The sequence below is a fragment of the Notolepis coatsorum genome (genome assembly GCF_963971535.1).
Source record: "Notolepis coatsorum genome assembly, chromosome: 1".
In the NCBI taxonomy this organism is placed as follows: domain Eukaryota; kingdom Metazoa; phylum Chordata; class Actinopteri; order Aulopiformes; family Paralepididae; genus Notolepis; species Notolepis coatsorum.
Window position 1 is genome coordinate 166502366 of NC_140165.1, and position 288358 is coordinate 166790723.

At 43.6% G+C, this 288358-nt stretch overlaps 3 protein-coding genes across 5 annotated transcripts; all 3 read right to left on the bottom strand.

Moving 5' to 3' along the window:
* Positions 1–31901: 31901 nt before the first annotated feature.
* Positions 31902–158908, bottom strand: supv3l1 (SUV3-like helicase). The gene is made up of 16 exons (XM_084332828.1): positions 158532–158908; positions 139115–139192; positions 133986–134093; positions 130631–130745; positions 130208–130376; positions 104196–104307; positions 103860–103937; positions 96955–97046; positions 92609–92789; positions 91794–91887; positions 76939–77058; positions 74722–74821; positions 74263–74343; positions 73714–73890; positions 33862–34010; positions 31902–33242 (listed from the first exon to the last, which is right to left on the bottom strand). Exons 1-16 carry the CDS (start codon positions 158785–158787, stop codon positions 32828–32830), a joined length of 2325 nt encoding a protein of 774 aa, XP_084188954.1. The 5' UTR covers positions 158788–158908; the 3' UTR covers positions 31902–32827.
* Positions 158909–159812: 904 nt separating this feature from the next.
* Positions 159813–206178, bottom strand: vps26a (VPS26, retromer complex component A). Of its 3 annotated transcripts, none has more exons than XM_084332734.1 (10): positions 206104–206178; positions 200182–200331; positions 192900–192975; positions 190105–190261; positions 188720–188884; positions 186990–187096; positions 182236–182337; positions 169545–169654; positions 168688–168800; positions 159813–160723 (listed from the first exon to the last, which is right to left on the bottom strand). In XM_084332734.1, the coding sequence occupies exons 1-10, from the start codon at positions 206104–206106 to the stop codon at positions 160624–160626; spliced, it is 1083 nt and encodes a 360-aa protein (XP_084188860.1). In that variant the 5' UTR covers positions 206107–206178; the 3' UTR covers positions 159813–160623. The 3 variants fall into 3 exon arrangements, with proteins under 3 accessions (XP_084188860.1, XP_084188861.1, XP_084188862.1); XM_084332735.1 differs by having other exon boundaries at positions 159813–160737; XM_084332736.1 differs by lacking the exon at positions 159813–160723 and having other exon boundaries at positions 162984–168800.
* A 35472-nt stretch (positions 206179–241650) lies between these two features.
* srgn (serglycin) lies at positions 241651–258162 on the bottom strand. The gene is made up of 4 exons (XM_084325132.1): positions 257949–258162; positions 249065–249206; positions 246148–246353; positions 241651–241802 (listed from the first exon to the last, which is right to left on the bottom strand). Exons 1-4 carry the CDS (start codon positions 258016–258018, stop codon positions 241732–241734), a joined length of 489 nt encoding a protein of 162 aa, XP_084181258.1. The 5' UTR covers positions 258019–258162; the 3' UTR covers positions 241651–241731.
* Between the last annotated feature and the right edge of the window lie 30196 nt (positions 258163–288358).

A 288358-nucleotide genomic window follows, 5' to 3' on the forward strand; every position in this document is an offset into this window, starting at 1 on the left:
CAAAGTAACATCTTCCTGTTCCAAAATCCTGTAATAATTTTTCAGACGGGGTATCGTTAGTGCAGATTTACCAGATTCCAACAAAAATTTTACTGCATGTCCTACCATAATATTAACTGGATACCCCATCATGATACTTGCAGCTTTCTCGTACATCAGGAAGACTCCGGCGCAATCTCGGTAGCACGGAGGCATTCCCATTTCCACCTCTGAATAGGCGATGGAGTAGTATCCTATTGGTTGTGGATGGATCCCCACCCCGGTGTTTTGTGCCAACACCGCGCATGCATACCTCTGATCTGAAGAGGAAGAGACATATAGTATGAACTGCTTTGTATAATCAGGCAAAGTCAGGGCAGGGGCAGCTAACATATGGGTCTTTATGGTCTCAAATGCCCGCAGGCCCTCCTCAGTCCATGTTACTTTAGCACTCAACTTATCATTTCCGCACACCTTTATCATGGCTCCTAAGGGCCCTACTAGTTCTGTATAATTCTCCACCCAAGTGGAACTATACCCCACAATTCCCAAGAACATCATTTGTCGTACAGTCACTGGCTTGGGAGCTTTCTTAATAGCCACCAAATATTCCTCTGTAATAGCTCGATGGCCCTGTGAAATCGTTTGGCCTAGATATTCTACCCTAGGTCGACAGTATACCAATTTTTTCAAAGACACCTTGTGTCCCTTCTCTGCTAGTAGTTGCAATAGTTCGATAGATTCCTTATGACATGTTGTCTGATCGTCGGCACACAAGATAATGTCGTCCATATACTGAATGACTCGGGATTTTAATCTCAGGTCTAATCCGTCCAGATCTTCTCTTAAGATCTTGTTAAAGATATGTGGAGAATGCTTTAATCCCTGGGGGAGCCTAGTGTACTCATAATGCTCATTCTTATAGGTAAAACCAAAAAAATGCTGGCACTCTTTGCTCAAGGGTACACTAAAATAAGCACTACACAAATCTATAACCGTAAAATACTCAGCTTGCGGCGGGATGAATGTCAGTAGTGTGTGGGGATCTGGGACATCGGCGGGATAGTCAATTAAAACCTCATTGACGGCCCTCAAGTCGTGTACCAGACGGTACGAGGTGTCAGGTTTCTCCACTGGAAGCAACGGCGTGTTGCTCTTGGGGCTCTTTGTCTTCCGTAGTACTCCGGCTTCTAGAAGTCCTCTGATCTGTGGCTCGATTCCAGCCACCGCTTTTTCCTTCAGTGGGTACTGACTTTTCCAGGGCAGGGTTGCTCCTGGTCTAAGCTCCACCCTCACTGGTTGAGCAGATTTGATCAGTCCAATGTCGGTGCTATGTTTTGACCACAGCACTTCTGGTATGGCCCCCATCATCTCCTCCTGGAGGCTCAATTTCTTGGGGGTTTCTTCCACTGTCTCCTGTGACAGCTGCACCGTCTGGGGACGTCCCATCCCTGTGCCTTGAATCATTATCTTGACGAACCGCTTGTCCGGGCTTATCCATATGAGTCGGTTCTCCTTCGTCTGTTCAAACTTCATTTCTTCTGCCTCTTTCATCATCATTCCGATGTGTTGTTGATCGCACGAGTCAGTTATCTTTAGCGTCACGTGGGGAACGCTGCCTGTGATCTCGTGTTCCTTTTGCAGATAGTTGCTCCGTGCAAGCCGTATTGCTGCTCCTTGGGGACCCATTATTATGCTGGTGGCGTTGAGCTGCACCTCCTCTGGTTGATTTCTCAGCCACTCCTTGGCTTGTCTTTGATCCGCATCTCTATAGTACTGTAGAGTGCAATGGTATGGTGTCTCTGGGTTCTTTGCATCTGGCATATTGGCGGTGATGAATGTCTCCCATTCCAACGCTGGTCCGAGCAATTCCTGGCTTAGGTTCCCCAACCAGTATACTTCCGGTGGTTGGGAGTCTGTCCTTTGCATCATTTCATAGTAATGGTCTTCTGGGACGTCGATCACACAACCATCAGGCGTGCATAGAATGTTCATCCCCAGCATACCAAGGCCGTCCCTGCCCAGTAAGCCGATGGGTGCGGTGTCGGAGACCAAGATGGAAACAGTCGCTTCTTTGCCTCTGTACTTCAGGGTGACAGGTTCTGTCACTGGAATCAGCTTTTTTATTCCCTCAAATCCAATGGTCCGTACATATCGACCGGACATGGGCAGGTGTGTCGCATCTTTAAGTTGGACTACAGTGTACGCCGCCCCGGTGTCTGCCATCATCCTGACAGATTTATCATTCACCGCTACGTGCACTATTGGCTCCTCCCTTAAGTGTGACAATGACAGCTGACACCCCCCCATTGAACTATCTGGGCCTCGTCAGAACGTCTGTTCCGGCCCCCTGGATGGATTTACTGGGCCCATGTTCTGTTGCTCATTCTGGTCTTGGGTCTGGCCTTGGTGTTGGGTCTGGTATTGGTTCGATCCGTACCACTGATCCTGGAATCGGCCATATCCTCCTCGGCCATCTCCTCTGTTATTTCCTCGACCCCTGCTGCTGGGTCCTTGGCTTCGCCACCCTTTGTCACATGTTCGGGCGAGATGTCCGATTTCTCCACAATGCCAGCACTCAGCCGATGCCGGCCATCCAGGTGGTCCACTTCTTTGCCGTCCATTCCCTCCTCGGGGCTGCCAGTTCGATCCCCTCTGATTCTGTTGTTGTAAGGGTGCCGGTGCTTCCTGTTTTGTGGGCTGTGCTGTTTCCTGGTTGTTCAGTTGTCCACTATTTCCCATCTCGGCTCTGGGCTGTGCGGCTTGTACCATGGCTTGGAGGTATTCTACCACCTTGATTGCCTCGACAGGCTGTTGGTACAAGAGTTTTCGCTGGCTTGCAGTTTCTTTGTCCTTGGCCTGTTGTTCCTTCTTCCTGTGCAGCTCCACTTGATGGCTCACGTTCTCCATGTATGCATCTAAGGGAAGGCTTCCCAGGCATACCACTTCATTCAGTTTTTGTCTCACTTCGCTGGAGAGGCCCTTCTGTATATTTTCTCTAAGCATCGCCTCCCCCATTGGATTAGCTGCGGGGTCTTGGCCAGTCATGTCTCTCCAGGTGGCGTAGGCCTTTGCCACATACTCCCTGGGGGGGGTATTAGGTTCCAAGGCACCAATGTGGATCTTGTCTGGATGCATCATGGTTTGATAGGTTTCCCGCAGGACTCGCCACAGTGCTCCTCTGTGGGCGGCGAAGAGGTCCTGGTCGTGGGCTCCTGAAACTACGTACCGCACCATAGCAGCCTTGTTTAGTAGTTCTTCCATGACTGCGACTCCTACTTTGTGAGAGAGCAATCGCTTGACATCGCCGATAGCCAGCTGTTGGCCTACCATCATTTCCTCCAGCTTGGCAATCCACGGAAAAGCCCCATTCTGGAGGGAGGGCAACTTCTCCGATATTTGGGACATGTCTGAAGCATTCCATGGCTGGTACTCCAATCCCTGATGTCTTATCATTAATGGTTGCATGCTGACCGTTTGCTCTCAGGTAGCGGATCTGGTCACTCTTTTGTCTTCTGCCTTTCTCAACGCTTTGATTTCATCCCTTGCTTTATCTATTTGGTCTTCCAACGCTTGTTGTGCGGTGTTGGCCCTTCTCCAGTTTTCGGAGCTTGCTTTGTATCCCTCGGAAACGGTGTCTTTGGCCTTGTGGTAGGACTGTATCTGTGCTTCCATCTCGCGGTTTTCCTTAGTCATTCCCTGGTGCCGTCGGTTTAATTCCTCCATGGTCTCCGTCAGTCTCAGCATCTTGCTGCTTTCTTCGACGGTGGGTGCGGAAGAGTAGAGTGGGGAAGAGTAGTGTGGAGCAGCTCTTCTTCTGCTTGGTGTCGCTCCTATGGGGCTCTCTCCCTTTTCTCCTCTTCCTCTCGTTCTCTGTCTTTTTCCTGGTACTGGTCCAGTGTTTCCCTCATCTCTAGGTCTTCCTCTGAATCTTCCAGGTGTCTGCGGCCTGAGGGGGGGGAGAGACGACGACGGATGGGAGCTTGCCTTGACTTTCCCTGGGGATAGTCTCTTCTGTTGCTGAGATCTCTGTCGTATAGACTTTCTATTTGGTCATCCCAAGCCCTGATGTCGTCGCTTCGGCGTCCCTCTCCTTCCGCCCAGAGAATGTCTTTCTGTGCGACTGTGAGCGGCACATGTATCCTTCGATGTATCTCTTCGTCTTGATATCTCTCCGCCGCCCTGGTATGAGGAAAATTGTGGGGCTGAATGCCTCGCTCCCTCCTTCTCACCTCCTCTGGCTCGTCTGTTCCAGGCGTTAGGGTGATTGTTGTCACTGCCCGTCCCGTCTCTGTCCTACGGCCGCTATTGTTGGTTATATCATAATGGCTATCCATTTCTATCACAGGCAGGATCGGGTATATTGGTTCCCTATTCCTGCTGGCATGTGGTGGGGGTGCTATAGCTACCTCAGTTCTTACCTGTTCTGCTCTCGGTAGGGGTCCTTGGGTGAGCGGGACTACCTCAGCTGCTCTTTGGGAGGTGACTATTGTCCTATTATGGGCCAGGGGAGTGGTCGGGATTGGGGCTATCTCCTCTGTCGGCAGGGCCTCCTCACTGACAGTCGAACTGCCCTTTTCCTCACTCTTCCTTCTCTCAGCTTCCTGAGCGAATTGTGCTAACGTGTTTATTTCTTGCATGCGTTTTTTTCCTCTTTTTGTCATTTTTCCCTCTTTTTCCTCCTCCGTTCTATATGTCCTAATTAGAGCATGCAGATCTGATATTATAGCTAAATCAAAAGAGCCCTCAATAGGCCAGGGTTTGGTGATGTGTGGCCATCTTTTATTCCATTTCAGTGATAACTCAGTAAGTTTTGCCAAATAATAAGGATTGTCCTGTGTGTAAGGATTACTTTTAGCAAGCACTTGTATCGGGTTATCCTCCCTCCAACCAATTAGGGTAGTCGCATCTTTATTTGCCTCAGTTTTCATTTTCCTATATGCGTTTCTTCTTCTTATGTACTAGAGTTTTTAATTCCTCTTTCTGTTTCCTATTTTAAGAAATCTTTTTCTCTGGTTCCCTTTTTCAAAAATGGCAGCAGGCAAGAAAGCGGTCTTTGTATTCCCTGTCTAAATGTAGGTGTCTATTCTTTTGTGACTATCTCCTGCTTGAACAACCGCTAACGGTACTTGTAGCCCTGTCTATTCTCTTCTTTCCCTTTTCACTGGTGATCTGTAGTCTTACCTGACTTGCGGTGCCCTTGTTGCCTGGCAGAACTGCTGAAAAACAGAGCACAAAATACAACAGTTCTCTTTAATTTTCAACTGGAATCTCACTTTACTCCGTCTTTTCAGTATGAATATATTTTCTATCTAAAATTCATACCACATCTAATTTTTGAGAGATTTTTTACCAACAGTATGAATAATCCTTTAACTTAATTCATACAATTTTTCAAACATTTTAGAGATATTGTGATTGACAGTGGTGTTTGCGTCTTCGGTGTCTACTCCCTTATTTCCGCTTTTTTGTTGATTCCTCTTTCGTCGAATCTCGGCTTTCTGATGTTTCCCCCGTGGTCCCACTCCAATATTCTGTTTCACCTTGAAAATCGCAAACATTTTAGATTAGTGTCTCAACCCTAATTACACATTTCATTCATTCTTCTCTTTCCATTTCTCAATACTACTTCCCCCCAGTGGACATTTGTCTTATTCAGACACGTGTCCACTAACACCGTCCTTCAGCACCTCCTGACACCACTCCCTGCATGCCGCGAGGCCCCACCCTCTGTTTTCTGAAGCGTCCATTACAGACTCCCCACAGAGGACAGGATAACCTCACCACAGGTACAAGGTAGTTAATGCCCAGGCACCCCGCCTCGTCTCCCAGTCTATTAACCCCAGGAAACCCAGTGCCCTGCTAAACGATCATGCATAACCGTACAGACTCAGCACCAGACCCCAGGGACCTAATAACTCTCATCACATTCTTTCCCTGTGTACCTACTATGGAAACAAAATTCATCCATACATCACAAACATTACTTTTACAATATCCCCAGGCACGTCCCCTATCACCATACCCCTCTGTACACCCCATCCACCACTCATCGACCCAGACTGTCCAGCAGTCCAGATCACAAAATGGTAGCCAGGGCGTACTCGTGGTATCTTGGCACCAACGGAACGCCCACCTCCGCTCGGCTCCCTGCCTCATCCTCCTCTACCGCCATCATCTTTGTCATAACAGGTGCAGCAGAGCGGAGTGACTCTTCCACCGCCGGGCCGGCTGCGCAGAGAGTCCTAATCAGACACCCAAAGCATGCTTGAATCACCGACACACACACAACCAATATTACAAATATCACCACTGCATAGAGAAGGTACTTAATTATCACCCAACCTATATACCCCATTTGCTCCTGACCCCAATCTTCCCACGAACTCTCTCGAGAGTCATGGAGATCCCTCGTAATGTTCCTCAAATGTGCTATCACGTCTGACATCCCTATCTCATCATTGGCGGGCACATAAGTGCAGCATTCCTGACCAATCAACGCACGCGTACCCCCCGAAGCCGCCAACAAAAAATCCATAGCCGCTTTTGTCTGCATCTCCATCAGCCTCAATGACCGCATCTCCTCATTCTCTAGGCTAAACCCCTTTGTCGTTGTGGCCGCCATATCCTCAAATATTGCAGCCAAACGATCAATCTCCTTCATATTCGCATATGTCCCATATGAGGGAATCGCCACCCTGAAAAAATGGTCCGCATCCCGTCTCCCCCTTGTCTTGGGAAACGCTGGCAACACATCAGATACCCTCATAGCCGGCACCAAATATCCCAACGCACATCTCCCTTTCCAACCCGCTGGCAACGCTGCATACGCATTTACACCACAAATCCAATACGTACCTGGGGGAGCCCGTGCAGCCACCTTTGCAGCCCCCAGGCTCACCCCACCTACACAATTCCCCAACGTGCCCACATACTTACCATTCTCGCCGTCCTCACATCTTGTAAACTCCTCCGGCCTAACTGCCACCGGAATAGGCCCAACATCCAACGTAGCCTGCCCCTTCTCACCCCCTAGCAACCGCCCCGTCCTACGATAAGCCTCCATCCTCACCTCACTCACTCCCTTACATAGGAAAGGCAAATTATACCCCTTCATCACAGAGTTATGACACTCAGTGACTGGGTGGGCCATAAGCGGTAAACCGGCTGCAGCATATTCCGGTGCTAGGCCGCACACATAACAATCAGTCCTATTCGCACTCTTCGCCACCTCCCTTGCTATTTTTATAAACATATTTGTGTGAGGTTCTTGCAATGCCCGCTTGTCCACGTCTATATTTACCAGTTCCGGTGCCTGGGGCCAAAAATACAGCAAAACTCCCGCCGTACATAACATGAAAGCTGTTACCAGAGTGCACATCACTAAAGCGCACTCCGCATGCCTAGACAAACCAAACATCCTTGGACCGGCCTGCCCTCCTCTGCGTTATCCCTGCTTCCCTCCTCCTGCCGCGCGTTTCCTACTTTCCCTGCAACGCCCCACAAACAACAATTAACAACACCCCTTACAACAACACGTTCACCATATAATATACAACCACGTCCCACCCCACCCCTAACCAACCCTCCAATATTATCTAATAGGAGAGCGGAAGAGAGGGGGTGGGAGGGTGTTGCCGGGCCGGGGAGGGGAACGCAAGGAGTGACAGTGAGAGAGGGAATACCTGGGAGGGGCTCGGGAGGGAGGGAGAAAATACGAGTCTCTAGGGGAGAGGAGTCCAGGGAAGACTAGAGTATGCCAGACTAGACAGGAAGGGAGGAATTTAAGGAGAAAAAGCCTAGGGAGGGAGTGAATGTCTAGAGAGGGAGTGAACAACTAGGGAGGGAGTGATGTTCCTAGGAAAGGAGCTAGGAAAAGAGGGGAGGGAGGGAGGGAGGAAAAGAGACTTAGACGAGGGGGGCCGAAACAACAATACTATACATACAATAACACGAAAACATAGCCCATCTCTAAAGGTAGGTAGGCGGCGTCCCCTAACCCTCCGATTTTGGTGGAGACCGCCAGCCAAATCTGTCATGGTTTTCCACCAGGGTCTCAAAGGCAGCCTCCGCTTCCTTTTGGCTAAAAGATACCCCATTTGCCTCTTCTACCCCTCTAACCATGCGACTCTGACCCATCACTAGGCTAGTGGCAAACTGCCTCACGACAGCCTCCATGGTATACACGCTAGACCAACCACGCGGCGTCAACAGCTCCATACATATGACCCCACCCTTACTCACGTAACCATGCTCTAATCGCGGGGCGAGTACCCGCATGAAAGGCGGAGAGAATGGGACATTTTCAGGGAAAGAGACACTCAGCAATATGAACTCCGTCTTCGTCTCTTTCATATCCTGCCACAACAGAGAGTCCACATCTATTTGAAATAACCGAACTTCCCAGTTGAAGAGATTATCCTCAACCAACTCCACCGCAATAAAACCGCCGCCCAGTCGTCTGATCTCCTGAAGCTCCCTCATAAGTCTCCTTGACCGGACCAGGTCACCACGAGTCACTGTTGATGATGCAGATGGCGCATTGGTTCCCCTCAATCTTGCGATTGCCCTCGCGAACCAGCCCTGTGGTACAGACCGCCGTTCCACCGTCTGGCCTTTCACCATCTTTCACTGGTCAGATTAGTCATGCATTAGTCAACCTTAACAGTTCAATTAATCCCAATGTCCAATATCATATTTGTTAGTATTCTAGCCCATGACCACAATGCCCCTGACCACAGTCTGGATCCCCCTAAGAGGGACAGAGTAATATGGAAAGAAAGCCAGGGCAGAGCGAGAGAGAGAGAGCACCTTCAGGAAAACAGCGCGTGGGGGGGGGGGGCTTCCAAGAAAAGAGGAAAGGTCCTCTATGAAACAGAGAGGGATGTGGAGGGCAGGTAATCCCCACTAAAGCAACTCACCTAGTCGGAGGGAGGGAAAGAGTACTATAATGGCGCGGGGGTTACACTATGGTAGAGAGGGAAAGAGTTGTACCATAATGGGGGGGTGGGCACACACCATGGAAGAGATGGAAGGATGCTACGGAATGGGGCACCCGCTATGATAGTGCAGGATGGATGGAAGGGGGGAGGGGAAGGGGGCACACACTATGACAGTGCAGGATGGCACACATTTATGATAGTGCAGGAGATGGAAGGGGGGAGGGGAAGGGGGCACACTATAGGGAAGGCTACAATGGGGGAGGGGGGGCACACACTATAGGGAAAGCTACAGTGGGGAGGGGGGTACACTCTATAGGGAAAGCTACAGTGGGGAGGGGGGGGGCCCTGATGAAACTTCCAGTATCCCCACATATACTGTACCACTTAATCATAAAGGGGAAGAAGGAGGGAGGGAGTGGAAACGGGAGGGAGGGATGGAGGAAGAAAAGGAGGTGAGGGAGGGGCGTGGGAGGGAGTGAGGTGAGGGAGGGGGTATGGGAGGGAGGGGGGGCGAGGGAGGGAGAGAGAGGGAGGTGAGGGAGGGGCAAGGAAGGGAGAGAGGGAGGTGAGGGAGGGGGGTATGGGAGGGAGGGGGTGAGGGAGAGAGGGAGGTGAGGGAGCGGGGGGCAACCGAGGGAGAGAGGGAGGTGAGGAAAAGCCAGCATAAACGAGGGGGACCATGGAACAAAAGAGGTGTATTAACTCCAAAGACAATACCGCCCCCTGCTGTATTTCTTCGCACATCACCTCCATTGCACTACAGTACTCCCAACGTCCTGCAGAAGGCGCCCTCACCCTCCTAATAACAAGTGCGTCATCACGCAGCCACTCCCCCCATGACATCAGCCGACGTGCTCACTCAACATGAACCCCAATTCCCAGAATTCCCTGTACCGAATCGTAGTCCGCCATTAAGGATGGCTTCCCGCGAGACGTCGCCACCGAAGTTACGCCATGTTTACAACCCCGAGGTCTCGTTGTCCACCAGAGTAGCTTCACGCGAGGCTTTGTTACGGGACTTTCATTTGTTTACAAAAAATATCTATCTACCATTCATTCCTAACCTCTTAATTCAATCCATATACACACATTATTTCACATCACCACAGTTACTCTCATACTTTCATCCAGCAACATAATCATCTTTAGCACTGGTTAGCCTTGTGTAGCATGTAGCATCGTTCGGTAGCCATTAGCCACCTGATATGATGCTACAAGCTCCGCCAGCTCCCAGCATTGCCCGTTAGCTTGCAGCCTAGCTTAGCATGTATTAGCTTTTCCCAGCATAGCATTAGCTCACAGGTTCAAACGGCAATCTATTTCGTTTCACCGCAGCATATATAGCAACCCGCGATGTTAACGTTATGATGACGCAACCCCTTTTATACCTGCGATTCAATGTATGTGTCCTCCTACATTTCTAACCAATATATATATATATATACATTCTTACACAGGTCTCCATTAGCCTCGCTACTAAACAGTGCTTTATATACATCTCCTAACCGCTTCTAAGTGCCTTCCTTAAACCGAACATAAGCGCAGTTTCTTTAACCAATTTCTCCCACAAGTGCTCTATATTCCAAGATCATGTGTTTTCACCCCGCTATACCCCACTTCTTCTCTTCATCTTCATATCGCCGCTCTGTGGAGAGTATTTGTCGGCCACTTGTCGGCATTACGTGAAGGTCTGTGCCGCCAATCCGTGCTCATCGTTCTGACCACAAACCCCACTTCAACGATTACATCTCTCCTCCAAGAGCCGATACCTTCCTAGATTCAATCAAAAGGTGAATCCTAAGCAGATGATGTCGGATCACGTCCTAGACAAATTCGCGTGGAACGTCTTCCATCGTTCGTCTGCCTTGCGCGCCGAGTCTAAGAGAGAAGCTTTGCTAAGCGGACTGGCATGAAAATACCCTCCTGGTTGGCGCGATCTGAACTAAACACAAACCCAGTCTAATCCTTCCTTTACCGGAGGCCACATTATCTTGACTGACAGGATGGTTCCGTAAACCCATAACGATTTCCACGCTTCATTCACCCAATCGCCGCAGAGCTTGGACGCAGTTTAAATGAACGAATCGTGGTACCATTATAACCATTCCCCCAATCAACCATGTAGCCCCTAGACTATTCAATTGTTTATAGCGTTTTGTTGCTTATAAACTCTTCGCCCTTCATTCCACATCCGTGTTTGTTCACTCTGACCGCCCCTCTTCCTTTCTACCCTCAAGCATCTAATAACATCGCCCAACCGAGACCAGTCCAATCTTGTGAGAATTGGAACCAAATCTCCACCGTTCCGACATTATTAGTACACTCCATTCCAACCCCGTTCCACCGCTGCCCAATCCCACACCATTCCAGACCCATCTTTCCCGTCACAACTCACCGTTAAAACTCCGCTGGTTTGTCGTTCGTTGTAGATGGTGAAGTCAGGCGTCGTTGCTCTGCTTTGAGAGATCTTGAAGTCCCGTAGGATGGTGGATAGGGTCGGATGTTCAGCCCAGTAGTCACGGCGCCAGAATAACGTGTATTTTCAATGATTCTATGTAGCTAAAGTCTCAAGTTCGTATAGTGGATCGGTACTGTACTCTGCTGGTTGTACTCACACATTTTTGTAATAAGTTTCATTCAAAGGATGGGAGGCGGAGTCAGCGCTACGGGTGAAAACAGTCTGACTGTTGCTTTATTGGAAAAACAACAGCATAAATTATCTGGTTCACAGCTTCAATTATTTCTATCTCTAAGCAGCTTGTCAGGAGAGTTTCCTCGTTGTAACTGAGGGGTTACAAAACCCTGACTGTATTAAAGATTGTGATAGATTAAACCACTGCTAGTTATGTACTTTAATTACTGGCCAGACAGTACATCAAATATAGATGGTGAACACCCACAAGAACACGGCATTGACAAAGAAATAGTATTTGAGGGTAATTTATTATTATTAGGCAACGTTAGGTTACAGAATGAGAATTAGGGTCGCGCTTGTATGGCGAAGAATATACGTAAAGTCAGTCAAGAGCATGAGTCACTAAGAATAGCAGGAATCCTACGATGGGTCTAAGTTGACACCACCTGTCGTATAGTAGCAACTATATAGGGCAACACTGGTACCGACTGGAGACAATGGGTTCCCTCCGGCGGGTGTAAGGCCTGGAGGGTAGAGGAATGTTCGGGTACTCCGTCTGATTCAATGAGGAATAAAGAGACTCCAGGTACAGGAGTCGGTCCTTGTAGACTCCCTTGATCAGCAGCAAAGTAATAATTGTAATCCAGATGCTCGACAGCATTGATGACAGCTAGCCAGCCCCGTCCACGAGGCCGGCCCGAGTTGTAATCCTCACGAGGTTGAATCCCAAACGATAGTGGAAATCAACGATGCTCTTCTCCGGGTACCACGTTCCAAATCAATATAATCCAACCAGTAATGGTTCTGCAATCGCCGACGCCGATTCTCCTGTGTACATGTCCAACGGTTCTCCGCCTAGGACTCCTCGGGTGTGGGCGACGTATTTAGGCCACACAGCCTGGTTAAGTACATTAGCTAAAGACACGACGAACCGCTGGGTAATGCTACACACGAAAGAACTATGGCCGCACGATATACAATAAATGAACGACTATTTACTTCACATTAGATTAAGTCGAACTCAACGTTACTTCATTAAACTCTGACACTTTACCATTCTATTCGCACGCGGTTCTCAATGCTCTGTTAGACGCAAGGTTGCTCACTTCACTGCACGTTGACTCGTGGTGAAGGTGGGTAAGGTACTGAACGTAACTGAATTGAACTAAGCACGGTGTGCGCACCTTGCGCTGTATTTATACTTAAGTGAATATCTAGTCCCAACCTCAGTCCTTGTCTGGTATCACTACGCTGACTCCGGGCATGTTCCGACATGCCTGCAGTTGTCTTTGAACTTGCCGTTGGGGGCTTGCGCGCTGGCGCCTGGGGGCGCTGTCCAATAGGAGAGCGAATATTATTCTGGTTTGAACGCAGGTAAAGGGATATTCCGTGTATATATATAAATAATATAAAAAGTATATCAAACAATAAAGGTAGATTCTCAGTTTAATCTGGCCCTTCACAACACTCGTTATAGCATCTCTTTTCTCGTTCAGTGTTGGAGCTTTCCAGGTTCGAGTCTCAAGCTGTTTCGTCTCCGTCTCCTCTGTTTCAGTTTCGTCTGAGCGCTCTCTCCTCCGTTTCTGCATCTCTGGTTATAAAGAGGAGAAAAGACCCTTCCCCCCTTTTTTTCGAGCCCTTGAAACGTGATGTCACGATCTCGAGGGCTCCGGCGTTTTCCTCATTGGCTAACGCCCTGTTCTGCTGTCTGTCCCTCCATGTAAGGAGGTGGTGGACTAGGTTTTTCTGGCCGTTCTCTTGATGATACGGATTAAATCGAATTGTTTGATTAAACACTTTTACCAGCACAGCTCAACACACACAACTTTCAAGAAGATGAAGCAATTCATACATAGAAATACAGTACTGTTATCTCTATACATTTATGACATACCAGTTTTGCAAATACAGTACTGCTGTTGATACAAAATGAGTCAAGAGAAGGGAATACTCATTTAATATACCAACTAATTAAGTAGTTTGTTGAGTTTACTTTGTTTAGATAATATGGTTTAATCTAACTTAGTTTACCAGTTGTTTTTAACACCCTTTTATGAATCCTTATATAAGTTCACAATGGTACATTTTAGTTTTCTCAGTGGCCAATTTGTCTCATTCATGGTATCAAAATGTTTGCTTCTACTTGCTGCTTCTCCTATATTATCTTTTAATTGATGACTATGTTTGGTTTTGGATTTAGCTTTTGCCCAGTTTGGTAATGCATAATCTATCTTGCCAGCTGCCTTTTTATTTCCTGAAGGGCCCAGTTGGTCTGGCTAAATCAACAGCACTCTGACCTCAACTGTATTCTAAGTTGTATGGTGTGAAGCTAGTTCCTGTTAGTTCCTGTTTCTTTAAAGACCCTATCTCTCCCTGACAGAAGGTTTTTGACAAAGGGGGCTTTCTCACAATGGTCAGTTGCTCTCTTACCCTAAAAATAAACAAAACCCTCCTTCCTGATTACCTCAATATAGTCTGGAGGGGTCAGTTTATGACCTTAATTCAATCTACTTTGTTGGGTGTGGAGAGATTGTCAGCTAACCATCAAAGGGTCCATTCTCTACCGGCTGACCCCTGCCCTTACTTGTAAACCTATTTTTGACGAGCGAGGGTATTTCTGCTTAACAGCTGTGACTTATTTTCTTTGAGAACCTGATCTTAAATTCATTATTTAGTACTGGATCATACATTTTTGATTCAATTATTTTACGACAATACAACCTGGAAATGGTTCATCAGGATCAACATCCCATAATCGAAAACTGTCTACTCCACGCTCATCCCCCAACAGCGTGAGGAACATACGGTAAGATCAAGTGTTATTTTCTAACGTATTCCATATAAACTGCTCTGATGACCCACACTAGACGAATGGTATAACGTTGCCCACGGAATTATAAACGCCCCCTCGCCCATCCGGTCAATATCAGATTACGTAGTAACTTCAAGAACCACGTCCAGTTGAAATTTTTCATCTGGCAACGATCGCTACCAAACTGTATTTGATCATCAATATAATGCATTTGGAGCTATAAATCAAGTTCTGGAGAAAGCTGCAGAAAACGATAAAAACATACTTATACTTTAGACCATATTTTAGTATGAATATGTGAATGAAAAAGTATATTGTTGCTACACCCTGAACAATCGATATAGGACATTGAATGGGCCATAATAATGGCAATTTAGCAATAGAATTTAAAAAGTTATAGCCCTGCAAAGAAGGGGAACTTCTCCATAGACTAATAGAGCTGGCTAGGGATGGTAAATTATGAATTTGAACCATGGCGATCAAAGTGTTAATACATTGTGTCCTATCTATCTATCTCACTATCTATCTGCTATGCTTTTATCTTTTACTCAGTTTATTTAACCAGGGCATATCAATCAACAGTTATACATTTATAAATGAATACAAATAAAAACTGTAAATATGCCAACATTAGCAGAGTTGCTAGTTTTCAGTTGTAGTCCCTGGGCTAGATGGTTTAGCCAGAAACAAACAGAAAAATAGACGGACATTAAAGCTAATATAAAAACAATTTAAAACATATTCTGTACTCACTAGGCATTCATGCATCTATATAAAAAAAAAAAAAAAAAAACAGTGTACAGCGACAAATCAAAGCCCATACATGTATAAGCACTGTATAGGCAGGCAGGCACACACATAATCAGGACAGTCAGGCTAGTGGGCAAGTGTACAGGGGTTGGGCAGCTGGACTGAGACGTGACTTGCTAATGGTCACAGACCTGATTTTGTATAACAGCCATGCTTTGAGTGTGTGTGAAGGACCTGAGTGTATTAGTACTGCGGATGTGTGATGGGATGGTGTTCCAGAACACTGCAGCTTGTCTGTGTAATATAAAGATATGTCATATAGTGTTTTGCTTTGTACAGGAAATAATGAAGAAGTTCAACTTCTTCCCTGGAAGGATGGATGTCTCTTTCAGGAAGGGTCCATCGGGCCATCTACAGCAGGACCCCTCTGAGGAGGCAAGGAGGATCAAAGACAATCCCTCCTTGCAAGAAAAGTCTGCAGGACTGACGGAGGAGATGGTGACAGCTAATCAAATACCCAGCGCTCCACCTCTCTGTCAGGGACACAGGGGAGAGGTTTGGACTCCAGTACCTTGAACCAGGCTGTGGTCCAGTTCCACCGGACTGGGACCAACACAAGTCCCTAATGTCAACCCTTCCTCCTCTTCCCCCTGTTGCTGTAAAAGCAGAGCAGCCCTCCGTCCAGCCACGGTCTATCCCTCCTGTGGTGTTTCACTTCCCCCATGCCCACCACACATCAGATGATAGAAAGGGAGACACCTCACAGGTAATCTTCATTCAACTTGATTTTTACACATTCCTGTTGTCTAACAGTGTTGTCCAGCTGTTTACCAGCTAATCACTAATAGCAATTTGGTGTGTTTTCCAGGAGAGCTGTGACATCAGTGAGCTCTTCCCTGCCTTGCAAAGTGATGTTGGCTCTTTTATGGACACAGGTCATTCTAATTATACTGAAGTCAGACATATGTCTACAAATAACTGTTAGTTAGTAGTTGACATCTCCCCCACACATCACTTGTTGTCTAACTCAGGGGTTCCCAAACTTTTCAGGCCGCGACCCCCAGGTACTGATGATGCGGCCTCAGCCTTGGTTAATTTTATATCTAAGCACTTAGAGGATCCTACCTCTTATGTCCGACTTTTATTTGTAGATTTTAGTTCAGCTTTTAATACGATACAGCCGCACCTTTTAATTGAGAAGCTGAATGGGCTTAATGTCCACCCTCTCATTATAAGATGGTATCATTCCTTTTTAACTAACCGTACACAGCGGGTCAGTGTTAACGGCACTCTTTCAGAATCTAGAACCCTGAGCACTGGAGCTCCCCAGGGTATAGTAAGTTCCCCTGTGCTTTTTACCTTGTATACAAACGAGTGCAGAAGCATCTATCCTAACAACCGCTTCATAACATTTTCTGATGACTCTGCCATTTTAGCTCTAATTAAGAATGACAGTGACCTAGCTGACTATTATTTGGAAATCCAGAGGTTTGTAAACTGGTGCGACAATAACTGTCTGGTTTTAAATGTTAAGAAGACTGAGGAGATGGTGTTTGACCCCAGAGGTGTTGGGGACCACAGGCAAACGTCTTTCTCTGGTCTGCATCCCCTTAACAATTGTGTGTATTGAGCCGTACTGTATTGTACCCATTCTGCAATCTGTTAATAAAGTTTTCATTCATTCATTCATTCATTCATTCATTCAAGGTCTTCCAGACCTATGCAGCAGAAGGACTCACCAATCCCAGGATGCCATTCCAGGACTTTGTTGAGACAGAGTTTTTTCAGAGGGAGCTGGAGGCCTTGAAGCGGCAGGGGATGTTTTATTCCCCATGTCTTTATTCTCCTTTATTTTATATATCAGAGGATTTTATAGTATGTCTGCACTTTATGTGCTCATTTCATCATTCATGTATTTTACATTCTACTAAAACTGAATCAAACCATAAACAAGGTGGCCTAAAGGATGTTGGATCCTAATGTGAAAAACTGTGATTTTATATGTCTGCTCATTTGACTTATTTCTACTTTTATCTTTACGCCCCACTATCTGCTGGGTGCATACTATAACCGTATCATGTTTTGTAACAGATTACAGAAGCATATTGGAACGTGAGGTTCTGATATGAATTGATTAATATATCTGCATTATTTTATCCCACTTTATGCTTTGCTCTTGCTGCTTGTTTTACACTGATTTTATGTTTTATTTTATTTACTGATGTAAAGCACTTTGAACTGCAATCCCCTGTATGAAAGGTGCTATACAAATAAAGTTATTATTATTATTATTATTATTATTATTATTATTATTATTATTATTATTATTATTATTATTATTATTATTATTATTATTACTGAGACACAGTTCTTTCAGATAGATAGTTTTTAAACCAGCTCAAAGCCGTTTTACCAAGACCTATATGCAGCCAAGCCTCTGCAGTAATGCGTGATCCACAGAGCTTTAGACAGATCAACAAACAATGCTGCACAGTGTTTTTTCTTGTCTAGTGCTTCAATTATGTCATTTGAGACTAGCATAGTCGCTGAAGTACTATGGATCTGAAGCCTGACTGAGACTTGTTAAGAATATTATGGTCAGCTAGAAACTATTTTAGTTTGTTTACAAGAGATTCAAAGACTTTGGCCATTACAGACAATCTGGAAATAGGGCGATAATTATTTAGGTCAGAGGGGTCTCCGCCCTTTAACAAGGGGAGAACCATGGCCGACTTCCATGAGCTAGGTAATTCACCAGATATGATATGAACATTTTCTGATGACTCTGCCATTTTAGCTCTAATTAAGAATGACAGTGACCTAGCTGACTATTATTTGGAAATCCAGAGGGTTGTAAACTGGTGCGACAATAACTGTCTGGTTTTAAATGTTAAGAAGACTGAGGAGATGGTGTTTGACCCCAGAGGTGTTGGGGACCACAGGCCTGTGGTCATCCACACACAGTCCTCCTGTGCATAAATTAAGAAACATGATTTAAGTTGACAAAAACCTCTGCCGCTACAATCTAATGATAATCTAAATATGTGCAACAAGGAGAGACAGGGACAGAATTAATGAATGAAAATAAACTTTATTTAACAGATTGCAGAATGGGTAGAATACAGTACGGCTCAATACACAAAATGTTTAAGGGGCTGCAGAGCAGAGAAAGACGTCCCCCATTTTCAATTCATAGTGACATTTATGACATACATGACATTTATGACAGGGACATACATGTATATAGCAGTGGAGGCTGCTGACCAAATTTTTAGGTGAAGCACAAATTATTATATTATATATTAAATTATATTTTTAAAACATCCCCCACTGTGTGTCAGTGGTCAGTGGACACAGATGAAAACATATTAACATTAGGTGACAGCGGACCTGACCAGATGAAAACATATTAGGTGACAGCGCACCTGACCAGATGAAATCATATTAGGTGACAGCGCACCTGACCAGATGAAATCATATTAGGTGACAGCGCACCTGACCAGATCAAAACATATTAGGTGACAGCGCACCTGATCAGATCAAAACATATTAGGTGACAGCGCACCTGACCAGATCAAAACATATTAGGTGAAGGTGACAAGGAAGCAACAGACTCATACCCCCCCGACACTCAACTAACCGCCTCGGACAGTCCTTCATACCAGTGGCCATCAGGCTCCACAACAGTGGGCAGGGACTGCTGCCAGACATCGACCTAGAACTAATAGGAACCCAAGTAGGACAATAACACTACCTTATGCATACTGCACTTTATGTGGATACTGTGATACTGTGAATAATGAATAATGTATATTTCAGTTAGTTAGATAGTAAATTATAACACTACCTTATGCATACTGCACCTTATGTGACACTGTAAAAATATATTTCAGTTAGTTAGATAGTAAATTATATTGACCTATTTGTTTACACTGCTTGTGTTGTTTTCACTACCTGTACCCCCCCCTTCCCCCATGCTGCTATGATGCCTGAATTTCCCCAAGGGGATCAATAAAGGAATATCTTATCTTAAAAGGAAAGATGAAATTACCTACCTGGGTTCCATCCTATAGAGGAAAATCTTTCCTGTGACAAAATGGGATCCAATGTAATAAAACTAAGTCAACCAACGAACTAGATTCCTGTACCGGATCTCCTCTCTGTTAAACAAGAATACCTTGAAGACTAACAGGAGCACTCATTCAAGGGTACTACGACTGCTTGCACCTCATGGTACCAAAGCACCTCAAATGCACTAAAAACAAGATTAGAAACATCACAAAACAAACTGGTCAGACTACTGCTTGACCTTACTCCTAAAACCCACCTCACCCCTGCCCACTTTGACAACCTAGGATGGCTTAGAGTAGACGACAGAGTACAGCAACTTGCAATGGGCCTGGTCTACAAGATACACTACACCACTAAGATACCCATGTGCATGTCGAAATACTTACCAAAGGTCAGTGAATACCACGACCACAACACCAGAGGGAGTTCCACAAATCATGTTCAACCCAGATAAAATAATTTAAAAAGTTAAAAAATATATATATATAACTTTCTTTTTTAATAAAAGAAAAATCGTCATAACTTAGAAATGAGATTGCATAGGTCTATGAATCGATATCGCGATTCTGTTTCGATTAATTGCCCAGCCCTACAGTGTGTACAGTAAGTTAGCTTGGGTGATCATCATTGTGATGTAGGCTAAGCTGGCTAGCTACTGTTAGCATACAAGCTTTTACAAACACTGTAGCCTACTTACTTTTTCATCCACAACTTTTTTTCTGATCCAGATGCATAAGTCCACTTCTTCATGTTGCTCAGTTGCTGTTTTTTTTTACATAAACAACATACACAAATCTAAACTATTTTAATGTTGCTGTGGGACAAAGTGAGACTAGCCTCCAATCAAATGCCATGTATGTAGATATTATAATTACTATGTTTATATAGTGGATCATACTAATACAAACAGAATAGATGTTTTGGAACTTTTGATATGTATTGCCCCTCAACAGGCCACAACTGGGCAACATTAAATTATGCTTGTTAAGCACTATACCAAAAATGTATAACAAATATATACTGATTGATTGAACATTTTAATTAACAGATTGCAGAATGGGTACAATACAGTACGGCTCAATACACACAATTGTTAAGGGGATGCAGACCAGAGAAAGAGTTTTGTCTTGTTTACATCAGGGTCCCCCATTTTCAATTCATGACATTTATGATGAAAGTCTTTCTCTGGTCTGCATCCCCTTAACAATTGTATGTATTGAGCTGTACAGTACTGTACCAATTCTGCAATCTGTTTAATAAACTTTTCAATCAATCAATCAATGACATACACAACATACAGATATAAGAATCTAATCGAATCATCTAAACTAATCTAATCATGACATTTAAGACATGCATGACATACAGATATATATATATATCTCTGAGGACCTGAAGCCTGTGCTATTAAACCAGGAAGTGCAGCACTGTTGATAAGGCTGTCAGCACTGCAGTAGAGCCACTCAGTGCCCTGCGCTGCAAAGAGTGAACACAAAACGCTCATGGACCAGCGGTCTCATGTTGACTGAGTCGCTTGTGTTGTTCGTTGGATTCGTTTTTGGGCTCAAAACGTACACTACACGGACCGCGGTCTCATGCTGACTGATCAGTGATCGCTTGTCTTGTCGCGCTGTGTGTCAGACTCACGCTGACTGATCGCTTGTCTTGTCGCGCTGTGTGTCAGACTCTGGATGCTTTAGACACCCGCCCACCTCCACCTCTGATTGGCTTACCATGACATTGTATTCAACCTCAGCCAATCGTCAGCATGTATGCTTGGCTTGCGCACTGTCCACTAAACAAGGAAGAACATATTATTGCCTCTCGGCGCAGAGATCTGTCTGATGAAAGAAACAGGTTCATTCATAGTAACGCGCCGCATTTTTTTGCAGTAACGGTAATGGCGTTATTAAGATTGGAAGAGTCCGTTAGATTACTCGTTACTGAAAAAACGAACGCCGTTAGTAACGAAGTTACTTATAGCGCCGTTATTCCCATCACTGATGACAACTAATAAAGAAACTTGAGATTGGCCCCAGCTAAACCTAACCTACGGAACTGCAGCTGGACCCGTTTTGACTGTGCGGTGCAGCAATCTCTGATTGGATTTTCAAGGCTGCCAATCATTCATCCTCTGTGTATTATTGGATTGTCAAGGCTGTCAATCATTCAATCCCCCATTCAATGGCAAGAGTTTAACTGCACAGACCGTGCTTAGATGAAGTTAATAGCCTATTTTGATTGGCTATTATTTATTATTTATTTAAATTGGGTCAACCTGTGGAGTTATTCTGCATGAATATTACTGCAGTCATTACTGCAGTGCAGGCCTGCTCAGAGCTGTCAATTCTGGCCATTTTTGAAGAAAAGAAAATTCACTGGCATTTTTTTTACAGCGGAAAACATTTCTAATCAAAAAAATTATAATAATAATAATTAAAAAAATAAATATATATATGTAAATTAATAATAATTATGAATTATGAGTGAATTTGTGTTTCACGTGTTGTCTGTATTTTATTTTTTTATAATTTTTTAAACAGACATATAAACAAACATGACAACACACGATAAGATATACAAGCATTAATTAACAGTGCATATCCAATGAAATTACCATTTAGTCAAATGTCTTATACAGGATATACCCCTAATACCTGTTATCTAAAAACCTACACACATATGCTCCAGCTCGAACCCCCCCCTCCCGGACCCCCCATTGGATAATCCAACCATTATAACTTGTTCCTAACCAGACACTACCATTATATGCTAGCTTTTATTCTCTCTATCACTTCTAACCACAATGTCATTTTGGATTCATTGAGACCCAAAATTCTTGCTGTATATATTTCTTGATAAATCACATCGAGATATGTAAGAGTCCAGACCTTCCGGCACATTTTTTCCGGTTGAAACCATCGTGATGCTATCAGCTTTTTAGCCACTGTGATACCGGATAAAACCAATCTCTTTAGCTGTGGAGGTACTGCATGCTCAAAGACATCATTCAGCAGTAATACAGAGGGGTGTACAGGTATATCCAGAGTTAAGAGATTTGCTAATTGCTGGGTCACTTCTTTCCAAAATATCTTTATTATGAGTGAATTTGTGTTTCACGTGTTGTCATAGAGAAACCTGGTATATAGTACTGTTACATTTGTGACATACGATATGCAAATATACAGTAAGGAACCTGACGCGAACTTTGCCATCACAACCATTGAACTATTATAATAGCTTTACTATTATAATCTAAATCTGTGCAATATTCATGTTTATTTAGTGATATTCATGTTTATTGATTCAACATAGCTGTTTATCGTTGATAATGTATGACAGGCTTTTGCCCCGACCGGGATTCGAACACGGCTGCACGAGAGCAGTTCAGCTCCTTGGACAGCGTGACAAATGCACCCATTTCATTGGCTGTCAGTCTGTTACACCTATACACGGCTGGCCCCCGCGGGTCGACATCACAAACCGCTGCGCCAAGAAAGGATATCCCCCCTAAGCGCTCAGTTTGGATGCCTCTGGGGAGTGAGTTTACTTGCAGTACCGCTTAACATCCACAGCCACCGAACTACTTGTACCACGTGACTGTGGATAGACTGCGGTACCTGTTACATTTGCATATAACTGCACTTTAACTGTTCCACTATAAGAGGGCGCTATAGGCGTAAGGAGACGCAGCTATTGTAGCTGACGTCAGGTAGCCGGTATAAGGGATTGTTCCCTTCTCTCTAGCTCTCATGGAGAGCAGGTCTAGTGGTGAAATGTACATATGTGAAATAAACCACGCCAGTTAAGGTTAAAGAAGACCTCGTCGTCATGACCAGTTATTGCTCCCCATGTGACTCTGTCAACACTCTGTCTCTGTCTCAATCGGTCTCATGGAACAGCTTCATACCGTCTTCTGTCTGGCCTGCAGTGCTGAACCTTCTGAGTGGCTTCTCCTTCCCCCCGGGACGCGTGTAGCTTAATCCCAGCGGAAGAGTCGCAGAACGCTTCCGCATTCTTCGCCGCACGCCAGTACGGTAATGCGCATTTCCTTTTCCTTCGCCCAGGCGAATGAGATCCCGCTTGGTCCGCCGCTTTGGTTCATATTAATCACATATTAACACGCTTTGGTTCATATTAATCACATATTAACACGCTTTGGTTCATACTAACGCGCCATATTAGCACACATATATACACGCGATGGACGCAGCAGGCGATCATATTAATCACATATTAACACGCTTTGGTTCATATTAATCACATATTAACGCTAACGCGCCATATTAGCACACATATATACACGCGATGGACGCAGGCGATCACTGCTACTGTTATTCAGCCGCGCCGAGGTACATGATTGATTGATATGTACTTTACATATTATCCAAACGAGGACAACGCAGCTGTCAACTGTACTTTACATATTATGGAATACATGTATATTATCGCGACGCGATTCACTCGCTGTCAACTGTACTTTACATATTATGGAATACATGTATATTATCGCAACGCGATTCACTCGCTGTCAACTGTACTTTACATATTATCCAAACGAGGACAACGCAGCTGTCAACTGTACTTTACATATTATGGAATACATGTATATTATCGCGACGCGATTCACTCGCAACGCCATAATGTTATTTCCCTGTACATTGTAACGATAACACAACGCAGCTGTCAACTTTACTTTGTAACATTGTTTTTTCGGTCATTCATAAAATTGATTGAATGAAATTGATTGAATGAAAATAACAGATTGCAGAATGGGTACAATACAGTACGGCTCAATACACACAATTGTTAAGGGGATGCAGACCAGAGAAGTGAATTTCCTGTGAAAAAACATTTATTTTTTACAGTACGTTACACACACAAATGCTACATTATGACAAATTTTACAAAGAAAGTATATTTAGATTCAAAGACTATTTTAATAGCTTTCTTTGAATACACGGTTTCTCTCCTGTGACGTACAAATGCATGTACCTCGGCGCGGCTGAATAACAGTAGCAGTGATCGCCTGCTGCGTCCATCGCGTGTATGTGATTAATATGATTAATATGAACCAAAGAATATGAACCAAAGCGTGATTAATATGAACCAAAGCGTGTTAATATGTGTCGAACCAAGCGGGGATCTCATGCGCATGCGCGCGCGAGCACCTCGCGGGCACCTCGCGAGCACCTGGGCGAAGGAAAAGGAAATGCGCATTACCGTACTGGCGTGCGGCGAAGAATGCGGAAGCGTTCTGCGACTCTTCCGCTGGGATTAAGCTACACGCCCCCGGTATATACGGCCCTGAGCTATTGTCTTGTATCTCATCCTGTATCCATACGCTTGCAGTAGCTCTATCTATTACTCAATTTCACAATTTTATATACTATGATTCTACTGTCACCATGTATGCATATGCTCACTTTGCTCCATCTCCGCCCACTACAAACATGGGAACTCTCTAACCCCTGTCCCAACCCCCCCATCTCTCTGAGTGCTTGTCTTGTAGTGCTGACCAAGGTGGTGGATGTGTCGGGGTCTTGGCCAAGATTGCAGTGACTGTTCTACGTGCACCACTCAGCTTCTTACCATCTTCTGTCCGTGGTCTGTCAACGTGGTTCATTACTTCTATTCTATTCACATAATATGCTTACTACATATATATATTTTTTTTTATCTACTTTTTCTCCCCATTTTCTATATTTCTCCCTTCCCCAATTTCGTATTGTCCAATTCTACCCCTCCCCTGTTTCGAACGTTGTTAGACCATGCCTCCCACTGGTCGGCTGCAATGTGGACCAAGCCTTGCATCACGTGTCCCCTCCGGTACTCGAGGAGGCAGCCGTCGCATCTTTTCACCTGCACAGCGGCAAGGGTCTGCGTGGGAGGGACACGCCGCCCCGTTGCTTCCTGATTCTGCTGCGCAGGCGCACCAACCGACCTGTAGGAGTCGCTGTCCACAACGTCCGATCCCCACCCACCAGCTTCCCACCCCCTAATACTGCCAATTGTATTAGTATGAACGACCAGCCAAGCTGGTAGCAACGCCGAGAGCTGGGCTCGAACCCAGCATCTCCTGCGTTAGTGGCGAGCGCCTTGCCCACTGCGCCACTTAGCCGCCCTATTACTACATATATCTATTCTATTCACATATATGCTTACCACTTGTATCTATTGCTATATCCACCCATCACAATCACGCAAGCTAACGCCTGTCCCGACTCCCTGTGAGTGGCTGTCTCGGAGTGATGACGTCCCGTGATGAAGTGTTGGACGTCCCGTGATGAAGACCTGGAGGATGCGACCCTGATGACCAGAGTGTTGGACGTCCCGTGATGAAGACCGGGAGGATGCGACACTCTCTGCGCCGCCCCTTTGCCTCAAATAGATCCGCTATCAGGTCTATCTTTAATCTTTCAAAATGTTCAGTTGCTATCGCATGCACTTATCTGTGTTTCACTACACATATGAGTGCATGCCTACCAACTGTTCGCCTGTTTTACTGCAACACTACTATCACCGACATCTAAGAAGGGAGATCCCCCCTTGAATGGCCCTTCTAAGGTTTCTCTCCTCCACATTGCCTGTGGTGCATTTTTTCCTATTGCTAGGTTTTAGTGAGTTTTTCCTTACCTTCGCATGTCTGGGAGTGTTGCATTTTATTTTGCATTTATTTTACATTTTTTGGACTTTATGGTGTTCTTGTTTTGTTCTTGACTTATTGTGATGTTTCTTCTTGACTTGTTTAAAGAAGACGTGTCCGGCCCATACATTTGATTTGATTTGAATGTCGACCCTGACCAGCTCTGCCTAGCTCGCCTGGGTTGCCTAGGCGACCCGCACCACTATCTTTTGTTGTGACTTCGCTATCTCTAAAAAGGTCCAGGCCCTGATATTATACAGAAAATTGTATAAGTGAAATGTCTGTCTAATAGATTTAGTCTAAGACTAAACACCACTTTGCCAGAATTAAAAGGTGTTTACCTATGTACTTTCTGTTATAACCATATGAAAACGAGTCATATCTTTCACACTTAACCCCATTGGTCCAGATGAGCAGGTTGGCACATTGCATGGTCACTTATTACAATATTACCAATTAGTGGCTGGACATCCTTGTACCTGAACTCAAGCAGCTATTCGCTACACAAGATATTCCTTTATTGATCTCCTTGGGGACATTCTGGTGTCATGTTTGCTCTATAATGTTCCCATGGCCTGTACAGAACAGTGAAAAACAACTCTCCTATTATGCACCGTGGGCATAGAATAATCTGCAGAAAGAGATTTAGTGAATCTCATACCTCTGGGTGATTTTAAAAGTCTTACACAAGATACTGTAACTGAGGAGTGTAAATGTTTTTTAGATGCTTTGTTTTCTGACAGACTGAACAGCTGTGTATTGTTTTATGTATTGTTGACTGTTGTCTTGTCTGTAATTATTGTGTAGGCCTACTGCTGCTACCTTGGCCAGGTCTCCCTAAAGAACTTTTTTTTAATCTCAATGAGACTTCCTGGATAAATAAAGGTTAAATAAAATAATGATAATAATAATAATAATAAATAATTAGGGAGGGCATATGGTTTATCTTTTTTGAGATGTCTCGCTTTCTATGTCGTATAGAGTAATTTGCTTTGATTCTAAGGGGAAACAACACAGCCTTCAAACTAACATTTATCAGAAATTAAAGAAAAAACAGAACTTCAGACTGTACTACAGATTCTGTGCTTGGGCCTTGGAGAGATCACACAGATTCAGCAAGTGCAACTCACAGTTGGCTAGTGCACTTGATAAATTGTACTGGTTGCATGGGGTGCCAGTTAGCTCGGGGCCTAACAATATTTTCGTTAGGTTTGTGAGTCAATATCTTTTAGATGAGTCAACCGCACACAGGACTCAAGCATAGCAGTGTCATAAACACAACGGTCATATATTGAACCCTCAAGAACACATACCCAAAAGACATATATTATAGGCCAACAAGCAATAAAACACAAACAAATCTCAATTCAATGGTGTGTATTCACAGTTAAGTGCAGGGAATAGAAAAATCACAGTTCCTCCCAGCAAACTCCAGTCCGTATTTTCTAGTTCAACAAATCCACAAAACGGTATCAGAACAAACAAAATAATATTCACTTCTAAATCCCACTGTGCAGAGAACTCCAATGGATGTACAGTTGCGGTCAGAACTCCAAGGACTTGATTGCCCGGATCATTATGAAGAGAGCACCATGGATCATTATGAAGAGAGCACCATGGATCATTATGAAGAGAGCACCATGGATCATTATGAAGAGAGCACCATGGATCATTATGAAGAGAGCACCATGGATCATTATGAAGAGAGCACCATGGATCATTATGAAGAGAGCACCATGGATCATTATGAAGAGAGCACCATGGATCATTATGAAGAGAGCACCATGGATCATTATGAAGAGAGCACCATGGATCATTATGAAGAGAGCACCATGGATCATTATGAAGAGAGCACCATGGATCATTATGAAGAGAGCACCATGGATCATTATGAAGAGAGCACCATGGATCATTATGAAGAGAGCACCATGGATCATTATGAAGAGAGCACCATGGATCATTATGAAGAGAGCACCATGGATCATTATGAAGAGAGCACCATGGATCATTCTGAAGAGAGCACCATGGATCATTCTGAAGAGAGCACCATGGATCATTCTGAAGAGAGCACCATGGATCATTATGAAGAGAGCACCATGGATCATTATGAAGAGAGCACCATGGATCATTATGAAGAGAGCACCATGGATCATTATGAAGAGAGCACCATGGATCATTATGAAGAGAGCACCATGGATCATTATGAAGAGAGCACCATGGATCATTATGAAGAGAGCACCATGGATCATTATGAAGAGAGCACCATGGATCATTATGAAGAGAGCACCATGGATCATTATGAAGAGAGCACCATGGATCATTATGAAGAGAGCACCATGGATCATTATGAAGAGAGCACCATGGATCATTATGAAGAGAGCACCATGGATCATTATGAAGAGAGCACCATGGATCATTATGAAGAGAGCACCATGGATCATTATGAAGAGAGCACCATGGATCATTATGAAGAGAGCACCATGGATCATTATGAAGAGAGCACCATGGATCATTATGAAGAGAGCACCATGGATCATTATGAAGAGAGCACCATGGATCATTATGAAGAGAGCACCATGGATCATTATGAAGAGAGCACCATGGATCATTATGAAGAGAGCACCATGGATCATTATGAAGAGAGCACCATGGATCATTATGAAGAGAGCACCATGGATCATTCTGAAGAGAGCACCATGGATCATTATGAAGAGAGCACCATGGATCATTATGAAGAGAGCACCATGGATCATTATGAAGAGAGCACCATGGATCATTATGAAGAGAGCACCATGGATCATTATGAAGAGAGCACCATGGATCATTATGAAGAGAGCACCATGGATCATTATGAAGAGAGCACCATGGATCATTATGAAGAGAGCACCATGGATCATTATGAAGAGAGCACCATGGATCATTCTGAAGAGAGCACCATGGATCATTATGAAGAGAGCACCATGGATCATTATGAAGAGAGCACCATGGATCATTATGAAGAGAGCACCATGGATCATTATGAAGAGAGCACCATGGATCATTATGAAGAGAGCACCATGGATCATTATGAAGAGAGCACCATGGATCATTATGAAGAGAGCACCATGGATCATTATGAAGAGAGCACCATGGATCATTATGAAGAGAGCACCATGGATCATTATGAAGAGAGCACCATGGATCATTATGAAGAGAGCACCATGGATCATTATGAAGAGAGCACCATGGATCATTATGAAGAGAGCACCATGGATCATTATGAAGAGAGCACCATGGATGAACGCAAAGCGGGCTACGAAGGAGAGACAGAAAGAAAGACGCTAAAACAGCCAAACGTTCTGCTCTGACAGGACGGTCTCACCCATAGGCATAGTTTTAGGGGGGGTTGAAAGGGATGTGTCCCCCTCAATATTGAGAAGAGATGAATTTGTCCCCCTATTTTAGGTAGTAAAGCCATGCTAGTGTTGGGTTTCATGATTATTCCGCAAAATATCTACTTTTTACAGAGACAGAGGGAGGGCTGAGAGAAGATATTAAATGTTGGGGAGGGCAGTTCATTAAAAGCCTCATGAAACTTTAAAACCACAAACTAGGTTTATTGACCATAAGGAGGGTTCTGAGCAATTTCGAGAGCAGAAGTGTTTGCCATCCAATTACTGAAAAATGCATTTCAGACAGAAACAACGGTCAAAATGTTTTGAGCCCAAATCACAGCATGCATTTCCCTTTTTTTTTTATCTACTTTTTCTCCCCATTTTTCTCCCATCCCAATTTTGTATTATCCAATTCTTCCCTCCCGTCTCGAACGTTGTTAGACCATGCCTCCCACTGGTCGGCTGCAATGTGGACGAAGCCTTGCATCACGTGTCCCCTCCGGTAAACGAGGAGGCAGCCGTCGCATCTTTTCACCTGTACAGCGCGATCTCTCAGTGGCGAGGAGTAACGCGTGGGAGGCTCACGCTGCCCCCGATACTTCCTGATTCTGCTGTACAGGCGCACCAACCGACCTGTAGGAGTCGCTGTCCACAACGTCCGATCCCCACCCACCGGCTTTCCCACCCCCTAATACTGCCAATTGTATTAGTATGAACGACCAGCCAAGCCGGAAGCAACGCCGAGAGCTGGGCTCGAACCCAGCATCTCCTGCGTTAGTGGCGACTGGCGAGCGCCTTGCCCACTGCGCCACTTAGCCGCCCCCACAGCATGCATATCCTATGGTGTTCCTCAAGATCTTGGTGTCTTAATGTGGTATTTGAGGAATTTTCTACCATGTTTATCAATTATTGAGGTGGTTACATTTTGTAACCAATGGTATAATTATCAACCCAGAAATTGCTGCTGCAACAACTTATGAGACATAATTGAGCATGAGAATGACCATCATACACTTCCATCATAATGTTCTAAGCGCTAAATGTTATTTTTTTTTTATTGGTGCCTAACCACGACACTGACTAGAAAACCTTGACAGTGCTGAGCTCCATCTCAAATGAATCAGTTCCCAACTTGCATGTATATCACTTCTATGTGGCATCTGTTGACCTGCTATCTCTCCCTCCCTCCCTCAAGGCATTGATGAGAACGGGACAGACTGATGTATGGAGGTACAGGCGGACAACCCGAAAACATAATGCCTCTGGACCGCACAGAAATATACAATGGAGAATATACCATTTGGATATATATATCCAAAGAAACCTAAAGTCACAGGCCTGAACGACTACAGACCTGTGGCACTCACCCCCATCGTCGCAAAATGCTTTGAGAGACTGGTCATGAAACACATAAAAGCCTCCATACCGCCATCATTAGACCACAACCAGTTTGCCTACCGGAAGAACAGGTCAACAGAGGATGCTATTGCCATTGTGCTGCACACTCTGCTGGAACATCTAGAGCACAGGCACACATATGGTAGACTCCTTTTTGTTTACTTTAGTTCAGCCTTCAACACTATTCTACCCAACAAGCTTCACAGTAAACTACACAAACTCGGACTGAACACCACATTATGCAACTGGATCTTGGACTTTCTCACAAATCGCACACAACATGTCAGGATTGGCAAGCACACATCCCCCACCCTGCCCATTAGCACCGGGGCCCCTCAGGGGTGTGTGCTCAGCCCACTTCTCTACACACTTTTCACCCACGACTGTTGCTCCTCCTCTCCATCTAACCTAGTTAAATTTGCAGACGACACAACAGTACTTGGCCTCATCAAAGGAAATGATGAGACCTCATACAGGAGGGAGGTCGAACGACTAGTGGAGTGGTGCAATGGTCATAACCTTGCTCTCAACCCCACGAAGACCAAGGAAATGATCATTGATTTCCGCAGGACTGGTGACCTCAGCCACTCTCCACTCCTCATTCGAAATGAGGAGGTGGAGAGGGTTTCAAAATGTAAGTTTCTGGGCGTGACGATGTCTGATCCTGGGGGATCAACATTACCTCTGCTGTGGGGAAAGCACAGCAGCGCCTCTTCTATCTGCGGAAACTTAAATGGGCTAAACTCCCACAGGGACTGATGGCCAACTTCTACCACTGCGCAGTAGAGTGTGCTCACGTATGGACTACTGGTGTGGTTTCCCAGTTGCACCAGGGCAGAGAAGGAGGCCCTCCACAGAGTGGTCAAGGCTGCGAGGAGGATCACTGGAGCTAGCCTCCCAGATATCTCCAGTCTTCACCTCCCGCTGCCTACGTCGTGTGAATAACATCCTACAGGACCAGTACCACCCAGCACACCATATTTTTCAACTGCTGCCCTCTGGTCGAAGGTACAGATCCATCCAGTCCGGTACTACCAGACTGACCAACAGCCTCTATCCACGGGCTGTCAGGCTGCTCAACGATCAACATCAACTTACCGCCCCCCCCCCCCCCCCCCGGTGACATAACTCCCACTTCTCCATTACAACAATAACTGTGAACCGGACTTGCATTGCTGCACTATATTTCTGCACAATATTTCATCCATTGCAAGTCAACGCCCCCCCCCCCCCCCCCCCCTCCATTAACTCACTGGACTGTCACTGTAATATTTATTTATTTGCACTAGCACTATTGCACTTGGGACATTGATGGTATATTATTATTATTATTGAGGACATTGGGACATGGATACTATATTATTATTATTATTGACATTATTATTTTGCACATGCTATATTTTATGTTTGTATGCCAGTGGTGATGTTCCAAACTAAATTTCGTTGTACCAACAATGACAATAAAGATTCTATTCTATTCTATACAAGAACAAGTGATTTTTGTAAATGTTATCTTATTGGTACCTAACTGTACTGAACTCTTGTTGTAAGACAGTTCTGACAGAGGAAAGACTCGCTAACAGAGGAAATCCTAGGTGGCTCAGAGACTACAGAAATAGTAATGAAAGTCTTGCTAGTTAACACAAACTAAATAAGTTATTTTTGCTTTGTTAAGTAAACTAAATGCAGATTGGTGGAGAGCCTGGGACAGAGTACTGTACCCAGGCCAGGCAGGGAGAGGAGAGATGGATGGAGAGACAGAGAGAGGACTGTACCCACCCCCTTCATATTGTGTACCTACCATAAACCCTACATCCTTGCCCAGTGCTCCGACTAAGATTACCTTGGGTAGAAACAGATTGTGTGCAGAGAGACGATTATAGCTGAATAACAACACAGGTATGTTCATGTTAAGGACTGAACTGAACAGAGTATAGTAAAGATGATTAACATGTTAAAGTACAGCAGCCATGTTGACTTTACGTCAGAGAGTTCATTCTACTTGTTATATCAACTTGAAGGGCCGCTCCACTGTCTATTCTCAGCAGGAAGTTGCAATTTCCAACTTTACAATGTGCCTGGAACACTGTCAGTTACAAATAAAGACAAAAAAATAAAAATAAAAATTGTATTTCCTCAACCAATCAGAATGTAGGGTAGCGTGAGCGTTTAGGAGAGGCTTATCTCGACAGGGTCTCCATAGAAACAGAACCAACATCATTATCTCTTCTTCTTCCCTTTGCTGTCATGCTGACTTCCTGTTCCTGGACTTTTCTGACTGGTCAGTTCCTGATTAGACCACTCCCTCTGGAGCTGTCGGAGGAGGTCAGGGGTCAACAGCCCCTCCTTCACCAGACGACTAGCCACAGATCTGTGAATCACATTCCCGGCCCCGGATCCTCTCTTTGGTCCAACTTGGCCCCGCCTGCTAGCTGAGGCAGCGCCGGCAGCGTGTTCGCTAGGTGTGCCAGTGTTGCGTGTGTGTGCGTGCATGCCGAGAGGGGCGGGGCCGCTGGCGTTGGTGGCTCTGATGAGGCGTGTGATGTTCCTGACACCCTGCTGGATGATGTCATCAAGTTCCTTCTGAATCTCCCGGACCGATGCTGTGTCTGGGAACATGTCCATGAAACGATAACTAGAGAGACAGAGATAAAGAGAGAGATTAAAGGGATAGTCCATGTTTCGTTTAGATCAGGTACAGATCAGTAGTAGTAAGTAGTAGTACCTTAACCAGAGGTATAGATCAGTAGTAGTAAGTAGTAGTACCTTAACCAGAGGTACAGATCAGTAGTAGTAAGTAGTAGTACCTTAACCAGAGGTATAGATCAGTAGTAGTATTAACAGTAGTAGTACCTTAACCAGAGGTATAGATCAATAGTATTAACAGTAGTAGTACCTTAACCAGAGGTATAGATCAGTAGTATTAATTTAACAGTAGTAGTACCTTAACCAGAGGTATAGATCAGTAGTATTAACAGTAGTAGTACCTTAACCAGAGGTATAGATCAGTAGTATTAACAGTAGTAGTACCTTAACCAGAGGTATAAATCAGTAGTAGTATTAAAAGTAGTAGTACCTTAACCAGAGGTATAGATCAGTAGTAGTATTAAAAGTAGTATTCCCTTAACCAGAGGTATAGATCAGTAGTAGTAACAGTAGCGTTACCTTAACCAGAGGTATAGATCAGTAGTAGTATTAAAAGTAGTATTCCCTTAACCAGAGGTATAGATCAGTAGTAGTAACAGTAGTATTACCTTAACCAGAGGTAAAGATCTAGTACATCATGGACGGCTTCTAGGTGAACTAGGTCTTTGATGTTGTTGGGCGGAGTCAGAGGCCAGCTGACATGACGACACACCCAATCAAAAGTCAGCGGCTCATCGCGGCTGAACTGACGTGCAAACTAAAAGATAAAACATCAGCAATATTATCATATAATACTACTACATCATTTTTTTTCTCTAAATTTTTCTTATAATTTTTTCTATTTTTCTCCCATCCCAATTTCGTATTATCCAATTCTTCCCTCCCATGTCTCGAACGTTGCTAGACCATGCCTCCCACTGGTCGGCTGCAATGTGGACGAAGCCTTGCATCACGTGTCCCCTCCGGTACACGAGGAGGCAGCCGTCGCATCTTTTCACCTGTACAGCGCGATCTCTCAGTGGCGAGGAGTAACGCGTGGGAGGCTCACGCTGCCCCCGATACTTCCTGATTCTGCTGTACAGGCGCACCAACCGACCTGTAGGAGTCGCTGTCCACAACGTCCGATCCCCACCCACCGGCTTTCCCACCCCCTAATACTGCCAATTGTATTAGTATGAACGACCAGCTAAGCCGGAAGCAACACCGAGAGCTGGGCCCAGCATTTCCTGCGTTAGTGGCGAGCGCCTTGCCCACTGCGCCACTTAGCCGCCTACTACTACATCATAAAGTACATCAGCAGTATTATCATATAATAATACTACTACTACATCATAAAGTACATCACCAACATTATCATATACTATTACTACACCATAAAACACTTACAATATTATTATATAATACATGTTAGAGCCATTTCTAGCAAGCTCTTGTAATTTTGCTATAGTTTAAATTATTTCAATGTAATGTTGATTGATTGATATTTTAAATGTTTGTGTCTTTACTGTCTTACATACAGATGTTTGCCCAGCCCATAATGGGCTTACAAGACACAAACAGTAAATGATTATATAGACCAAGATGGCCACAAAAAAAGAAAACAAAAGAAAACATAATAAGCTGTAAACAATGTACTTCAAAGAAACGAGAGGAATTCATATCAAATTATATAGGATATAATGTGTTTTGTCTCAAGTGCCATGCTTTCGCCAAAAATCCTGCAAAACTGAAAATCTCCTCCACAAAAAACCAACTCAACATACAACTCTCAGACTGCCAAAACAAATCCGGATTTACAAATTGAACTTTCTCAAATATAACCCTCAAGTCGGTGTACAAGGGGCAGTGAAAAACAAAATGAAATTCATCCTCCACCGCTCCCAGATCACAGAGAACACACAACCGCTCCTCCCCAGGTGTACCTTGGAATCTACCCACTTCCACAGCCAATGGCAGGATGCCAGACCTTAACTGGGCACACAGAGACCTCCTTCTTCTCTTTTTTTTTTTTCAAAACTTTGTTTATTGAAGTTTTTTTCGTTGCAATATGAGATGAGCACAAGGTCACATTGTACACATATTATGCCAGACGTATTGCACATATCTACATATAAGTAGTCAAAATATAGGTCTGTTGAATGTAGACAATATACATATTGCACAAAGCTACATATAGTTAGTCAAAATATAGGTCTGTTGGATAAACAATATACATATTGCACAAAGCTATGTATAAATAAACAGAATATAGGTCTGTTGAATGTACGTATTTGACTACGTATAAGTAGTCAAAGTATAGGTCTGTTGAATATATAGACTAAAGAGAATACACCACAAAATAAATATAGATGTTGTTTCGGACATACAGTCAATTAAACAGATATGTACACTCAGGACAAGCACTGTACAGCAGGAATAGAGGAATGGATTTATTTTTTATAAATAAGAAGGTAGACATCGGTTACATTTGCACATGTAGATAGGTCAATCGACTGGACTGTGCTAGGCTAGGAGTGAGCATTATTTATGGGGGTCGATTGAACCTTGTTCCCCAACATAGGTAAAGAAACGACCCCATGTTTTATAAAATCTAGCTGTAGAACCCCTTATGACACACCTTATTTTCTCCATCTTAAGGAAGTGCAAAATATCCCTGAGCCACATAGAGTGAGATGGAGGAGTGGGTGACTTCCAATGCAGTAAAATGAGACGTCTAGCCAGGAGAGTAACAAATGCTACCAGGTCAGCTTTATATCGTGGCAGAGACAGAGTAGTAGGGGAGATAGAGACACCAAAGCAAGCAGTTATGGCAGTCGGGCTGATTGGGATCTCAATACTATTTGAGATAGTTTCAAATATTTCAGACCAAAAGTTATGCAGGGAAGGGCAGGACCAAAACATGTGACTATGTGTAGCAGGGGCACGGTGGCATCTGTCACAGGTGGGATCAATGTTGCCATAGATCTTGGCTAACCTGACTTTAGTAAAGTGTGAACGGTGAACAATTTTACATTGGATCAGTCCGTGCCTGGCACAAATTGATGAGGAGTGGACCCGGTGTAGAATATCCTCCCACAGGTCTTCTGTGATGTCCTCACCCAGGTCCTCCTCCCATCTCCTCCTGATCTTTTCTAATGAGGTAGGACGCAGTGAGGAAATCAAGCCATACAGTGTTAAGTTCACTTCTACTGCAGCCTTTACGGTAATCTGTTAAAAGGTGAATGGGCTCTGTTGTTGGGCGTGTCTCGTTTGGGACTGGAGGAAGGCTGTGGCCACTATGCTGTGGAGAGCGTGTAATAAACATGAATGAAAGATAACTGTTGTCTTATTTGCAACTTAACATGGTAGCAGAGGATGGCGGCCTCTAACGTTACTAACTACAGGCAGCCGCCTGGACTGGACGAAAAGACGTCTTTTGAGAAGTGGAAGAATGAAGTGGAAATGTGGAGTCGGGTGACGGATTTAGCCAAGAAGAAACAAGCGTTGGCTGTTGCTCTATCGTTGACGGGTAGGGCGAGGGATACTGCGTTGGAAATACCTGTCGATGATCTAAATAAAGATAATGGAATGGTAACTTTGATTCGGGAACTTGACAGGGTGTTTTTGAGAGAAGAGAAGGACCGGGCTTACGAAGCCTATTCGGAGTTTGATCAGATTTCGCGAGGAGACGGCGTCTCTATGGTGGACTATATTGTTGATTTTGAACAGAAGTACAACCGGATCAAGAAATTCGATATGGTTCTACCTGACGCTGTTTTGGCATTCAAACTGCTGGATACAGCGGGCCTCGACATCAAAGACAAACAACTGGCATTGACTGCCTGTGGTAAGCACACCTTTGTTGATATGAAGTCAGGACTGAAACGTATTTTTGGAGAAAAACGGAGAAAAAGGCAGGGGGCATTACTGTGAAGCAAGATGCAGCTTTCTACACAGATCAGAGACGAGAGCAGCAGAGGCGGGAGCAGCCGCGATCTCAAAGTGGACAAGTTAGAGGGCCATTCGCAGGCACAAATCCGCTTGATAAATTTGGAAGACGAACGAAGTGTGGGATTTGTCAGAGCACATTCCACTGGGTGAAAGATTGCCCAAACAAAAAAGAATATGTAAAGGTGATGGAAGAAAATGAAGAACCAGATGAGTGTAATATAACACTTTTTTCTAAGGAATCAGATGCAGAAATATTCATGGTTGAGGCTCTGGGAACGGCTGTCATTGATACGGCATGCACAAGGACTGTATGTGGTGAAAAATGGCTGGATAACTATGTTGGGGGACTAAATGAGAAATAAGTCAAGAGTCAAGAGTAGCAAACCTTTTAAGTTTGGGGATGGGCGAGTTGTACATTCTACAAAAAAAGGTCAAGATACCAGCCAAGATAGGAGACACAAAATGTTGTATTGAAACAGAGGTAGAGGTATCTGACATTCCTTTACTGCTCAGTAAAACGTCGCTAAAGAGAGCAGGAGCTGTGTTGAACCTGGAAAACGATACAGCTATAATGTTTCAGAAACCAGTAGCTCTGGAGTTGACTTCATCTGGACACTACTGTCTGAACATACTGGATAAAGAGTCCCCGAGTGAAGCATATGAGAATGTGGTCCTGGCCATCACAGATAATATGACCAATGTGGAAAAACACAAAGCTTTACTTAAACTTCACAAGCAATTTGGACATGCATCAGTTGATAGACTAAAGAAGCTGCTGACAAATGCTGGAAACACGGATGATGAATGCATTGCTATTCTAGGGGAAATAGTAGGAAAATGTGAGATATGTCTCAAGTACAGCAAGGCTAAGCCCAAGCCTGCTGTTGGTCTGCCCATGGCCTCCAGGTACAACGAGACTGTGGCAGTTGATCTACATGAGCTAGAACCAAATGTGTGGTACCTACACATTATCAATCACTTCACTCGCTTTAGTGCAGGTAGCATCGTGACCTCAAAGAAGCCAAGTGTGATAGTGAACAACTTTGTACATTCCTGGATCAGTGTCCATGGTCCACCTGAGCGTCTCTTCAGTGACAACGGTGGAGAGTTCAATAATGAGGAAATAAGAGACATGGCGGAGAACTTCAACATCGAGATCAAGACGACTGCTGGCTACAGTCCATGGAGCAATGGTTTTCTGGAACGCCACAACCAATCCCTTACAGAGATACTACTGAAGGTAAAACTTGACAAAGGACTTGACTGGAAAACGGCTCTTGATTGGGCACTCATGGCAAAGAACACAATGCAGAACGTGCATGGCTACAGTCCACATCAGCTGGTGTTTGGACAGAACCCGAACCTTCCCTCTGTGTTTGTTGACCAGCCACCTGCTTTGGAGGGAACTACAATGAGCGCATGGGTGGGAAAGCACATAACAGCATTACATGCAGCAAGGAAAGCTTTCACGGAGGCAGAATGCTCAGAGAGAATCAGACGAGCTCTTCGAAAGCAGCTTCGTCCAACAGATGAGAAGTATGAAACGGGAGACAAAGTGTTCTACAAAAGGACAGACTGTGTTGAATGGAAAGGCCCTGGGGTTGTGATGGGGCAAGATGGGGTGGTGATTTTTGTACGTCATGGTGGGACATATGTCAGGGTTCATCAATCTAGGCTCCGAAAAGTGCACCCTGGGGAAAGTAATACTGTGGGCAATATCGATGTATCTGTTAGTGATAGTAATGTGCCTGTTACTGACAATGATATGAATAGTAACAGTGGGGACATGCCCGTTACTGATGGTGATATAAATGGTGACATGAATAATGACGTAGAGGCAGCGGGTGTAGCAAACCAGGATATAGATAACCCTCATGGGATCAATCAAGACGATTATCACCAGACCGGCATAAAGGTAAAAACCGGTATAAAGGTAAAAACCGGTCAGACAATCAGCTTTGTGGATAATGTAACGGGGGTTCCTCACACAGCTAAAGTGATGGGACGAGCAGGAAAGGCTACAGGAAAACACAGCAACTGGTACAACCTACAGTACTTAGAACCTTTTGACATGACCGGTACTATGGGGTCAGTTGATCTTACTAAAGTAGACAATCTTCAGGTTAAGCCACTAGATGGTGTAGAACTAGATGATGTAGAACTAGATGGTGTAGAACTATGCTCCGATATGCAGGAAAATGATGTATTAGTAACAGAGGGTGTATCATTTGATAAGGCTAAACAAGATGAAATCAGTAACTGGAGGAAAAATGAGGTGTTTGAGGAGGTGAAAAATGTGGGTCAAAGACAGGTGTCAACGAGATGGGTGTGTACGCTCATCATACCCAAAGCACGGCTAGTGGCTAGGGGTTTTGAAGAATTTAACACTCAAGATCTACAGAAGGACTCGCCTACATGCTCATCAGAGTCCCTTAGATTACTCATGTCAGTTCTGTGTCAGAAAAAATGGACATTGAACTCTATGGACATAAAGTCAGCTTTTCTTCAAGGAATGGAGCTGTCTCGGGATATACACATCCGCCCTCCTCCTGAGGCTAAAAGTGACGGGACACTGTGGAAGCTGAAGAAGTGTGTCTATGGACTCGCTGATGTCTCTCTCTACTGGTACAACAGAGTAAAAGCAACGATGATCAAAACAGGGGCCACTATGTCACAAGTTGATCCTGCTGTATTCTACTGGCTTGATGAAAACTGTATTGTGACTGGTGTTCTTGCCTGTCATGTGGATGATTTTATCTGGGGTGGCTCACACGCATTTGCCACGACGACCATCCCCCACCTCAAAACAGTTTTCCAGGTGGGACGTGAGGAACAAGACAACTTTCGCTACGTGGGGATGGAACTCTCTACAGTAGGTGGAGAAGTGCTTGTGCAACAGGAGATCTACATAAAGAACCTTCAGCCCATTCTCATAGACCCATCAAGAGCATTGCACCGTGATGCTCTTCTCACAGAGTGTGAGACTGACAACCTAAGGTCAAAAATAGGACAACTCTTGTGGGTGGCTAGACAGAGTAGGCCAGATATCATGTTCGATACATGTGTCCTTGCAACCAATCTAAAACATGCTACTGTGCAAACTATGCATGACGCAAATAAGGTAGTACGAAAACTGAAATCAGAACATGTCACCCTGAAGTTTCACAACTTAGGAAAGGAGGACTCTTTGAAGCTTGTTGTTTTCAGCGACGCATCCATGGGAAACCTCCCAGATGGGGGAACACAAGGAAGGCATCTCATCGTTCTGATGGGTGAGAAAGGACGATTCTCTCCAATCTGCTGGAAATCAAAAAGGATCAGAAGAGTGGTTCGGAGCACGCTGGCAGGAGAAGACACTAGCCCTGGCTGATGGTATTGATAATGCCATATTTTTGTCCTCCCTCTACTCTGAACTTACCACAGGTATGGTCAAACAGCGCACCCTACCTGTGATGTGTGTTACAGACAACTTTTCCCTTGTGGAGGCTATCAAATCCACCAAGTCAGTGACTGAGAAACGACTGAGACTGGAAATAAGTGGAATCAAAGAACTTATCCAGAACAAAAGGGTCCAACGGATTCTGTGGTCTACTACGAAGGACCAGCTGGCAAACTGTCTGACCAAAAAGGGAGCATCTTCCCTTGTGCTGCTTAAAGCACTGAAGGATGGACAGTGGAAGCTAGATGACTGAATAACTGGTTATGATGACTGAGTTTATTTATTTTTGTTTTCTTGAAATATCCTTGCAGTCTATTTTTTTTTAAGAGAGTGAGATTTGGGTTTTTGTTTTCTTGAAATATCCTTGCAGTGTATTATTTGTTTAAAAAAAGAGAGTGAGGTTGTTAAGTTCACTTTAACGGTAATCTGTTAAAAGGTGAATGGGCTCTGTTGTTGGGCGTGTCTTGTTTGGGACTGGAGGAAGGCTGTGGCCACTACGCTGTGGAGAGCGTGTAATAAACATGAATGAAAGATAACGGTTGTCTTATTTGCAACTTAACATACAGGACAGATATAATACCCTTTGTGACCAGTGTAGGCTTTAGTAAAGTGTCAATAGGAGTGGCTTCTGGGAGTTTGGGGAACTGTGGGTTGATATTACGTACAAAACTGCAGACTTGCAAGTATCTGAAGAAATGTGACCTCGAAAGAGAAAACTTGTCAGACAGTTGTTCAAATGATGCAAAAATATTTTCTATATATAAATCACTGAACGTTCTAATACCAAGAGGGGACCAGGAGAGAAAATCTCTATCCATCACAGAGGGGGGGAAGACAGGGTTAGCTGTAATTGGAGCTAGTAAAGAAAAAGATTGTAAACCAAAATGTCGTCTGAACTGATTCCATATCCTGAGTGTTGATTTGACAATGATATTTTTAGAGTAGGGAGAGGTGGGAAAAGGTAGAGGTGCATGAGCCAGAGCAGCCAGTGAGGCAGGGCTGGAAGACGAGGATTCCAAAAGCAACCATACAGGGGATGAAGGTGTGTCTTCAAACCTTGCCCAATGTTGTAGTGCTCTAAAGTTGGCTGCCCAATAATATAATTTAAAACTGGGCAGAGCCATCCCTCCCAGAGACTTTGGTCTTTGTAAGAGGGCTTTATCGAGCCTAGGGACTCTCCTATTCCAGATGAACTGCGACACCAAACTGTCAATTTTCTGGAAGAATGCTTGTGTGAGAAAGATGGGTAAACATTGAAAAAGGTATGAGAATTTTGGCAGGGAGTTCATTTTAACTGAGTTGACTCGTGCCGTTAAGGACAGGGGTAATAGCGACCATCGTTCAAAGTCTTTATGCAGTTTGCTTAACAAAGGGGAGAAGTTACATTTAAATAAATCCTTAAATTTGTCTGTGAAACGAATGCCAAGATATGTGAAGCCAAGTGGGGAAATTTTAAAGGGCAAAGTATGTAAGGGGTAATTTCAACCTTCAGCATTCAGAGGGAATAGCTCACTTTTATCTAAGGTTAGTTTATATCCTGATATTTCACAGAATGAACTGAAAACATCAAGGGCAGCTGGAATAGAGACAGAGAGATTCGATACATATAAAAGCAAGTCATCCGCATAAAGTGAAGTCTTCTGTTCGATGCCAAACCTATGAATACCAGTTATGTTAGGATTTGATCTGAGAGCAATGGCCAATGGTTCTATTGCGATATTAAATAATAAGGGACTCAAATTGCAGCCTTGCCGAGTAGAGCGAAAGAGAGGTAATTATTCAGAATGTGTGTTGTTGGTTCTGACTGAGGCTATAGGGGAGGTATAGAGCAGTTTCACCCAGGTGATACATGTTTTACCCAAGCCAAATCTCTCCATGGTGTAGAATAGGTAGCTCCACTCCACCCGGTCAATAGCCTTCTCGGCATCTAGTGAGATCACAGCTTCTGATATTGAGGAAGAGGAGGGATTATACATGATATTAAGAAGCCGTCTAGTGTTAAAAGAAGAGTACAGTTTTTTTATGAATCCAGTCTGATCTGGGGAAATAATAGAGGGTAGTACCGATTCTAAACGCATAGATAGTAGTTTGGAAAGAAGCTTTAAATCCACGGATAGCAAACGTATAGGACGGTAGCTCCCACATAGGAGAGGGTCTCTGTTCTTCTTCAAGATTAAGGAAATTGTGGCCTGAGTAAGTGTATGGGGCAATTTAAAACAGCAGAAGGATTCATTGTACATATCAATAAGAAGTGGCGCCAATTTGCCAAAAAACTTCCTATAGAATTCGATTGGGTAACCATCAGGGCCTGGGCATTTACCTGGCTGCATGTTGTGAGCAGCCTCTTCAATCTCCTCTATTGTGATAGGCTCATCCAGTTTCAACGCTGAGTCGGAGTCAACTTTAGGAATATCAAGAGAGTCAAAAAAGTTGCTAAAGGCAGACGGGTCAGTGGGTTGTTCTGCAGCATAGAGAGATGAGTAGAAGTTTTTAAATTGTTCATTAATTTCTTTGGGATCTGTAGTTCTGCCTGTTGGAGTTTGGATTTGTGGTATTTGATGCGAAGCTGATGCCTGTCTTAATTGATGAGCTAATAGTTTATTCGCCTTATCTCCGTGTTCATAGTAATTGTATCTGGATTTGAATAGTAATTTTTCGGTATGGGAGGTAGAGTATCGAATTCTGCTTGTAATAATAGGCGTTCCTTATATAAATCAGGTGATGGAGCGATAGAGTAAACGTTGTCAATCTGAGTGATCCGTTTGGTTAAATTATCTAATTTCTTCCTTCTGGCTCTAGTCTCATAAGTGCAGTAAGAAATAATTTCCCCCGTTAAGTATGCCTTCAGTGTCTCCCATAGTAAGGAAGCTGAGATCCCAGGCGTCTTATTGATATCCAAAAAAAAATCTATCTGCTTGGAAATAAAAGTAACAAAATCTTCGTTCGATAACAAACTAGTATTCAGTCGCCAGGGTGGTTGGGTGTTATCACATCCCCTAATTTGCAGTTCCATTAGAACTGGAGAGTGGTCCGATATGACAGTAGTATCATATGCAAGATAATACTGATGAGATGAGCCGATTGTCGATCAAGAAATAATCAATACGAGTGAAGGTGTGATGAACATGAGAAGAATGAGTATGCTCTGCTAGATGGGTTGTGAAAACGCCAAGGGTCTGAAAGTGAAAACTCTTCCATAAAAGATTGAATGGTTTTAGCAGAGCTTGAAAGTACTGCATTTCTGGTAGATGAGCGATCCAATGATGGATTAAGCCAACAATTGAAGTCCCCTCCTAATATTAGATAATGTGTGGAGAGGTCAGGTATCGAAGAGAACACAGATCTAAAAAATTAGCTATTGTCCCAGTTAGGGCGGTAGATATTAAGCATAATCACTGGGGTGCCACAGAGCTTTCCAGTTACCAGCACAAATCTACCATTTGGGTCAGAGAGAACATCTGAGCAAATAAAATTTATTGATTTGTGGATTAAAATTGCCACACCTCTAGCTCTGCTCTGAAATGATGAGTGGTACACTTGTCCAACCCATCGTTTACGTAGTCTGGTATAATCAGATAGCTTGAAATGAGTTTCCTGAAGGAAAGCTATATGAACCCCCACATTCTGAAGATGCCCCAGTACTTTACTACGTTTGATTGGCTGATTTAAGCCCTTACAATTCCAACTAGTAAATTTGACCACTCCTCCAATCTGCTGTGAGGTTTTAGGTTGAGTCATAGACTGGTGTTGAGTGTACAATGAGTAACATCGAAAAGTATGTCCTAATAGTATTTTTTATGTGAAGTGGCCAAGTCATAGAAAAAACAACAACAGTATAAACATCACACAAAACTAACTGTAAATGTAAACAAACCCTTCCCTCCCCCCTCCCCCTCCCTCCCATGCTGATGAGTCTCCTCAAATTGGACGCGCGCATAACCCACTATTACTAACCAACACCCCCTAAGAGAAACGAGAAAGGGAGATAAACACACCACCCCTTCCGTGGTTAAGTGACAAATGTTAATATTGTGAAATATCGTAGTCCCAAAATGAAATAGTCTGTATATGCTCAGTCATATGGACATGAATTATGAACTTGCCGTTCAGCTGATGGTTACAGTCTGGGGAACCGCTTTTCTGAGTTCAGTGTTTATGAAAGTCGAGGCGGCGGCCGGGTCTTCAAACGCGTGCGTTGAACCACTCGGCAGAGTGATGTTCAGAACCGCAGGAAACATCAGCCCAAACGTGATACCAGGACAGGCATGGAGTTCACGTTTCACTCCTCCAAACGCAGCCCTCTTCTTGGAAACAGCGACGGTGTAATCAGGGAAAATAGAGAGCCTTTTGCCTTGGAAGAGTAGAGGGGTGTCACGGGAGGTCGAAGTGGACCCTGATGATGAGCGGACGAGGCGTCTCTCCCTTTTCTTCTCTTTAAATTTAACATTACATAAGGTTCAGTAAAATACTAGTCTTTAATTTCAACATATTTTCTATGTTTAGGTTTCTTCCATATCTCCACCTTCCACTTATCCTGTTGATCATTTTGGTTTAATTATATTAACTTTACACTGCAGATTATTCATAAAAATCATACTTAAAATCAGCAGATGAAAAAAATCATGGATCTCTCTTGACCAGGGATGCCCGTGTGCCCAGTTAAAGATCTTTTTAGTCACCCTATCATCTGGCAGCTGGACCAGGCGGTGCCATTACCTAACCATTTCACATTTTTGTTTGACCAAACATGAGTCCCAACACATGTCCCCTTCTACTGAATATTTATAGACTCCCAAGAAGTATCTCATGGCATGGTTCTGGATAGCATTACATTCAGGTGCATCATCAAAACCCCATACTCCAGCAACATAAAATAAAACAGAAGTGTAAATGTTGAAAATCCAAGGTCAGTGCACATTTTACTCAACACGCCCCCTAGCGCCCTTCCTGCTGACTCAAGACAGTATTTTCCTTCCTTCTATGAAGCTCATGTACTGATTAACTCATTGGACGCCACTCATGAATAAAGTCGGGTTAACTCGATGACGCTTGAGCGCCAAACCCGAGAAAAGTCAGGTTTTCTATCGTTATTCCTTTTATTCGATATTCCCATTCATAATCCATCGAGGGAGCCTGTATTATCATTGGGAATGAGTCTGAGATCGCAAACGTCCAATACCGCCGCCTGCTGCCTTGCGGCCGGTATTGCACATCATTTGAAACTCTCTGTCTTGAGCTGTGCGTCGATCTAAAGTGTCCGGGCGGGGTCTTCCTTGTCGGGCAGACAAGCGTTTATAACGCATGGATTGAGAAGAATCAAGCACTCCCGGTTCATGTTCTTTGGTGGATTATGTTGGCAACACGATCGACATCAATACTTGGAATGGCGATCAGATAATTGGAATATTCTTTTTGGAGTACATCCTAGTCAAGGGAAGGGCTATATGGTATCAATCTTGCGTTGATCCAAGAATCGCTTCACTGCGATCCGAGCGTATGTGTGTAATGTGCGTCTGTAACGTATTGCGTTGGTGACGATCAAAGCATAGAAAAACGACCCCCCCCCCCCCCCCCACCCTTTCATGCATTCATGATGAAACATAATACCGATAATATAGCGTTGATTTCAGATTGATTGTTGATACAGGCGAGAAACGCCACGGTTTTAGTGAAATGCACGTATTGCTGCATAGCGTAGTTTTCTGGGATTAGACAAGATTACTCTAAAACTATACTCATATTCACCACGGTATAAAACGGGAATGTATGGGTGAAGAAATTATTTCTTTTTCACAAATTGAACGATAGATACTCTATGTCAAATGGGCAATAGTATTATATCCATAGCTATGATATATAATATAGTTTGAGCCCTGCAAACACAGCCATGTATTCCTATACTTTAAAGCGGTGGCCTTCTTACCACACGGTACACAGCGCCATCTGGTGCTGATTGAGTTAAAGATAAAACCAAGATATTTATAAGCGTATGCGTAAATCAGGGGCGTTGGTCCAAATTGAAACCTATGGTTACTCTGCTGTTCATGTTTTTTCCTCAAGTGCATAATCTGTGTTTTTTCACTGTTAAATCGCAAATCTCCATTTCCTGCACCAATAACTCATAATATTCAACATGCTTTGTAAATTTGCTTAATTTTCTGCAAACAGTAAATAGTTTGGCAGCACCTGGCTAGTAGTTGTTTTGATTGATAAACCAAGTGCACACCTTGCATCTCAGAAACCTCTAAATGAAGGCAGATGAGCCGAAATGAGTAGACAGTGGAAGTCTGCAGTCTTTAACCACTGCATGTTTTGGTCATTTAGTTTGGTTTAATCTAAATCCCACTGATTGATTTATTTGTAGCCTGTTAACCCTTTATCTGCCAGGGATATATCTTAATCCCCTCTCTGCCACCACTATAAATCTATGGAGATGTTCCCCTTCTTTGCAGGGCTATAACTTTTTAAATTGTATTGCTAAATTGACATTACTATGGCCCATTCAACATCAAGTATCTATCGTTTAGGATGTAGCAACGTTCTACTTTTTCATTCACATATTCATACTAAAATACGGTCTAAAGTATAAATATGTTTTTATCGTTTTCTGCAGCGTTCTGCAGAACGCGAGTTATAGCTATAAATACATATATTACATCATCAAATGTAGTTTGATACCGATTGACGTCATATTAAAACATTCAATTGTACAAGGTCCTAAACATCCTGCCTCATCATCTGCTGGTGACCGGAGGGGGGGGGGGGGGGGTTTATAAGTCCGTGGCCGAGGTTAAATCATTTATTTAGTATGGGCGATATATATATCAGAGCAGATTATACGTTTAATAATAATCAAACACGCTGAAACTTACCGCATCTTCCTCTGACCGTTGGGTGGTCAGCGTGGCGCAGAAAGTTCTCGATTATGGGATGTTGATATATGCGATCCATTTCCAGGTTGTATAATATGTTGTTTATCGAGTTATTGGCAACTGATCGCTGTCCAGTGTGTCGAGCTAGAGTCCCGCTAACGATAGCGAGTGCCCGGACCGAATATGGATGAGCACCACTTCCTGTTTGGGCGATCCGCAGATCGGCCACCAGATGGCGCTCTTGAACCGTTGGAGAGTTGAGAGGAGATCAACAGGAGATCCCAAGTCTCCGTGGGTAAAATATGATTGCCATCACAGATTTTTGAAATATTGATCTCAAAGACGCCTTACGGCGTCATTGGCAAATTACGCATGGCGGAGAATGACGTGGAAACTCGTCCTTGGCGAATAAAGGGTTAATTTTGGGGAATGTTTGTTTGGTGTTTTGATTTTCTTTCACAGTCACCCAGAGCAGCTTAGCCTAGTTCATCAACTCTCAATACACCATTCAAACATTCCTTGGAACACCCAACCCGCCGTGGATCATCAAACAGTGAGTAGCTAACAAACAAACCAAAAGACGACCGCTCTACATCCCAATACACTGCTAAAGCTAACCTTCAGATTACCAGACGATCACTCTACCTCCCGAGACACTGGTAACCCCAACCTTCAGATTACAAGGGCCCAGGAGTTCAAAATGTTTAATCCCTATCTGATTGGATCAGATTGGGATTTTGGGTAGTTGAAAACCGAAAAACAGGATTAGGACTTCCGGTATGGTGAGCAGGGAGTAGGACGCGTTTTTCCCTCTCTCCCTCATGTTTTTTTTTTATTTCTACGTTCTAAGACTCCAAAACCTCCCAATTCTTGTTTATATGCTAATATCGATATAGCTAACTAAGTATTTATCGTCGCAAAGATGACATCCAAGACTCCAAGACCAAACCGGGGCGATGTTCCGAATGAGGAAGAGGCTGACGATACTTTTAGTAGGAGCCATTCTTGAGTTATTTAATCTTTGAGTTTGTATCATGCAATTATTTGAATTATGAAAATGCTTTATGGATTACAAAATATGAAAACGAAAACTGATAATTTGATTGACAAGTCATGATATTATTTACACTGATTATCTTATTGTAACTATACTTATGATTTGAAACTATGTGCACTTTCCCTTTAAAGAGACCTACCTGAGCTATCCACCTGTGTAGTTTACCTTGATATGGGGTGGTGGCTTGCGTGGGAGACGTGGACCGGGAAAGCAAACAATTTTTGTACCGCACGCACAGACGCACTGCACGCAACGCACGCATGTATTAGATATACGAGTTTTGTTTGTTTTGCTTATTAGAAATAAATGATTGATTCATTGTGACAGCCAAACGGATGGATCAGAATCTTTATTATGTGCGCGTAGACTAAAGCTATCCCCGGAGTGGAAGTGGCAAATATGAAAGACAAAATTGTTTGTAAATAGCCACTATACCTATCTGATTGGATCAGATTGGGATTTTGGGTAGTTGAAAACCAAAAAACAGGATTAGGACTTCCGGTATGGTGAGCAGGGAGTAGGACGCGTTTTTCCCTCTCTCCCTCATGTTTTTTTTATTTCTACGTTCTAAGACTCCAAAACCTCACAATTCTTGTTTATATGCTAATATCGATATAGCTAACTAAGTATTTATCGTCGCAAAGATGACATCCAAGACTCCAAGACCAAAACGGGGCGATGTTCCGAATGAGGAAGAGGCTGACGATACTTTTAGCAAGGCCTGGCTGGCCACCCTGCTTGAAAGCCACAAAGAGGCTATGACCACAGAGTTCAGAAAAGCCATTACCGCTTTGGAAAATAAACTTGACCAAATGAAAACGGACGTGGCCGACAATGTACAGCGGGTCGATTCCCTGGAGGAGAATGCAGAATCTGTAAGCGAAAGAATTACGTCGCTGGAGGCTACATGTGCGGATCTGAGGGCTAGCCATGCGGTGCTAAAGGCTAAGGCGGAGGACCTCGAGGCTCGAGGGCGACGTAACAGCCTTCGGATCATTGGACTACCAGAACAGATTGAGGGCCCGAGACCAACATCCTTCTTCGCCACCCTCTTACCCCAAATTCTTGGGGCAGAGACCCTCCCTAACCCTCCAGAATTGGACCGCGCACACAGGTCTCTGGCAGCTAAACCGAAGCAGGGTGAAAAGCCTAGGCCCGTTATCATCAGGTTTCATAACTATCAAACTAAAGAACGGGTGATTCGGGAGGCCAGAAAGAGAAGAGCGGAGATGCAATACGACGGTCAACAAATTGCTTTCTACGAGGATTATACCCCGGCTGTGTTGGAACAGCGAGCACTGTACCGCGATGTGATGGCACTACTTTACAAGCGGGGGCTGAGGCCTAGTCTTCACTACCCTGCTAAACTGATGATTATGGAAGAGAGCGGGGACAGAATACGCTTCACGTCTGTTGGGGATGCCGAGGCGTACCTCAAGGCCAAGTTAGCCTAGCGTGGACGGCTACCCAACGTATACCCAATGGTAAACTAATCTGACGCCGGGAGCAATGAACAATGAATGTAGAATGCGAGACTGAATTTATAGACATTGGTTGGGCTACATTGGTTGACTGCGTTAGACCTGATAATTAGACCTCATGGGGGGATGCTATTGACATTAAGCGGACTGGCTTATGAAACTGAACTCTATGCTTCCCAAACAGCCGACGCGGATTATATTTTGCCCGTATTTCTAACGCCTTTTTGCTTTTTTTCATTTTTCTTTGATAGCCCTTATCTTACATATGTCTCTCTCTCATTCAAACTGTAGACGTTCCCTCTGTTTAGGGGCTGCTAAATAAACAGAATGGATCGGTTTGATAGGATAATGAAGGTTCTATATGTACGCGTTAGGAGTACTCAATGCGCAGAGACTGGGCCTGAATTTACTAGGCCATTTACCTAGGCCCAACGGACACTCGGGGACAGCTGAAACCAACGCCAACAGCATTAGACATGATTACGACGTACTGAGTGTTCGGCTGAACTTGTGGACCTTGGCTATATTGTTATAGTGCTCAGTCACTATAGATCAGGGGTAGGCAACCCTAGGCACGCGTGCCTGCATAGGCACGCGGGGGCATTTGCATAGGCACAGGGGGCAGCAGTAAATTTTTTTTTTTTTTAATAAATATTATAGTGAAATATTTTGCACTGTTGTCGCATTTATCTTGTTGAAATCCTCCCACAGGTTCTTTTTACTACCACATATTTAATTGAGACCCTTTATTTGTTTATTATTTCAATTTAGCTGGAAATACATTGCTACATCATTCAGTAACATTTGCAGATCCTTATAACAAAAACATTATTACGGTCACCGTTGTGACCAGTGGGATTAATCAACATTTTTCATTGAACATTGCACATGTTAAAAGCAATTTTTTTACTCAAAATGTGAGTATTACCAAGTCAACTTGTGTTCTTAAAACAATGACAATAAACATAGTTTTATTAGGTTGAAATAATGTGGTTGTGTACTTATTTTTCTGTTAACTTATTATGGATTGAAAACTGAAAACCTTAATGCACAGTAACTGAACTCAATATTTTGAAGTTCTGGTAACTTATTATTATTATTTTTTTACAGTGTAGTCTTGCGATCAATCAAAACTTATTTACACGATATACCTCACATTCACCCTCCATTCACATCCTGGTGTTCTCCTGGTGTTCTCCATTAGGCCTGTAGGTGGAGCTATGACAGCACACGTACAGTACACACACCGATGGTGTGTGATGTGTCCAAAAATGAATGGGCAAATGTGAGTGAAATGGTCGCACTGTATGCAGCTGTTTGTCTGCATTGCACCCCCCCCCCCCCCCCCCAACTCAGATTTAGGGTTGATACAACCATCATAATAATATTGTTAATAATAACAATAACAATAATTGTAACTGAGGGGTACAATTCCCTGACTGTATTAATAAGTATTGGTATCATTAAACCACTACCGTCTTATGTACATTATACTGGCCATACCGTACACGAGTATATGATGAGAACACTTCCCCACAATGAATCGGTTCTACACAAAGTTGTCTTTAAGTATTTATTAGCAGCAAGAATACATAATATACTTTACTTGAATGCGCTTATAAGGCAAAGGAATGTGCGTAGGCAAATCAATAATGAATGTCCATTCTCTGGTTACGCATGAAATAAGAATACAACCTGAATATTAGGAATTATATCTAGGGGATACTGGTAGGAGGCAGGGGGAGGCAATGCTCTAATGCAAAGTCTGGGTCAGCGGGGACTCAATAGGCTCCCGGAGGCGGTATATTACTCCCTGCTCAGCAGACGAAAGGCAGCGACTGTAATCCCAGTATGCGTGCAGCACAGGTGGAAGCCGGTCAGCCTCTCCAATAGAGACGGGCTCGAATGATGCTCCTCACGGGCAGGTCCCACAGCAGTGGGTGTAGACGATTATTCTCCGCTCTAACAGCCTGGTCCAAAGCAATAATAATAATCCAGTCGGAAAGGGGGTCTGCATTCACCGGTGTAGATCCTCCGGTGCGCGGTGGTTCACATTAACTAAGTTGAACTGGACGTTATTCAACCAAGCGCTGATACTTTACTATCCTATTCGCACGCGGCTATAAGTGCTCTATTTAGACACACAATTGCTCACTTCACTTGGTCTTTGACTCGTGATGAAGGCTTACTAGTAAGGAGCGAACGATACGTTGAACAAACGTATTAGGATAAAACAAGACTCTATTTTGGGGCAATACGGGCCCACTTCACCGCACGTTGCATAGTGGGTGAGGCTTCACTTGGGTAACTCGAACTCGAACTGAACTGCGGACTGAACTACTTCTGTATTCACCTGCGCCATATTTATATGTTGGGGGAACAAACTAGTACCAGCCTTATTCCTGTCTCGTAGTCCTGGGCAGAACCGGGCATGTTGAGACAAGCCTTGACGGTAGCTTTGAACTCGACTCTGGGGGTAAGACACTGGCGCTGGTGGCACGCCATCCAATAAGAGAACGAAATATTATGGTCTGTAGTAGGTTAAAGGGATATTCCGTGTATATGTACAAAGAATACACAAGGGATATCAAACGATATACAAATATTATGCAATATATATCAATCAATAAATACATATATTCGGTTTAATCTGACCCTTTGTAACAGCCGCCTCCTAATTAGTCCCACCTAATTAGCTAAGCAGAGACAGATTAACCGCACTGTCCACTACTCAATGTCCGTTGTGAGGGTAGGCAGTTCACAAAGTCAGGGGTCATGGTCGTCATTAAGCGAGTCGGGGAGCCTTGGCGACTCTATCAGCCTCGCCACGGGTCGGTTGTATGTCCGCCCTTGGCCGAGCACTTCTGCCACTCTGACCTTTCCGTCGGCACCAGTGGTCACTTTGCTTACGCGGCCGGCCGGCCACGCAGCTCTGGGTAGTGACTGGTCTATGGTCATGACGACTGGACGGGATGAAGGGGGGCTTAGGAGGAAGCGGGCCTGAGACTGCTTTGATCTGTGCTTGGCTGTGCCTCCTCCTCCTCCGTCTGTTTCTCTTGTTTGCTCTGTACCCCGTCTGAGGAGGGGCCGGTCCCGGCCGCCCCGTCAAGGAGTCGCTTGGGGTGCTGGGTTCGAGGTCAGCTACGTCTGAAGCGCAGCTGAGGGGGGTGGAGTTCCGAACTCCCTCTGGTGCCCACGGTTCTCTCACGGGCCTCTCGCTTAATGTCAATAGCCTCTGCTGTACGAGGGAGTGGCCGGTGTCGCTTGCCTTTGTGTGTAGGCAGCGTGTAGACGTGGGTTGACTGTCAAGTCCGTAGAGGGGGCCGTGGAGCGTCCATCCCAGTCGGGTCTGAACCGCGACTGGGCATCCTTTGGGTCCGATGTGGGCCGCCTCAATTGGGAGAATGAGGTCCGCGTGGTCGGAGCCGATGAGCAGGGTCGGTGTGGCGCCGTCGATAAGCGGTACAGGTAGTTGACGTAGGTGCACATATTTAGCCATCAGCTGTGGGATGGGGTAGGTGTACTGAGACAGGCCTATGTCGTGGCTGGTGAAGACGTTGGTTATACTATACTGCTTCTCGGGCTGGTCCACCGCTGCTATCTTGAAGGAGACCCTTTCACCTTTTATGGTCTTCTGGTCCCTTCTGATGGTGCGTATGGTCATGGTATCTTTGACACCCCGCAGGCCCAACTGGGCTGCTGCGGAAGCGAGGAGGAGAGTCTTTTCAGACCCATCGTCCAGGACGGCGTAAGTGTCCAGGACCTTGTCCTCGTAGCTCAGGAGCACTCTGACCATTTTGAGGAGCACTCGGGGGGTCCCGCTCTGCTTGGGGTCTATGTGGAGCACTCCTGTCTCGGGGGGGTTGTCACCTGTCTGTGGTGACACAGAATCTATATGGTGCGAGTCGCACCGTGACTCCCAGTGTCTGCTGTAGCAGTCGGGACACCAGGGAGCGGTCTGGTGGAACTTTGGTACTGGTGCCACCGCCTCGGCATGGTACATTACCGCGACGGGCCCACTCTGTTGTCCTGGCTGACGCCTGTTGATGTCATGCAGGACCTCCAAGTGGGTGCCACCGCACCTGCTGCACTTCTTCAAGCGGCACTCAGCTGCTAGGTGGCTGCGCGCGCAGCGGAAGCAGCGGCGTTGGTCCTTGATCCACTGACTCACCTCGTCCGTGGTCAGCTTCCCGAAAGTGTCGCATTGGTACAGCCGATGTTCTCCCTCACAGTACTGGCACTCAATCTTCCACTGGTCCTCTTTCGTCGAGGGGGTGTGGTGGTTCTTGTGCTGCGGTACTGATTCGGCTTGGTGCATAACGGTCACCAACCGGCGGTTATCCGTTGATCCCCGAGGTCCGAGTCTTGGGCTTGGTCCGATCCATACGAACGTGTCGAGTCGTAGGCTACTGACCTCCCTGGCGAGGAACTCAGATAGGTCTAGGAGGGATGCCTCTGGACCGTTGGGGTCGCGGTAGTCTCTCTGCCGCCGAAAACGCTCTTGTCGGGCGGGAGGGAGCTTCTCTAGTATCCTCTCTACATTAGAGTTAGCATACAGTTCATAGATCCCTTTTTCCTTTTGGGACCCCAGCATCCCTACCAGGGACTGTACCTTGATAGCGAGGTCATCTAATGCTCTGTTGTCTCTGGCTGGGGGGAGACGGTCAATGTCTCTTATCTCCTGTATCACGTAGTCCCATATGCGTCCATAACGTTGGTCGAGGGCTACTAGAGCCGCGGTGTATGGGGTAGTAGAGCTGGAATATGCCAGCGCTATATTGTGCGCTCTGGGCACCTTCAGGTGCTTGAGTAGGATAGCATACTTGTACGGTTCATCTGGTACGTCGGACAGCATAGTCTCTAAGCACATTCGTAGCTCTGTGTACTGTGCTCTGTTCTCGTGTGTGAAGTCCGGGAACGTCGGTGTGCCAAGGTACGATGCCATGGATGACTGGCACATCGGTGAGCGTTGGGGGAGAGGCCTCCTAGGCGAGTCTCCTCTTACGTGTTGTCTTGGGCTGGTACTTGGTGGGTACCAAGGGCCGGGTACCCAGGTGCTGTTCCTCGGGGCTGGCGGTGCGTCAAACTCACCCATGAGTTGAGTCGGGGGTTTGTAGCGCAGGGCCTCGGGGCTGACTTCTGGGCTGTACTGGGCCTCCTGGTCCAGAGTACGTTGCTGCTGGTCGGCTTGACATTCCTCCTCTTCCTCTTCCTCTGCTAGGACCTGGAGTCTTCTGTTCAGTCTCTCGGCGTGGTCCGGTTCTTCCCGGTTGCTGGGTCTCGTATGGACCGGCCGGGGAGGGGGTTCGGAGACGTGGACAGGATCCTCCTGTTGGCGGGGTCCCGGGTCGCTTGGTCGGGTAGGGGAATGCGTCCTAGACCCTTGTCGTGACGATCTCCGGGAGCTCCGTGCGGAGAGAGGGGGTGTCGCCATGGTGATCAATTTGTCCATCAGCTGCGCCTGCAGCCGGTCGCGCTCTGTCTCGCGCTGGGCATGGGCGGCGTCGCGCGCTGCTTCGCGCTGGGCATTGGCGGCGTCGCGCTGCGCATTGGCTGCGGCGTGCTGCGCATCGGCGCGGCTTCTCTCAATGTTCTCTTCCGTCTGGAGGCGTCTGGTCTCCAGTCTTATGCGGTCGTCTTCACTCCTTTGTTGCGCCTGGAAGCGCTCTCGCTCGGTTGCAGAATGTTCGCGTTCACGGAGGGCTTGCGCTTGGAGTTGCGCGTGAAGGCGCTCTCGTTCGTCTGCAGCTTGTTCGCGCTCGCTCGTCTGTTGCGCTTGGAGTCGATCGCGTTCACCCTGAAGTCGATCGCGTTCGATAGAGGCTGCCAGGGTGGCGATGAGTGCCTGTGCCAGCATCTTGTCCGCCTCGCTGGGGGAAGACGCCGGTCGAGGCGATCGGCTCCCGGCAGTACTCGTTGGAGATCCGTTCTCCTGTCGCGTACCGAGGAGATCCATCTCCTGGGTGCGCGTCTCTTCTTGTGGTGGGTCGGGTTCCATCCCTGGAGCGCTTTCTTTATCCTGGAGCTCTCCGGGGACTGTCCCGTTGGCGTTGTCTGGGGGTAAAGTCATGTCATGTCCCTCCTGGTCCCCCCCGTGAGCTTGGTCAATTACGTTAGAACCCACTAGGGTCTCTACTGGCGGGGTAGCCTGGTCGGTAGGGTTGGACATAATTTTACTATCCGCTTTAGTTACTTTATCCGTATTTAACTTCCCTTTAAAGCTAGGTATTGGACTGACAGTGTATGCCTCTAGATAGGGAGGTGGCTGCCGTCTGCGCTGCGGGCGTTCTAGCTCGGGAGAACCGTTTGTGGAGTGTTCATCATCGGCCATGTTAATATTAATATTATATAAATATTGCGCTAATTCTTATCTCCGGCTCGAAGGACCAATTGTAACTGAGGGGTACAATTCCCTGACTGTATTAATAAGTATTGGTATCATTAAACCACTACCGTCTTATGTACATTATACTGGCCATACCGTACACGAGTATATGATGAGAACACTTCCCCACAATGAATCGGTTCTACACAAAGTTGTCTTTAAGTATTTATTAGCAGCAAGAATACATAATATACTTTACTTGAATGCGCTTATAAGGCAAAGGAATGTGCGTAGGCAAATCAATAATGAATGTCCATTCTCTGGTTACGCATGAAATAAGAATACAACCTGAATATTAGGAATTATATCTAGGGGATACTGGTAGGGGGGTTCCACCGGTTGTAAGCCAGCAGGGGGAGGCAATGCTCTAATGCAAAGTCTGGGTCAGCGGGGACTCAATAGGCTCCCGGAGGCGGTATATTACTCCCTGCTCAGCAGACGAAAGGCAGCGACTGTAATCCCAGTATGCGTGCAGCACAGGTGGAAGCCGGTCAGCCTCTCCAATAGAGACGGGCTCGAATGATGCTCCTCACGGGCAGGTCCCACAGCAGTGGGTGTAGACGATTCTTCTCCGCTCTAACAGCCTGGTCCAAAGCAATAATAATAATCCAGTCGGAAAGGGGGTCTGCATTCACCGGTGTAGATCCTCCGGTGCGCGGTGGTTCACATTAACTAAGTTGAACTGGACGTTATTCAACCAAGCGCTGATACTTTACTATCCTATTCGCACGCGGCTATAAGTGCTCTATTTAGACACACAATTGCTCACTTCACTTGGTCTTTGACTCGTGATGAAGGCTTACTAGTAAGGAGTGAACGATACGTTGAACAAACGTATTAGGATAAAACAAGACTCTATTTTGGGGCAATACGGGCCCACTTCACCGCACGTTGCATAGTGGGTGAGGCTTCACTTGGGTAACTCGAACTCGAACTGAACTGCGGACTGAACTACTTCTGTATTCACCTGCGCCATATTTATATGTTGGGGGAACAAACTAGTACCAGCCTTATTCCTGTCTCGTAGTCCTGGGCAGAACCGGGCATGTTGAGACAAGCCTTGACGGTAGCTTTGAACTCGACTCTGGGGGTAAGACACTGGCGCTGGTGGCACGCCATCCAATAAGAGAACGAAATATTATGGTCTGTAGTAGGTTAAAGGGATATTCCGTGTATATGTACAAAGAATACACAAGGGATATCAAACGATATACAAATATTATGCAATATATATATATCAATAAATACATATATTCGGTTTAATCTGACCCTTTGTAACAATAATGATGTAATAATGTAAGAATTATCATTAAAAATACCTGATTATGAGAAAGAAAATTACGATGCATGGAATATTGTTGAGGCACACTAGTTACAACTATATTTCAAACAGGCACTCCATGTCAAAAAGGTTGCTGACCCCTGCTATAGATTGTCCGCCTATGCCTCAGAAGGGGAATATTGTTATTTCAATCGGAGGGACTCCTTCAAAAGGAACCCTATGCCAACCAGGTTGCTATAGCCATGACCTTGTGAATGATTGCATGCCGTTTTCTTCTGCTCCCTATTTAGTATTTTTTGTTTTTGCCCCCCCCCCCCCCTTCTTTTTTATTTCTATTTTTATATATGTATATAATCTTTTCCTTTTTTTCTTAACTCAATTTGTCTTTTCTTTTGTATGGGTTTATTTATATACATATGACTCTATGCAGGGTGAGCATATTCAGGGTGCACAAGCTCCTCTTAATATTTGAGTGTCTCAATACACATAAACCGGATAGTATCTATTGGGTAGTGGGGGTTGTGTATGCATGTTTCAAGAAGCACCCAAGGTACTGACTGAACCAATTCAATTTGCACACACTTCTTTTTACTGTTAAGGTATAGGTCTCCGACACTGCCGAATGTGACTAACCATATTACCTCCCTATACATATTTTAGGTACATTGTGAGGTCCCTGAATTGTGTAACCCCTGTAGCTGCATATACCTCATGTTTATTAATATTTTACTCTTTAAATGTATGTATATAATTTTTTGTTTTTTAAATAGGCAGAAGGAGAAAGGGGGGAAGAGAAAAGAGGAGTGGCACCTCTTTTTCAACTCTGTTTTGGTCTTGCAATCTTTATATCCCTAGTGGGCTTGGTAGCAGGGGCTAAAGACACTCTCCCCGAGCTGCTGTAGGTTGGAGGCGGGCTTTGCCCAGGTCCACTGAATTATAGGCTGACCTACACACACTGTAACGCCTCGGTTTACTTGTCCACTCTTAACTTTCTATGGGTCACACTCCTTATTGAGAGTCATTAGTAGCGCTTTTATGTCTAATCTCTAATGGATAAGCCCAGAGTTGTGTTGCAAATATCTTTCATTTTTATCCCAGTCTTAAATTTTTGAATTTAAGCATCCCTTTTGTTGTTTTGGCTTTTATTTCTTATTTCTCTGGCAGTTCGAATGTTCTTTTAACACAATTTAAAGGTTTATACGTAACCATATTGGAGGCTTTTCGAAATTGACGGGAGAGGGGGGAAAGGGGAGTGAGGATGAAGTCTCCACCGGAAGGAAAGTATCCTGAGAGATACAGAGGCTGTTGCTGTTCCCTTAGGGACCAAGGGATGTACCCCCGGGTGAGTATGGTTGTGTATGGTTGTGTGGGTGTATGTGTGTGCGTCAACCCCCCCCCCCCCGTTTTCTCTATCCCCCTCTACCTTTCTCCTCTCTTCTAATGTTTTATCTTCTCAACTCAGGTATGTATATACTTAACAGAACATGGCAGTGACGGGCAGGAACATCCGTTTCGTCTCATGGAATGTCAAAGGGATGAATAGCTCTATCAAGGCTGATAAGGTACTTAACCATCTACGACACCTCAAGGGTGACCTTTGTTTTTTACAGGAGACACACATCTGCACCTCAGATACCCCCCCCATTAAGAGAGCATGGATGGGACGCGTTTTTCATTCTAAATTCTCAGCAAAAGCCAGGAGAGCTGCAATCATTATACATAGGGATGTACCCTTCGAGCCTGCCACCATTCTAACTGATCTTGACGGACGATAAGTTATAATAAAAGTCTTCTTTGAGATAAACGACACACCTGAAGTTGGCAGTGACATGCTCTGGGAGGCCTTTAAGGCATATCTCCGCGGACAGGCCATCTCCTTTACCTCTCATTTTGGGAAGCAGGAACAATCCAAATTAACGGATATATCAGATGAGATTAAACGATTGGACATCCAGTATTCATCTAAACCACTCCTGCTCTATACAAGAAACGACTCCAGCTCCAATCACAATATGATTTGCTCTCAACTAGTAAGATCGAGAGACTACTCTTGCACACCAAGCAACGTTTTTTCGAACAGGGGGATAAGGCCGGAAAATTACTTGCGTACCAAGCACGAGTGGTGAGTGCCTCTAGACTGATTCCCAGGATAAAATCCCAATCAGGTGTCACTACAACAGACCCTACGGAAATTTCTGAAATGTTCTCTGACTATTATTCCAAACTTTACACGTCGGAATCTTCCCAGCAGGACTGGGATCGCCCAAACCCCCTCAAGTCTCTCAAGTACCCTCAAGCGAATAGAGCGGAGGCTGAAGAGTTAGGCACGCCTATAACCATCTCTGAAGTGACTGAGGCAATCAAATATTTACAAAGTGGTAAATCACCGGGGCCAGATGGCTATACTACAGAATTTTATAAAACTTACTCCGTGTTGGTTGCTCCTTTCCTACTGAGAGTATATAACAACTCCCTTCTAAAGGGCCAAATGCCACCCACGCTATCAGAGGCGTCATTATCCCTGCTGCTCAAAAAAGGTAAAGACCCTCTCCTTTGTAGCAGTTACAGACCAATCTCCCTCCTTAATGTGGATTGTAAAATATTGGCTAAGGTCCTTTCATGCCGTCTTCAGAAGGTGGTCCCGTTCCTGATAGACCTGGATCAGACGGGTTTCATCATGGATAGGCAATCCTTCTTTAACACCAGAAGGCTGCTAAATATCCTTTTCACAACCACGACTGGCGCGCCAGAAATGGTACTCTCCCTAGATGCTGAGAAAGCGTTTGACAGAGTGGAATGGAGGTACCTGTTCCATACACTTGGAAATTCGGTTTGGGACTGGGTTTTATTTCATGGATAAGACTCCTATACTCATCCCCGGTGGCCTCGGTCGATGTGAATGGTACCAAGTCGGGCCAGTTTGCGCTCTATCGCGGTACTCGTCAAGGATGCCCGCTTTCTCCCTTGCTCTACGCGCTCGCCGCAGAACCCTTAGCCATTTGGCTAGGTTAGATTTGAGGGGATTGAGAGGTTCAGCCTGGTTCATAAACTCTCATTGTATGCCGACGATCTCCTACTTTGTCTTCAATCCGTCATCATCCATCCCCGTTATCCTAGATATTCTAGAACAACATAGGCAGCTCTCTGGATACAAACTCAATCTCCAGAAAAGTGAATATTTACCGGTTAATGCGTCTGCGGAACGGCTTCCTCAATCGCTTTTCCCCTTTAAAAAGGGCCACGGAAGGATTCACATATCTAGGGATTTTTATGGCCAAATCACAGACGGAGCTCTTCGCAAAGAATTTCCATCCTCTGCTGGAACGCTTTAAGCTAGATCTGACGAGATGGTCCTCTCTCCCCCTCTCGCTTCTGGGAAGGGTTAACTTGATAAAGATGGTGGTCCTACCCCGATTTCTATACGCTTTTCAGTATATACCGATATTTATTAATAAAGCCTTTTTCACTTCGATTGATCAACTTATAGGTTCATTCCTGTGGGGTAACAAAAGAGCACGTATTAAGAGGACGGTTATGCAACTTCCCAAATCGGAAGGGGGGTTGGCTTTGCCTAATCTTCGCTATTACTACTGGGCATGTAATATAAACAAACTCCTTTACTGGAGGGCCAGGAGGGAGGAAGAAGACCAACCCCTATGGGCTCGGATGGAAGTATCCTCTTCAAAGTACTCACTCTGGTCTGTGGCAACATCCCAATTACCCATTTCGATCCCTATTAAACAGGTGGCTCAGAACCAAATTGTGACGGAAACTTTGAAAATCTGGAGTCAGTTTAGGAAACAATTTGGCCTACACGCTCCGTCAGGGCTAGCTCCAATCTCTCGTAATCACCTATTCTTACCATCCTGTTCTGATCCTGTATTCAGAAGCTGGGCAAACAAAGGTTTGCTAACCATTAATGACCTCTACTCCGGAGGTGTGTTCTCGTCATTTGCAGAATTGTCAAAGAAATTTGGTCTCCCAAATTCCCACCTTTTCCGTTTTTTTCAGATCAGACATTTTGTGCAGAACCAATTCCCACAATTCCCTGGCCGTCCTCCAGACTCTAGGACTGACCCTCTCCTATCGCTCGGTACCGGGCGGAAAGGGCTCGTCTCAATTTTATATGATAAAATATTTTGGATGAACCCAACTTGCTTAGACTCCCTGAAAGCCAATGGGATGAGGATCTGGGAATTATCATTACAGATGAACAATGGGATCATATACTAGACCTGGTACACACTTCGTCTATATGTGCAAGACACAGTTTACTGCAGTGTAGGATCCTGCATAGAGTTCACTACACCAATGCGAGGTTAGCAAAGATATACCCGGATAGAACGGATGCGTGTAATAGATGTAAACAATTTCCAGCCGATTATATGCACATGTTTTGGACGTGCCCCAAACTCAGAGTTTTGGACTGCAATATTCGATACACTGAGTAGGGTCCTGGGAGTGGCGTTAGACCCAGATCCACTCACTGCCTTTTTCGGAATCCCGAATACCCCTACGATAATATCTAGGGCTGCAAAACGAGTTGTGGCGTTCACTACCCTCCTCGCTAGGAGACTTATTCTCTTTAAGTGGATACACCCTTCCCCACCCACTCACAACAGATGGATACATGAGATACTACATTGCGTTAAGCTTGAGCGAATCAGATTCTCCCTAAAGGGCTCCCTTGAAACATTCCATGTGACCTGGCAACCATTTCCGCAACACATCGATACCCTGACTATCAATGAAGAGACTTAGAAAGGATAGAGCTTTACACCTCTAACTGCACTTCCTTATTTTTTATCGTTATTTTATTCCTATTTTCTAATCACCCCCCCCCCCCCCCCCCCTCCCTGTCCTGGTATGAATGGGTGTGAATGAGACCCCCGGGGGCTGGGTGGGTAACTGGGGGAGGGAGAGGGGAACGGGAGACGCAGCTGCGGAAGGTCAGACTACTCAAGAATTACCACAATACTATATACAGGGGTGGGGAAAGGAGTGAAATAACCTCATTGATGACGTTCTTCCACAGCCACAGCCGTGCTGGAGAAGTTTTCTTTCTGTGTTTTTAGTTCTTTCTTTACTTCTTTGTATCTAAATATTTGTGCATAATACAGATAGGTCTGATTGATACTATTATTGTTTTTTGTTTTTCTTTTCTTTTTGTTTTTCTTTCCCAGTAGCATCTATGCTGTATGTTTGGATGTTTTGCAGATGTGTCTTCAAAAACCTCGTTGTGGGGGGGATGGGGTGGGTATGAGGGAGGGGAAGGGGAAATGAAAGGGGAAGAAAAGAAGAAAAGATGGAAAATGTATAATATTGACGATTGTAAATGTATGTACTACTTTACCTGCAAAAAAGGATTAGGATCACTTTGATACCCGATAAGATCAGGAAATAAAATCCAAGCTTTAATCTGGATCAAATCTTCGAAACGGGTAGTTCAAACCGACAACACAGGATTGGGATCAGTTTGATCCCAAAAAACTGGATTATCTTGATCCCACCAGAGGGGTGGATTTCCAGTGGATTACCAGAGCAAAATGTACTATACAATTTATTAAAAAATATGTTTCAATATAAATAAGATGGCAAAGTTTGTTAAATGAAATAATAAAACAAATTTAGCCTTCATGGCAAATCTATTTTATTAGTCACATTTGTGGTGGCCTATTTTTTTTTCAACCAAATGTTTATGCTCTTAAATGTATCACAACAAAGATTGTCAATCACAAATGTAATTTAGATTAAAGAAAAAATATCTTCAACAAAATCATCCATCATCTGTCATCACCTTCAGCAAACTAAAACCTTATTTGGACCGTTGAAATAGGTGGTCTCGGGTGCGCGCCAGTGGGAGCGGGGGGCGTGGTGTGCGAGCTTGTACCAAAACACGGGAGAGGCTTCTGTATCAACTTGCTGACACACAGTGTCGTTACTGTAATGCTTCATGCTTGCTTGAATTTTGGGCAGATAAAAACACACAGCAAGAACTGGACAATACCCACAAAAACTATATTTATGGGCAATTTGAGAGTTCAGACCTCAACCAAAACAAGCATGTGGAGCCTCACAGCTCAGTGGATGAAAACATGAAGCCACGTTACAAAGCACAACACTTCCCTGGCTCGCATTAGGCCTGGCAATTTTGTTTGCCATTGCTATGTCTATATATTGGTTTCTTGTTCGAATGCATTTATTTCTATTAGACCAGTGGTGCCCAACCAGTCGGCCGTGGTCGACCAGTAGATCAATCACATGCAATATAATTGCCACGAGCGATGGGCTAATGTTAGCTGCTGAACAGCTGCTGAACAGGCTAATAGCGTTAACCCTGGGAAACGCTCAAAGCGGAATCCACGACACCAGTTCCATCAACTGACATGCAATATAATTGCCGCGAGTGAATGGCTAATGTTAGCTGCTAACTAGTAGATAGGTCTAGTAGACTAGATAGACTAGTAATAGGCTAAGCTAACTAGCGTTAGCGTAAACTTAGCGTTAACCCTGGAAAACGCTCAAGCGGACTGCACGACACCAGTTCCATTTGTGAGAAAAGGGTGTGGGTTATATTGACAAGGCTTGACAACAGAGGTTCAAATATAACTTCATATTTATTGGTTATTTGTTTCTTTTATATCAGCATCCAGTCTCCACCGCCGTGTTAACACTCTTCCTGTGTTTACATTTTCGAGCGTGACATCATCGCCTACGGCAAGCTTACACGCTCAAAACGCAAACCGTAAACAAAACCCAGAGCGCACCAAGACTGAGTGTGTACACAAACTAGAGGGGGGAGAGGGAGGGAGGAAGTTCGCACCCAAGGACGGAACGAGGACGTAACGGACCAGAACGGACCCGAATGGTGAGTGAGAAAGCACCATTAGAATCCAGCTCCTCAAAGCACGCCTGGATGATCAGCTGCCTTTGAATTAATGTTTTTTTTGTTGTTACGAGTATTTTCTTTAAAATTACAATTCCATTATGATTTATGTCCTTTATGTATTTAACAATATAATTAGACATTATAGATGTCTCTGCAATGTGGTCTCTTGTCTTCCTTGTATTCTTTTTCATATCCACTAGATGGAGATCGGTAGGATTAAAGCACCGATATTCAGGATCTAGTCATCTTGAAAAGTTTGAATCTGGATCAGGGTGATCCCATCCTGGATTGCTTTGAAATACCGCGACAAAATCTGGCCGAGTTGTCTGATCCTGGATTGATGGCGTTGTGGACAGCGACGCCTACAGGTCAGGTCTCGGCGCTTGCTCAACAGGGGCAGGACTTGCTGGAGATAGCGTGCCCTCCCACACGTTACACTTCACCAATGAGAGTCCTCGCTCCTGGGCCCAGACGATTCTTTTTTGCATCTTGGACAGAAGATAGTTACTGTCAAATGACCATAGTATTGTATCCATAGCTAGAATATAGAATATAGATATAGCTCTACAAACAAGGTGACGCACAGTGAAAACATGTCATAGAAACCAGGCCTCGGCCCTGAATGAGTTAACAATTGTGTGTATTGAGCCGTACTGTATTGTACCCATTCTGCAATCTGTTCATAAAATGTTCAATCAATCAATCAAGCACTTTCAAGATTCAAGATTCAAGATTCAAGAGTTTTAATTGTCACGGCATACAGGTATACAATGAAATGCGGCTGGTCTTGCCCGCGACGATGTGCAATACAGTGGTACAACATATAATAGAATCCAATAAAATACAGTGGTACAACATATTAATAGAATCCAATAAAACAGTGCAATAAACAGGTACATGGTGTGCCATCTCGGTATCTGTACATTAGTATTTACAGAGCATATAGGACATGCTAGTTAGCTTTAGTAGTGCAATACACTGTTCCTGATGTTATACTATTTTAAGTGGCCTTTCCTCTGGCCATAAGTGTGCGTGTGTGCGGCATGAGTGTTAAAGTGGCTGCTAGTGTGTGAGCGTGCTCAGCGTGCGTGTCGTGTATGTACTTGTGTGTGGATAGTTCAGTTTCTGTGTCTCTCGATGTTCATTGTTCAAGGCTCTGATGGCCTGGGGGAAGAAGCTTAGCCTAAGCCTCTCCGTCTTAGTCTCTAGAATTCGCAGGCGTCTGCCTGACCTCAGCAGCTGGAACAGGCTGTTGTTGGGGTGGTGGGGGTCTTTCATTATCCTGCAGGCTCTGGATTTGCACCTCTTGTTGTATAGAGCCTGCAGGGGAGGTAGCGCAATACCCGTGGTACGCTCGGCTGAGCGCACCACACTCTGTAGGGCCTTCTTGTCCTGTGCCGTGCTGTTCCCATACCAGGCAGTGATGTTTCCGGTCAAGATGCTCTCTACAGCTCCTGAGTAGAAGGACTGAAGTATCTTCCCCGATACTCTGAACTTCCTTAACTGTCTCAGGTGGTAGAGGCGCTGCTTCGCTTTCTTTACTACTGTGCCTATGTGTGTTGACCATGTCAGGTCCTCTGAGATGTGGACCCCCAGGTACTTGAAGCTGCTCACCCTGTCCACGGTAGCCCCGTTAATCCTCAGTGGTGTGTGTGTCTCCCGCTGTCCTCTCCTATAATCCACGATCAGCTCCTTGGTTTTACCAATGTTCAGGAGCAGGCTGTTGTCCTGGCACCAACGTTCCAGTACCTCAACCTCCTCCCGGTAGGCCTTCTCGTCGTTGTCCGAGATCAGCCCCACCACCACCGTGTCGTCGGCGAACTTCACAATGGAGTTGGAGCTGAACTTGGCCACACAGTCGTGTGTGTAGAGTGAGTACAGCAGGGGGCTTAGAACACAGCCCTGGGGGGACCCGATGCTCAGGGTGATGGTGTTGGAGGTCTGACCCCCCACCCTGACCGCCTGGGGTCTTTCACTCAGAAAGTCCAGTACCCAGGCGCTCAGGGCGGAGCTCAGGCCTAGCTCGATCAGCTTGTCCACCAGTCTGGTGGGGACTATGGTGTTGAACGCTGAGCTGTAGTCAATGAACAACAGTCTCACATAGCCCCCCTTCTGACGGTCAAGGTGGGAGAGAGTGCTGTGCAGTACCTGGGAGACCGCGTCATCAGTGGACCTGTTTGTCCTGTATGCAAATTGCATAGGGTCCATATCACTGGGGAGAGAGGCACAAATGTGGTCCTTGACCAGCCTCTCGAAACATTTCATGACCACAGAGGTGAGTGCCACCGGTCTGTAATCGTTTGGACATGTTGGGGAGGGTTTCTTCGGTACAGGGATGATGGTAGACATCTTGAAGCAGGCAGGGACTACTGACTCCGCCAGGGATTGATTAAATATGGCGGTGAACACCGGGGCAAGCTGGTTTGCACAGGACTTAAGTATGCGTCCTGTTATACCATCTGGGCCTGCAGCCTTCCTGGTGTTCACCTGCATAAATGCTCTTCTCACACTGTGTTCCGACAACGAGAGAGCGCCCCCGCCCCCCCGCGGTTGCCCCCCCCCCTCCACAACAGCCGGTGCGCCAGTGACGTCACTAGCCAGAGGGCTAGTGGCGACACTGTCTACACCGAACCGAGCGTAGAAGGAGTTGAGTTTGTCCGCTAGAGAGGCGTCGTCGCTCCCCATTGCGGGGGCGCTGACTTTGTAGTCAGTTATTGTCTTCAGTCCCCTCCACAAGCCTCTTGTGTCGTTTTGTGCCATTTGTGTCTCCAGTTTCTCAGCATATGTCCTCTTAGCAAGTTTAACAGCCTTGCGCAGAGTGTAGACTGAAGCCTTGTATTCTTCCATATTTCCTGACTCTCTGCCCAGGTTATAAGCCGTGGTGCGTGAGTTTAGGGCTGTTCTTATAGTGCTGTCCACCCAAGGTTTCTGGTTTGGGAAAACCCGCGCCGTCTTTGTGGGGACAATGCCGTCTGCCACTGTTGTTATGTAGCTTACAACGGTATCAGCATACTCGCTGACGTCACTGGCGCTTCCTTCAAACATGTCCCAGTCTGTATCCTTGAACGCATCACGGAGCTCGGCCTCTGATTCGTCAGCCCACTTTTTTGTCTCACGTGACACGACGGCTTCGCGTGATCGCTGTTTGTATGCTGGGATTAAAAAGATGGAGTCGTGATCGCTCGCGCTAACAGAGCCCATCAGTGGCGGAGCCGCCACAGCCTTGTAGGCAGCTCTGAACGGGGTGTAGCAGTGGTCGAGTGTGTTCCCCCCTCTTGTGGAGCAGGCGATGTGTTGAAAAAAAGTCGGCATCACTTTTTTCAGGTTTGCCTGGTTGAAATCACCAGTCACTATCGTCGCGGCTTCCGGGTGCTTGATCTGCTGTTTGTTGATGTGGTCGTGTAATTCCCCCAGCGCTTTGCCGGTATTTGCCTGTGGATGAATATACACGACGGATAAAATGACCGCGGTAAACTCACGGGGTAGGTGATACGGGCGACACAGGATCTGGAGATGTTCCATATCTGGGGAGCATGAACTTGAGAGGACATGTACTTCCTTGGGATTAACCCAGAGATTGTTCGTGAGGATGCAGACCCCACCTCCGACGCTCTTCCCAGAGGCTGCCGTGCGATCTGCTCTCAGGACGGTGAAATTGTCCGATGGAGAGACGCTGTTGTCCGGCGTTGCTGGCTTGAGCCATGTCTCAGTGAAACACATGATATTAACGTCTCTCATCTCCCGTTGGAATCGAACCCTCGCTCTCAAGTCGTCCATCCTTCCCTCCAACGAACGTGCATTCGCCAGAAAGATGGATGGAATTGCTGGACGGTAAGCAGATCTTTTTAATCTAAGTCTGATACCGCCTCGTCTACCTCTATGTTTCTTTCTGCCGTTTCCTTTGTTGCCGTTCTCCCGCTTGATTTCTGTTAGCCCTTCTGGGCATAAAGTGTCTCCCAACTCCAATTTGAGTCCGGAGTTTAGGTCCATAAGTGTCTGGCGGTCGTATGACATACCCGCCAGTGATGATTTAATAAAAAAAGTCGAAAAAACAAACATAATAGCTAAAAATGTGCACAATCGTCGCGGAGCTAAACCAAAGGCGACTGACCGGGGTCGCGCCACTTTCATACCAACCGTGCCCTTATTGGATTATTTATGTTGACGAAACTGACAAGTTATATTCATTACAGAAAGTTGATTTAAATGTTTTTAAAAGACTAATTTAACACTTTCAGCGCCATGCTTAATCCCCATCTCTGCCGCTAGAAGGCCAGTTTAAAATGGTAATTTCCCCTGTGTTTCACAATGTTTGCAGAGCTGTGTGTGTAGGGGTGGGGGGGAAATCGATACGTAGTAGTATTGCGATACTTTGCGTGGCGATACTGTATCGATACAGGGACGCCAAGTATCGATATTTAATTATTCATTAAAAAATTATTCTTTTTTTATAAGGAAGGTGCATTGTTCATTTCAATACCTGTAATAGTACAGTAGTCCACACACACATGTGCATTCAGTTAAGTTGGAATATGACTGTAATACAAACAGTTCAGTTTGTCAGGTACATGCAACACAGATTACAGTGTTTACATCTGTCTGCTTGAGAAAATACCATGTTCTGCAATAAAAATTATTGAAGTGAGATGAACAGACTGAACTTAATTTTATTAGATAAAACATGTTGACAATGTTTTACTGTGCAGTTGAAAAAGGTAATAAATTAAATTTAAAATAAATAAAATAAATAAAATAAATAAAATAAATAAAATAAATAAAATAAATAAAATAAATAAAATAAATAAAATAAATAAAATAAATAAAATAAATAAAATAAATAAAATAAAATAAAATAAAATAAATAAATAAATAGCGATATATTTAGAAACTATTGTATCGTGACGCAAGTATCGCGATCGTATGGTGAGGTCTCTGGCGATTCCCACCCCTATGTGTGTGTGTTCTGTATTATAACTGTGGAGACAATGGTGTGGCTCATTTGACACACTACTTGTAGTCCAACATGGAAAAAATTGTTTGTTTCTACACACTGTAGTTTGTCGTTTATTACACGCTAAACATCGCGCATTTCCAAGATAATCCAGTCTTTTTCCATAGATTGCGACATATTGCGTTATGTGCAATAAGCCCGAATCGTTCTGGTTGATTCCCTGAAACCCCAAATACTCTCAAATCAAAAGGTATATAACATGTACATTATGTACCTTCACAAATCATCAAGGGGGGGTCGTTTTAACTCAAAACTGTGATTGTGTTTGCCGACCATGTTTTACGTCCGGTAAAACACAAAACTGTGATCGTTAGAAAAACACGTTTCACGTTCGGTAAAATAGACATAGAATATACCTTACCTTAGCCAGAAGGTATTCCAAAAAGAATAATTCCAAGTGATCGCATCGCCATTGCGATTACCAGTGTATATGTCTATACACGTTTCGATGGTAAATACGCTTTGGCAACGGAATTTTGAGGCGATCAATGTGAATCTGTGTTTAAGCAGAAGGAGCCCTTAACAAAAAAAAAAAAAAAGGAAAACGTGTATCCACGCCAATGCAATTCCAGTTCTGACACAGATGATACTGCCACCTGGTGATATTCGATCAGCATTGCAATTCCAATGTATACAAACGAGCCAGGGACGACTAGAATGATCCGGATGATGATTTAGAACGTGGATCAGAGGAAAAATATCAAAGGATCAAAACCCGACTATACTCGTGATTGGCGCTGAATGTGTTAATCAGATCACTTTATTCAAATTGAGGATTTTGTTTGAGGATAAAAACACTGATCCCTGCTAACTGCTAACCTTCAGATTAGCAGACGACGCTCTACCTCCTGAGACACTGCTGCTAACCCTAACCTTCATATTACCAGACGATCGCTCTACATCCTGAATCCCAACCTTCAGATTCCAGACAATCGATCTACGTCCCGATACACTGCTAACCCTAACCTTCAGATTACCAGACGACTGATCTACCTCCTGAGACACTGCCCTTTAACCCTTCCCGTTTTATACCCAGGAGACAATGCCTCTTCCTCGTTTGAGATTCAGTAGTGGTTGGACCACTGAACTTTACACATTAACACTTTGAGTGCCAACGACGAGTTTCGCGTTAGTTCATGCCAACCGTTCAGTGCCAACGAGACGAGAGATCTCGTTTTTGATCGTTTTTTTTTATTTATTAGCGATTTCCATTCAATCAATCTAGCCTCACGTTACCACTGGGACTCTGTCTGAGCTCCATTGGGAAAATACTGCCCCCTATCGTCTCTGCGGATGGTACTGCACCCCTTTGGATTGGATTGAATGAATGAAAAGCATGGGGGGAAAAAATCCTGCTTCCACATTTTACTTGTCAGACAAGTAACCCGAGACGATCGAAGTCATTGCAGAGCCGCAGAACAGCAGAGAATGTGTGTTTACAGTACCCAGCGTTGGATCAATAAACGCGATCGATATTTGGAATGGCGATCAGGAATTGGAATAATCTTTTTGGAGATCATCTGATCTGAGGTAAGGAATCTATTTTACCAGTCTTGGGATAATCAGAGCTTTTTTCACCTATATATCAACGTGGGCCCTATGTGTGTGTGCTGATCAGGAAATGGATAATCAATTTTTCAGCCCGCTTCTATAGCGTGCATAAGTACACATACTATCGATAATCTAGCGTCTATTTGAAAACGATTCATAAATAGTTTTTTGTGTATTCCAGTATATTCCAGTAAAGGGCGATTATCATAGAATCTTCAGAAATTGTCTGGAACTTTCATAAAACGAGCGTTTTTCAAAATGGTATAAAACGGAAATTAACCGATTAAAAAACAATCCGTTTCGACAATGTTGACTGCAAACAAGTAATTGATAAGCAACGGCCATATTATACACATAGCCATAATTTAAGATATAGTTTATGCGTTCGCAAATATGAGAGCTCTATCATTGAAGTGGGTGGTGGCACGCAACAGGGTTCCGGGGCACCGGACCAGTGGCACGGAAAGTGTTAAGAGTGAATGGGATCAGTAACCTCATTACAAATCAGAGCCTGTAGTTGGATTTTTCAGAAGTGCTCACTCTATGTATCTTCCTATCTTAACACATTAATTGCCAATACCGAGTATACTCGTTATTGGCCACCATGCGTTGAGTGCCAACAACGAGTAAACTCGTTTTTATGATTGTTATTTCTTTTATTCGCTATTGGCATTCATAATTCATCCAGGAAGCCTCCGGGAGCCAGCTGGACCCTGTCTGATATTGCAATGCCTCAATTCCGCCACCTGGTGGATTTCGGGCGAGTTACACTCCACTCTAAACCGGAAGTGGCGCTAGGTGCATCGGGGAAAAAGCTCCGCAGGGGGTATCTTGTAACGTGGATCAATATACACACCTCGAGTGCATTGGATCGCTTCCGAGACGCAAGAATCAATATGCTTTTGGCGTTTATATATTTTTTTAAAACAATGTTTTTATTGCATTTTTTTCTTTTATACAACTGTCAGCGTTTATTGCGTCATATAAACGGAAAATGGATCTAGCAGATCGACGTCAAATAATTGGAATCTTTTTTCTCCAGACACATCGGCCAGAGGTAAGAGGAATCTAACGTGATTTCCAGCTAGATTGTCCATTTATTTCATTGCAATCTGTCCGATCAACGTATGGTGTCTTACTAAAGAAAGCCGTTAGTGACAATCAAGGAATCATAAACGACCCCCCCCCCCCACTTTCCTTCACGCATGATGGAGCATAATGTATAGCGATCAAATGCATTTGAATATAGCGTGTATATGGACGATACGGCAATCGATAATGTATGCGTCGGGGCCTATAGCGCGCGTTCTAGGAATTACTGCTATACAGTCTAAAAACACTTATATTCTCGACGGTACTAACACGACAATGTATGAATGGAAAAATATAACGTTCCCACATCCGGAACGATAGATACCCGATGTTGAATGGGCCATAGTAATGTCGATATAGCTATAATATTTAAAAAGTTATATCCCTGCAAAGAAGGTGAGCCACTCCATAGGCTTACAGCACTGGCAGAGAGTGGTAAAGATGGGCATACTGCATGGCACCCAATGTGTTAACACAATCTGCGCCGGAAACGAGTATACTCGTTATTGCCCGCCATGCGTTCAGCGCCAGAAACGAGTTCACTCGTTTTTGGGATCGTTATTTTGTTTATTCGCTATATCTATTAATAGCTGCAGCCTTTGGTATACCCTTCAGAGCCTGTCTAAGCTGGCAGACGGTCAACACCGCCCTCTACTGCCAGGCGGAGCTATTGCATCTCATTGAAAATGGGCTGTTGTGTTTTAGGAGCCGATCTGAGCCAGGCGGGCGGGGTTTAAATACTCAGGCGAGCTCTATACAACGATGGCATCGAACAGTAACTCCGCCCGCCCGTCATTGTGAAACGGTCGGTAGTGTGGTACAGACCTCCACAAGCATTATTTGGAATTGCGATCAGATATTTGGATTATCTCTTTTGCATTACATCAGATACAAGGTAAGAACATTATATATAAATTTGATCGTTGATCTGACATTTATTTCTACCCCGATCACAGCTATCTGTGTGGACCGTGTATGGCTGTTTACCGTTGGCTGCGGTGGGGGTGGGCGAGCGCCCGCTACGACGGTCATTTCATGTACGGACGAGGAGACATAATAATGATAATCTAGCGTTGATTTCAGGATGATTAGATTATCAGCCGAAAAATTACAACGTGATGACTGGATTACAGTCAAATGCCTTTTTCTCGTCTTTTTCCTGGAATTACTGAAAAACACCCAAACCATACTCTATTCAAAACGGTATAAAACGGAAATGTACGGATGAAAAAACAATCTGTCTCGGGCATGTTGACTAGAAGCAACTCACTGAGACTCGACGGCATTATTAGACCCATAGATATAATATAAGATATATTTTAACTAAGCACTCGCAAATGTCACAGTCTAAAACTATATCCATTGAATAAAGACCTGACAATGAATGGGGTATCAGCGCCCCCTGCTGCTGGCGGTCAATGGGTTAATGACACACAGGAAGTACTTCCATGACATCAGACCCCCTCCTCACCTTGAGAAAGGACGTGCAGACGAATGCTTGTTTCTTGTTGATAGGCGCATGACAGAAGACATAGCGAGCTCTCAGGTTCAGAGGGATGTGTTGGATCATATCAGCCAGGAACTTAAAGTCATCGATGTTACAAACAAAATACATCCCATCCACCCGAGACAGACTGACAAATATATCCTGGAGAGAGAGAGAGACACAGAGAGAGAGGGGGTAGGGAGAGAAAGGAGAAAACAGATAGAGACAAATTAATCAATACATGTAATAATGTTTTATTTTTTTAAGTTTATACTTTATTGAATCAATAAATCCATACTAGTTGATCATCTGGGCTAAAGGATAATCAGTACATTATGATACCTGCAGATTAATCAGTCCAGACTAATTTATAATACAGAGACAGACCGAGAGACAGACAATCATTCAGACAGATAAGACAGATAGATGGGTGGACAGATAAGACACACAGACAGTCAGACAGACAGGTAGGTAGACAGATACAGTCAGACACAGAAAGTAAGACACAGTCAGAGAGACAGACGGATATCTTACTATAAGGTTAGACAGCGTGGCATCAGGTAGATGGTAGGCGAACATTTCAATCTGGTCTGCTGTGGGATGAAGACCAGCAGTCTGAAACAACATCATCATCATCATTACTCATTTAATTATGGCCACCAGAGGGCGTCGTAGCCACCATGCCCCCACAGGAGGCAGAGACATAATATTGTCGGTTGGGTCAGTGTGTGTGTGTGTGTGCTCACTATATCTTGCATACTACTGTACGTCACACCGGGCAAGGATGAGCGTATGGGAATAATTATGTTTCCCCTCAGATACACCAACATGCCCACATGCAGCACTACTTTTGAAAGTATTCCGCTTCACACACCTGCCTACCTAGGGCATGTTGCCTAGTCCCTTGTGTGTGTGTGTGTGTGTGTGTGTGTGTGTGTGTGTGTGTGTGTGTGTGTGTGTGTGTGTGTGTGTGTGTGTGTGTGTGCGTGTTACCTCTATAGGTTCTACGCTGCGACTCATTATTTCCTTCAGAATAGGAAGATCATCTCTGTACATCGTGGTCACCTCCCCTTCTGTATACTGAGAGGAAAACCTAGAAGAGGAGAGAGAAGATACTTTTAAATTCCTATTGTCTTTCTCTTTTCAGGGGACAGACATGTCAGACATCTCATTACATACAGAGGTCTTCAAAAAGGAGACAGATCGTAACTCGTTCTTACATTATTCCAGTTACCACACTCCTGCCTTGAAGAATAGTCTACCTTTCAGCCAAATACTCCGTTATAGGAGAATTTGTGACACTGAAGATAGATTTAATGCACAAGCAGAAGTTCTGCGTGGCAGTTTTCATGAGAGAGGCTATAGTGTCGATTTGACACGTAAAGCCCTGAATAAAACCAATCTGATCGACAGGGCCACGTTGTTTATCCCCAAAAAGAAAAAAGAAAACACAGACAAAGTATCTTTTGTGTCCACTTTTAGCCCCATTACGAGATGCATACGGAGCTTCGTCAATAAATATTGGCATATTCTACAGTCGGATCCAATAATAGGGACAGCGTTTCAACATTCGCCTAATTACTTTTATAAAAGACAAGCGAATTTATCTAACCTATTAGTTAAAACCGACTTGCCCGTAAGGAAACCTACACATTTTTTGTCGAATATCCCTGATGGAAATTTTCCTTGTCAAGCCTGTGTACAGTGCCAAGGCATGATCAAAGAGAAATTTTACACGCACCCGAAAACGAACAAAAAAATACCTGTTAAAGGGCGTATCACGTGTAATTCATCCAATCTTGTGTATCTGCTAAAATGCCCGTGTAATCTTTGGGGAAGACAACCAGAGCCTTTAAAACAAGAATCTGTGAACACAAGTGTTCAGTGAGAAATTCAGATATAAAGTCGTCAGTAGCTAGAAATGTTTCCAGGTGTAAACATACCGTTAGCGATCTCAGATACATGGGACTTGAGTTAGTCCACAGGCCCGCGAGAGGGGGAGACAGACACAAGTTACTATTGCAACGGGAATGTTATTATATTCACCTGTTTAATTGCATAGAACCTAGAGGAATGAATGAAGAGAACGTGTTAACCTGTTTCCTTTAAGTACCTTTTACCTATAAGATTATGGTTTAATCCATGTGGTTGTTTCACGCATGAGGTATGTTTATCCTATGATGCTCAATAGAAAAATTTATGTAAATAAGTAAAGGGGCTCAATTAGCCCTATAAACTACGGGCATGTTACATATCAAGTTTCTGGTATTGTAATGTATTTTTGCTTCTGCTTTTGTTTGTTTTTTATATATGTTGTATATTTGTATAATTTGTATTTACTAACAGACTCTATTTTGATAGGTCTTTCCTTTTGGTCATTGAGGACCAATAGACTCAGGCACACCTGCGCCGTGATGCCATTTCCTGCCAAGTCATTAACCACCTGTGTATATAACCACCATCTTGACTGCATGTGCATTGCAAGCTATAACACAGAAGAAGGAATATGTAATTCCGAAACATGTTTGTTTCAGGCTGCCATTAAATGTTGAACCTGAGAGTGCTGGTCTAGCTTCACTGCTTCTTTTTTATATAATACTTAATGGGATTTCAGCACCCAGTGTAGAATCTTGAGAGCGCGGTCTAACTTGACATTTGTCCTGACTCTGAAATCTAGGTTATAAGGTTGAAGGTATTAAACTACCATATAGAAAGATAAGATCTAAGGTATTAAACTGCCATATAGAAAGATAAGGTATTAAACTGCCTAAGCCTCTAAGGCATTAAACTACTACAGAAAGACTAGGTCTAAGGTATTAAACTACCATATAGATAATAAAAAGATAATGTCTACGATACTATGCAAGCCATTCTGAAGAAGGTGTGTTCACACCAAAACGTCATATGATTACAGGCTGCCAATAAATTTGGAAAAACCTGGAGTGCGTGCCTGGACATTGTTTCCCTATTTTATGTACGATATTAAACTACCATAGAAAGATAAGGTCTAAGGTATTAAACTGCCATATAGAAAGATAAGGTCTAAGGTATTAAACTACCATATAGAAAGATAAGGTCTAAGCCTCTAAGGTATTAAACTGCCATATAGAAAGATAAGGTCTAAGGTATTAAACTACCATATAGATAATAGAAATATATGGTCTAAAGTATTGAATAGAAAGATACGGTATTGAGAATTGAATTACCAACCTCCCAGCTCGTCCAGCAATCTGAAGAGCCTGAGAAGTACTGATGGTGTCCATCTGCTTCTCCCCCTTCTCATTCAGACTGGGCTTCACCAGAGAGTTAAATATGATACGCCTTATACTCCTTATAGAGACAGAGACACAGAGAGAGAGAGACACAGAGAGAGAGAGAGAGAGAGAGAGAGAGAGAGAGAGAGAGAGAGAGAGAGAGAGAGGTCAAACCAAATGGCTAGACACAGTATCTAGTAGGGTGTATATATTGAGGCTGTCAATCGATTAAAATATTTAATTGCGATTAATTGCATGATTGTCCATAGTATTAAAACGATGGACCTCAATGTATCCCAACAACAGACCCATTGTGCAACAGGTACATTGGTAAGCTACATTTTCCATTACTCAAAGATCATTCCCTGGATTCCTCGCATTTTTTTTTTTTATCTACTTTTTCTCCCATTTTCGTATTGTCCAATTCTACCCTCCCCTGTCTTGAACGTTGCTAGACCATGCCTCCCACAGGCCGGCTGCACAGGCCGGCTCCCCTCCGGTACACGTGGAGGCTGCCGTCGCATCTTTTCACCTGCACAGCGCGATCTCTCAGCGGCGAGGGTCTGCGTGGGAGGGACACGCCGCCCCCGTTGCTTCCTGATTCTACTGTGCAGGCGCACCAACCGACCTGTAGGAGTCGCTGTCCACAACGTCCGATCCCCACCCACCAGCTTCCCACCCCTAACACTGCCAAATTGTGTTAGTATGAACGACCAGCCAAGCTGGTAGCAATGCCGAGAGCTGGGCTCGAACCCAGCATCTCCTGCATTAGTGGCGAGCGCCTTGCCCACTGCGCCACTTAGCCACCCTGGATTCCTCGCACTTCTAAAGCAAATCACACAATGTAATTCCTCACATGGGGAAAAATAAAGGGTCACAAAAACATCCCCTTCTACTATGTGGAATCAAAACAGTGTCACAAATCCAACTGAATGGAGTCAATGTTAACACATTGTGTGCTAGCCGAATATGACGATTTATCGCTTGGATGCCAGCACGTTAATCAATGGGAGGACGAGCACATTTGCGAGCGATTAAAGGATAACTCCACTATTTTGGGAAATTTGCTTATTTAACATCTTCCCTGGAGTTAGACAAGAAGATGCATACCTTTTTTGTCTCTGTGCGTGCATTTTAGCTTTGGGAATAGATGCTCCGTTAGCATAGCTTAGCTTCATCACTGGAAGTGAGGCAGGACAGTAGCCTTACAGTGCCTTACAGTGTATTGCAAGGTCTGACATTGACCAAACTTGATATGCATGACCTTGGTGGGCTCTAGGTCAACTCCTGAAAAGGGGGCCAATGTCAGACTTTGCAATCAAAAGTTAGGGGGCTAATAACCCTTGCCATAATTTCAGTGGGCCCCTAACTTTTGATTGCAAGGTCTGACATTGACCCCCTTTTCAGGAGTTGACCTAGAGCCCACCAAGGTCATGCATATCAAGTTTGGTCAATGTCAGACCTTGCAATACACTGTAAGGCACTGTAAGGCTACTGTCCTGCCTCACTTCCAGTGATGAAGCTAAGCTATGCTAACGGAGCATCTATTCCCAAAAGCTAAAATGCACGCACAGAGACAAAAAAGGTATGCATCTTCTTGTCTAACTCCAGGGAAGATGTTAAATAAGCTAATTTCCCAAAATAGTGGAGTTATCCTTTAAACTATATCTTAAATTATGGCATGCGTCTAATACACCCGTCGCTTATCAATGACTTGCTTGCAGTCAACATGTACGAAACATTGTTTTTTCATCAGTACATTTCCGTTTTATACCGTTTTGAATACGAGTATAGTTTTGGAGATTTCTAGAAAGAAAAAAAGATTCCGCGATAATAGCCATTTACTGAAATACACAAAACACGTTGTCATTTTCCGGCTGATTTATGAATCGTTTTCAAATAAACACTAGATTATCGAGAGTATTTGTGTTCTTATGCACGATACAAAAGCGGGCTGAAAAATTATTTATTCGTGCCTCGCTCAGCGCCTAACACCACACACACACACGTTGTGAACGCTGTGAAAAACAACTCTGATTAACCCAAAACTGGTAACATAGATTCCTTACCTCAGATCAGATGTTCTGCAAAAAGATGAATCCAATTCCTGATCGCCATTCCAAATATTGATCGCGTTTATTGATCCAACGTTATAGTCCGAAACGCATAATCGAAAGCTGTTCCGAGCCTCGCCAGTGAATCTGGTAACAGACACTGCTTGCCAGAGATGGGGAAACCCTGGACCGGAGTTTTTCTCTGATGTACTTTTTCACTCAATTCACTCCAATGATGTGCATTACCATCCGGGAGACGATAGGGGGCGGTATTTGCCCTTTTCGAGCTCCGAGCCATTCCCAGGCTGGACGGATGAAAAATTAATGGATATCGCTAATAAAAGAAATAACGATTAAATAACGAGAAATCTCGTTGTTGGCAACCAATGTGTTAATCTCTTGCCAACCTTTTACCAACTAGCATACTTTTGTACAGTAAAACTGAAGTTCTCTCTCTCCCCCTCTCACACAGTACCATGTGAGAGGTTATTTTCATTGTCTGGGCATATTGGGGGAAGAAATGCATGTTAGTAATTAACACTTTCACTGTGTGACGTACCTGGGTACGTGGGTTGGTCATTACCATTATTACTGTATTTATGACACCTTCTGAACATCAGGTTAGTATAATTAATGTGTTGTGTTTTGTATGTGATGTGTGTGTGTGTGAACATGAGAGCTAATGCTGTCTCTTTTCTCTCCCTGTCAGGTGCTGCCCGTCCCTACACTGAGTGCCGATTGCCTAATGAATGACAGCTGATGGCAATCACCTCGAGAGGGGCGGGTAGACAAATACCTGACAGCACACACACGTCTGGGCGCCTCATTCTGTCAATTGCCAGTGACCAGAGTAGAGTGAGGTTGCCATTGTTTGCCACTGTGGTGGAATTGATACTGTGCTTATCTACTGCTTCGGGTGGACTAAAGTACTGGTATATGTATATAGATATTGTTGGCCTCTGCGCCACTCCTCCATTGGAGTAAGTATTCTCTTGTTGGCTTTAGGCCTAATCGCACCGAGTTTGGAATTGTACCTTTGGTACCTTTGCTGGGGGTTTTCCCAGTACCAACCTCTGGCTGGTTGGTGAGTGTCTGTGGGCGCTTATCTAGTTTACTTTGTATTATACTTACCTTGTGTGTTCTCCCTTTATCCCTCTACATGTTTGTTAATTGTTTGTGGGTTGTTTTTTCCCTTTGTTGCCTATTTAAATATCAGTGGAGGTTTAAATCCCTACCCGGCATAATAAATATAATTTACTATTTTTGGAACAACGTCGTGTTTATTATTACCTACCTGCCCGGGACTGTTTTGAAAGCATTTACTGAGAGAGGCTGCTTTTGCTCATGTGTAGCCAGCTCCAGTTATTATTCTGTGTGGTCCTTAGACCTTTGTACATGACACACTGCCACTCACGAGATATCTCGGGTTTCTGATAGTTATGTTGAATGCCACTCACGAGATTTCTCAGATGTTTTTTTTTTTTTTCGATTTTCATGAACTAGACATCGGCGGCCATCTTGCTACCACATTTCTGAACGTCTAGACATGCAACTTCGCTCGAATCCGCTAGGTGGCAGTATAGCCCTATGTTGTAACACATGTATAATGTTATCAGTCAATCTACCTGCATTATTATAAGGATGATAGATCTCTGCTGTGATTGGTCGATAGTAAAGATCGTGACGATCATGACCTGCCCACCTGATATTTAACCTGAGCAGACACAGCATGAGCTCAGTGCGTCTTCGGATTTTGTGATACAGTTACTTATCATTGAGAGAGAGAGAGAGAGAGAGAGAGAGAGAGAGAGAGAGAGAGAGAGAGAGAGAGAGATAGCGAGAGAGATAGATAGATAGAGATTAGCGTTTTGATTTGATTTGGAGCATTTAGCATTGATAGTAGTATTGATTGATAATATATTTTCTTCATTTTGTAATACTTATTTTCTTTTGTAGTACCAGGTAATATTAGTTGCACAGTACTGTAGCAAGTACAGCGCTTTTAGATAAGTGCTTAGTCCGTGTTTTAGTAACAATAGTTAGTAGATTTTTATAGCCGTTTTTATAGTCAATAGTTGAGAGTAGGTATTCACAATGCGGAGAATGAGAAAGTCGTCTAGGAGGGGTAAACTCCCGGACCGATACGTGCAGACCACACTGCCGTTCGCCCAGGCCCCGGTAGCACCAGCTGCCGCTGGCCCAAGCCGTGCACCTCCGCCACAGGTGAGGCCTCCGGCACCGATTAGTCCTCCGGTCGTGGCGGCTGCCGCCGGCCCTCCGGTGTTGATCAGTTCTCCGGTCGTGGCCGCTGCCACCGGCTCTCCGGTACCGATCGATTCGCCGCCCCCGGTCAGAGCCACAAGGAAGCGGGTTGCCAAGACCCGGCATGTGTCGCCGCCGTCGTCACACAGCTCGGACGAGTCTGAGATCGACATTGCTGTAGATGATCTTGACGAGTGGACGCCAGGTCATTTCAATCCAATAAATGGTCAATTCAAGGCATGTGTAACTCGAATATATATATGCATGTGTTTATTGAATCCATGTGCGTGATGTATCTCGTATGATCGAATGTTTGTAGATACATTGCAAGCTAATATATTCATGTGTAGCGTATGTATTATCAGCGACTGTGGGTCTTTGAAAAGTGCTATACAAAATCAATAAATTATTATTATTGTGTCGCTATATTGCGTCTGTAACGCGGGGTATATACACAGTAACGCGAATATATGCATGTGTTTAGTCAATGTAATGTAAAGCAAAATGCACAGCCTAGATGTATGGCCTGGTTTATGATTGAATGTTTGACCATTGATGCTAACTGTGATTTATTATATATATCTTTATAGGCAGATTGGACATGGAGGACGACATAGATGATGAACCCATGCAAGAACGCGAAGGGGTATGGCCGTACAATCGCAGATTGGGTATGTAGTAGTACATATAATTCTAATTTGATTAGATTGTTAGGATATTTTGTGACTGCATGATATAGCCACGTTGTGTCTTTGATGTTCTGAGAGTCTTTGATCATGTGTGCATGGTTACTCAATGCATGGTGCATGGCCTTTGATGTGTGCATGTGGTTATGGTGTGTAGGGGCCTACATATATCAATTATACAATATATAATCGCCGATTGGGTATGTACATATCATTTGATTAGATTGTTAGGACATTTTGTGACTGCATATATCCACATTGTGTCTTTGATGTTCTGAGAGTCTTTGATCATGTGTGCATGGTTACTCAATGCATGGTGCATGGCCTTTGATGTGTGCATGTGGTTATGGTGTGTAGGGGCCTACATATATCAATTATACAATATATAATCGCCGATTGGGTATGTACATATCATTTGATTAGATTGTTAGGACATTTTGTGACTGCATATATCCACATTGTGTCTTTGATGTTCTGATGATTCTTTGATCATGGGTGCATGGTTACTCAATGCATGGTGCATGGCCTTTGATGTGTGCATGTTGTTGGCGTTGCATGTGGTGGTTATGGTGTGTAGGGGCCTACATATATCATCAATTATACAATATATAATCGCCGATTGGGTACATATAATTCAATTTGATTAGATTGTTAGGACATTTTGTTAGACATGACAGTGTGTGATCTGTGTTAGGCATATGTCCAGGTGTTAGTATCCCCCCCCCCCAGCAATGCTTTTGATGTGGGGCTTGTGTAGCCAGGTGTGAGTACCCCCCCCCCCCATCCCCCGTATAGCAATGCTTTTTGATGTGTCTCTCTCTCTCTCTCTCTCTCTCTCTCTCTGATGTTATGTGAGAGAGACAGAGAGAGAGAGAGAGATAGGATATGAGAGAAGAGACACACACGCGTGAGTGTCTCTCCTCTCCTTTCCACTCCTCCTCTCATATCATCTCCTCTCTCTGATCGTTTTAATTCATTGATCTGATGTCAATATCTTATATATCTTCAGGCTGTACACTGACGTCAGATGTCTCTATGTAGACACAGGGCCCCATGAAACAGTACTGGCAGAAACATTGTCTCTGTCTCTGTGTAGACACAGGGCCCCGTGAAACAGTACTGGACACAGGTGCAAGATCAGTATCAGAAGCATGCAAAAACCCACACACACACCAGCACACACACACACACACACACACAAGCATACACCACACAGACATCAATGCATACACACAGAGAGACATACACACACCCCCCCCTTTTTTGTTCGAAAGTGTCAGCTAGACATGCAAACTCATGTCTCTCACTTTAACACACACACAAGCATACACCACACAGACATCAATGCATACACACAGAGAGACATACACACACCCCCCCCTTTTTTGTTCGAGAGTGTCAGCTAGACATGCAAACTCATGTCTCTCACTTTAACACACACACAAGCATACACCACACAGACATCAATGCATACACACAGAGAGACATACACACACCATTCTGATAAGGAGAGCGGAGGAATACAGCCCCTCCTTTTTACTCTGCTCCCCATCTAAGATCCTTTGTCCTCAAACTGTGACATGACAGCTATCAATCATCAAGGCAGAAAAGAGGTTGGCCTATGTACTACTGTATAAAAATTTGTGGCTGTCGGTCGTCAAGGACCATTCTGCGGGTGTGCTCAAGCAGGTGGTCCGGATTGAAGAGCTATCCTTCCTGTGTTCTCTGTGTACTTCGAGATAAAAACCTTGCAGGCATCTGACTTCAGACTCAACTTGTGTCTCACCGCTTCATTCAATAAAATAACTCAGGTTACATTATTGAGGAGGCCAGTGACAGTATTTCCTTTAATCTCTCTCTCTCTAAATGGTGTGTGTCCTCTCCTCTCTCTCTCTCTGTCTCTATCTGTCTCTCTCTCTCTCTGTCTCTCTCTCTCTCTCTCTCTCTCTGATGATATGAGAGAGAGAGAGAGAGAGAGAGAGGATATGAGAGGAGAGAAGAGACACACACGCGTGAGTGTCTCTCCTCTCCTTTCCTCTCCTCTCCTCCTCTCATATCATCTCATATCATCAGAGAGAGAGAGAGAGAGAGAGAGGATATGAGAGAAGAGACACACACGCGTGAGTGTCTCTCCTCTCCTTTCCTCTCCTCCTCTCATATCATCTCATATCATCTCCCCTCTCTCTCCCTCTCTCTCTCTCTAAATGGTGCGTGTGTGTCCTCTCCTCTCTCTCTGTCTCTATCTGTCTCTCTCTCTCTCCGTCTCTCTCTCTCTCTGATGATATGAGAGAGAGAGAGACAGAGAGAGAGAGAGATAGGATATGAGAGGAGAGAAGACACACACGCGTGCGTGTCTCTCCTCTCCTTTCCTATCCTCTCCTCCTCTCATATCATCTCCTCTCTCTCTCTCTCTAAATGGTGTGTCATCTCCTCTCTCTGATGATATGAGAGAGAGACAGAGAGAGAGAGAGATAGGATATGAGAGGAGAGAAGAGAAGAGACACACACGCGTGCGTGTCTCTCCTCTCCTTTCCTCTCCTCTCCTCCTCTCATATCATCTCATATCATCTCCTCTCTCTCTATATCTCTATCTCTCTAAATGGTGTGTGTGTCCTCTCCTCTCTCTCTCTCAAAAATCTGACTTTACTGTTTTTTATTGCAGATTCTGACACCGACTCTGTGGAGGAAGGGGCGAAAGATGACATGGAGTCCGATGACTCCGATGTCGACGTTGCCATGCGGACTGCAAGGAGACCATGCACACCTCCGATAGGTATGTATAGTGTATATATCTCGCTCTCTCTATCTCTCTCTCTCTTTCTCTCTCATGCATTGTGACAAAGCTGACGTTCCTTGTTATTTCAGCGAGAGGCCCGAAAGGCCCAGCTGCTGAGGCAGAGATGGATGCTGAAGAAGACGATCTTCACGCTAAGCAGCGGGGTGAGTTGTGATCACTATCTCACACTGACTCATTCACTCACACAAGTTTCTAAATATGTATTATATGAATGTGTCTACAGTATGTGCATTGTAGTATACCAGTTAGTTATTGTAATCTCATAATTTACAGGCAAAGGTCGAGGCCGGGGCAGAGGCCGGGGAAGAGGCCGTAAAAGCACAGCTGGTGGGAGCCATGATGAGTGGATCAAAGGTACCGGTAATTTTGTGCCAATCGAATTTACCTTTGATGCAGAGCCAGGACCACTACACGATGCGGCCACCATCACATCCACCAAACCCCTTGCCTTTCTGCGGCTGTTCCTCACTGACAAACTCATGGGTGGCATTGTACAGCAAACAAACTTGTACGCCGAACAAACAATGGCCATCATTGATCCCAACAGGGTGAGTAACAGGCTACGCAAGTGGACGCCTGTCACCGTTGTGGAGTTGTGGAAGTTTCTAGGAATACTATTCCTAACTGGGATCGATCGGAAGCCGCAACTCTATATGTACTGGTCAACTCTAAAGTGTTTCCATTTCTCCAAAACAATGTCACGCAATAGATACCAGGTCATTTGGAGGTTCCTACATTTTAGCAACAATGAGACGCTAGACAAGGCTGATAAAATGTACAAAGTACGCCCGGTCCTTGACTACCTTGTCAACCGATTCCGGGAGCTATTTCAGCCAGACAAGAATATTAGCATAGACGAGGGGATGCTGGCCTGGCGTGGCAAACTACAATTCAGAGTGTTCAGCCCCCTGAAGCCCACCAAATATGGGATCAGGTCATATGTGCTCTGTGATTCTCACACTGGTTACTGCTTTTCACTGCGACCATTTTGTGGGGACTATGCACCCCTCAAGGACACGGTTGTTGGGCTCCTAGGACGTCTGTCGGGCAAAGGTTATTTTTTGTACATGGATAATTTCTACAATTCAGTGGCCTTGTCTGACATACTCCTACAGTTGAGGACCCACATCTGCGGTACCTTGAGGATGCACCGGGGAGAACCGGCGCAGATAAAACATGTAACCAATGTTGACCTGCCGGTGGGCGAGACCATGGCCCTGCACAACAATCGGGTCATGGTTCTCGCCTGGAGAGACAAGCGGATTGTCAAAATGATCAGCAGCTTTCACCATGGCACTCTAATGGAAACACTCGTCTGGAAGAAGGGTCATAAGAAGAAGGTAACGGTCATGAAGCCAGACTGCGTGCTCTCATATAATTTGTGCATGAACAGGGTCGACAAATTAGATCAACATATCAGTTACTATCCGTTCATTAGGAAGACTGCAAAGTGGACCAAGAAGTTCGTAGTCTATTTGATTCAAATAGCCATGGCCAATGCCTATGTTCTGTACAGAGCCAGACAGCCAACAGGACCGCACAAGACACTTATGCAGTTCCAAATACAAGTCATCGCTGACTTGTGTGAAGCAGATGCAGCCGATTTAGCTCGGACAGTGGCCAGTGCCGCAGGTGAGGCAGATGAGGCAGAGGCAGGTGCCGCAGGTGGGGGGGTGGGGGGTGTGAGGTGGGAGGGAGCTTCCAGGGCCCAAAAGACAGATCCGCACTGCAGGTTGGATGGCAAGCTAAGAATGCATATTATGGAGAAGTACCCACCCACCCCAAAGAAGACGCATCCCACGAGAGAGTGCCGGCTCTGTAAGAAAAAAGGCATTAGGCGGGAAACCAGATCATACTGCTCAAAGTGTGGAGTCCCCCTACATCAAGAGTGTTTCACACCCTACCACACAAAGAGATTATGCTAGCTGAGCATTATCGCTAGCATAAGCTCTCTTTGTGTGCTAAGAGTGGAAACACTCTCCATGAAATATATATATATATGGATGGGTGCGTACTTCCCCGTAGTATGTGTTATGATATATGAGTGTATACATTTAGTCATTTAGCTGACGCTTTTATCCAAAGTGACTTACAGGTTCTGTACGACAAGTCATCAGGACGGGCACAACTCTATCAGCTGAGTAACAATGTGTGTCTGAGGCTGCCAGACGATGCAGACGTATTGAGGGTGTGTAGTATATTGTATAGTGTCTTGTAAATAGTGTAAGTATTTCACAATATAGGTATTACTGGTTGTACAGAACAAAGGTGTTGGCACACAGTAAATTTTGCTGAGTATATTTTACTCAAACTGAGTACATTTTACTCAAACTGTACTGGTCAACTCTAAAATGTTTCCATTGCGCCCATTTCTCCAACACAATGTCACGCAATAGATACCAGATCATTTGGAGGTTCCTACATTTTAGCAACAACGAGACTGCAGACAAGGCTGATAAACTGTACAAAGTACGCCCGGTCCTAGATTACCTTGTCAACCGATTCCAGGAGCTATTTCAGCCAGACCGGAATATTAGCATAGACTGAGTCCATTTGGGCTCAAATGGACTCAGTTTGAGTAAAATTTACTCTGCAAAATTTACTGTGCACATGGATATATTTGAAACACTATTCTTGGTCCACTTTCAGAGTAGCAATGTTGGTCTATCTTGTCAATGCCGTTCATCAGTGTCCTGGTGTTAGCTGCTGATCATTTTCACAGAGTTTCACAGAGTACATATGGCTCACTTTACTAACTAACACACTATACATGTACATATGTGTTCTGATGCACAAACATAATCTGCCATTTTGTCAGGTCAACACTAAACATATTTTACATGCACATATGTGCATCGGCCATTTTGCCAGGTCGAAAATGAATGTACTTGAATATATACACATTGTATGTTGTTTTTGCTACTTTATAGATATGTCCAGGTCAAAACAATGCACTGTACATGTTGTACCAATAGTGCCTTACCTGAAGTGAACACATATTGTCCACTTCAAGTGTTATACACAGTTCATTATGCTTTTGTTATAGCATGTGAATGCACTTTACATGGTGTACCAAAATGGTGCTTTTATCTGAAGTGAATACATCTTTTACACTTCAAGTGTTTATAGTGTGCCGAGTATGGGTTGAACACATGGTCTTTACATGTACATGTGTGCTGATGCACAAACATAATGGTTATCTGCCATTGTGTCAGGTGAACACTAAACATATTTTACATGCACATATGTGCATCGGCCATTTTGCCAGGTCGAAAATGAATGTACTTGAATATATACACATTGTATGTTGTTTTTGCTACTTTATAGATAGGTCCAGGTCAAAACAATGCACTGTACATGTTTATAGCATGTGAATGCACTTTACATGTGTGCTGATGTACACACCCAATGGTGCTTCATCTGAAGTGAAGATATATATATATATATCCACTTCATACAGAAGACATTAGTATGCAATGATTTTTTATAGCATGTGTGAACACATGGTGCACACAAGCTAATGGTTATATATTTTATGTTGTTTTTGCTAATTTATATATTTTCGGGTCAAAATGAATGCACTTTACATGGTGTACCCAATGGTGAATAAATTTTGTACACTTCAAGTGTCAAGTGTGTATATACAGAACATTATTATGCAATGTTTCTTTTACAACACGTGTGCTGAGTATCTGTTGAACACATGGTGGACTTGCTAATGCAATTACTACTTATCTGAAGTAAAGACATTTCTTCCACTCCATCAAGTGTCAAGTGTTTATTATATACATAATACATTATAATGCAATGATTTTTATAACTTGTGTGTCTTAGATTATAATATACAGAATACAATGCAATAATAAGATAAGATATTCCTTTATTGATCCCCTTGGGTAAAATTCAGGCATCATAGCAGCATGGGAAGGGGGGGGGGTTACATGTGTCAGAATACCTGTGGACGACTACACCATGATATGCAGGTAAATTCATCACGAACAGCTGTGAAGACATATTAGTATGCTGAGATATGTATACAGTAATTATGTGAAATTGAAGCGATATATATAGGGATGCCCCGATCACGTTTTTTGCCACCAATACCGATCACCGATCGTCGTGAGCCATATCGGCCGATACCGATCCGATACCGATCGTTTTTGATTAAAAAGAAATTAAAAATTATTTTATATTTTTTTTTTTTTTTTTATAAAATATATATATTATATAATTATACTTGTACTTGTATTATCTGCGAGACATCGCCACCACGCAACAAGTCAAAATGCTCGCTATCTGCAAACAGCTCCACTGTCTGTGTGTACTCTAGTAGTAGCCTCCAGCTCCAAAAAGGATTCTCCGGCGCTGCAGCGGGACCCTATTGGTAACGTTATGCTTTGGTCATTTCACATTCAGCAAGCCCTCAGCTCGAATACGCATTCAATCAATGTTATAAGACATTGATATCAGGAGCTATCTGTAGCTACTGCTAGCCGGCTAGATGACGTTAAGACAACTATTTAGTTCAATCGGACATTTCGTTTTGAACGGTGAACTAACGTCAGCTAACGCAAGCTAACGAAAGCTAACGGAGATATCAACATGGACCACTAGACTTCTGGGGCATTTGTTGATATCCGGAGCTATCAGTAGCTAGCCGGCTAAATACCGTTAGACAATGCCTACTAAAAGTGAATAGTTGACTGGGTAATTTTGTTTAAACAGTAACGATAGCTAGGTAGCTAACGTTAGCTCAGGTCGAATGCACTATCTAGACTCAGCAGAGGAGGTCCGCCTCCTCTGTGTTTACAAACTCTACACGGGTACGGGCGGGGCTAGGGAGGAGGAGCAGTTTGCAGGTCCTGTGCGTCTGAGACAAGCGAGTGAGATATCCACTTGATCAGTTTCCGCGATCGGCGAATATGACTAATTATCGGAATTCCCCGATCGCATATTTATACTGATTATCGGCCGATAACGATCGGTGGCCGATCGATCGGGGCATCCCTAGATATATATATACATTATTATAAAAATGCATATAGGCATACAACGTAATCTATATAAAAATATCCCTATATACTATATGCATTGCATTTCATGAATGATAAACACCAAGTGGTGTAGTGTACAGTGTGTGACATTATGCACTTGGAATAATTTATATGCAATCATGATCCCCCCCCCCCCCCCCCCATTTATGGAATGTGAAGCGTATGCACAGTTTTGCTAAATTGCTGCGTTTTCTATAGATATTTTTGATTTACCTTGAAAATGTCTATATGTAATATTAGTATGCCGAGAGATGTATACAGTAATTGTGTGAAATTGAAGCGATATATATACACATTATTATAAAAATGCATATAGGCATACAACGTGATCGATACAAATATCTCTATATAATATATGCATTGCATTTCATGAATGATAAACACCACTAAGTGTTGTGTGTACAATGCATGATATTATTGCACTTGGACTAATGTGTTTCAGATGAGGAAATATGATTTTGCGCTCCTGCAGCAAAACGCTCATAACTCTGCTTTGAGGAAATGCGCCTCGATTTGGGCTTCCGTTTACCTTTTTTGGCGTGGAATTGTGAACGAACGACGGCATGGATCAACAAACGGCTTTTGGCGTATTGTACATCAACTAGCATGTTGTCAAATGAGCCCAACCATTTCCACATAGCTAAAATATATAATATAGAAATCTATCCGCGGAAATCATGAGTTTTCGCTAAATCAGCCTCTTAAGAGCGTGGCATACTGGGGAATTTAACGGCTCCCCCTGGTGGCGCTCAAAGTGTTAAAATGTACTCAGAAATGTTTGTCTGAAGAAGTCTGTCACCAGAATTACATTTATTTTTCTTGATATATGAACTGGTATGACTGAATGTTTATAAATATTTACAATTAATAAAAATGTATTATGCCTCAAAATAATTAGTGGCATTAATGTGCATTTGAGTTAAGGCGTTAACTTTGACAGCCCTGATATATGTAGCGTATTGTTTTTCATAGCTTATGCCTCAGAAATAAATAGTTATTTTTTTCAGTCATAGTTTTCTTATTCACTAGTACTTCTAATAATACTACTACTAATAATAATAATTTATTATAATCGATTATAATAAATGAATGCTACTACTACTCATTTTACTCATTTTACATTTGCATCCCAGGACTCACCTACTACAGTCTCATTTCGACAGCCTCGAGTGGCTCAGAGTAGATGAGAGAGTAACTCAAATCCAACTCGGCATGGTCGACGGGATAGTAAATAATGTTGTTCCAAACTACCTCAGAAATTACTTCACCAAGGTCAGTGACGTACATGGTCACAGCACTTGAGGGAGCCCAACAGATCTGGTCCCAGTAAAATGCAAAAGATGTATTGGTCAGAATTAATTCCTGTACTCGGCGGCATTAGATTGTAACAGGCTGAGGCTGCCAGCAGACCTTAAATTAATCAGCCCCTATTCCTCTTTTAAAGTCAAAGTCAAGAGCTGGATCAGGAGAGGCAGAAGCTGGGTTTAATTATATTTTATTTATCTTGGTTGATTTTATAAATTTTTAAGGTATTTTATTAGGTTTTGAAGAGTCTCTTTTTAATTGTATTAATTGTCTTTTATTTATTTAGTTTACTGTATTTTATCTCCCTTTGTTTTCCTCCCCCCTGCATGGTGGGCACTGGGCACACCCTCGCTTTACCCACTGGCTCTGACAAGTGCATGTTGTATCATGCACTCATACACCTACACACATCCACTCACCAGTGCATATTACTCACAGACATCTGAATGACCGCAATGGAAATAAGCTGTAAGCTTTCTTGTGTTTTTATCCTTTTGATAATGGTGGGCCTCTATATGTATACTGTATATGTTCATTATCAATAAAGATCTCGATCTCTATCCATCTATAATAATAATAATAGTACTTACAGGTTGAGTCCCATACTACTACTAATAATACTGATGATGATAATATTAATAATAATAACTTACAGGTTGAGTCCCATGCCGATGGCGTCTGTAGCCACCAGGATCTTACAGGGGTCATCAGGGTTGTTGAACTTCTTAGCCTGAGACAGTTTGGTACCTAACAAGAGAAGGTAAAGAAAGACAGACCAGTAGAGAGACAGATAGACAGACAGACAGGCAGACGGACAGACAGTCAGAAAGGTAGACAGACAGGTAGATAAACATAGACAGCCAGGCAGGTACAGACAGATAGACAGGGTAGTCAGATAGACAGACATCATAAAGAGTAAAGTAAGTTTGATCATCAAAACAAATAGCCCAAAAATAGAATACAAAAATTTAACTTTCTGTATTTGTCACCCATTCCAATTTTTGTCGTTATGCCAATTCCCTCCTTGGTCGTTGCGCGCATTGCCCCACTGTCGGCCCGGGGAGGGTGTAGAACTACCACATGCCTCCTCCGATACATGTGGAGTCGCCAGCCGCTTCTTTTTACCTGACGGCGAGGAACCTAACGCGTGTGGAGGTTCACACTATCTCCCCCAGATCCCCTCCCTGCTGAACAGGCGCCCCGACCGACCAGTAGGATTCGCAGTTTACAATGACTAGGACACATACCCCACCGGCTTCCCACTCGCCAACACTGCCAATTGTGTTAGTAGGGACAACTGACCAAACCGGAGGTACCGCTGACAGCTGGATTAGATCCCAGAGTCTCTGCAGTGGTAGGCGAGTGCTTAGTCCACTGCGCTACCCAGCCGCCCTGGTTTAATAATTTAATCATAGCTGTAAAGATCATAATGAAAAGGAATGGTTTAATGGCTCTCTCTCTCTCTCACCGGGCGGCAGACTCCCGTAGATAACAGCACACTCCAGTGCCTGGGCCTCTATCTGCCGGCTGAGAGAGTAGATGTCGTTTTTACTGAAACACACGATGCAGTCGCCTGGCCGGAGGTTGTCTAATGTCTCTACTGCCTGGTCCGATATAGAGAAGGGTGTCAGTCTCTCATATGTATGGACCTAGATAGAGGGGGGAGCATGGAAAAAAGAGAGAGAGGAGGATGAGGAGTTGTCAACACTCAACAACAGTATAGACCACTGCAACACTTCCGGTATTTTGAGCTCATGGGAGAGAGCGGGAGAGGGGGGAAGGGAGTGCGGGGGGAACAAATGAATGAATGTTGATTAGAGCCTTGACGTAAGTGGTTGAAGCTACGACTGTGGGGGTGCTGGAGCTCCATGTAACGCAGAAGTGCAGTGGTCTATTGTAAAGTGTCACAGCCAACTAGTGACACTGGTTATTATGACATCCTGTTCTTATATATGATTATGAGGAATGTCTGTAGATTCTTCCTCCCACTTGTGTAAAACTGTGGGAACTATGGACTATTTGTTTTAAATCTAGGCATATGTTACTATAGGTGTCTAGATGTGATATGTATTCTGGCTGGTAATGCCCAGTCAGAAAGGAATTGAGAAGAAACACGTTATGTGTAAACTAGAGCTGGGCCGTTAACGTGCTGCGTTATCGCAAGACTAGTGTCGCGCGATAATATAATTGACGCCGTTAATCTTTTTCTCAACGTTGGGTCTGTATTGTCCTTAAATACTTGCCGTAGTTCCCAGCTGTGGTACCAGGAAGTGATTGCACTACCGGAGCTGTAGTCAGAATAATGTGTTAAACTAAAGTAGTGGTCCGGTAATCATTGTTATACAGGTGAGGTTAAGAAGTCCTCAGGATATAACACAATTCGGCGATGAGGACGTCTGAATCTGCGCAATGCAAGAAAAAAGAAGTCCGTTGCAAGCCTTGTTTACATTATTAACGTTAGCGAGTTAGCATGTTAGCTCACGTTCATACGGGCGGCACTGGGAAACATCTACAAGAGGAGGAAATCCACTTTACACACTAAAGGAAGGATCGACTGGACTATCGTGAGTGTTTACAACAGAAATGGCTTGGGTTATTGAAAATATTGGACCGCTTGATTACCATGTAGCCCCTTTCGTGACTGTGATGCACGGAGTGAATCCACAGTCACTTGCTCCTCAATAGGAAACTAACCTAGATTTACCATGAAGGACTGGTTCTGGCTGAACCGTTCGTTATACAAGAATCACAGAGACGTTTCAAAGGTGCTCACAGTTGCACAAGGGTTTCGGACAGAGATACGGGATGGTTTGAAAGCTCTGCGTTGCTAATAAACATTTTAAATAATTTTAATAAACTGCTCAAAACGGCATTATTTCCGCCGTTGGGTGATCACAGCTAGCGCATGCGCACCATCCCTTATCTCTGTCCGAAATCCTCGTGCAACTGTGAGTACCTTTGTAATTTCTCTGTGATTCTTGTATAACGAACGGTTCGGCCAGAACCAGTCCTTCATGGTAAATCTAGGTTGGTTTCCTATTGAGGAGCAAGTGACTGTGGATTCACTCAGTGCATCACAGTCACGAAAGGGGCTAATGACAATGTGGAGCAAATAAATGAAAATGGGGGACCCTGATGTAAACAAGACAAACGTCTTTCTCTGGTCTGCATCCCCTTAACAATTGTATGTATTGAGCCGTACTGTATTGTACCCATTCTGCAATCTGTTAAATAACGTTTTCATTCATTCATTCATTCATGGAACTGTTACACTGAGCTTGCACTGAATTTGTTGAGAAACCTGCTTCTGCAGCAGTCTGTGTGTGAGCAACCAGTCAGCAGCATTGTGAATTTAGAGATTCACTAAAAGACACATTGAGAGACAGGTTTGTCTGTGGATTAAGAAATGAAGGTTCACAGAAGAAACTGACAGGGTGATTTGACACTGGAGAGAGCTGTCAATATCAGTGTAACAATGTTAATGGCATCAAAGGAAGGGCACAGAAAATTACGATAAATCTGGTTTTAAAAGAAACACTGGAAATTACAAAAAGAAGAGACATGTTCATGCTGTTGAACAAGGAGATAGAACAGCTAGTGACTCCTCAGATGAAGAGGAGAGGATACATCTCCTCCTCTGGTCATTATTTGGGTAGAACACACCTATTTTGAACACCTTCGGCAGACTTTTTTTTAAATTTTTTTAGCCATTTTAATCTAGATTAATCTAGATTAATTCCAGGATTGCAGGTAGATTAATCTAGATTAAAAAAAAATGATCTATGCCCAGCTCTAGTCTAAACACATGTTAAGTGCCACAAGTCAACGAGTGACACTTTGTATAATGTTCTTATTTTAATTATATATGATTGGAGCTATGTATATGACCTGTATATTCTTTATACACTTATAAAACTACACTACAGTTAATGGAATATGCAGTCAGACGGCAAACAGAAACCTTTTGATAATGCATGGGGCTGCACAGAGTCCATTTCTCTGTCCATTTCTATTCATGCAGTAAGGAGTTACCCTTAGGAATGTGAAAGTCTAGAGAAGACAGCCCAAGTCAGAGGGGGCATTGTACTCTTGTGTATTCTTGTGAATCACTATTCTGATACATAACTGAAAAAGTAACAAATAACTGAAGGAGTTGAGAAGAAACACGTTATGTGTGCCACAAGTCAACGAGCGCCACCTGTGTTATAAACTTATACACTCTTAAAACTATATAACAGTTAAATGTTAAATGTTATGCTACAGTCAGAAATGTTGGTATAGAGGTGTATACATATTCTGCTGAATTAATTATATGTTTCATAATTCTATGCTTAAAAAGAAAGTGTGTAATACTATATATTACTATACTGTGTAAATTCTGTGTTCACTGGCTGAGAGCAACTCTGAGGACTCTGCCACTCTGAGACAACTCTGAGGACTCTGCCACTCTGAGACAACTCTGAGGACTCTGCCACTCTGAGACAACTCTGAGGACTCTGCCACTCTGAGACAACTCTGAGGACTCTGCCACTCTGAGACAACTCTGAGGACTCTGCCACTCTGAGACAACTCCGAGGAGTCGAGATGGGAGGTTTCACAGATGGCCTCGCGGCACTGGCAGACACCCGGTTAACCCTTGCAAGCCTTGCCCTGTTAAAATAGTGTGTGGAGGGACTCTCCATACTTATCACTATGTAACTGTATGTAACGCAAGTAGAGGAAAGGGGTTGATACTTACTGTATATGTACAGTACAATGATTGGATAAAATGTACTGATGTTTTAAACGTTGAGTGGCTAGTGAAATTACATCACAGTATTTAAACCAATGGCAAAAAGATCTTCTTTCCTTTATAAGGGCTAACTCGCTCCATCTCGAGAGAGATTTTTGGATTCTGCATTCTGATCATTCCTAAGAGGAACCTTTTTTGTACTTATAAGCATGATTGTGCATTTATTGTAATCTTGTATTTTTAAAAAATAAAAACCTTTTTTGAACCCACTTCGTGTACATCCTTCTGACCATTCTGGTAAGCATTGAAATGTGTTGCACTTATGACTTTACCCATTTTTTGCAAAAAAGAGTCGGCAGAAACACTGCCCCGTGATGTTTATGATTTATGATGTAAAACACTAGTGGTAATGATCACATATGTAGATTCTATATAATAAGCTTATTAAGTAATCTTACAGTGGTAATACTTATTAAAAAAGTAGCAATACAACCAAGCTTTCAAATGAGCAGTATTACAAGCCCTTTCATAAAATGATGATAATGATGATGATGATGATGATATATCTTTATATCTTTATCCACACAGAGACCTAAAGAGAGAAATATATCATATGTACACCGGGTGTGTATATAACATATATATATGTTATATATATATATGTTATATATTATATGTATGTGTATATAATATATATATAACATATATCGTATTGTGACTTCATAAGAGTAACTCCTAGTTGCCGTGTGACGGATAAGGGAAATGGATATCATCTGATTAACGACCGTATCTTACTGGTCAGATGAATCCTTCCCGGTGCAAATAAAATAAGAGACTCCGCAACTTCAATCACTTGACTATGGTCTTTGACTGGGGGGGACGGAGCGGTGCATGTGTTATCTCTGTCGGTCGGGTTTGACCCCAGCAGTTTGTGGACGCATTGGGTTCTGGGTATCACAGACATCGCAGGACGCTGCTTGATGTTGAGATGAGCGGACCAATGAGTTATGGGGTTATCAATCTGACCGAAGACTAGCATGGGCATTTATCATCTATCCAGAATGCTGTGTTTCCAGTCTTACCTCCACTTCCTCTCCTGTAGTGAACATCAGCTCTCTGACAAAGTCGATGGCAGCAGATTCTCCACAGACATGAATCTCCTCCGCACACAGTCCTACACACACACAACAGAGAAATACACACACGCATGACACACAACTGAGACATGAATGCTCAGTTACAGCAAAGATCTTCAGATCTTCTAATAAATGAGAAAGACATGATAAACGCTGCTCGAATGGGATGAGAAGTGGGTAAGACTTTTACACAGATGCCATCATTAGAGCTTAGAGTAAAGGAAGAGGGTGCTATCATTACCAAAGAGCTTAGAGTAAAGGAAGAGGGTGCTATCATTACCAAAGAGCTTAGTGTAAAGGAAGAGGGTGCCATCATTACCAAAGAGCTTAGAGTAAAGGAAGAGGGTGCTATCATTACCAAAGAGCTTAAGAGTAAAGGAAGAGGGTGCTATCATTACCAAAGAGCTTAGAGTAAAGGAAGAGGGTGCTATCATTACCAAAGAGCTTAGAGTAAAGGAAGAGGGTGCTATCATTACCTTAGAGCAGCGGTTCTCAAACTAATGTTTGCGACCCAAAGTGGGGTCGCGGGTAGGTGACAGATCGACTCAGATCGAGTTTACCACCTGGTAGCTGTGTGTATTTGCCATAGAATAGAAATACTTTAATCATATCCCGAGGGAAATTTGGCACTACAAATCGCTCACAGTAAACATTTAGGTAGACAAAACAAAGTCACGAATAAGAATAAAATTTGTGCCTAAGAATAACGAAGAAAATAAGCCTAAGAATAGAATACGGTCCGGGATTCACATTTCCTATGTTATGTATATACATTCTAATATAAAATATACAGTAAAAAAAACAAAAAATATACAGAAATCCACAGTAAGTGTACAGTAAGTGTAATATTGAACAATGTTGTTTTAAAAGTAAAAGTCCAGGAAGATGGTAACTGTCACCCTGTGCTCAGTGATGCAGTGAGGCACAGTGATGCATTGTAAAGTCTGATGGCTGTCGGAATGAAGGACTTCCTGTGCCGTTCAGTGCTACATCTTGGGAGTGTTAGTCTAGCACTGAACGTGCTCCTCCTGTCAGCTATAGTGGGTGGGAGGGGTTTTCCCTGATGGCATGGAGCTTAGCAAGGCTCCTCCTCTCCACCACCACCGCTAGAGTCCAGCTCCACCCCTACCACGTTACTGGCCTTCCTGACCAGCTTATCCAGCCTGTTTGCGTCCCCCGCTCTCAGTCCGCTGCCCCAGCAGGTCACAGCGTACAAGAAGGCGCCCGCCACCACCGACTCGTAGAACATCCTAAACATCCTTGTACAGACGTTGAAGGATCTCAGCCTTCTGAGGAAGTAGAGTCGGCTCTGGCCCTTCTTGTAGAGTGCCTCTGCGTGTTTTGATCCATTCAGTTTGTTGTCGATGTGCACACTGAGGTATTTGTAATCCTCAACCATGTCCACATCGACTCCCCTGATGGAAAACGGGTATCACAGACTCCTCCTCCTCCCCAGATACACAACCTGTTCCCTGGACGTCGTCACATTTAGCTGCAGGTGGTTTTTAATCGCACCATGTGACGATTAAATGACTCCACTATCGCAGAGTCATCAGAAAACTTCTGAAGGTGGCAGGACTCTGACCGATACACAGTATTCCAATATACATCTCACTACATCCTGCGCATGTATAATCGCGGAGACCACGTCTGGTCTTTTGTGTATAACCTGGACACTCACAGTGGATAGGTTTGTTGTCAAAGCACGGAAAGAGAGAAGAAGCGCGGATTTTCCAGACAAAAACAACCCATTGGCAGAGAAATGTGCCGATAATGAATGGCTGGCACAGCTGGCATATCTAGCCGAAATCTTTAAATCTGGGACTACAAGGTCGGGACACAGACCTGTTTGGACTCGCAGCTAAAATGGAGAGCTGGATTAAGAAACTCTGTTTGTGGCACTCCAGGATAATCAGCAGAGATTTGGGGGTATTTACGCTGCTTGATGGCTTTTTGGAGGAACAGAATGTTGCAGAAATTATTTTATTATTATCTGTAGCCACATAGAAGGGCTCATTGAACTATTTTTCCGAAAAAGAGAGAGCACGGACAAATTGGACAACAGGCGCTCATAGATCTTTCGTGTGACGAGCTACTGAAAGTCAAGTTCACTGGACAGGCCCTCGCAAAGTTCTGAATATCAGTCCGGAACGAGTACCCAGTGTTGTGTAATGCTGCGCTAAGAAAGCTTGTCCCCTTCACATCAACATACCTCTGTGATGCCGGATTTTCGGCACACAATACAAAATAAATATAGATCTTGCCTCAGAGTAGAAGCAGATCTCCGCCTATTTCTCAGCACAACGCAGCCACCACGTATCATGGAACTGTTCAAATGTACAAGCACACCCTTCCCATGAAGTCTAGATTTTTTTTCTTTTCTTGAAAAGCGCATGTGAACGCATTTCCTTTTCTTTTTTTATGTTCTGGCAACATATTTTGGCTAAATATGCCTCATTTTATAAATATGTATACAGAAACAATTCCGTTGCTTTTGTTGATAATATTCATTAATTTCATTGATAACATAGTGCTGTAATTTCATTTTCTAATAAATATGCAAGATAAAGTTCAACAACGTGTGCTTTTATTTTGATATTCCTTATTTCCACGTTGAAATCACACAATACATTTAACACATTCCCTGCCACCACTTTGATCATCTTATACCATTCTCTGCCAGTACTGTAAGTCTATGGAGATGTTCACTGTAACTGAGGGGTACAATTCCCTGACTGTATTGATAAGTATGGTATCATTAAACCACTACTGAGTTATGTACTTTAATTACTGGCCATACAGTACACAGGTATATATGATGAACACCCACACAATAACACGGCTTAAAGGGGAACTCCAACATTTTGGGAAATTAGCTTATTTAACATCTTCCCTGCAGTTAGACAAGAAGATACATACCTTTTTTGTCTCTGTGTGTGCATTTTAGCTTTGGGAATAGACGCTCCGTTAGCATAGCTTAGCTTCATCACTGGAAGTGAGGCAGGACAGTAGCCTTACAGTGCCTTACAGTGTATTGCAAGGTCTGACATTGACCAAATTTGATATGCATGACCTTGGTGGGCTCTAGGTCAACTCCTGAAAAGGGGGTCAATGTCAGACCTTGCAATCAAAAGTTAGGGGGCGCACTGAAATTATGGCAGGGGTTATTAGCCCCCTAACTTTTGATTGCAAAGTCTGACATTGACCCCCTTTTCAGGAGTTGACCTAGAGCCCACCAAGGTCATGCATATCAAGTTTGGTCAATGTCAGACCTTGCAATACACTGTAAGGCACTGTAAGGCTACTGTCCTGCCTCACTTCCAGTGATGAAGCTAAGCTATGCTAACGGAGCGTCTATTCCCAAAGCTAAAATGCACGAACAGAGACAAAAAAGGTATGTATCTTCTTGTCTAACTCCAGGGAAGATGTTAAATAAGCTAATTTCCCAAAATGTTGGAGTTCCCCTTTAACAAAGAAAGTCCTGTTTGGAATATTTATTAGAAGAGCAGCAATATTAGATTACAGTATTGAGAATTAGGGTCGCGCTTGTATGGCGAAGAATATGCATAAATAGGTCAAGAGCGTAAGTCCATGAGCACATTCCGATGGAGATAATTAATACCACCTGTAGCATAAGAATTATATAAGGCACACTCGTAGGTAGGGATGGGAATTGATAGGATTTTATCGATACGATTCCATTATCGATTCTGCTTATCGATTCGATTCTTTATCGATTCCCTTATCGATACCTGATCAATTTATAATTTAAATAAATAAATTGGAAATGCAACAGAACTACATTTAGTCATTTAGCTGACGCTTTTATCCAAAGCGACTTACAAGTTCTGTACGACAAGCCATCAGGAAGGGCACAACTCTATCAGCTGAGCAACAATGTTCATCAAAGTGTTGAGTGCTACAGTGTAGGTTAGTTTATTAGGACAAGTGCATGACAGTACGGTTAGTTAGGGTTAGATATATTTTTTTTTATTCAGATAATGGTTGAAGAAGTGCGTCTTTAGTCGACGGCGAAAGATTGGACGTGATTCGGCTGTCCTAACTGGGGTGGGTAGTTCATTCCACCATTGTGGGGCAAGGACTGAGAATAGGCGACTTCTCTTTGATGACCCTCCCGGAGCTCGGATAGGAGTAGGTCTGAGGCGGCCAGAAGATGCAGAGCGTCGGGGTCTAAGCTGGTTAGAATAACAACATGCAACTTGACATTTCTGATTGTCATTTATTGTTGAGCCCCCATGTCAGAAAAATACAAAAACTGTAAAAAATAAAACATTAACTATAGCCTACACTTAAATAAAATAATGTATTTGAGATTCTCTTAAAATGTATTTATTTTTTTATTCTTAAACGAATTTAATCTATTGAATAACAGGTTGTTATTCCTCTGACTTCTGTCTCTCACTCACACTCTCTCTCTCTCACACACACACACACACACACACACACAGAGAGAGAGAGCTCCCTCCCCGGGCCCCTGTCCTTTAAAGTATTGGCTTGTGTTGCTACACGGACACATTTGTATGTTGCACCACTCTTCCTGGCTTACAGACTTGTAAACAAGCACTCACGTCTCTCATTATATGTGAACTAAAGAGTACAAGGTTTACACAACAGCCCCCACCTGCTGTTTTATTGTATTTGTACCTGTACTATCCGCTGTTTATCTCTCTTTGTGAGCTTGATTAAATAGCGTTAGCTCACGTTAGCTCCGCGGCTAATTTTAGCTCACCCTGATCTAAATCAATGACTAGGTTCTAAAGCATTCAAGTAGTTTTCACTGCACATAGAAGTAGCCAAACAGCGGGAGCATTTCGGGAGCATATTACCGAAACCCAGGCAATTTCGAGCCCTTAAGGAATCAAATAGAGTCTGCCATGGCTACATGCTAACGTAACGTTATTGCGCAACTGTAGGCAGCGATAAGGGAATCGAAAGTCACAGGAGCCACACGGTTCCAGGCATCGGCCAATTAGGAACTCGATTCGATTAGATTCCCATCCCTACTCGTAGGTCAGCTGGAGATACTAAGGGGGTTCCCTCCGGTTGTAAGCCAGCAGGGGAGAGGAATGTTCGGGAGCAAAAGTCTGGATCAACGAGGAATCAATAAGCTCCAGCTACGGGAGTCGGTACATATACTCCCCTCGATCTGCAGACAAAAGCAGCAGCTATAATCCAAGTATGCGTGACAGCATGGATGAAAGCCAGCCAGCCTCTTCCTAGAGACGGGCTCGAGTGATGCTCCTCACGGGTAGATCCCACACAGCAGCGGGTAGACGGTTCTCTGCTCTAGCAGCCACAGTACCAAAAGCAATATAATCCAGCCGGAAAAGGCTCTGCATTTGCCGGTGTAGATTCTCCTGTGCACGGTACTTCACATTAACTAGGTCGAACTTGACGTTATTTCACTAAGCTCTGACACTTTTACTATCCTATTCGCACGCGGTTCTAAGTGCTCTATTTAGACGCAAAGTTGCTCACTTCACTTGGTCGTTGACTCGTGGTGAAGGCTTCAACTTGTTGGGTTAACTAACTGCTGTATCCACCTGCGACGTATTTATACGTAAGGTGAATAATCTAGTGCCAACCTCAGTTCTGTCTCGTATTACTGCGCAAACCTGGGCATGTTGAGACATGTCTTAGCGGTGGCTTTGAACTAGACATTGGGGGTATGGCCGTTGGCGCCTAGGGGGTCGCTGTCCAATAGGAGAACGAATATTATGGTCTGGCCTGTACCTAGGTAAAGGGATATTCCGTGTATATGTACAAAGAATATACAAGGGATATCAGACGATATACAAATATTATACAATATATCTCAAGTAATAAATATATATATTCGGTTTAATCTGACCCTTTGTAACATTCACCTTTGCAGGGCTATAACTTTTTAAATTGTATTGCTAAATTGACATTACTATGGCCCATTCAACATCGATTATCTATCGTTCAGGATGTAGGAACGTTTTTCTTTTTCATTCACACATTCATACGAAAATACCGTCTAGAGTATAAATGTTTTTATCGTTTTCTGCAGTAATTCCTAGAACGTGAGATATAGGCATAAATGCATATATTAGATTATCAAATGCTGTTTGATACCGATCGACGCTATATTAAAAATGTCAACTGTACATGGTCCTAAACGTTATGACTGATCATGCGCGGGTGAACGGGGGGGGGGGGGTCGTTTATAATTCCGTGATCGTCGTTAAATGCTTCATGTAGTATGGGTGATATATAGATCAGAGCAGTTTGTATGGATAATAATAAACAAAAACGTTGAAACTCACGGCAGCCTCCTCTTAGCGTTGGGCGATGATACTGGAGCAAACAGATCCCAGTTATGTGATGGGGATCGAGGCGATTCATTTCCGGTTTGTATAATAATAATAACAGCCCAAATCATGTGGATTATTGAGTTATGGCAGCAATCCATATCCACGGTGTGTGGCTAGAGTCCTGGGATGATAAACGAGTGGCCGGACGGATTTAGGGGACGGACCGAGCTCCAACGGGCATATCCGGTTTGGAAACTCGCCGATCAGCCACCAGGTGGCAGTATTGAAGCGTTGCAGAGTTGTGCCGGCTCAGACAGCATCAGACAATGATCCGTGAGTGAAATATGAATACCACGTCATACGCCGTGATCTGGCAGAACTTGGTGAACTTGAAACCCGTTCCATGACGTTATTGGCGGAGAAAGTGTTAAGGGTGGGGTCGCCAAAAATATTCCTAAATAAAATGGGGTTGTGGCATAAATCCCTGCCTTAGAGCTTAGAGTAAAGGAAGAGGTGTGTGTGCGTGCGTGTGTGCGTGCGTGTAGTACTGACCTAGTAGTGCCCTGGTCCAGGCCCAGCCTCTGGAAGGATCTCTGATCATCTGGATCTCATCAATCACTGCTATCTCATCTAGAATACAATATTATATACATTATAATAAACATATTAGTATACATTATCTATAAATCATTGCTAACTAATCTAGAATATAATATATTGTATACATTATCACACATATTATAATATACATCATCTATAAATCACTGCTACATCTAGAAAATTATATATTATATACATTATCATACACATAATATACATTATCTATTTATTAATTTATCAGTGCTACCTTATTTTAAATAAAATATAATATTATTAATAACTACTAACATGGCGTTGTGACGCTGCACATCTCTATGGTACAGGCCACATGACCTGCCGCTCGGCCTTCTGGGTCCATAACCGTTCTGTCCTCCCCCGTCACCAGGTCACATGGTACGCCCTGACACACACACAAACACACACAATCTTACATTAGGCTCATTCTGTCTTCCTACTGAATTAAATCATCGTTCTGTCTGGCTGTCAATGGCTGTACAAAGACTGAATATTCACCAACTCACCCATGTGTGTGTGTGGGGGGATCAGTAAAATAACAGGCTTCAAGCAGCTAGGCATGGGTGTTTTGGTGCTGTTGTTATAATGAGTGGTACTGTTGTGATAATGAGTGTTCTGGTGCTGTTGTTATAATGAGTGGTACTGTTGTGATAATGAGTGTTCTGGTGCTGTTGTTATAATGAGTGTTCTAGTGCTGTTGTTATAATGAGTGTTCTGGTGCTGTTGTTATAATGAGTGGTACTGTTGTGATAATGAGTGTTCTGGTGCTGTTGTGATAATGAGTGGTACTGTTGTGATAATGAGTGTTCTGGTGCTGTTGTTATAATGAGTGTTCTAGTGCTGTTGTTATAATGAGTGTTCTGGTGCTGTTGTTATAATGAGTGGTACTGTTGTGATAATGAGTGTTCTGGTACTGTTGTGATAATGAGTGTTCTGGTGCTGTTGTGATGAGTGTTCTAGTGCTGTTGTGATGTGTTCTGGTGCTGTTGTGATGAGTGTTCTGGTGCTGTTGTTATAATGAGTGTTCTAGTGCTGTTGTTATAATGAGTGTTCTGGTGCTGTTGTTATGAGTGTTCTAGTGCTGTTGTGATGAGTGTTCTAGTGCTGTTGTTATAATGAGTGTTCTAGTGCTGTTGTTATAATGAGTGTCCTGGTGCTGTTGTTATAATGAGTGTTCTAGTGCTGTTGTTATAATGAGTGTTCTGGTACTGTTGTGATAATGAGTGTTCTGGTGCTGTTGTTATAATGAGTGTTCTAGTGCTGTTGTGATGAGTGTTCTGGTGCTGTTGTTATAATGAGTGTTCTGGTGCTGTTGTTATAATGAGTGTTCTGGTGCTGTTGTTATAATGAGTGTCCTGGTGCTGTTGTTATAATGAGTGTTCTAGTGCTGTTGTTATAATGAGTGTTCTGGTGCTGTTGTTATAATGAGTGTTCTGGTGCTGTTATAATGAGTGTTCTGGTGCTGTTGTTATAATGAGTGTTCTGGTGCTGTTGTTATAATGAGTGTTCTGGTGCTGTTGTTATGAGTGTTCTGGTGCTGTTGTTATAATGAGTGTTCTGGTGCTGTTGTTATAATGAGTGTGCTGGTGCTGTTGTTATAATGAGTGTTCTAGTGCTGTTGTTATAATGAGTGTTCTGGTGCTGTTGTTATAATGAGTGTTCTGGTGCTGTTGTTATAATGAGTGTTCTGGTGCTGTTGTTATAATGAGTGTTCTGGTGCTGTTGTTATAATGAGTGTTCTGGTGCTGTTGTTATAATGAGTGTTCTAGTGCTGTTGTTATAATGAGTGTTCTGGTGCTGTTGTTATAATGAGTGTTCTAGTGCTGTTGTTATAATGAGTGTTCTGGTGCTGTTGTTATGAGTGTTCTGGTGCTGTTGTTATAATGAGTGTTCTGGTGCTGTTGTTATAATGAGTGTTCTAGTGCTGTTGTTATAATGAGTGTTCTGGTGCTGTTGTTATAATGAGTGTTCTAGTGCTGTTGTTATAATGAGTGTTCTAGTGCTGTTGTTATAATGAGTGTTCTGGTGCTGTTGTTATAATGAGTGTTCTAGTGCTGTTGTTATAATGAGTGTTCTGGTGCTGTTGTTATAATGAGTGTTCTGGTGCTGTTGTTATAATGAGTGTTCTGGTGCTGTTATAATGAGTGTTCTGGTGCTGTTGTTATAATGAGTGTTCTAGTGCTGTTGTTATAATGAGTGTTCTGGTGCTGTTGTTATAATGAGTGTTCTAGTGCTGTTGTTATAATGAGTGTTCTGGTGCTGTTGTTATAATGAGTGTTCTGGTGCTGTTGTTATAATGAGTGTTCTAGTGCTGTTGTTATAATGAGTGTTCTAGTGCTGTTGTTATAATGAGTGTTCTGGTGCTGTTGTGATGAGTGTTCTGGTGCTGTTGTTATAATGAGTGTTCTGGTGCTGTTGTTATAATGAGTGTTCTAGTGCTGTTGTTATAATGAGTGTTCTGGTGCTGTTGTTATAATGAGTGTTCTAGTGCTGTTGTTATAATGAGTGTTCTAGTGCTGTTGTTATAATGAGTGTTCTGGTGCTGTTGTTATAATGAGTGTTCTAGTGCTGTTGTTATAATGAGTGTTCTAGTGCTGTTGTTATAATGCGTGTTCTAGTGATGTTATAATGAGTGTTCTGGTGCTGTTGTTATAATGAGTGTTCTGGTGCTGTTGTTATAATGAGTGTTCTGGTGCTGTTGTTATAATGAGTGTTCTAGTGCTGTTGTTATAATGAGTGTTCTGGTGCTGTTGTTATAATGAGTGTTCTGGTGCTGTTGTTATAATGAGTGTTCTGGTGCTGTTGTTATAATGAGTGTTCTGGTGCTGTTGTTATAATGAGTGTTCTAGTGCTGTTGTTATAATGAGTGTTCTGGTGCTGTTATAATGAGTGTTCTGGTGCTGTTGTTATAATGAGTGTTCTAGTGCTGTTGTTATAATGAGTGTTCTGGTGCTGTTGTTATAATGAGTGTTCTGGTGCTGTTGTTATAATGAGTGTTCTAGTGCTGTTGTTATAATGAGTGTTCTGGTGCTGTTGTTATAATGAGTGTTCTGGTGCTGTTGTTATAATGAGTGTTCTGGTGCTGTTGTTATAATGAGTGTTCTAGTGCTGTTGTTATAATGAGTGTTCTAGTGCTGTTGTTATAATGAGTGTTCTAGTGCTGTTGTTATAATGAGTGTTCTGGTGTTGTTGTTATAATGAGTGTTCTGGTGCTGTTGTTATAATGAGTGTTCTGGTGCTGTTGTTATAATGAGTGGTCTGGTGCTGTTGTTATAATGAGTGTTCTGGTGCTGTTGTTATAATGAGTGTTCTGGTGCTGTTGTTATAATGAGTGTTCTGGTGCTGTTGTTATAATGAGTGTTCTGGTGCTGTTGTTATAATGAGTGTTCTGGTGCTGTTGTTATAATGAGTGTTCTAGTGCTGTTGTTATAATGAGTGTTCTGGTGCTGTTGTTATAATGAGTGTTCTGGTGCTGTTGTTATAATGAGTGTTCTAGTGCTGTTGTTATAATGAGTGTTCTGGTGCTGTTGTTATAATGAGTGTTCTGGTGCTGTTGTTATAATGAGTGTTCTGGTGCTGTTATAATGAGTGTTCTGGTGCTGTTGTGATAATGAGTGTTCTGGTGCTGTTGTGATAATGAGTGTTCTGGTACTGTTGTGATAATGAGTGTTCTGGTGCTGTTGTTATAATGAGTGTTCTGGTGCTGTTGTTATAATGAGTGTTCTGGTGCTGTTGTTATAATGAGTGTTCTGGTACTGTTGTGATAATGAGTGTTCTGGTGCTGTTGTGATGAGTGTTCTGGTGCTGTTGTGATGAGTGTTCTGGTGCTGTTGTTATAATGAGTGTTCTGGTACTGTTGTGATAATGAGTGTTCTAGTGCTGTTGTGATAATGAGTGTTCTGGTGCTGTTGTGATGAGTGTTCTGGTGCTGTTGTTATAATGAGTGTTCTGGTGCTGTTGTTATAATGAGTGTTCTGGTGCTGTTGTTATAATGAGTGTTCTAGTGCTGTTGTTATAATGAGTGTTCTGGTACTGTTGTTATAATGAGTGTTCTGAACTTCTGTTGTTATAATGAGTGTTCTGGTGCTGTTGTTATGAGTGTTCTGGTGCTGTTGTTATAATGAGTGTTCTGGTGCTGTTGTTATAATGAGTGTTCTGGTGCTGTTGTTATAATGAGTGTTCTGGTGCTGTTGTTATAATGAGTGTTCTGGTGCTGTTGTTATAATGAGTGTTCTAGTGCTGTTGTTATAATGAGTGTTCTGGTGCTGTTGTTATAATGAGTGTTCTGGTGCTGTTGTTATAATGAGTGTTCTGGTGCTGTTGTTATAATGAGTTTTCTGGTGCTGTTGTTATAATGAGTGTTCTGGTACTGTTGTTATAATGAGTGTTCTAGTGCTGTTGTTATAATGAGTGTTCTGGTGCTGTTGTTATAATGAGTGTTCTGGTGCTGTTGTTATAATGAGTGTTCTGGTGCTGTTGTTATAATGAGTGTTCTGGTGCTGTTGTTATAATGAGTGTTCTGGTGCTGTTGTTATAATGAGTGTTCTGGTGCTGTTGTTATAATGAGTGTTCTAGTGCTGTTGTTATAATGAGTGTTCTGGTGCTGTTGTTATAATGAGTGTTCTGGTGCTGTTGTTATAATGAGTGTTCTGGTGCTGTTGTTATAATGAGTGTTCTGGTGCTGTTGTTATAATGAGTGTTCTGGTGCTGTTGTTATAATGAGTGTTCTAGTGCTGTTGTTATAATGAGTGTTCTGGTGCTGTTGTTATAATGAGTGTTCTGGTGCTGTTGTTATAATGAGTGTTCTAGTGCTGTTGTTATAATGAGTGTTCTGGTGCTGTTGTTATAATGAGTGTTCTAGTGCTGTTGTTATAATGAGTGTTCTAGTGCTGTTGTTATAATGAGTGTTCTGGTGCTGTTGTTATAATGAGTGTTCTAGTGCTGTTGTTATAATGAGTGTTCTGGTGCTGTTGTTATAATGAGTGTTCTGGTGCTGTTGTTATAATGAGTGTTCTGGTGCTGTTGTTATAATGAGTGTTCTAGTGCTGTTGTTATAATGAGTGTTCTGGTGCTGTTGTTATAATGAGTGTTCTGGTGCTGTTGTTATAATGAGTGTTCTAGTGCTGTTGTTATAATGAGTGTTCTGGTGCTGTTGTGATGAGTGTTCTGGTGCTGTTATAATGAGTGTTCTGGTGCTGTTGTTATAATGAGTGTTCTAGTGCTGTTGTTATAATGAGTGTTCTGGTGCTGTTGTTATAATGAGTGCTCTGGTGCTGTTGTTATAATGAGTGTTCTGGTGCTGTTCTTACAATGAGTGTTCTGGTGCTGTTGTTATAATGAGTGTTCTAGTGCTGTTGTTATAATGAGTGTTCTAGTGCTGTTGTTATAATGAGTGTTCTGGTGCTGTTGTTATAATGAGTGTTCTGGTGCTGTTGTTATAATGAGTGTTCTGGTGCTGTTGTTATAATGAGTGTTCTGGTGCTGTTGTTATAATGAGTGTTCTAGTGCTGTTGTTATAATGAGTGTTCTGGTGCTGTTGTTATAATGAGTGTTCTAGTGCTGTTGTTATAATGAGTGTTCTAGTGCTGTTGTTATAATGAGTGTTCTGGTGCTGTTGTTATAATGAGTGTTCTAGTGCTGTTGTTATAATGAGTGTTCTGGTGCTGTTGTTATAATGAGTGTTCTGGTGCTGTTGTTATAATGAGTGTTCTAGTGCTGTTGTTATAATGAGTGTTCTGGTGCTGTTGTTATAATGAGTGTTCTAGTGCTGTTGTTATAATGAGTGTTCTGGTGCTGTTGTTATGAGTGTTCTGGTGCTGTTGTTATAATGAGTGTTCTGGTGCTGTTGTTATAATGAGTGTTCTGGTGCTGTTGTTATATGAGTGTTCTAGTGCTGTTGTTATAATGAGTGTTCTGGTGCTGTTGTTATAATGAGTGTTCTGGTGCTGTTGTTATAATGAGTGTTCTGGTGCTGTTGTTATAATGAGTGTTCTGGTGCTGTTGTTATAATGAGTGTTCTGGTGCTGTTGTTATAATGAGTGTTCTGGTGCTGTTGTTATAATGAGTGTTCTGGTGCTGTTGTTATAATGAGTGTTCTGGTGCTGTTGTTATAATGAGTGTTCTAGTGCTGTTGTTATAATGAGTGTTCTAGTGCTGTTGTTATAATGAGTGTTCTGGTGCTGTTGTTATAATGAGTGTTCTAGTGCTGTTGTTATAATGAGTGTTCTGGTGCTGTTGTTATAATGAGTGTTCTGGTGCTGTTATAATGAGTGTTCTGGTGCTGTTGTTATAATGAGTGTTCTGGTGCTGTTGTTATAATGAGTGTTCTAGTGCTGTTGTTATAATGAGTGTTCTGGTGCTGTTGTTATAATGAGTGTTCTGGTGCTGTTGTTATAATGAGTGTTCTGGTGCTGTTATAATGAGTGTTCTGGTGCTGTTGTGATAATGAGTGTTCTGGTGCTGTTGTGATAATGAGTGTTCTGGTACTGTTGTGATAATGAGTGTTCTGGTGCTGTTGTTATAATGAGTGTTCTGGTGCTGTTGTTATAATGAGTGTTCTGGTGCTGTTGTTATGAGTGTTCTAGTGCTGTTGTTATAATGAGTGTTCTGGTGCTGTTGTTATAATGAGTGTTCTGGTACTGTTGTGATAATGAGTGTTCTGGTGCTGTTGTGATGAGTGTTCTGGTGCTGTTGTTATAATGAGTGTTCTGGTACTGTTGTGATAATGAGTGTTCTAGTGCTGTTGTGATAATGAGTGTTCTAGTGCTGTTGTGATAATGAGTGTTCTGGTGCTGTTGTGATGAGTGTTCTGGTGCTGTTGTTATAATGAGTGTTCTGGTGCTGTTGTTATAATGAGTGTTCTGGTGCTGTTGTTATAATGAGTGTTCTAGTGCTGTTGTTATAATGAGTGTTCTGGTACTGTTGTTATAATGAGTGTTCTGAACTTGTTGTTATAATGAGTGTTCTGGTGCTGTTGTTATGAGTGTTCTGGTGCTGTTGTTATAATGAGTGTTCTGGTGCTGTTGTTATAATGAGTGTTCTAGTGCTGTTGTTATAATGAGTGTTCTGGTGCTGTTGTTATAATGAGTGTTCTGGTGCTGTTGTTATAATGAGTGTTCTAGTGCTGTTGTTATAATGAGTGTTCTGGTGCTGTTGTTATAATGAGTGTTCTGGTGCTGTTGTTATAATGAGTGTTCTGGTGCTGTTGTTATAATGAGTTTTCTGGTGCTGTTGTTATAATGAGTGTTCTGGTACTGTTGTTATAATGAGTGTTCTAGTGCTGTTGTTATAATGAGTGTTCTGGTGCTGTTGTTATAATGAGTGTTCTGGTGCTGTTGTTATAATGAGTGTTCTAGTGCTGTTGTTATAATGAGTGTTCTGGTGCTGTTGTTATAATGAGTGTTCTGGTGCTGTTGTTATAATGAGTGTTCTGGTGCTGTTATAATGAGTGTTCTGGTGCTGTTGTTATAATGAGTGTTCTAGTGCTGTTGTTATAATGAGTGTTCTGGTGCTGTTGTTATAATGAGTGTTCTAGTGCTGTTGTTATAATGAGTGTTCTGGTGCTGTTGTTATAATGAGTGTTCTGGTGCTGTTGTTATAATGAGTGTTCTAGTGCTGTTGTTATAATGAGTGTTCTAGTGCTGTTGTTATAATGAGTGTTCTGGTGCTGTTGTGATGAGTGTTCTGGTGCTGTTGTTATAATGAGTGTTCTGGTGCTGTTGTTATAATGAGTGTTCTAGTGCTGTTGTTATAATGAGTGTTCTAGTGCTGTTGTTATAATGAGTGTTCTGGTGCTGTTGTTATAATGAGTGTTCTAGTGCTGTTGTTATAATGAGTGTTCTAGTGCTGTTGTTATAATGCGTGTTCTAGTGATGTTATAATGAGTGTTCTGGTGCTGTTGTTATAATGAGTGTTCTGGTGCTGTTGTTATAATGAGTGTTCTGGTGCTGTTGTTATAATGAGTGTTCTAGTGCTGTTGTTATAATGAGTGTTCTGGTGCTGTTGTTATAATGAGTGTTCTGGTGCTGTTGTTATAATGAGTGTTCTGGTGCTGTTGTTATAATGAGTGTTCTGGTGCTGTTGTTATAATGAGTGTTCTAGTGCTGTTGTTATAATGAGTGTTCTGGTGCTGTTATAATGAGTGTTCTGGTGCTGTTGTTATAATGAGTGTTCTAGTGCTGTTGTTATAATGAGTGTTCTGGTGCTGTTGTTATAATGAGTGTTCTGGTGCTGTTGTTATAATGAGTGTTCTAGTGCTGTTGTTATAATGAGTGTTCTGGTGCTGTTGTTATAATGAGTGTTCTGGTGCTGTTGTTATAATGAGTGTTCTGGTGCTGTTGTTATATTGAGTGTTCTAGTGCTGTTGTTATAATGAGTGTTCTAGTGCTGTTGTTATAATGAGTGTTCTAGTGCTGTTGTTATAATGAGTGTTCTGGTGTTGTTGTTATAATGAGTGTTCTGGTGCTGTTGTTATAATGAGTGTTCTGGTGCTGTTGTTATAATGAGTGGTCTGGTGCTGTTGTTATAATGAGTGTTCTGGTGCTGTTGTTATAATGAGTGTTCTGGTGCTGTTGTTATAATGAGTGTTCTGGTGCTGTTGTTATAATGAGTGTTCTGGTGCTGTTGTTATAATGAGTGTTCTGGTGCTGTTGTTATAATGAGTGTTCTGGTGCTGTTGTTATAATGAGTGTTCTGGTGCTGTTGTTATAATGAGTGTTCTGGTGCTGTTGTTATAATGAGTGTTCTGGTGCTGTTGTTATAATGAGTGTTCTGGTGCTGTTGTTATAATGAGTGTTCTGGTGCTGTTATAATGAGTGTTCTGGTGCTGTTGTGATAATGAGTGTTCTAGTGCTGTTGTGATAATGAGTGTTCTGGTACTGTTGTGATAATGAGTGTTCTGGTGCTGTTGTTATAATGAGTGTTCTGGTGCTGTTGTTATAATGAGTGTTCTGGTGCTGTTGTTATGAGTGTTCTAGTGCTGTTGTGATGAGTGTTCTGGTGCTGTTGTTATAATGAGTGTTCTGGTGCTGTTGTTATAATGAGTGTTCTGGTACTGTTGTGATAATGAGTGTTCTGGTGCTGTTGTGATAATGAGTGTTCTGGTGCTGTTGTTATAATGAGTGTTCTGGTACTGTTGTGATAATGAGTGTTCTAGTGCTGTTGTGATAATGAGTGTTCTGGTGCTGTTGTGATGAGTGTTCTGGTGCTGTTGTTATAATGAGTGTTCTGGTGCTGTTGTTATAATGAGTGTTCTGGTGCTGTTGTTATAATGAGTGTTCTAGTGCTGTTGTTATAATGAGTGTTCTGGTACTGTTGTTATAATGAGTGTTCTGAACTTCTGTTGTTATAATGAGTGTTCTGGTGCTGTTGTTATGAGTGTTCTGGTGCTGTTGTTATAATGAGTGTTCTGGTGCTGTTGTTATAATGAGTGTTCTGGTGCTGTTGTTATAATGAGTGTTCTGGTGCTGTTGTTATAATGAGTGTTCTAGTGCTGTTGTTATAATGAGTGTTCTGGTGCTGTTGTTATAATGAGTGTTCTGGTGCTGTTGTTATAATGAGTGTTCTGGTGCTGTTGTTATAATGAGTTTTCTGGTGCTGTTGTTATAATGAGTGTTCTGGTACTGTTGTTATAATGAGTGTTCTAGTGCTGTTGTTATAATGAGTGTTCTGGTGCTGTTGTTATAATGAGTGTTCTGGTGCTGTTGTTATAATGAGTGTTCTGGTGCTGTTGTTATAATGAGTGTTCTGGTGCTGTTGTTATAATGAGTGTTCTGGTGCTGTTGTTATAATGAGTGTTCTGGTGCTGTTGTTATAATGAGTGTTCTAGTGCTGTTGTTATAATGAGTGTTCTGGTGCTGTTGTTATAATGAGTGTTCTGGTGCTGTTGTTATAATGAGTGTTCTGGTGCTGTTGTTATAATGAGTGTTCTGGTGCTGTTGTTATAATGAGTGTTCTGGTGCTGTTGTTATAATGAGTGTTCTAGTGCTGTTGTTATAATGAGTGTTCTGGTGCTGTTGTTATAATGAGTGTTCTAGTGCTGTTGTTATAATGAGTGTTCTGGTGCTGTTGTTATAATGAGTGTTCTGGTGCTGTTGTTATAATGAGTGTTCTAGTGCTGTTGTTATAATGAGTGTTCTAGTGCTGTTGTTATAATGAGTGTTCTGGTGCTGTTGTGATGAGTGTTCTGGTGCTGTTGTTATAATGAGTGTTCTGGTGCTGTTGTTATAATGAGTGTTCTAGTGCTGTTGTTATAATGAGTGTTCTAGTGCTGTTGTTATAATGAGTGTTCTGGTGCTGTTGTTATAATGAGTGTTCTAGTGCTGTTGTTATAATGAGTGTTCTAGTGCTGTTGTTATAATGCGTGTTCTAGTGATGTTATAATGAGTGTTCTGGTGCTGTTGTTATAATGAGTGTTCTGGTGCTGTTGTTATAATGAGTGTTCTGGTGCTGTTGTTATAATGAGTGTTCTAGTGCTGTTGTTATAATGAGTGTTCTGGTGCTGTTGTTATAATGAGTGTTCTGGTGCTGTTGTTATAATGAGTGTTCTGGTGCTGTTGTTATAATGAGTGTTCTGGTGCTGTTGTTATAATGAGTGTTCTAGTGCTGTTGTTATAATGAGTGTTCTGGTGCTGTTATAATGAGTGTTCTGGTGCTGTTGTTATAATGAGTGTTCTAGTGCTGTTGTTATAATGAGTGTTCTGGTGCTGTTGTTATAATGAGTGTTCTGGTGCTGTTGTTATAATGAGTGTTCTAGTGCTGTTGTTATAATGAGTGTTCTGGTGCTGTTGTTATAATGAGTGTTCTGGTGCTGTTGTTATAATGAGTGTTCTGGTGCTGTTGTTATATTGAGTGTTCTAGTGCTGTTGTTATAATGAGTGTTCTAGTGCTGTTGTTATAATGAGTGTTCTAGTGCTGTTGTTATAATGAGTGTTCTGGTGTTGTTGTTATAATGAGTGTTCTGGTGCTGTTGTTATAATGAGTGTTCTGGTGCTGTTGTTATAATGAGTGGTCTGGTGCTGTTGTTATAATGAGTGTTCTGGTGCTGTTGTTATAATGAGTGTTCTGGTGCTGTTGTTATAATGAGTGTTCTGGTGCTGTTGTTATAATGAGTGTTCTGGTGCTGTTGTTATAATGAGTGTTCTGGTGCTGTTGTTATAATGAGTGTTCTGGTGCTGTTGTTATAATGAGTGTTCTGGTGCTGTTGTTATAATGAGTGTTCTGGTGCTGTTGTTATAATGAGTGTTCTGGTGCTGTTGTTATAATGAGTGTTCTGGTGCTGTTGTTATAATGAGTGTTCTGGTGCTGTTATAATGAGTGTTCTGGTGCTGTTGTGATAATGAGTGTTCTAGTGCTGTTGTGATAATGAGTGTTCTGGTACTGTTGTGATAATGAGTGTTCTGGTGCTGTTGTTATAATGAGTGTTCTGGTGCTGTTGTTATAATGAGTGTTCTGGTGCTGTTGTTATGAGTGTTCTAGTGCTGTTGTGATGAGTGTTCTGGTGCTGTTGTTATAATGAGTGTTCTGGTGCTGTTGTTATAATGAGTGTTCTGGTACTGTTGTGATAATGAGTGTTCTGGTGCTGTTGTGATAATGAGTGTTCTGGTGCTGTTGTTATAATGAGTGTTCTGGTACTGTTGTGATAATGAGTGTTCTAGTGCTGTTGTGATAATGAGTGTTCTGGTGCTGTTGTGATGAGTGTTCTGGTGCTGTTGTTATAATGAGTGTTCTGGTGCTGTTGTTATAATGAGTGTTCTGGTGCTGTTGTTATAATGAGTGTTCTAGTGCTGTTGTTATAATGAGTGTTCTGGTACTGTTGTTATAATGAGTGTTCTGAACTTCTGTTGTTATAATGAGTGTTCTGGTGCTGTTGTTATGAGTGTTCTGGTGCTGTTGTTATAATGAGTGTTCTGGTGCTGTTGTTATAATGAGTGTTCTGGTGCTGTTGTTATAATGAGTGTTCTGGTGCTGTTGTTATAATGAGTGTTCTAGTGCTGTTGTTATAATGAGTGTTCTGGTGCTGTTGTTATAATGAGTGTTCTGGTGCTGTTGTTATAATGAGTGTTCTGGTGCTGTTGTTATAATGAGTTTTCTGGTGCTGTTGTTATAATGAGTGTTCTGGTACTGTTGTTATAATGAGTGTTCTAGTGCTGTTGTTATAATGAGTGTTCTGGTGCTGTTGTTATAATGAGTGTTCTGGTGCTGTTGTTATAATGAGTGTTCTGGTGCTGTTGTTATAATGAGTGTTCTGGTGCTGTTGTTATAATGAGTGTTCTGGTGCTGTTGTTATAATGAGTGTTCTGGTGCTGTTGTTATAATGAGTGTTCTAGTGCTGTTGTTATAATGAGTGTTCTGGTGCTGTTGTTATAATGAGTGTTCTGGTGCTGTTGTTATAATGAGTGTTCTGGTGCTGTTGTTATAATGAGTGTTCTGGTGCTGTTGTTATAATGAGTGTTCTGGTGCTGTTGTTATAATGAGTGTTCTAGTGCTGTTGTTATAATGAGTGTTCTGGTGCTGTTGTTATAATGAGTGTTCTGGTGCTGTTGTTATAATGAGTGTTCTAGTGCTGTTGTTATAATGAGTGTTCTGGTGCTGTTGTTATAATGAGTGTTCTAGTGCTGTTGTTATAATGAGTGTTCTAGTGCTGTTGTTATAATGAGTGTTCTAGTGCTGTTGTTATAATGAGTGTTCTGGTGCTGTTGTTATAATGAGTGTTCTAGTGCTGTTGTTATAATGAGTGTTCTGGTGCTGTTGTTATAATGAGTGTTCTGGTGCTGTTGTTATAATGAGTGTTCTGGTGCTGTTGTTATAATGAGTGTTCTAGTGCTGTTGTTATAATGAGTGTTCTGGTGCTGTTGTTATAATGAGTGTTCTGGTGCTGTTGTTATAATGAGTGTTCTAGTGCTGTTGTTATAATGAGTGTTCTGGTGCTGTTGTGATGAGTGTTCTGGTGCTGTTATAATGAGTGTCCTGGTGCTGTTGTTATAATGAGTGTTCTAGTGCTGTTGTTATAATGAGTGTTCTGGTGCTGTTGTTATAATGAGTGCTCTGGTGCTGTTGTTATAATGAGTGTTCTGGTGCTGTTCTTACAATGAGTGTTCTGGTGCTGTTGTTATAATGAGTGTTCTAGTGCTGTTGTTATAATGAGTGTTCTAGTGCTGTTGTTATAATGAGTGTTCTGGTGCTGTTGTTATAATGAGTGTTCTGGTGCTGTTGTTATAATGAGTGTTCTGGTGCTGTTGTTATAATGAGTGATCTGGTGCTGTTGTTATAATGAGTGTTCTAGTGCTGTTGTTATAATGAGTGTTCTGGTGCTGTTGTTATAATGAGTGTTCTAGTGCTGTTGTTATAATGAGTGTTCTAGTGCTGTTGTTATAATGAGTGTTCTGGTGCTGTTGTTATAATGAGTGTTCTAGTGCTGTTGTTATAATGAGTGTTCTGGTGCTGTTGTTATAATGAGTGTTCTGGTGCTGTTGTTATAATGAGTGTTCTAGTGCTGTTGTTATAATGAGTGTTCTGGTGCTGTTGTTATAATGAGTGTTCTAGTGCTGTTGTTATAATGAGTGTTCTGGTGCTGTTGTTATGAGTGTTCTGGTGCTGTTGTTATAATGAGTGTTCTGGTGCTGTTGTTATAATGAGTGTTCTGGTGCTGTTGTTATAATGAGTGTTCTAGTGCTGTTGTTATAATGAGTGTTCTGGTGCTGTTGTTATAATGAGTGTTCTGGTGCTGTTGTTATAATGAGTGTTCTGGTGCTGTTGTTATAATGAGTGTTCTGGTGCTGTTGTTATAATGAGTGTTCTGGTGCTGTTGTTATAATGAGTGTTCTGGTGCTGTTGTTATAATGAGTGTTCTGGTGCTGTTGTTATAATGAGTGTTCTGGTGCTGTTGTTATAATGAGTGTTCTAGTGCTGTTGTTATAATGAGTGTTCTAGTGCTGTTGTTATAATGAGTGTTCTGGTGCTGTTGTTATAATGAGTGTTCTAGTGCTGTTGTTATAATGAGTGTTCTGGTGCTGTTGTTATAATGAGTGTTCTGGTGCTGTTGTTATAATGAGTGTTCTGGTGCTGTTATAATGAGTGTTCTGGTGCTGTTGTTATAATGAGTGTTCTGGTGCTGTTGTTATAATGAGTGTTCTAGTGCTGTTGTTATAATGAGTGTTCTGGTGCTGTTGTTATAATGAGTGTTCTGGTGCTGTTGTTATAATGAGTGTTCTGGTGCTGTTGTTATAATGAGTGTTCTGGTGCTGTTGTTATAATGAGTGTTCTGGTGCTGTTATAATGAGTGTTCTGGTGCTGTTGTGATAATAAGTGTTCTGGTGCTGTTGTGATAATGAGTGTTCTGGTACTGTTGTGATAATGAGTGTTCTGGTGCTGTTGTTATAATGAGTGTTCTGGTGCTGTTGTTATAATGAGTGTTCTGGTGCTGTTGTTATGAGTGTTCTAGTGCTGTTGTTATAATGAGTATTCTGGTGCTGTTGTTATAATGAGTGTTCTGGTACTGTTGTGATAATGAGTGTTCTGGTGCTGTTGTGATGAGTGTTATGGTGCTGTTGTTATAATGAGTGTTCTGGTACTGTTGTGATAATGAGTGTTCTAGTGCTGTTGTGATAATGAGTGTTCTAGTGCTGTTGTGATAATGAGTGTTCTGGTGCTGTTGTGATGAGTGTTCTGGTGCTGTTGTTATAATGAGTGTTCTGGTGCTGTTGTTATAATGAGTGTTCTGGTGCTGTTGTTATAATGAGTGTTCTAGTGCTGTTGTTATAATGAGTGTTCTGGTACTGTTGTTATAATGAGTGTTCTGAACTTCTGTTGTTATAATGAGTGTTCTGGTGCTGTTGTTATGAGTGTTCTGGTGCTGTTGTTATAATGAGTGTTCTGGTGCTGTTGTTATAATGAGTGTTCTAGTGCTGTTGTTATAATGAGTGTTCTGGTGCTGTTGTTATAATGAGTGTTCTGGTGCTGTTGTTATAATGAGTGTTCTAGTGCTGTTGTTATAATGAGTGTTCTGGTGCTGTTGTTATAATGAGTGTTCTGGTGCTGTTGTTATAATGAGTGTTCTGGTGCTGTTGTTATAATGAGTTTTCTGGTGCTGTTGTTATAATGAGTGTTCTGGTACTGTTGTTATAATGAGTGTTCTAGTGCTGTTGTTATAATGAGTGTTCTGGTGCTGTTGTTATAATGAGTGTTCTGGTGCTGTTGTTATAATGAGTGTTCTGGTGCTGTTGTTATAATGAGTGTTCTGGTGCTGTTGTTATAATGAGTGTTCTGGTGCTGTTGTTATAATGAGTGTTCTAGTGCTGTTGTTATAATGAGTGTTCTGGTGCTGTTGTTATAATGAGTGTTCTGGTGCTGTTGTTATAATGAGTGTTCTGGTGCTGTTGTTATAATGAGTGTTCTGGTGCTGTTGTTATAATGAGTGTTCTGGTGCTGTTGTTATAATGAGTGTTCTAGTGCTGTTGTTATAATGAGTGTTCTAGTGCTGTTATTATAATGAGTGTTCTGGTGCTGTTGTTATAATGAGTGTTCTGGTGCTGTTATAATGAGTGTTCTGGTGCTGTTGTTATAATGAGTGTTCTGGTGCTGTTGTTATAATGAGTGTTCTGGTGCTGTTGTTATAATGAGTGTTATAGTGCTGTTGTTATAATGAGTGTTCTGGTGCTGTTGTTATAATGAGTGTTCTGGTGCTGTTGTTATAATGAGTGTTCTGGTGCTGTTGTTATAATGAGTGTTCTAGTGCTGTTGTTATAATGAGTGTTCTGGTGCTGTTGTTATAATGAGTGTTCTGGTGCTGTTGTTATAATGAGTGTTCTGGTACTGTTGTTATAATGAGTGTTCTGGTGCTGTTATAATGAGTGTTCTGGTGCTGTTGTTATAATGAGTGTTCTAGTGCTGTTGTTATAATGAGTGTTCTGGTGCTGTTGTTATAATGAGTGTTCTAGTGCTGTTGTTATAATGAGTGTTCTGGTGCTGTTGTTATGAGTGTTCTGGTGCTGTTGTTATAATGAGTGTTCTGGTGCTGTTGTTATAATCAGTGTTCTGGTGCTGTTGTTATAATGAGTGTTCTAGTGCTGTTGTTATAATGAGTGTTCTGGTGCTGTTGTTATAATGAGTGTTCTGGTGCTGTTGTTATAATGAGTGTTCTGGTGCTGTTATAATGAGTGTTCTGGTGCTGTTGTTATAATGAGTGTTCTAGTGCTGTTGTTATAATGAGTGTTCTGGTGCTGTTGTTATAATGAGTGTTCTAGTGCTGTTGTTATAATGAGTGTTCTAGTGCTGTTGTTATAATGAGTGTTCTAGTGCTGTTGTTATGAGTGTTCTGGTGCTGTTGTTATAATGAGTGTTCTGGTGCTGTTGTGATAATGAGTGTTCTAGTGCTGTTGTTATAATGAGTGTTCTGGTGCTGTTGTTATAATGAGTGGTCTAGTGCTGTTGTTATAATGAGTGTTCTGGTGCTGTTGTTATAATGAGTGTTCTAGTGCTGTTGTTATAATGAGTGTTCTGGTGCTGTTGTTATAATGAGTGTTCTAGTGCTGTTGTTATAATGAGTGTTCTGGTGCTGTTATAATGAGTGTTCTGGTGCTGTTGTGATAATGAGTGTTCTAGTGCTGTTGTTATAATGAGTGTTCTGGTGCTGTTATAATGAGTGTTCTGGTGCTGTTGTGATAATGAGTGTTCTAGTGCTGTTGTTATAATGAGTGTTCTGGTGCTGTTGTTATAATGAGTGTTCTAGTGCTGTTGTTATAATGAGTGTTCTGGTGCTGTTATAATGAGTGTTCTGGTGCTGTTGTTATAATGAGTGTTCTAGTGCTGTTGTTATAATGAGTGTTCTGGTGCTGTTGTTATAATGAGTGTTCTAGTGCTGTTGTTATAATGAGTGTTCTGGTGCTGTTGTTATAATGAGTGTTCTAGTGCTGTTGTTATAATGAGTGTTCTAGTGCTGTTGTTATAATGAGTGTTCTGGTGCTGTTGTTATAATGAGTGTTCTAGTGCTGTTGTTATAATGAGTGTTCTGGTGCTGTTGTTATAATGAGTGTTCTGGTGCTGTTGTTATAAAGAGTGTTCTGGTGCTGTTGTTATAATGAGTGTTCTAGTGCTGTTGTTATAATGAGTGTTCTGGTGCTGTTGTTATAATGAGTGTTCTGGTGCTGTTGTTATAATGAGTGTTCTAGTGCTGTTGTTATAATGAGTGTTCTGGTGCTGTTGTGATGAGTGTTCTGGTGCTGTTGTTATAATGAGTGTTCTGGTGCTGTTGTTATAATGAGTGTTCTAGTGCTGTTGTTATAATGAGTGGTCTAGTGCTGTTGTTATAATGAGTGTTCTGGTGCTGTTGTTATAATGAGTGTTCTAGTGCTGTTGTTATAATGAGTGTTCTGGTGCTGTTGTTATAATGAGTGTTCTAGTGCTGTTGTTATAATGAGTGTTCTGGTGCTGTTATAATGAGTGTTCTGGTGCTGTTGTGATAATGAGTGTTCTAGTGCTGTTGTTATAATGAGTGTTCTGGTGCTGTTATAATGAGTGTTCTGGTGCTGTTGTGATAATGAGTGTTCTAGTGCTGTTGTTATAATGAGTGTTCTGGTGCTGTTGTTATAATGAGTGTTCTAGTGCTGTTGTTATAATGAGTGTTCTGGTGCTGTTATAATGAGTGTTCTGGTGCTGTTGTTATAATGAGTGTTCTAGTGCTGTTGTTATAATGAGTGTTCTGGTGCTGTTGTTATAATGAGTGTTCTAGTGCTGTTGTTATAATGAGTGTTCTGGTGCTGTTGTTATAATGAGTGTTCTAGTGCTGTTGTTATAATGAGTGTTCTAGTGCTGTTGTTATAATGAGTGTTCTGGTGCTGTTGTTATAATGAGTGTTCTAGTGCTGTTGTTATAATGAGTGTTCTGGTGCTGTTGTTATAATGAGTGTTCTGGTGCTGTTGTTATAAAGAGTGTTCTGGTGCTGTTGTTATAATGAGTGTTCTAGTGCTGTTGTTATAATGAGTGTTCTGGTGCTGTTGTTATAATGAGTGTTCTGGTGCTGTTGTTATAATGAGTGTTCTAGTGCTGTTGTTATAATGAGTGTTCTGGTGCTGTTGTGATGAGTGTTCTGGTGCTGTTGTTATAATGAGTGTTCTGGTGCTGTTGTTATAATGAGTGTTCTAGTGCTGTTGTTATAATGAGTGTTCTGGTGCTGTTGTTATAATGAGTGTTCTGGTGCTGTTGTTATAATGAGTGTTCTGGTGCTGTTCTTACAATGAGTGTTCTGGTGCTGTTGTTATAATGAGTGTTCTAGTGCTGTTGTTATAATGAGTGTTCTATTGCTGTTGTTATAATGAGTGTTCTGGTGCTGTTGTTATAATGAGTGTTCTGGTGCTGTTGTTATAATGAGTGTTCTGGTGCTGTTGTTATAATGAGTGTTCTGGTGCTGTTGTTATAATGAGTGTTCTGGTGCTGTTGTTATAATGAGTGTTCTGGTGCTGTTGTTATAATGAGTGTTCTGGTGCTGTTGTTATAATGAGTGTTCTAGTGCTGTTGTTATAATGGGTGTTCTGGTGCTGTTGTGATAATGAGTGTTCTGGTGCTGTTGTTATAATGAGTGTTCTAGTGCTGTTGTTATAATGAGTGTTCTAGTGCTGTTGTGATGAGTGTTCTAGTGCTGTTGTTATAATGAGTGTTCTGGTGCTGTTGTTATAATGAGTGTTCTGGTGCTGTTGTTATAATGAGTGTTCTGGTGCTGTTGTTATAATGAGTGTTCTGGTGCTGTTGTTATAATGAGTGTTCTGGTGCTGTTGTTATAATGAGTGTTCTAGTGCTGTTGTTATAATGAGTGTTCTGGTGCTGTTGTTATAATGAGTGTTCTAGTGCTGTTGTTATAATGAGTGTTCTGGTGCTGTTGTTATAATGAGTGTTCTGGTGCTGTTGTTATAATGAGTGTTCTGGTGCTGTTGTTATACTGAGTGTTCTGGTGCTGTTGTTATAATGAGTGTTCTGGTGCTGTTGTTATAATGAGTGTTCTAGTGCTGTTGTTATAATGAGTGTTCTGGTGCTGTTGTTATAATGAGTGTTCTGGTGCTGTTGTTATAATGAGTGTTCTGGTGCTGTTGTTATAATGAGTGTTCTGGTGCTGTTGTTATAATGAGTGTTCTGGTGCTGTTGTTATAATGAGTGTTCTAGTGCTGTTGTTATAATGAGTGTTCTGGTGCTGTTGTTATAATGAGTGTTCTGGTGCTGTTGTTATAATGAGTGTTCTGGTGCTGTTGTTATAATGAGTGTTCTGGTACTGTTGTTATAATGAGTGTTCTGGTGCTGTTGTTATAATGAGTGTTCTGGTGCTGTTGTTATGAGTGTTCTGGTGCTGTTGTTATAATGAGTGTTCTGGTGCTGTTGTGATGAGTGTTCTGGTGCTGTTGTTATAATGAGTGTTCTGGTGCTGTTGTTATAATGAGTGTTCTGGTGCTGTTGTGATAATGAGTGTTCTGGTGCTGTTGTGATAATGAGTGTTCTGGTACTGTTGTGATAATGAGTGTTCTGGTGCTGTTGTTATAATGAGTGTTCTGGTGCTGTTGTTATAATGAGTGTTCTGGTGCTGTTGTTATGAGTGTTCTAGTGCTGTTGTGATGAGTGTTCTGGTGCTGTTGTTATAATGAGTGTTCTGGTGCTGTTGTTATGATGAGTGTTCTAGTGCTGTTGTTATAATGAGTGTTCTGGTGCTGTTGTTATAATGAGTGTTCTGGTGCTGTTGTTATAATGAGTGTTCTGGTGCTGTTGTTATAATGAGTGTTCTGGTACTGTTGTTATAATGAGTGTTCTGGTGCTGTTGTTATAATGAGTGTTCTGGTGCTGTTGTTATGAGTGTTCTGGTGCTGTTGTTATAATGAGTGTTCTGGTGCTGTTGTGATGAGTGTTCTGGTGCTGTTGTTATAATGAGTGTTCTGGTGCTGTTGTTATAATGAGTGTTCTGGTGCTGTTGTGATAATGAGTGTTCTGGTGCTGTTGTGATAATGAGTGTTCTGGTACTGTTGTGATAATGAGTGTTCTGGTGCTGTTGTTATAATGAGTGTTCTGGTGCTGTTGTTATAATGAGTGTTCTGGTGCTGTTGTTATGAGTGTTCTAGTGCTGTTGTGATGAGTGTTCTGGTGCTGTTGTTATAATGAGTGTTCTGGTGCTGTTGTTATGATGAGTGTTCTAGTGCTGTTGTGATGAGTGTTCTGGTGCTGTTGTGATAATGAGTGTTCTAGTGCTGTTGTTATAATGAGTGGTCTGGTGCTGTTGTTATAATGAGTGTTCTGGTGCTGTTGTTATAATGAGTGTTCTGGTACTGTTGTGATAATGAGTGTTCTGGTGCTGTTGTGATGAGTGTTCTGGTGCTGTTGTTATAATGAGTGTTCTGGTACTGTTGTGATAATGAGTGTTCTGGTGCTGTTGTTATAATGAGTGTTCTGGTGCTGTTGTGATAATGAGTGTTCTGGTGCTGTTGTGATGAGTGTTCTGGTGCTGTTGTTATAATGAGTGTTCTGGTGCTGTTGTTATGAGTGTTCTAGTGCTGTTGTGATGAGTGTTCTGGTGCTGTTGTGATAATGAGTGTTCTAGTGCTGTTGTTATAATGAGTGTTCTGGTGCTGTTGTTATAATGAGTGTTCTGGTGCTGTTGTTATAATGAGTGTTCTGGTACTGTTGTGATAATGAGTGTTCTGGTGCTGTTGTGATGAGTGTTCTGGTGCTGTTGTTATAATGAGTGTTCTGGTACTGTTGTGATAATGAGTGTTCTGGTGCTGTTGTTATAATGAGTGTGCTGGTGCTGTTGTGATAATGAGTGTCCTGGTGCTGTTGTTATAATGAGTTTTCTGGTGCTGTTGTTATAATGAGTGTGCTGGTGCTGTTGTGATAATGAGTGTTCTGGTGCTGTTGTTATAATGAGTGTTCTAGTGCTGTTGTTATAATGAGTGTCCTGGTGCTGTTGTTATAATGAGTGTCCTGGTGCTGTTGTTATAATGAGTGTGCTGGTGCTGTTGTGATAATGAGTGTCCTGGTGCTGTTGTGATGAGTGTTCTGGTGCTGTTGTTATAATGAGTGTTCTGGTGCTGTTGTTATAATGAGTTTTCTGGTGCTGTTGTTATAATGAGTGTTCTAGTGCTGTTGTTATAATGAGTGTTCTGGTCAGGGCTCGAGACTAACGATGTCCCGTCGTCCCGGGGACGATCAAATATTGATTTGGGACGAACAGAAATCTTTGCTGGGACGCAACCGGGACGGAGAGGATTTTTTTTTTCACAGGAAATGTCAATTGGCCGACTGTCAGTGCGCGCATATATTGCTGTCAAATGGTGAATGTCTCGTGCTGACTAAGTTCACTGAAGTCTAAACGTAGCGTGATTTGCCAAATCCAATGACTATCTCCGCCTCCCAACGCAGCGATATACGCTAATCCAGCATCAAACTCCTACCCACCTCTCCTCAGCCAGTCGCGCTGCAGCAGCGTCACACCCCAAATGAATCTTGCATCAAAAAAAAAAAACGTGTTAACAGGTGAGGGAAATCTCTCTTACCTAGGCTTTCTCCACTGGTATTTAACCCTGGTTGACACAGTGAATGACAGCTGGTAATTGACATTCGCACGGCACGAGACCACTGTACAAGAACCGCGGATGTTATAAAAAAAAAAAACGCGCGCTATACTGTGGCATCCTCTCAGTAAAGAGAGCACCGCAAACATGCTGCGCTATTTGAAGAGGATAAACACAGACCCAAAATGACCAACAGGGAACTGCATCCAGCAATACTACCCCTGAGTCTAAGGTGAGGACACATTTAAATCACAGAAGTGTAATGTTAGTCTATTGGAACTGTATACAGTTATTGAAGCGTTCTAGTTATAGCTGCTTATTGCTAGCTAACGTTACTGACTAACGTATCAGACTGCCACTGATTAATCCATAGTTCACACTATTTTATTCTTATTTATAATATTATTATATTGTTATTCCTATTTTAGTCCTATTGACCTAAATGTTTATTGTTGTTCAATGTGAGCGATACATAGTCTGCTCTGTAGTGCCGAATTTCCCTCGGGATTATTAAAGGATTTCTATTCGATTCTATACTAACACGTAATGTTACTACCATTGCGAGTTAATTGGCATAACGTTACATTTATCTAAACGAACGCGGAGAAATAGATGACAGGCTATAGGCAAACTTCACTTCAGCTACACAATGAATCCATATTCAGTGAGGAGGGCCCGCTGGAATTTAGCAGCAATTATCAATATCGACCAGGAGGACAGCGCAATCTAAGGGACAAGTTTCATTACTAGTCAAGTGTCATTACTTTAGTTATCAAAGGTGGCATCTCTGGACGCAATGACATTATGTAGTTTAAAGCTAAACTACGTTTTTCTTTCTTGTTAGAAGAGGGATAACTTATTCAGTTAGATTTGATTTGATCTTTATTTATCTCTAACATTTTCAACCATAAACACACATTTGTAATAACAAAAAAAACTAAAACGAAATAAAATACATTTAAATATATTTTCCTATGGAATGAATAATCAACATGGCTCCAATTGGTTGACTAACAGCACCGTGACCAAATATCCCTATACTAGCACCTTGTTAAACACTTTTTTTTTATATTTATTTTTAATCATAATTATTCTTGTGAAATCTTTCCACCATGGGAGCCTTTTGACTAAATCAATTTATTCTCCCCTTCTCTGAATGGTGTTTCTTATGGCAATAACAACTATAGACGACAAAACCAAAGTAAAGAAACTACATTTGATTTTTGGGACGGTTACATTCACTTTGGGACGGTTAAAATTGTATTTCGGGACGGTTCTGGGACGGTGGTGAAAAAAGTTAGTCTGGAGCCCTGGTTCTGTTGTTATAATGAGTGTTCTGGTGCTGTTATGAGTGTTCTAGTGCTGTTGTTATAATGAGTGTTCTGGTGCTGTTGTTATAATGAGTGTTCTGGTGCTGTTGTTATAATGAGTGTTCTGGTGCTGTTGTTATAATGAGTGTTCTAGTGCTGTTGTGATGAGTGTTCTGGTGCTGTTGTTATAATGAGTGTTCTGGTGCTGTTGTTATAATGAGTGTTCTGGTGCTGTTGTTATAATGAGTGTTCTGGTGCTGTTGTTATAATGAGTGTTCTAGTGCTGTTGTTATAATGAGTGTTCTAGTGCTGTTGTTATAATGAGTGTTCTGGTGCTGTTGTTATAATGAGTGTGCTGGTGCTGTTGTTATAATGAGTGTTCTAGTGCTGTTGTTATAATGAGTGTTCTGGTTCTGTTGTTATAATGAGTGTTCTGGTGCTGTTGTTATGAGTGTTCTGGTGCTGTTGTTATAATGAGTGTTCTGGTGCTGTTGTTATAATGAGTGTTCTGGTGTTGTTGTTATAATGAGTGTTCTGGTGCTGTTGTTATGAGTGTTCTGGTGCTGTTGTTATAATGAGTGTTCTGGTGCTGTTGTTATAATGAGTGTTCTGGTGTTGTTGTTATAATGAGTGTTCTGGTGCTGTTGTTATAATGAGTGTTCTGGTGCTGTTGTTATAATGAGTGTTCTGGTGCTGTTGTTATAATGAGTGTTCTGGTGCTGTTGTTATAATGAGTGTTCTAGTGCTGTTGTTATAATGAGTGTTCTAGTGCTGTTGTTATAATGAGTGTTCTGGTGCTGTTGTTATAATGAGTGTTCTGGTGCTGTTGTTATAATGAGTGTTCTAGTGCTGTTGTTATAATGAGTGTTCTGGTGCTGTTGTTATAATGAGTGTTCTAGTGCTGTTGTTATAATGAGTGTTCTAGTGCTGTTGTTATAATGAGTGTTCTAGTGCTGTTGTTATAATGAGTGTTCTGGTGCTGTTGTTATAATGAGTGTTCTAGTGCTGTTGTTATAATGAGTGTTCTGGTGCTGTTGTTATAATGAGTGTTCTGGTGCTGTTGTTATAATGAGTGTGCTGGTGCTGTTGTTATAATGAGTGTTCTGGTGCTGTTGTTATAATGAGTGTTCTGGTGCTGTTGTTATAATGAGTGTTCTAGTGCTGTTGTTATAATGAGTGTTCTAGTGCTGTTGTTATAATGAGTGTTCTAGTGCTGTTGTTATAATGAGTGTGCTGGTGCTGTTGTTATAATGAGTGTTCTGGTGCTGTTGTTATAATGAGTGTTCTAGTGCTGTTGTTATAATGAGTGTTCTAGTGCTGTTGTTATAATGAGTGTTCTGGTGCTGTTGTTATAATGAGTGTTCTGGTGCTGTTGTTATAATGAGTGTTCTAGTGCTGTTGTTATAATGAGTGTTCTAGTGCTGTTGTTATAATGAGTGTTCTGGTGCTGTTGTGATAATGAGTGTTCTAGTGCTGTTGTTATAATGAGTGTTCTGGTGCTGTTGTTATAATGAGTGTTCTAGTGCTGTTGTTATAATGAGTGTTCTAGTGCTGTTGTTATAATGAGTGTTCTGGTGCTGTTGTTATAATGAGTGTTCTAGTGCTGTTGTTATAATGAGTGTTCTAGTGCTGTTGTTATAATGAGTGTTCTAGTGCTGTTGTTATAATGAGTGTTCTGGTGCTGTTGTTATAATGAGTGTTCTAGTGCTGTTGTTATAATGAGTGTTCTGGTGCTGTTGTTATAATGAGTGTTCTGGTGCTGTTGTTATAATGAGTGTTCTAGTGCTGTTGTTATAATGAGTGTTCTGGTGCTGTTGTTATAATGAGTGTTCTGGTGCTGTTGTTATAATGAGTGTTCTGGTGCTGTTGTTATAATGAGTGTTCTAGTGCTGTTGTTATAATGAGTGTTCTAGTGCTGTTGTTATAATGAGTGTTCTGGTGCTGTTGTTATAATGAGTGTTCTGGTGCTGTTGTTATAATGAGTGTTCTGGTGCTGTTGTTATAATGAGTGTTCTGGTGCTGTTGTTATAATGAGTGTTCTAGTGCTGTTGTTATAATGAGTGTTCTGGTGCTGTTGTTATAATGAGTGTTCTGGTGCTGTTGTTATAATGAGTGTTCTGGTGCTGTTGTTATAATGAGTGTTCTGGTGCTGTTGTGATTAGTGTTCTAGTGCTGTTGTTATAATGAGTGTTCTGGTGCTGTTGTTATAATGAGTGTTCTGGTGCTGTTGTTATAATGAGTGTTCTGGTGCTGTTGTTATAATGAGTGTTCTGGTACTGTTGTTATAATGAGTGTTCTGGTGCTGTTGTTATAATGAGTGTTCTAGTGCTGTTGTTATAATGAGTGTTCTGGTGCTGTTGTTATAATGAGTGTTCTGGTGCTGTTGTTATAATGAGTGTTCTAGTGCTGTTGTTATAATGAGTGTTCTGGTGCTGTTGTTATAATGAGTGTTCTGGTGCTGTTGTTATAATGAGTGTTCTAGTGCTGTTGTTATAATGAGTGTTCTGGTGCTGTTGTTATAATGAGTGTTCTGGTGCTGTTGTTATAATGAGTGTTCTGGTGCTGTTGTTATAATGAGTGTTCTGGTGCTGTTGTTATAATGAGTGTTCTAGTGCTGTTGTTATAATGAGTGTTCTGGTGCTGTTGTTATAATGAGTGTTCTAGTGCTGTTGTTATAATGAGTGTTCTGGTGCTGTTGTTATAATGAGTGTTCTAGTGCTGTTGTTATAATGAGTGTTCTGGTGCTGTTGTTATAATGAGTGTTCTGGTGCTGTTGTTATAATGAGTGTTCTGGTGCTGTTGTTATAATGAGTGTTCTGGTGCTGTTGTTATAATGAGTGTTCTGGTGCTGTTGTTATAATGAGTGTTCTGGTGCTGTTGTTATTATGAGTGTTCTAGTGCTGTTGTTATAATGAGTGTTCTGGTGCTGTTGTTATAATGAGTGTTCTGGTGCTGTTGTTATAATGAGTGTTCTGGTGCTGTTGTTATAATGAGTGTTCTGGTGCTGTTGTTATAATGAGTGTTCTAGTGCTGTTGTTATAATGAGTGTTCTGGTGCTGTTGTTATAATGAGTGTTCTGGTGCTGTTGTTATAATGAGTGTTCTAGTGCTGTTGTTATAATGAGTGTTCTAGTGCTGTTGTTATAATGAGTGTTCTAGTGCTGTTGTTATAATGAGTGTTCTGGTGCTGTTGTTATAATGAGTGTTCTAGTGCTGTTGTTATAATGAGTGTTCTGGTGCTGTTGTTATAATGAGTGTTCTGGTGCTGTTGTTATAATGAGTGTTCTGGTGATGTTGTTATAATGAGTGTTCTGGTGCTGTTGTTATAATGAGTGTTCTGGTGCTGTTGTTATAATGAGTGTTCTGGTGCTGTTGTGATAAGGACAGACAGACGGATGGATGGACGGACTGACAGACAGACAGACAGATGGACGTACAGCTTGGTTGGTCTTGTCAGAGATCTCATGAGCCAGTAACTTGAGTGGTCCACAGTAGACAGCAGAGCGAGCAGCCAGAAAGCTCTGGATAGCCTGGTAAGTTTTCCCACTGTTGGTAGGACCTGCATGGAACACTATCTTCCTCTGGAGGGCACGTGCCTCCGGGTACCTGCAAAAAAAAAAAAAAAACACACACACACACACACACACACACCACACACACACACACACACACACACACACACGACCCTTAATATTTTGGCAGTCTTTGGCAGAGGAATCTCCATGGCGATTTAGAGGCAGCTCTGTGTGACGTACAGACTTAGAGGCAGCTCTGAGTAGGATTGTGACACTTTGGAATATATCTCAGTATAATATTATGAACAATGTCTGAACTAACTGTAGTGTAGTGTGTTGTGGTACCAGTTAGCGGGGACTCGCAGGTCGGCGATCTTCCTCAGGTCGTCCATACAGTCCAGCATGGGGAAGATCTGCTTGGCGTGACGCATGAAGTATGGAAAGATGTCATCTATATGACCTACACACACACACACACACACACACCCACCCACATTACTGTATGATGTCATCTCTATGCAGGGATTAAAGCAAAAAAAAATCTCCTGACTGAACTTTTTTTCAGGCCAAGTCATATTCTTATTTTAATCTCCACTATTTTTTTTAATAGCGTTAGCGTTTTAAGGGAGCCTACTTGTAGAGCCTACTGTCCTGACTGTGACTATATACCCTACTGTTGTGGTTGTTGTGCCAGGCAGGGAGGCTGTGTGCTGGAGAGCGTGAATGCAAGTCTTGTGGCTAGCTTCTGATTGATGGCGAGCTAGCACCCCTTTCCCATTACTTTGAACCATGAACTAAACGGCTTGTTATCATACAAACAAGGGACTAAACACGTTTAGCAAATTATGCCACAACAACAATGGACAGTCTCCTCCCCACCGTTTGTATATATTTTTTACCACCCACCCACCCCCTCCTAATGTACAGGGGACCCTGATGTAAACAAGTCGAAAGTCTTTCTCTGGTCTGCATCCCCTTAACAATTGTATGTATTGAGCTGTACTGTACTGTACCCATTCTGCAATCTGTTAATAAACTTTTCAATCAATCAATCAATCAATCCTCCTCATCATATGTATATATTTACTGTTAGGATCTCTGGGTAACAGTACTGTATATTTGCTTATCATATATGTGACAAATGTAACAGTACTATACCTGTAAGTCAAGTATGTCCCCATGTCATAAATGTCATGATGTCATGTATGTTGTGTATGTCATAAATGTCACTATGAATTGAAAATGGGGGACCCTGATTATGTAAACAAGACAAACATCTTTCTCTGGTCTGCATCCCCTTAACAATTGTGTGTATTGCTACTGGATTTACCAGATCCAGAGTGAATGAATGAAAACTTTATTTAATACACAAGACCCTCTTCTTGGGACCAAGTAAGGTTTTGTCGATAATCCAATGTACAGTTACCCCACCCCGCCTACCCAACCACCTCCAATGTACCACCCCACCTACCCAACCTCCTCCAATGTATATACTCTCTTTTTTAGACTATTTTTGTATCACAAACAATACTGTATTTGTAAATCTGGTATGTCATAAATGTATAGATGTAGCAGTATTGTCTATCTGTATGTCATGTGTGTCATATATGTTATGATGAATTGAAAATGGGGGACCCTGATGTAAACAAGACAAAAGTATTTCTCTGGTCTGCATCCCCTTAACAATTGTGTGTATTGAGCCGTACTCTATTGTACCCATTCTGCAATTCTGTTAATAAAATGTTCAATCAATCAATCAATATTTAACAGATTGCAGAATGGGTACAATACAGTATGGCTCAATACACACAATTGTTAAGGGGATGCAGACCAGAGAAAGACGTTTGTCTTGTTTACATCATCAGGGTCCCCCATTTTCAATTCATAGTGACATTTATGGCATAGGGACATACTACAGTCTACAGGTATATAGTACTGTTACATTTGTGACATATACGATATGCAAATATACAGTAATGTTACCCATATATCCTGACAAGAGATTATACATATGATGGGGAGGAGACTGTACATTAGGAGGGGGTGGGTGGGTGGGAGAAAATATACAGTACTGTTACCCATAGATCCTAACAGAGATTATATACATGATATGATGGGGAGGAGACTGTACATTAGGAGGGGGTGGGAGAGAAATATACAGTAGTTACCCATAGATCCTAACAGATTATATACATATGATGGGGAGGAGACCGTACATTAGGAGGGGATGGTAGAAAAAAGATATACGGTGGGGAGAGAATATATGGTGGGGAGGAGACTGTTTACAGATACACCTGTGTGATGTTGCTACGGAGTTAAGCTAATAAACGTATACTCACAACCACAGCAGGGGACTCACGTATTGTACTGTGAAGTAACACGACAATGACAAAAGTGTTGTTTCTGTTTTTGACATAGTTGCGGCACACGGAACAAGTTAACAACTCACCACTACAGCCCCCAGTAGCGCTGCCTAGCCAGTCTCTTCAAACGTCCTCTCCTCTCTAAACTTTCTTTTGTTAGGTGGTCCCGCTCATCCTTTTCATCTGAGAACCCCGCGGTGGGTTCTCTTTTTAGTGGCCGGCTTACTCCTTCCATTTAACCGACGCTATTAAGCTAACGTTAGCTAATCGGTATAGCAGCGAGTGCAAGCAGCGTGGTATAAACAAACAAATAAACAAACAAACAAACAAACTAGGTCAACAAGCAGAGTTGACTTGACGCGCGAGGCTGCAAAAAAGGCGACTCGTTAAACCAAAACACGCAGTTTTTAATTATTTTACATGACTATCTTGTTACCCTGCCATGTGGTGGACAGACTTCTCAGACCTCGCAAATGTGTAACTCGCCCAATAGACTGCAGCTGCAACCGCGGAGCGAGCCTCCGGAGCGAGCAGCGTCCTGTCTCTCGATGACTCTGCTTGGCGCGGCGCGATTTTTTTTCTTCATATTTGGCGCCTCTGATTGGCTCAATTTTGTTTAAATGTGTATGCATCTACAAATCATATTATACCAGGTAGCCAATTCCGTCAGACCGCGAATCAAATGGACGGATCTCCCCAATCAAATTGACGGAAATCCGTCTGGAGACGGAATGCTTTAATGCATGTCTCTATGACCTGGAGAGCAAACAGCACCAAGCCAATTGGAGCTATGCAGTACCCCCTCTGGGCCAATCAGTGAGTGACAATTATAATTTCCACTCTGGGAGACAAAGGGTTAATTTGAGGTGATTCTAATGAAGCTGGTGAGCGGGCTGTATGATACCATGAGAACAGCTCAACCAAGGCAGGAGAGATGATGTCAGCACCCCCTATAGGTCAAGCAGTGTGACTGTAGGTTCAGTCTCTGGTCTCAGTCAGGCAGCTCCTACTGTACCCGATAGCAGGTCTCATGTATCAATATTACCATCAGAGTCAAACTGGTTCCATTATTTTATTTTACCTTTATTTTACCAGGTAGTCACTTGAGATCAAAGATCTCTTTTTCGAGCAAGACCTGGCTCATGACAATAATCTCATTCTAAGTCGAAAGGAGTTTGATAGTATATATTTACAAATCTGGACACGTTTTGCTTAATAAATTAGCCTCCTGTGTCAGACTAAAGAACAACACAGACTAGACAGACAGACAGACAGACAGACAGACAGACAGACAGACAGACAGACAGACAGACAGACAGACAGACAGACAGACAGACCTGCTCCACAGCAGATGTCGTTGAGGATGATGTGTAGATCAGCACCGACTGATGTAATCTCCAGAACAAACTTCCTGAAACTGACGAAGGCCTGATGGAAAAGACGAGCTAAGACACACACAAACATGTTTTTATAAAGATCTCAATAGATTCAGCCGATCTAATATTGCGAGGAAGATTATTCCTCATATTACTAATATGCACTCAACAACACTGCAGCACCCAAATGTCAACACTGTTTGATTAACATTGTTACTCAGCTGTAAGAGTTGTACCCTTCCTGCTGACTTGTCATACAGAACTTGTAAGTCGCTTTAGATAAAAGAGTCAGCTAAATTACTAAATGTAAATGTATTCCACATAAGCGGGGCAGCAACAGCAAAAGCACATCCCCCATAGACCATAAAGGGGAACAACACTCAAATAAAAAATGTGAATATGTTATTTCCATGGCCCAAAACAGTTCCATCAATATGGAGCTACTCTCACCCAAAGCCAGAAACCTTGTGATGTTATCAGGTATAAAGTATATCAGTGTTGGATTATGATGATGTAATTTATAGAATTGCTGCTCCTTCCACTATTAAACCTCTGGAGTCTGGACACGGTCTATCAGATTTAAACTAATTTCGAATCGTATTTAGATGCTTACAATTATGTACATAAGACCCTACATTACATAGTTAGAAGGCTATAGTGGATTTGGTTTTCCAGAGGCTTTAACTCAATCAGCGGGGCACCAGGGGGCGCTAGAACGCCATCGCTTTAATCAATGGGGAGACTGCGACATTTGCGAGTGCTTAAAATTAGGGATGCCCCGATCGATCGGCCACCGATCGTTATCGGCCGATAATCAGTATAAATATGCGATCGGGGAATTCCGATAATTAGTCATATTCGCCGATCGCGGAAACTGATCAAGTGGATATCTCACTCGCTTGTCTCAGACGCACAGGACCTGCAAACTGCTCCTCCTCCCTAGCCCCGCCCGTACCCGTGTAGAGTTTGTAAACACAGAGGAGGCGGACCTCCTCTGCTGAGTCTAGATAGTGCATTCGACCTGAGCTAACGTTAGCTACCTAGCTATCGTTACTGTTTAAACAAAATTACCCAGTCAACTATTCACTTTTAGTAGGCATTGTCTAACGGTATTTAGCCGGCTAGCTACTGATAGCTCCGGATATCAACAAATGCCCCAGGAAGTCCAGTAGCCCATGTTGATATCTCCGTTAGCTTGCGTTAGCTGACGTTAGTTCACGGTTCAAAACGAAATGTCCGATTGAACTAAATAGTTGTCTTAACGTCATCTAGCCGGCTAGCAGTAGCTACAGATAGCTCCTGATATCAATGTCTTATAACATTGATTGAATGCGTATTCGAGCTGAGGGCTTGCTGAATGTGAAATGACCAAAGCATAACGTTACTAAGCTAATTAGCGTTAGCTGCTAATCCTGGAAACGCTCAAAGCACCGTCAGCGAGTCCACAAAACCAGTTCCATTAGTGAGGAAAGGGGTTATATTAACGAGGCTTGACAACAGGGGTTCAAAGATAACTTCACATTTATTGGCTATTGGTTTATTTATATCGCTTCATGCATCCACCAGGCTCCGTGTGTTCTGTTGACATCTTAAGGTGCTCCCATAGTCGAGCAGACTGTACACAGAGCAGACTCCGCGGATGAGCTTTGATCTCAGCGGACAGCAGACCCACAGGTGCGACGCTCCTATTTTCTGAGGCGCGGACATCCGCGCCGCTGACTTGGTGTCACACAAAACGCTGCTCTGCGTTTTGGTTGACATCGAACTGCATTTAATGTGACGCCGCGCGAGCGATTGGTGGCGCGAGGAGAGAGATGAGCCCGTGAAGCGCGCGCTCTCTCTCTCTCTCTCTCTCTCTCTCTCTCTCTGTCTCTGTCTCCCTCTCCCTCTCTCTCTCTCCCGCTGATAAATGTTCCCTAGAACAGACAGAATTGTGGGAAATGTAGTAAAACTGGAGCGAGAAATGTAGGAAATAGACCGCGGACGTCCGCTGAGATCTGCTCGACTATGAAAGCTCAAAGAGCCGCGCGGACATCCGCGGAGTCTGCTCTGTGTACAGTCTGCTGGACTATGGGAGCGCCTTTAGTCTGTGTGTGACATCATCAACTACGCGACTCAGACGGAGATGCATCCAGCTGCAGCGCCGGAGAATCCTTTTTTGAGCTAGGGCTACTAGAGTACACACAGACAGTGGAGCTGTTTGCAGATAGCGAGCATTTTGACTTGTTGCGTGGTGGCGATGTCTCGCAGATAATACAAGTACAAGTCTAATTATATAATATATATATTTTATAAAAAAAAAAAAAATTATATAAAATAATTTTTAATTTCTTTTTAATCAAAAACGATCGGTATCGGATCGGTATCGGCCGATATGGCTCACGACGATCGGTGATCGGTATCGGTGGCAAAAAACGTGATTGGGGCATCCCTACTTAAAATATATCTTATATTATAGCTATGGGACTAATACACCAGTCGATTGTCAGTGAGTTGCTTCCAGTCAACATGCACAAAACAGATTGTTTTTTCATCCGTACATTTTTTAATATGAAGGGCTCCAGGGTGCGCCTGTTTTGGTCGCATTTTGCGACCAAAACTCAGAGCTGTGCGACTGGATGTTTTCCCTTGTCGCACTGGTGCTCCCAGCTCCCAGCTCCCAGCAGGTCTGTCTGTCTGTGTGTATGTGTGTGTGTTTAGCGTCTTTTTCCCTGTGGCCATGTGCGTTCTAAAAAAATATATATCTCTGCCTTTGATTGGCTATAACACGTGCATTATGCAAAGACCAGCCTAGATCTGCCTCTGATCATCACCCTGCCATTATTATTCGCTGAATGACGGGATAAACAAAAAAGCCATGTAAGCATAAATTTTTCGAATTGAAAGTTTAGTAAACCAGGAAACCGGTGTTTATTTCCGTTTGCAGCTCTCTATTCTTCATGTTAGTGACTAACGTTACACGCAGATTGGGTGCTGCCTCTCTGCTGTGGCCACGACGTTAGCCACTGTATAGGCGAGCTATCAGTAGCATTGCTGTGGCCACGACGTTAGCCACTGTATAGGCGAGCTATCAGTAGCATTGCTGTGGTCACGACGTTAGCCACTGTATAGGCGAGCTATCAGTAGCATTGCTGTGGCCACGACGTTAGCCACTGTATAGGCGAGCTATCAGTAGCATTGCTGTGGCCACGACGTTTTTGAGAAAATGGTGGTTTTTTCAATGTATATTTGGTTTATAAAACTGATATAAAGAGACGCTTTAAGAGGGTAATATCATTATCATCACGGGATGATATTGACGGTGGTGGAACCAGTGGTTTCACAGGCACAGGCCGCGTCAGCGAGGGTGTTTGTTATGAATTCCTTGTAAGAACAAACTGATAGCGAGTGTCTCCCAGAGCGAGGGAGAGCGGTGACATCTTTAATGAAACAGTAGAGAAACGTTTTGAAGTGTGTGTAAAGGTTAAACGCGGTTGTCATGACAGCGTGTCGCCCTGACAACCAGAAGAGGGGCGGGGCTATCGTTTCTACGACGACGATCTATAAGTCGAACGGTGTTTCCGGGTGTAAGGCAGACTAGAATCTGACCAAGAGCGAGTAGGACTGAGATCACACAGAAGACACTCTCTCCTCTCATCGAGAGGGGGGGGGGGGGGGGGGGGAGAATGCCACATCATCATTAGCTTCGGCTAACGCAAGGAGGGTTAGGCTAAAGACCAGGCCTGAACACTATTGGACTGAATAAAAAAAGGACGATAGACGAACACACCGAAAGATCATTAGAATAGACTCTTCAAGGACAATACAATCTGTTAACATCTGAGCTGAGGTTTCTGTTTATCAAATAAAACCACGCTTTTCCTTGTAAGGTGTTTCACGTTGTCGAAGTGTCGGATTCTTACAAAGGTGGAGAATTATTATGGTTTGCGGATTGTACTAACGGGGAGAGATAAGGATCTTATCTACCAGTATCGGAGACGTCAGGACCATTAAAATGACACAACGCAGAGGAATTGGATGGAGGGCCAAACAGACGAAGACGTGATACTGGCCAGTTTGACTGTTAGATCCTGATCAAACTGGCCAGTATTTACTGTCTACTAAATACTGTCTACTAAAAAGTTAGTCTGGAGCCCTGATATGAATATAGTTTGGGTGCTTCTGAGTAATTCCAGGAAAAGACGAGACAATAGCGTCTTAGTGGAATACACTTATCACGTTGTCATTTTTCGCCTGATTATCGAATCTTCCTGAAATCAACGCTAGATTATCATTATTATGTCTCCTCGTGCATACATGAAATGGCCCTCGTAGCAGGGCGCTCGCCCCCCCCACCGCAGCCAAGCATCGCAGATGTATCGTTTGTAAACGCTAGTCCTGCCGGAGTATTTAAACCCTGTCCGCACGGCTCAGACCCATTCCCAATGATAACATCAGGATGGATGGATGAAAAATGAATAGATATAGCCAAAAAAAAGAAATAACGATTAAAACCCGACTTTTCTCATGATTGGCGCTGAACGGTTGGCGAGTTAACCCGACTTTTCTCGTGACTGGCGCAGAATGAGTTAAGAGAGAAGCCCGCCCGTTGACTAAAAACAGTTTTTCAATCAATATCTGAAATGAAGAAGAAAAAGTACTAACCTTCTTACTGTCTTTTACTATCATGCACTTTGCTACTAAGTAATCTACCTTGCCTATACTACTACGCTATATGTCTACTAAAATTGCACTGGAGGTGGAAGGGGTTGATAACATATTGAAGACCCTGCGGTTATGGTGTATTTAAAGATAAAGCTTTTCTCTAGCATCCTTACCTGCCCTCTGATGTTGGGCCAGCAGGTCTTTCAGAAGGTCATAAGATACTTGAAGTGAAACCAGGTGCCATCAAACCCAACTGAATCCATATCAAATCAAATTGAATTGAGACCTTGTGAATTATATTATTGTAAACTATGGGTCTGTCGCAGTCAACCAGCACCTGCTAACGGGTCGGACCCTTTAGCTCAGCCGGTTAGTGCAGCTCCCTGTGGATCCTATGGTCACAGGTGAAAATCTCTCGGTTGCATTATATTATTATATGAACTCACCATCCAAACCCTGGTCACATGCCAGCTTCTGCATCTCCTTCCTCTTATAGAACCTGTTCAGAACCTTCAGAAGCTCAGCTGTCAGGACACAGACAGACAGACACACACAAACACAGAGACACACACGTCAGGGTTTATTCTGCAGTAATGAACGACTGATTGTACATTATGTTGTTGTCTGTCTTGCCCGTCTGGTCTGATCTACGCTGACATTGCAATATTTTGTTGATCGTTTGTAAAGTGCAATGTTTTTGTTCTAGTTGTTTTGTTTTGAATTTGTTTAAATTTACACTTTAGGGCGGCCGGGTAGGCGGGTAGCGCAGCGGACTAAGCATCTGTCTACCACCACAGTGACAGTGGGATCGAATCCAGCTGTGGTGCTTCCGGGTTGGCCGACCGTCCATACTAACACAATTGGCAGTGTTAACGGGTGGGAAACCCGGCGAGGGTGGGTCCTGGTCGTTGTAAACAGCTACTCCTACAGTTCGGTCGGGGCGCCTGCACAGCAAGGGAAGGATCTAGGAGAGGTAGTGTGACCTTCCACACGTTACACTCTCCCAGTGAGAGTCCGCGCTGCCAGGTGAAAAGAAGCGGTGGGCTGGGTACACATGTGTCGGAGGAAGCATGTGATAGTCTCCGCCCTCCCGGACCGACGGTAGGGGGTAGAGTGTGCAACGACCAGGAGGGGGATTGGGAATTGGCATAAGGACTAACATTGGGATTGGAGAAAATCGGAAAAAGATAATAATAAAAAAATAATTGCACTTTAGTGCAAGTAATGGTTGTATGTAGAGCTGCCGCGATAACCGCTTTACCGCGGTATCGCTGTTGCATCACGCTCACCGCAGAGTTAGGCTGAATACCGCGTCACCGCTGTTTTTTATCATAATAATAAAGTTGGCTTGCGGCTTGCGGCTCTGCAGATATACCCTACTCGGTTCCAAGCGACCCTATTGGGTAGAAGTGGTACAGAAAAGTTATGTGAAACATTGCAGACCACTGACTGGTCAGAAGAGAGACGCGTCACACTTTGTAGCCTCTGAACGAAAACAGAACGCCGCCATCTTTACTGCCTCGCTAAGGATGCATTTCATTCAGGATTTGTTTGCGACAGAACCAATTGCAATAAACAAAAAAGAATGGATTCACTGTGTATTCTGCCTTATTTATTGATGAAACAAAACCGACATCAACCCAATTTACCACCGAGCGGAGAGTTTAGTGTCACAACAAGATCGCTGATGTGTTAAGTTTGTTGTTGTTATTAGCTTAATACTACCGTCAGCCGATATACACGAGAGGTAACGTTAAACCCGGGTTTGCTTGGTAGAATACACAATGAGAGGTAACGTTAGCTTTGGCAGAATAGACGCAACGAGAGTCTGGTTAATGTTGTTATTGATTGATTGATTGATTGAAACTGTGTTAAACTCTGGCTTGCTGCAAGCCCTCGGACATCTATGCCCACGGAGCTTTCAGTGTACACAAGCTAGCGGCCCCGCCTGTATCCCCACACGGAGACAAACGGAGTAGTACCTGGCTGCAGTGGAAAAGGAACGAAGTACCAGGTGCCTAAAGCGGGTCGAGTCGAGTGGGTACTATGCAGTGGAAAAGCGCCATTAGACTAGAGGCAGGCTATAAGAGTAGACTACTAAAAAAAATAAAATGCATTCAAACTTTTTTTTTTTGTGCGCACTGTGCGGTAATTATCGCGGCGGTAGGAAATATTTCGCAAATTCGTGCTGTAAGGAAAATATCAATACCGCGGCAGCTCTAGTTGTATGCACCGACCATCAAATTTACTTTATCTAATTGGATAGGGGGCAGGTATTAATAAGAATTTATTCTTCTTCCGGCTCCTTTTCGCTTATGGGTGTATTTGATTATAATAACTAAATAAATTATAGGAATTTGTAATGTACTGTAATACACAACCATGTGCGAAACAAAATAAAATGAAATGTTTATAGGCCTAATATTTCCCCAAACTGAGCTATGCAATCTGACACGTGATTGTATTTCCAGGTGACCTGCCATGCCACAATTGGGCTTGAGACTTCCCTAATTGAAATGACCTGCCAGGTCACGTATTCTTTGCATGTCCAGTCACCTGCAAATGCAATCACGTGTCAGATTGCGTAGCTCAGTTTGAGGAAAAGCCATATGTAAACAGTGCTGGGATTTTAAACATTGCACTTTACAAAAACGATCGATCGACTGAATATCACAACGTCGACCAAGATAGTGTAGTAACAACAAAGCCAACAAAGCATTTAACGTATTTACATTTGTTTTCTGGCCTATGGTATTTTAACCCAACCTCATACTATGTGGTTGAGCACATCATACGGTTGTATACCAGCTCGTTTTGCTGCGAACTCTCCGGAACCTCTTCAATGATCCCTTGGGATCTGGACCAGCTATATTAGATTATAAGGACAGGTGAACAACTGAACAGAACAGGTGTTACACAGGTGTTACTCAGCTACCCCCCAACCCCCCCCCCCCCAACCACCTCCAATGTACAGTTCCCCCCCCACCCCACCTACCCAACCTCCTCCAATGTACAGTTTCTACGTCTACTCTCATTTTTTAACTATTTTTGTATCACAAACAGTACTGTATAATTTGTAAATCTGGTATGTCATAAATGTATAGATGTAGCAGTACTGTCTGCTGATTGATTGATTGAAAACTTTATTAACAGATTGCAGAATGGGTACAGTACAGTACAGCTCAATACATACAATTGTTAAGGGGATGCAGACCAGAGAAAGACTTTCGTCTCGTTTACAACTTTACATCAGGGTCCTGAAGGATTTGGGGTGCTTTTTCAATGTATGTGATGTATAGATTGGGGAGAGATGACCACAGCTAAAACGGTGGTAACGAAATGTGCATGGTTCGCTTTAGAAAACGGTGATAGAAGAAGAGGCAGTAGCCAGTAGGCTTGGGCGGTATGACGGTATTAAGGTATACCATGGTATTTAGAAATACCTACGGTATTGATTTTCAATACCGTCCGTCACCGTCAAAATCACAGATGCGCTTCAGTTTCTATAACAGTGAAACGGAGTTGAGTGTAGTGCACACACTGAGTGTAGTGCACACACGCGCCAGCAGGGGGCGAGACCGCTCTAGTGGAGCGAGTGGGTCACAACGGTGTTCACGTTTTACGGTAATGTTGCAACAGTGCTGTGAAAATACCGTAAAGCGTTGTGACGAGAGCAGTGTTGTTGTGGCGCAATCCGTCGCCTATTATATGTGAACTAAATTATTATATGTGAACTAAAGAGTACAAGGTTTACACAACAGCCCCCACCCGCCTTTTTATTGTATTTGTACCGTCCTGTACTATCCGCTGTCAGCTGTTTATCCCTCTCTGTGAGCTACTGAGCTTGAATAACTAGCGTTAGCTCACGTTAAGTAGCGTTAGCTCTGCGGCTAATCTTAGATTACCCTGAACTAAATCAATGACTAGGTTATAAAGCATTCGAGTAGTTTTCACTGCACATAGAAGTAGCCAAACAACGGGAGCATTTCGGGAGCATATGACCAAAACCCAGGCAATTTCTAGCCCTTAAGGAATCAAATAGTCTGCCATGGCTATAGGCTAGATGCTAACGGTGCGGGCTTCTACCGGTGCGGGACTACCGTTCTGAGAGCTGACGATGATTTGTTTACTTGGTAACACGTAACCCACCCCCCCCCCCCCCCCCCCCGCGGATGAAAATGAAAGTCATACCGTCAAATACCGTGCACCGGGGTATTATAACATAAAGGTTTGCCGGTTTGAAAATAAGGATACCGCCCAAGCCTAGTAGCCAGCACTGCAGAATGTTTAGCAGCCAGCCCAATGTTTTGCATTCCTTGCAGGAACAAACTGATAAGAGTGTACTGTAGGCCCAGAGCGAGGGAGAGGGGTTTATTTTAATGCAACAGTGAATGAAACGTTTAATGTGTGAAAGGTTAGCAGTTGTCATGACTAGGGCTGCAACGATTAGTCGACATAATCGACGACGTCGATTATAAAAAATCGTCGACGAGAAATTGTTGCGTCGATTAGTCATTAAAAAAAAAATATATATATATATTTTTTTTTTTTTTTTTTTTTTTTTTGTGCACTATTTATCTTTGTGAGAGTGGCTTCTCAGGGTTCCAGACAACATCATAACATGATGATCCCATAGCAAATTTTGGACATTGAAAACATTGTTCCCCTGCAGAGATGATGATCAGACTAGACACACAATACATTACACACGTACTCCTCTCACTCACACACAGCGATCAGAGTAAGACACACACATACACACTCCTCTCACTCACACACAGCGATCAGAGTAAGACACACACACATACACACTCCTCTCACTCACACACAGCGATCAGAGTAAGACACACACACATTCACACTCCTCTCTCTCACACACAGCGATCAGAGTAAGACACACACACATTCACACTCCTCTCACTCACACACAGCGATCAGAGTAAGACACACACACATACACAAATTACACAGTACACACCTCTCACTCACACAGCGATCAGAGTAAGACACACACACAAATTACACAGTACACACACTCCTCTCACTCACACAGCGATCAGAGTACGACACACACACATACACACACACGGACTCCTCTCACACACAGCAAACAAAAGTTATTTAAAGTACACTTCCACTTTAATTTGTATTATTTAATTTATTTATCTTGTTATGAGTGATTGCTGTATTGTTCTTCAAATACATTTTCATTTAAAGTGGCTTAAAGATCCAAATTCAAATGTTTCATGAGTCATTATTTTAATTTGCTATGGGATCATCATGTTATGATGTTGTTGTTTGGTCCTGACAAGAGTCTCAAAGTCTGGGGTGATGGTAGACAAGCAACTCTGAGGTCCTGCTCAATGTCCAATCTGTTCCTCTGCTCTGTCTTCAGCTGGACCAGAGCTGAGAAGCCACTTTCACAAAGATAGGCAATTTAAAAAAAAAAAAAAAAAAAAAAAATTGGTTTGTTGTTGTTTACATTGGTTTTCGATTAGTCGACTAATCGAAAAAATAATCGGCAGATTAGTCGACTACCAAATTAGTCATTAGTTGCAGCCCTAGTCATGACAACACGTCGCATGACAACCAGAAGGCGGGGCCGTCGTTGCGACGACGAACATCTATAAGTAGAGCGGTGTTTCCGGGTGGAGGGCAGACTAGAATCTGACCAAGAGCGAGTAGGACTGAGATCACACGAAGACACTCTCTCCTCTCATTGAGGGGGGGGGGGGGGGGGGGGAGGAAGAATGCCATATCATCATTAGCTTCGGCTAACACAAGGAGGGTTCAGGCTAACGACCAGGCCTGACCACTATTGGACTGAATAACAAAAGGACGATAGACGAACACACCGAAAGATCATTAGAATAGACTCTTCAAGGACGATACAATTTGATAACATCTGATAACATCTGATTATGAGGTTCTGTTTATAGCAATAAAACAACGCTTCTCCTCATAAGGTATTTCACTGTGTCGAAGTGTCGAATTCTTACGGAGGTGGAGAATTAGTATGGTTTATGGATTGCACTAACGGGGGAGATAAGGATCTTATCTGCCAGTATCGGAGACGTCAGGACCATTAAAATGACACAACGCAGAGGAATTGGATGGAGAGCCAAAACAGATGAAGACGTGATACTGGCCAGTTTGATCAGGATCTTACAGTTGGTGCCGATGACAGCCGGATTTGCAAGAGATTAAAACAACGGGAGCAGTTGGTTGCCGAGAGATAAGAACAACGGAAAAAGACTTTTTCAATAATGGGACGACAGTGGACAACAGTCGTCGTGTGTGGGAGAATCATGATCGAGCAAGGCTGGCCAGCCCTGGGAGAGAGCGGCGAGTCGAGCGGTCATGAGGCGGACCAGCGCTGTAGGAGAAACAGCGCTTAGAAGAAAGATGTGAGTTCACTGTGCGGTTGTTTTGATCTTTTAAGCCAAATAAAAACGAACAGATGTGCATCCGTAAACGTAAACATTTCTAGTTCGACACAGAGGAATTGGATGGAGAGCCAAAACAGATGAAGACGTGATACTGGCCAGTTTGATCAGGATCTTACAGTCCCCCATTTTCAATTCATCGTAACATATATGACATACATGACATACAGATAGACAGTACTGCTACATCTATACATTTATGACATACCAGATTTGCAATTACAGTACTCAGGGTATCTGCAGGTTTAGCCCAGTCAGATTTAAGGCTTTTTAAGACTTTTTAATGCCACTCAGAATTAAATTTAATACCAATTTCACAATAAGAAAATGGCAAAAATCATGCAACGACACCAATTAGTTTAAGTTTAGGGACACGTTGGTCCAAAGATGTTTATTAAAAAATAACTTGGAAACTTAAAAATCTTGAACTTAAAGGAGTAACTGGATTGGATGAATTTCAACAAAGGGGTGACCAAACATAAATAGCAAATATAGCTATACAAAATATACCAGGGGCCAAGCAGCAAGTGCAACAGCCACATTTCCGTCAGAACACATACTACCATAGGACTGATACCTGTAAGAACACATGATTATCACCATAGGACTGATACCTGTCAGAACACATAACTATTACCACCCTCCCCAGGGTATCAAAAAAGTCAACCAACAAACTAGATTCTTGTGCCGGATCTCCTCTCTGGTAAACAAGAATACCCTGAAGACTCTAACAGGAGCACTCATTCAAGGGTACTACGACTATGCTTGCACCTCATGGTACCAAAGCACCTCAAAGGCCCTAAAAACAAGATTACAAACATCACAAAACAAACTGGTCAGACTACTGCTTAACCTCACTCCTAAAACCCACTTTACCCCTGCCCACATTCAAAACCGCTCTTAAAGAGCACCTACGGGAGGCTGCAATTAGAAACTGGGCACCGTAAATGTCCAACGCACCCCCCCCCCCCCCCCCTCCTAATGTACAGTCTCCTCCCCATCATATGTATATATTTTCTGTTAGGATCTCTGGGTAACAGTACTGTATATTTGCATATGTCACAAATGTAACAGTACAGTTACTATGAATTGAAAATGGGGGACCCTGATGTAAACAAGACGAAAGTCTCTCTGGTCTGCATCCCCTTAACAATTGTGTGTATTGATCTGTTATCTGTTAATAAAGTTTTTCATTTATTCATCCAGTCGTTTTGTTTTTGTGGTTTGGTTGAATGAATGAAAACTTTGTTTAACAGATTGCAGAATGGGTACAATACAGTACGGCTCAATACACACAATTGTTAAGGGGATGCAGACCAGAGAAAGACGTTTGTCTTGTTTACATCAGGGTCCCCCATTTTCAATTCATAGTGACATTTATGACACTCAACATACATGACATTTATGGCATAGGGACATACAGGTATATAGTACTGTTACATTTGTGACATATAAGATATGCAAATATACAGTACTGTTACCCATAGATCCTAACATACATATGATGGGAGGATACTGTACATTAGGAGGGGTGGGTGGGAGGAAAAAATACATAGTGGGTGACTCTCATCGAACATAAACACAAACGTGTCCTTGTTTACATCCGTGAATAGATTATTTTCAAGTTAAGACCTCAGCTTCAAGTGTTGGCGTGGAGCCGCATGTTATCCAGACTTCTGTTGGTGCAGATGTTATAGTCCTACCTGAGATGGCGGGGCCAAAAAGAAATTCGAAATAGTAGTTTGCAGGCGCCGTTTTTGCAGAGGTACGCTTAGCGCTGCTCAGCATGTGCGACTCGACTGCTCTTTTTTTGTTGTTGCAGCGAGCCTCGTAATGGTCTTTGACTTTGACTGGGACCAACCATGGCGCAAACAGTGGATTGTCGAGCCAGTTCTCGTTAAATTGGCACTTTCCCATATTAACGAGTGCAAATGCTAAACTAAACGTAACGTTATCGCTTCCGCTTCGCCTTGCTAACGTTAGCTAGACTCCACTGAAATTGTTCCCGGTCAACATAAGGACCTGTGTTGGTTCCGCCCCATTCCGGTCTGCGTGATGCTACAACGCGGTCAATAAAAACTCCCGACTTTATCTCCCGTTAACCGTACTTCCCCAGATTTCATAATAAAACATGACATGGCATTTTATCTTTCCTTTCTATGGCATTTTTAAGACCTCTGAAAATGGATTTAAGACATTTTAAGACAAACTAAGGCCTTAATTATTGATAAACCAATTTAAGACTTTTTAAGGATCCGCGGACACCCTGAGTACTGTTTGTGATACAAAAAGAGTCCAGAAAAAAGAGTATATACATTTGACGTAGAAACTGTACATTGGATTGGGTAGGTGGGGGTGGGGGTGGACTGTACATTGGAGGTGGTTGGGTGGGTGGTTGGGTAGGAGGGGTGGGTGGGTGGGGGACACTGTACAACTGTACAAACAAAACTGTACATTGGATTATTGACAAGACCATACTTGGTAATTTACTGTACATTGGAGGGGGTTGTGTTCGGACATTTACAGGGGCCAGTTTCGAGTTGCAGTCTCCCTTAGGTGTTTTTTTAGTGTTTTTGAAAGTGGGTAGTGATTCACATTCCTTTACAGCTGTGGGTAGGGCGTTCCACATTGATGTGGCATAATTGCGAAAAGTGTTTAGTCCCTTGTTTGAGCCGAATCTGGGTTTAACATGATTTGTGGAGCTCCCTCTGGTGTTGTGATTGTGGTATTCACTGACCTTTGGGAAGTATTTTGACATGTACATGGGTACCTTGGTCGGTCGTGTAGTGTATCTTGTAGACCAGGCCCATTGCAAGTTGCTGTACTCTGTCGTCTACTCTAAGCCATCCTAGGTTGTCAAAGTGGGCAGGGGTGAGGTGGGTTCTAGGAGTAAGGTCAAGCAGTAGTCTGACTAGTTTGTTTTGAGATGTTTGTAATTTTGTTTTGAGGTGCTTCGGTACCATGAGGTGCACGCATAGTCGTTGTTGTGAAGGGCCAGATTAAACCGAATATATATATTTATTTATATATATATATTTAATTGTATTTGTATATTCTCTAATATTCCCTGATATCCCTTGTATATTCCTTGTACAATATGCATTGAATATCCATTCTAGCCTACTGAACATCCCATAATAGTCTCCATTCTACTATTGGTCGAGACCTTGGTGCCAGGCTGCCATACCCCTCAGACCCAGTTCAAGCGTACCGCTCCACATGTACGAACAAGTCCTAGTTCCGCGTAGGAATCTAGCTACCGCACCACTAATGGGACTATTTGTTCATAGTGCGTATATATACTGCGCTACTAAAGTAGGACTTCCTTTTCAGTCCAGTTTCTTACCCTCCAATAGAGTCACAGACGTAAAGCCTCCCCGCGACGCCACGTGTGGGAGTAAGGCCAAGTGCGCCTACCATCGGTATTGAGACATCGTGTATATTAATATTTGAATAGTCATATTTGGCACTATATCGTCGAGTTGGACGTAGTCTATTAAGCTAATAATAGTCTGTTAATATATAGTGCTTCGTGCGGTGAGAATACTACCGTAGTCAGTACCCCATCGTTTCGGGCAGAGAACTGGCTGCTTACCCAGGGTGGTTGACCCCACGTGAAGCTGCACCCGAGGAGCCCCAGAGCCGACGAGCGAGTGGACCTGTATACCGGATTATTCTACCGACGACAGCCCGCCTTCCCAGGCACGGATTATGCTTTGTATACTTTGATTATTCCATGGATAAAGACCCCCGACACTGCCGTGTGTTGGAACCCCCCCCCCTGGAGAGGACGCAAGGTGAGGAGACGCTCTGCAAGACGAGGTCGCTTCACGTCTCTCCCCCGTGGACCGGAGAGAGCCGGCCCACAAAGAGTCCACCTGCTTTCATCTGTGGTACAAGGATCGCCGGCGCATTGAACGGCACTACAGTGGGTTCACCTGGGATACCCTTGGCCGGATGAGGCAGCCGGATTCTACCCCCCCCCCCCCCTCCTACTCCTGTCGGCTTACAAGCGACCGGATTAACCCCCTCTAGTGTATCCAGTATATAATCATTAAAGTATCATTGCTGTTATTCCTTAAACTATTCCAGGTCGTATATGTACCACCTGCGCCTTCAGAGATTGGACATTCTCTATTGATATACCGACGAATACTCTTGCCATAAAAGTGCATACTAATTCCATTCATAAATGTGATTGATTTGATTAAGTGCTTGCTCTACACACCATCGCTGTGTAGAAATAAAGACCTATTTCTAATTCGTACATTTGTGTTGGATCCGTTTCATCTACGTGACAGTGTTCATCATAATATATTTATGCCGTGTACTGGGTGGCCGAATATTAAGTACAAAGGTAGTGGTAGTAAGTATCATATCTAGTAATACAGTCAGGGAATTGTACCCCTCAGTTACAATTGGTCCTTCGAGCCGGAGGGTAATTAGTGTAATATTAATATAGTGTTATTAATATTGAAATGGCCTATGATGAACACTCCACGAAACGATCCTCCTAACCAACGCCTGCAGCGCGAACGACGGCTCCCTCAGTACTTAGAGGCCTACGCTGTCAGTCAACAACCTAGTCTTCTACTAACAGTAAACGCGGTAAAACTAGAAAGTAAAAGTATGTCTAACCCCAACGCCCAGACTACCCCGACCATAGAGGCCCCTACGGGCTCTAATAGGGCTGGGCGATAAAACGATAACGATAACTATCGCGATAAATTATTTCCTCGAAATAAACATGAAACGTGGTCGCAAAGTTTCGATATATCGATTTTCCAAGCTTGGATATGAGCACGCACTAACAACCAATCGGTGAAGGAGATGGCCGAGAGCGAATGAGACCAGGAAGGAGACCCAGCGCTGCACCTCTGGGTAGAGAGGTAGGACTCACTCAACAACAAGGCTTGCTAGGCTAACTAGCTTGCACGTCGATGTTTTATATATTTACGTGCCGAGTATGTGTGTGGCATGAATTCTGAGGCCACGTTCATAGTAGTGTGGGTATACAGTGGACGTCGTTTCAATATATTGTGGCGGAAGAGAGTATTTTAGTGTCATATTTATTACATTGCCATGAGATATTCCGCTTGACGGCTAACTTCTAACGTGCGCGGACTGATGACGACATCAACTCGACTCGAGACATTCGCAGCAGCATAATAAGACAACAGGCTGGCTAGGCTAACTAGCTTGCACGTCGATGTTTTATATATTTACGTGCCGAGTATGTGTGCGGCATGAATTCTGAGGCCACGTTCATAGTAGTGTGGGTATACAGTGGACGTCGTTTCAATATATTGTGGCGGAAGAGAGTATTTTAGTGTCATATTTATTACATTGCCATGAGATATTCCGCTTGACGGCTAACTTCTAACGTGCGCGGACTGATGACGACATCAACTCGACTCGAGACATTCGCAGCAGCATAATAAGTTAATTAAACTTGACATACATTATATCGACGATAATTATCGATATCGAATTATATGAAAATAATTTTATAATTTTATCGCGATAACGTTTTTGGTCATATCGCCCAGCCCTAGGCTCTAATGTAACTGACCAAGTTCACGGTGGGGACCAGTGGGAACCAGACATGACTTCACACCCCGCCAGTACTGAAGAAGTAGTCCCCGATGAGTCCCGGGAGGAATACAACGCTACCGAGAGAGAACTCGGCACGGAAGAAGACGGGGAGAGCACCGTGGAGATAGAGCTCCAAGGCTCCGCCAGGAGTACCCCGAGGGAAGGCTCCCCTATACAACCGCCTTCTCCCAGCGAGGCAGAGAGGACCCTACAGCAGGCCTTCCTCATCAGCCTGAACGCCGCTGCTGAACGCGACCGACTGCAGATCCAGCAGCGAAGCGAACACGAGCAGATACGTCTAGAAATAAGACGCATTCAGATGGAAGAGAATGTGGCCCGAGAACGAGCCGGTGCTCAACGGGACGCAGCGCGCGACAGACAGCAGTCGCAACTAATAGAACAGCTGATCAGACGGACAACACCCTCTCCCTCCGCCAGAGGCTCCAGGAACTCGTCTAGACACACCTCCAGGGCGGCATCCCCTAGCCGAGTAAACAACCCTGAACTTGACCAACAGACGAGGTCTATACCCCCCACAGACCACCTCCCCCCACCGGTCCAAGCGAGACCTAGCAACCGGGAAGGAGCAGCATATCCTGTGGAGAGGCTAAACCAGAGACTACAAGCACTGGATGACCTAACTGAAGACGAAGAGGAAGAGGAGGAGAACCACGCCCGAAGACAGCACAGTACTCTACCGGACCAGGAGGTCCGGTACAGCCCAGGCTATACTCCCGCGGATCTGCGCTACAGACCCCCGACTCTATACACGGGTGAGCACGACGCACGACCCGCACCGAGGAACAGCACCTGGACAAGCGGGCCATGGTACACTGCCGGTACCAGCCCATACCAAGGAGCGGGAGGAGACTCGCCTAGGAGGCCTCTCCCCCAACGCTCGCCGATGTATCCACAGTCAGCGTCATACATTGGCACGCCTATGGTACCCGACTTCACCCAAGAGAACCGGGCCCAGTATACAGAACTCCGCATGTGTCTGGAGACCATGTTGGTGGATGTATTGGATGAACGCCACAAATACGCCATCCTACTGAAGCACTTAAAGGTGCCCCGCGCACATAATATAGCGCTCGCCTACGCGACTTCCACCACCCCATACACAGCAGCGCTGGTAGCATTGGACCAGAGGTATGGGCGCATATGGGATTACGTGATCCAGGAGATCCGACACATCGACCGCTTACCCCCAGCAATAGACAATCGAGCACTGGACGACCTGTCCATCAGAGTGCAGTCCCTGGTAGGGATGTTGGGAGCGCAAAGAGAGAAGGGGAGGCATGAACTTTACGCCAACTCAAATGTGGAAAGGATTCTGGAGAAGCTGCCGCCCGCTCGTCAGGAGCGCTTTAGGCGGCAGAGGGACCACAGAGACCCGAATGGCCCCGAACCGAACCTCCTCGATCTAGCAGACTTCCTGGCGAGAGAAGTCAGCAGCCTACGGCTAGATACATTCGGACGGAGCACCCCTGGCTCCAGAGAAGGAACCAGACGACTAAATGATGGAAGAAGATCGGTGACTGTGATGCACCAATCGGAGTCAGTACCGAGCAGCAGGAGCCACAGTACCCCCTCCAGAACGGAGAAGTGGAAGATAGTGTGCCCCTACTGTGAGAAAGAACACTGGCTAGCGCAATGTGACTCCTTCCCCAAGCTGAACGCGGAGGAAGCAAGTCAATGGATAAAATCCAACAAGCGCTGTTTTCGCTGTGCGCGCTCACACATGGCAGCCGAATGCCGCTTAAAGAAAAGGTGCACCAAGTGCGATGGAGCCCATCTGGACATACTTCACGACAGTAACAGACGGCGCCCTTCACCCGCACCATCCAGCCGCAAAGCGAGCGTCATGTACATCGATCCCGCCAGCAGCAGTGGAGCCCGAGTACTCCTAAAAGTAGTGCGTGTGACACTAAGCTACCAGAATAAAGTCCTGGACACTTACGCCGTCCTCGATGACGGGTCAGAGAAGACCCTGCTGCTCGCCTCCGCTGCGGCCCAGCTAGGGCTGCGGGGAAGCGAAACCCAAATGACAATTCGGACAATAAGACGAGATTTGAAGACGATAAAGGGCGAGAATGTCTCATTCTCTATCGCAGCAAGCGGCCAGCCTGAGCGACGGTACCAGATTACAGACGCTTTCACCAGCCAAGAAATAGGACTGTCGCGGTACACATACCCCGTCGCCAAGCTGATGGAGAAATATGTACATCTGCGCAAGTTACCGATCCCGCTCATAGACAATGCTATGCCGACCCTGTTGATAGGCTCCGACCATGCAGACCTCATTGTCCCGATAGACCGGGTTCATACCGGACCCCGAGGCTGTCCTGCAGCAGTCGAGACCCGTTTGGGATGGACTCTCCAAGGCCCGCTCGCCAAATCTCTCAACCGAAGTACAGCCACTAGATGTCTCCACTCCCGAGTCACAGAGGGAGAAACCGCACTCCTGCAACACGTAGAGCGGCTATGGACCTTGGAACAAATGCCCTTTAAGAACGGAAAGAAAGACATTCGCTCTAAAGATGACATTTACGCCATTCACATCCTCGAGACAGGGACCAAGAGAGTCCCGGTCAACGGCGTGTTGAGATACGCCACGCCACTCCTGCGGCGAGAAGGAATGCCTACTTTCCACGCCAAGACAGACGCCACAGAACGGTACCTGCTGAACACGGAGCGGCGCTTAGCCAAGAACCCCGCCCAAGAGAGTGTATACCGCGCTGAGATTGAGAAGCTCATCACAGCGGGACACGTCACAAAGATGGACATTAAAGAGGCTGACCAGACCACTGAATCGTGGTACGTGCCTCACCACAAGGTCCATCACAACGGTAAAGACCGCATAGTATTTAACTGCAGCTACCAGATCGGATCCCAAAATCTGAATAAAGAGTTACTGCCCGGTCCCACACTCGGCCCCTCCCTACTCGGCGTTCTACTCCGCTTCCGCCAGGAAAAGGTGGCCATCAGCGGGGACATTAAAGGAATGTTCCTGCAGGTGAGATTAGTAGAGGCGGACAAGCCCCTGTTACGGTTCCTATGGAGAGAGAAGCCAGGAGATGAGCACCCAGCCATCTACCAATGGGAAGTCCTCCCCTTCGGAACGACGTGCAGCCCCTGCTGTGCTACATTTGCACTACAGAAACATGTAGCAGAGGACCCAGCAGCGGACGAAGAGGTCCGACACAGCGTAAAGAACAGCTTCTACGTAGACAACTGTCTACAAAGCCTTTCAACCCAAGAAGAAGCCGAGGCTCTCCTGATTAAACTCCGCGCCTCATTGATCAAAGGCGGCTTTGATCTCAGGCAGTGGGCCAGCAGCGATCCGCAAGTACTGCGCAGCCTCTCCTCCGAGGACAAGGCAGCCAGCAGCGAGACCTGGATGGCTACAATCCCGGGAGAAACCCAGGAGATGACCCTGGGATTGGTGTGGCGATTCAAAAAAGATTCGCTTCACTACAGACACAAGCCCCTGACTACGGAGCAGGGAAGGCCGGCGGCGGCGCCGACCACCAGACGGAGTGTGTACACAACACTCGCCCGACAATATGACCCGCTAGGATGTATTCTACCGTACACCACCAGGGCAAAAATGATTGTACGAGCATTGTGGGACAAGGACCAGGGCTGGGACGACCCCATTCCCGCACACCTTGCATCCACCTGGAGAGAGTGGGAGATGGAGCTCCACTCACTCCCAGGCGTTAATATGCGCCGAAGCTACTTCCCACCCACGGTGAGGCCAGAGACATGTAAAATGGACTTACACGTCTTCAGTGACGCCTCAGAGGTCGCATACGGATCAGTAGCCTACTTGCGGGCCCAAGACCAGGGGGGAGAGGTCTACACAGCATTTGTCCTCGCCCGCTCGAGAATAGCCCCACGCAAGCAACAATCTATCCCACGTCTAGAGCTCTGCGCAGCCCTAGCCGGAGCGCACCTAGCCACGCTCATCCAACGTGAGCTCACCATACCGGTGTCTAGAACAATCCTGTGGTCAGATTCCACGACGGTACTCGCCTGGATCAAATCGGACTCATGCAAGTACAAAGTCTTCGTGGGAGTCAGAGTCACCGAGATTCAAGACTTAACCGAAGAGTTAACCGGAGAAACAGAGTGGCGCTACGTTGATACAAAACAGAACCCAGCTGACGTCATCACCCGGGGGATGCCCCTGGATGACCTCACCCGTCGCAATGTCTACAGTGACGGCCCCGCATTCCTAAGACTCCCGGAAGGACAGTGGCCCATGCCTATCCCGAGGGAAGCAAGTCCAGAGGAGGTGGAAAATAAGAAGTCTGTGTTCTGTGGATTGAGCACCGTAGCCTCCACCGACCCTAACATAGACGATTGCACGTCCATAGAGAGTGCACAACAAAGAACATTCCTGCGGTACCACCCGGAGTGCAAGTCCCCCGCTGATATGTCAGCAGCTAACTACGAGGAAGCAGAATTGCTTCTACTGCAGCGAGCCCAGAGAGACTCGTTCCCCGATGAATTGGCCTGTCTACAGGGAGGAAAGCCCGTCCCATCCGACAGCAGATTAATTCATCTGGCCCCCGAGAGCGACGCTCATACCCTCCTCAGAGTGGGTGGTCGCCTACGCAGAGCCCCCAATCTACCGGATGACATTAAATACCCGATCGTATTGAACAGCCGACACAAGGTCACAGAGCTGATTATAAAGAAATACGATGAGGATGTACATCACGCAGGAGCAGAAAGAGTCTTCGCGGAAATCAGACGTCGTTACTGGATCCTACAAGGAAGAGAGGCGGTACGACGCTTCCAGCGAACATGTCTAGACTGCCGCAAGTGGCGCGCGCAGCCCAGCATACCAAGGATGGCTGACCTTCCTCCATGTCGCCTCCGAATCGGTGACAAGCCATTCCACTCAACGGGTATGGACTGCTTTGGCCCGCTGCACATAAAGAAAGGAAGAGGAACCGAGAAGCGGTGGGGTATTGTATTCAAATGCATGACCACCAGAGCGATACACATCGAGCTTCTCCCGACCATGAGCACAGACTCATTCCTTATGGCCTTCCGTAGATTCACATCACGGAAAGGAAGACCGTCTACCCTATTGTCCGATCATGGGACAAACTTCAAAGGCGGCGAAAGAGAGCTGAGAGAGAGCTTCCAAGCTATGGGCCCAGAACTTAAGACCCACCTCGCTCCCGCACAGGTTGATTTCCAATTCAACCCCCCAAACGCACCCCACTTCGGTGGCACTTGGGAACGAGAAGTGCGCTCCATAAAGACAGCCCTGTACGCAGTACTTGGGGCCCAGACTGTGGCGGAAGAAGTCCTAATGACAGTCCTCACGGAGATTGAGGGAGTACTTAACTCGAAGCCCCTCGGATATGTCTCCAGTGATGTGGCGGATATCGACCCAGTTACCCCCAACACACTCCTGATGGGGCGGCTAGATCCTGCATTACCACAGACAATGTACCGGCCTGAAGAAGCGAACGGCCGACGAATGTGGAGGTACAGCCAAGTATTAGCCGACAAGTTTTGGAACAGTTTCCTACTGCACTACCTACCGTCTCTACAGACCCGCCAGAAGTGGGTAAAGGAGAGAGACAATTTGACAGAAGGAACAGTCGTCATGATTATTGATCAATCACTGCCCAGAGCTATGTGGCCGGCCGGCCGCGTAAGCAAAGTGATCACCGGTGCCGACGGCAAGGTCCGAGCAGCTGAAGTGCTCGTCCAGGGTCGCACTTACACCCGTCCCGTGGCGAGGCTCATAGAACTGCCTCGACTCCCAGACACAATCGATGATGACCATGACCCTACAACCCTATGACTTTGTGAAGTTGACTGACCCCTACAGCAAACCCTTATGTGTAAATAGACAACGCGATTAATCTGTCTCTGTTTAACTGATTAGGTCTGGGACCAATCAGGGGGTGGCTGTTGTGAAGGGCCAGATTAAACCGAATATATATATTTATTTATATATATATATTTAATTGTATTTGTATATTCTCTAATATTCCCTGATATCCCTTGTATATTCCTTGTACAATATGCATTGAATATCCATTCTAGCCTACTGAACATCCCATAATAGTCTCCATTCTACTATTGGTCGAGACCTTGGTGCCAGGCTGCCATACCCCTCAGACCCAGTTCAAGCGTACCGCTCCACATGTACGAACAAGTCCTAGTTCCGCGTAGGAATCTAGCTACCGCACCACTAATGGGACTATTTGTTCATAGTGCGTATATATACTGCGCTACTAAAGTAGGACTTCCTTTTCAGTCCAGTTTCTTACCCTCCAATAGAGTCACAGACGTAAAGCCTCCCCGCGACGCCACGTGTGGGAGTAAGGCCAAGTGCGCCTACCATCGGTATTGAGACATCGTGTATATTAATATTTGAAGTCATATTTGGCACTATATCGTCGAGTTGGACGTAGTCTATTAAGCTAATAATAGTCTGTTAATATATAGTGCTTCGTGCGGTGAGAATACTACCGTAGTCAGTACCCCATCGTTTCGGGCAGAGAACTGGCTGCTTACCCAGGGTGGTTGACCCCACGTGAAGCTGCACCCGAGGAGCCCCAGAGCCGACGAGCGAGTGGACCTGTATACCGGATTATTCTACCGACGACAGCCCGCCTTCCCAGGCACGGATTATGCTTTGTATACTTTGATTATTCCATGGATAAAGACCCCCGACACTGCCGTGTGTTGGAACCCCCCCCCCTGGAGAGGACGCAAGGTGAGGAGACGCTCTGCAAGACGAGGTCGCTTCACGTCTCTCCCCCGTGGACCGGAGAGAGCCGGCCCACAAAGAGTCCACCTGCTTTCATCTGTGGTCCAAGGATCGCCGGCGCATTGAACGGCACTACAGTGGGTTCACCTGGGATACCCTTGGCCGGATGAGGCAGCCGGATTCTACCCCCCCCCCCCCCTCCTACTCCTGTCGGCTTACAAGCGACCGGATTAACCCCCTCTAGTGTATCCAGTATATAATCATTAAAGTATCATTGCTGTTATTCCTTAAACTATTCCAGGTCGTATATGTACCACCTGCGCCTTCAGAGATTGGACATTCTCTATTGATATACCGACGAATACTCTTGCCATAAAAGTGCATACTAATTCCATTCATAAATGTGATTGATTTGATTAAGTGCTTGCTCTACACACCATCGCTGTGTAGAAATAAAGACCTATTTCTAATTCGTACATTTGTGTTGGATCCGTTTCATCTACGTGACAGTGTTCATCATAATATATTTATGCCGTGTACTGGGTGGCCGAATATTAAGTACAAAGGTAGTGGTAGTAAGTATCATATCTAGTAATACAGTCAGGGAATTGTACCCCTCAGTTACAGTCGTAGTACCCTTGAATGAGTGCTCCTGCTACGAGTCTTCAGGGTATTCTTGTTTACCAGAGAGGAGATCCGGTACAAGAATCTAGTTAGTTGGTTGACTTTTTTTTTATTACATTGGATGCCATTTTGTCACTGGAAAGATTAGCCTCTAGGATGGAACCCAGGTAGGTAATATCTTCTTTCCTTGTGACAATATTGTCACCCACTGTAACTGAGAAGCCGTCGGTCTTGCTGAGTTTGTTATTTGAACCGAAGAGATGTATCTGTATGTCATGTATGTCACATATGTTATGATGAATTGAAAATGGGGGACCCTGATGTAAACAAGACGAAAGTCTTTCTCTGGTCTGCATCCCCTTAACAATTGTGTGTATTGAGCTGTACTGTATTGTACCCATTCTGCAATCTGTTAATAAAGTTTTCAATCAACCAATCAATCAGACTTACTTTTCTCCAGCGGCTGAGTGAGTTCTGCTCCTACAAGCCAGTCAGTAGAGGACTCGTTCTTTAGGGCCAGCGGGACGAACAGCGAGGTGTCTGGCGGTCTGGCGGAAGAGTTATTAGACGAGACGGTTCGACTGGAACCTGGAGGAGAGAGAGCGATGTTCTGGTTAAACATCGCCGGGCATCCGAGCACCCTGCCCCGGGGAGCCAGGACCCTGTGTGCCCGAGAGAAGACCTGCAGAACCCGGTTTACAGACATCCTGTCCGAGTGTCCGGGTTTTAAATATAAACTATATATATACTAGTACTGGCTAATAGATGCCATGGTGTTCATTAAGTCGCGATTCAATAAATGTTTATATTTGCATGGCAGTGTTTCCGAAATGCTCACAGAGGAGGTCAACATATATTTCCTCCTGGCTAACAACGTGTGATAGGACCCGTCGGAGCATAGCTGCCTACACATTTGCCTAAACGTTATAGAGGGTTATACAGAAACATGTTATTTTAAGTGATGTTATAGCAAGTCCTTGTCTCAACAATACAATTATTTCATAAATAATGATTGGTGGTGCATAAAAAAATATGTTTGCATTTTCTGGTGAGACAATAATGTAATTTTGGAACAGGCACATCCAGAGAAGGCATGTGGAGGAGGAAACACTACAAGGACCCTCTAAATTAAAGGTCATGTGACTTTGATTCGTTTTTCAGGAAAACGAAACAAACATTGATTGATTGAAAACTGTATTAACAGATTGTAGAATGGGTACAAGAATACAGTACTGCTCAATACACACAATTTTAATTAATCGTAACATTTATGACATACACGATTGATTGAAAACTTTATTAACAGATTGCAGAATGGCTACAATACAGTTTGATTGATTGATTGAAAACTTTATTAACAGATTGTAGAATGGGTACAATACAGTACGGCTCAATACACACAATTGTTTTTTTTTTATCCACTTTTTCTCCCATTTTCTATATTTTCTCCCATCCCAATTTCGTATCATCCAATTCAACCCTCCCCTGTCACGAACGCTGTTTCTTGCCTCCTACAAGCCGGCTGCAATGTGGACTAAGTCATACATAGCACAAGTCCCCTCCGGTACTTGAGGTAACAGCAGTCGCATCTTTTCACCTGCGCAGCTCGATCTCTCAGTGGCGAGGAGTAACGCGTGGGAGGCTCACGCTGCCCCCGACACTTCCTGATTCTACTGCGCAGGCGCACCAACCGACCTGTAGGAGTCGCTGTCCACAACACCCGATCCCCACCCATCAGTTCCCCACCCCCTAATACGGCCAATGTGTATTAGTATGAACGACCAGCTAAACTGAAAGCAATGTGGAACGCTGGGCTCGAACAGGTAAGCCCAGCGTCTCCGTCATTCGTGGCGAGCGCCTTGCCCACTACGCCACGTAGCCGCCCCAATACACACAATTGTTAAGGGGATGCAGACCAGAGAGACTTTCGTCTTGTTGAAAATGGGGGACCCTGATGTAAACAAGACGAAAGTCTTTCTCTGGTCTGCATGACTGCATCCCCTTAACAATTGTGTGTATTGAGCTGTACTGTATTGTACCCATTCTGCAATCTGTTAATAAAATGTTCAATCAATCATGACATTTCTGACATACAGGTATACAGTACTGTTACATTTGTGACATACAAGATATGCAAATATACAGTACTGTTAAACAGAGATCCTAACAGAAACTATATACATACGAGGAGGAGGAAACTGTACATTGGGAGGGGGGGGGGTTGGACTTTTACGGGGGCCGTACAGATATATATCATGACATACAGATAAACAGTAGGCTACTGTTACATCCAGACATTTATGACATACAAGATACAAATATACAGTACTGTTTAAGAGAGTGTTTCTTGTCATGTTCTTTCTCAAACTTGAGAAAATAAAATACACTATCAGGGGTTCAAGTACAACATTTTACAACATATGGCAGCCATGTTAACGAGCTACAGCGTCTGCCTCCCGGTTGATCCCGATGTTCACCTGCTCTCTCAATAGTCTTGTTTGCTGGGTCGCTCCTTCTCATGTGAACTGCACTGCTATGTCTGTCAGGCCTCTCCTTTTTGGGTGAGCTGCCGACCTGGTGTCCAAGGGGTCTCTCCTTCCTGTGTGAATTGACCTGCTGGATCTACCGGAGCTCTCCTGTACCTGTCGAGCGGACACTGATTAGAAAGGGATAAAAACATGATAAAAATGCAAGCACTTATTTCCATCATGGTCCCTGGTATTAAAACAGGACATACAACATAAACACTCAATCAACATAAAACAACATCATAAAACATTAAGATACAATATGCATATACAGTTGAAATAAAAGAATAATAAATAAATATGCTACCCTCTCTTTCCTATGCCGATAACCATGATCGTACATGCTTTTTGAAGCCAGTTAACCCGGGGGCCTGTTTAATGCTGCTAGGCAGGCTGTTCCACAGTACTGCAGCCGAGTAAAGAAAGGTCTGCTGGCCGTACGTAATGAGTTTGAATCATAGTTAATGAATGTCTTGTTGTAATTCTTATATACATAAAAGCGGATTCAGCTTTTTTTGCTCCGATTTGACGTCAGTTTGCATTGTTAGTGTTCACATGTGTGGTTCCGTCAGTGATACTGTATATACAGTAAGTAAAGATAAAGTTTGAATGAGTTAGTGAACTGGTGTTTTAATTTCATACCACGCTGCCTGTTTGCTATTTCAGCACCAGGCACTGTCCACAGACTTTATTCATGTTGAGCAAGCGCTACATTGCACCTGGCTGCCTATAGCCTACCTGTTATTCACTCTCAACATGGATAAAACAAAGTATAATAAGCATTCTTTAGGTGGTGGTAGTTTCTGTTTGGACATTATAGCTTAAATATATAGCCTAGACTAAAATTATATTCTCAAAATAATCTGCCCTAGACCATCATTCCTCCCTCTGATTTATTACTGGTGATAGTTTATAATACTTTATTTTGTATGGTAAGGTTGCTTGGTCGAGATGTAAGAAACATTAGTATTTGTTCTATTTGCATCTATTATGCCCTTACTGGAAAACTACCATCTTACATCACAAAATGCAACTATGGAATGGAAATTTGGACTCTGTTAAATGACTGGCTCATGCTTCTGGTCGCCGAGCCTGTTCTGAATTTGGAAAGTCAGCCTTTTTTCTTTTGAGCATTTTACTGCTTTATTTCGGACAGGCCCGACAGAGAGGAAGGTTGGAAGAAGACATGGGGGAAAGACATGCGGCAAGGGTCGCCGGGTCCGGGAGTCAAACCCGGGATGTCCGCATTGCACTGCAGCGCAGCTACGTGGTGCGCCCCCCTGGCTCCCTCCGAAAGTCAGCCTTTTTGTTTAGTCTCCAAACACATGGAGCGATCTTCAACACACCCTACAGATCAATACTCATACACTAGATGAATACTATCATACCCTACAGCAGGGGTCAGCAATTAAGTTTGGCCTCGGGCCACATTTTTTCCAAGCCATTGTATGGCGGGCCAGAAACAAAAACAATGGCTAATTGAATATGTTGATAGTGAAAACATTTTAACTCTGTGACAGACCACCTTATAACTAAGACACACATTTGTGGCAGAGGCAGAGAATGGACAAAATAAACGAACTGCATAGGTGGCATAATAAACTGTAAACGACATACACATTTGCACTGAACATTATACCTTTACCTTTTTGCCATTTTATTATAAAACCAGAGACAAGCGTCTCGCTCTTATCGGTCTATCTTACATTACGCGCAACCAATGCGTCTATCAGACGGCCCTTTCTGTGGAGCGCACTGGACTGTTGAGAAACAATAGGAATTTTCCATTGGTTCTCCCAGTCCACGTGACCATTTCAATATTTTTTTCAAAATAATCTGACGGGGCAGATATAATTGCTGGCGGACCAATTTAGGCGCGCGAGCCGCCTATTGCCGACTACTGCCCTACAGATCAATACTCTCATACATTACAGATCAATACTCATAACCTCTGGGCAGTTGATCATGGTCACAAATTGTTTCAATATGTAACCATTTATCTTTAGTTTATTTTAACATTGTATAACTCAACGTCATTGTGAATGAGGGTAAGCTCAATGATCTATCAAGATTTAAATAAAGGTTTGAATGGATTGTATTGCTGCAATAATTGTTTATGTAAGCTACATGTATTTATGCACTCAAGTACCGATTATTGTATGTATGCATTTATTCCTGTGTTCATATTGTATTGTTTTCATATCGTGTTGTGATTATTGTTTATGTATTATTTTCCGACATTCATTGTACTGTATTATTGACTGTTGTCTACTGTTTTTTGTTGTCCTACCAACATACAGTAGTCAGCCTACATAGGAGGTTTTTAACCTCAAGGGTCTCCCCTGGTTAATATAAAAACAAACTAGTCAAACCATCAGTATAAAGTAGCTTTATTCATGGATTGCTCCAAGTTATAAGTCAGGGTAAGAGGGTATATATACAAGTATCAGTCATCCACACAAGCCAACAGTATGAGGGGAAGTTGTAGAAAACTTAACATGCAGGCTGGCAGATGGGGACAGGGGCAGTTTTTATTTAATTAATTTCTATTTTTTTTTGGGCATTTTAGTATTTCGTCATTACCTTTACAGGCACTGAAACCAAACCCAACACACACTGCCTGTATAGTGTTCAGAAAGCTTGGAAGACAATGGAACAGACAGAAAAGACAAACAAAGGAACATCAACTATTATGGTGTGCAGGAAGAAGACCATGAAGGAACAATGGTTTTCAGAAAGGAACCCAAGATACATCAGATACACTGGGTGAAACATGGTAAAAAAGCATGTTGGTGGACATGAAGCAAACAGTACTATTGTACTCTGATATAACAAGTAGCTAGCCATATACAGTATCGTAGTTAGTGAAATACAATATAAGTAGTTAGCCATATACAGTATTGTAGTTAGCGAAATACAGTATTGTAGTTAGCAAAATACAATATAGCTAGCCATATACAGTATTGTAGTTAGCCATATACAGTATAATAGTTAGCTAAATACAATATAAGTAGCTACTAGCTAGCCATAATATTATACAGTATTGTATTTGGCGATATACAATATAGGTAGCTAGCCATATACAGTATTGTAATTAGCCATATACAGTATCGTAGTTAGCGATATACAATATAAATAGCTAGCCACATACAGTAGTGTAGCTAGCCATATACAGTATCATAGCTAGCGATATACAGTATTGTAGCTAGCCATATACAATATAAGTAGCTAGCCATATACAGTATCGTAGCTAGCGATATACAGTAGGCTATAGCAGCTAGCAATATACAATATAAGTGCAGTACAGTCATGGTAGATGTGTTTATGTATGTGGACTTGGCATAAGATGACTAGGACTTTCCTGGCCTTCAAGCAGAACGAGGTGTCATCACCAGAGACTGAACTGGGCCACGAGCATGTACTCTATCACCCAGCTCAGCCTGTCGCAACATCACTGTCCACTCCTCAGCTCCTAAACTACACCCAGTTCAGCCTGTCGCAACATCACTGTCCACTCCTCAGCTCCTAAACTACACCCAGTTCAGCCTGTCGCAACATCACTGTCCTCTTCTCAGCTCCTAAACTACACCCAGTTCAGCCTGTCACAACATCACTGTCCTCTTCTCAGCTCCTAAACTACACCCAGTTCAGCCTGTCGCAACATCACTGTCCACTCCTCAGCTCCTAAACTACACCCAGTTCAGCCTGTCGCAACATCACTGTCCTCTTCTCAGCTCCTAAACTACACCCAGTTCAGCCTGTCGCAACATCACTGTCCTCTTCTCAGCTCCTAAACTACACCCAGTTCAGCCTGTCGCAACATCACTGTCCTCTTCTCAGCTCCTAAACTACACCCAGTTCAGCCTGTCGCAACATCACTGTCCACTCCTCAGCTCCTAAACTACACCCAGTTCAGCCTGTCGCAACATCACTGTCCACTCCTCAGCTCCTAAACTACACCCAGTTCAGCCTGTCGCAACATCACTGTCCACTCCTCAGCTCCTAAACTACACCCAGTTCAGCCTGTCGCAACATCACTGTCCACTCCTCAGCTCCTAAACTACACCCAGTTCAGCCTGTCGCAACATCACTGTCCACTCCTCAGCTCCTAAACTACACCCAGTTCAGCCTGTCGCAACATCACTGTCCTCTTCTCAGCTCCTAAACTACACCCAGTTCAGCCTGTCGCAACATCACTGTCCACTCCTCAGCTCCTAAACTACACCCAGTTCAGCCTGTCGCAACATCACTGTCCTCTTCTCAGCTCCTAAACTACACCCAGTTCAGCCTGTCGCAACATCACTGTCTGTGTGTGTTCAGAGCAGGACCCAGTCATACCAGCATCACAGTGATTTCTTTTAAACTTTTATGTAACAGTGTATTACAGTGCAGCGTAGTAGAAGTAGATCTTGTGTGGAGGAAACCGTCAAATAGAAAGAAAAAAAAGAGTGCACCCACAGGTAACACACATTAGATTAAATTAGTAGCACAGATCAAAGCTCGAGAGAACAGAACAGATCAAAGGTAGAGAGGGAACAGAACAGATCAAGAAAGAACAGATCAGGGGTCAATTCCAGATATTTACAGATGAGTCTTCCTCGCATCTCATCCTCGATTCCTCAGTGGAACATGAAAGGGAAATGAGTAGGAGATGTGAGAAGAGGAAGCAACCCGTTTAGAAAGAATGAAAGTCCTCGTTCACTCGCATGCCATTTTGAACCGTTTGTGGGAGGAGCTTTATAAGTTTACCAGCCTAAGTCACTTCTGCATGAGTACAGTATACACATTGTACACACTGCTGGAGGAGACACACAAGGAAACTTCATGCTACTTCTGTGCGTTTCCTGATGCTCTGGAACGGCCTTAAATTGGCGACAATCTTTCACCTCCTGGGTCATGGAGGAATCGAGAAGCGGGCAGAAAAGTGGCAATTTTTTTACTTGAACTTGAGGACTGCATACTTTTTTTGCAAAACAAAACAACATACTTTATCCTTATAGCACATGCATGAGCCTGGTCTCTTTTGAAAGATGACATTCTGAAGTTTCTGATTCCAGAAGGGAAATTCACTTTTAGTGCTAACGTAATAGAGTAACATAGGTCTGAACTTGAGTTGTAAAAAAACCTTGTTACTCAAGTTTTTCTGTAGTAGTTAGTAGTCTAGAGGTAGTATTTCCCCAGAAGGTGGTATGGCTTACAAATCCAGACGGAGCCATAGCCTGAAGCCTTATGTAGTACATATCCAAGTTTCATAAAGATCCATTCAGAAATTAGTGATTAGGAGTGATTTTGGTAAACTGTGTACAAAGAAAAACTCAGTTTTCTCATAGACTTCAATTCATTTGGCTGTTTTGCTCTTCCTGTTTTCGTGTTTCTTCGTGTTTTTTGTTTTTATTATTTAGCTCCCCATGTGGGGTATCATTGGAAAGCCACACTCATTGGTTACAACGATCCATAATCATTTTCGAGATCGGATCTAGATTGACGGAACTACTGCAGCCTGAGTCGGGAGTGGTATTTTGCACAATACCGTGTACTTTGCACAAGCCTCAAATACCGGCATGTAACTCAAGAACCGCTGAACAGATTTTGTCGGGTTTTGTCGCTATCGACAGGCAACAAATACGCCTTCAATTCGATAAATATATTGTATTACAAAATATGCACACTCGAGCCACTAGGGGTCGCCAAAGTGCCGGTTGCAAAAAATTCGGGGGGACGTTGCAGCTTAAGAGGTTTTAACTGTTGTAATGGACCCCAGATGAATGCTGGCTTCAGTTTCTTCAGTACACATGATCAGTGGCTCAATGATGGTACACATGCAGGTGGATGTTTAGGCTGTGGGCGGCCATCTTTCCTCCCACAGAAGTCCTGCTGTCCTGAATGCATCAGCGATTGTATCACTGTATCACCAATAACAAATCACAGCATCCTGCCCACAAATAACAAGACCAATTATAGCGCTGGATGCCTACCGACTGTCCAATCAGAGTGCTGGATGCCTACTAACTGCGCTATCAGAGCTCTGGATGCCTACTGACTGTCCAATCAAAGCACTGGATGCCTACTAACTGTCCAATCAGAGTGCTGGATGTCTACTAACTGTCCAATCAGAGCGCAGGATACATACTAACTGTCCAATCAGAGTGCTGGATGCCTACTAACTGCGCTATCGGAGTGCAGGATACCTACCGACTGTCCAATCAGAGCGCAGGATACATACTAACTGTCCAATCAGAGTGCTGGATGCCTACTAACTGCGCTATCGGAGTGCAGGATACCTACCGACTGTCCAATCAGAGCGCAGGATACATACTAACTGTCCAATCAGAGTGCTGGATGCCTACTAACTGCGCTATCGGAGTGCAGGATACCTACCGACTGTCCAATAAGAGTGCTGGATGTCTACCAACTGTTCCACCTTCTCAGAGCAAACCAATCAATCACTACATTCAAATGAAAATAAATGCAACAATTCATGAGTCTTTATCCAGGTGATAGAACATATCAACTGAACCAATATGACAGTACAATATGACAAATGTATGGAGAGAGACACTACACAGAATGTGGTCCGAGGTATGCATAGAACTAGAACAGATAGAGAGGACATGCCATAGAGTGATGTGGTCATGGTCTCATCTGGACGGAGCTGAAGAGACTACATTGAACCGACGAGGACGGGAGACGGTCGCAACTGTCCATTGATTCATCGAGCAATTGTTTTACCCATTAAATCTAAACAATTAATATTCATCCAAAAAATAAATAAGAAAAGAAACTGAAGATGTAACATTTTCATTTAAGTTTAGTTTTATTTCCCCAGCTAAAGCATGCACTTCAACAGGTTTTTGAAGAGCCTTTTTGAACAATCCTAGTGCTTTGGAATTAAATTAATATTATTCCTCTCTTGTATTGCCATCAGACGAGATGCTTTTGATCATTTAACAATCGACTTATTCAATTGAGTCGATTAATTGTGGCACTCCTAATGTCCAGCCAGAGCTTGTGGTTGCCATCTTAAGTGTACCAGTCTCACTGGTATGATCAAACCGGGTTACAATGGTAGCCATCTTAAGTGTACCAGCCACATTTCAACCCATACACGCTCCCATAGAGGCCTTACATACAATGTTTGTGTAATTCTCTTTCTTCGAACATGGCTGCCTGTAACAGTTGGTAACCACTTTAGAAAGAAAATGCCTAATTGTGTGGAAACAGTGGAAAAGCATTATATTACTGTTCCACTGTGACTTTGTTTACAAGATGCAGGAATACAGTAAGTCACCAGATTATTAGTTTTGTTGATCTGTCTCATATCAACACATAGCAACCCTTGTTTTGCACATAGCAACCCTTGTTTTGCACATAGCAACCCTTGTTTTGCACATAGCAACCCTTGTTTTGCACATAGCAACCCTTGTTTTGCACATAGCAACCCTTGTTTTGCACATAGCAACCCTTGTTTTGCACATAGCAACCCTTGTTTTGCACATAGTAACCCTTGTTTTGCACATAGTAACCCTTGTTTTGCACATAGCAACCCTTGTTTTGCACATAGTAACCCTTGTTTTGCACGTAGCAACTGTTGTTTCTTCCAACATGGAGGACCGTCTAAACATGGTGTGCAAGGTCTCAGCAGTACTGTTGACAGGTCAGAGGTCAAAGCCAGGCAGAGTGCTCCCTCCTCTCTTCTCTTCTCTCTATTCAGCAGGAACGAGTAGTGTGTTCATGTGTGGGTCCTTTTGTGTATCTGTGTGTATTTAAGTGTGTTGTGTCACGTTCAGCACACACCGATTGTAGGAAAGTGTGTGTGTTGGATTTGGCGTCACATCTCACAATGTTCATCACTCAGCCATTAGGATTTAGTTCAGAGAGAGAGAGAGAGAAATTAGTGTTTTTCAGTCAGATAGCCCTCACACTTACAGCTGTTTAGCAGTGAGGGAGGCGTGTGTGTGCGTGTGTGTGTGTGCGTGTGTGTGTGTGTGTGTGTGTGTGTGTGTGTGCGTGTGTGTGTGTGCGTGTGTGTGTGTGTGTGTGTGTGTGTGCGTGTGTCAGTCCATCAGCATGGTCCTCACATCTCGGGCTGCTCGGCGGTCAGCGGTTGTGGGCGGGGCTCCGGAGACTCATATCGCTGATGGAAATTCCTCTTCCTCATTTTCTCTGGAGCCTTCCTCCATAACACGATCTCCTAGAGAGCAAGACAGAAATGGAGAGAGGGACAGACACACAGAGAGAGAGACAGATACAGAGAGAGCAACAGACACCAACATACGGACATAGAGACAAACAGAAATAAAGAATTAAATAAGTTTCAAGTTTCAAGTTTCAAGTTTCTTTAATAGTTGTCATACAGAAGTACAGAATACTTTCATACAAAATGCTTCTTACTGTTACGCTCCAGAGACTGTGCTAGACAAGATAGTATCAAAATTATTAGTATTAATTAACCCACTAAATGAGAACAATGGAGACATTCTGGTGTGATGTGATGTCATTCACCTTTTTTAAAGCCTCCAATCCTTCCCACAATGCATCACACACGTGTCACTTGTTTGATAAGCAGCTAACATTGCCTAGCATGACAAGTCGAAAACTTGGGGGGTTGTTTCATGTCCCGATGTGTGTTTTATGTTGTATGTATGTTTAAATTAATAATTTAAAATTAAAAACAAGTTTTGCACGAAAAAAAGAAGATATTTAAGTTTAGATGTTGACATAGAAGTCTAGTCATGGATGTAAACAACTTTTGGAGACGCTCGTCATCGCTGAAGACAGCCGTCATCATTATATTGCTTGGCAACAAACTTTCTGATCTTTCCATAATTACCAAGAATCCTTGGATACAATCTAGCGTTCGCTACAACTGGACTGTCCCATTGGAAAATGTTGTTTCTTATTGAGGGCGTGTGTGTGCGTGCATGCGTATATTTACCTGTTGTTTGAAGTACCTCCTATCCTCTTCGTCGACCAGCACCAGGTTCAAGAAGTACCGGACAGAGAACTTCTTGTTGACGTCTCTCATGGTGGCTGTGAGGTCATATCCTGTCAGGAAACACATGACAAGAGCCTCATTTACTACGGTTTCTTTTTTATCCACTTTTTCTCCTCCATTTTTCAAAAAAATTTCCCATCCCAATTTAGCCGTGCCAATTCTCCCCTCCCCCGCCTTGATCGTTGCTCGCATGTGCCCCCCACTGGCCGGTCGTAGGGAGGATAGAAGCCCATCACATGTCCCCTCCGATACATGTGGAGGCAGCCAGTCACATATATATTTTTTTTTTTTTAACTCAATTTTTATTTGCATTTTTGTATTACAAGCATCAGTCACATCTTTTCACCTGACTCTCATTGGCGAGGTGTAACGTGTAGGAGGCTCACACTGCCCCCGCCATTTTCCTGTCTTTGCTGTGCAGGCGCCCTGACCGACCTGTAGGAGTCGCTGTTTACAGCGTCCAGATTACCACCCATCGACTTCCCTCCCGCTAACTCTGCCAATTGAGTCAGTATGACGTCCGGCCCAAGCCGGAGGCAACGCTGACAGCCGGATTCGACCGGTGTCTCTTGTGTTGGTGACGAGCGCAATGTCCGCTGCGCCACCCAGCCGCCATCCTCATTTACTACTGTTAAACCTAGGGACAAGCCTACAATCCGCTAACAAAGATACCCTCATCGCCGCCAAGTCTGCCTATTTTTCCACCATCATCAATGATTTCAAGCCCTCTCCACCGTGAACAACCTCCTAAAGCCCTGTACCGACACCATCTCCACCGTGAACAACCTCCTAAAGCCCTGTACCGACACCATCTCCACCGTGAACAACCTCCTCAAGCCCTGTACCGACACCATCTCCACCTGAACAACCTCCTAAAGCCCTGTACCGACACCATCTCCACCTGAACAACCTCCTCAAGCCCTGTACCGACGCCCTCTGCACCTGAACAACCTCCTAAAGCCCTGTACCGACACCATCTCCACCTGAACAACCTCCTAAAGCCCTGTACCGACACCCTCCACCTGAACAACCTCCTAAAGCCCTGTACCGACACCCTCCACCTGAACAACCTCCTAAAGCCCTGTACCGACACCATATCCACCTGGACAACCTCCTCAAGCCCTGTACCGACACAATCTCCACCGTGAACAACCTCCTCAAGCCCTGTACCGACACCATCTCCACCTGAACAACCTCCTAAAGCCCTGTACCGACACCATCTCCACCTGGACAACCTCCTAAAGCCCTGTACCGACACCATCTCCACCTGGACAACCTCCTAAAGCCCTGTACCGACACCATCTCCACCTGGACAACCTCCTAAAGCCCTGTACCGACACCATCTCCGCCCTGTACAGACGCCCTCCACCTGAACAACCTTCTAAAGCGCTGTACCGACACCATCTCCACCTGAACAACCTCCTCAAGCCCTGTACCGACACCATCTCCACCTGAACAACCTCCTAAAGCCCTGTACCGACACCATCTCCACCTGAACAACCTCCTCAAGCCCTGTACCGACACCCTCCACCTGGACAACCTCCTCAAGCCCTGTACCGACACCATCTCCACCTGGACAACCTCCTCAAGCCCTGTACCGACACTCTCCACCTGAACAACCTCCTAAAGCCCTGTACCGACACCATCTCCACCTGAACAACCTCCTAAAGCCCTGTACCGACACTCTCCACCTGAACAACCTCCTCAAGCCCTGTACCGACACCATCTCCACCTGGACAACCTCCTCAAGCCCTGTACCGACACCATCTCCACCTGGACAACCTCCTAAAGCCCTGTACCGACACCATCTCAACCTGAACAACCTCCTAAAGCCCTGTACCGACACCATCTCCACCTGAACAACCTCCTCAAGCCCTGTACCGACGCCCTCTGCACCTGAACAACCTCCTCAAGCCCTGTACCGACACCATCTCCACCTGAACAACCTCCTCAAGCCCTGTACCGACACCCTCCACCTGAACAACCTCCTAAAGCCCTGTACCGACACCATCTCCACCTGAACAACCTCCTCAAGCCCTGTACCGACACCATCTCCACCTGAACAACCTCCTCAAGCCCTGTACCGACACCATCTCCACCTGAACAACCTCCTCAAGCCCTGTACCGACACCATCTCCACCTGGACAACCTCCTCAAGCCCTGTACCGACACCATCTCCACCTGAACAACCTCCTCAAGCCCTGTACCGACACCATCTCCACCTGAACAACCTCCTAAAGCCCTGTACCGACACCATCTCCACCTGAACAACCTCCTCAAGCCCTGTACCGACGCCCTCTGCACCTGAACAACCTCCTAAAGCCCTGTACCGACGCCCTCTGCACCTGAACAACCTCCTCAAGCCCTGTACCGACACCCTCCACCTGGACAACCTCCTAAAGCCCTGTACCGACGCCATCTCCACCTGGACAACCTCCTCAAGCCCTGTACCGACACCATCTCCACCTGGACAACCTCCTAAAGCCCTGTACCGACACCATCTCCACCTGGACAACCTCCTCAAGCCCTGTACCGACACCATCTCCACCTGAACAACCTCCTCAAGCCCTGTACCGACACCATCTCCACCTGGACAACCTCCTCAAGCCCTGTACCGACACTCTCCACCTGAACAACCTCCTAAAGCCCTGTACCGACACCATCTCCACCTGAACAACCTGCTAAAGCCCTGTACCGACACCATCTCCACCTGAACAACCTCCTCAAGCCCTGTACCGACACCATCTCCACCTGAACAACCTCCTCAAGCCCTGTACCGACACCATCTCCACCTGAACAACCTCCTAAAGCCCTGTACCGACACCATCTCCACCTGAACAACCTCCTCAAGCCCTGTACCGACGCCCTCTCCACCTGAACAACCTCCTCAAGCCCTGTACCGACACCCTCTGCACCTGAACAACCTCCTCAAGCCCTGTACCGACACCCTCCACCTGAACAACCTCCTAAAGCCCTGTACCGACACCATCTCCACCTGGACAACCTCCTCAAGCCCTGTACCGACACCATCTCCACCTGAACAACCTCCTAAAGCCCTGTACCGACACCATCTCCACCTGAACAACCTCCTAAAGCCCTGTACCGACACTCTCTCCACCTGAACAACCTCCTAAAGCCCTGTACCGACACTCTCTCCACCTGAACAACCTCCTAAAGCCCTGTACCGACACCATCTCCACCTGAACAAGCCCCTAAAGCCCTGTACCGACACCATCTCCACCTGGACAACCTCCTAAAGCCCTGTACCGACACCATCTCCACCTGAACAACCTCCTCAAGTAGGGATGGGAATTGATAAGATTTTATCGATACGATTCCATTGTCGATTCTGCTTATCGATCCGATTCTTTATCGATTCCCTTATCGATTCCTGGTACATTTATAATTTAAATAAATAAATTGGAAATGCAACAGAACTAAGCTGGTTAGAATAACAACATGCAACTTGACATTTCTGATTGTCATTTATCATTTATTGTCAGAAAAATACAAAAACTGTAAACAAATTAATTAACTATAGGCCTACACTTAAATAAAATGTATTTGAGAACTAATTTAATCTATTGAACTGTAGTTGCATTCAACAGGTCGTTATTGCAAAAGACAATTTGTTAGCAATAACCTACCTGTATAAATAAAGGCCAGCTCAGTGTTCTCTCTCTGCAATGAGCATGGCTATTTAGCTAGATAGTGGCTAACGTTACTTTACCATGTAAATTAATGACTAGGATGCAAAGCACTTTCAGTTTTCACTGCACACACAAAACGGTCGCAATATCGAGCCCTTTAGGTTTTCCTAGTCAAGGAATCAAATAGTCTGCTATGGCTGCATGCGTGGCGCTAACGTTATTGTTTTTAAATGCGCAACTGTCGGAAAAACATGGCATCGATAAGAGGAATCGATAGTCATGGAGGCATGCGATTCCAGGAATCGGACAATTAGGAACCGGTTCCCAATCGATTCCGATTCTCGATTCCCATCCCTATCCTCAAGCCCTGTACCGACGCCCTCTCCACCTGAACAACCTCCTCAAGCCCTGTACCGACACTCTCCACCTGAACAACCTCCTAAAGCCCTGTACCGACGCCCTCTCCACCTGAACAACCTCCTAAAGCCCTGTACCGACACCATCTCCACCTGAACAACCTCCTAAAGCCCTGTACCGACACTCTCCACCTGAACAACCTCCTAAAGCCCTGTACCGACGCCCTCTCCACCTGAACAACCTCCTAAAGCCCTGTACCGACACCATCTCCACCTGAACAACCTCCTAAAGCCCTGTACCGACACCATCTCCACCTGAACAACCTCCTCAAGCCCTGTACCGACACCATCTCCACCTGAACAACCTCCTAAAGCCCTGTACCGACACCATCTCCACCTGAACAACCTCCTCAAGCCCTGTACCGACACCATCTCCACCTGAACAACCTCCTCAAGCCCTGTACCGACACCCTCCACCTGAACAACCTCCTCAAGCCCTGTACCGACACCATCTCCACCTGAACAACCTCCTCAAGCCCTGTACCGACACCATCTCCACCTGAACAACCTCCTCAAGCCCTGTACCGACGCCCTCTCCACCTGAACAACCTCCTCAAGCCCTGTACCGACACCATCTCCACCTGAACAACCTCCTCAAGCCCTGTACCGACGCCCTCCACCTGAACAACCTCCTAAAGCCCTGTACCGACGCCCTCTCCACCTGAACAACCTCCTCAAGCCCTGTACCGACACCATCTCCACCTGAACAACCTCCTCAAGCCCTGTACCGACACCATCTCCACCTGGACAACCTCCTAAAGCCCTGTACCGACGCCCTCTCCACCTGAACAACCTCCTCAAGCCCTGTACCGACGCCCTCCACCTGAACAACCTCCTAAAGCCCTGTACCGACACCATCTCCACCTGAACAACCTCCTCAAGCCCTGTACCGACACCATCTCCACCTGAACAACCTCCTCAAGCCCTGTACCGACACCATCTCCACCTGAACAACCTCCTCAAGCCCTGTACCGACGCCCTCTCCACCTGAACAACCTCCTCAAGCCCTGTACCGACACCATCTCCACCTGAACAACCTCCTCAAGCCCTGTACCGACGCCCTCTCCACCTGAACAACCTCCTCAAGCCCTGTACCGACGCCCTCTCCACCTGAACAACCTCCTAAAGCCCTGTACCGACGCCCTCCACCTGAACAACCTCCTAAAGCCCTGTACCGACACCATCTCCACCTGAACAACCTCCTAAAGCCCTGTACCGACACCATCTCCACCTGAACAACCTCCTAAAGCCCTGTACCGACACCATCTCCACCTGAACAACCTCCTAAAGCCCTGTACCGACGCCCTCCACCTGAACAACCTCCTCAAGCCCTGTACCGACACCATCTCCACCTGAACAACCTCCTAAAGCCCTGTACCGACACCATCTCCACCTGGACAACCTCCTCAAGCCCTGTACCGACGCCCTCCACCTGAACAACCTCCTAAAGCCCTGTACCGACGCCCTCTCCACCTGAACAACCTCCTCAAGCCCTGTACCGACACCATCTCCACCTGAACAACCTCCTAAAGCCCTGTACCGACGCCCTCTCCACCTGAACAACCTCCTCAAGCCCTGTACCGACACTCTCTCCACCTGAACAACCTCCTAAAGCCCTGTACCGACACCATCTCCACCTGAACAACCTCCTAAAGCCCTGTACCGACACCCTCCACCTGAACAACCTCCTAAAGCCCTGTACCGACACCCTCCACCTGAACAACCTCCTAAAGCCCTGTACCGACACCATATCCACCTGGACAACCTCCTCAAGCCCTGTACCGACACCATCTCCACCGTGAACAACCTCCTCAAGCCCTGTACCGACACCATCTCCACCTGAACAACCTCCTAAAGCCCTGTACCGACACCATCTCCACCTGGACAACCTCCTAAAGCCCTGTACCGACACCATCTCCACCTGGACAACCTCCTAAAGCCCTGTACCGACACCATCTCCACCTGGACAACCTCCTAAAGCCCTGTACCGACACCATCTCCGCCCTGTACAGACGCCCTCCACCTGAACAACCTTCTAAAGCGCTGTACCGACACCATCTCCACCTGAACAACCTCCTCAAGCCCTGTACCGACACCATCTCCACCTGAACAACCTCCTAAAGCCCTGTACCGACACCATCTCCACCTGAACAACCTCCTCAAGCCCTGTACCGACACCCTCCACCTGGACAACCTCCTCAAGCCCTGTACCGACACCATCTCCACCTGGACAACCTCCTCAAGCCCTGTACCGACACTCTCCACCTGAACAACCTCCTAAAGCCCTGTACCGACACCATCTCCACCTGAACAACCTCCTAAAGCCCTGTACCGACACTCTCCACCTGAACAAACTCCTCAAGCCCTGTACCGACACCATCTCCACCTGGACAACCTCCTCAAGCCCTGTACCGACACCATCTCCACCTGGACAACCTCCTAAAGCCCTGTACCGACACCATCTCAACCTGAACAACCTCCTAAAGCCCTGTACCGACACCATCTCCACCTGAACAACCTCCTCAAGCCCTGTACCGACGCCCTCTGCACCTGAACAACCTCCTCAAGCCCTGTACCGACACCATCTCCACCTGAACAACCTCCTCAAGCCCTGTACCGACACCCTCCACCTGAACAACCTCCTAAAGCCCTGTACCGACACCATCTCCACCTGAACAACCTCCTCAAGCCCTGTACCGACACCATCTCCACCTGAACAACCTCCTCAAGCCCTGTACCGACACCATCTCCACCTGAACAACCTCCTCAAGCCCTGTACCGACACCATCTCCACCTGGACAACCTCCTCAAGCCCTGTACCGACACCATCTCCACCTGAACAACCTCCTCAAGCCCTGTACCGACACCATCTCCACCTGAACAACCTCCTAAAGCCCTGTACCGACACCATCTCCACCTGAACAACCTCCTCAAGCCCTGTACCGACGCCCTCTGCACCTGAACAACCTCCTAAAGCCCTGTACCGACGCCCTCTGCACCTGAACAACCTCCTCAAGCCCTGTACCGACACCCTCCACCTGGACAACCTCCTAAAGCCCTGTACCGACGCCATCTCCACCTGGACAACCTCCTCAAGCCCTGTACCGACACCATCTCCACCTGGACAACCTCCTAAAGCCCTGTACCGACACCATCTCCACCTGGACAACCTCCTCAAGCCCTGTACCGACACCATCTCCACCTGAACAACCTCCTCAAGCCCTGTACCGACACCATCTCCACCTGGACAACCTCCTCAAGCCCTGTACCGACACTCTCCACCTGAACAACCTCCTAAAGCCCTGTACCGACACCATCTCCACCTGAACAACCTGCTAAAGCCCTGTACCGACACCATCTCCACCTGAACAACCTCCTCAAGCCCTGTACCGACACCATCTCCACCTGAACAACCTCCTCAAGCCCTGTACCGACACCATCTCCACCTGAACAACCTCCTAAAGCCCTGTACCGACACCATCTCCACCTGAACAACCTCCTCAAGCCCTGTACCGACGCCCTCTCCACCTGAACAACCTCCTCAAGCCCTGTACCGACACCCTCTGCACCTGAACAACCTCCTCAAGCCCTGTACCGACACCCTCCACCTGAACAACCTCCTAAAGCCCTGTACCGACACCATCTCCACCTGGACAACCTCCTCAAGCCCTGTACCGACACCATCTCCACCTGAACAACCTCCTAAAGCCCTGTACCGACACCATCTCCACCTGAACAACCTCCTAAAGCCCTGTACCGACACTCTCTCCACCTGAACAACCTCCTAAAGCCCTGTACCGACACTCTCTCCACCTGAACAACCTCCTAAAGCCCTGTACCGACACCATCTCCACCTGAACAAGCCCCTAAAGCCCTGTACCGACACCATCTCCACCTGGACAACCTCCTAAAGCCCTGTACCGACACCATCTCCACCTGAACAACCTCCTCAAGTAGGGATGGGAATTGATAAGATTTTATCGATACGATTCCATTGTCGATTCTGCTTATCGATCCGATTCTTTATCGATTCCCTTACCGATTCCTGGTACATTTATAATTTAAATAAATAAATTGGAAATGCAACAGAACTAAGCTGGTTAGAATAACAACATGCAACTTGACATTTCTGATTGTCATTTATCATTTATTGTCAGAAAAATACAAAAACTGTAAACAAATTAATTAACTATAGGCCTACACTTAAATAAAATGTATTTGAGAACTAATTTAATCTATTGAACTGTAGTTGCATTCAACAGGTCGTTATTGCAAAAGACAATTTGTTAGCAATAACCTACCTGTATAAATAAAGGCCAGCTCAGTGTTCTCTCTCTGCAATGAGCATGGCTATTTAGCTAGATAGTGGCTAACGTTACTTTACCATGTAAATTAATGACTAGGATGCAAAGCACTTTCAGTTTTCACTGCACACACAAAACGGTCGCAATATCGAGCCCTTTAGGTTTTCCTAGTCAAGGAATCAAATAGTCTGCTATGGCTGCATGCGTGGCGCTAACGTTATTGTTTTTAAATGCGCAACTGTCGGAAAAACATGGCATCGATAAGAGGAATCGATAGTCATGGAGGCATGCGATTCCAGGAATCGGACAATTAGGAACCGGTTCCCAATCGATTCCGATTCTCGATTCCCATCCCTATCCTCAAGCCCTGTACCGACGCCCTCTCCACCTGAACAACCTCCTCAAGCCCTGTACCGACACTCTCCACCTGAACAACCTCCTAAAGCCCTGTACCGACGCCCTCTCCACCTGAACAACCTCCTAAAGCCCTGTACCGACACCATCTCCACCTGAACAACCTCCTAAAGCCCTGTACCGACACTCTCCACCTGAACAACCTCCTAAAGCCCTGTACCGACGCCCTCTCCACCTGAACAACCTCCTAAAGCCCTGTACCGACACCATCTCCACCTGAACAACCTCCTAAAGCCCTGTACCGACACCATCTCCACCTGAACAACCTCCTCAAGCCCTGTACCGACACCATCTCCACCTGAACAACCTCCTCAAGCCCTGTACCGACACCCTCCACCTGAACAACCTCCTAAAGCCCTGTACCGACACCATCTCCACCTGAACAACCTCCTCAAGCCCTGTACCGACACCATCTCCACCTGAACAACCTCCTCAAGCCCTGTACCGACACCCTCCACCTGAACAACCTCCTCAAGCCCTGTACCGACACCATCTCCACCTGAACAACCTCCTCAAGCCCTGTACCGACACCATCTCCACCTGAACAACCTCCTCAAGCCCTGTACCGACGCCCTCTCCACCTGAACAACCTCCTCAAGCCCTGTACCGACACCATCTCCACCTGAACAACCTCCTCAAGCCCTGTACCGACGCCCTCCACCTGAACAACCTCCTAAAGCCCTGTACCGACGCCCTCTCCACCTGAACAACCTCCTCAAGCCCTGTACCGACACCATCTCCACCTGGACAACCTCCTAAAGCCCTGTACCGACGCCCTCTCCACCTGAACAACCTCCTCAAGCCCTGTACCGACGCCCTCCACCTGAACAACCTCCTAAAGCCCTGTACCGACACCATCTCCACCTGAACAACCTCCTCAAGCCCTGTACCGACACCATCTCCACCTGAACAACCTCCTCAAGCCCTGTACCGACACCATCTCCACCTGAACAACCTCCTCAAGCCCTGTACCGACGCCCTCTCCACCTGAACAACCTCCTCAAGCCCTGTACCGACACCATCTCCACCTGAACAACCTCCTCAAGCCCTGTACCGACGCCCTCTCCACCTGAACAACCTCCTCAAGCCCTGTACCGACGCCCTCTCCACCTGAACAACCTCCTAAAGCCCTGTACCGACGCCCTCCACCTGAACAACCTCCTAAAGCCCTGTACCGACACCATCTCCACCTGAACAACCTCCTAAAGCCCTGTACCGACACCATCTCCACCTGAACAACCTCCTAAAGCCCTGTACCGACACCATCTCCACCTGAACAACCTCCTAAAGCCCTGTACCGACGCCCTCCACCTGAACAACCTCCTCAAGCCCTGTACCGACACCATCTCCACCTGAACAACCTCCTAAAGCCCTGTACCGACACCATCTCCACCTGGACAACCTCCTCAAGCCCTGTACCGACGCCCTCCACCTGAACAACCTCCTAAAGCCCTGTACCGACGCCCTCTCCACCTGAACAACCTCCTCAAGCCCTGTACCGACACCATCTCCACCTGAACAACCTCCTAAAGCCCTGTACCGACGCCCTCTCCACCTGAACAACCTCCTCAAGCCCTGTACCGACACTCTCCACCTGAACAACCTCCTAAAGCCCTGTACCGACACTCTCTCCACCTGAACAACCTCCTAAAGCCCTGTACCGACACCATCTCCACCTGAACAACCTCCTAAAGCCCTGTACCGACACCATCTCCACCTGAACAACCTCCTAAAGCCCTGTACCGACACTCTCCACCTGAACAACCTCCTAAAGCCCTGTACCGACACCATCTCCACCTGAACAACCTCCTCAAGCCCTGTACCGACACCATCTCCACCTGGACAACCTCCTCAAGCCCTGTACCGACACCATCTCCACCTGGACAACCTCCTAAAGCCCTGTACCGACACCATCTCCACCTGAACAACCTCCTAAAGCCCTGTACCGACACCATCTCCACCTGGACAACCTCCTAAAGCCCTGTACCGACACCATCTCCACCTGAACAACCTCCTCAAGCCCTGTACCGACACTCTCCACCTGAACAACCTCCTAAAGCCCTGTACCGACACCATCTCCACCTGAACAACCTCCTCAAGCCCTGTACCGACACCATCTCCACCTGAACAACCTCCTCAAGCCCTGTACCGACACCATCTCCACCTGGACAACCTCCTCAAGCCCTGTACCGACACCATCTCCACCTGAACAACCTCCTAAAGCCCTGTACCGACGCCCTCCACCTGAACAATTTCCTAAAGCCCTGTACCGACACTCTCCACCTGAACAACCTCCTCGAGCCCTGTACCGACACCATCTCCACCTGAACAACCTCCTAAAGCCCTGTACCGACACCATCTCCACCTGAACAACCTCCTCAAGCCCTGTACCGACACCATCTCCACCTGAACAACCTCCTAAAGCCCTGTACCGACACTCTCCACCTGAACAACCTCCTCAAGCCCTGTACCGACGCCCTCCACCTGAATCACCACCATTAATAAATCCCTGTCCCCTGCGTCTGACCCAGCAGTCCCCATTCCCACCCCACTTCTCACTGTCCTCTGCTCCTACCTCACCAACCTCTTCAACTCCTCCCTGTCCTCTGCTCCTACCTCATCAACTCCTCCCTGTCCTCTGATCCTACCTCATCAACCTCTTCAACTCCTCCCTGTCCTCTGCTCCTACCTCATCAACTCCTCCCTGTCCTCTGCTCCTACCTCATCAACTCCTCCCTGTCCTCTGATCCTACCTCATCAACCTCTTCAACTCCTCCCTGTCCTCTGCTCCTACCTCATCAACTCCTCCCTGTCCTCTGATCCTACCTCATCAACCTCTTCAACTCCTCACTGTCCTCTGCTCCGCCTCCTACCTCACCAACATCTTCAACCCCTCACTGTCCTCTGCTCCCATCTCACCAACCCCTCACTGTCCTCTGCTCCCATCTCACCAACCCCTCACTGTCCTCTGCTCCCATCTCACCAACCCCTCACTGTCCTCTGCTCGCATCTCACCAACCCCTCACTGTCCTCTGCTCCCATCTCACCAACCCCTCACTGTCCTCTGCTCCCATCTCACCAACCCCTCACTGTCCTCACTGTCCTCTGCTCCCACCTCATCAACCCCTCACTGTCCTCACTGTCCTCTGCTCCCACCTCATCAACCCCTCACTGTCCTCACTGTCCTCTGCTCCCACCTCATCAACCCCTCACTGTCCTCACTGTCCTCTGCTCCCACCTCATCAACCCCTCACTGTCCTCACTGTCCTCTGCTCCCACCTCATCAACTCCTCACTGTCCTCTGCTCCCACCTCATCAACCCCTCACTGTCCTCTGCTCCCATATCATCAACCTCTTCAACTCCTCACTGTCCTCTGCTCCCACCTCATCAACCTCTTCAACCCCTCACTGTCCTCTGCTCCCACCTCATCAACCTCTTCAACCCCTCACTGTCCTCTGCTCCTACCTCACCACACACCATATAATACATGTTGACAAGAGACACACCATCATATATTACATGAACTGAACTATCACACTATAATACAGAGGAGACGTAAAAGAAAAGGAGAGAGTGAGGAGAAGAGAGACTAGAGGATAAAGGAGGACAAGAGGAGAGGATGCATAGAGTGTGAAGATGAAAGGAGAGACTAGAGGAGAAAGGAGGACAAGAGGAGAAAGGAGGACAAGAGGAGAGGAGTAGAGTGAGAAGATGAGAGGAGAGACTAGAGGAGAAAGGAGGACAAGAGGAGAGTAGAGTGAGAAGATGAGGAGAGAGGAGACTAGAGGAGATGAGGAGAGAGGAGAGGAGAGGAGATGAGGAGAGAGGAGAGGAGAGGATGTCTACCTGCTAAAAATAGCCGGATAGGGATAGATTCTCCTTTGACCGGCGCTCCATCCATGATCTCATACTTAGCCACCGTCTCCGTTTCTGTGGTGGTGCTGGGTCCTGGACAACAACAGGTTAATATTATCACTAAAACACTATCAATATTATCACTAAAACACTATCAATATTATCACTAAAACACTATCAATATTATCACTAAAACACTATCAATATTATCACTAAAACACTATCAATATTATCACTAAAACACTATCAATATTATCACTAAAACACTATCAATATTATCACTAAAACACTATCAATATTATCACTAAAACACTATCAATATTATCACTAAAACACTATCAATATTATCACTAAAACACTATCAATATTATCACTAAAACACTATCAATATTATCACTAAAACACTATCAATATTATCACTAAAACACCATCAATATTATCACTAAAACACCATCAATATTATCACTAAAACACTATCAATATTATCACTAAAACACTATCAATATTATCACTAAAACACTATCAATATTATCACTAAAACACTATCAATATTATCACTAAAACACTATCAATATTATCACTAAAACACTATCAATATTATCACTAAAACACTATGTGCTTAACACATTGGTTGCCAGCCGGATATGACGATTTATCGCTTGGATGCCACCACGTTAATCAATGGGAGGACGAGCACATTTGTGAGCGATTAAACTATATCTTAAATTATGGCTATGTGTCTAATACACCTGTCGCTTATCAATGACTTGCTTGCAGTCAACATGTATGAAACGGATTGTTTTTTCATCAGTACATTTCCGTTTTATACCGCTTTGAATACGAGTATAGTTTGAGAGTTCTAGTAATTTCAGAGAAATTCCGCGAAAATAACCATTTACTGGAATACACAAAACACGTTGTCATTTTCCGGCTGATTTATTAATCGTTTTCAAATAAACGCTAGATTATCGAGACTCAAGAGTATTTGTGTTCTTATGCACAATACAAAAGCGGGATGAAAAATAATTTATTCGTGCCGCGCTCAGCGCCTAACACCACACACACACACGTTGTGAAATCTGTGAAAAACAACTCTGATTAACCCAAAACTGGTAACATAGATTCCTTACCTCAGATCAGATGTTCTGCAAAAAGATGAATCCAATTCCTGATCGCCATTGATTCCAAATATTGATCGCGTTTATTGATCCAACGTTATAGTCCGAAACACATAATCGAAAGCTCTCCGAGCCTCGCCAGGGAATCTGGTAACAGACACTGCTTGCCAGAGATGGGAAAACCCTGGACCGGAGTTTTTCTCTGATGCACTTTTTCACTCAATCCAATCCAATGATGTGCATTACCATCCGGGCGACGATAGGGGGCGGTATTTGCCCTTTTCGAGCTCAGAGCCATTCCCAATGATAACGTCAGGCTGGACGGATGAAAAGTTAATGGATATCGCTAATAAAAGAAATAACGAGAAGTTATTTTGGCTGAAATGCAGTGAATCACAGATTCTGTATAACAGCGGATCACTGGAAGAAATTGTCAACTTGCATTTTGGCAAAATAAGATATCATGCGGTACATTATGACATTACTGTGATAGCATTACATCAGCCACCGCCACGAATTACATAACATCTCAGAGATAATTCTTTCCAAAGAAAGAGCATGCCAAAGTTGCAAAACTCACTCTCCCATCTCTCCCCCTCACTCATACACGCACATCCTAAGATAATTACAGCTGTCTGTAGATTTTATACCAGTGATGTTATTTGACAATATCCTATATATATTTCACAATGTACCGACCAGGACTAATACCCAAGGACTTCCCACCCACAAACTCTTGTCTGACCAAGCCGGATATATCGCTACCAGGGATTAAACCTGGGTCTCTGTGGTGGTAGGCAAGTGCTTTTACCATTACGTAGATGCCCCTTAAACACTAGGGGTGGGAATCACCAGTTTCATCACGATACGATACGATATCGATTCTTTGGACAACGATACGATATTTGCCGATATCACAAAGTCTCTCACGATACAATACGATACGATTAGATTCAGGTGCCTGCGATCGATATGAGATGATATCATATGCCCATTTAACACAATCAGTAACATTTAGATCAACAAAAAAAAGTAATGAAAATATCATTTGACATTTGTATTTTTGAGCTCTTCCAGACATTTAAAGGAAAATCAATCTATTGTTTTTAATACAAATAGACCTCCTGTTCACTGTAAAGTGCCACGTTTTTATATATTGAGCTTTAAACTTTAAGCTACATTTTTTGGAACTCAAAACTCACAACCTCCCTCTCCCAAACCGTTCCTACAACAAGTTTTTCAAGTTTCTTTAATAGTTGTCATACAGAAGTACGAATACACAATTTGTTGATGTTGCATGATCATGTATAGGCCTACATTTATTATGTATTATATTGTTTATGTTTAAATAACATTTAAACATCAAACTCCTCTGACCTCATCTGGTCTTTCCAAAGACGCGCGCACACACACACACACAGAAAGGGAGAATGCTATGCTGTAACATCTACACACACGGAGCTACTGCTGTTGTTCTTGGGCGGATATGAGACTCGCCACAGGATTTTCAAAATAAGAGTATCGATATGAATCGATCTTATTACATCGCATCGATCCGATTCGATTGTTGATAATTACATCGATGTATCGATCTGGATCGATGTATCGTCCCACCCCTATTAAACACTATCAATATTATCACTAAAACACTATTAATATTATCACTAAAACACTATTAACCCTTTAATCGCCAATGACGTGTTAAGACGTCATTCCTCGCTATGCGTAATCTGCCAATGACGTTTTACAGCGTCTTTGAGATCAATATTTCAAATTTCTGTCATGGTATTCATATTTCACCCACGGATCATTGACTGGTGCTGTAGGACTCCGCTCAACTCTCCAGCGCTTCAATACCGCCACCTGGTGGCCGATCGGCGAGTTGCCAAACCGGAAGTGGGGCTGGAAGTGCTTGGTGTCCCCCGTATTCCGTCCGCCACTCGCTATCGCTCGCGGGACTCCATCTGGACACACTGGATAATCGATCCGTTGCCATAACTCGATAAACAACATTATTTGGACGTATATAGTATTATACAACCCGGAAATGGTTCGCCTAGATCAACATCCCATAATAGCGATCTTTTTGCTCCAGGATCATCCCCCATCGCTACGAGGAAGCTGCGGTGAGTTTCAGCGTTTTTGATTATTATTATCCATACAAATTGCTATGATCAATATATCACCCATACTACATGATTCATTTAACGTCGGTCATTGCATTATAAACGACCCCCCCCCCCCCCCCCCCCTCCGGTCACCAGCAGATGATGAGTCATGACGTTTAGGACCTTGTACAATTGAAATTTTTAATCTGGCGTCAATCGCTATCAAACTGCATTTGATGATGTAATATATGCATAAATGGCTATAACTCACGTTCTATGAAATACTGCAGAAAACGATAAAAACATATTTATACTCTAGACCGTATTTTTGTATGAATGTGTGAATGAAAAAGTTAAACGTTCCTACACCCTGAACGATAGCTAATCAATGTTGAATGGGCCATAGTAATGTCAATTTAGCAATACAATTTAAAAAGTTATAGCCCTGCAAAGTAGGTGAACATCTCCATAGACAAATAGAGCTGGCACACTGGCTACAAGGATGGATATAAGCGTGGCAGAGAAAGGGTTAATATTATCACTAAAACACAATTAATATTATCACTAAAATACTATCGATATTAAAACACTATGCCAGTGATCTTTCATGAAGATAGTCTAATAAAAGAATGAAGGCACTAAAACACCATGCCAGTGATCGCTTTCATAAAGATACTAGTCTAATAAAAGAATGAAGGCTCTAACCTACCCCAGTGATTTCTTTCATAAAAATAGTATAATAAAAGAACGAAGGCTCTAACCTACCCCAGTGATTTATTTCATAAAGATAGTATAATAAAAGAATGAAGGCTCTAACCTACCCCAGTGATCTTTCATAAAGATAGTCTAATAAAAGAATGAAGGCTCTAACCTACCCCAGTGATCTTTCATAAAGATAGTCTAATAAAAGAATGAAGGCTCTAACCTATCCCAGTAATCTTTCATAAAGATAGTCTAATAAAAGAATGAAGGCTCTAACCTACCCCAGTGATCTTTCATAAAGATAGTCTAATAAAAGAATGAAGGCTCTAACCTACCCCAGTGATCTTTCATAAAGATAGTCTAATAAAAGAATGAAGGCTCTAACCTACCCCAGTGATCTTTCATAAAGATAGTCTAATAAAAGAATGAAGGCTCTAACCTATGCCAGTGATCTTTCATAAAGATAGTCTAATAAAAGAATGAAGGCTCTAACCTACCCCAGTGATCTTTCATAAAGATAGTCTAATAAAAGAATGAAGGCTCTAACCTATGCCAGTGATCTTTCATAAAGATAGTCTAATAAAAGAATGAAGGCTCTAACCTACCCCAGTGATCTTTCATAAAGATAGTCTAATAAAAGAATGAAGGCTCTAACCTACCCCAGTGATCTTTCATAAAGATAGTCTAATAAAAGAATGAAGGCTCTAACCTACCCCAGTGATCTTTCATAAAGATAGTCTAATAAAAGAATGAAGGCTCTAACCTACCCCAGTGATCTTTCATAAAGATAGTCTAATAAAAGAATGAAGGCTCTAACCTATGCCAGTGATCTCTTTCTTAATCAGCTGCAGCTCCATGTGTTGGATCTTGATTCGAACCAGCAGGAAGTAGATCTTCCCCACGATGACATCCTTAAGGTGGTACCTGAACAAATACAGCAACATTAGTGAACTAAAACTACACTGGGGGGGTGCCCCACACTGGGGGGGTGCCCCAGTGGCCAACCACATGGCGCGCTCAGCCGTGACATGGCCGACCCGTCGTTGTTTGCAGAGTGACTTCCCCCCACTCTGTCTCCCATTCCTCCTCTGTCTCTCTCTGCTGGACTGCCCAGTAGAAATAAAGCGATAAAACGGCAAAAATAAATCTTAAAAAAAAAAAAAAAAAAAAAAAAAAATTGGATAATGATCATATCTTTAAGGTGGTGCCTGTACAAATACAGCAACATACACTGGAACAATGATCACATCCTTAAGGGATAGTTAGGATCTTTGGACAAGTTGTTTGAAGTACTTGCCAGTAGTGTAATTGACACATTCCTGTGTTCTTGTCTGTGGCTAATCATCGGTTTCGCTCTAATTAGACTTGATTTTTGGATTTTGGACATCTTGACATTTTGCTATCTCCACCAGCTACAGTACACCTCTGGTTAAAGGGATATTGTATATGTTTTGAGACATTCCTTTCATTGATTTGATTTTTCATTGATTAACCTATTTCATGAGAGGCAAACACTGTTTAAGTGGAATGGGATTCATCTAATACTGCTGGGTCCAAGTTACTTTGGTCTTTACTTTACACGTATGGGAGACCCATAGGCCCCCGTTTGATATCCACCAGGTCCAAGCCTCATAGTTACACAAGATTTTGATACCCAATCATATTCTCACCCTGAATACCCCACTATACACTATCCCTCCAATCATTCCAACCATATCTCACACACACACAGTTCTGTATTTACTTTCAATTGGTAGGCTAAATGTGAACTTGCCAAGCACAAGGAAGGCTAACGTCAGCTAGCCAGTTACCACCTGTAACGCTAGGTAGCTGGCCAGCTAACCAGCAAATTGTTATCCATCTGTCCATCGTTTATGTTACAGTAACTCGTTTTCACTGCCTCCCTCCCCTGGGACAAAACGACGGAAATCCATTTTTAACGATCCCTGAGTGACATGAAAGAAATCAGGCTTGTATACGTGTTGCCAGATTAGATTGAGAAATAATTGTATCCCCTTCATACATAACGCTTAATTAATCCTGCACATCCTGGCAACCCAGAGTAAACGTACATCTCGTCAGTGCGCATGCAGCCTCAGACAAAAAGGAATGAGGACAAAAGCAATAAATTGAAAGACCTGCACGTTTGAAGACTCTTTTTCACAGCATGTGTGCAGGTATGGGATTAAAAATTATGTCCAATAAAAGGTTGACCTGTGATCACATGGCTTTGTTTAGAATGTTTGGTTTGTTTGTCAATTGTCAATGTCAGTACTTGTAGGCTAGTGTTAAGAGTTAGTTAGAGCTCTAAGGCTAGAGTTGAGAGTTAGCTAGAGCTCTAAGGCTAGAGTTAAGAGTTAGCTAGAGCTCTAAGGCTAGAGTTAAGAGTTAGCTAGAGCTCTAAGGCTAGAGTTAAGAGTTACTTAGAGCTCTAAGGCTACAGTTAGAGTTAAGAGTTAGTTACTTAGAGCTCTATGGCTAGTGTTAGAGTTAGAATTAGAGTTCTAAGGCTTATGTAAAACAGTGATAAAGCCATCTAACCCTTACTTGGACTTGTTGTATTCAAACTCAATGTGCAGACAGTCCTCGATGCCGACCTCCATCTTGATGGAGTTGTTGACATCGGGGTAGGTAGCCAACTGGTGGACTATCAGCTCATACTCTTTCACCAGGTCAGACAGACGACGCACTATAGTGACCTTCAGGAAATACCTGGGATTAAAACACAGACCACAGGAAATACCTGGGATTAAAACACAAACGAGAAACCACTGCAATATATAAACCTACCTCAGTCTAATGTTACCTCCAGTTAGGGCTGACCTTCGAATTCTTTGGAATTCGAAGCTTCAGGGCCGAGATTCGATTTTAATTCGAAGCTTCGAGATTAAAAAAAAATATATTTTTTTTCTTCTTTTTTTTTATGTTGTGGGACATGTACAGCACTTTGTTCAACTTTGTCAGTGCTGTAAAGTTTAAACCTTTTTAAATCTTAGACAAACGAAACACTTTGCTTTCATGAAATATTGTAAGCCGTCCTTTGAGGCTTTATAAAAGCAGCACAATGAACACAAATCTGTCAGTGCCGAGTCCGACCTCATCTTAAATAACAAACAGCATTGCTTGTTGTAGTTAACAGAGGCAGAGATGATTTTGCAAAAAAAAACGTATATATATTCGAATTTTATTTTCATATTCGAATCCCATGCCCATCGAACGAAGCTTCGAAGTATTTAAGACAGCCCTACCTCCAGTATATAAACCTACCTCAGTCTAATGTTAGCTCCAGTATATAAACCTACCTCAGTCTAATGTTAGCTCCAGTATATAAACCTACCTCAGTCTAATGTTAGCTCCAGTATATAAACCTACCTCAGTCTAATGTTAGCTCCAGTATATAAACCTACCTCAGTCTAATGTTAGCTCCAGTATATAAACCTACCTCAGTCTAATGTTAGCTCCAGTGTATAAACCTACCTCAGTCTAATGTTAGCTCCAGTATATAAACCTACCTCAGTCTAATGTTAGCTCCAGTATATAAACCTACCTCAGTCTAATGTTAGCTCCAGTATATAAACCTACCTCAGTCTAATGTTAGCTCCAGTATATAAACCTACCTCAGTCTAATGTTAGCTCCAGTATATAAACCTACCTCAGTCTAATGTTAGCTCCAGTATATAAACCTACCTCAGTCTAATGTTAGCTCCAGTATATAAACCTACCTCAGTCTAATGTTAGCTCCAGTATATAAACCTACCTCAGTCTAATGGTAGCTCTAGTGGTTAAACCTACCTCAGTCTAATGATAGCTCCAGTGTATAAACCTACCTCAGTCTGACGATAGCTCCAGTGTATAAACCTACCTCAGTCTGACGATAGCTCCAGTATATAAACCTACCTCAGTCTGACGATAGCTCCAGTGTATAAACCTACCTCAGTCTGACGTTGGCTCCAGTATAAGATTCGTAAGGTTTCTCCACCTGCATGAACTCAAAGTCGTAGCTCCTGTTCTGAGTGAGTTCGCCAGGCAGAGCCAGCTCTTTCACCAGGTTCACAAACTCATGGGTGTTGCTCTTGTCACTGAACAATTCTAGAACACAATGCAATACAACAGTTTTAGTTGTAGAACACACTATGACTCTTAGTTGTAGAACACAATGACAGTTTTAGTTGTAGAACCAGGGATGTGATTGCGCCTTAAGATTTTTTTTTTTTTTTTTTCGAAACTATCTTTTTATTTTATTTTTATAAACGCTCCAATTGAATGAATAAACACATTTTATTTATTATTTTATTTTATTTTATTTATTTAACTGTTTACAGGGAAGAGGAAGGTGGGAGAGGAAAGGGACAAAGAAAATGAATCAAATATCTCAGTGTCCCCCTAAAACATTTTTAGGGGGTCACATTGACCCCTCCCAAGTCATCCTGGGTCAAACAATATCGTTAGGACCTTATCTTTTCTTCTTTGCAACCAGATTGTGCAACACCTGTAACCGCCTCCTCTGGAAGTCTTGCCTACTGCGAAGGGCTGCAGTTGGACTAATGGACTCTTTTGCTTTTCTTTTGCTCTCAGGTCGATTTTGAGAATGAAGGTGGTGACATTTCTCCATCTCAGCTTCTTGGTTATGTCTAGGTTGGCTTCTGTGCCTCATGCTTGAGAGTTTGATGTTTCTACAGAGCTTCACATTAATTAACTGGACAATGCTTGCTCTCCCTTGAGTAGTGTTGGGTGGCAGACTGCTGCACTGCTTGCAAGTAACCTTCCCTGGTTGGTCAGTTTTACAAAAGCAGTCCAGTGTTGGTGTGTTTCCTAGTGTGTTGACGTCTTTACAGCATCTCGCGCCACTCAACAAAACTGCTAACATTATCGATAGCCAATGAAAATCTGTTATGCAAGAATAGCAGGTCTGATAAATGTTGCTTTCGCGTTTCACTTAGACCAGGTGGAAAAATAATCGAAACATACATAAAGCTCAATATTAAAAAAATAAATAAAATGTAATTAAAAAATGTATATATGAATATTTTTCTATCATGATTTTAGGTCCGAAAAAACGGAAATCCGGTTAAAAACGGAAAAATCACATCCCTGTAGAACACAATATGAGTTTTAGGTCTAGAACACAATATGGCAGTTTTAGTTCTAGAACACAATGACAGTTTTAGTTGTAGAACATAATATGGGGTTTAGGTCTAGAACACAATATGACAGTTGTAGTTGTAGAACAGAATATGACCGTTTTAGTTCTAGAATACAATGACAATGAAATGAGATTTAAGAACATGTGTTACAACAAACATGTACATCTGGACCTATTTTAAACAATATGTATCAAAAGTAGTTTTGGGGTTTATTTTATATGATGAAGATGATGAATAGTTTTATTTTCGGTCTTTGTTTACAGATAAATCAAAAACACACATGTGTGGACTTTCAAAAGGAAAAGAAAAAAAGAAAAAAATCACAAATATACATATTCAAAGTAAGCTCACACACAAAATCCAAACTCAATGACCGAAAAAAGGAATAGGCTGAAGCACATGCTTATTTTTGCCTATCCTTTACAATTCTTAAAAACGAAATATACTTTAATATAAGAAAGAAAGATTTTAAATATGCTGCAAAATTTAAGAGAAAAAAGAAAAGAGAAAATAATTGTTTGATGTTTTACTCAACTGTACTCCTGAATTATTTTATCCTTCAGGGCCTTTTTAAATCTCCCCTGAGAGGTACACAACTTCAACCCGTCACTAAGACTATTCCACAATTTAACTCCCAAAATTGAAACACATCTAGCTTTTACATTAGTTCTTACATTTTTATATGTTTTAAGAATACACAACACTCTTAAATTATACTTTCCTTCTCTTGGTTGAAAGAGACATTGAATACAAGCTGGTAGGTTCTTACTCTTAGCACGAAAAATTATCTCCAAGGTTTTTATGTAAACCATATCTACACATTTTAATGTGCAGGACTTTATGAATAATGGATTTGTCGATTCAAGATAACTAGCTTTATTTATTATTCTAATAGCTCTTTTCTGTAGTTTAATAATAGGATCTATATTTGTTTTATAAACATTCCCCCAGACCTCAACACAATATGACATGTATGGCACCACAAGTGAAAAATACAATATATATACAATATATCAAAAGTATTATTATTTATTTTATATATATATATATATATATATATATATATATATATATATATATATATATATATATATATATATATATCAAACAGAGCAGGGAGGCAGGAGAACAGAAACATATAGGAGTAAAGCAATTTTTATAATAGTAGGTAGTACAATTTTACAATAGAAAATAATAGATTCCTACAATGTAAGTCGACTAAGAATTAGCATACTGTAGTTGAGGTCAGGCAGCTTTACTATAGTAGACATCATATGACCAACTCATTCCTTATTAAGCCTGTTAGCCACACAAGGTTTTAGCTGTGAAGCCAGATTGGTTCAGTGAGGTCAACAAACACTGCCAACTCTGTTAGCATGCCGTGAACCAGGAGGGCTTTCAACACTTTAAAGGTGGAATCTGTAATGCTGTCAAACAGTGACCTCTAGACAAAAGAGCCCCGCTTGGTATTGCACTTTGCAAAATTGTAATGTAAAAGTGTAATTTGAAAACCTCAACAACAGTGAGTCTCTTTCCAGAAATCCTGACATGGTTATTCACAATATTCCAATGAATAAACTCACCGATCTGTCCTACGAACTCGATGCGAATGCCCTGGTGTTCCAGTCTCTTCCCTCCTTGCTTCACATTCAGATTCACCTGCAAGACAGCAAAGAGTTAATGACAGTTAACCGCTAACTACTTACATTCCCCTTTATGCAAGTAAACCCATCTCACCATCCTCTAAACCTGTCTCACCATCCAACTGTAAACCTGTCTCACCATCCTCTAAACCTGTCTCACCATCCTCTAAACCTGTCTCACCATCCAACTGTAAACCTGTCTCACCATCCAACTGTAAACCTGTCTCACCGTCCTCTAAACCTGTCTCACCATCCAACTGTAAACCTGTCTCACCATCCAACTGTAAACCTGTCTCACCGTCCTCTAAACCTGTCTCACCATCCTCTAAACCTGTCTCACCATCCAACTGTAAACCTGTCTCACCATCCAACTGTAAACCTGTCTCACCGTCCTCTAAACCTGTCTCACCATCCAACTGTAAACCCGTCTCACCTTCCAACTGTAAACCTGTCTCACCATCCAACTGTAAACCTGTCTCACCGTCCTCTAAACCTGTCTCACCATCCAACTGTAAACCCGTCTCACCTTCCAACTGTAAACCTGTCTCACCATCCAACTGTAAACCCGTCTCACCTTCCAACTGTAAACCTGTCTCACCATCCAACTGTAAACCTGTCTCACCGTCCTCTAAACCTGTCTCACCATCCTCTAAACCCGTCTCACCATCCAACTGTAAACCTGTCTCACCATCCAACTGTAAACCCGTCTCACCTTCCAACTGTAAACCTGTCTCACCATCCTCTAAACCTGTCTCACCATCCAACTGTAAACCTGTCTCACCATCCAACTGTAAACCTGTCTCACCGTCCTCTAAACCCGTCTCACCATCCAACTGTAAACCTGTCTCACCATCCTCTAAACCTGTCTCACCATCCAACTGTAAACCTGTCTCACCATCCAACTGTAAACCTGTCTCACCGTCCTCTAAACCCGTCTCACCTTCCAACTGTAAACCTGTCTCACCATCCAACTGTAAACCCGTCTCACCATCCAACTGTAAACCTGTCTCACCATCCAACTGTAAACCTGTCTCACCATCCAACTGTAAGCAGTCATTGACACCAACATGTTCCCTGATTGCCTGGGGCAGTAAAAACATAGCATGGCAGGTGTAGCTTTGCTTCAGTTTTTTTCAGTTCTTTGTTTTCTTCTACTAGGAAACAAGTTCCTTCGTTTGTTCAATATTCACACAACCAGAGACATATGTCCATAAACAATGGATAAACACATGTGCATCTCCCTCTCTCCCCCTCTGTCTCACCGCCTCCAGCTGTCTGAGTGTGTAGGGGAGCTGTCCACCTTCTGTCTTTTGCAAAAATCTTTATTTTTTTATATGCCTGTTGTGAAGGATCAGATTAAACCGAATATATATATTTATTTATGGATATATATTTAATAGTATTTGTATATCGTTTGATATCCCTTGTATATTCCTTGTACATATACACTGAATATCCCTTTAGTCTACTAACAGCCCATAATAGTTTCATTCTCTCATTGGACAAGAACTTGGCGCCAGCAGCCAAGCCCCTTGGTTCAAGTTCAATCGTGCCGACGAACATGTCGTTACTAGCCCGGTTCCGCGTAGGAATACGTCTGGCGAAATACGAATGGTACTATTTGTTCACAGCGCATATATATATGGCGCAAGTAAAGTAGAACTTTTCTTTTAGTCCCTTAGCCCTTAGTTCTTTACCCTCCAACCTAGTGGCAAGACGTTAAGCCTCACCCACGATACACGTGTGGTGCAGTATGGTCAACTTGGCCTCAGAATGGCATTGAGACATCGTGTGGATTAATAGTTGAATTGTCATAGTTTGGCACTATACCGTCGAGTGGGATGTATTTCTATTAAGTCAATAATAGTCTATTATGTATGGTGCATCGTTCGGTTAGAGTTATACAGTGAGTAGTACCCCCATCGTTTCCTCGCGTTATCTAGAGTCTTAACCAGGCTGGGCAGACCACGTGTGGTGCTTTCATCCGAGGAGTTCTGGGCTAGGACGAGTGGACCTGCACATTGGATTACCTTACCCGGACGACGGCGAGCCCTACACGGCTTGGATTATCTACTTGCTTTGGGTGCTTTGATTTATGCCATGGATAACAGCCAACACTGGTGAGTGTTGGAACTACCCCCCGAGAGGAGTCCAGGTGAGACGACGCTCTACCCCGAGTGAGGTCGCCTCACGTCTCTTCGTTGTGGACCGGCAGCTACCGTCTACAAGAGGGCCCAACTGTATTCATCTGTGGACCAAGGTTCTGTGGGCACCGTGTTCAGCACTCTGAATTCTCCCAAGAAATCGTTGGCCAGATGGGATATCGCCGGCGGCTCTCCTAACCCCCCCCCCCCCTACTGACTTACAACCAGCAGGACCCCCCTTTAGTATATCCAGCTATAATCATTAAGTACCATCGCTATAGTTCCCTAAAGAACCAGGTTGTATACTTGCTTCCTGCGTAACCAGAGATTGGACATTCAATGTTGATTTGCCTACGAATACTCATTTGCCTTACAAGTGCATTCAAATCATAAATGTCATTAAGTGAACGTTGTATATACCCTTTGCTATATATTAAATATTCGACTTATACATTTGTGTGGACTTGGTTTCATGGTGGGAAAGTGTTCATCATATCTATATCATGTACTGTGTGGCCAGTAGTTAAAGTACATAAAGCGGTAGTGGTTTAATGATACCATACTTATCAATACAGTCAGGGAATTGTACCCCTCAGTTACAATGCCGTTTAAATATAATTTACTAATATTTACATCTGTGTATCATGACTTGATTGTTCCTTCCTGGTATTGTAACTTAACTCAAACTTTTATCTTTTTCAACTGAAACTGGCTGCATAAGCAAATAATATAAAACGGTAAACAAAATAACTGTTACAAGTGTGCTAATGCATGAAATAATGTTAAAGTTAAGGTGATTAAAATTTTACACATTAGTGTTTATAACGGATAATTCTCTTTTTGGGGGGGGGGCAAGTGAACATGAACCTGTGGCAAGTAGAAAATGACCGGTCACATTCAGGTCGTCAGTCACATTCATTATATTTCGCTACCAAAAGGCACTGTCTCCCATATTTTGGTATAGAAATGTCCAGAATTGGGATCAGAGCTCTTCTTTGGAGTAAGACAGCTGAACTTGAAGTGAGAGGACTTTTTGTGTTTTTCATGTGAAATTGTAAATATTCAGGACAGCTCCTCAGTATTTTTCTTCTAGGCTTTTACACAATTGGTTTATAATGAAACAATTGTTACCCTTAAAAAGTGTGAAGGGAAAGCTATAGTTTAGATTGTTGTTGGCTAACCAACTCGTTTTTAGATGGTTGTTAGCCTTGATACTAGCAAGACATTCCAGTTGAGGTTGGTTGTTGTCACATTCTCTTTGGGGTTGGTTGTCACATTTGACGTGCTTTTAATGAGCACAACATGGACCGTTTCTTCACCAACTTGGAGGTGATGGATGGGCTGAGGACAAACCGAGCAGAGCCCAATGCACCCCAGCCCAGCCCACCTACCAAGCCTAGTACATCCCAGCCTAGACCACCTGCCAAGCCTAGTACATCCCAGCCTAGACCACCTGCCAAGCCTAGTACATCCCAGCCCAGACCACCTGCCAAGCCTAGTACATCCCAGCCTAGACCACCTGCCAAGCCTAGTACATCCCAGCCTAGACCATCTGCCAAGCCTAGTACATCCCAGTGCACTCCACCCCAGCTGGAAAAGGCAGCCAGCAAGAAGAAGAAACAGAAATAAAAGAGACAGGAGGAGTCTTCATCAGATGAAGATGATTGTTTTGTTTGTATGGAAACGTTCTCCAACAGCCGTTGGGCGGATGTATGGGAGAAGTGTTGGATGTGCAACCAGTGGGCACACAAGCTCTGCTTAGTTGGAGTGCCCAGACCCTACATTTGTCCATCAATGTAACTCATATAGTGAATGAGTATAGCCTAGTTGTGTTGGCTATTATTGTTAGGCCTATTTATTGTTCTTATTTTGTTATATAGGATGGCCTAAAGATGCGTTTCCTGTTTATGTTCATGTTAAGATGCATTAAGTTATGTATTTTTCAACTTGTCAATGCAATTCAACTTTCAAAATGTGTTCTTCCTTCTTTTTAAGATGTTTCCCATTAAAACACAGTGACACTGACGGTGACAGCCAACCCCATAGTGTGTGACAACCATCCCTGTGATGGGGTTGGTCGTCACAATGTGTCAGAGTCTTTGATAGGTACCGTAATTTCCTCTTTGTTACAATACTTTGGAAATTCTGAGGGATACACATTTCAAGCCAACATCTTAAGCTTCAATTTAATGTAGGAATGACTATTGAAAGATGTTTTGATGATGAGCAATTCACACTAGAGTAAAAAGTGTGACAACCATGCCCGTTCTCCCCTACTTGCCCTATGGGCAAATGCTTTTGAGACCTTAGTGTCAACCCCTGGTAAACCTGTCTCACCTTCCTCTAAACCTGTCTCACCTTCCTCTAAACCCATCTCACCTTCCTCTAAACCTGTCTCACCTTCCTCTAAACCTGTCTCACCTTCCTCTAAACATGTCTCACCTTCCTCTAAACCCATCTCACCTTCCTCTAAACCCATCTCACCTTCCTCTAAACCTGTCTCACCTTCCTCTAAACCCATCCCACCTTCCTCTAAACATGTCTCACCTTCCTCTAAACCCATCTCACCTTCTTCTAAACCCATCTCACCTTCCTCTAAACCTGTCTCACCTTCCTCTAAACCCATCCCACCTTCCTCTAAACCCATCTCACCTTCCTCTAAAGTCTAAACCCATCTCACCTTCCTCTAAACCCATCCCACCTTCCTCTAAACTAGGGCTGGGCGATATGGCCTAAATATGATATCACGATATTTTCTGACCTTTCGGCGATACACGATACGCATCACGATGTTTTTCTTTTTTTCCCCAAACAATTCATTATGAGGCTTACCAAGACAGTATTTGAGTTTGCAAGCTAACATTAAAGACAAAATAAAATACCCATGCATTTAGCATTTTTATATTATATATTAGATTTAGATTATTAGATTATATATTGCATATATTTAGCAATGAGATATTATATAATTTATATATGAAATATGATGAATCTAAAATGGGGGACCCTGATGTAAACAAGACGAAAGTCTTTCGCTGGTCTGCATCCCCTTAACAATTGTATGTATTGAGCTGTACTGTACCCATTCTGCAATATGTTAATAAAGTTTTAAATCAATCAATCAATCAATCAATCAATAGGATTTTAGCATTTTTATGAAACTACTGTATATTTGTATGTCTCTAAATGTTTTGATGAATTGAAAATGGAGGACCCTTATGTAAAAAAGCCGAAAGTCTTTTTCTGGTCTTCATCCTCCAGTCAGTCCACTGTTGTTGTATTGAGCTGTACTGTATTGTACCCATTCTGCAATCGTTAATAACGTTCATTCGTTCAATCATTCAGCCGGCAACAGAATAATTTTGATTGACAGTCGAGTCTGCCAATTACGTCACACCGCTTGTACCCGCCCTGCTGTTCTTAGCACCAATCGGCAAGCAGCGCTATTCTTTTTTTACTTCCTGAATGCCCTCCTTGATTTTAACGAGAGCTCAGCTCAACGACAACAACAACAGCTCACCGCAGCCGACGAGTGATTACTAGCGCACCGCAGCATGACAACGAGGCATAATGATTTTACTGCAACAAATGTTATAATAAAAGCCTTTCCATACATCTGTCTGATTGAAAACTTTATTAACAGACCGCAGAATGGGCACGCACAACTCGGCACGGACTGAGATATGAACAGTAACGCTTGCTATCTATGTCGTCATTGGACGTTGCTATGTTTGGGTAAATACGCTGATGTGTAACTATATAACGTGTAACTATATAATGTTGATGCCACAAAACGAATGCCTTTGTTAATCATACGTACTAACTTTGATGCAGTAGTGTGTGTGTGGGAGCGGCGTTGTTCAAAAGTTTGAACGGGGTAGACCAGATTGACGCGACACAATCCTCTTGGGCAAAACATCACAATATCCACGATACGTTAAAAAAGTGTATCGTTAATGAACTGTACCCGATATTTATATAATATCGTCATATCGCCCAGCCCTACTCTAAACCTGTCTCACCTTCCTCTAAACATGTCTCACCTTCCTCTAAACCCATCCCACCTTCCTCTAAACATGTCTCACCTTCCTCTAAACATGTCTCACCTTCCTCTAAACCCATCCCACCTTCCTCTAAACCCGTCTCACCTTCCTCTAAACCCATCTCACCTTCCTCTAAACATGTCTCACCTTCCTCTAAACATGTCTCACCTTCCTCTAAACCCATCTCACCTTCCTCTAAACATGTCTCACCTTCCTCTAAACATGTCTCACCTTCCTCTAAACCCATCTCACCTTCCTCTAAACCTGTCTCACCTTCCTCTAAACCTGTCTCACCTTCCTCTAAACCCATCTCACCTTCCTCTAAACCTGTCTCACCTTCCTCTAAACCCATCTCACCTTCCTCTAAACCTGTCTCACCTTCCTCTAAACATGTCTCACCTTCCTCTAAACCCATCTCACCTTCCTCTAAACCTGTCTCACCTTCCTCTAAACCTGTCTCACCTTCCTCTAAACCCATCTCACCTTCCTCTAAACCCATCTCACCTTCCTCTAAACCTGTCTCACCTTCCTCTAAACATGTCCCACCATACAAATGTAAACCTGTTGTCCCAGTAAACCTGTCTCACCTTCCATGTGTGTCCCAGTAAACCTGTCTCACCTTCCATGTGTGTCCCAGTAAACCTGTCTCACCTTCCATGTGTGTCCCAGTAAACCTGTCTTACCTTCCATGTGTGTCCCAGTAAACCTGTCTCACCTTCCATGTGTGTCCCAGTAAACCTGTCTTACCTTCCATGTGTGTCCCAGTAAACCTGTCTCACCTTCCATGTGTGTCCCAGTAAACCTGTCTCACCTTCCATGTGTGTCCCAGTAAACCTGTCTCACCTTCCATGTGTGTCCCAGTAAACCTGTCTCACCTTCCATGTGTGTCCCAGTAAACCTGTCTTACCTTCCATGTGTGTCCCAGTAAACCTGTCTCACCTTCCATGTGTGTCCCAGTAAACCTGTCTCACCTTCCATGTGTGTCCCAGTAAACCTGTCTTACCTTCCATGTGTGTCCCAGTAAACCTGTCTTACCTTCCCAGCCACAGACTCTCCGTCATAGAAGAGGTAATGTTTCTCCACCTTCCCGTCCTCAGTCTTCAGCTCCGCCGTCTTCCTGCTCTCAGCGTCGTTCAGCAGCACATCTATCTCACACACCGGACCAAACAGACCGCCCAGGAAACTCTGGAGATATAGACAATATAATATAATATAACACACCGGACCAAACAGACCGCCCAGGAAACTCTGGAGATAGACAATATAATATAATATAACACACCGGACCAAACAGACTGCCCAGGCACTCTGGAGATATAGACAATATAATATAATATAACACACCGGACCAAACAGACCGCCCAGGAAACTCTGGAGATATAGACAATATAATATAGTATAATATAATAAAAGACACCGGACCAAACAGACCGCCCAGGAAACTCTGGAGATATAGACAATATAATATAAACACACTGAACCCAACAGACTGCCCAGGAAACTCTGGAGATACAGATAATATAATACACTGGATGTGTAATGTAAGATGTATACAGGTGCCTGACCATGCATGGCTATCAAGGTTTCCCAGACTGCGGCCCGCCACAGTCTAATTAGTCCCGCCACAGTCTAATTAGTCCCGCCACAGTTGTATAATGAACCAAAAAAATATATAAAAAAATAAATAAAAATAAAAATAAAAATACTATTTTTTTTATATAAAGTTTGCCAATAGGGATGTATCAGTAGTATTGGCAGTGGTAGTAGTCATAATAGTAATCCACTATATTTTTTTATTTTCTAAAAGATAAACCAGTTCAACACAGGTAACCACTTTTGCTTAATTTCTTTGATGGCTCAAATGTATGCTCTAGTCCAGTGGTTCCCAAACCTCTCCTCGAGACACCCCAGCCGTTCCATGTATTTGTTAAATTCCACCACCAGCACACCTGATTCAACTAATAAAGGGCTAGTTAAGTTGAATCAGGTGTGCTGGTGGTGGAACTTAACAAATACATTGAACGGCTGGGGTGCTTCGAGGAGAGGATTGGGAAGCTCTAGTAGATTTTGTGTTTTGAGCACAAAGTTCATCATAGATCTAGCCTCTTTATTTTGCTCTCAAAGTGCACCAGATTGATGCATTTAACTTTAAAATGTACAAAAAAATTATCCGGGGGGGTATGCCCCCCTAGAGGGTCGGAGGTTCACCCCCCATAGTCTCTGAAAATCCTGTGGGAAACACTGGCTATATATGTGAAAACAAGTACCTTAACACTTTCAGTGCCACGGATGACATAGCTCGTTTTATTAGGCCCCGCACTGAGTGCCCACGACGACAAATATCGTTTTATTGTTTTATTAACGATCTGAAATCATATTTCATCAACCGAGTCTCCCGTTGGTATAGCAGCCCCTACAGGAGCTCAGAATGGAAAAAAGCGCCCCCTATCGTCTATCCCTGTGTAACTGCAGGTCAGTCGCTTAGACTGATCTGGGATCTGTAGATATGTAGAGGCGGAGCCAGCTGGTTCCTTGTGCTGGAGAGCAGTCTGCTCAACATGGAAGTCATCGCGGGACGGGAATCAGCCTGGAATATATATTTACAGCAGCCAATACGCAATCAATAAGCGTGATCGATATTTGGAATGGCGATCAGGAATTGGAATGATCTTTTTGGAGAACATCTGATCTGAGGTAAGGAATCTATTTTACCAGTCCAGGGCTGTACGCTAAGCTTTTTCACTAGGAGCACACTTGCCCCTAAATGAGACATTTAGGGGCAAAGAATATTTTTTTAGGGGCACATTTTTAAATAACAATTTTACCATTATTAAAAAAATATGTTCCTCCTGCCTCATTACTTTGGTCCTTTTATTTAACATTTAAGTGCGTTTGTTTTCAGGTTTGTATCTTTTTATAATGAACCAACTGAGAAAGTGTGTAAATCACTAATAGAACAAAAACAACAAACTGTGTGTGTGTGCGCGCGCGCTTGTGTAGTTCTCCTTGAATGAGATCACCATTGCATTAATCAGGAGGACAAGAAACTCTGCATACATTTGTTTCACAATGAAAAGTGCTTTAGAAATCAAATGAATTATTATTATTGTAAATAACCACATGAAAGGTTTATTATTTTTATGGGTAATTACCTGCTTCATATTTGTGATGTTACTGGTTTCAGTGTGTGCCTAAAGTGATCAATGTGTTGGGCCGTTTATAGAGATCTATGCCAATTAATGTTTATGTATATCCAGGACTTTTTTTTATAAGAATTGAGAGGTATTTGTATACGTGACCTTTATTTTGAAAACAGTGTTGCGACGCAACCTTATTTACATTTGCGCTTTTGACAGTGAAATGTTCAGTCCAACTTAGCTTGAAGGAAAGACTCTAATCAAAAAGGTTTAATTGACCCGTATGAGGCTCTTACGGTAGGACTTTGTTTATAGAAGTGGAATGTAATACTATGCAAAACGAGCAATAAACAGTGATTTTACCAGCAGTAAGTTGCAAGCCACTTTAATTTCATATACGGGGAACCGTGACAATTATTAGTATTATCTTATTTACATATTGTCTCATTATTAGATAGATAGATAGATAGATAGGATAGATAGGATAGATAGGATAGATAGGATAGATTGATACTTTATCGGGGACAGTATTTCACGTCCTAATAATAGTGGGCTACTACTACTCACCTAATGCATGGCTGAACCTGAACGTTAGAAGTGTCCGTGTCCCCGTCAATCAATCATCATCATGTCAATCATCATCATCTTATCATCTCTCCACATCGGACGTGGTTGTCATAAGATGGACTGATATCCACTCCGTTCTTCTTGCAGAGCAAAATTAGCGCCTTAAACTTATTGAAAGGAAGATGCCACATTCAGTTTCGATTTGATTGTTCGCTAGGAATTATGGGATTTGGTGTTGGATGTATAGACTCTACGCAGACAGGGACATGGTCTTTAATCGCACGATAGACTACAACTACCAAGTGGCCCAGATTCACTCCACACGCAAATATTTTTTCCACACAGGCTATCGCTGTTGCCGACAGATTCTTTTCATAGCACCACGACATTGTGTCGCACTGTAGCCCTGGTTGTAGGCTAATGTTTGACTATTTTTTTTATCCAATTTGTATGGATTAATTTAGGAGTGAAATGCAAATGAAGGGTTGAAATCACTACTCGCAAGCTTGCCCGCAGATATTATTTTCCACTCGCACCAGCCATATTAGGGGGCAATTTGCGATCATCTCGTCGCAGTGTACAGCCCTGCAGTCTTGGGATAATCAGAGTTGTATTCGCTGAGATCTCAGTGTTTGCCCTATGTGTGATGTGTCTATGTGTGCGCGATCGCTGATGAGGAAATAAGAGAATCGATTTTTCAGATCGCCTCTATAAGCGTGCATACGTACACATATACTATCGATACTCTAGCATTTATTTGAAAACGATTCATAAATAGGCCGAAAAATGACAACGTTTTTGAGTATTCTAGAATATTCCAGTAAATGTATTTTATCATGGAATCTTTATATTTTCCTTGAAAACGAGGGCTTTTCAAAATGCTATAAAACGAAAAAATGAACCGATAAAAAAACAATCCGCTTCGACAATGTTGACTGGAAAACGAGTCATTGATAAGCGACGGGCAGATTAGACACATAGCCATAATTTAAAACATAGATTGGGCGTTCTTTTAACGCTAACATTGAAGTGGATGGTGGGCATTCAACCGGTAAATCAAGGTTAAGCAAGGGCTCTGAAAGTGTTAATGGATACATACTTCCAAGGTAAACCTGAGGAGGAGTGGTTGTGTGTTCTATGTGATCTGGAAGTGGTGGAGGATGAATATCATTTTGTTTTTTATTGCCCTTTGTACACCGCTTTGAGGAGGGCTTTATTTGAGAAAATTCAAATTGTAAATCCGGATTTGTTTCGGCAGTCAGAGTTGTATGTTGAGTTTGTTTTTTTGTGGAGGACATCTTCAGTTTTGCAGGATTTTTGGAGAAAGCATGGCACTTGAGACAAAACACACTATATCCTATATAATTGTATATGAATTCCTCTTGTTTCTTTGTTTACATACATTGCGTACAGCTTGTGTTATATTACATTTTATTGTATTTTCTTGTATTTTCTTTTTTTTCTTGTGGCCATCTTGGTATATGTCATTTGTCAAGTAATTGGTCAAGTATATTATTATACACTTATTGTTTATGTGTCTTGTAAGCCCATAATGGGCTGGGAATACACCTGTATGTAAGACACGAAAATAAAAAATATCAAAATCAAATCAACCTTAAAATGAATCCTAAACTTAATGGGAAGCCAATGTAGGGAAGATAGGATGGGTGTGATGTGGGTAGACCTGCTGGGCCTGGTCAACAGCCTTGTGGCAGCGTAAACACTCAAATTATCAACTCTAGCTCAGGTTGTGATACAGTTTGGCATCACACATTTGGCAATGTTTCTCAAATGGAAGAAAGAAGTACGGGTCAACGCTTTGATATGTTGATCGAACGTACATAGCCTGATCAAATATAACACCCTAAGTTAGACTGTACAGCTGAAGAAAGCGATCTAGAGCACAGACCACACCTAGGTGCTGCTGTGCTGAAAGTAAACAAGAATGACATAATAACAACAATGTGCAGCACACCAATAGAAGATAGTATTGCATTTGCAACATCTTCTGACATGACAATGGGGCCAATTAAACATATGGCCACAGCGATGAGACCAGAGTTTCCACTAGCAATTTCTTTGGCTGGTGGCTGGCAAACGTTAAATTTAACAGCCATATCATGTAATACACGTGCAGCATGAATAAATGCATGGGGAGGAAGTGGAGTTGGTGGACACCTACAAGTTCCTGGGAGTACACTTGAACAATAAACTGGACTGGTTGGACAACACAGAGGCCCTCTACAGGAAGGATCAGAGCAGGCTGTTCTTCCTGAGGATAAGCAGGTCCTTCAACATGGGTAATAGTCTGCTGCAGTCGTTTTACCAGGCTGTAGTAGCCAGCGTCCTCTTTGTTCCGCTGTGGTATGCTGGGAGGGGGGTAACATCAACTCAAGAGACACTAACAACAGCCTGCAACTGATGACAGTAACCAAAGTGTTAGTGCCATGCTCTACAAATTGAGCTACACAGGGAATGGAACCCCTAAAACCCTGACAGTGCCTTGCTCTACCCATTGAGCTACACAGGGAATGGAACCCCTAACCCTGGCAGTGTTAGTGCCTTGCTCTAACCAACACAAGGAATTGAACTCCTATTATTGTATAAGTCAACTGGAGACACCAGAGAGCAAGGCATCAGCAGACATGCCAGCACTGGTGAGATGTTGACTATTCACTTCATTCAGGTCTCAATCAATAGTAGATTAACCCATTCAACTGCACCATTTCACATACGAGATTAGACTTTTGAAAACTGAACATTGAAATAATGACGTCAGAATGGCTACTGGCCATTGAAAGCTATTAATAGACAGATATGAAAACATACACGTGAAAGGATTCATTAATATCATAGCTGTCATGGGATGGGCACCTCAGAAGCATCTGTGACAGATAGCTAACCAGGCTAAATTAATTTACCAGTACCTAAACAGACATGGTCAACATCAGCCATTTATTTTTGTCTCCACACTGTAATTGTTCCCTCACACTGCAAGTAACATTACTAGTAGTACGTAACGTCAGGTTAATAACTAGCTAAACTTAGCGATTACATTAGTGGACGTGAACGGCCTAATGTTGGTTTAGCTAACGTTAGCAAGCTACGCCAACTAGCACACAGGAAGTGCGTTAAACAGGACTGGTAACCCAGACTGAGCTTTTCGTTAACCAGGGTAATGCAGTATGGCGATAAAGACTACACTGGTTATATAGATTAACTGTAACGTTGAGTTGAAAGGTTATCCACTCACCATCTCGGCTGTTGACTCAGTTGAAGCTAGCGGTTAGCCTCTCCGTGTAGCCCAGTCTGTCAGCCTGACCTGTCATGTGACTGGGATCATATGAGAGGGTGGGGGGGGGGGGGGGGGTGTCAGGAGGAGGCTATTTGGACTCCCCTTGAGCAGATAGAGACTAGTGCCTTGCTCAAGGGCGCTTCAACTGGGATAATAGGATATTATATGTTGTGTTGGGGAAAACTATTCGAAAGTTGTAGTTAACAAACTACTAGCTACTTCACAGTGCAAATAAGTTCAAATGAATGAAAACTGTATTTAACAGATTGCAGAATGGGTACAATACAGTACGGCTCAATACATACAATTGTTAAGGGGATGCAGACCTGAGAAAGACGTTTGTCTTGTTTCCATCAGGGTCCCCCATTTTCAATTCATATAGACATTTATGACATACACAACATACATGACATTTATGGCATAGGGACATATAGGTATTTAGTACTGATACATTTGTGACATAAACGGTATTCAAATATACAGTACTGTTACCCCTAGATCCTGACAGAGTATATACATATGATGGGGAGGGGACTGTACATTAGGAGGGGGTGGGTGGGTGGGAGAGAAATATACATACGGCGGGGAGGGAATATATACATGCGGTGGGGAGGAGACTGTCTATTAGGAGGTGGTGGGGGTTTTGGGCATTTACGGTGGCCAGTTTCGAATTGCAGCCTCCCGTAGGTGCTCTTTAAGAGCGGTTTTGAATGTGGGCAGGGATTCACATTCCTTTACAGCTTTGGGTAGGGCGTTCCACATTGTTGTGGCATAATTGCGAAACGTGTTTAGTCCCTTGTTTGATCCGAATCTGGGTTTAACATGATTTGTTGAGCTTCCTCTGGTGTAGTGGTTGTGGTATTCACTGACCTTTGGGAAGTATTTTGACATGTACATGGGCACCCCGGTCGTATAGTGTATCTTGTAGACCAGGCCCATTGCAAGTTGCTGTACTCTGTCGTCTACTCTAAGCCATCCTAGGTTGTCAAAGTGGGCAGGGGTGAGGTGGGTTCTGGGGTTCAGGTCAAGTAGTAGTCTGACCAGTTTGTTTTGTGATGTTTGTAATTTTGTTTTAAGCGCCTTTGAGGTGCTTTGGTACCATGAGGTGCATGCATAGTCATAGTACCCTTGAATGAGTGCTCCTGCCAGAGTCTTCAGGGTATTCTTGTTTACCAGGGAGGAGATCCGGTACAAGAATCTAGTTCGTTGGTTGACTTTTTTTTATTACATTGGATGCCATTTTGTCACAGGAAAGATTTGCCTCTAGGATGGAACCCAGGTAGGTAATTTCGTCTTTCCTTGTGACAATATTGTCACCCACTGTAACTGAGAAGCCGTTGGTCTTGCTGAGTTTGTTATTTGAACCGAAGAGAATGGACTCTGTTTTGCCCATGTGTAATGATAGTTTGTTATCAGCGAGCCATATGAAGATTTTGCCTAGTTCCGAGCTGAGGGTTTTTTCAACCTGCAACTTGTTCTTGTCAGAGACCAGCAGGGCTGAGTCGTCCGCAAACAGGAACAAGTTGCAGTCACAGGCTGACGACATGTCATTTGCATAAATTAGGAAGAGTAGCGGTCCTAGTATGCTTCCTTGTGGAACACCACAGCTCACTGTGAGGGGGGGGGATAGAGTACCGTTTACCTCTACCATCTGTTCTCTCCCCTCCAGGTAGGATTGCATCCAGCTCACTGATAAGCTATCAAAACCAATTGCTTTTAGCTTGTCCATTAGAATGGAGTGATTGACAGCGTTGAAGGCCTTTTGTAGGTCCAGCATGACCATGCCGCAGTATTTGCCCGCGTCCACCTCTTGTTTGATGTGGTCGTTCAAATAGAGGAGGCATGTGTCAGTGGAGTGGGACGTTCTGAAGCCAGATTGGAATTCGTAGATTAGATTTTTTTTCGCCAGGTACTGAAGTAGATTCCCAAGCTAATACGGTTCTGCTCTGTACCAGAACCGGGCGCCGATCTGCTCTGCGTTGTGTTTCAATAACTCTAAGGCTCTGGGAAATACTTATGAACTTCTCAGCGGTGCAGGCAGGAGAAATCAGGAGGAAAAGGTTATATAACAACAGCTGTTTTAATCAAAGTTAAGAGTGTATACAAATTACAATAAAGAATGCTATTTATTTTTATTTTTTATTTTATTTATCCTTTATTTATCCAGGAATGTCCCATTGAGATACAAGATCTCTTCTTCCAGGGAGTCCTGACCAACACAGCACACAACAAGTTTCAACATAAAACAGGGCATTAAACAAAAAACATACAATTCAAATATAAATACAGAGGGTCATTTGTGCAGTGGCAAGGAGCATAATCACATCAACAATAGCATCAGGTAAAACAGTTACATGTTTCATAAAGGGCTAATCGTAGCATACCTTTAAAAGCATTCACAGTAGGAAGTGCCTGTAGACAAAGTTTCACTTGCAGCGTATTCCATAAAAAGGGAGCATAGTGGGAGAATGCAGCTTTACCAAGCTCTGACTGCATCAAAGGAACATTTAACAGCATCCCATTTGCTGCTCGTCTGGTATTAAAAAAGCAAGTATAAAAGGACAGAAGTCTGGAGATATATAAGGGCAGCTTACCTAGCAATGACTTAAGGATAAAAATCAACATGTGTGATTTATTGTGCTATAATTGTGATCAAAGACACTATGCCGTCTTGATCACAACCAGACTAATATTACAGTAGATAAAGAATGATAGTTGTTGATGGCTTTGTTCTCTTGGCTAGTGAACAAAGTATAGTTCTGTTTTTCCCTCCAAAAGCTCTTTGTTGTTGTCCTGCTGCCCTGCCCGCGTCGTGTGTAGATGGTAGGTGTTCCTCCTGGTGTGTTGGGTTTCAGAGTCTCTCTCGTCCCCACACCCAGATCTTTTAACCAAGGCCTAGCGTCCCTTTGTGATGACATCATCAGCTGTGGTTATCCAATCACAGCCTCTCTACGTTTGAATGCAAACCGGAGCTGTCCTTACTCAGACAACCATATATACTTTCATTTGTTTAATTCAAGGTGCAACCATCATCTAACAATCTACCTAATACATTGCATTTATTCATTTCCTAATATCTATATTTGAATTACCATTGGTTACATGAACCCAGAGATATCATATTTAAACACATTTCTTATCATTATAACCTATTTTCACTTTAAGTGAAAACTAATCTTATTCTGTAGGAGACTTAAGTTTATACTCTAGTGTTCATTTAATAATATGCTTTTATACAGTTTCATTAATCATATGATTTTACATAGTTTAGTATGACTTCAGAATTATTACCCCAATGTAAACAGGCCTAATTATATTTTAACTTACATTTATAATATATTCCTCCATGATTTACCAAGCTCTAGCCTAAACATTCTACCTCAGTAAACACACATAAGTTAACAGTTGCATGTCCTTGCGTTCCCCAGGCCGTAAAACAGCTGATAACACTTCATGGGCACTTTGACCCTGTTAACCTCATCACCTCATTGTGTTCGCTAGGACTTATCTGCAATCCTTCCTGTCCCACCCTAGGAACCAGGTGGCCTCCATTGTTCACTCACTCCCGAAAGGGAAGGAGATTTAGCTTGTTCAAATAGTTTCTTTTAACTTATACAACAGGCTATTTTGAGTGGCCATTGACACACAACTCTTTTGTGAGGGGTAGACAGGGCAAAAGGTTGGAGTACTTTGATCACCAGAAGAATGTATTTGGTTGGCTGACTAGTAGTGCAGCTGTTTTCCTAATCAAAACTTAATCTTATGACCTTTTCTATAAACAATGATGGTTATGATCTATGTCTATTAAAAACTACCACAGTACTTTTCGACCTGTTCGTAGACTATTTTCTCCATGACTTTCGAGATGGAGGTAAGAATAGAAACAGGGCGGTAGTTGCCTGGGTCTAATTTGCTGCCCTTTTTGTGCAGAGGGGTCACTCTCACAATTTTGAAGTCCTTGGGGACGTGCCCCTGTTTTATAGAGAGGTTTATTATGTGTGTGATGACTGGGGTGATGGCGGCTGCTGCGTCTCTGAGGAATTTGGAGGGGATGTTGTCATGGCCAGTGGCCTTGTTAGGTTGGAGGGCGCTCAATTTTTTGAGTACCTCATCGGTTGTTACCATTTCAAGTTTGAAGTCGTCTTTGTGGACCCCTAGGTTTTTGTAGTATGCTACTATGTGTTCTACCCCATAATGCCCTGAGTGGGAGGGTAGTTTGTTTACCAGTGTTGTGGCTATGTTTGTGAAGAAGATGTTTAAGTAATTGGCTACATCCAGCTTGTCTGTGATGAGCGTGTTGTCTGTCTTTATGTTTATGTTTGAGAATCTGATTTTAAGTTTTTTACTGCAGCCTAGTTGATTATTGAGTAATTTCCAAAGTTCGCGGGGTTTGTTTTTGTTTTCCTCCGTTTTGTCGTTGATGAATCTTAAAGGAACAAGCCAACATAATGGGAAATTCAGACAAGAAGATAAATACCTATTTCCTCTCTGCGTTCAGTAACAAGCTAGCCTTGCTTAGCACAAATTAATGGAAGCTGTTGATCAAAAACACCTGTCCCTGAGTTTTAAGCTAGGCTAGTGGTCCGTATCCGCTTCCATTCATAATGCTAAGCTAGGATAGCTTGCAGCTGGATAGCTTTCTACTGAACGCACAGAGAGGAAATATCTATCTTGTCTGACTTGGAGAAGACGGTAAGCGCATTTCCCATAATGCTGGTGTTCCTTTAACTTTTGCAAACTGATTAAACACAACTTAGAGCAGCTCACAGCAGCAGAAGGATATCAATACATAATACAGATACATGATGTGTGATCATCAGTAAGTAACACACACAGTTTGCATCTGGCAGACACAAGAGTGGATCTGGGGGCCCTCAGGGGCCCCTACTTATTCAAAGTAATTTTTATTTGACAAGCTACATTTGGAGTAGCTACCATACCAGCTATCTAGATTTTCTTGTTCTGTAAAACAGAATTGTAATCATTCTTCATAAAATAAAATAAAATAAAAAGGTTGATTGCTGTAAACCCGAAGTTAAGAAGTTAACTGGTAAAGGTATTTTTTGTGGAAGAAATCAAGTGACTCTCCCGAAGAGCTGCATTATAATGAGCCCCATTATATACAGTATATAAAATATCATCAATAAAGAATAATTATATATCTTTCTCCAATTAGACCGATACATAGGAGTCACAATATTGTGAGCAGTCGTATAGTACAAGTATATTGTCTATTGTAATATGTTTTACTTATTATAATGTGTTTTACTCTATTTTTTTTGTGATCAAATATTTTTCTTTTCTTTTTTCAAACATGAAACAAAGACATATCACAATACAATAATAATAATAATAATAATAATAATAATAATAATAATAATAATAATAATAATAATAATAATAATAATAATAATAATAATAATAATAATAATAATAATAATAATAATAATAATAATAATAATAATAATAATAATAATAATAATAATAATAATAATAATAATAATAATACATAAAAGACATCCCAATGCAACAACTTAACACAACATGACAAGACAATAATTGAGACAGATTGCACAGTGACCAACCCGAGCCCCCCCCCCATCAACCACGATCCCCAACCCTCGAAGACCCAGAGTCCGGTGCCCCAGCGAGTCAAAGCATCTTTAAGTTAAGCCTTAAGGTCCCCCTATAGGGGGACCCTGCTTTTCTTTATCATAAATCGATCAATAGAGACCGTATTAGATCCCCAATTATCATATCATGGGGTATCATTGGAAATCCACACTCATTGGCTACAACCCTGTGCAAAGATTGTCGAGATCGCCAAATGATTGACGGAGCTAGAGCCCCGGGAGTCGGGGGTGGTAATGTGTACTTTTGCGTACTTTGGGGCACACCTCACATATCGGCATGTAACTCGAGAACCGCTGAACGGATTTTGTCACCTGAAAGGGCAATCGACAGGCAACAAATAGGGCTTTAATTCGATCTATATATTGTATTAAAAGACATGCACACCCGAGCCACTAGAGGTCGGCAAAGAATCATCCACATGTGGGCCCTTGGATGGCCCTTGGATGTTCAATGTTTAAAAAAAAATAAAAAATTGTAGCCAAGAGTAAAGACCATAACCCTATCAAAAACAGTAGTCAATGTGTATATTTTCATTTTTACCGATGTTTTATACGATTTATCGGAAATACAAATTAATCGGAAAATGCTAATTATCGTAAAAACCGCAAGGAAATGACTATATCCAGATTCAACCCTGCCATTGGAAAGAGCAGAAATGCGTTCTTCATGGGACGGGGGTGCACTCCGTGCAACCCCAGATAAGTACTCGCTATTTGCATATCAATAGCGCCGGTCGTCAGGTGTGTTAAATACGTTCTCAGATACATTCACACCTAACTTGTTGTGAATGACATGTGTTACATTCCATTCGTAGAGGCAATTAGGCACTGTCTTTAGTCTGTGCTCAAGCGAGGGGACATTAAATGCGCATTCGCGGGAGCGCGCGCACGCGCCGGGAGCGCGAGTGCACGTGGCGCCATTAGGTGCATGCAACCCCAGATGATTTCAATAACGCACCACTGGGAAAGAGGAGCATTTTCCCTATCCATGGATGTATGATTTGGCCATAATAAGGTCAAGGTCAAGTTCAAGGTCAAATATGAATTTATAATTAAAATCGATTATCATTAATTACTGTATCTACAAATCCTTCTGTTTAATCATCTTCCCGCGGTTCATTTGCTTAGATTTTTTTGTACACATGATCTCAATAAGGTGGTGAATGAGCTCAGTGAGCATTTTCTCCTACCCGTATACATTTTTGATCAAAGATGCAAAAATCATAAATCATAATTTATATTCTCCTTTTCTTCATTACAATTTACTCAAGCCTAGTAACAGACGCAATATTTCTGACACTGGAAATACATACCCCCAGGTCCCTAGATGTTCCCAAGAACATGCAAATTGACCTTGCAGAAGTGGAGCAATCTTCCATTTACTTAGGCATGTACCTTTAGGCGAAATACGGCTTACAGCTTATCAGGTTAACACCACGACCCGCCGAGGCCCCAAACCAGGCTCCCTCCCCCCCCCCCCCCCCCGCGCGACCATCCGACCCAAATCCAAAGGGGGCGGGGCCCAGGACATATACATAACCAACCATACAAAAAAATTTTATAAAAATTGCGAAAAACAATATACATGTGTTTTACTCTATTATAGCATATCTTATTCTATTATAATATGTTTTACTTTATCATAAAGTCGCCTTCTTAATAGTGGCCTAAGTCATATTTTCAAGTTTTTCAGGAAACATAATAAACTGAACCATATAGAATATATGATATGTATTAATTATTTCACACAAAAAGGTTATGACAATACATAAATATAACGATGTCTATCAATTATGTAACATAAGAGGAATAAATGACGTAAGCCAATTTACAAACATGCCATTGTGACTTAAGCCATTTTAAACCTGACTTAGGCCAAATTAATTCTGGACTAAGTGACTTGGGCAAAACTGGTCACTTGTTTTATTCCCACTTCTTTGACATACCATGGGGAAGGATCAGCCACAAACAGTTTACAGCGATAGTGGAGCACACAAGAGACTCAGGACTCAGAGGGCAGACAGTTACAACTCAAATCACTCTTGGCTAAATCAAACATGCCAGGTAAATTAAATGCTGTCGAGGCATGATCCTCTCCTCAATTCTCCCTCCAGCTCTTCTTTGCTGGGTTTTTATTGTAGTTAAATGCATTGCGGTTCTGATAACCACAACCATCGCTCCACCCTACTATCTCCTTGATTTCTGGATGATCTTTGATCACACCTTCAAAATGGCGATATTGAAGGTGTGCGAATACTTCGCTACTGAGATCGCCCTCAGTTTCGTCCCACATGTAGCAGTACCCTTCCCTTGATTTCAAGTCATAGAGGGTAAAGTTATGGACCTGCAGTTTTGTTTTGTAATACAGGCAGCTGGCTTGGGTTTTAGGACACAGCAGCACGGCTTGCCATTGTCCAAACGGACTTCTCATTGGTCCTCATTCATGAACAGACTTACGAGAAAGAGGTTACGAGCAAATTTCATCGTAACTCCTTACAAGCTTTTCGGGCTGGTTTTGGCATTCACAAACGGTTCCTTCTTGGGGATTCGCTCGTAGCCAAGAGCAGGATTTACAAGCACGGAAGAGCAGTCGTAAATCGGACAGACTGGTGTGCGCCCATGTTCTTAACGGCTTCATTTGGGAGATATCATTGGTGATTGCGTTCACGTCGATTCTACAGACATCATCGGATTTAAATAATTATAATAATAATAAATATGACAATATTTGTATCATAAAAAATTACGTTTTACATTTATAGTCATGCCTCAATGAGGCATTGTGATGTACTAAAATAAATAAAAGCACTACAGAAAACACTGCAAATGACTGCTCTCAGCACACCCCATTCCCAGCTAAACCCGGCAACAACATAGAGAGTGAAGTCCATAAATTCTACCTAGATCAGGGGGTTAAAGCAAATGCTTTTTCCTTTAGGAAAGTGACTGAGATGGAGGTCCAGGAAAAGCTTAAAAAACTTGACACCTCAAGGGCTACTGGATTAGACAACATCCCTGGTCAATTCTTGCAGGATGCTGCAGAAATCATTGCCCCATATGTAGCTCACATTACCAACCTAGCCATTGACACAGGAACATTTCCAAGCGAAATGAAATCGGCAAGAGTTATTCCTCTCCACAAAAAGGGAAACAAATTGGAACCGGGTAACTACAGACCCATTTCCATCCTGGGCGTTCTATCAAAAACCATTGAGAGGCTAGTATATGAGCAAATAGACGGGTATTTCTCCACTAATAACATCATGTACAAATACCAATCTGGTTTCAGGAGGTCCCACTCCACAGACACCTGCCTGCTGTTCCTCACAGATTACATCAGGAAAGAGGTAGACGAGGGAAAGTTCTGTGGAATGGTAATGTTAGACCTCCAGAAGGCATTTGATTCAGTGGATCACAACATCTTGTTAATGAAGCTTAGGGCCCTAGGCTTTAATGAGGCAGCTCAGAAATTGATTGGTTCCTACCTAACAGGGAGACAACAGGTGGTAGATATAAACGGAGTACTCTCCAGTCCTCGGACAGTAGAGTGCGGGGTCCCACAAGGGAGTGTTTTGGGTCCGCTCCTCTTTCTACTGTATATAAATGACCTGAAAGCAGCTTGCTCATGTGACCTTTTTTTATACGCAGATGACTCCGCCCTACTAGTGTCTCACAAAGACAAAAAAGTGGTTGAGCAGACATTGAGTGCAGAACTAGAGAAGGTTAGCGACTGGCTAGGCCACAACAAGCTGTCCCTCCACGTGGGGAAGACTGAGTCCATTTTATTCGGGTCAAAGGTCAGGCTCAGAAAATCGCCAGGTTTTAACATTAGAATAGGAGATACTGTTCTCACAGACAAAACATCTGTGAAATATCTCGGTTGCGTCCTGGAAAACAGCGTATCAGGGGAAAGCATGGCTCACCAAGCACTTACAAAGATAAATAACAGGACTAGATACCTAGCCAGAATCTCAAATTTTTTAGATCAGTCAGCGATGAAGATTCTTGCTGGAGCTCTCATACAGTGTCACTATGACTATGCGTGTGGCTCCTGGTACAACAGTGCCCCCAAAAATCAGAAAATAAAACTACAGACATCACAAAACAAGCTAATCAGGGTAATACTAAGGCTACCTGCTCGAACCCACCTTGACCCATCTCACTTTGAGGTCATGAGATGGCTTAAGGTGGAAGACAGAGTAAACCAGATAGGGATGTGCCTAGTTCACAGAATAGTGCATGGGGTAGTGCCAGTGTACTTTAACAACTACTTCAACCGAATCAGAGACACCCATGCTTACCAAACAAGGCGCAGCTCAACTGACTTTGTGCCAGTCAGATTCAGGAGCTGTATGGGGAAGGAGTCATTTTTATATTCAGCAGCTGTCTATTGGAATAGTCTGCCCAGTGAACTGAAAACCATAGACAGTGCCGTTAGATTCAAGTCCAGCCTGAAGACATGGCTCAAAAGGGACTATACCTAGACACTTAGCTTAAGGCACCCTTGCATGTTGTATGAGTCTGTATGTATATAAATGTTAAATGGTATATGTGATGTGTTGTGATGTCACGTTTTGTATGATGCATGTTTTAAGCATCACATTCCCCCACCCCCCTACAAGGACCACAATGGAAATAAGCTCTGAGCTTTTTTGTGTTTCATCCTTGGCAGTATATCCCGACTGTGCTCTTCCGTCACATGTTTATTTTTTATATTGTCAAATAAAGTAATTCATTCATTCATTCATTTCATGTAGGCTATTTAATAATATATATTATAAATCTATAGTTTATTAGCAACGTACGTTGTATTGTACGTGTGCTGTATAATGACAATACATTTTAATCTAAAATAATATAATTTTGATCAGTTGCAAATCGCTTCCACGCTACCTGTTGAATATGGGGGTCAGCACAACCAAGGTGCAATGCTTAGCCTCTCCCTTCCAGTATAAGGAGCTGTTGAATCTGTTTGCACACGGTCCTTCATGCCCTATAAGGAGCTGGAGGGGCGTTTCTGAATGCAAATCCAGGTGTACGAGAACGTGCTTTCAGTTTAAGAATAAGTGACGTTCTTCATTCAGTTGTGATCATTTTGGTCAGTTACGAGCACCTCTCTACGCGTTCATGAATCCGGAAGAGGACTATCGTAGGTTTCCTCTTTCAAGGTTATTTACGAGGAAACTTACGAGAATGTTAGTGAATGAGGTCCATTGTTTGCAAAAACCTTTGTTGTGGAATTTCTCTTGTCTTGATTAATATTTCGCCTTCACATGTGCATCATATTGGCCTTACATGCTTGAATGAAACACAAACATCACACTGATATTTTCACGGAATGAATACAGAATACTTTCCTTGATTTGATTTGATTTGAAATCTTTATTTCGAACAAACAAACAAACAAACAATAACAAAAGCAAAACACAACTCAATCTACATGTTCGAAAAGGAGTAGGAAGAAGTATACACTTATTTAATCCTACCCCTTTTCCACTACTCAAATGAGTGTACTATTTATAAAAAAAAAACTATATATATATATATATATATATGCAAAACAAAAAAACAAAAACGATATATGTAAAACACGAAAGAAATAAAATAAAATGTAAACACCCGTGAATATCAAGTCCCTTCCTCATCCCTGTACCTTGTGAACATCATTTCCTTATACATCAGTTTGAATTGTCTCATGTTTGGACATTGCTTTAGCACCACATTTAGACTGTTCCACAGTTTCACTCCACATATTGAGATGCAGTGTCTTCTCATGGTAGTGCGTACATTTAGCACTTTTAAATTGAGTTCTCCCCTCAGATTATAACCCCCCTCCCTATCAAAGAACAGTTCTTGAATGTTTCTTGGAAGTGCATGACTTTTTGCTTTATACATTAATTGTGCTGTTGTAAATTCCACAAGATCATTTAACTTTAATGTTTTTTACTTTAAAAATAATATGTTTGAGTGATCACGATAACCTGCAATGTGAACTATCCTTATGGCCCTTTTTTGGAGTTCCTTCATGGAACACATGTGTAAAATGTCGTATCCCAATGGCCCTCACTCCAGCAGTTGCATCTGCTTGTTGATATTCCCATGTAGTTGGGAGATGGTTGTGCCTGGGTGAAGGAACTTTGTGTCTTTGTAGGTCGCTGTGCTTCTGCAGTAATGCAAATCAACAGTGGGCAGGTCCTTCAACCAGTCCTTAAGGAAATCTGTGATGTCAGTTTTCAGCTTTGCATTCTTGCCACTCTTAGGTCCAGATTTAGTTGGTCCTCTTACATATCTGTAGATGCTGTAGATCTGTACATATACCCTACTACTCCTACTAAAGTTTTTGTTACGCTGCTTCCAGTATGACCTTCTACCATGGTGTCCATACCTGAAATTCGGGTGTCAAAGCAGCGTGGGGGGGGGGGGGGGGGGGGGGGGGTACAGGGGGGGGGATGCATAGCTTCACAGTCCTATACAGTCCAGTATCTATATACACTATAGCAGGGGTGTAAAGTACTTGAGTAATTGTACTTCGTTACAATACTTAAGTACTGTTTTGGGGGATTTGTACTTTACTCGAGTATTATTAGGTTTGTATACTTTGTACTTTTACTCCATTACATTTCAGAGAAAAAATACGTTAACGTTATTAATCCTGCGACCGCAGGTAAACAGCCAATCAAATCCCCATCAATGGAAAATGAACCCGCCCATACCCATGCTGATTGGTCCTTGTGCAACACTAGAAAGCAGGGATCTTTGATTAAACACCTGCTATCAGAAGAATAGACAGTCAGATCCGCATTATGCTGTGGTTAATATTGTGATATTATTCAGGGTACTCCAGTATTCTGTCTTATGTCTGTCTTCAGCATTGTCTATCGCAGAACACATTCCATTGTGGCCAGAGTGTATGCTTGGTTTCATTCCAGCCTTGCCTAAACACCAGCTGATGATTTCACTAATTGGCTCACCTCTTCAACTAACTCACCTGGTGCAATGTATAGTTAAAATGAAAACTTGGCCCACGGTGGAATGAATTTGAGACCCCTGGTCTATCCCTTTCAAAAAAAAATTTACTTTAACTTTTTAGTACTTAAGTACATTTAAAAGTAGGACTTTTTGACTTTTACTCAAGTGTGTTTTTAGCCAGATACTTTGACTTTTACTTGAGTCAGATTTTGAGACGGTACCCATACTTTCACTTAAGTATAATTTCTGGGTACTTTTTACACCCCTGCACTATAGATACACTTAAGGTATAGATACAAATACAATATTGTTACGTGCCCCCGTGGGGAGACGCAACACTAGGCCACAGACAGGATAGGTGAGGGTTAGGGTGACCACCTGTCCCGCGACTCGCGGGACAGTCCTGATATTGGGCCGTTTGTCCCGCGTCCCGCAACAACAAAACAATGTCCTGCAATTCAAAGATATAAAAAAAAAATAAAAAAAAAATAAAAAAAAATATTTTTTATTTTTCAAAGATTATTATTTAAAAAATGTTTTAAATGTTGTTAATTTAATGCCTCGTTCCAATACCCTCTTATATTTCAAATAAAAAAATCGGGCGACGTCACAAACCAATGCATTGCGCAGCCGAGCAATAGTATCCATCTGCAGGACCACAGCACCGACACATTCAGGACCGCAACACTTTGCGGACCCACACTCTCCAGACCCTCGCTCCCATTGGCTGATTTGGGTCACGTGACCGTCCCACCCAATGGCTGAATTGGAGTGGGACGGTCACGTGACCCAAATCAGCCAATGGGAGCGAGGGTCTGGAGAGTGTGGGTCCGCAAAGTGTCACGGTCCTTAGTGTGTCGGTGCTGTGGTCCTGCAGCAGGATGCATCTCCAGCCGAGGCTGCTGAGCAGCTCACTCGAGTCGCGCTGCCTGTCACCTGTCCGAGCCGGTGTTCTGCGAAATTCTACTACTCTGCTGAGAACTGCTGCCGTAGCGCGAATCGCCTATATGTTTGGACAGCTGGGTGACGTCACCCTATAGTTCACTCCGAATTCCAACAGGTGTACCGACATTTTATCATCTACAAATACATTCGGCTGCAAAGCCAATTACATGCAAATATTTACATGCATATACAGTTCAAAAGGTGCAATGAAAAACATATGTTTAAGATATTGTTTAAGATATATCAACAACAATACTCAACAAGACGTTCGTCAGCAAGGTGGCAGGATATTGTAGTGTGAACGATTGTGGGTCATGCGCATTTCGCAGAACACCGTTTCAGATGATCCCCATCCCCACCGCTTCACCATCACCCATGGAGGAGAGGGGGACGTCACATAGTTGTTCAGAGGAGCGCCTCTTCAGCAAGTCTGGCCCGACTATTATTGAGAACTGAATCAGAAGGTCGGTTTGTTATAATAACAGAATACACAGGGAGTATCGCCAGGACACTGTCCAGAGGGAAGGGGGCAATAGAATCCGGAGGCTAATATCCCCAAAACCGGAGGTGAGTTTAATAAGATTAATAACAAAATTAGCTATATATAGCCTACCGTCTGCGTCGAATATGATATATAGGCATTTAAATAATAAATACATTTATTTAATTTTAATTAGCAATACATTTTTTTTATTTTTTATTTTTTTGCTACCCCCCCCCTACGTGTCCCGCACTGTCCTGCAAGAGCAGTGCTGCTGTCCTGCGACTGAACCATTTTGACCTGGTCACCCTAGTGAGGGTGCAGTGACACAAAACACCAGAGACAGACTGTAAAATAACAATATTTATTTTACAAATGAGGATCAGCAACACAGAGAGCAAAGAGGACCTACCAGTGAGCACCAAATAATATCAAAAGGAAACAAAAACCCACCCCCCCTTTACAGGCGCGGACGCCCCAAAGTACAGGAGGTGGTGCTCACTCTAAAGCTGGTGTCTTTAACAGTAGTTATCCTACGTGATGCAGATGTAGACCCAGGGTATACCCTCAATGTCCCTGTGTGTGAAACAAAATATTAGCAACAAGAAAAGAAACAATCACCACAAACCGGGTAACGAATTGATACACAAATACACAATACAGGTTATGGGTTACAGACAAAATATATAACAGGCAGGATCACACAAGATACAACTATACAATACAAATGGCTAAGCCACCAGAGCCTTGCCCAGCTCTCACACCATCTGTAGCTCAACAGAGCTGTAAGTGGCTCATGTAACAGACATGAGCCCCACAGAGCTTTAACTAGCTCTCTCAATACTACAAGCCCAACAGAGCTTTACCTGGCCTATGAACCATTATGAGTCTAAACACAAAACAAATGAGAGCCCCTTTTACAACACCACCAGATAGTTACCAGACACCGACCGGGCTCTGGCTAACAATGCATACACAGGGATTATATGAAGGGATGTGGAGGTCAATTAGGCTGATGAGCCTCAGCTGCTGTTGCTGCTGCTTCTTCTGTTGGTTGGAGTGGAATGGTGATTGACCCTGAGAGGTAGATAGATTATATAGGAGGGAGACAAAAAAAAAACTACAACCTGCCTACATACATAACACATATCATATATATACATAATAACCCATACAATATAATATTACATGCATACATAATGAAATAAGGACAGAGTCCGTAACACTTCCCCCCCCAAGGAGTCAGCCCATGGCCGACGAAAACATACACCATCAGTCACCATAGAACAAATAGAACAAACACCCAACCATCCCGAACAGCAAAACACCTGTCCAACAAGCTAACCCCGAGAAAGGGCATCGGCAAACACATTCTCTGTGCCCTTCTTGTGACGGACCACAACGTTATACCCCTGCATAAGCAGAGACCACCGCATCAACCGCTGGTTGTGGTTATACATGCGGTGCAAAAAAACAAGTGGGTTGTGGTCTGTGTGGACCACCACGGGCTCCACACTTGATCCCACATAGACCTCAAAAAATTGGAGCGCAAGCAGCAATGCCAACGTCTCCTGCTCTATTGTAGAGTAGCGTGTCTGGCTGCCACTAAACTTCTTTGAGAAGTAGCCCACAGGATGGACCAAACCCTCCGAATCCACCTGCGTCAGAACCGCACCAGCACCTACCCAACTCGCATCAACCTCAACAGAGAAAGGCTTACTGAAATCAGAAGCATTAAGAACTGGAGCACTACACAAAAGGGCCTTACAGCTCTCAAAAGCCGCTTGACACTTGGCCGACCACTGGTATGGCACCAAGGGACTGATCAGGTCAGTCAGAGGGGCTGCAACCAAGGAAAAATTCTTACAGAACCCCCTGTAGTAACCTGTCATCCCAAGAAAACGACGTAGCTCCCGTCGCGTGGTCGGTACTGGGAACAAGGTTATGGCCTCTATCTTGGCTCCAAGAGGACGCACCTTACCACCGCCCACCTGTTTCCCCAGGTAGGTCACTGTCGCTTTACCAAACTCGCATTTTGCCAAGTTCAGTGTCAGAGAAGCGTCTGCCAACCGCTGGAACACGGTTCTCAACGAGCTCACATGAGCAGACCAACTCACCGAATGCACCACCACATCGTCCAGATATGCTGTGCAGTTGGGCACATCCCCCAACACTATGTTGACCAGCCTCTGAAACGTAGCCGGTGCGTTACGCATCCCGAACGCCATCACAGAATACTGCAGGAAAGCATCGGGCGTAGCAAACGCAGATATTTCAGAGGCCCTTGGCGAGAGTGGCACCTGCCAGTAACCCTTTAAAAGATCCAATTTCGTCACATACCGGGCTGACCCAATGGTATCTACACAATCGTCGATGCGCGGCATAGGAAAAGAATCAGGAATGGTTACTGCATTTACCTTTCGATAATCAGTGCAAAACCGATGAGTGGTGTCTGGTTTCGGAACCAACAGGCATGGTGAGCTCCACGGGCTCAAACTGTGATGAGCCAAATCATGCTCCAATAAATATGCCACCTCCTGCTTCATTATTTCCCTTTTCACCGCATTTACCCTATAAGATGCTGTTTGACTGGCCTTGCATTACCGACATCAATGTCGTGTTCCAGAACGGTAGTGCGGGTTGGGACATCTCCAAACAAAATAGGATAACTGCGAATGAGCGCCACCATGTCAGCTTCCTGCTCCTTACCCAAGTGTGGCATCAGGGAGGGAAGGATCAACAACATCTCCGAGTTGCACAAACGAGGAGTCTGTTGCTGGACCTCACAACCATTCAAACCATCCTCATCACCCATTGGCAGAGTAGAAGGAACAGAAACCACAGTCACTGGTACTCCTCTCACACCTGCTACTGCAGCTCCCACAGCGGTCCCTGGGGGCGTAATTTGTTTCTCCAGCTGCAGGTTGTCCCTGGGAAGATAACGCTTCAACATATTAATGTGACACACACGGGTCTTCTTTCGCCTGTCAGGCGTCCTGACAACATAGTCAGTATCACTCAACTTCTGCTCAATAGCATAAGGGCCAAAAAAACGAGCACTCAAAGAAGAGCCAGGGATGGGGAACAGAACTAAAACCAAGTCATCAGACTGGAAAGAACGTGGAAGCGCTCTTTTGTCAAACTGCCGCTTCATCGAACCCTGAGCAGCAGAGAGACTCTCCCTAGCGATACTACACGCCTCATGCAGCCGCTCTTTAAACCTACACACATAGTTCAAAACCCCTCTCTTTGGAGGCATGGTGTGCAGAGCCTCCCCCATAAGTTGATCCTTTAATACCCGTAAAGGACCTCTCACTGAATGCCCAAACACCAGCTCTGCTGGGCTAAAACCCAGTGACTCCTGAACCGTTTCTCGCACAGCAAACAGAGCTAGGGGAACACCTTCATCCCAGTCTCTACCGCTCTCCATACAATACTTGCGCAACACCGACTTGAAAGTCTGATGCCACCTCTCCAGGGCACCTTGCGACTCTGGGTGATACGCACTTGAGATCCTGTGAGAAATAGACAACGACGATAACACCTGTTCAAATATACCTGAAAGGAAGTTAGTACCTTGGTCCGTTTGTACGACTTTTGGCAACCCGAACGTAGAAAAAAACTTGATCAGAACTTTCACTACAGACTGAGATGTTATCTTTCTAAGAGGAATAGCCTCAGGGTACCGTGTCGCTACACACATAATTGTTAAAAGGAACTTGTTACCAGACTTCGTTCTCGGCATGGGACCAACACAATCCACTAGCACATGCTCAAACGGCTCCCCCATCGCTGGGATCGGGTGAAGCGGGGCAGGTTTAATAACCTGATTAGGCTTCCCTGTAACTTGACACACATGACAAGTATTACAGAATCTGGTCACATCCCCCTTTAACCCGGGCCAAAAAAAATGCTTCAAAACCCTGTCATAGGACTTGGTGATGCCCAGATGTCCCGACCAAGGATGATCGTGAGCTAAAGATAAAACAGACTGTCGATACGGTGTTGGCACAACAATCTGGGTAACATAACTCCACTCATTACCAAAATCCATCCGTGATCTCCACCTCCGCATTAGCACATCTTTCTCAACAAAATAGGCTACTTCCTTGTTTTCAGCTGTCTCTGGGGCAAGAGCAGCAGCAAAACATTTTGCTAAACTAGCATCCTCCTTCTGAGCAACGATCAGATTACCTCTAGTCATGGGTAAGTGCGTTGTTTCAGAGGTGAGCGTATCCCGCTGAAGCGCATTACTGTCACTCGTCTCAACAGCAGGTTGAGCAAACATAAGTGGGGAAATAGGCGCGCCAGACAACTTAGTAGCTAGCACAGTCTCCGACAGGTCAACTACCTCACCCAACTTACGTGCCTGAGCACGGGTGACTGCACAAATTGTAAACACCTCAGGGAACTGTTGCGCCAACACATCTGGACGCAAAACCTCAGGGCGCTCCAAAACCTCCAAAACGGGCATAACTCTGCCACCCGCGATGTCATTACCCAACAGGAAAGTGACACCCCGTACCGGTAACGACGGGCGAATGCCCACTTTGAACACCCCCTGTGCTAAACCACAGTTTAAATGTATCAGATGGAGGGGCACCGACACAAAACCCATCTCGATCCCCTGCACTAACACACTTGAGCCATTTGACGACTCATGATTAAACGGGAGCACGTCTGACAAGATAAAAGACTGCGCTGCCCCAGTATCTCTCAGTATGCGCACCGGACGCTGGTCCAACTCACTACCACTGAGAGAAACCATGCCGTCCAACATTAACGGTTCGTAACTGGGCTCCAGGCCATCACACATTTTTGTGGGGACTACTGACTGCGGAACTATCACCGTCTGCACCAAACCAACCTCCTTTGGTCGACCACTTGGCGTAGACTTGCTGCGTTTGTACGCCTGACAGTTCTCTCTAATATGACCCACCCGATGACAATGATAACATTCCCGCTCCTCCCTGTAGCGGGGAGATAACAAACGTGGTGGGCTAGTGTGCACCTTAGCTGGAGTCCGAGCAGAGGGATAAAAACCTCTATCCTCCTGTCTTAAAGTACCAAATGACTGTCTATGAGTAAGCACAAACTCATCAGCGAGCACCGCCGCCTGTGCCAACGTCTCAACTTTTTGCTCATTGAGATACGTTACTAAACGGTCATTTAGACTATTTTTAAACTCCTCCAGTAACATCAACTCAGACAGAGAATTAAAATCAGCTACATCACAAGCCCTACACCACCGATGAAATAGGGATTCTTTCTCCCGAGCAAACTCCACAAAAGTCCGGCCAGGTAACTTTCTGTGAGTTCTAAACTTTTGCCTGTACGCCTCTGGCACTAACTCGTAGGCTCTAAGTACAGCCGTCTTGATTAAGTCATAAGACAAACTGTCGCTGAGAGGGAGGGCAGACAAAATCTCCTGGGCTTTTCCCGTGAGCTTACATTGCAGTAAGAGAGACCAGACCTCTTTAGGCCACTTTAAAGATGTAGCCACCCGCACTGTAACAGACATGAGCCCCACAGAGCTTTAACTAGCTCTCTCAATACTACAAGCCCAACAGAGCTTTACCTGGCCTATGAACCAAATATGAGTCTAAACACAAAACAAATGAGAGCCCCTTTTACAACACCACCAGATAGTTACCAGACACCGACCGGGCTCTGGCTAACAATGCATACACAGGGATTATATGAAGGGATGTGGAGGTCAATTAGGCTGATGAGCCTCAGCTGCTGTTGCTGCTGCTTCTTCTGTTGGTTGGAGTGGAATGGTGATTGACCCTGAGAGGTAGATAGATTATATAGGAGGGAGACAAAAAAACAACACTACAACCTGCCTACATACATAACACATATCATATATATACATAATAACCCATACAATATAATATTACATGCATACATAATGAAATAAGGACAGAGTCCGTAACAAATATATGTATAATTAGCATTCAGTAGTACTAATTCTATATATTCATATACCCGGTTTAATCACCTGTACATTGTACATACTATTGTACTTTACTGTACATTTGCACTCTGGTTGGATGCCAAACCTCTTTTCGTTGTACTGTACTTGTGCTGTATGATGAATACATTTGAATCTAATTTAATGTTCAGTAACTTGCCAAACACTGCTAGCTTCACAGCTAGCTATTTGCGGTTTGTAATGAAACTATCAGTTGTGAAAGTAAAAGACTAAATAACTACATAACATGTACTGTATAGCCTGGCCTATATTATAGTAAACCTTATCACTTACCAATAGGGGACGAACCCTGAATCATGGAAATTACTTCATCCAGACTGTAGTTTTTCTTGCTTATAGAAGCATCCGCTATCTTGAAAACTTGTAAAATTGCCTAAGTCGCATGTCCTGTGACTAAGTCACACTCTTACATTTACATTTACATTTAGTCATTTAGCTGACGCTTTTATCCAAAGCGACTTACAAGTTCTGTACGACAAGTCATCAGAAAGGGCACAACTCTATCAGCTGAGTAACAATGTTCATCAAAGTGTTGAGTGCTACAGTGTATTTTAGTTTATTAGGACTTTAGTTTATTTAGTTTATAAGTGCATGACAGTAAGGTTAGTTAGGGTTAGATTTATAAAAATAAAAATAAAAAGAATTCAGATAATGGTTGAAGAAGTGCGTCTTTAGTCGACGACGAAAGATTGGACGGGTTTCGGCTGTCCTAACTGGGGTGGGAAGTTCATTCCACCATTGTGGGGCAAGGACTGAGAAAAGGCAGGTTCTCCTTGATGACCCTCCCGGAGCTCGGATAGGAGTAGGTCTGAGACGGCCAGAAGATGGCGAGCGGCGTCTCTACTTTCCGTAGCTGCATTTCTGCAGACCCCTCTCTTATGGGTTGAGCCCATTTCTGCAGACCCCTCTCTGATTGGTTGAGCGAAGCCCCTCTCTGATTGGTTTAGCTCGTCACACGGCAAAAGGCGGACGTAATGTTATCATATCAAGAAGATAAAAAGAAATGTATTACCAGATTCGCGTATAACGTTATTTCGCGTGACTTCGCGGTTTATTCATAACGTTATGCACATTTCACAACACAGCCAGCTGTCAGAAACTGTACATTGTAACGTTATGTTACCACCGCTAAGTTCCTAGCTTTAAGAAAGACACAAGAGTGTAGGTTAATTTAACAATAATATTTATTACATAAAAAGGGGTGGACAAAATTACTATAAGCCCACTTCAACCTCATGTCAGGAACCCCAATCAGCCTTGACCGGGCAGGGTTTGATTCACGGCAACCTGGTGATACTTCACACAATGAAGGAGAGCAATATCAATTGTCAATAAATAACACTTCATACGATATCAATTGTCAATAAATAGCACTTCATACGATATCAATTGTCAATAAATAGCACTTCACACAATGAAGGAAACTTTATCACACATCAATAAATACCATATAACAAGAGATATCCAAAACTTCTCACAATGAAGTAAACGGATATCATACCACTCGGTGATTCAACTTCATCAAACATTGGCACATGTGTGCATAACCACTGCATCCATATAATAATGGCACACTAGGCCTGCCCGTATTCACGTCTGAGAGAGGTACCTTGTACATAGGTTGGTGTTACGGTGGGGGGGAAACGGACACACAAATAAACAAACAAACGTAGATAAAGAAAACTAATCCGCCCCAAGGGCAAGACCCAATTCTTTTTGCCCGTCTACTGGCCCACTGGCCCGGGCGGATTAGACATAATTATATAACTACCAAACAATAACTAAAAACGTGTTTCACGACAAGAGCAGCTGGACACTTTATTATTAAAACAATAACACACATAATTATTAGACAACATTACATGCTAAAACAAAGTGCTACATTTAAAATACCTGGTCCGTCGGTGGTCCTATTATCCTACCGACTACCTTCAATCCCGCTGGGAACCAGGCAAATGATCTGGAACAAACACTCCATGTCACACATATTGCCCAGCACATATTAAAACCCGCTATTCCTATACCATAATACTACCACTGCCTACCTTAGCGTGTAATGCTTGTTCCTGCATTCCGGAGTGAGGTGTGCACCTACCTCACTGCACCGGCCGCAACAAACAATTCCAACTAACGTTCCTCCCGCAGGTAGCCCCCTATAAGGGAACCTGGCTCATTAAGGCCCCTCCTCCTTTCTCATTAATGCCACCCGCCACAGTTATATAACATAACGTTATGCACATTTCGCGTGACAACACATAACGTTATTTCACGTGACAAGTTCAACACAGCCGTCAGAAACTGTACATTGAGGGGGTTTGTGTTATGGTTTGTAACCGACCCCAATCGCACAACACAAGACAGGTATGAGAGTAAGCCAAGAACTGGGCATTTATTGAAAACAACAGAAAACGGCACTGTCCCTTTAAGGGAGAACACAAAATACAGGAAAACATGAACTTGGGAAAATAGGCACAGTGCCTTTAAGAGGCGAGCTGGCTAAGGGGAAGGCTAAGGGAAGGCTAACGGACTGGGCCAGGGCAAGGGACAAGGCAGGAAACAGGGAGGACTAGGAGGACTGGACAGGGAGGACTAGGAGGACTGGACAAGGAGGACTAGGATGACTAGAAGGACTGGACAGGGAGGACTAGGAGGACTAGAGAGGGGAAACAGGGACAGAGGCCCGCGGAGGCGGGCTGGGGACAGGGAGGACTAGGAGGACTAGAAGGACTGGACAGGGAGGACTAGGAGGTCTGGACCAGGAGGACTAGGAGGACTAGAAGGACTGGACAGGGAGGACTAGGAGGACTAGAGAGGGGAAACAGGGACAAAGGCCCGCGGAGGCGGGCTGGGGACAGGGATAGAGAAAACAGGGTAAGGCCTTGGAACAGGGCGAGGGCTGGAGCTGCTTACAGGGAGGAGTAGGAGCGCGCAGGCTAGACGTCTGGAGGAGAGCGCATCTGGCGCGGATGTCTGAGTGGTGCGCGTCTGCTTGGAGTACGCGCCGGTACGGAGGGCGTATCTGGCGCGGAGGTCTGAGTGGTGCGCGTCTGCTTGGAGTACGCGCCGGTACGGAGAGCGCATCTGGCGCGGAGGTCTGAGTGGTGCGCATCTGCTTGGAGTACGCGCCGGTACGGAGAGCGCATCTGGCGCGGAGGTCTGGGTGGTGCGCGTCTGCTTGGAGTACGCGCCGGTACGGAGAGCGCATCTGGCGCGGAGGTCTGAGTGGTGCGCGTCTGCTTGGAGTACGCGCCGGTACGGAGAGCGCATCTGAGCGCGGAGGTCTGAGTGGTGCGCGTCTGCTTGGAGTACGCGCCGGTACGGAGAGCGCATCTGGCGCGGAGGTCTGAGTGGTGCGCGTCTGCTTGGAGTACGCGCCGGTACGGAGAGCGCATCTGGCGCGGAGGTCTGAGTGGTGCGCGTCTGCTGCGCGGAGGTCTGAAGTGGAACACTGGAATACCTCCCGTAGAGGATTAGAGAGCGCAGTACAATGTCTCCCTCCAGGCAAACGGCGACAGGTGGCCAAAGCTTGCACCTCGTCTCACGCCGGAGATAAAACAGCATACAGACAGAAACAGAAACTCCCGTAGGAGCCTACAGACAGAGAACCTCCCTGAAGGAGTTTGGTGATAGAGATATGATACGGAACGACCCGACCCGGACTGAGGGGAAGAGCGAGGTACTTAAAGCCCACAGGGGTGCTAATTAGAATACACATCAGGTGCGTGATGGTAATTGATACTCGAACTAGAAGTGTGTGTTCGGCACCAGACCAATCAAACACATAATGACAGGTAGTCCAAGGGTGTGGCTGCTGAAGAGCAAACGAGAGTAAACGAACGCGAGGGTGGGGGCTAGTGAGGTGAGGAGACAGGGAATTAAAGGTCAAGGGAAAGGCGAACCTCACAGTTTGAATCACTGTTTAGTGTTTACACTCCCCACTTACTGTAACTGTACCATGACACACTCCCCACTTACTGTAACTGTACCATGTTCTACATATAACCTCATCTCATGCACCTTGTTGTGTATCCTGTTTATTTTTCCTCATTATTATATTCAGAGTTAATTATATTGTTTACACTGTCTTTCTTCTATTATAACCCTGCCCATTTGATGTTCCCAAATCATATTCAGAAAGTATCACAGAGACTTCTATTGACCAAGGAATTAGTTATTATTAGTAAGACACAACATTTCAATCAAACATATAATAACATGTGTTTCATCATACCAACTGATCCTGGTGTGACAATACATAACATTTAGATTAACCCAGTTAATGCCTTAACTAGACAGTTACAATGTAACATTTAGATTAACACAGTTAATGCCTAACTAGACAGTTAGAAGAAAGCAGGAAGCCAGCACTCTCAGATTCAAAGTTTTAATTGCAGCCTGGAACATACATGTTTCAGAACCAATGTGTAACTAGACAGTTACAATATAACATTTATATTAATTAACCCAGTTAATGCCTTAAGAGAAAGAGTCTGGTGGTCAATGTCACTTCGGATTGCTGATTGCTACAGACTTTACTCCTGTTGGGAAACAGCATGGTCCGAGCTTCATTTTACCAATCAGAGAGGGGCTTCGCTCAACCAATCAGAGAGGGGTCTGCAGAAATGGGCTCAACCAATCAGAGAGGGGTCTGCAGAAATGCACCTACGGAAAGTAGAGACGCTGCAGGGCGTAGGCCGTAGGGGTCTCACTCTTGACATAGCCATCATACCTCTGGGATAGGGACAGCATAATCTTTTCAATTAAGGATGTAGGCGATTGTACCAGAGGTGGCCAGCATCATGAAGAGATGAGTTGGGCAAAAAAGAAAATGTCCCCCAAGAATGACATAGGCCATTATTTAAAATTAAGAAGGTGACGATAACATGTTTTACTCTATCATCATAACATGCTTTACTTTATTATAACCTGTTCATCTTCTGTGATCCGAAGCACCGTGTGGATGATCCTCATCCCGCTTCACAATGCGCCCATTCATTGTTACAGCAAAGTCTTTCCCAGATGGATCTCCTTTAAGTTCAAATCCAATAATATGTGATTTTGCTGAGCGAATATACACCTTGCACTTGTACTAGTATTAGTAGTAGTAGCAGATAGGGCTATCCAGCTGCTGTTGTGAGCTGGTCAGTGTCAACTGTGTTTAGGTTACAGCATGGATTGTGCTGACTCTGAGAAAGGACCAATCAACAAAATCACTGGTAACGTAACAAATAGGGCTCGGGTTCCAAAAATCTGAACTTCCATCCCTTTGAAGAGTTACTAAACAAATTGTAATTTTGCTGCCCCATAGTGGTTGATATATTTTCACCATGCTGCACACCCTGCCCAACCCCAATCTGTGATGTCAGAGTACCTATTTTTCCTAGTCAGGCTTTGGTAATAGCTCTAAAAAGGTACTATAACCTGACCAATTAAACTAGGGCAGAAAAATTAGCCAATTGTGTGGAAAGAGAAATGTGTGAATTTGTGTGAAAACGTGAGTTTGGGTTTTGGTGAAGTGCCCCTTTCATCAGATGTCAGACAGACATTACATTGTGTGGGTCATGATACACATCCATAGACAGTATGGACACTATACACACACTATATAGTCTGATCCAGCAGATGGCGACATACACCTCATATACATACAGTATTACTTGTGATCCTAAACCTAGGGGTCCGCAAAGACGACTTCAAACTTGAAATGGTAACAACAGATGAGGTACTCAAAAAAACTGAGCGCCCTCCAACCTAACAAGGCCACTGGCCATGACAACATCCCCTCCAAATTCCTCAGAGACTCAGCCGCCGCCATCACCCCAGTCATCACACACATAATGTCATGTTTAGATTAGATTAGATGATTAGATTAGATTTTTATATCTGAATACCTGTATGTTGTGTATGTCATAAATGTCATTGTAGGGGCGGCTGGGTAGCGCAGCGGACTAAGCGTCTGTCTACCACCACAGAGACAGTGGGATCGAATCCAGCTGTGGTGCTTCCGGGTTGGCCGACCGTCCATACTAACACAATTATTGGCAGTGTTAGCGGGTGGGAAACCCAGCAAGGGTGGGTCCTGGTCGTTGTAAACAGCGACTCCTACAGTTCGGTCGGGGCGCCTGCACAGCAAGGGAAGGATCTAGGAGAGGTAGTGTGACCTTCCACACGTTACACTCTCCCAGTGAGAGTCCGCGCTGCCAGGTGAAAAGAAGCGGTGGGCTGGCTACACATGTGTCGGAGGAAGCATGTGATAGTCTCCGCCCTCCCGGACCGACGGTAGGGGGTAGACCAGGAAGGGGATTGCAAATTTGGCATAACGACTAACATTGGGAGGGGGGAAAAACGGAAAAAGAAGGGGGAAAAAGATAATATAAAAATAAAAATTAAATGTCATTATGAATTGAAAATGGGGGACCCTGATGTAAACAAGACGAAAGTCTTTCTCTGGTCTGTATCCCCTTAACACTTTCAGCTTGATTTACCGGTTGAATGCCCACCATCCACTTCAATGTTAGCGTTAAAAACGCCTAATCTATGTTTTAAATTATGGCTATGTGTTATGGTTTGACACCGACCCCAAACGCACGACACAAGAGAGTAGGAATTCAGAGTTGCCAAAAACAAGGGCTTGTTTATTGAGACTAATTAATGAGCACAGAATAGGCAAGTCAAAACAAGACAGGTACACAAGCAAGGGGAAAAATGTTCTGCTGCTCTGCAGCTTCTCCCGTGGTGGTAGTAGGGGGTAGCAGATGCTGACGTCTGAGCCGCTCTGCAGACTTCTCTCGGCAGAATCTCCGAAGTGTTGCGGGACCGAGAGAGAGAGAGAGGGAGCGAGTCAACAAGGGTGCAGGTGGAACGAGCAGGAGAACAGGAGAGGTGACTTGTACCCAAATACAAAGTTATCCAAGTGAACTAATCTTCGTGCAAATACACACAGTGAGCAAAGTTCCAAAACACAATCCCAAGTGAATATCTTCGTGTAAATACACACAGTGAGCACTGTTCCAAAACACAATCCCAAGTGAATATCTTCGGTGCAAAAATAGACACTGAGAGTGAAGTCCAAAAAACAATCCAATGTGAATAATATCTTCGGTGTGAACAACACACAGTGGGAGATGTAAAGTCCCAAAAATATTATCCCAGTGAGAACAACAAAAAGGCGATCGCTGGGTGAGTGACTGTCTGATAAAAAAGGTGGTAATCTTCAGTGTTATAGAAACACACGAAAACGGAATTTGATCAAGACAGTCAGTAAAAAACTCACCCAGACGTAGTGCGTAATGAGTGCTGGAACAGCAGCGGAGCGAGCGCGTCGCCACGGGGAAAAGGTGTCCAAGAGGAAGGCTTCTTGGAATATCCTGGAGGTAAAGCACAGAGAGCAAACAGCAGCAGCAGCAGGAACGGAGAATGCAAACAGAGAAATATCAAAACGATCCAACAAACTTGAGTGGGGAAACGGGGTATAAATAATACGGGATTGATTGATTGACAAGCAGTGACAGCTGAGGGATGTGATTGATAAGCGTGTGGACAGGGGAGAACCAATCAACGACGTCTCTGGGAAGAAGCGTGTGAATAGGGGAATGAAATGATTAACAGAAACAAATGAAAACAGAGCGAGGTGGTTTAAAGGAACAGAACGAGTGAGTGAGCAAGGACAGAAACCTCACACTATGTGTCTAATCTGCCCGTCGCTTATCAATGACTCGTTTTCCAGTCAACATTGTCGAAGCGGATTGTTTTTTTATCGGTTCATTTTCGTTTTATAGCATTTTGAAAAGTCCTTGTTTTCAAGGAAAATATAAATATTCCATGATAAAAGACGTTTACTGGAATATTCTAGAATACACAAAAACGTTGTAATTTTTCGGCCTATTTATGAATCGTTTTCAAATAAACGCTAGATTATCGATAGTATATGTGTACGTATGCACGCTGGGGCCGAGGGCTGAAAAATCGATTCTCTGATTTCCTCATCAGCGATCGCGCACACAGAGACACATCACACATAGGGCAAACGCTGAGATCTCAGCGAATACAACTCTGATTATCCCAAGACTGGTCAAATAGATTCCTTACTTCAGATCAGATGTTCTCCAAAAAGATCATTCCAATTCCTGATCGCCATTCCAAAAATCGATCACGCTTATTGATTGAGTATTGGCTACTGTGAATATATATTCCAGGCTGATTCCCGTCCCGCGATGACTTCCATGTTGAGCAGACAGCTTGCCAGCTCAAGGAGCCAGCTGGCTCCGCCTATACATATCGACTGATCCCAGGTCAGTCTAAGCGACTGACGTGCAGTTACTCAGGGATAGGGGGCGCTTTTTTCCATTCTGAGCTGCTGGAGGAGCTGCTGTACCAACGGGAGACTCGGTTGATGAAATATGAAATCAGATTGCTAATAAAAAAATAAAACGCTAATACACGTCGTGGGCATTCAGGCATTGGGCTGATAAAACGTCATATGACGTCATGGGCACTGAAAGTGTTAACAATTGTGTGTATTGAGTTGTACTGTACTGTACCCATTCTGCAATCTGTTAATTAAAATGTTCAATCAATCCAAGGAGGCTTTAATATAAAACAGAGTTGGGATCAATTAAATCAATTTAAAATGTAAACAGAAACTGATGTTTACTTGCTGATGATGGAACATTCATTCTCAGTTACTTGTCAATAGTGTTAACAAGTAAGGACATTATACAGAGTTTTAACTTAGAGCACAAGGCCTATATGAAACCAAGCATAATGCAATAATATCAGAGGTCTGCTGATGGAGACTCAGTGTTCAGGGTAACAGAGCATGAGGTGAGGTGGACCTTTAAAAAAGTGAATATCAGGAAGGCAGCAGGACCGGCGTGGCATCCCCGGCCGCGTCCTAAAAGTCTGTGCCGACCAACTGGCCCCGGTATTCACTGACATATTTAACCTGTCCTTAGAACAGGCTGTCATCCCCACCTGCCTGAAGAAGTCCACTATCATCCCTGTACCTAAAAAATCCAAGCCTGCTTGCCTCAACGACTACCGCCCTGTAGCCCTCACCTCCATAGCCATGAAGTGCTTTGAGAAGCTAGTAAAGGGCTACATCTGCTCCTCCCTCCCCATCAACCTGGACCCCCTGCAATTTGCATACCGCCCCAACAGGTCCACGGAGGACGCCATAGCCCATGTGCTGCACACAGCAGCATCACACCTGGACAAGAGGAAGGGGAACTATGTGAGAATGCTATTCATCAACTACAGCTCAGCATTCAATACCATAGTCCCCTCCAAACTCATAGCCAAGCTCAGGGACCTGGGCTTGAACTATGACCTCTGCCAGTGGGTCTTGGACTTCCTGACGGGCAGACCCCAGGTGGTGAGAGCAGGCAACTGCACCTCCTCATCCATCACCCTCAACATAGGGGCCCCCCAGGGCTGTGTTCTGAGTCCCCTCCTCTACTCCCTGTACACACATGACTGTGTGGCTCAGCGGAGTAACAACACAATCATCAAATTTGCTGACGACACAGTAGTGGTGGGCCTGATCTCTGCAAACGACGAGAGGGCCTACCTGAAAGAGGTCAAGGTCCTGGCGGGATGGTGCCAGGAGAACAGCCTCTCCGTGAACGTCAGCAAAACAAAGGAGATGATTGTGGACTTTAGGAGGTCGGGGGTCAGGGACTACAGCCCCCTCAGCATCGACGGGGCACCGGTTGAGAGAGTGAACAGTTTTAAGTACCTCGGAGCCCACATATCCGAGGACTTGACATGGACCACACACATTGACAGTGTTGTGAAGAAGGCACGACAACGCCTCTACTTCCTCAGGCGCCTAAGGAAGTTCCAAGTCAGTCAGAAGATCCTTAAGAACTTCTACTCATGTACAATAGAGAGCATCCTGACTGGCAACATCACCTCCTGGTTTGGGAATAGCACTGCACAAGACCGAAGCAGACTACAGAGAGTGACACGTTCAGCCGAACGCACAATTGGAGGGGGGCTTCCCACCCTCCAGAACATTTACAACAAGCGGTGCAGGGGTAAGGCTAAGAGAATCATCAAGGACTCCAGCCACCCGAACAACTGCCTCTTTGAACTGCTGCGGTCAGGCAAGCGATACCGGAGTCTCATGGCGAGCACAGAAAGACTCAGAAGCAGCTTCTATCCCCAGGCCATCAGGCTGCTCAACGAACAATAAACACTATGCAACAACCATCAAATGCACACAGCACACACATCCACACGCACACACTCACTTTAAACAAACAACACACTGCAGCACCCACTCTCCACACTTTAGATCACTTAAACACACTTTATATTTATTGGTAAAGGATTTGCACTACAACTCGTACACCTTACTGTAAATTATACCTAAATGGTACCTCATCCCATTTCTGCTTTGCACTATATAGTATTGTATATTAGTACATTGCATAGTATATTGTATATTGTATGGTAACTCAGTTACTTCTATTCTGCATCGAACATTGTAAATATGTCTATACTGAACACTGTGACTTCTATTTTTACTTCTATTTTACATGCTATACTATTTTATTGCATACTTATCTTGTCTAGCACAGTCTCTGGAGCGTAACAGTAAGAAGCATTTTGTATAAAAGTATTCTGTATGACAACTATTAAAGAAACTTGAAACTTGAACTTGAACATATCTACAACAGGAAGTCTCTCAACACAACTTCCTTTTCAGATATACAGCAGACTTTTCCTCTCTAAAAAAAACGACAAGCCTACTGGTACAGACCTACTGGTACAGACCTACTGGTACAGACCTACTGGTACAGACCTGCCGGTACAGACCTACTGGTACAGACCTACTGGTACAGACCTACTGGTACAGACCTACTGGTACAGACCTGCCGGTACAGACCTACCGGTACAGACCTACTGGTACAGACCTGCCGGTACAGACCTACTGGTACAGACCTACTGGTATAGACCTACTGGTACAGACCTACTGGTATAGACCTGCCGGTACAGACCTGCCGGTACAGACCTACTGGTACAGACCTGCCGGTACAGACCTACTGGTACAGACCTACCGGTACAGACCTACCGGTACAGACCTACTGGTACAGACCTACTGGTACAAGCTCAATGGGTAGAGCATGGCACTAATACTGCCAGGGTTAGGGTTTCCATTCCCTGTATAGCTCGAAGGGTATAGCAAGGCACTACCACTGTCATGGTTAAGGGTTCCATTCCCACTGGATCACTCATGCTAAATGTCTACTCATGGTTCTCTAAGTGCTTTGGATAAAGGTGGCCACCACATCCCCCACCATAACCCTAACCCCCTATATGTATATATGCTCCCAGCATGCTTTTTCACTTCATCTATGTTGCTTTTATTCATGAGTCTCCATGCTTTTTTCTCTAAAGCTGTCATCTTGTTGATGGCTGATTGGACAAAGAGACGTGTCTCAATGTGTCTGACCTAGTTTAAAAATATATATAGTAAAGTTTGTGGTCCATATATCAAGGCCATGTTGCAGTATAAAATATATTAGAAAGTGAAGTTTGTAGTCCATATATCAAGGCCGTGTTTCAGTATAAAATATATTAGAAAGTGAAGTTTGTAGTCCATATATCAAGGGCGTGTTTCAGTATAAAATATATTACAAAGTGAAGTTTGTAGTCCATATATCAAGGCTGTGTTTCAGTATAAAATATATTAGAAAGTGAAGTTTGTAGTCCATATATCGAGGCTGTGTTTCAGTATAAAATATATTAGAAAGTGAAGTTTGTAGTCCATATATCAAGGCTGTGTTTCAGTATAAAATATATTACAAAGTGAAGTTTGTAGTCCATATATCGAGGCTGTGTTTCAGTATAAAATATATTAGAAAGTGAAGTTTGTAGTCCATATATCGAGGCTGTGTTTCAGTATAAAATATATTAGAAAGTGAAGTTTGTAGTCCATATATATCGAGGCTGTGTTTCAGTATAAAATATATTAGAAAGTGAAGTTTGTAGTCCATATATATCGAGGCTGTGTTTCAGTGTTTTGTCTTTGGTGCAGAAAGAGGAAGCAGATCACACCTCCACTGGGAAGACTGTTGGCCCTGCGGCTACAATAGGAAGTCTCACAACACTGAGACTTCCTGTCTTTCAGTAGCACAGGTAATCTCTCTGACTCACTGGTATCCATGACGCACTCAGAACGCATCCGTTACGTATCCATGACCAGTATTGGGGAAACTACTCTAAAGTTGTTGTTTACCAAACTACTAGTATCACAATAACAATAAGTTCAACTAAATCTTAACTACTCTTGGGATTGTCAAACCAAAACTACTTTGAATAAGTAGGTTCAACTACATCCAAACTATATTGCGGGAAATTATTGCAACCTGCATCTTTAATTGCATATAGTTACACAGAGGTACAACTGACTGACACTGTGTGGGTGTGTTTGATTTAGAGAAACCTCATTCTGGCTTGCCCGAATGGTGTGTATTAAGGACAGGACAGGGAGCAATTGTTGAGGTGGAATCAGGAAAATGCTAAATCTCTAGATAAATATGTAGTTTGTAATGATCTACCTAAACTACATGTCCCACAGTAGTTAACTACTGAGCATGTTACTGAGATCTGAATGTAGTTGAACTACATGTAGTTAACACTGTCCATGACCTATCCATAACGCATTCATAATGTGCTCGCTTCAGGCTGTTTGGTTTATGTGGCTTCCATCAGCGCACGCACGCACACACAGTCGGATATGACTGAATGAAGACAGTATAACATGTAAGATAAAACAGGTTTATTGCATTATGCACCAGACTCTCCCTGCTGCTCAGATTCAGCTCACAGAGGAACAGGGTGACAACTTGTCATCTAACTGCTTCTCTCAGAAAGGTCACCTGCATACAATATGACTCAACATTGGATAAGGTGTTTATATGCACATTAATATTCCAGATACTAGCTAATATCCTGGTTAAGGTCTTGTTTGGGATAAGGTGTTGATATGCACATTAATATTCCAGATACTAGCTAATATCCTGGTTACGGTATTTAACGTCTTTGATTATTGTATTAAATATACATTTCCCCTAATGTTGGAAGATAATTAAATTGTAAAATGAATCGATACAACTACTGCATTAAAAACACGTTTCCCTTAATTTGGTAGAAGAATATTTATATAAAGCACTTTGTTCAAATCTTAGGGCCACTGGTCCAAGCTAGTCAATCACAATCTTAGCAGGTATATATATATAATGAGAAATACCAACATCACCAGAGCTTTTTAAAAAAGGAGATAACGACTGGAGATAAAATAAAGAAAATACTCTCTTCTTTAGTCACTATGGTTGTCTCTCACCCTTTTCATTCCTAGGCTATGTGAGATTATAGGGCTCTCAAATACTGACTTATTCTGTTGACTTCAGTGTTCAGACTGTAAACTAGATAGTAGTACAGAGGTCAAATCAATTCAGACACTTGTCATATCTCTACCTTTTAAAACATCTCTGGATTTGTGGGTATGATGTCATATTTTTAACGATTCCATCTTTAATCAACCAAATTCCAACAAGATTATATTATAATTAATATGCTTTAAACGTTAGACGCTTTGCAAAATTATATTAGACAACGCTTTGCATCAACATTATATTATTATACAACACATTGCAACAACACACAGAACACAGAACCTCGTTCATCCAAGCCTTGCTGATACATAATCATTCTCAACAAAAGAGAATCTTCAAGAACTTGTGCACTATTCCCCATAATTCCCTTGTCATTACAATCATTTGAACTACAAATCCCAAGAGACATGTCGTTTTTACATCACCTTTAGTTTACACTTTTATTTCAGTTTGCTCAAATATCTATTTATTTACGTCTAGTTTTAGTCTTAATTTTATTTTCAGAAAACCTTGCAAACACTGAGCTTCAGCCCAGAGAGATACATATATTAACAGAAAGGCTTTGGACTTGTGAGGTTCCTCTTTTCAACCGTGCAGATCTTCACCCAACATGGACGCAGGCAGCAGAGCATCAGTCACTGGTCTGATACTGTTAGAAAAGCATATTCAAAAGAGGATGAACTCTAACATGTATATTAACCCTTTCAGGTGTACAATCTCAAATGTGAGATAGAATTTTTAAATCGAATGATGATATAATAGGGGTCACTGAGAGCTATGGAGTTCTAGAATTACAAGATGGTATTCCAAGAAAAAGGAATTCAAAAGACGTACATCTGAAAGGATTAAAGAGGCATACTCCAGATTTATATTATATTTTTTTAAACACTTAACCTGAAACTTGTACAGATTGGTAACTCCTGCTCTGGAGGTACTGATCCACCAGCAGCATTCTGATGGTTTCTCCTGGTACATTACTTCTTTCTATCCCACCAGGTTATCACTGTGATTTGGTCCCAGGTCCCTAAACACCCAGCTCTGATACAACCGACTGATACAACCCCCTGATACCTGATACAACCCCCTGATACCTGATACAACCCCCTGATACCTGATACACCCCCCTGATACAACCCCCTGATACCTGATACAACCCCCTGATACCTGATACACCCCCCTGATACAACCCCCTGATACCTGATACAACCCCCTGATACAACCCCCTGATACAACCCCCTGATACCTGATACAACCCCCTGATACCTGATACAACCCCCTGATACCTGATACAACCCCCTGATACCTGATACAACCCCCTGATACCTGATACACCCCCCTGATACAACCCCCTGATACCTGATACAACCCCCTGATACCTGATACACCCCCCTGATACAACCCCCTGATACCTGATACAACCCCCTGATACAACCCCCTGATACCTGATACAACCCCCTGATACAACCCCCTGATACCTGATACAACCCCCTGATACCTGATACAACCCCCTGATACCTGATACAACCCCCTGATACCTGATACAACCCCCTGATACCTGATACACCCCCCTGAGTTGATACCTGATTCAACCCCTAATTCAACCCCCTGATACAACCTCCCCCTTAAGGTGGGACGTGAGCTTGAGGTTAGGGTTAAGGTTAAGGTAAGGGGGGTCAGCCTATTGCCGGTGGCTCAGTGGAGATGTTCCAGTACAATCTAATGGCACCAGATTACCTACATTAAAATATACAAACCTTCAATGTGCATCTGAAAGAGATTACTCAATTATCTGTTTCACTTGTTAATTATTGTAAAATATTTTCTTTGAATGAAGCGGTTGTCATACAGATTAGGCCCTGCGTGCGTGTGTGTGTGTGTGTGTGTGTGTGTGTGTGTGTGTGTGTGTGTGTGTGTGTGTGTGTGTGTGTGTGTGTGTGTGTGTGTGTGTGTGTGTGTGTGTGTGTGTGTGTGTGTGTGTGTGTGTGTGTGTGTGTGTGTGTGTGGAAAAAGAGAGAGGGAGAGAAGAGAGAGAGAGAGAGAGAGAGAGAGAGAGAGAGAGAGAGAGAGAGAGAGAGAGAGAGAGAGAGAGAGAGAGAGAGAGAGAGAGAGAGAGAGAGAGAGAGAGAGAGAGAGAGAGAGAGAGAGAGATTGCTGAGACTACAGCAATAGATGATCTTCTTTGAGCTCCTCTGCAGCTGGTGTGGCCTCTTCAACCAGCCCCATCTCTCCTAGTAGCAGTAAACAAGAAAAGGTCAGACTAGCCTTTCCTCTCCATGTATATCTACATCAGGGGTAGGCAACCCATGCATAGGCACGCGAGGGCATTTGCATAGGCACAGGGGGCAGCAGTAAAAAAAATAAAAATAAAAAATAAAAATCTTTTTTTTTTTGCTTTGAAATATTATAGTGAAATATTTTGCACTGTTGTCGCATTTATCTTGTTGAAATCCTCCCACAGGTTCTTTTTACTACCACATATTTAATTGAGACCCTTTATTTGTTTATTATTTCAATTTAGCTGGAAATACATTGCTACATCATTCAGTAACATTTGCAGAGCCTTATAACAAACATTATTACGGTCACCGTTGTGACCAGTGGGATTAATCAACACATTTTATTATTTATTTTTCTATTTCATTGAACATTGCACATGTTAAAAGCCATTTTTTTTACTCAAAATGTGAGTATTACCAAGTCAACTTGTGTTCTTAAAACAATGACAATAAACATAGTTTTATTAGGTTGAAATAATGTGGTTGTGTATACTTATTAGTAATGAATAAGCAAATGTGAGTGAAATGGTTGCACTGTATGCAGCTGTTTGTCTGAATTGCATCCCCCCCCCTAACTCAGATTTAGGGTTGATACAACCATCATAATAATATTGTTAATAATAACAATAACAATAATGATGTAATAATGTAAAAATGTTCATTAAAAAGACCTGATTATGAGAAAAAAAATTACGATGCATGGAATATTGTTGAGGCACACTAGTTACAACTATATTTCAAACAGGCACTCCATGTCAAAAAGGTTGCTGACCCCTGATCTACATAAACATAATCCCCATTTATTTAGCAAGCGGCACTGTCAACGACTGTAAAATAGTCTGAATTAATAACTTTGTAACGCTATCAGCTAACAGGCATAAAAAGAGACTGGTTTGATTGATTGATTGAAATTTGTATGAACAGATTTCAGAATGGGTACAGTAGGGTACAGTACAGCTCAATACATACAATTGTTAAGGGGATGCAGACCAGAGAAAGACTTTCGTCTTGTTTACATCAGGGTCCCCCATTTTCAATTCATCATAACATATATGACACACACGACATCAGGGGCGGACCTAGCACATTTGGCGCCCTAGGCGAGATTCACCACTGCGCCGCCCCCCCCCCCCCCCCCCCCCCCCCAAAAGAAAAAGATTTTTTTTATTTTTTTTTGCTCTGCGCAGTTTTGGCGCACCCCTCTATATCGGCAACCATTATTTTTACATAAAAGAAATTCTAACATAAGGGAAAATGAGCCACAAATCTAAAACGGTCGGTCGGTCTGAGCCCCCCCCCCCCCCAAAATCAAAACATCGCAGCGCTACCAACCGGTTAACCCTTTTCACTGCGACAATACACAGAAGGTTAACCCTTTCACGACTGTCGGTTGTGTGATAGGAAAGGGTTAACCCTCCGTCGTGTGGCAGTGAAAGGGTTAACAGTTATACAGTAAAGTACTGCACCTATAATTTTTACAAGCAAGAACAAGAGCTAAGAATAAATGTAAAATGCACACAAAAGAATTAAAACAAATAAACAACTTAGCTAACATACAATAATAATAATAATAATAATAATAATAATAATAATAATAATAATAATAATAATAATAATAATAATAATAATAATAATAATAATAATAATAACAACAAACAATAAATAAATAAAATTTCAAAATATGTTACACATATATAATCAAAATATAATATGCTAAATATACAAACAAATAAATAAAAATTACAAATTCACTTTGTCTAAAGAACTATTTACATTCCACTCCCTATCATCACACTTCAAGGTTAGCCTGTAGCTCCTACTGGTTTCCATTTACAGTGCAATCCTTCTGGCCTTCCTCGCTGCAAAGTCATCAATCACATCAAATTGTCCAACTCCTGAGCCAGCTCCTTCCCATCCAAATCAGATTGCCCTCCATTGCAGACCAGGCTGCAGAAACAAATTAGTGGGGGGGCATAAAATGTTCTCGGGGGGGCACAATGGTTTTTCAACATAAGTTCCCTTTTATATGTTTCAGCTGGGACAACGGCGCTGTGGCTTGCTTGGCGCTGCCCACGGTGCTGAACTAAACAGCAGAGAGGCAATTGAAAAATCTAATTTCTCTCTATCTTAAGAACATTCACTTATACAAAAACAGACTGAACGGATATATATAACAGACCTGCTGGGGCAGCGGACTGAGAGCAGGGTACACAAACAGGCTGGATAAGATGGTCAGGAAGGCCAGTACCGTGGTTGGGGTGGAGCTGGACTCTAGCGAGGGTGGCGGAGAGGAGGAACCTTGCTAAGCTCCAGGCCATCAGGGAAAACCCCTCCCACCCACTATACACAGACTTGGCTGACAGGAGGAGCATGTTATAGGCTCACACTACCTAAATGCAGCACTGAACGGCACAGGAAGTCCTTCATTCTGACAGCCATCAGACTATACAATGCATCACTGTGCCTCACTGCATCACTGAGCACAGAGCGGCAGTTACCATCTTCTTGGACTCTTACTTTTTAAACAGCACTGTGCAATATTACACCTACTGTAGACTTCAGTATATTTTTACTGTATTTATTTACTGTATCTTTTATTCTATTTTTATTCTATTTCATTTTATTCTATTCTTAGGCCATTTGTTTTGTTATTCTTATTCGTGACTTGTTCTGTCTAAATGTTTAATGTTGAGTGATTTGCAGTGTAAAATTTCCCTCAGGATAATACATTTCTATTCTATTCTATTCTATATCTTTGAAAAGTCTCCATTTATCCAACACTTCTGAATTCACTGACAAACTGAACTGAACTGACAAAAATAAGGTGCATAAAAAAGCAAACAAAATTCCTCCACAGGCTACTCACCATCATTAGTAGAGCGGCAAGCGGCGTTTGGGGACAGAGTGAAATCTTATTAAAACACTGCCCCTCCACTCATTCCTGAACTTTTTTGTTAAATCCTTCTCAAATGCCAACTGAATTAAATTGGCCTTGGTCGATGAAGCATACTAAGGCGATGTTCTGTAAAGACGTTCTTGAGGGTAGAAAACGAATTCTCACAGAGTGCCGTGCTAGCTTCAGTAGTGTTGTTGTTGACATCAGTGCCCACTAGGGCTGTCCCCGACTAAGGATTTGGAGTCGACTTTGATTTAAAAAAAAAAAAAAAAAAAATTACCAGGGTGGGCACAGCTGACTCAGTGGGCGGGCCCGGCCCCCTAATGCCCGCCCATGGCGCCGGGTCTGCCCTCCATGGTTTAAGGTGTGTACAAGTGCCTCTGCTTGCTTCATCAGCTCTTGGTGTGGCAGGTCTTGGAAGTTGTACAAAATTGCATACCTTTCACCTTGGCACGTTTCTCGTCTTCTTCTTTTCTTCTCTTTTTAAACTGGATGGCCGGATGGCTTTTGCCTCTTCATAGTTCTCTAACGTTAGTCTTTCTTTCCTCAACGCTCAATTCTATAAACACTTGACCGATACCCATCAATGCACAGCGCTCTAGCATGTTCTGACTGTGAACACCTAAAGCTGAGGCTCAGACCGACCGACCGTTTGAGATTTTTGGCAAATTTTCCCTTATGTTAGAATTTTTTTAATGTAAAAATAATGGTTGCGGATATAGAGGGGGGCGTCAAAACTGCACAGAGAAAAAAAAATTAAAAATATATTTTTTTTTTGCGCCCCCCTTTGGGTGGCGCTCTAGGCGACCGCCTATATCGCCTGTAGGAAGGTCCGCCCCTGCACGACATACAGATAGACAGTACTGCTACATCTATACATTTATTATGACATACCAGATTTGCAAATACAGTACTGTTTGTGATACAAAAAGTGTCCATAAAAGAGTGTATATACATTTTACGTAGAAACTGTACATTGGAGGAGGTTGGTAGCAATGTTAGCCTGTTAGCTCTCTAGCAACACTAGCGTGTTTGCTGTCAACAGACTGTCAAATTGTCAGAATGAATAACTTTGTAATAGAAAAAAATTTGCATAGAGAAAAATTGGTAACATGTATCTAGATACCTGTGTAGAGCTATAGTCTATATGTATGTATCTAGATACCTGTGTAGAGCTATAGTCTATATGTATGTATCTAGATGCTTGTGTAGAGCTATAAACTATATATCTATGTATCTAGATACCTGTGTAGAGCTATAGTCTATATGTATGTATCTAGATGCTTGTGTAGAGCTATAAACTATATATCTATGTATCTAGATGCCTGTGTAGAGCTATAGATAATATATGTATGTATCTAGATATCCGTGTAGAGCTATATAGACTATAGATTTAATCACCTTGGTTCAGCATTATGTTGCCCTCCAGCCAGGCATCTCCAGAGCCGGCGCCCGGTTCGGTCACAAAGGCTTGGTCTGCCAGGAATGGTGGTTCCACCCCAGAACCTTCCTCAGAAACACCTGAACCTTCTTCAGTAAACACAATGGGAGGAAACTCCTCCTCTTCTCTCTCTGGCTCCTCCTCCTGCAGCACAGGCTCCGCCTCCCTGGGATCACAGGAAGAAGTGAGTAATTAATCCACCTCCCTCAACAATTCTTTTGAGCAAGGCACTGATCTCCCAATGTCTTCAGTGTTTGTGCACAGGAGCCAGCGGTGTCAGAAGAACCAGTCCAGTGCCCCCCCCCCCCCCCCCCCACCCTGAGAATCAGTCCAGAGTTCCATCTTGGCAGGGGGAATCCAAACATGATACAGAACAATGGAGCCAGTGGGCCCAGCCCACTTCCTATCAACACTTCCCGCTGGCTTCCTGCTCATGGTCGGCCACAAGGGAGGGAGGGGGGAGAGGGGAGGAGGAGGGAAGGAGGAGGGAAGGAGGGAGCGAGGATGGCGGAGGAAAGGGGGAGGGGAAGGGAGGTGGTTCTGATGAGAGTGACACTTCAACTGGACTTTCAATATTATCTGTTAACGAGGGTCGGGGAGATGTGGGCTCATAGGGGATTTCTGTAGAGTTGTGGGCTTATAGAGGCTCTCTCTGTAGAGCCATGGACTTATAGAGGCTCTCTCTGTAGAGCCATGGACTTATAGAGGCTCTCTCTGTAGAGTTGTGGGCTTATAGAGGCTCTCTCTGTAAAGGTGTGGGCTTATATTGGCTTTCTGTAAAGGTGTGGGCTTAATAGAGGCTCTCTCTGTAGAGTTGTGGGCTTATAGAAGCTCTCTCTGTAGAGTTGTGGGCTTATATTGGCTTTCTGTAAAGGTGTGGGCTTAATAGAGGCTCTCTCTGTAGAGTTGTGGGCTTATATAGGTGCTCTGTAGATTTGTGGGCTTATAGAGGTGATGTCTGTAATGTTGTGGGTGTATAGGTGTTCTCTGTAGAATTGTGGGTTTATAGAAGCCAGTGATGTACCTGAACGTGTTCAATGAACGATCATCGTTCATGAACGCGTTCGTATTTTGGGCAAACGTGAACTGAACGTACTGTATATCCGCTAAATGAACGTAATTGAGAACGCGTTCATTCTCAGCGCTGTATAACGGCGTTCAAAAGTGCGTTCATTCTCAGCACTCTATTATAACGGCGTTCAAAGGTGTGCCCGATTTCATATGCCTTTCAGCCGAAAACCCAGTTAAAACACACAGTAAACAGGCTTCAAAATAATGCTCAGAGTCAGACTCTACCTCTACGACGTCGGCGTATGAGCATTTAAAAGAGTTTAACGTTAAAGTCAGTACTGACTCAGATGGAAAGAATCTAACGTTTGTCTGTAAATTTTGTCCACCCAGTTTGAAGAAGAAAGTCCGTACATCGACGACGTCGACAGCAAACCTTAAACGGCACATTGAGAATAAGCAAACATCCTGTTTTTGTTTTCATAATAAAGACAATTCAAGCAAAGTTTTTCCTCATGTTTTTGAACATATACTGTAGAGATGAAAGCTGCAGCTGCTACTATTGTGGACTGAATGGGCGGCAGCAAAGCGTTATGGAAATGCCAGTATTCCGATTGCTGTCTGTGGTTCAATCATTTTTACAAATAATAGCTTGCAGCAACGTATTGAAAAAAGAACTAACTAAATGGACCGTTCAATATCTCCTTTATGTTCGAAATGTCAAACAGATCTGGGTACCTACTATCACTACTTTTGGGAATGTAAGTGTTTATCCAGGTTCTGGGGCCAAGTGGCACGTGAGTTAAGCGACATTTTCAAGGTGAAAATAAAGAAGGATCCGGGAGCTTTCTTAGTGGGACTCCCATCAAAGGAAATTCATTTTACACCCTTACAATTCAAACTTGATAAACTTCTACTTTCAGCCCGGAAATGCATTCTGATAAACTGGATTAAGGATAAGCCTCCATCTCTATACAAATGTGGTATAGAGAGATCTTCGGTGTGCTACCCCATGAAAGACTCTGTGCAATGCATAGAGGCAACAACGCTTCCTTTCAGGAGGTGTGGGCCCCACTATTAGACTATTTTCCTGCTGAAATTTCTCGGATCCTTCTAAAGGCCCAATGCCCCATTGTATGGACAGACCTAGGATAGAAAAAAATAAATATATGTATGTCTACATGTGAATGGGCTCGAGGCAAGTGCAATACTGTACAGTGCCTGTCTTGGTTTGCTTTCCTTTTTGTTTTGTTTTTGCTTGCTTATGGTGTGGATGATGGCATAGATGAACTGGAGGAACCCCCCCCCCCCCCCCCCTTGTCCCAATGTGTGTTTTTGTAATGTAAGTAACTGTACGTGAAAAATCTTTGAAAAAAACAATACATTTAATTTTTTTTTAAAGAACTATAGCCTAAACTATAAATTAGTTCATTTTTGAAACCATGAACTTTAGTTAAAAAATTTGAATTATGAACTATGAACTGAACTAGTTCATTTAAAAAATTGTGAACTGTGAACTGAACTAGTTCATGTAGAAAGTGAACTTTCCCAACACTGATAGAAGCTCTCTATGTAGAGCTCTGGGCTTACAGAGGCTCTCTATAGAGTTGTGGGCTTTATAGAGGCTATTTCTGTAGAATTGTAGAAGCTCTTGTTGTAGAATTGTGGGCTTATATGGGCTCTCTCTGTATAATTGTGGGCTCATATGGGCTTTCTCTGTAGAGTTGTTGGCTTATGGACTCTCTCTGTAGAGTTGTGGAGTTTGTCAGATTGTTTTATGTGGTTTATTATTGGTCAGATTATTTCTATGAGATTTATACATATATACTTGTATTGTGTGTATATTTGATGGGTAAGTACAGTACATACATATATTGTGCGGTAGAGGCAGGCAGTCTTGATGGCAGATCTGGGTTCAGTTCTATGGCTGGACTCCTGTGGGTCACACAGTTAGACTGGTCTCCATTAGGAGTACAACGGACAAACATATACCTGGCTTTGGTAGGAGCACCTAAAAGGAAAGAGAGAGAGAGAGAGAGAGGGAGAGAGAGAGAGATAGAGAGGGAGAGAGAGAGAGAGAGAGAGAGATAGAGAGAGAGAGAGAGAGAGAGAGAGAGAGAGAGAGAGAGAGAGAGAGAGAGAGAGAGAGAGAGAGAGAGAGAGAGAGAGAGAGAGAGTCAGTCAGTCAGTCCATGTTCGACATCCAAACAACATTGTGCAGCAATTTCTATTGGTCTTGTAAAAGCATTTGATACAGTTATCAGAGACAGATTTGGTAACATTGGTGTTAACCACCATTCCTTAGCCTGGTTCTCCAACTATCTAGAAGCCAGTGTGTTAAATCAGAACACCACTTGTCGCAGCCCTTATCTGTCACTAAAGGTGTACCCCAAGGCTCCATTCTTGCCCCCACATTGTTCTCTCTATACATAAAATAACATTGTTAGTATAGTAGACATTTCAAGCATTCAAGATGACAGTTTTCTCTTCAAGACAGCTTCAATAGTATACACATACAGGCTGCCTTCTCTAGTCTTTTTTTTTTCTACTTTTTTCTCCCATTTTCTATTTTTCTCCCATCCCAATTTTCGTATCGTCCAATTCTACCCTCCCCTGTCTCGAACGCTGTTAGACCATGCCTCCCACAAGCCGGCTGTAATGTGGACGAAGCCTTACATCACGTGTCCCCTCCGGTACTCGAGGAAGCAGCACAGCGCGATCTCTCAGCGGCGGGGGTCTGCGTGGGAGGGACACGCCGCCCCCGTCGCTTCCTGATTCTGCTGCGCAGGCGCACCAACCGACCTGTAGGAGTCGCTGTCCACAACGTCTGATCCCCACCTATCAGCTTTCCCACCCCTAACACTGCCAATTGTGTTAGTATGAACGACCAGCCAAGCTGATAGCAATGCGGAGAGCTGGGCTCGAACCCAGCATCTCCTGCATTGGTGGCGAGCGCCTTGCCCACTACACCACCTAGCCGCCCCCTGCCTTCTCTAGTCTTAACCTCATTTTGAACACATCTAAAACTAAAGTTATGTGGTTTGGAAAATTATCTGTTGTCCCTCCTGGAAACATCACAACTAATCGCTCAGTTCTGGATATAGTCACCTCTTATAAATACCTTGGTATCTGGTTAGATAATACACTTTATTTTCTCAGGATGTGTTAGATGTTCAATAAAAATTATTACAGTGTAGGGCAGTTGTAGACAGTGAAAGCAGTAGGTAGGTACAGTATAAATTGAGTATAGGCAACAGAGTTCAGAGTTGTACAGTATGGGTAACAGAGCCTAGACTAAAGTGTAGGCAATGGAGTCAGAGTTCAGAGTTTATATGGTATGGGAGGGGGGGGGGGGGGGGCTGTCAACGTGGCACAGAGTTCAGGGAGACAACAGCTGAGGGAAAGAAGCTGTTCCTGAGTCTGCTTGACTTGGAGCGGAGGTTCCTGTAGCGCCTCCTGGAGGGCAACCAGTCCATGATTGGGATGAGAGGTGTCCTTGACAATGCTGCGTGCCTTCCTCAGACACCATTTGTGAGGGAGTGATGAACCAGTGATGCATTGGGCAGTTTTCACCACCCTCTACAGTACTTTTGACTCATTGTTGTTTTTGATGAGGCCCACCACTACCACCAATTGTTGTGTCGTCTGCAAACTTCGTAGTGTTGCTGCCATGTATAGGAGTGCAGTCGTGGGTGAAGATACTCTACATACTCTACATCGACAGTACATACTCTACATCTAGTACTCCTCTACATCTAGGACTATATGCTTTGTAAAATAAGACCGAAATAAAATCATTCATTCATCTCTACATACTCTACATAGTTTGATTATTCAGTTGTGAAAATAAAACACTTCTCCCAAGTGATTTACATGAGTGGAGGGTAGGCTACAGACAGTTGCTAGTTTGAATCCCATATGAGAGCCATTGTAACAGAGTTGAGTAAGTCAGTTACATCAGTTACAACATCTGTTTTACATCAATAATGAACCTTCTCTCCTGGCCTGGTGGGTAGAGAAACTGTTATGTAACCAGAAGGTCATGGGTTTGCAACAACCCTTGCAACAGCCAATATGACCATGAGCAAGGCACTGAACCCCCCTACCTGTTCCAGGATCACCACACATGTCTGACACTGCGCTCTGAGGACTCTGGTGAAATGTTTACATGTATGTGTGTCTCAGAGATATTAATGTCTACATGTATGTGTGTCTCAGAGAGAGATATTAATGTCTACATGTATGTGTGTCTCAGAGAGAGATATTAATGTCTACATGTATGTGTGTCTCAGAGAGATATTAATGTCTACATGTATGTGTGTCTCAGAGAGAGATATTAATGTCTACATGTATGTGTGTCTCAGAGAGATATTAATGTCTACATGTACGTGTGTCTCAGAGAGATATTAATGTCTACATGTATGTGTGTCTCAGAGAGAGATATTAATGTCTACATGTACGTGTGTCTCAGAGAGATATTAATGTCTACATGTATGTGTGTCTCAGAGAGATATTAATGTCTACATGTATGTGTGTCTCAGAGAGATATTAATGTCTACATGTATGTGTGTCTCAGAGAGAGATATTAATGTCTACATGTATGTGTGTCTCAGAGAGATATTAATGTCTACATGTATGTGTGTCTCAGAGAGAGATATTAATGTCTACATGTATGTGTGTCTCAGAGAGAGATATTAATGTCTACATGTATGTGTGTCTCAGAGAGATATTAATGTCTACATGTATGTGTGTCTCAGAGAGAGATATAATGTCTACATGTATGTGTGTCTCAGAGAGATATTAATGTCTACATGTATGTGTGTCTCAGAGAGAGATATTAATGTCTACATGTACGTGTGTCTCAGAGAGATATTAATGTCTACATGTATGTGTGTCTCAGAGAGAGATATTAATGTCTACATGTATGTGTGTCTCAGAGATATTAATGTCTACATGTATGTGTGTCTCAGAGAGAGATATTAATGTTTACATGTATGTGTGTCTCAGAGAGATATTAATGTCTACATGTATGTGTGTCTCAGAGAGAGATATTAATGTCTACATGTATGTGTGTCTCAGAGAGAGATATTAATGTCTACATGTACGTGTGTCTCAGAGAGATATTAATGTCTACATGTATGTGTGTCTCAGAGAGAGATATTAATGTCTACATGTATGTGTGTCTCAGAGAGATATTAATGTCTACATGTATGTGTGTCTCAGAGAGATATTAATGTCTACATGTATGTGTGTCTCAGAGATATTAATGTCTACATGTATGTGTGTCTCAGAGAGATATTAATGTCTACATGTATGTGTGTCTCAGAGAGATATTAATGTTTACATGTATGTGTGTCTCAGAGAGAGATATTAATGTCTACATGTATGTGTGTCTCAGAGAGATATTAATGTCTACATGTACGTGTGTCTCAGAGAAAGATATTAATGTCTACATGTATGTGTGTCTCAGAGAGAGATATTAATATCTACATGTATGTGTGTCTCAGAGAGAGATATTAATGTCTACATGTATGTGTGTCTCAGAGAGATATTAATGGCTGCATGTATGTGTGTCTCAGAGAGAGATATTAATGTCTACATGTATGTGTGTCTCAGAGAGAGATATTAATGTCTACATGTATGTGTGTCTCAGAGAGAGATATTAATGTCTACATGTATGTGTGTCTCAGAGATATTAATGTCTACATGTATGTGTGTCTCAGAGAGAGATATTAATGTCTACATGTATGTGTGTCTCAGAGAGAGATATTAATGTCTACATGTATGTGTGTCTCAGAGAGATATTAATGTCTACATGTATGTGTGTCTCAGAGAGATATTAATGTCTGCATGTATGTGTGTCTCAGAGAGAGCTAGAAGAGATGCAATATTGAGGAAGCTCCTCTGAAAGCATATTGCAAGCTACCAATTACTTCACACTGGAAGAAGTTGAAATATCGTTTGGTTTACTAAAGTTTCTTCAAAAAAGTATTCTAAACTATATACTTTGTAAAAAGAAGAAAAGAAACATATGTAATGTTATACTAATGTAATTATATATAATAATATACCACTCAATTGTGTTCATTCCAGAGTGCACAATTCTCATTTTAAAGTGAAGCAACACCCAATACCACAATCTAGGTTCTTCAAAGGAAAAAAAGACACAGAAATGTACTGTAGCTTTCTGTTGTATGTGCCTTGCACAATCTTAGCAGTTAAAACGTACACCTTTTAGACCATTTACAAACTTGATCATGGTCTGAACTATGGCTCTGGTTAGTTGTCAGAGCAGAATTAGACACATGAACCGTCTCTCAAAGTTCTTGTTCCTTCCAATAGTTAACTACACCGCAAAATTAGGGTTGGGTACCTTTCACATTTGAACCGATACCGGTACCCAACGGTACCTTTTTTCTGTACTTTAGTCTCTAAAAATGTAATCTACCTACCTCAGTTGTGAAAAAAAAAATCCAAACTTCAAATAACCACACTTTCGACCGTTTTCGGCTTGTCATTTCCCCAACTGCTTTGTTGTTGAATCAAGTCAAATCCTAGGTAAGCGTATATTGTGCGTGTGAACGTTGATGTGAAAAAAAAAGCAAAAATATATATATATATTACAAAAAAATTAAAAGTTAAGGTAGGTACCTTTAAAAGTACTTAATTCGGTACCCATCCCTACGCAAAATAGCAACAAAAAAAGTTATTAACAATTACAATCATAGGGCGGCTAGGTGGTGTAGTGGGCAAGGCGCACGCCACCAATGCTGGAGACGCTGGGTTCGAGCCCAGCTCTCGGCGTTGCTACCAGCTTGGCTGGTCGCTCATACTAACACAATTGGCAGTGTTAGGGGTGGGAAAGCTGGTGGGTGGGTCCTGGTCGTTGTAAACAGCGACTCCTACAGTTCGGTCGGGGTGCCTGCTCAGCAAGGGAAGGATCTGGAGGGAGGTAGTGTGACCTTCCACACATGTTACACTCTCCCGGTGAGAGTCTGCGCTGCCAGGCTGGCTGCCGGCTGGCTGCACATGTGTCGGAGGAAAGCATGTGACAGTCTCCGGCCTCCCGGACCAACAGTAGGGGGGGGGGGGTGCGCAACGACCAGGAAGGGGGTTGGGAATTGGCATAACGACTAACAGTGGGATGGGAGAAAAATCGGAAAAAAGGAGGGGGAAAAAGATAATAAAAAGAAAAATAATAATAAAAACAATTACAATCATTTGAATGTAGCTGAACTACTAACAGGTTACTGCAAAATGTAGCTGAATGAACTACTAGTTTAAGGCGAGACACTGCAGGTGAATAGTCAAATATACTTTTTTTGTTGATTTTGAGATTTTGTTATATTTTGCTTCCTAAACATGTCTTCTATGAAACTAGTGACAATAAAACGTCAATAACACACATTTAGTTGTTTATTTTACATCATTTTGCCTTATTGCATCCATAAATGTGCACATATTTAATGGGGAAGTGCCTCATTTGCATATATAAACATAAATTTCAGAAAACTTGCAATATATTTGTTCTTAGTTTATATGTACATAACAAATTGGGAAAGTTTCATAGTGATATCTATTCAAATATTTTTTGCTTATTATGGGGTACTACACTGTACTACACTGTTTGTAGCGTGTGTGTAGTTCTGTTCAGTTCAATAACATCATTATTATTATTATTCAGTTATCAGGCATGTGTTTAGGTTGTCTATTACTAATGGTTTGATTAGGTATTGTGTTTGTAAATATCGGTTTAAAAAAAAAGTATGGCATTTTACAATACAGAACTTTGAAGGCGTTTTCCCAAAAATGAGTTTTAAGAGTTTTTCCTCATACTCTGAGCCAGACATCTCCACTTCAGTAGCACTCACATACACCAAACCTTCCAGTTCTATTCATATCTATGTTCTGAAGGTATTTACAGAAGGGTTTGTTGATATCGCATTCATACCCTGATTTATATCACATTTTATTCCTAAAAACATGGCGAAATATGGAATTTTACCATAAAAATGGACTGAATGGAGTATTTTCTGATTTATGGAGTGATAAAAAGAGATATCCAAAATCCCCTCTGTAATAACCTTTGGCTCTAATATGTCAACAAAATGAAACTATAATTTTGAAAATGGCTTTATCCAATGTTCAGATTTCTGTCCTGGAATTATATGCAAATTAGTGCATATTTAAGTAGATCATGCCTAATTTGCATATTTAAACATACAATTTCAGAAAACTTGTAATACAAAAAAGTCTCGTCTTAATATAAGTAATCAACTGGGGAAGTTTCATTGTGATATCTATTAGTTAATTTTTTTACCCTATTCACCTGCAGTGTCTCCCCTTAATTACATGTTGTGAAGCTGTGAAGTTGTGAACAATATAACCAATCTTGACAGTCTTCGATCCTGCCTAGACTACATCAAATGCTGGATGGCACACAATTTCCTACAGCTCAATCAGTCAAAGTGTGAAATCCTCCTTTTCGGCCCCCAAACCAAACCAGTGTCATTGCCAGCAGCGTGGGTAACCTGTCTCCCCTAGTCAAGCCCTTCGTAAAAAACCTGGGCGTGCTCTTTGACCTCGAGTTTTCTTTCAATAGGCAGGTAAACTCTGTGGCGAAGGGGTGTTTTTTCCAGCTCCGGTCCATACCAGGCCCAGAATCAAGGCCATTCTCTCCCCCTCAGACCTGGAAAGAGTAATTGACGCCTTCATATCTTCACGCTTAGACTACTGTAACTCCCTGTACCTGGGGCTGGGGCTTAATAAATCCACCATAGCCCGTCTACAACTGCCCCAAAACGCTGCCGCTAGACTGCTCACAGGTACCCGGAAGAGAGCTCACATCACCCCTGTACTTGCCTCCCTCCACTGGCTCCCGGTGCGCTACAGAATAGATTTCAAGGTCCTCCTATTGGTCTACAAAGCCCTTAATGGTAAAGCCCCTGCTTACTTAGCAGACCTCCTCACCCCCTATCCTATACCAACGTCAGGGCCCTCAGATGGGCTGACAAGGGTCTCTTAACCACCCGTAGGTCCAATTTCAAGTCTAGGGGGGGGGGGGGGGGGGGGCATGATTTTGCTGTCGCAGCCCCTGCCCTCTGGAACAGCATCCCCATGTCCATAAAATCTGCCCCCTCCATCGAGTCTTTTAAATCGAAACTCAAAACCCACCTACACCGCCTGGCCTTCCCTGACTCACTCTGACTCTCGCCTCGCGTGTTGACGTGTTGTTTTGTTTCCATGCCGTTGGTTGTTTTTATTTTCTGTTTATTCTATACTTTAGCACTTTTCTTTGTTCTTAGCTATGTGAAGCACTTTGGTTGACAAGTGCCATGTCTAAATGTGCTATATAAATAAATGTGATTGATTGAAGCTACTCCCCGACACTGAACAGATGTTTCCCTCAGTGTGACAGGACCAGACTGGGTAACCAATATCATAGGCTCCCTGCATATCAATAGCGTGCCTCAGAGAGAAATATCATGTACTCCAAGAGACCATTCCTCTCAATATTGACGCTGGATCTGTAGGACCAACACCCCTGATCTCATTCCTGCGGGTCAGCAGCCAAATGGCCAAGAGCCTGACTAGACTGGGGGGAAATAAATACTCGCCATCTTTTGTGTGTGTGTGTGTGTGTGTGTGTGTGTGTGTGTGCGTGTGTGTGTGTGTGTGTGTAGGTGTGTGTGTGTGTGTGCATTTTGTTGAGAAGCAATGAAGCAATTTCACACCTAAAATACACCATCATTGGAGTTATTTAGCCGTTGCAGGTATCCCTCAACTTCTCTCTCTCTCTCTCTCCCTCCCTCCCTCCCTCCCTCCCTCCCTCCCTCTCTCCCTCTCTCCCTCTCTCCCTCTCTCTCTCTCTCTCTCTCTCTCTCTCTCTCTCTCTCTCTCTCTCTCTCTCTCTCTCTCTCTCTCCCTCTCCCTCTCCCTCTCTCTCTCTCTCTCTCTCTCTCTCTCTCTCTCTCTCTCTCTCTCTCTCTCTCTCTCTCTCACACCTACACCCACAGAAACTGCTGACAACATTCCACTCAACAATAGTCATTTAGCAGAAGCTGTCATCATCTAAAGTGGCTTCTATAGTCAAAACACTCATCTCACCTCCAGCCGCCTCGGCATAAACCACTGTCAATAAACTATACAGCCTAACTTTTTTTTCCTTTTCTTTTTTTCTAACCCATTATGCTATCGCCTAATTTATATAGTTCATTAGATAGACATAATCTGGACTGAATATTCTGTTTAAAAGTCGTTTTAAACGTTTTTTTTTATGTTTAGCACGGTGGCTTTTTAGATCACTTTATAACCCTTGTTTTTAAAAAGCGATAGGCCTGCAAATTAGGCTATTGTTTGTTAATATTAATGATCCTTAGCACCTGATTACCTGAAGCCCAAACTCAGGCGGATAGTTCCCGTCTCTCAACCTAAACGTCACACGAAAGTGTGAAACTTATACATTCCGGGCGGCGGGCTGGAAGTGTCACGTGACTCACGGTACAATATGTACCCAGACAAGAAACCACGTCGGGTAATAAAGGCGATATCTATTTCCATGGCAGTTTCCGAGCTTATACGACTATGTGAGAGTAATTTGTGGGTCCCTGAGACGCGCAAAAAGTTTACTTTACTAGAGATTATAATAGCCTACGTGTCGTTTAGTTTTTGTTTACTTATTCGTAAATAATGTTGTTTAACAATGCGTCACAAAGCGGGAAACGTGTGGTTATTAGGCCTATTAATGACTTACCGAGGCCGTTATCTAAGGCGAGGCAGAGCACAGCCAGACACACCAGCTTCGTCTTCAACGACATCATCATCAAAAAGGAAAAAATAAAACGAACAAAAAGTAAATTTCTAAAGTAGAAATCGTGCGGAGCGCTGTTGTGTTGTATTATGTTATCTCTTATCTTGTCTTGTGAGAATATTCTCTCTGAACTGTTTCAGTCGGTCTGCTATAGACAGTAAAAGGCTCAGCCCCTCTGCGTCTCATTGGTTCCTGGTGTCTTGAGTTAGACGTTTCAACCTTCATAGTGGAAAGTTCGGGAGTTCCCAAGAACACCCAATTCATACATATTTGACCAAAGACAGATATCTGATCAGATCTAGTCCCAGGGAGCCCAATCATAATATTTTAATTGTTAGATATGATTTAGTCCAGAATTCCATATACTGTTGGCCCAACTAGTGTTGGGGAGGAGAGGAGAGAGAAGGGGAGATGGGAGGATGCAAGGGGGAGAGGAGATGGGAGGAGAGGAAGGGGAAGAGGAGATGGGAGGAGAGGTAAGGCGAGTAGGAGAGGAAGGGGAAGAGGAGGGAGGCACGGTGGTGTAGTGGTTATGGTTAACACTGTCGCCTCACAGCAAGAAGGTTGATTGATTGATTGATTGCTTGATTGATTGATTGATTGATTGAAAACTTTATTAACAGATTGCAGAATGGGTACAATACAGTACGGCTCAATACACACAATTGTTAAGGGGATGCAGACCAGAGAAAGACTTTCGTCTTGTTTACATCAGGGTCCCCCATTTTCAATTCATCAGGACATATATGACATACATGACATACAGATAGACAGTACTGCTACATCTATACATTTATGACATACCAGATTTGCAAATACAGTACTGTTTGTGATACAGAAGGAGTCAAGAAAAGGGAGTATATACATTTGACGTAGAAACTGTACATTGGTCCATGGTTCGATTCCCACTTGGGGACCAGGTTTCCATGTTGCCAGGTACCCAGGTGGGGTATCTCCCAGGCCCTTCTGTGTGGAGTTTGCATGTTCTCCCCGTGCTCCAGAGCCGGCGCCATGGGCGGGCATTAGGGGGCCGGGCCCGCCCACTGAGTCAGCTGTGCCCACCCTGGTAAAAAAAAATTATAATTTTTTAATTTTTTTGGTCAATCAAATTCGACTATCCAAATCCTTAGTCGGGGACAGCCCTAGTGGGCACTGGTGTCAACAACAACACTAATGAAGCTAGCACGGCACTCTGTGAGAATTCGTTGAAGAACTTCTTTACAGAACATCGCCTTAGTATGCTTCATCGACGCAAGGCCAATTTAATTCAGTTGGCATTTGAGAAGGACTTAACAAAAAAGTTCAGGAATGAGTGGAGGGGCAGTGTTTTAAGAAGATTTCACTCTGTCCCCAAACGCCGCTTGCCGCTCTACTAATGATGGTGAGTAGCCTGTGGAGGAATTTTGTTTGCTTTTTTATGCACCTTATTTTTGTCAGTTCAGTTCAGTTTGTCAGTGAATTCAGAAGTGTTGAATAAATGGAGACTTTTCAAAGATATAGAATAGAATAAAAATGTATTATCCTGAGGGAAATTTGACACTGCAAATCACTCAACATTAAACATTTAGACAGAACAAGTCACAAATAAGAATAACAAAACAAATGGCATAAGAATAGAATAAAATGAAATAGAATAAAAATAGAATAAAAGATACAGTAAATAAATACAGTAAAAATATACTGAAGTCTACAGTAGGTGTAATATTGCACAGTGCTGTTTAGAAATGAAGAGTCCAGAAAGATGGTAACTGCCGCTCTGTGCTCAGTGATGCAGTGAGGCACAGTGATGCATTGTATAGTCTGATGGCTGTGGGAATGAAGGACTTCCTGTGCCGTTCAGTGCTGCATTTAGGTAGTGTGAGCCTATAACATGCTCCTCCTGTCAGCCAAGTCTGTGTATAGTGGGTGGGAGGGGTTTTCCCTGATGGCCTGGAGCTTAGCAAGGTTCATCCTCTCCGCCACCCTCGCTAGGGAGTCCAGCTCCACCCCAACCACGCTACTGGTCTATCCAGTCACATGACCTGGCCAATCAGAGCGCAAAACGGGAACCCGGAAACGCGCATGCGTTGTAAAAAGGCTTCAAGCAGCCGGGAGCACTGAGCAGATGGGGGCGTCGGCGAGGTACCGCGCCCCGGGGACCAATCCAGAGACAGACAGAGGGAGAGAGAGAAAGGTGTCCTCAAAAGCACTTAGCCTCATAATATCGGATTATTTGATGTGTGATCTATGATCTGTGGATTAAGATAAAGTATTGAAAGTGTGTGTGTGTCACAGCTTAAATATTAAGGTTAAATATTAGTGGAGTGGTTATCAGACAGACTGAGGTGCTTCTATTTATAAATACTACACTCCTATAGAGAGAGAGACAGAGATGGAGAGAAGAGTGAGCGACTAACCTTACACCCATCTCACCTAGCCTCTAAACCAGGGGTCAGCAACCTTTTTGACATGGAGTGCCTGTTTGAAATATAGTTGTAACTAGTGTGCCTCAACAATATTCCATGCATCGTAATTTTTTTTTCTCATAATCAGGTATTTTTAATGATAATTTTTACATTATTACATCATTATTGTTATTGTTATTATTAACAATATTATTATGATGGTTGTATCAACCCTAAATCTGAGTTGGGGGGGGGGATGCAATGCAGACAAACAGCTGCATACAGTGCGACCATTTCACTCACATTTGCCCATTCATTTTTGGACACATCACACACCATCGGTGTGTGTACTGTACGTGTGCTGTCATAGCTCCACCTACAGGCCTAATGGAGAACACCAGGATGTGAATGGAGGGTGAATGTGAGGTATATCGTGTAAATAAGTTTTGATTGATCGCAAGACTACACTGTAAAAAAAATAATAATAATAAGTTACCAGAACTTAAAAATATTGAGTTCAGTTACTGTGCATTAAGGTTTTCAGTTTTCAATCCATAATAAGTTAACAGAAAAATAAGTACACAACCACATTATTTCAACTTAATAAAACTATGTTTATTGTCATTGTTTTAAGAACACAAGTTGACTTTGTAATACTCACATTTTGAGTAAAAAAAATGGCTTTTAACATGTGCAATGTTCAATGAAATAGAAAAATAAATTATAAAATGTGTTGATTAATCCCACTGGTCACAATGGTGGCCGTAATAATGTGTTTGTTATAAGGCTCTGCAAATGTTACTGAATGATGTAGCAATGTATTTCCAGCTAAATTGAAATAATAAACAAATAAAGGGTCTCAATTAAATATGTGGTAGTAAAAAGAACCTGTGGGAGGATTTCAACAAGATAAATGCGACAACAGTGCAAAATATTTTACTATAATATTTCAAAGCAAAGAAAAATAAAAATTATAATTCTTTTTTTTTTTTTTTTTACTGCTGCCCCCTGTGCCTATGCAAATGCCCCCGCGTGCCTATGCAGGCACGCGTGCCTAGGGTTGCCTACCCCTGCTCTAAACTGTTACAAAGTACACACATACACACTCACGCACACACACACACGCATGCACACACGCACGCACACACACACACGCATGCACACACGCACAGTTTAACATGTCTTTATTACCATGACTTTATATTGTATAATAATAATGCAGGACCTCTTTAGAGATGTCTTTATTCTGCATGCAACGACATGGGACATGCAATGGGTGACACACACACACATGCATTGTCTTTTTCTCAGTCGCCGATGCGATTGAGCTCTGCGCTTAACCCATCCCGTCGTCCTTCCCCCCAAGGGCAGCCGGGAGCAGACGGGGCGTCGGCGAGGTACCGCGCCCGGGGACCTCACCAATCCAAGTGCTCCTGCCCGTCTTCGTCAAGGACGCAAAAGCGTCAGCGATCTGTTGCGCATGTTTTTCTATTGGGTTTATCTTATCGGGGGGGGGGGGAAACCCTTGCGAGCATGGGGAGAACATACAAACTCCACACAGAAAGGCCCGGGAGATACCCCACCTGGGTACCTGGCAACGCGGAAACCTGGTCCCCAAGCGGGAATCGAACCCTGGACCTTCTTGCTGTGAGGCGACAGTGTTAACCACTACACCACCGTGCCGCTTGTCTCTGATCTCCATGGAGGTGTGTGGAAAATAATAACAAAAAATAAGACAGAGACAGAGAAACGTAGACAGACAGATAGAGAAACAGAGACAGACAGACAAACAGACAGAGGGAGAGGCAGACAGATAGAGAGATAGACAGAGACAGGCAGAGAGAGAGTGATTTGGACTGCATGACGCAGTATCTTATCGTTGTTTTTAGCTGACAGAGCTGTGAGAAGCAGCAGGAAGTGGTCATATCATCTTCCCACAGCCACAGGAAATGACACATTTGTCTACGCACAACCCTGCACACGCAGTCAGATACACAAGTAAATGGTGGTAATACAGCTCAATCCCCTCTGGCCCAGAAAGAAATTAAGAAGATACCTTCAACAAACTTTATAAATTATGTACTTTTTTTTTATCATGACTTTATTTTGAAAAGTCACCCAGAGCCCTAACTTGGTGAAGTTGATGAGTACACGGAGACAGCATCTATCTATCAGCTGGTGAAGTTGACTAGTACAAGCAGAGCAGACAGCCTATATCTATCAGCTGTGAGACATGTACCTTGCATGTTCTATGAGCTGGAGGACCTTATGTCTTCCTCAGCTGAACCTATAGAGGCCTCCGTATACCAGTGTATACGCTGGGTGAGCATCTTACGTTGAAATGAATGGGCGGCCATATTGCCATCCTTCCTCCAGTTCTATAATACACCCCCCTCCACACACACATACACACAGGGGTGTGGTGGGTGACTTTAACTTTTACCGGAGTAATATGGGTAAATCCACCCAGACGCAACAATTACCTTAGGGTAGCAGGAGCAACACAGACCCAGCGGACTGAAGGAATAATGCTTTATTGTACAATTTAAAAAAAAATCACACAGACCACAAACAGTTAACAGGATAAATTATTATTATATATTATGAACTATTTATACATTATTTATATTTATATAACTTAACTATTTAAATATTATTTAACTACTTATAACTACTTAACTATCGTAACCCAGTGGATCCACAAGCGGCCGCACTAACCAACTGAGCTAAAGGGTCACACCCGTTAGCAGGTGCTGGTTAACTATGATTGTATCGTTAGTAGTTTACAGTCGTCGTCCTCCCCCAGAGAAGTGCATCCTCACACGTTCTTTCATCAAGTCAAGTCAAGTCAAGAGTTTTATTTGTCACGGCATACGAGTATACAATGAAATGCGGGTGGTCTTGCCCGCAACAATGTGCATAATACTAGTAATAATATATAATAGAATCCAATAGAACGACATTGTGCAATAAAACAAGTAATCAAAGTAGGGCATATCGGTATATGTACATGAGTTATTTACAGAGCATGGTAGGACATGCTAGGTCCTGTGGTAGTGCAATACACTGTTAGCTACGGATGAGGCACTGGGTCTTTATGTACATGCTATATTATACAATCTCAAGTTATACTATACTATTCTTAAAGTGACCTTTCCTTTTGTAAAGTGGCCATAAGTGTGAGCGTGTGCAGCATGAGTGTGTGCTTGCTCATGTTAAAGTGGTTGCTAGTGTGTGAGCGTGTACAGTGTGTGTGTCGTGTGTGTGCTTATGTGTGCTTGTGTGTGGAGCTGGAGAGTTCAGTGTTCAAGGCTCTGATGGCCTGGGGGAAGAAGCTGAGCCGAAGTCTCTCTGTCCTAGTAGCTGGTGTTCGCAGGCGTCTACGCACAGCCTGACCTCAGCAGCATGAACAGGCTGTTGTTGGGGTGGTGAGGGTCTTTCATTATTCTGCAGGCTCTGGATTTGCACCTCTTGTTGTATAGAACCTGCAGGGGTGGTAGTGCAATACCCGTGGTACGCTCGGCTGAGCGCACCACTCTCTGTAGGGCCTTCTTGTCCTGTGCCGTGCTTTTTCCATACCAGGCAGTGATGTTTCCAGTCAAGATGCTCTCTACAGCTCCGGAGTAGAAGGACTGGAGTATCTTCCCAGATACTCTGAACTTCCTTAACTGTCTCAGGTGGTAGAGGCGCTGCTTCGCCTTTTTTACGACTGAGTCTATGTGTGTTGTCCATGTCGGGTCTTCTGAGATGTGGACCCCCAGGTACTTAAAGCTGCTCACCCTGTCCATGGTAGCCCTGTTTATCCTCAGTGGTGTGTGTGTCTCCTGCTGTCCTCTCCTATAATCCAAGATCAGCTCCTTGGTTTTACCAATGTTCAGGAGCAGGCTGTTGTCCTGGCACCAGCTTTCCAGTACCTCAACCTCCTCCCGGTAGGCCTTCTCGTCATTGTCCGAGATCAGCCCCACCACCACTGTGTCGTCCGCAAACTTATCTATGGAGTTGGAGCTGAACTTGGCCACACAGTCTTGTGTGTATAGCGAGTACAGCAGGGGGCTCAGAACACAGCCCTGGGGGGACCCGATGCTCAGGGTGAATGTGTTAGAGGTCTGACCCCCCACCCTGACCGCCTGGGGTCTTTCGCTCAGAAAGTCCAGTATCCAGGCGCTCAGAGCGGAGCTCAGACCCAGCTCGATCAGCTTGTCCACCAGTCTGGTGGGGACTATGGTGTTGAACGCTGAGCTGTAGTCAATGAACAACAGTCTCACATAGCCCCCCTTCTGGCAGTCAAGGTGAGAGAGGGTGCTGTGCAGTACTTGGGAGACCGCATCATCAGTGGACCTGTTTGGCCTGTATGCAAATTGCATAGGGTCCATATCACTGGGGAGGGAGGCACAAATGTGATCCTTGACCAGCCTCTCGAAACATTTCATGGCCACAGAGGTGAGTGCCACCGGTCTGTAGTCATTGAGACATGTTGGGGAGGGTTTCTTTGGTACAGGGATGATGGTAGACATCTTGAAGCAGGCAGGGACCACTGACTCCGCCAGGGATCGATTAAATATGGCGGTGAACACAGGGGCTAACTGGTTAGTACAGGACTTAAGTATGCGTCCTGTTATTCCATCTGGGCCAGCAGCTTTTCTGGTGTTCACCTGCATAAATGCTCTTCTCACACTGTGTACCGACAATGAGAGAGCATCCCCGCCCCCCGCGGATGCCCCCCCTCCACAACAGCCGGCGTGCCAGTGACGTCACTAGCCGTTGAGCTAGCGGCGCCACTGTCTGCACCAAACAGAGCGTAGAAAGAGTTGAGTTTGTCCGCGAGAGAGGCGTCGTCGCTCCCCATTGAGGGGCGCTGACTTTGTAGTCAGTTATCGTCCTCAGTCCCCGCCATAAGCCTCGTGTCATTTTGTGCCATTTGTGTCTCCATTTTGTCAGCATACGTCCGTTTTGCAAGTTTTACAGCCTTGCGCAGAGTATAGACTGTAGCCTTGTACTCCTCCATGTTTCCTGACTCTCTGCCCAGGTTGTAGGCAGTGGTGCGTGATTTCAGAGCTGCTCTGATAGTACTGGCGCTTCCTTGAAACATCCCCCAGTCTATGTCCTCGAGAGCGTCCTGCAGCGTGGCCTCTGATTGGTCGGTAATTTTTTTTGTCTCACGTGACACAACGGCGTCACGTGATCTTTGTTTGTAAGCAGGGACCAGAAAAATGGCGTCATGGTCGGACGTGCTAGTAGCTCCCGCTAATGGCGGAGCCGGTACTGCCTTGTAGCCGGCTCTGAACGGGGTGTAGCAGTGGTCGAGCGTGTTTCCCCCTCTTGTGGAGCAGGCGATAAATAAAAGGACGGCATCACTTTTTAAAAATGTGCCTGGTTGAAATCGCCGGCTACGATCATGGCTGCGTCTGGATGTTTTATCTGGTGAATGTTGAGATGCTCCGCCAGCTCTGCCAGAGCCCTGACGGTGTTTGCTTGGGGAGGGATGTATACTGCGGTCATTGTGACCGTGGTAAACTCTTGGGGTAGGTGGAAAGGGCGACATTGAATGGAGAGATGTTCCATGTCCGGGGAGCATGAACGGGAGAGTACCTTTACCTCCTTGGGGTTAACCCAACCGTTGTTTGTAATGAGGCAGACACCCCCGCCAACGCTCTTACCGGAGGCTTCCGTGCGATCCGCTCGGAAGACGTGAACGAGTCCGAGGGAGAGACGCTGTGGTCCGGAGTCGCTGGCTTCAGCCATGTCTCCGTAAAGCACATAACGTTACAGTCTCTCATCTCTTGCTGGAATCGGACCCTCGCTCTCAAATTGTCCATCCTACCCTCCAACAAACGTGCATTCGCCAGAAAGATGGATGGGATTGCCGGGCGGTAAGCAGATATTTTTAACCTCAGTCTGATTCCTCCTCTCTTTCCTCTGTGCTTCTTCTTGCCGACTCCTTTGTCCTTATCCCGCCTGATCTTCGATGGCCAATCCTGGCATAAAGTGTCTCTAAACTCCTCTTTAAGTCCGGAGTTTAGGTCAATAAGTGACTGGCGGTCGTATGACGTCCCCGCCAGTGATGTTTCCATAAAAAAAGTAGTAAAAATAAACATAATGACTAAAAGTGTGCACAATCGTTGCTGAGCGAAACCGACGCTGACTAACCTGAGCCGCGCCATCTGTCCTATTGACATTAGGACACATCTCATCTCATTCTACATTTCATCTATGCACACACGTTCCCAGGGTTAAGGCACTGAGATCCCACCCCCATTGCTACATGAACCTGGATACAGATTCACAGGGAAGTGAGATCACACTACTGTCACCAATGTAACTGAGTGGATTTGAACCTGGGACCATAGGATTCACAGGCGGCCACACTAACCAGCTCAGCTAAAGGGTCAGATCCGTTAGCAGGTGCTGGTTGACTGCGACCGACTCGTTAGTAGTTTACTATTTCTACATTATTTATATTAATATAACTGTTAACACACACACATTATAATTATTGTAGAGTTACTACAAAGCTACTGTACTTCAGTTACGGTGGTGTAGTGGTTAACACTGTCGCCTCACAGCAAGAAGGTCCAGGGTTCGATTCCCACTTGGGGACCAGGTTTCCGCGATGCCAGTTACCATGGGGTATCTCCCGGGCCTTTCTGTGTGGAGTTTGCATGTTCTCCCCGTGCTCGCAAGGGCCCCCCCCCCCTCCCCGATAAGAGAAACCCAATGGAAAAACATGCAAAAACAGATCGCTAACGCTGTCACGTCCGTGACGAAGACGGGCAGGAGCACTTGGATGGTCCCCGGGTGTGGCTCACGCCACAGCCCTCGTCTGCTCCCGGCTGCCCTTGGGGGGGGAAGGACGACGGGATGGATTAAGCGCAGAGGAGTATCACATCGGCGATCCTACAAAAACAATGCATGCGTGTGTGTTCCGGTGTGTGCTAACCGCTAACATTGAGGATAATTGCATGCCAATTAAAGACCTCTGCGACAGGCCCTGGATTATTATTATATTTTTTTTTATTGAATGCTGATTTTCTTGGATTGTTTTTAAAAGTCTGTACAGTTGTTTGTTTTCAGAATAAATAATTTCAGACACGTCAACACTTACACAGAAGGTTCTGAGAGGAGGAGAAACGAGAGAGAGAGAGAGAGAAATAAATGGAAAGAAAGAAAGAAAGAAAGAAAGAAAGAAAGAAAGAAAGAAAGAAAGAAAGAAAGAAAGAAAGAAAGAAAGAAAGAAAGAAAGAAAGAAAGAAAGAAAGAAAGAAAGAAAGAAAGAAAGAAAGAAAGAAAGAAAGAAAGAAAGAAATGGAGAGACGGGCGAGAGATAGCCGCAACTCCCAGTTTGCTTGCGACAGTGGTTTTAAGTAATGACTTCTTGTGGGTGACTAACTTTTACAGGAGTAATATGAGTAAATCCACCCAGACGCAGCAATTACCTTAGGGTAGCAGGAGCAACACAGACACAGCGGACTGAAGGAATAATGCTGTATTGTACAATTAAAAAAGACAGTAAAAAAAAACATAACAAAGGAAGGGGGAAGGGAAGATACAAACACAGGGTAGAAGTCTACTGCAGAGAGGGTATAATAGGGGAATAAAATGGCCGCTGACCCTGGGTCGGCAGACAATATGCTGCGCTAATACAGCTAACCCATGATACTGACTTTTAGGGGAGGAAGTAGTAGGGTGTGGTGCTACAGCAAACAATGTCCATTGGAAAAAACGGACAAACAACAAAAATGCTGGTTCCGGCCACTCTTCTTGGTAGCACAGCAGGTTCGATCCGTCTAGCAGTGGTCACCAACCCATCGATCTTGATCGACTGGTCGATCTTTGAGACTGTCCCTGTAGATCTTTCCATGAAAATAATTTTTTCTTTTTTTCTTTTTTAGATCTTACCCTGAGAGTCCACATTACAGTTCTACCTTTGTTTTGATGTGAAAGTGATGCTGCACTTAGCACTGACTGAGAAAGTACACATACAGTTCTACTTTTGTTTTGATGTGAAAAGTGATGTTGCACTTAGCACTGACTGAGAAAGTACACATTACAGTTCTACTTTATAAAATGCTAATTGTAAATATGTTTGTCAATGTTAATAATATGAGAAAGTCCACATTACAGTTCTACTTTTGTTTTGATGTGAAAATGATGCTGCACTTAGCACTGACTGAGAAAGTACACATACAGTTCTACTTTTGTTTTGATGTGAAAAGTGATGTTGCACTTAGCACTGACTGAGAAAGTACACATTACAGTTCTACTTTATAAAATGCTAATTGTAAATATGTTTGTCAATGTTAATAATATGAGAAAGTCCACATTACAGTTCTACTTTTGTTTTGATGTGAAAATGATGCTGCACTTAGCACTGACTGAGAAAGTACACATTACAGTTCTACTTTTGTTTTGATGTGAAAATGATGCTGCACTTAGCACTGACTGAGAAAGTACACATTACAGTTCTACTTTATAAAATGCTAATTGTAAATATGTTTGTCAATGTTAATAATATGAGAAAGTCCACATTACAGTTCTACTTTTGTTTTGATGTGAAAATGATGCTGCACTTAGCACTGACTGAGAAAGTACACATTACAGTTCTACTTTATAAAATGCTAATTGTAAATATGTTTGTCAATGTTAATAATATGAGAAAGTCCACATTACAGTTCTACTTTTGTTCTGATGTGAAAAGTGATGCTGCACTTAGCACTGACTGCACTTAGCACTGACTGAGAAAGTACACATTACAGTTCTACTTTATAAAATGCTAATTGTAAATGTTTGTCAATGTTAATAATATGAGAAAGTCCACATTACAGTTCTACTTTTGTTTTGATTTGAAAAGTGATGCTGCATAAGATGACTGCACTTAGCACTGACTGAGAAAGTACATAATAGTTCTACTTTGACGTTTTAATGTTGGACCAACACATTGCATGTAATTATAATACAGGCAAATAAAAGTAATTTAGTTTAAAGTACAATCTTGGCTGTCTTTTTCTCTCAACGCTTCAATAGGTAGATCTTGCCTTCACCAAAAAAAAAAGTGATCTTGGGCTTAAAAGGTTGGTGACCACTGGTCTAGCAGAAGAGAACCAAAATCAGTGGCATGTTTGTTCACAGCTTAACATCCAAACATAAAGAGAGACAAAAAGAGAGACGAGAGAGAGAGAGAGCATACACACACAGAGAGAGAAAGACAGAAAGAAACAGAGACAGAAACAGAGAGGGGGAGAGATTGTTTTATTGTTAGTTTCTCAGCCTGTCTCTGTGTTGGGAGGCATTGTCCGACCAGAGTTTACGACTGTAGTCACAGTACCACTTAAGGCCGAATTATGCTTCTGCGTGGGCTGTCGCGGCTCATTTCTCCCACCATCATACCTACACGTTGTCTGCATCGCCCAATGTGCAGTTCCATTTTTGTTGTGGCCTTGTGCTCTAGTCTAGCGGAGCTACCCTCTGCAAAGCATCAGCACCACTTTGACGTTGTAGTATAAAGTTTGCTTTAGTACACATAGACACAAGCACACATACTGTACATACAGTATGCACATACTGTACAGCACTTGACTTGACACACAGACTGAACCATGTACTTGCATCACAGTGTTGCTCAACAACAAAATAGAGGCATTTAATGGAATGTTTAGAATATCCAATTGTCCTCCATGTTGGAAGAGACAATGGTGTCTTTGTGTTGATATGAAAGACATCAACAACATTTTAATGAATTGGTTAAATATGACTGGATTTTTTTGTATCTACTTTTTCTCCCCATTTTTCTATTTTTCTCCCATCCCAATTTTTTCGTATTATCCAATTCTTCCCTCCCCTGTCTCGAATGTTGCTAGACCATGCCTCCCACTGGTCGGCTGCAATGTGGACGAAGCCTTGCATCACGTGTCCCCTCCGGTACACGAGGAGGCAGCCGTCGCATCTTTTCACCTGTACAGCGCGATCTCTCAGTGGCGAGGAGTAACGCGTACTTCCTGATTCTGCTGTACAGGCGCACCAACCGACCTGTAGGAGTCGCTGTCCAGTGTCCACAACGTCCGATCCCCACCCACCGGCTTTCCCACCCCCTAATACTGCCAATTGTATTAGTATGAACGACCAGCCAAGCCGGAAGCAACGCAGAGAGCTGGGCTCAAACCCAGCATCTCCTGCGTTAGTAGCGAGCGCCTTGCCCACTGCACCACTTAGCATGACTGGATCTTGTAAACAAGTCAGAGTGGAATAGTAATATGCTTTTCCAGTGTTTTACCTACTCTACAGAAATAAGGCATTTTCTTTCAGAAGTGGTTACAGGCGGTGGAAGAAAGACAACTACACATATATTCCATGCAAGACCTCTATCAGGGTTCCCTCTGAAATCTGTTAACAGGGGAATATTTGCCTTTACCTGCTCTGACCTGCAATACTGCAATGGAATGAGTCAGAATGAAACCGTTAACATCCCCGGCAGGCTCACCTGCAGCTCTGCATTCCTGTGGGTCGATTCTCGGTGTACTGTAACATTACATCAGATATTAACATTACTATAACATTGTATCAGATATTAATATTACATTAGATATTAAATAATTTTAAAACTTTATTTTCAACCTAAACCTTATACTTATAATCTCAACCAAAATCACCTCAGTTTGACCACAAATCATTTGTTTTTCTGGCCTTTCAAATTCACTGCAGCTGCAATCTAATTCAATGAGACCACCTCACAAACTGACAAAGAATGAATGATCACAAATATTTTAACTGTTTGACAGTTGCCTATGCTATGTCACATACAGGTAGTACAGCCAACTATTGACTTCAACTATAATAATAATATAACAATGATAATGTTCTTGGAGGGGCATGGCTTTCACCCACATGTTTACAGGTCATAGCCAAATCATGAATGTAAATTGAAACTACAACGAGCCCAGAATGGAACTTTAGGGAACCCCAACCCCAAAATAATTTGTGACTTCTTAGAGGAGCAACCATTAATTCTAACAAATTGCTCTATCCTAGTAGCTATCCTCAAGATAATTGTTAAGCCACTTGAGAGCAACATCCTGTTCATCTGCTCAGCCTGGAGATAAGACTTGACCAGAGGTCAGGTAGTACAAGTCCAGTTATTAATAATGACTTTGAGGTCAGGTAGTACTAGTCCAGCAGGGCCGCCTCAGGGGGTGTGCGAGCAGTGCGGTCGCACAGGGCCTCGCGGGAAGGGGGGCCTCGCACAAAAAAAAAAATAAAAAAAAAATAAAAATCTTTATTTATTTATTTATTTTATTTTTTATTTTTTGCGAGGCCCCCCTTCCCGCGAGGCCCTTTTTCATCACAGACCTAAAATCTAGTTTTGCTTATATGCTTATATATTTCACATTAGACACGTTTGTAGAATGTGTCTGACTTGTTCCTGGCTCTGAGGCTCTGCAGGAGGCAGCTCTGAGGCTCTGCAGGCAGCAGAATTGGTTTCAATGAGGGGAGGGGTTACAGGTAAGGTAGCGTCTGTTGTGTTCATTGTGTGTGTCTGTGTGCGTGCCGGGGGGGGGGGGGGGGGGGGGGGGGGCGTGAACCGACTCATTGCCAGACGTGAGCGATTCGACTCACGCTCACGGCAATGAATCGGCTCTTATGAACGAGTCGCTCATGACCGACCCATCACTAGCGTCTGACTATTTCGCGCGTGCAGCATTGGAGGTTATGCCAGCCAAGATGAAGAGGACATCGTTCGGCAGATGGACTGAAGATGAAAGTTGTTGCATGTTAGACAGTTCAGTCAGGCTAGCCATCCCGGCTAAAGACAGGGACAGCTAGTTAGCTTTAGCTACGTTATAATATTGAGTCCTAACGTGTGGTTCAGTCGGGATATAGCCATGATGATGTCGGCTAGTAGCTAGCTTAGCTAAATGCTAACTAGCGTTAGCTAACCTAGAGACAGCGCGTGCAGCATTGTTATGCCAAGATGAAGAGGATGGTCGTTCGGCAGATGAACTTCGTCAACTCCACGCGGTTGTCTCCATCCTCTTGGACGTTTGGTGAGTTTTTAATGCACTCTATTCTATTCCCACCGTGGATATCTCTCTCTCTCTCTCTCTCTCTCTCTCTCTGGAGCCAAACGGGCAGACTAGCTGTTGTAGTACTAGTAGCTAACGGTGTGTGGCCTGGTGTCAGCACCTGTATTGCTTTTCTCACGTTGTACAGTTTTTCCAGTGGTAGCCGCATAGCTTGCTTCTGCTTTAGCTAATGGTTAGCGATAGCCGGGTTGAGCTAACTGTTAGCCAGTTAGCTGTTTAGCTACGACGTTAGCTGCTCGTTTTTGCTCGGCTGGGAACGTTAGCTTGATGCTATCAGTTAGCCTAGAGTTAGCTGTTAGCTTGTGCTACGACCATTGACATTAGCCGTGAGAATAGCAGGCCCTGGCACTCTGACTACGACATCATCTTTGACAGAAGATGTAGTCGGGCCTGCACCATGACAAGGCTCCGGCCATAGCTTCTTTTTGTCCCGCCAGCGAGAGGCCTTTCGTCAACGTGGAGACCTGTGTTGCGGCCTTTCGCCCTGCGTTCCTTGGTGCAGGTAAGATGTCCATTGGCCATTACCCCACTCTTCCTTCCTTCCCCTCCCGAATGTTTTGTTAATAACGATGTTTTTTTCCAGGCAAAACATATGTTACTTCACAACATTTGGAGATACGACATGTGCTGTGTGTGAATTGTCTTGGTCGTTTGTGTAGCTTGGGTAGCGTTGGCCAAAGCTGTGTGTGGCCTGGTGTCAGTACCTGGCTACTCTATTTGCAGTTAGCCTATTTAGCTGATGTCGGCCATTGGCTCCTTGCTACTTTGTTTTCTCTGGTATAGACCCTCTTCTCTTTGGATTTAAGTGTTGATCTTTGTCCTTTTGGATCTATGTATATTCATGTTGCCTTTGTGAAGTTATCTTTTCCTTCTGTTTTGTTCTTCCATTAAAAGTTGAATATCCTTTAGGGGCTCATCTTTGCTTATCTCTCTCATACATGCTCTCTCTCTAACACACACGACACACAGACATGCTCTCTCTCTCTAACACACAAACACACATGCTCTCTCTCTCTTTCTAACACACACAGTCTGCCTATGGCGGCCTTTCTCGATGGCTAGGCTGTGCTCGCTGAGTCTGTACCTAGTCAAGGATCTTCAGTCACAGTGCTCAGTTATTCTGCCACTGTGTACTCTGTTTAGGGCCAAATAGCATTTCAATTTCTTTCCGATGTGTCTCTCTCTTTGTACACTGTATATTGACTGTAGAACGGGAGCTCTCTCTCGCTCTCTCTCTTGCTATATGTTGACTGTATCATGCCCAGCCTCGGGCAGTGCTATTATTTAAGAATATGTTGACTGTATGAAAAAAAAAATATATATATATTTTTTTACCTTTTTGGGGGGGGGGGGGGGGGGGGGGGGGCCTCGCATTTCTCCCAGGCGGCCCTGTAGTCCAGTTATTAATAACGACTAGAGGTCACCAGGTAATACTAGCCCAGTTATTCCTAATGAATAGAGGTCACCAGGTAATACCAGTCCAGTTATTCCTAATGACTAGAGGTCACCAGGTAATACTAGTCCAGTTTTACTAATAAACTTGAAAAACTCAAAACAAAGACAAAAAGAAAAATGAAGATAAAATTACATGACAATCTTAGAATACATAAGAAAATGTCAAAATGAGATAGTCCCTCAGTTGCTTTTTGAAGGCTGGCTGACGAGATGAAAATAAAGACATTATGGAAGGTAACAGGAAGGTCTTGGTGAGGGCAATGATTATTTGAGTATGTTCTGATCCTCATGAGCCTCATTACAGACCCCCCCCCCCTCCTCCAAAAATAAGAAAAAAAAATACATGTTATTTCTATTTATGTAGAAAGAGAGATCCATTATGTTGAAATCAGTTTGCAAATATTACTGCTTCCTCGATTTCACCTCTGCAAGACAGGGGCGGAGGCGGAGCCAGGCGTTGTAATTTTGTGTTAAGTATTTTTATATAAATTGTTATGACTTTATTGTTTTAAAATCACAATAATGTTGTGGGTCCACGAGACCCAACAGAACACTGGGTGAGTACCAAAAACACCACACAAGGGTTACACATGTTGTAAAACTGGATTAGGGTTGATTCACTTCCAATTTAATGAATACATATACATTTAATTTAATTACCTGACCTCCAAGCACAGTGGGAAATTAAATTGACAAGATGTAGTTTTTCCATGAACTAATTAAGTTCTGGAGCGTGTCCAGAACACATTGTGACCACCGGGGAGTCAACACACAATTTTAGCAGCTATAGCCTCAAATGGTCTGGTGCGACAGCTTGGTCAGCCTTCTCACGGTACCAGACGTATGCCTAGAAGGAACGAGACGCGGTAATTTCTTCACGCAGGGTATTTCTCTGCAACCGTTGAGCCACATTGACCACTATACTAGGGAAACCACCACGAATTCACTCTGCAGAGAGTCTGCATGTATGGGCACTGGCAGGATAATAGTAGAAAGACATAAATATAGGCAATAAAATAGATCTGAATATATAAATGTGAGAATAAAAATATAAATAATAATAATAATAATAATAATAATAATAATAATAATAATAATAATAATAATAATAATAATAATAATAATAATAATAATAATAATAATAATAATAATAATAATAATAATAATAATAATAATAATGATAATAATAATAATAATAATAATAATAATAATAATAATAATAATAATAATAATAATAATAATAATAATAATAATAATAATAATAATAATAATAATAATAATAATAATAATAATAATAATGGGACAAGGTTTTCAGTAAATTTTAGTCTTTCATCCATATAAAAAATTTGGTTCCAGAACTTCCAGCTGAGCACTGACTTTTCACATTCCGAATCAATTATTTCCGGTGTGAACGCGCCGGCCGGGTCAAGATTAGGTTCGGGAACCAGCTCCAGCACGGAGCTCTGCTGCTGTGAAAGGCCTATTTGAGCACAGAGAAAGTGCTGCTCGCGACGCCACAATTACACATCATCGCTTGAACTTTTTTTACAGGGGCTTTTTTTATTTGCCCAAATAAACTGATCTTGGGAGTCTAATTTATAATAAGATAAGATATTGCTTTATTGATCCCCTTGGGGAAATTCGGGTATCATAGCAACATGGGGGAGGGGGGAGGGGAGGGACAGGTATGTCTCCTCACTTACAAAGCCCTCCACTCCCTAGCACCTGCCTACATATACAACCTCCTTCAACACTACACTCCCTCCCGCTCACTCCGCTCATCCAACTTAGCCCTTCTGAGCACACCACACTACGGCCTTAAGTCCACAGAAAACAAATCATTCTCCTCCTCTGCTCCCCGACTCTGGAATCAACTCCCATCACACATCAAAGAAGCCCCATCCGTAGAAATATTTAAGTCCCACCTCAAAATCCACCTGTTCAAAAAACTCCTGACCCTCCAACCCCTGCATCACTTACATTTTCACATCTGTACACACATATATTTTAGTATTATTACTTATTTAATTTTCTCTCTGTCTTGTCTCTAAGCTGTCTCCCTTTCTCTGTAGTATCCCCACCATGTTGTCATTGTGAAAGTCCATGTACTGTGTTTGTCCATGTACTGTGTTTGTCCGTATGCTATAATGTAATGTATGTAAAGCGCTTTGAGATACCTTATGTAAGGCGCTATATAAAATAAATGTATTATTATTATTATGGGTGTGGTAATAGTAGAAAGACATAAATATAGACAATCAAATCTTGATCTGAATATAGAAATATGAGAATAAAAATATAAATAATAATATAATAATAATAATAATAATAATAATAATAATAATAATAATAATAATAATAATAATAATAATAATAATAATAATAATAATAATAATAATAATAATAATTGTTACAAAGGATCAGATTAAACCAAATATATATATTTATTGATTGATATATATTGCATAGTATTTGTATATCGTTTGATATCCCTTGTATATTCCTTGTACATATACACGGAATATCCCTTTAGCCTAGTACGGACCATGATGTTTCGTTCTCCTATTGGACAGCGGTCCACAGGCGCCAGGGGCCATGCCTCCAGAGTCAGGTTCAAGGCCACCGTCAAGACATGTCTGTACATGCCCGGCCTTGCCCAGGGATACGAGACAGAAATGAGGTTGGCACTAGATTGTTCGCCGTGCATATAAATATGGCGCAGGTGAATACAGAAGTAGAGTTACCCAATAAGTTGAAGCCTCACCCACGATACTCCGTGCGGTGAAGTATGGCCTGTTTGGCCCCAAATAGAGCATTGAGACCGCGTGCAAATTAATAACTGAATTGTCAGAGTTTGGCGCTATACCGTCGAGTGCGACATATTTCTATTAAGTCAGTAATAGTCTATTTGTGTATAGTGTATCGTGCGGCTAAAGTTCTACAGTGACCAGCATCACCAACGCTTCCTCGTACCAGCTAGAGTGCTTATCCAGGCTGGGCTGCTTTCATGGCGCTTTCACCCGAGGAGACCTAGACGAGAACCGTGTGGACATGTACACTGGATTAATCTACCCGACGACTACATAGCCCTTTGCGGCTGGATTATATTTGTTTTGGTCCTGTGATTTATGGAGCGGAGAATCGCCGACGCCTACACGTGTGGGATTTACCCTGTGAGGAGCCAAGTCGAGTCGGCGCCTCAGAGAGCCTGAGGCCGGCTAGCTTTCTTCACTGTGGAGCTACAGTCTACGGAGAACAGCTGTATTCGTCTGTGGATCAAGAGACTATTGCACCGTCTCCTGTACTTGGAGTCTCCTTAGTCATCGTTGACCAGACTCTCTACTACCGACAGATCCTCTACCCCTGCTGGCTTACAACCGGGGGGACCCTTCCAGTATCTCCCGCTATATATTACTAGTGTACCATAGATATAATTCCCTAAGATTCAGGTTGTATAATTACCTCCTGCGTAACCAGAGAATGGACATTCATTATTGATTTGCCTACGCACATTCCTTTGCCTTATAAGCGGATCCAAGGTAAAATAGAGAAGTATATTATGTACCTTTTGCTGCAATAAATACTTGATTACACCTTTGTGTGGAACCGATTCATTGTGGGAAGTGTTCATCATATTTATATATCATGTACTGTATGGCCAGTAATTAAAGTACATAAAGCGGTAGTGGTTTAATGATACCATACTTATCAATACAGTCAGGGAATTGTACCCCTCAGTTACAATTGGTCCTTCGAGCCGGAGGGTAACTAGTGTAATATTAATATAGTGGTATTAATATTGACATGGCCTATGATGAACACTCCACAAAACGGTTCTCCTAAAGTAGATCGCCCGCAGCGTAGACGGCAGACACCTCAGTACTTAGAGGATTACGTTGCCAATATACTACCTAGCTTTCTACAGACGGTAAACGCGGAAAAAGTAGATAGTAAAATTATGTCCGACCCTATCGACCAGGCTACCCCGCCAATAGAGGCCCTAGTGGGTTCTAACGTAACTGACCAAGCTCACGGTGGAGACCAGGAGGGACCCGACATGACTTTACCCCCCGCCAAGACCGAAGAAGTAGTCCCCGGAGAGCTCCAGGATAAAGACAGCTCTCCAGGGATGGAACTCTACCCGCTACAAGAAGAGGAGAGCACCCCGGAGATGGATCTCCAGGACTCGCCACAGGAGAACAGATCTCCAACGAGTACTGCCAGGAGCGGATCACCTCAACCAGCGTCTTCCCCCAGCGAGGCGGACAAGATGCTGGCACAGGCATTCCTCGCCAGCCTAGCAGCCTCAACAGAGCTTAGAGACTAAGACGGAGAGGCTTAGGCTAAGCTTCTTCCCCCAGGCCATCAGAGCCTTGAACAATGAACATCGAGAGACACAGAAACTGAACTATCCACACACAAGTACATACACGACACGCACGCTGAGCACGCTCACACACTAGCAGCCACTTTAACACTCATGCCGCACACACGCACACTTATGGCCAGAGGAAAGGCCACTTAAAATAGTATAACATCAGGAACAGTGTATTGCACTACTAAAGCTAACTAGCATGTCCTATATGCTCTGTAAATACTAATGTACAGATACCGAGATGGCACACCATGTACCTGTTTATTGCACTGTTTTATTGGATTCTATTAATATGTTGTACCACTGTATTTTATTGGATTCTATTATATGTTGTACCACTGTATTGCACATCGTCGCGGGCAAGACCAGCCGCATTTCATTGTATACCTGTATGCCGTGACAATTAAAACTCTTGAATCTTGAATCTTGAATCTTGAAGAGCGCGATCGACTCCAAGCACAGACGCTTAGTGAGCGCGAACATTCTTCCATGGAAAGAGAACGCCTTCAGGCGCAGCAACGGAGCGACGAAGATCGTATACGTCTAGAGATTAGACGCCTTCAGACGGAAGAGAATATGGTAAGGGACCGGGCCGAAGCCCAGCGCGCCGCCGCCGAAGCCCAGCGCGCCGCTGCCGGTGCCCAAAGAGAAGCAGAGCGCGACCTCGCTCTCACCAAGCGCGAAGCCGAGCGCGACCGATTACAAGCGCAGATAATGGAGCAGCTGATCACCAGGGCAACACCCCCTCCCTCCGCACGGGGTTCCAGGGCCTCGTCAAGACAAGGGTCAAGGGCACCCTCCCCTACCCGATCAAGCGACCCTGAGCCCGACCACCAGAGAGAGCCTATACCCCCCTCCGAACCCCTTCCCCGACCGGTCCAAGTGAGACCCAGCTACAAGGAAGAAACGGTCTACACCGCGGAGAGGCTAAATAGACGACTACAGGATCTAGAGGACCTGCCAGAGGAAGAAGAAGAGGGAGAGGAGGAGAGTCAAGCCCGACAGCAGCACAGTACTCCACAGGACCAGGAGGTCCAGTACAGCCCAGGCTCTACCCCCGCGGCTCTGCGCTACAGACCCCCGACTCAATTCACGGGTGAGCTTGACGCACGACCAGCCCCGAGGAACAGCACCTGGATACGCGGGCCATGGTACCCAGCAGGTACCAGCCCACCAAGAGGCGTAAGAGGAGACTCGCCTAGGAGGCCTCTCTTCCAACGCTCACCGATGGCATCATACATTGGCACACCGACGTTTCCGGACTTCACCCACGAGAACAGAGCACAGTACACGGAGCTACGAATGTGCTTAGAGACAATGATGTCCGATGTAGCTGATGAACCGTACAAGTATGCTATCCTACTGAAGCACCTCAAGGTGCCCTGAGCGCACAATATAGCGCTGGCCTATGCCACCTCTACTACCCCATACACAGCGGCTCTAGCAGCACTCGACCAAAGATATGGACGCATATGGGACTACGTAATACAAGAGATAAGGCATATTGACCGCCTACCCCCAGCCACAGACAATCGCTCACTAGATGACCTGTCTATCAAGGTACAATCCCTGGTAGGGATGCTGGGGGCGCAAAGAGAAAAGGGTATGCACGAACTGTACGCAAACTCTAATGTCGAGAGGATTTTAGAGAAGCTTCCGCCCGCCCGACAAGAGCGCTTCAGGCGGCAAAGAGACCACCGTGATCCTAACGGTCCCGAGCCATCCCTCCTAGACCTAGCCGACTTCCTGGCGAGAGAAGTCAACAGCCTACGGTTGGATACGTTCATGCGGAGCACACCAAGCTCCAGAGAGGGACCTAGGAGAGCAAACGATGGCCGCAGATTGGTGACCGTCATGCACCAATCAGAATCAGTACCGAGCAGCAAGAACCACAGTACCCCCTCGATGAAAGAGAAGTGGAAGATGGTGTGCCCGTACTGCGAAAAGGAACACTGGTTGTCACAATGTGACACATTCAAGAAGATGACCGCCGACGAGGTGAGTCAATGGATAAAGTCCAACCGACGCTGTTACCGATGTGCGCGCAGTCACATGGCAGCCGATTGCCGCTTAAAGAAGAGGTGTAATCGGTGTGACGGAGCCCACCTAGATGTCCTACACGACAGTAACAGAAGAAAGCCTGCACCCTCAAGCAGCACAAAGGCAAGTGTTATGTACATTGACCCCGCCAGCAGCGGGGGCGCCCGGGTGCTCTTAAAGGTGGTCCGCGTAACACTGAGTTACCAAGATAAGGTCATGGACACTTACGCCGTCCTTGACGACGGGTCAGAGAAGACCCTTCTCCTCGCGTCCGCTGCGGCCCAGCTGGGGCTGCGGGGGAGCGAAAACCAGATGACGATTCGGACAATAAGAAGAGATCTAAAGACGATAAAGGGCGAGAATGTCTCCTTCACTATCGCAGCAAGCGGGCAGCCAGAGAGACGGTATAGGATTACTAATGCTTTCACCAGCCAAGAAATAGGCCTGTCGCAGTACACCTACCCCATCGCCAAGCTGATGGATAAATATGTGCACCTGCGTCAACTACCTATACCGCTCATAGACGGTGCCACCCCGACCCTGCTGATAGGCTCCGACCATGCAGACCTCATCGTCCCGATAGACCGGGTCCACACAGGGCCCAGAGGCTGTCCTGCAGCAGTCGAGACCCGCCTAGGATGGACATTACAAGGCCCCCTCGCTAAGTCTCTTAACCGAACAGCAGCCACTAACTGCCTCCACTCCAGAGTGACAGAAGAAGACACCACCCTCCTACAGCATGTCGAGAGGCTATGGACACTAGAGACAATGCCCTTTAAGAACGAAAAGAAAGACAGTCGTTCCAAGGAAGACATTTACGCTATAGCCCTCCTCGAGCAGGGGACAAAGAGAGTCAAAGTCAACGGAGTGATGAGATACGCAACTCCATTCCTGAGGCGAGAGGGTATGCCTACCTTCCACGCCCCAAAAGAAGCGACGGAGCGGTATCTATTGAACACAGAGCGGCGCCTAGCCAGAGACCCCGCTCAAGAGACTGTGTACCGCGCTGAGATTAACAAGCTAATCACAGCGGGACACATAAAGAAAATTGACATTAAAGAGGCCGATCAGACGACCGAATCATGGTACGTGCCGCACCACAAAGTCCACCACAACGGCAAGGATCGTATTGTGTTCAACTGCAGCTACCAGATCGGATCACAAAATCTGAATAAAGAGCTCTTGCCCGGCCCAACACTCGGCCCCTCTCTACTAGGCGTGTTACTACGTTTCCGCCAAGACAAGGTGGCCATCAGCGGCGACATCAAAGGGATGTTCCTGCAGGTGAGACTAGTGGAGGAGGACAAGCCCCTGCTGCGGTTCCTATGGAGAGAGAGGATCGGGGATGAGCAACCAGCCATCTATCAATGGGAAGTCCTCCCTTTCGGAACCATATGCAGCCCATGCTGTGCTACGTTTGCACTGCAAAAACACGTCGCAGAGGACCCAGCAGCTGATGAAGAGGTCCGACAAAGTGTAGGAAATAGTTTCTACGTGGACAACTGTCTGCAAAGCGTCTCGACGCCAGAAGAAGCCGAGGCCCTTCTACTCAAGCTCCGCGCCTCCCTGATCAAAGGCGGCTTTGATCTCAGGCAGTGGGCCAGCAGCGACCCGCAAGTATTGCGCAGCCTCTCCCCCGAGGACAAGGCAGCAAGCAGCGAGACCTGGATGGCGACCATCCCAGGAGAAGCCCAAGAAATGACATTAGGACTAGTCTGGCGCTTCAAAACAGACTCGCTCCATTATAAACACACACCCCTGACCAAGGAGCAGGGAAGGTCGACTGCACTACCGACCACCAGACGGAGTGTATACAGAACACTCGCCAGACAATATGACCCGTTGGGATGTATTCTACCTTACACCACCAGGGCAAAGATGATTGTAAGAGCGTTATGGGACAAGGACCAGGGCTGGGACGACCCCATACCCGAACACCTTGCATCCACATGGAGAGAGTGGGAGACGGAACTCAGCTCACTCCCAGGTGTCAACATACGCCGCAGCTACTTCCCACCCACAGTGAGGCCGGAGACGTGCCAGATGGACCTGCACGTCTTCAGCGACGCCTCCGAAGTAGCCTACGGTTCGGTGGCCTACTTGCGTGCCCGAGAGGAGGGAGGAGAAATACATACTGCTTTCATCCTGGCTCGCTCAAGAATAGCCCCACGAAAGCAACAATCTATCCCGCGTCTAGAGCTCTGCGCAGCCCTAGCAGGAGCGCAACTCGCCACGTTAATCCAACGTGAACTCACCATTCCGGTGCAAAGAACAATCTTGTGGTCAGACTCCACGACAGTACTCACATGGATCCGGTCTGATTCGTGCAGATACAAGGTCTTCGTGGGAGTCAGAGTCACAGAGATTCAAGATTTAACTGAAGTAGCAAGCTGGAGGTATGTGGACACAAAACACAACCCAGCTGACGTCATCACCCGGGGAATGTCCCTGGATGACCTCACCCGTCACAACCTATACAGTGACGGGCCAGAGTTCCTCAAGCTCCCGGAAGAAGAGTGGCCTACACCCACCCCACGGGAAGCGAGTAAAGAGGAGGCAGAAAACAAGAAATCTATGTTCTGTGGATTGAACACACTCGTCTCCACAGACCCCGACATAGAAGATTGCCTCACCCTAGAGAGTGCGCAGCTAAAGACATTCCTGTGGCACCACCCAGAGGTTCAGCTCACTACTGACATTACAGCAGCTGACTACGAAGAAGCAGAACTTCTTCTACTACAACGAGCTTAGAGAGACTCGTTCCCCGATGAGCTAGACTGTCTACAGGGAGCAAAGCCCGTCCCATCAGACAGCAGACTGCTCCACCTAGCCCCCGAGAGCGACGCCCATGGTCTCATCAGAGTGGGTGGTCGTCTGCGGAGAGCTCCAGACTTACCGGATGACGTCAAGTACCCGATAGTCTTAAACAGCCGACACAAGGTCACAGAGCTGATCATAAAGAAATACGACGAGGATGTGCATCACGCCGGGGCAGAGAGAGTCTTCGCGGAGATCAGACGTCGTTATTGGATACTGCAAGGGAGAGAAGCAGTGCGGCGCTTCCAGCGAACCTGTCTAGACTGTCGTAAGTGGCGAGCGCAGCCCAGTATACCCCGGATGGCTGACCTACCTCCCTGTCGCCTCCGACTCGGCGACAAGCCTTTTCACTCCACCGGTATGGACTGTTTCGGCCCGCTGTATATAAAGAAAGGAAGAGGAACCGAGAAGCGGTGGGGTATTGTATTCAAATGCATGACCACCCGAGCGATGCATATAGAACTCCTTCCAACCATGAGCACAGACTCATTCCTTATGGCCTTCCGAAGATTCACATCGCGGAAAGGCAAACCGTCTACATTATTGTCTGATCACGGGACAAACTTCAAAGGCGGAGAAAGAGAGCTGAGAGAGAGCTTCCAAGCTATGGGCCCAGAACTTAAGACCCACCTCGCTCCATCCCAGATTGACTTCCAGTTTAATCCCCCGAACGCACCTCACTTCGGTGGAACTTGGGAACGAGAAGTACGTTCAATAAAGACAGCCCTGTACGCCGTGCTTGGGGCCCAGACCGTGGCGGAAGAAGTCCTAATGACAGTCCTCACGGAGATCGAGGGAGTATTGAACTCAAAGCCCCTCGGTTACGTCTCAAGTGATGTAGCAGATGTCGACCCAGTCACCCCCAACACACTCTTGATGGGGCGGCTGGACCCCGCGCTACCACAGACAATGTACAGGCCTGAAGAAGCGAACGGCCGAAGAATGTGGAGGTACAGTCAAGTATTGGCTGACAAGTTTTGGAACAGCTTCCTACTCCACTATCTACCGTCTCTACAGACCCGCCAGAAATGGGTGAAAGAGAGAGACAATTTGACAGAAGGAACAGTCGTCATGATTATCGACCAGTCACTACCCCGAGCTATGTGGCCGGCTGGCCGCGTAAGCAAAGTGATCACCGGTGCCGACGGAAAGGTCCGAGCAGCCGAAGTGCTCGTCCAAGGACGGATCTACACCCGACCCGTGGCGAGGCTAATAGAACTGCCAAGGCTCCCCGATACTATCGATGACGACCATGACCCCATGACTTTGTGAACTGCCCGACCCCTCACAACAGACATTGAGTAGTGGACAGTGCGGTTAATCTGTCTCTGCTTAGCTAATTAGGTGGGACTAATTAGGAGGCGGCTGTTACAAAGGATCAGATTAAACCGAATATATATATTTATTGATTGATATATATTGCATAGTATTTGTATATCGTTTGATATCCCTTGTATATTCCTTGTACATATACACGGAATATCCCTTTAGCCTAGTACGGACCATGATGTTTCGTTCTCCTATTGGACAGCGGTCCACAGGCGCCAGGGGCCATGCCTCCAGAGTCAGGTTCAAGGCCACCGTCAAGACATGTCTGTACATGCCCGGCCTTGCCCAGGGATACGAGACAGAAATGAGGTTGGCACTAGATTGTTCGCCGTGCATATAAATATGGCGCAGGTGAATACAGAAGTAGAGTTACCCAATAAGTTGAAGCCTCACCCACGATACTCCGTGCGGTGAAGTATGGCCTGTTTGGCCCCAAATAGAGCATTGAGACCGCGTGCAAATTAATAACTGAATTGTCAGAGTTTGGCGCTATACCGTCGAGTGCGACATATTTCTATTAAGTCAGTAATAGTCTATTTGTGTATAGTGTATCGTGCGGCTAAAGTTCTACAGTGACCAGCATCACCAACGCTTCCTCGTACCAGCTAGAGTGCTTATCCAGGCTGGGCTGCTTTCATGGCGCTTTCACCCGAGGAGACCTAGACGAGAACCGTGTGGACATGTACACTGGATTAATCTACCCGACGACTACATAGCCCTTTGCGGCTGGATTATATTTGTTTTGGTCCTGTGATTTATGGAGCGGAGAATCGCCGACGCCTACACGTGTGGGATTTACCCTGTGAGGAGCCAAGTCGAGTCGGCGCCTCAGAGAGCCTGAGGCCGGCTAGCTTTCTTCACTGTGGAGCTACAGTCTACGGAGAACAGCTGTATTCGTCTGTGGATCAAGAGACTATTGCACCCTCTCCTGTACTTGGAGTCTCCTTAGTCATCGTTGACCAGACTCTCTACTACCGACAGATCCTCTACCCCTGCTGGCTTACAACCGGGGGGACCCTTCCAGTATCTCCCGCTATATATTACTAGTGTACCATAGATATAATTCCCTAAGATTCAGGTTGTATAATTACCTCCTGCGTAACCAGAGAATGGACATTCATTATTGATTTGCCTACGCACATTCCTTTGCCTTATAAGCGCATCCAAGGTAAAATAGAGAAGTATATTATGTACCTTTTGCTGCAATAAATACTTGATTACACCTTTGTGTGGAACCGATTCATTGTGGGAAGTGTTCATCATATTTATATATCATGTACTGTATGGCCAGTAATTAAAGTACATAAAGTGGTAGTGGTTTAATGATACCATACTTATCAATACAGTCAGGGAATTGTACCCCTCAGTTACAATAATAATAATAATAATAATAATAATAATAATAATAATAATAATAATAATAATAATAATAATAATAATAATAATAATAATGGGGCAAAGTTTTCAGTCAAATTTTGTCTTTCATCCATATAGAAAAGCAACGCATTACTCATCCTTGCACTCATGTACACTGGCAATGAATCGAAGACACAAGGGTTTTCTTCAGCCCACAGGCTTTCCTACTGAAATTCTCCATCACATTGTGTTGGTCTAGAGTAGACTCTAGAGCAGTGGTTCTCAACTGGTCTAGCCTCGGGACCCAACATTTTCCTTAGTCTTTAAGTCGCGACCCAAAATTTTGAACCACTATGATTTATGTAAAAAAAAATATTTGCAGTAATACGCAATCTTTCAAAACATGAAATAAACACAAAAAAGTGCAACAAAAGTGCAACTATTGCTAAAAACCCAATGAAATAAAAGAATAATAAATAATATATGCTTCTTAGCAGATTTCTTAGCTTAACATAACAGACCTAAATTTGGGGGAACTAATGGGATAACTGAGTTTGCAACAAAAGTGCAACTAGGGCTAAAACCCAATGAAATAAAATAATAATAAATAATATGCTTCTTAGCAGATTTCTTAGCTTATCATAACAGACCTAAGTTTGGGGGAACTAATGGTAAATGGCTGCTTTTTTATATAGCGCTTTTATCCAAAGCGCTTTACAATTTGTTACTCACATTTTACCCATTCACACACCGATGGCGGAGGCAACCATGCAAGGTGCCAACCTGCTCATCGGGAGCAATTAGGGGTTAAGTGTCTTGCTCAAGGACACATCGACACGCTGCCTGGGAGGAGCAGGAATCGAACCGGGAACCTCCGGATTGCCAGACGACTGCTCTACCTCCTGAGCCACTGTCGCCCCTAATGGGATAACTGGGGTTGCAACAAAAGTGCAACTAGGGCTAAAAACCCAATGAAATTAAATAATAATAATAAATAATTATGCTTCTTAGCAGACTTCTTAGCTTAACATAACAGACCTAAGTTTGGGGGAACTAATGGGATAACTGGGATTGCAATAAAAGTGCTAAAAACCCAATGAAATAAAATAATAATAAATAATATGCTTCTTAGCAGATTTCTTAGCTTAACATAACAGACCTACGTTTGGGGGAACTAATGGGATAACTGGGGTTGCAACAAAAGTGCAACTAAGGGCTAAAAACACAATGAAATAAAATAATAATAATAAATAATATATCCTTCTTAGCAGACTTCTTAGCTTAACATGCAGGGAACTAATTGGATAACTGGGGATGATGTTTGCTCCTGACAAGAGTCTCAAAGTCTGGGGTGATGGTAGACAAAGCAACTCTGAGGTCATGCTCAATGTCCAATCTGTTCCTCCGCTTTGTCTTCAGCTGGACCAGAGCTGAGAAGCCACTTTCACAAAGATAGGTAGTAAAAAAAAAAAAAAAAATTTACTCCTTTTTTTCTTTTTTTTACACACACATCCGCGACCCACTCAAAATGGGTATATATATATTTTTTTTTCTTCATACAGTCAACATATTCTTAAATAATAGCACTGCCCGAGGCTGGGCATGATACAGTCAACATATAGCAAGAGAGAGAGAGAGCGAGAGAGAGAGCGAGAGAGAGCTCCCGTTCTACAGTCTATATACTGTGTACAGAGAGAGAGAGAGAGAGACACATTGGAAAGAAATTGAAATGCTATTTGGCCCTAAACAGAGAGTACACAGTGGCAGAATACCTGAGCACTGTGACTGAAGATCCTTGACTAGGTACAGACTCAGCGAGCACAGCCTAGCCATCGAGAAAGGCAGGCAGGCAGCCATAGGCAGACTGTGTGTGTTAGAAAGAGAGAGAGAGCATGTGTGTTTGTCGTGTGTGTGTGTTAGAGAGAGAGCATGTATGAGAGAGATAAGCAAAGATGAGCCCCTAAAAGGATATTCAACTTTTAATGGAAGAACAAAACAGAAGGAAAAGATAACTTCACAAAGGCAACATGAATATACATAGATCCAAAAGGACAAAGATCAACACTTAAATCCAAAGAGAAGAGGGTCTATACCAGAGAAAACAGCTAAACAGCATTCAGCTAAATAGGCTAGCCAGGTACTGACACCAGGCCACACACAGCTTTGGCCAACGGCCCAACGCTACCCAAGCTACACAAACCACCAAGACAATTCACACACAGCACATGTCGTATCTCCAAATGTTGTGAAGTAACATATGTTTTGCCTGGAAAAAAACATCGTTATTAACAAAACATTCGGGAGGGGAAGGAAGGAAGAGTGGGGTAATGTCATGACATCTTACCTGCACGAGGAACGCAGGGCGAAAGGCCGCAACACAGGTCTCCACGTTGACGAAAGGCCTCTCGCTGGCGGGACAAAAAGAAGCTATGGCCGAAGCCTTGTCATGGTGCAGGCCCGACTACATCTTCTGTCAAAGATGATGTCGTAGTCAGAGTGCCAGAACCCCCTGCTATTCTCACG

Bases quoted from the DNA above. Each gene is read 5' to 3' on its own strand.
- supv3l1 (XM_084332828.1), bottom strand. From the start codon at position 158,787: ATGTCTGTAAACCGGGTTCTGCAGGTCTTCTCTCGGGCACACAGGGTC. The intron at 103,938-104,195 runs GTTAGTAGTTAT...ATTGTATTCTAG, and splicing joins GTGCAGCGTCACAACGCCAT to ATGAGATAGCAGTGATTGAT. The intron at 74,344-74,721 runs GTAACACGCACA...ATGTTGTTTCAG, and splicing joins GCAGCGTAGAACCTATAGAG to ACTGCTGGTCTTCATCCCAC.
- srgn (XM_084325132.1), bottom strand. From the start codon at position 258,018: ATGATGATGTCGTTGAAGACGAAGCTGGTGTGTCTGGCTGTGCTCTGC. The intron at 249,207-257,948 runs GTAAGTCATTAA...CTTTCCTTTTAG, and splicing joins CGCCTTAGATAACGGCCTCG to GTGCTCCTACCAAAGCCAGG. The intron at 246,354-249,064 runs GTATGTACTGTA...CTGTGATCCCAG, and splicing joins GCCTCTACCGCACAATATAT to GGAGGCGGAGCCTGTGCTGC.
- vps26a (XM_084332734.1), bottom strand. The intron at 187,097-188,719 runs GTAAGGGTTAGA...GTATTTGTTCAG, and splicing joins TTTGAATACAACAAGTCCAA to GTACCACCTTAAGGATGTCA. The intron at 160,724-168,687 runs GTGAGGACCATG...TCCGCTCGACAG, and splicing joins ACCGCCGAGCAGCCCGAGAT to GTACAGGAGAGCTCCGGTAG.